The 277,409-nt window shown below is 47.5% G+C and overlaps 15 protein-coding genes across 28 annotated transcripts in view; 6 read left to right on the top strand and 9 right to left on the bottom strand.

Moving 5' to 3' along the window:
* Positions 1 to 9,542, bottom strand: part of NDFIP1 (Nedd4 family interacting protein 1) — a 14,182-nt gene extending 4,640 nt beyond the window's left edge. Inside the window, exons 1-3 of the mRNA XM_065734913.1 lie at positions 9,398 to 9,542; positions 2,090 to 2,177; positions 815 to 945 (exon numbers count right to left, since the gene is read on the bottom strand). Of these exons, the coding sequence (XP_065590985.1) occupies positions 815 to 945; positions 2,090 to 2,177; positions 9,398 to 9,436 (258 nt within the window). The 5' untranslated portion in view covers positions 9,437 to 9,542. The remainder of the gene's footprint in view (positions 1 to 814; positions 946 to 2,089; positions 2,178 to 9,397) is intronic.
* Positions 9,543 to 12,801: 3,259 nt separating this feature from the next.
* On the top strand, positions 12,802 to 16,835 carry GNPDA1 (glucosamine-6-phosphate deaminase 1). The gene is made up of 6 exons (XM_065734911.1): positions 12,802 to 12,975; positions 13,257 to 13,358; positions 14,296 to 14,478; positions 15,049 to 15,233; positions 15,858 to 16,032; positions 16,298 to 16,835. Exons 1-6 carry the CDS (start codon positions 12,852 to 12,854, stop codon positions 16,393 to 16,395), a joined length of 867 nt encoding a protein of 288 aa, XP_065590983.1. The 5' UTR covers positions 12,802 to 12,851; the 3' UTR covers positions 16,396 to 16,835.
* Positions 16,836 to 19,335: 2,500 nt separating this feature from the next.
* On the bottom strand, positions 19,336 to 23,670 carry RNF14 (ring finger protein 14). Of its 3 annotated transcripts, none has more exons than XM_065734908.1 (7): positions 23,479 to 23,670; positions 22,887 to 23,038; positions 22,035 to 22,556; positions 21,415 to 21,643; positions 20,835 to 21,007; positions 20,239 to 20,369; positions 19,336 to 19,594 (listed from the first exon to the last, which is right to left on the bottom strand). In XM_065734908.1, exons 1-7 carry the CDS (start codon positions 23,630 to 23,632, stop codon positions 19,543 to 19,545), a joined length of 1,413 nt encoding a protein of 470 aa, XP_065590980.1. In that variant the 5' UTR covers positions 23,633 to 23,670; the 3' UTR covers positions 19,336 to 19,542. The 3 variants fall into 3 exon arrangements, with proteins under 3 accessions (XP_065590980.1, XP_065590982.1, XP_065590981.1); XM_065734910.1 differs by having other exon boundaries at positions 22,887 to 23,034; positions 23,479 to 23,534; XM_065734909.1 differs by lacking the exon at positions 22,887 to 23,038 and having other exon boundaries at positions 23,479 to 23,566.
* Positions 23,671 to 25,487: 1,817 nt separating this feature from the next.
* Positions 25,488 to 40,332, bottom strand: HSPA4 (heat shock protein family A (Hsp70) member 4). The gene is made up of 19 exons (XM_065734912.1): positions 40,152 to 40,332; positions 36,962 to 37,019; positions 34,981 to 35,121; positions 34,204 to 34,326; positions 33,705 to 33,804; positions 33,209 to 33,342; positions 31,697 to 31,941; positions 31,280 to 31,356; positions 30,854 to 31,005; positions 29,896 to 30,002; positions 29,459 to 29,592; positions 29,007 to 29,188; positions 28,544 to 28,633; positions 27,943 to 28,095; positions 27,415 to 27,540; positions 26,874 to 26,981; positions 26,466 to 26,585; positions 25,921 to 26,082; positions 25,488 to 25,727 (listed from the first exon to the last, which is right to left on the bottom strand). Exons 1-19 carry the CDS (start codon positions 40,256 to 40,258, stop codon positions 25,542 to 25,544), a joined length of 2,505 nt encoding a protein of 834 aa, XP_065590984.1. The 5' UTR covers positions 40,259 to 40,332; the 3' UTR covers positions 25,488 to 25,541.
* An 8,464-nt stretch (positions 40,333 to 48,796) lies between these two features.
* On the top strand, positions 48,797 to 57,382 carry ZCCHC10 (zinc finger CCHC-type containing 10). Its single transcript, XM_065735013.1, has 4 exons — positions 48,797 to 48,873; positions 50,796 to 50,957; positions 53,252 to 53,293; positions 56,569 to 57,382. Exons 1-4 carry the CDS (start codon positions 48,797 to 48,799, stop codon positions 56,834 to 56,836), a joined length of 549 nt encoding a protein of 182 aa, XP_065591085.1. The 3' UTR covers positions 56,837 to 57,382.
* A 3,729-nt stretch (positions 57,383 to 61,111) lies between these two features.
* Positions 61,112 to 112,921, top strand: AFF4 (ALF transcription elongation factor 4). Of its 7 annotated transcripts, XR_010622109.1 has the most exons (24): positions 61,112 to 61,480; positions 74,776 to 74,929; positions 77,470 to 77,596; positions 80,147 to 80,938; positions 82,230 to 82,274; positions 83,189 to 83,275; positions 87,577 to 87,613; positions 89,316 to 89,364; positions 90,692 to 90,712; positions 91,266 to 91,320; positions 92,277 to 92,314; positions 92,655 to 92,817; positions 93,351 to 94,268; positions 94,953 to 95,041; positions 96,087 to 96,324; positions 98,287 to 98,384; positions 98,963 to 99,026; positions 99,175 to 99,311; positions 99,670 to 99,741; positions 100,874 to 100,967; positions 101,493 to 101,536; positions 102,366 to 102,586; positions 108,847 to 109,038; positions 112,679 to 112,921. XR_010622109.1 is itself a non-coding variant. In XM_065734904.1 (23 exons), the coding sequence occupies exons 3-23, from the start codon at positions 77,474 to 77,476 to the stop codon at positions 112,723 to 112,725; spliced, it is 3,432 nt and encodes a 1,143-aa protein (XP_065590976.1). In that variant the 5' UTR covers positions 61,112 to 61,480; positions 74,776 to 74,929; positions 77,470 to 77,473; the 3' UTR covers positions 112,726 to 112,921. The 7 variants fall into 7 exon arrangements, 6 of the variants coding, with proteins under 6 accessions (XP_065590976.1, XP_065590975.1, XP_065590973.1 ...); XM_065734904.1 differs by lacking the exon at positions 108,847 to 109,038; XM_065734903.1 differs by lacking the exon at positions 112,679 to 112,921 and having other exon boundaries at positions 108,847 to 109,073.
* LEAP2 (liver enriched antimicrobial peptide 2) lies at positions 109,125 to 111,546 on the bottom strand. Its single transcript, XM_065734907.1, has 3 exons — positions 110,875 to 111,546; positions 110,316 to 110,452; positions 109,125 to 109,400 (listed from the first exon to the last, which is right to left on the bottom strand). The coding sequence occupies exons 1-3, from the start codon at positions 110,929 to 110,931 to the stop codon at positions 109,364 to 109,366; spliced, it is 231 nt and encodes a 76-aa protein (XP_065590979.1). The 5' UTR covers positions 110,932 to 111,546; the 3' UTR covers positions 109,125 to 109,363.
* A 1,841-nt stretch (positions 112,922 to 114,762) lies between the features above and the next one.
* LOC136047625 (cytochrome b-c1 complex subunit 8) lies at positions 114,763 to 115,340 on the bottom strand. Its single transcript, XM_065734906.1, has 2 exons — positions 115,148 to 115,340; positions 114,763 to 114,976 (listed from the first exon to the last, which is right to left on the bottom strand). The coding sequence occupies exons 1-2, from the start codon at positions 115,299 to 115,301 to the stop codon at positions 114,882 to 114,884; spliced, it is 249 nt and encodes an 82-aa protein (XP_065590978.1). The 5' UTR covers positions 115,302 to 115,340; the 3' UTR covers positions 114,763 to 114,881.
* Positions 115,341 to 116,797: 1,457 nt separating this feature from the next.
* Positions 116,798 to 119,163, bottom strand: GDF9 (growth differentiation factor 9). Its single transcript, XM_065735012.1, has 2 exons — positions 118,722 to 119,163; positions 116,798 to 117,884 (listed from the first exon to the last, which is right to left on the bottom strand). Exons 1-2 carry the CDS (start codon positions 119,143 to 119,145, stop codon positions 116,935 to 116,937), a joined length of 1,374 nt encoding a protein of 457 aa, XP_065591084.1. The 5' UTR covers positions 119,146 to 119,163; the 3' UTR covers positions 116,798 to 116,934.
* A 14,080-nt stretch (positions 119,164 to 133,243) lies between these two features.
* On the top strand, positions 133,244 to 144,446 carry SHROOM1 (shroom family member 1). 2 transcript variants are annotated; one of them, XM_065734897.1, is made up of 7 exons: positions 133,244 to 133,591; positions 134,937 to 137,748; positions 138,270 to 138,340; positions 139,292 to 139,882; positions 140,571 to 140,721; positions 141,903 to 142,175; positions 143,637 to 144,446. In XM_065734897.1, the coding sequence occupies exons 2-7, from the start codon at positions 135,016 to 135,018 to the stop codon at positions 143,889 to 143,891; spliced, it is 4,074 nt and encodes a 1,357-aa protein (XP_065590969.1). In that variant the 5' UTR covers positions 133,244 to 133,591; positions 134,937 to 135,015; the 3' UTR covers positions 143,892 to 144,446. The 2 variants fall into 2 exon arrangements, with proteins under 2 accessions (XP_065590969.1, XP_065590968.1); XM_065734896.1 differs by having other exon boundaries at positions 138,195 to 138,340.
* A 6,423-nt stretch (positions 144,447 to 150,869) lies between these two features.
* SOWAHA (sosondowah ankyrin repeat domain family member A) lies at positions 150,870 to 152,830 on the bottom strand. Its single transcript, XM_065734914.1, has one exon. The coding sequence runs from the start codon at positions 152,810 to 152,812 to the stop codon at positions 151,475 to 151,477; it is 1,338 nt and encodes a 445-aa protein (XP_065590986.1). The 5' UTR covers positions 152,813 to 152,830; the 3' UTR covers positions 150,870 to 151,474.
* A 7,503-nt stretch (positions 152,831 to 160,333) lies between these two features.
* SEPTIN8 (septin 8) lies at positions 160,334 to 195,447 on the top strand. 4 transcript variants are annotated; one of them, XM_065734873.1, is made up of 10 exons: positions 160,334 to 160,432; positions 173,717 to 173,831; positions 175,722 to 175,917; positions 176,585 to 176,771; positions 181,567 to 181,728; positions 183,285 to 183,381; positions 183,749 to 183,917; positions 184,174 to 184,306; positions 184,699 to 184,889; positions 195,201 to 195,447. In XM_065734873.1, the coding sequence occupies exons 1-10, from the start codon at positions 160,403 to 160,405 to the stop codon at positions 195,361 to 195,363; spliced, it is 1,443 nt and encodes a 480-aa protein (XP_065590945.1). In that variant the 5' UTR covers positions 160,334 to 160,402; the 3' UTR covers positions 195,364 to 195,447. The 4 variants fall into 4 exon arrangements, with proteins under 4 accessions (XP_065590945.1, XP_065590944.1, XP_065590946.1 ...); XM_065734872.1 differs by having other exon boundaries at positions 195,198 to 195,447; XM_065734874.1 differs by lacking the exon at positions 195,201 to 195,447 and adding an exon at positions 190,083 to 190,649 and having other exon boundaries at positions 160,335 to 160,432.
* Positions 195,448 to 200,685: 5,238 nt separating this feature from the next.
* KIF3A (kinesin family member 3A) lies at positions 200,686 to 216,302 on the top strand. Of its 2 annotated transcripts, XM_065734847.1 has the most exons (19): positions 200,686 to 200,702; positions 201,629 to 201,911; positions 203,200 to 203,344; positions 203,532 to 203,616; positions 204,082 to 204,187; positions 204,865 to 205,004; positions 205,892 to 206,089; positions 206,444 to 206,618; positions 207,391 to 207,492; positions 209,065 to 209,136; positions 210,913 to 210,921; positions 211,966 to 212,122; positions 213,020 to 213,200; positions 213,511 to 213,621; positions 214,084 to 214,209; positions 214,637 to 214,690; positions 214,828 to 214,896; positions 215,081 to 215,205; positions 215,700 to 216,302. In XM_065734847.1, exons 1-19 carry the CDS (start codon positions 200,697 to 200,699, stop codon positions 215,746 to 215,748), a joined length of 2,193 nt encoding a protein of 730 aa, XP_065590919.1. In that variant the 5' UTR covers positions 200,686 to 200,696; the 3' UTR covers positions 215,749 to 216,302. The 2 variants fall into 2 exon arrangements, with proteins under 2 accessions (XP_065590919.1, XP_065590918.1); XM_065734846.1 differs by lacking the exons at positions 209,065 to 209,136; positions 210,913 to 210,921.
* A 9,152-nt stretch (positions 216,303 to 225,454) lies between these two features.
* LOC136047715 (interleukin-4-like) lies at positions 225,455 to 227,191 on the bottom strand. Its single transcript, XM_065735011.1, has 4 exons — positions 227,051 to 227,191; positions 226,531 to 226,581; positions 226,084 to 226,197; positions 225,455 to 225,642 (listed from the first exon to the last, which is right to left on the bottom strand). The coding sequence occupies exons 1-4, from the start codon at positions 227,189 to 227,191 to the stop codon at positions 225,532 to 225,534; spliced, it is 417 nt and encodes a 138-aa protein (XP_065591083.1). The 3' UTR covers positions 225,455 to 225,531.
* A 6,112-nt stretch (positions 227,192 to 233,303) lies between these two features.
* Positions 233,304 to 250,618, bottom strand: RAD50 (RAD50 double strand break repair protein). Its single transcript, XM_065734855.1, has 25 exons — positions 250,427 to 250,618; positions 250,014 to 250,097; positions 249,658 to 249,809; positions 248,899 to 249,084; positions 248,585 to 248,789; positions 248,016 to 248,144; positions 247,591 to 247,756; positions 246,940 to 247,133; positions 246,204 to 246,410; positions 245,543 to 245,725; positions 245,178 to 245,335; positions 244,126 to 244,301; positions 243,204 to 243,441; positions 242,180 to 242,369; positions 241,601 to 241,727; positions 241,168 to 241,361; positions 240,882 to 240,992; positions 240,302 to 240,394; positions 240,099 to 240,212; positions 239,161 to 239,288; positions 238,170 to 238,394; positions 235,698 to 235,783; positions 235,133 to 235,275; positions 234,044 to 234,177; positions 233,304 to 233,712 (listed from the first exon to the last, which is right to left on the bottom strand). The coding sequence occupies exons 1-25, from the start codon at positions 250,553 to 250,555 to the stop codon at positions 233,526 to 233,528; spliced, it is 3,939 nt and encodes a 1,312-aa protein (XP_065590927.1). The 5' UTR covers positions 250,556 to 250,618; the 3' UTR covers positions 233,304 to 233,525.
* Positions 250,619 to 277,409: the final 26,791 nt, after the last annotated feature.

The following is a 277,409-nucleotide window of genomic DNA, read 5'->3' as shown; positions in this document are numbered from 1 at the left end:
AAGTGCTTTTAAGTCAGCCCAGTCCACAGAGCAAACCCACACCTGCACCTGCTGCTTCAGGACAGGGTCAGCAAAGCACACAGCCCTCAGGAAGCAGCGTGCAATACAGGGATACAAAATTACACTCAAAGAAAGCTCCTTTATGGGGAAACATCCCTAAATCTCAGAAGGCTACAAACTACAAGCAGAGAAAAATCCCAATTAAATCCTTAGCAGCATTTTTTATTTCTTTATCTTAAGATGGGCACATTCTTGTTCTCACTAAAATAATTCCCCTACTCATCAGAAAAATGGCACTTTTCATCTGAACAAGTAATTTGGCTTCCATAAAGAAGTATAAGGAACCATGGGCATTTAATGGTATTAGGGGTGGGGGACCAGGCTGAGAGGTTGTGTTGGCAAAAGGAATTTAAAATGAAAACAAATGTATTCCGACAGAGGGAATGGTTTTCTCATCCTTGAATCAGCTACACTGTCCTCTGGAAAAAGTCAAGTAAGCAGCAGGAGTATTGAGAGTAGATACATGAGATGGCTGAATAGTTAATTCTAAATCTCTTAAAAACAAAAAACAAAAAACAGTACACAGAGATGCAGTACACTGCCTCTGTCAGCTTGCCAAACTCATCTGGATAGCATTACTTCATAGCTGCCCAGAGGAACATTTAAAACCTCACACCTCAGAACTCTTGGGAGCGTATAATACCACTGCCCTAAAGGCTGAAAAACAAAAGGCAGGACACTTGATGAGCAGGACTTAAAAGAGAAACCCTGCACAGGAGATGTGAAGGACATTCTGGCAGCCAAGTGTACTCACTCTTCCAGGAACCAAGGGAATTGTGGCTTCAGCCTTGGTTCTCTCTGCCTCGTCGTAGCTAGGCAGTGTTGTGGCCACGTTGTAAGATGGAGGCTTTGGAAATCCTGACTCATCCTTGTAGTCAAAATAAGCTGCAAAGCAGAAGTTATATAGCAGGTAACCTGTCTGCTCCTCAGGAACTCCACATCGAGAACAAGAAACAGGATCCTTCCAGGCCTCCTGAAATGCTCAGCTCCTGTCTCCTCCCCACCCTTTTAGCCCCCTGCCATCCCAGAATAAAAAGTGAAAAACAAAAGAACAGCTTATCATACGAAGTAATACGCAGAGCACCACTTCAACAAGCCTGGCTCTGCTTATTCTTAAAGCAATGACACACACATCTCTCCTTCAATAAAACAGAAGCAGTCTCTTTTATGAAACCCAAGCAGTCTGAGAGAGACAAAAGAAGAATCACTGTGAGCCTCAGTCTGCTGACCAGCAGCTTTCCCAGAGAAAGACTCCTCACAGCTTCCTGATGCAGGCAATGGACTGGGACAAAAATCAAACCACATTTCTGAGCTCCCATCTCTTAGGAACACCAGGGAATCAGAACTAATAGGGCATCCTCACAATGAGCATGCTGAGGCAGGATACTTAGCAGTCAGCTTTAGAGACACAAACTCCAACTTGTAGCCAAAGCTGGCTGGCTGTGTGAGATACTGACTCGCATTTGACTCACACATCTTCTTTAAAGCTGACTATGGAAGTTCTGGAGGGGGAAAAATGAAAAGGTTTACCTAAGCCAAAGCACCAATCATTAAATAAAAAACCAACCACCCTGTTTTGCTCAAAGCTATTAGTGAGTTACACGACAGTATGATGATTCAGAAGGAGGATGAGCTCATGACCAAGTTCTTAGTTACTGAAAACTGCAGAAATCATGAATTCTTTAATCCCTTTTAAGCAACAAGTCCTTTTTGGAAGGAGTACGGTATCATTCAAATGCCAAATAATGAGAGGGAACCACAAGGCCTCACAGCACTTCGATTTTAACTGCCTTCAATCTACTCAGAACACTGCAATGTAACCGAACAGCACTTTATAGGATGACATCAGAAGAACGCAGCCAAAATGCACCTTCTAAACCACAAGAAACAATAGCATCTCTGGATCAATTCTCATCTTTTGTCGCCTTGGTGAGGATAACGCAATGCCATCTGTCAGTACGGAGAATAATTAAGGAGGTAAGGAAGAACAGCAGAGCAAACCCAGCTCTCCCCTTTCTGCTGCACCTACCTGTATTCTCTGCAGAAATGCTGCTGTAGGGTGGAGGGGCATCACTGACCACTGGAGCAGCCTCACCTGGCTCCTCTTCGTTCTGCAGCTGAACAGACAACACAAGAGAGGTTAACCAGGTGCCCCACGATCTGTGGGACTGCCCCATAGTTTTACCCACACGTGGCAGTCTCTTCTGGAAGAAGGCAGCTCTGTGGCACATTCGAGCAGTTGCTGGCTTTGTTCCGAAGTGCTCCCACATGATTTAAAAGCACATTAAAATGATTTCATACCGTCACACACCTGGACTTCAACCTAGTGCAACACACACCTCAGCAGTACCTCTCCATTTCCCTGGCACTTCCCAAGGATCCTCAGCTCACACTGTTTAAGAGCTGCAATTGCATCTTTTTTAGCTGAGGAAACAGCAGGAGATCTCAACAAAAGATTGCACTGCTGCCTCTGGTTTTGCAGCAGACCCGTGACATGTAAATTCGATTCTTGCCATTCCCCCTCACCTCCTCACACCGTATGACTTAAGAGAAGATAGTGTGTTCTGTGCAGCGTGCCTCCCACAGCTCGGGATGGACACCCCTGCAGCTCATCAGTGGTACAGCATCCCCCCATGAAGCAGGTACCCCACCTCCAGCTTTGATCAGAGAAGCTGACAAAGGAGAACCAGGCAGGTTCAAAGCAGAACACACCAGAACAGCTGCTACCTAATTTATTTTCTTGTTCCACTTCTCATCATCTCATCAGCAAAGAAATTAACTTTCCAAGCAGAAAGACAATTCATTTCACAAAAGCATGTTGGGACTGAGCCTTCACGGGGGGATGCCACGCTCCTCTGTAACCAGTGCTAAGCAACAGCACTCCTGCAGCTCCTCCTGGAGCATCTTCATCCATCCCTCCCTCTCACTGGTGCTAATGCACTCAAAGCCATTTGCTTTCTTCTCTTTGGAGAGACACTTCTGGCATCTTCTGAAGTTGGCACTCCAGTCCTTGCCAAGCATTTAATGCTCAGAGAGTTGGCAGTTCCGTTTTGCTTGTACAGCTCACCAGGAAAACAAAAAAACAGCTCACGTGTGTAAGGGAAGGCTTTGCACCTTCTATTTTTCCCATCAGATAGCTAATATCAAGGCTCAGACTACACCCACATCCTCAGGGAACAGTCAAAGCCCAAACCTTTTTAGTTAGGTGCAATTCATTGGATGCCTCCATCCCAACAACTGTGACATTCCAGTCCAACGAGCTGAAGAACATCCACTGCTTTCCCAGCCACCAAGTGGACAGCTGCACGCCTTGGCTGTCACACACTCACCTGCACATGCAACAGTTAACCAAGGGTCCAAGGGCCACCTCCCCACTGACTGCTGTGTCACCGCTCCCTAGGCCAAACAAGTCAGGAAGGTTTTGAACACGGCTGCTGTGGAAGGAGTTCAGCCCAGTAACAGTTAAATGGCTCGGGTGAGCCAGAGACAGGAAAGGCAGCTCCAGGGCTCAGCCAGGGGGAAATGCCAGTAGCACTGCCACCAGGGCTGGGATCCCCTCGCTACCCAGGCTGCACGCTCCCTCCTGTCCCTGCCCACCCAGGGGAGCAGGGCAGGGCTGAGTCCCAGGGGTCACACCAGTTGGTTCAGTCTCTCTCAGCTCTGTAATCTATGAATTTTCAGAAACTGTTCCACTATGCCCATTTTCAGTTTATCCATGAAAATCCAATACCTCCAAGCACGTTGCTCTCCTGCCTACACAGGTCCTGGTTGCTTAAAGGAGGAATGGCTGTGACGCTGGAGCTGCCCCGCAGGGATGAAAGCCCTAATGCTGCTGACCCTGCCTACCGGCACAGCCAGCAGCAAAGCACACATGGGACACTTCTGCAGGAGCTGAAACAAAGCAGACACAGACATCTGTACAGCATTTGTTCTTATAATTCTCACCACATTCTTTTCGATTAATAAAAAGCAATGTATATTCTAAGAATTATGTCACGTGGAAGAAGGCAAGCTGAATTTACTGCTGACTCCAAAGCACTACAATTCAAGTAACGACATAAAATATGTAGCTACTTTGTAAAATTGAGCTAGAGGCTCTGTAAGGTATGCAGTTATAGGAAACAGATTTCTCTTTTAATGGACAAGGTACACAAATGCCTTCCAGCCTTTTTAGTGATTCCAGGCATCTAAAATTCAACTAAGTGCTTATTAGCCAAACAGTGAGGGTTCATGTGACAGGAAGAATGAATCATCAGGTCTCACGTGGCACAACACAGCTCCCTTGCATTTTCCACCCAGGCCGAGGCAGGCACAGCACAGGGTGCTGCAGGGAACCTCCTCTGCACTGCTGTCTGAAGTCTTCAGATCCCAGAGGATCTGACTAAAGCTGGGTCTGACCACAGCCTGTTTTGCTGAGGCTGCCGGGTAGGCTTTCTTTGATTCTCGGAGAGCTGCTTTTAAAGCACCAATCTCCTATCTGCCGCATTAAAAGCAGGCAGTATTTACAGCAACGTATGCACTTACTCAAACAAGAGCTCGGCTGAGATTAATTTTTCCTCTGATGACTCAATGCCAGGAAGTTGTCTGATGGGACAGAGACATTTACTTCCCGACCAACAGCAGCCATTGGCAGTGCAGCTCCCAGCAGAGCACTGCTGCTGTGCCACTGTGCCAGGGCAGGCACACCACGTGCAGGAGCACACAGCACAGAGGCACTCGGCTTCTCAACCTATACAACGTTTTTAAATGTTTCCGTGCCATTATTTTCAATAGTCACATCCGTTTGTTCCCTCCTCCCAACTTGGTGCACTCAGCACCAGAACAGTGGAATAACCTTTGCAAACCAATACAAGCAATGTTAAATGCTAACTAGATCATCTTTAAGGGCCCTTCCAATCTAAGACACAAAAAAAGAACCCCAAACCTATGTCATTACTAAATTAGGGATTCAGCAAGTCAGCCTTCTCATCCCATTGCAACACCCCTGACTTTTCTGCTTTTGTATCTTCAGCCTTCAGGATGCAAATGAAAGCTTCTGCCCAGTCCAAAGATGCTTCTTCTTACTGAGCTACACCTCCCCTGATGCTGATTTGAAATCCTGACTTCTGCCCAATCCCGTTGTAGATTCCTCCACTTGATATCAGCGTAGTAATCAGCAGGAGCAACGATAAGCTATTATCCAAGTCAGCCCACACACATCAACCCTTGGCAGCCTCCTCCCTGATGAGCAGCTAACTGTTCTCTCCCCTCAGCTCTCGCAGTTCACGGAGCTGCAGGGGCAGCACGGAGCTCCTCCTCACACCTTACCACGAGGACAGAAGGCCCTTCCCTTACACTGCATATTTGGGCTGTGCAGCCATGCCCTGTGCCAAGCTGCATGGATTGAACACTGCTCAGCACAGCTGCTGCCCTCCAAAACCCCATCTCTGCAGCCACACAGTGCTGCTCCTCACCCACTCACCAGAGAAGCTGCGAAGCACACTCGCACTCCCCCACCTCTGCTCACCCAGGGCACTGTGCTGCTTTGCCCAGGCCACCAACAAGCACATCAGCCAGAGCACACCCCTGCTGGGACCATCCTTACATCGTGTGTTGGTGCACAAGAAGAGGGTTTCCATCTCAGGGAGCTGGAAGCACATTCACACACCTAACAAAGCACAAAGCCTTGCTGCAATATTTAGGAGCACATTAACGTTTCTTCTAGGCACTAGCACATCATAGAAGGAATTCAGCCCAAGACTCCAACACAGTCCTGACACCCGAGCTAACATTTGAAACAGACATCTGCCTGCAAAGCTGCATTCTGTCACTGCACGAGCTTTGCATGATACTGGACTGTCACTGCAGCGGTCTTTCCCAAGCCCTTTCACCTTTAGGGAACGAATTTATTTTAATTCTACAATTACATTTTCACACAGAATCACCAAACTTCCCACACCCACCTGAGAGGTACGGCTGCCTGCAGAAGCTGCTGCTGCAGAACAAAGCAGCGTGCACCTACCAAGAGCCAGCTGGGATGAGAGCTGCACTGCACGGCTGCACCCCAAATCCTGGCTCTCACCAGGTGCAGAGGAACACAGAGGTGCAAGAAAGCACTGTGGCTTATATCTATCAGCCCTTTCTGTTCCTACGTCAAAGGGCACCTCAGTTCTACTCATCTGAATGCACAAAGAAGATGAAAACAACCTGCTCGTTTTTCTTTTGTTTCCTTACCGTTCTTATCAATTGCAGGTATCTTCAGGCTGCACATCTGCAAGCAACCAGCAGCTCACCAAGGAAATGAATAGCCACTGATATCACTAATTCTATCTGCTACTGTTACAAGATACGGGACATTCTGCACACCCACTGCGACTGAAAAACTAAATACAAGCTCAATGTAAGCACAAAGAGGCAACTGAGGTCTCCTTCCCTATTTCACCTCAGCCTCCCCAGGCAGAACACAAGCACTGCAGCCCCCCACGGATTCCAAACGCACACTCCTATCTTAGGCAGCACATTTCTTCTGGAGTTTCACCAAAGAAAACCAAACAAATGGAAAATCCTTTCTTCTTTACATTTCCCATAGACACCTTCCATTACAAAACGGTTCATGACCCATGTAAGCCTTCAACAAGTGGAACTGGAAGAAACACCACTTAAAAAGGAATATGTATTATTTAACACACCCACCATTTTCTAGGTGGGTTTACATTACTCATATACATCACATATATCTTCAAATGCCTCCAGTAAAAAGCAGTTAACACAGTGTAAATAAACCTATTAAAAGCAGAGGTATCTTTTCCAGAACAGAGGCTACTTCCACTTCTAAGCACAAAACACAGCTTTGCCACTGAACTCACAGTGCGTGGGATACACTCTAGAGGCTTCAAGCCACCTAAACCCAGCAACATCCCAGCACAGCCCTCCCAAAGGCATGCCCAAGCTACAACAGCACCAGCCCCAGTCCTTGTGGGATATGGTGCTGCTATGGCAGACACTGCGTGCTGCAGCCTGCCCGGCTCCCCAGCACCTCCATCCCACCTCTCACAGCCTGCACCGAGGGACAGAACCAGCTGTCGTGCTGCTGCCCAGCTCCACACCCCTCCCCAATACAGCAGGGCACACATCCTTCCCTGGGTTTTGCCATAGCTTTGTCTGCATTTCCTCAATGTGTTTGGCCAGACCTCCACAGCATTCAGAAGCAAAATCGCAGGCTATTTTTTGTTAGATTACCTAATGCCTGAATAAAGCACGAGGGCTGAACGTTACAGAGAACTGGCTTCAGAAAATAAATCACGTGTCATAAGCACCCCTTTAACATCACACATACCCGAGGAACAGACAGGTGGCAGAACAGGCTGCTGGGGGATGCACAGCAATGCACCCACACAGGCCTACAAGGAAGAAACACGCGGGTTTTGAACTCAGCTGCTCATTTATTTCTGTTCTCGGTGCTCAGAGTTCCTTTTTCTGTCTCCTGAAAACACACACATTCAGGGGACCCCACCTCTCTCACTGCTCCCACACACACAGGTCCATGCACAAAACCTCCACAGGGACTGTGTTGAACTGCCAAGCAGACAGGGCAGCACATTCAGCTGCAGAGGAGCAGCCCAAGTACGGGTCAACCACCACTAACACACCACCCCCTCCCAAAAATCAAAGTTCCCACGATTTGTAATTTTCAGTTCTCCTTCACTGCTTCGTAGTCCAGTAGCTTAGAAGATTAAACGAGCTTAACAGTCCCTTCCACACACTGCCTATACTCTGAGATCCCACATTCAGCTCCAGCCTTCAGGCTGTCAATCCTTCACAAATACTCCACTGGCACAAATGACATTTCTCAGCTGGACATTTGTACTCAGTGAGATTCAATATCCAATAACCCTGACACGTTCACGTTGGAGAGGTTCCCCCACCTTCTCATCTCCCCTCCATCTAAACATCAGCTCTGCATCTCTGGTTTCACAGCACGCAGGGCTTTTCCAAGGTAACACAAGCATGAGGAACCAATAACGTGCTTCACAACAACATGAATATCAGAGTTCTGACAGAGGGCATGGGGGGAAAGAAAGCAACTTTCAAGCAGCCCGACAAAGTAATTCCATCTGTATGTTTCTCATTCTGCACTCAATTACAGCCGCCGCTCCCCGAGCCCTTGTCTGTAGCAGAATAAATCCTCTGAGGCACAGACTGCCTTCCTAATCTCTGCTGTACCACGCACAGTTGTGCTCTACAGTAATAACAGCGCCTGTTCCATGTGTGCCCCATGTGTGAGCAAGACCTGGTGAAATGACAGCTTTCCATGTTTCTCTTTAAGGGAATCAGCAGTGTTCTTATCAGTTGGGTCTGGAGTGTCACCGAGAACAAGGCAGGAGCATCCTTCAGTGTGTGCTGTCACATATCTTCGTGAGCTCAAGACGACAGGACACAAAACACACTTATAAGGAGGGCTGTCAGGGCTGACCCGTAAGCCATTAGCAAAGAGGCCTGGTTATCTGTACCCAACGTGGCTGAGCACAGCAGCAAAGAAAGAGATCTGTCTTCACGCATGAATACATTTGTGTTCCACAGGAAAAAAAGAAAATAAACGTCAAGTTTTAGTTAACTTTTACAAATCCAGCGTGTCAAACGTCCAGCTGCAAGGAGGAGCCCAGCGCTCTGTCCTAAGCTGCACCCGGCATTCCGAGGAGAGCTCACAGCCACCGAACTGCCACCGCACCAAAGCCGCAGCCCAGCGGGCTCTCCCAGCAGCACGGGCAGCAGACAGCGGTCCGCAGCTCGGGGGGATTTCTCTCCCCTCCTGTAAAAGCACTCAGGTCTCCGCTGGGCTCGCACGGCCCGCAGCTTCCCGGGGACTGCGATGGATTCCCGTCCTTCGGGAGCAGGGGAGGAAGAGCGAGCGCAGCCGGGAGCTCAGAGCACACACACACACACACAACCCGGCCCAGGGGGGATCTCAACCCGATCCAGAGCGCCCCGCACCGAGCAGACCAAACCAAATTAACGCTCGTTTCGCGACAACGCAAAACGAGTTTCTCTGCCGGGAAAAATCCGCGCGGAGTCCGCCGACCCAGGGCACAAGGACAGCATCCCGGCACAAGGACAGCATCCCGGCACAAGGACAGCATCCCGGCACAAGGTCACCGGGGAGGGGCGGGGCTCCGCCAGCAGCCCGGCCGTGCCCGCGCCTCGCCTCGATCCGACCCGCCGCGCCCCGCAGCCTCCATGGCCCGGCCCTGCCCGGCCCGGCCCGGCCCCGCGGCCTCCGTGCGGACCCCCCCACCCCCCCTCCCAGAGCGCCGTTGCGCAGCCGCTCCCGCGCGGCCTAAGGAGCCCCCGCGGCCCTCACCTGCTGGTAGCGGCCGCTGCTGGGCTCGGCGGCCGCCATGGCGCTGAGCAGAGCGGGCGGGCTCGGCGCTGCCCGGCCGCGTCCCGACGGGCGCTGCTGGAGGCGGAGGCCGCGCAGTCGGGGCCTCTTCGCTGCGGATCCGCTCCCGCCCTCCGCCCGTCACGCGCGGTCGCGCCCTCCTCCCGCCCCGCCCCGCCCCGCGCCGCCGGCAGCCGCAGGGCCCGGGACGGGCGGGCGGAGGGAGCGCGGGGCCCCGCCGGGTGGGATGCGGCCTGGAAAGTCATGGGACCCCCGCGCTGGAGATGGGGGCCGCCTTCGTAGCCCGCCGGCACCGGGCCGCTGCTGCCCTGCGCCTGCTCGCAGCATCGCGGAGCGTCGTGAGTGGGAAGGGACCGTGAGGATCGGAGAGTGGACCCCGTGGCTCCGCGCAGGGCCGCCCAAAGCCGAGCCCCTGCGGCTGACCTGAGCTCCGCAGGCCTGTGCCCTGTCCCAGGGCTGTACCATCCTCTCTGTTAACCCACAGAATCACAGAGTCGTAGGGGTTGGAAGGGACCTCAAGAGATCATCGAGTCCAACCCCCCTGCCAAAGCAGGTTCCCTACACCAGGTCGCACAGGTAGGGTCCACCCGCATCGGTTCTCAATACAGTGCCACCCCAGATGCTCCCAGCACAGACACGCGTGGCACTGCAGCCAAAGCAAACCCGCAGTGCTGGCCAGCTGCTCAGGAGGTGCCCCGAAATCCCGAATATCCACATCAAGCAGATGCTGCTGCAGACCCAAAGCCTCCTCCCAGAGTGAGCACTTCTCAGAAATCACGCTGGGTTATACACTTGTTTATTCTGAAATGTTTTGCATTTAATGTTACGTGGGTTGAGGGATTTTCCAGCTTGTATAACCCTCATTCCGTGCTTGTGCACTTCATCTGCAGTTGGACTTGTGCTAAACCACCCTCATCAGTCCCTAAGGCTGATAAGACTTAAATATATCTGCTTTAGGATGAGGAGGGCTGAATCAGCCCTGCTGGGACTCAGAGCTTCAAATTCAGAGTAAGAGTTTAAATCTGAGGACACAGTCCTGAACTGCAAACTCAGTCATAAATGCGTGGTTACAGGCCTGTGCTCAGCACCATGCTCCAGCTGGGATTTGTTTGTATTCCTTGCTGGAGATAGTTCACTGAAGGCCTAAAAAGATGGATAAACATCACTGTTCTCCTGTGAAGGGACAGGCAGGAATGGTGAAGGATTTTAGCCAAGAACAACCTCCAAAAGAGACTCCTGAGGAATGCTGTAGGCACAAGCAGAATGCAAGTTTCTTGCAAGAAAAATACTTTCGAAGGAGTTGGGCTGAGAGCTGAAGGCGCTGTCACACTGTTGGTTTCCCCTTTCCACAAGATGCAGTCTGCACTGAGAATCCCCTCTGCTGTAAGAAGCTGTCCTGATGACGCGTGCGGATTTGCTGTTGAGGTAGGATTATATCCCTAAGTATAGCTACAGCCACAGGGGTAATTAGCTGCACACTGATTGACTTGGACATCTGAAAGACTAAAACCAGACACAACCTGTGCATACCCTCAGAAAAGATGCTGGACTGTATCCCAAAGAGACGGCGAAGGCGTTTGTGCTGCAGTCATTAGCTGGAGGCCTAATGAGGCCAACCAGCCTGAGCAAGCCTGACACGGGGAGCTAATGGCAACTTCTTCCAGCTTCTTGCTGTGTACTTGTTCTATTTTACGAGGGAGAGCAGCTAAGATGATGCTGTGGTTACAGTGCATGACTGGTTCTGCTTTCATTTCCCGCGTGGTTTTAGGCAAATCACTTTCATGCCTCTGCATTTTCTACATCTTCCTCCAGTACAAAATGTCTTTTCTCCCAAGAGATGCTCTGAAGCTTTTCAGTGACTTCCGTGTGGGATAAGCTGTGAAAGTACTTGAAAGTGATTGAAGCTGTTGGAGGGCTGCAGTGTGCTGAGTCTCCTGAAACCCTTACGCTCTGCAAGCATTACTTTAATTAATTTTAGTTAATGACCAAACAACAGAGAGGGCACTTTTAATCTACACTTCGTAACAAACATTGAACTCTAAAAACTAAATGATAATGCTTAAGGGAGCGGGGCAGGAAGGGGCTTTTAAAGGACACGTTTAAACAAGGAATAGGCAGGACATTTAAACTAGCTCTTCCTGCTGATCTTAGAGCAAGAAATGATTCACCTATGAAAAAATCAAATCAAATGTTTGCATGAGCTAATGGGTCAAGCAGCACCTCTGAATCTCTCCACTTTAATAGCTTAATCATCTGCAAGCAGGCTGCAACTGGCAGGCTGAGAAAAAATGATGGCCAAGTGTGTGCTCACTGGTTCACTGGGATTTGGGCACTGGTGGGAGGAGCTGGGCAGTGAGCAGGGCTGGTGGGAAACAGCAGCTCCCTGCAGGTCCATCCACCCTGGGGTCCAGTTTCCCCTTTCCTCATAAGCAGGAGAAGGCAGGTGGGATGTGCAGGAGCAGGAAATGCTGGCAGATGGTGTGCATTTAAGAGATGCTTTAATTATGGGAATTGGAGAGAGGGCCCTTTATGCACATAAATTTTTAATTGTTGCTTTTTTTAGACGAAAAAAAAATGCAGTGCTCAAAAGCATCTCCTGGTAGCAAAAGCTCTAGTTGCTGTGAACTGCTGACTCTTAATTATTTCAAGGCAGAGAAAAAGAAAATGCTGTGCTTGTCAGAACCCCCTGGTTTAGCTTCAGCTCCTTCTGCAGGGAAGTGTCTGTTTCCTTCCATCTGCTGCTTTTGCTGGGGAGGAAAATGAACTTGTTCAGACACCGGGAAGTTCTTCAACATTTCAACAGCTAGCTGAGAATGCAGAAACGGCAACATGCATAAGTAATCATACCCCAAAATATCCCGCATCGCACTCACACGTACATCGCAGCCCCGGAGCCGTCCCCCAGCAGCAGCAGGCTGCTCCCAGCACACGGACCCGCGGGACGTGGGCAGGACGGGGCAGCTGTGGCAGCAGATGCCCGTGCCTGTTTCTCTCGCACCGTTGCAGTTTTTTCCTCCCATTTATTTCGTCTCTGTGGCCTTAAACTATGCCTGAGCTCAACCGCAGCCATCCGAGGCCCCTCACACCCAAACACAAAGCAAGCCAGCAGCTCAGCACTCACACGAGGCCGCCAGCAGCGCTCAGCCTCGCCAGGACATTCAAAGGATTAAAATAAGGAGCTGCGCCAAAAAGCAATAGCCGGCTGCGCTCCCACGAAGAAATTCATTAACGCCTGCAGAACCGGGGCCTCTCTCCACCACGACCACGGCCACGGCCACGGCCTCCACCGCAGGATCCGACCCCATCCCCACCTCCGTGCGGGGTCAGCCCGGCCCGGAGCTCCCCGCCCACCGCGGGGCGGAGCGGAGCGGCGCTGCAATGGCGGCGTAGGGGGATCGCCGCGCCCGGCACCGCCATGAAGCTCATCATCCAGGAGACGTACGCGCAGGCGAGCGAGTGGGCCGCCAAGTACATCCGAAACCGCATCGTCCACTTCGCGCCCGGCCCCGGCCGCTTCTTCACGCTGGGGCTGCCCACGGGTGGGCGGCGGAGGGGCCGGGCGGGCTGAGGCGGGCGGGAACGGCGGGGGTCAGCCGGGCTGAGGCGGGCGGGAACGGCGGGGGTCAGCCGGGCTGAGGCGGGCGGGAATTGCGGGGATCAGCCGGGCTGAGGCGGGCGGGAATTGCGGGGGTCAGCCGGGCTGAGGCGGGCGGGAATTGCGGGGATCAGCCGGGCTGAAGCGGGCGGGAATTGCGGGGATCAGCCGGGCTGAGGCGGGTGGGTCCGCCCGCGTGGGGCTGAGCGTTCCGCGTGTCCGCAGGCAGCACGCCCCTGGGCTGCTACAGAAAGCTGGTGGAGTACTACAGAAATGGAGACCTCTCCTTCAAGTACGTGAAGACCTTCAACATGGATGAGTACGTGGGTGAGTGGCTTTGGGAGCAGCCTCCCTGCAGCCCGGCTGTGTGTGTGTGTGTGTGTGTGTTTGGGGTGCAGAGCTCTGTGCTGTGTTCTGTGGGCTCGGAACAACGAGGGTTGGATGAAACTTGTGTTGCTAAAGGGACACAGTGGGCACTGCAGGTAAACCTGGGTAAGAAATGGTGCCAGTGCTCCTTAACCCACACTGCAGACCCTGCTGTGTTTTACCCGAGCTCTGCTGCTGGCCAGCCCAGGATCAGCGTTATCGCTGTCAGCAGAGATAACGGGTGCTATCAGCTGCACCTTTGCACATGGATGATGGAGCCATCACTGCAGGCCGTCCCTGAGCAGCACCGCTGTGCCCTCTGTCCCCAGCAGCGGGTCTGTGTGTGTCTGTGTGTGTGTGTGTGTGTGTGTGCTCTCAAAGCTGCGATGGAACGGCCTCGGCGCAAGAATGGCCCGAGAAGGAAGCCAAGAGCTCCAAAGGTGAAAAACTTGCAGGCTAATTATTTGCTAATGGTAACTTTGTGCTGACCGAGAAGTCTTTCTGTGACCTGCAATCAAGCAGTGTTGGGAAATAGGCAGTTATGTGGGTTTATAGTGTTCAAGGGGAAAACTGAATGCAATAGATTATTTCTGAGACTTCTACACTGTTTTTAAGTGGTTTTTTGCTAATGCCAACTGGGAAGGGGGCTGAAAAGGCAGTAGGAGATGAGGCACAGTGCATGCCTGCTCTTCTGGGACATCCACTGAGTGTTAATACAAGGGTGTGACAATTAATTTTGTTATTTGAGGAAGCGAAACAACTTCTTAAAGTTGAAGAAGTCCCATAGGACAGATGGAGAAAACAGCTCTGTTGCCAGAGCCACTGCAAGCCTATGTAAGTGCTGTGCATTCCAGGTGGTGGTGTGGCTGTCCCAGCCCTGTGCATGCTCTGTTAACAGGGCTCCCGAGGGACCATCCGGAAAGCTACCACTCCTTCATGTGGAATAACTTCTTCAAGCACATTGATATCTCGGCAGAAAACGTCCACATTTTGGATGGGAACGCAGCTGACCTGCAGGCAGAGTGTGATGCGTTTGAGGATAAAATCAAAGCAGCTGGAGGAATTGAACTCTTTGTTGGAGGTGAAAACCTGAAGGACTGGCAGTCTCTAAGTACTGTCTTTCCTTTGTCTGTCTTATTTATTGTCTGGAGATGACAAATAGGTCCAGGGGATGTGCACTGAAGGGCACCCGTGCACTCTGAGTGCTCACGTGTGCTGGCAGCCTTGTTGTCTGACATTTCATTCCCCAGTTTAAATATTTGAATTCAGGAAGCAAATTGCTCAGGAGGTGGTTAGCTGGAGAGCCAGGCAGGGCTTGAATTTCATCAAATACAAAATGTAGTTCAATAATTGGGATAACAGGAAGCTGCTTGGAAAAGCCTGCTCCTGTTGGCTGTTTCTACCAGTTTACCTTGAGATTCTGTATCCCAGCACAACTGGGAAAGAGTCTCTGTTGACCTCAGAAGGAGCTTTTGGTATCATTTTTAACAGAAGCAAATTTGAGCTTCAACAGAGAAATTGGGAGCATATTTCTCAGATCTGTGTCTGTTCCTGGGAGCATTGAATGTCCCTTTAACAGGAGTGCTGGTGGCTCTGCTTCCTGCAAAATCCATTTCAGCCAGTGACCTGCTTCTCAAACTCTCTGTCACAGGTATTGGCCCCGATGGTCACATCGCCTTCAATGAGCCTGGATCGAGTTTGGTGTCCAGGACACGAGTGAAGACCTTGGCTATGGACACGATCCTGGCTAATGCCAGGTTTTTTGATGGTGATCTCTCCAAAGTCCCCACGATGGCTTTGACAGTTGGAGTAGGCACTGTCATGGATGCCAGAGAGGTTAGGAAAGCAGCAGTAGCTGTAGGGCAGGGCTTTGTGAAATAGCTAAGGGTCATCCTGCCTTGGAGCAGTTACGCACCCTGCTGGTGTAGGCCAGCCCATGCTTTCCCTGCTGCAGACAGCTGAACACAATCTTCCTTTCTTGCATCCTGTACCACTACAGAAAGGCTCTTGATCTGTTTTCCAGGGTTTTTTTTTGCTCTGCTAACCCTAACGTCTGTGACCCTGCAGTACAGTTGTGATTGCAGGAAGCTAGAAAGGCTTCTGGAGAATGGCTTCAGTTAAGGAGCTCACCTGGTGAAATAGCTGCAAGAATCCCTGGCTGACTCAACCTTATACCAAAACATGAAAGCCAGGCAGGATAGCTTTTAACTGCGCTTACACCTCGATTTATACCTGCTAAGTCTCTGTATAGGTGCCTCACGGGAGCTCCAAGTCACTAAAGTGATCCTCCAGGCTATGATTTAATTGACAAATAAAATATAGCTAAAGCAAACAGGATTGAATGAAGTACCTCTGGAGGATGGCAGACCTTACTCCCCATTAGGGACTGGGGCAGCTTTCTATTAGCTCTCTCTCAACAAGTCTAGAGTCTGACTGCTGTCGTCTTGTCTTGGAGTCCAGGTGATGATTCTCATCACGGGAGCCCACAAAGCCTTTGCTTTGTACAAAGCCATCGAGGAAGGTGTCAACCACATGTGGACAGTGTCTGCTTTCCAGCAGCACCCCCAGACCGTGTTTGTGTGTGATGAGGATGCTACGCTGGAACTGAAAGTTAAGACAGTGAAGTACTTTAAAGGTGAGTGTTTGACCAGGGCAGGCAGCTGATGGTCTTGGTTTTTCAGTGGCACAAGCCATGATTTTTGTTAAATGTTTGTTTAGTCAACTCCCAAAAGAGAGAATATCCTTTCAAGACATGCTGAGCACTGAGGCTGTCAGGCTTACCTCTGTGGTTATGGGAGCAAAGCACAGATTTGACTCCTATCTAATTTCTTTAGCATTCAGTGAATGAAAATTTTGCCTTATTATACCTCCTGAAGTCGTCTTTTTACCTGCACCATCAGGTTTAATGCTGGTCCATAACAAGCTCGTGGAACCCCTGTACAGCATGAAGGAGACAGAAGCAGAAAGAAGCCAGCCTAAGAAGCCTTACAGTGATTAATCTCTCTGTTTAGAGTAATGCTGAGCCATCATCTTATGTTGAAAACCAGCTGCAAAAAAAGGGAATTGCTGCAGAAATGTGTCTCGTCTTTGTTCTTAAATTAGCAAGCACCTGCTTTCACTAACCAAACGAGGATGTGATCCAATGCTCTGTGTGCCACAAATTTCTGAAGGTAAAACCTGTAGAGAATTAATTGTTTAAGCAAAAAGCAATTGTAATTGTATGGACTGAAGGCACTGAGACGAATGTGAAGATGTGAAAGCACAATGGGTGATCACTTTGGAATGTATTGTTTGCAATTCTGCCAAACACATCTGTGTGTCGCTGCCCCTCTAGAAAATACTCCTGAGTTATACTCGCTTAAAATGGGAATGCTTCTTGTTCAGCCCAGAGAAGGGAAAGAATCAGCACAGCTGAGCAGCAGCCTGCTTCATAGCCATGAGTAAGCCATGGAGAAACAGAAACCAAGTGCTGCGTGGCATGCACAGGAAGCAGATAAGAACTATGGGGCACGGGCTGGAACAAGACATTCACATTAGATGTGGTGGAAGTTTCCCTGTGAGGACAGTCCAGGCAGAGGAACCATTACACAGAGCTGTGCAGTCTGTCTCCATCCCGTGGAGCTTTTCAGGCTGGAACTGGATCTGCAGCCCCAGCTGAACCCGGGCTGGGGGCAGATGTTGGATGTGGGGATGTGTCAGCAGAGGGATGCCTCGAGCAGCAGTTCCCAGTGCAGTGCCATTAATGCAGGTGAATGGTTGGCTCATGCATTTCTGTCATTCTTTTGTTGTTGCCACAACTGTAAAAGAAGCCTTAATGTTCAGTTATAACTGTATATGCACCGGTGCTGACCTACAGCAGGGTAGCTTTCTTCAGATCAAGTATAAATTGCTTCTGTTTGTGCTCCTCGATGCTCTATCACTGATGTTGGGGCAGAGCCTGGAGCAGTGGGTTCTCTCTCTCCATTTCCTGTGTCAGATAATCCTCAAAGGAAACATTCTGTTCCCTGAGCTCAGTGTGTGCTTCATCACAGAAGCCCCATAGAGGTGGGCGTGGTGAGTACAGGATCAATGCAAGACAAACTGGGAAGTGTGTGTCATCTTCATCCAGTTCTGTGAGCTGTTCATTTGGGACTTTCTACAGTAAAAGCATTATTTTTTTCTATCAGCTTGGACTGTATGTGTGCTTGGTTTCTCTGTGCTCGTGAAACATGAGCAGTTCATTGAATGGGAGCTGTGATGCCATATTAGAGCGGCAGCTATGAAAGATTTAGAGTCGAAGAAAGGTGTGTTATTCTGAACAAGGCTTTCTGTCACCCAGAACCAAGCACTGAGAGCAGGGTGGGCCAAGCAGCTGCTATGGCTCTGTGCCTTAAGGGCCCCCTCCTCGCCCAGCAGGCACTGCACACAGCTGGGCTGCCAGGCAGCAGCCAGCTCAGTTGGTGTGGGGGAAAACGTGGGCATTTCTAAAGGAAAAGAGGAGGTCTCAGCTCTACACAAACCATAAATGTCTGCAGCTCGTTGCGTGTCCACACAAACAGGGGGAGTGAGGAGGGAGTGTTTTGTGAGAGGAAAACAATGAGCTATCACGGAGAAGCAGCTGATGTGTTAGAGTTGCTTGTCTTGCCCTGTTCCACGCCCTGCAGGAAGGAAGACGCCCCACGCACCGACCTCGCGTGGAAGTTCTGAACTGCTGTTACTCAACAGACCGTGGGAGGGCGCAGTGAGAGCAGCAGAGCTGTGCCACACCGACCTCTGCTTAGATGTGTGTGCCACAATGAAGACAGACAGGGAGACAACTGCAGTTACTGTCTTAAAGTGAGTTTAGTGCATGTGAAAGGTACAGGAAACACAAGTAAATCATACACAATGTAAACTTTCTCTACACACCATCCCATAGCCTAAACCAAGGCAGGAGATCCACCCTTACTATTTTAATCAATGCCAATTCCAACAGTCTTCTCCCTTCTGTGAAAGGAACTAAATCAACACTCATTTTGGCCACATTAATTAAATAAAATTTATTGGCTACCATTCGAAACTGAGTTTCCAAGCTCCTGAGCTATCCATCCAGACCCTGCCATTTGTTTTAAAGAGAATCTGAATTCCCAAATAAGTTTTTAGATCACTCTGTAAGAAGAAAATAAAAATCAGTGTTTCTCTCCAGCAATTCCTTTCACATTCCCAAAACAGCTTACTGAACTTCTAGGGGAAATGTGTTTTGAAATGTTTCAAGGGCAGGAGCAACAGAAATAATGCATCTAGCCCAGAAGCAAGCCCATCCATTAATGAAATTCCTTACAAGATTCTGTCAACAAGTTAATCATCTGCTAAGAAAGAAACGTGAATTTTTTAAGATGCTAAAAATCATCACTAATTCAGACTGTGTACCCACAGAACGTGTTCCAGTACCTGCTATTACTCCCATCCTCTCCCTGGCCACGCTCAGCTCTCAGCAAGGCACACAGCAGCTCCACTCAGCCAGCACGTCACTGCCAACTCCAGGAAGCAGCTGGACATCCTCTGCCAACGCCTTCAGTAACAGCACAGGCACTACAGCCACTAAGTGCAGGGATCATCGAGTTCACTGCCACTGTCAGCAGAGCAGTGAGCTGCTCCAAAGGAAACAGGCAGGAAATGCAGGAGAAGCAATGGGCTCTGCTCCTGAATACGGAGGGAATTCCTGTGCTGCTTCAGAACGCTTTCCCTTTCCAAGCAGTGTAACTGCAGCTCCAGAACGAGCACTGCATCTGCAATAAAACTGCCCCAAACATCACAGTGGGAACTAGCTGACATCCCTGCAAGGAAACACCCCTCAGGAGGACACTCCAAAAACATCCCCACGATGCAGGAGCTGTGCAGGCACCTCTTGGCACACACACTCCTATCTGCTGAACCCCTGGTGTCACAGTTCTCTTCATTGGTGGCTATTACTATGAGGACTTTCAAGAGGTGTCGTAGCCACAGGGAGGGTAAAATGGTCTCCTTTGGTTCTGGCAACAGAAAGGTTGTGCAAGAATCCTGCAGTGCAAGGTAGAATCGTTCCTCTATCACATCAGAGCATTGAAAATCAAACATTTGACACACACACAAAAAAAGGAAAGCATCTGTCTCTGGTTTCTTCAGCATTTGCTGCTAGAGAAAGATACTAGTCTTCATCTTCCCAGAGCTCACCATCAATATGCATAGCTTGAAACAATCTGCAAGACAGCCAAAATTTTACATCAGAATAGAAAATGAAGGAAACCAAAACTGGGCTCTGCAATTGTTCTCAGCAGTGTAAGACATGCTGCAGTTGTCAAGGTCGGTTAAAAGGAGCCACTGTGCACCTGTACAGCACTCACAGCTTCCACACGTGAAAATAATCACCCAAACCTGTTAGAAATTACCCAGTGCTGCAATCCCCAGCTGGACTCTGACAGTACCCCAGCAGCAGCCCGAGCTGCCTGCTCCAAACAGCTGACAGTCACCTGACAACACAGCTGGGCTAACAACTACAGCAGAATGGGGGGAACAGAATGAAAGAAAAGGGGTTTTTCTTGTGAAACGGTGTGCCTTTGTCAAGAGGGGTAGAAGTTAAGCTCCAAGAAGAACGGTGGGAGATGTGGGAAGAAAAACGAGAGGAAAATGGGGTAGGAAGTGAAAAAATGTTGTTAGGAGAGGAAGAAGTGGTGAAAAACAAGGTTCAAGAGCAAGAGAAAATCCTGTCAGCCACATCTGTGGACAAAAGCAGAGTAAGCCGTGGAGTTCTGAAGGAAATGCTGCTACTCTGAAATACCAACCTGAGCACCTCAAGAACCCAACAGCAAAGTGCTGCAGCAGCAGACGTACACGCAATACGTACCGATCAAAGCACGGGGAGGATGGGTCATTGAAGTGCCTGTATGGGTTCACCCTTGACAGGGAAGCCATACAAAGCCAGCAGAAGTACTGCATGCAGCCAGTGCACGTCATCTTGTTACAGCCATCTAGCTTCTGGCAGGGAAAAGAAGAGAAACAACGAGGTATTACCACCTCAGGCCTCAAAAACACAGCACCTAGGGATTCATTCTGCCCCAACTCTAGCACAGCTCTGACGTTTTTCCACCAGTCAGAAGGAGGAGCCAGAACCACAGAGCTGTGACTCAGTTCTGTTACTAACACTACTGGGGATTACAATTCTTCTGAAGCTACTTATTTACCAGCTGCACTCTGAAAAGCTCCAAGACACGTGGGAAGGGATTCGGATGGATGTGGAGTCAAGCTGGATCTTCTCAGTACTGGAGTCTGAACACTATCCACTGCTGCATTTACTCACATCCCTGAGCTATAACCTCTATACTGCAGACTGAGCACGGAGATCTCTGGTTGCTGGAAGTTCAGTGGTGAACTCGGACAGGAGGAGCTGATCTCTGAGCTGATGTGAATGCACAGTGGTTCAGCCCCTCCCACCACGCTCACCTCTATAGGAGTACTGCAGCAAGGGCAAGCCTTGGAGTTCTTTTCCAGCCACTCCTTGCTCTCCATCTCCTCCAGGGCTTTCTGAATCACTCGTTTGCCATAGCGCTGTTCCAAAAATCTCTTGGTTGTCTCATCTGCTTCTAAATATTCATTACGCAAATCCATCAATTTCTCTGCAGAGGAAAACAAAGAAACAGCTTTTGCACCGCGTTACATAACGTTCAGCCAGCAGCATACAGCGTTCTCACAGGAAACCAACACCATTCATGGAAAAGGAAAGCCTGAGAACCCGTAAGAAAATGACAAAATAATGAGCAAATAACACCTGTGCACCTCACTGAAGAGGTTCGCAGTACCTGATCAGGCCAGAGGACACAGTGAAGCGAGAGCAAATTAAAACGGAAATCGAACTGAAAAACGGGAGGTTTTTTTCTGAACAGAAGTTGAGTGCAACCTCATCACGTCACTGCAGGGCCAGGCAGCCCGCGGGGCACACACTGAACGCTTCTGACTCTCAGTCCTTTTCACACAGCTCTTGCTGAATCGCTTCTGAACCCGTTCCTGACACGCGACGACCCACCTGATGTTATTTTGCACGGTGAGACCCCGTGGTATGTCATCTTACACAGGGTGCAAAAGGCGTAGTTGCAGCAGGAGCAGATGGCCATGGTGCAGCCTGGCTCCTGCATGACGGGGGTCTGGCAGCCCGGCCGAGGGCAGTACACCACGTCTGCCATCAGGTCCAGGGTGGACTGCAGGAGCAGGCGGTCATAGCGTGCGAACAGCTGCTCTCCAACCAGCTCCTTCACCTAACAGACACCAAGGGAACACGATCTGCATGAGAGCTACGACAAGAAGTGGAAGTAGGTGAAAAAGCACAGCTGGCACGAATTCACCCTGCATCCTCCAGCAGAGGTCACAGAATCACTCCTAGGAACGCTGCTCTAATAACAGCTAAATAATCCAAAGAACAAACACGCAGCATCAGACATACTGCGACGTTCATTCCCACCTCTGACCAAAGCCAGTGGGCACAATATGCACTCGTGACCCACTGTTAACCTGGGCACAGCTGTGGCCCAGAGCGTGAGGAGGAACCCTCCGTGGCTGCATTCACCACGCTGGCTGCTGGGGGCAGTCTGCCCACACAGCACAGGATGAGCACAGCCCCGAGCGCCGCGGACCGCGCGGTTCCGTTACCTGGCCGGGAGTAGCAACAGAAGAACACTTCGGTTCTGGACAGTTGAGGCAGTGGACCTGACCATCCCTGATCTGTATCTCAAAGTAGTCCTTCAGGCACGCTTTGCAGTACACGTGGCTGCACTCGGTGAAGTACATACATTCCCTGCCCAGCTTCTCACAGAAGCAAATATTGCACAAGTACATCTTACTGTTAAAGCACTTCCTTCTCTGAGCCTGATCGAAGTCCACGATCTCCCGGATCAGGCTGGACAAAGATTCCATGTCCTGTACAGCTCTTTCATCAATTTCTCCTTCAGCTGCAGCGCAGCCCACTGCACCACTGCTCTCCTGTCCATCCTGAGGGGCCGGAGCCGTCCTGCCCTGGGCACTCCCCTGCTGGCACACTTTCAGCTCGTAGGGGGAGGAAATATTCAGGTAACTCAGTGTTTCCTCCTTCAGAAACTGCATCCAGGCAAACAGGACCACACAGCCACGGTTCTCTTCCCACAGGTTGTCTAAATGCTTGCAAAGAGCACTGAGCTGGGAAAGAAAAACAACAGCAGCTCTCAGTGAGTGCTGACGACTCGGGACAGTTCTCCCCCCCTCCACAATTCTCCTCTATTGCAAATCTCAAATTCTGGAACTTTTAGGTAAAAGACATAAAAGTAATGCTCAGGGACACAACCTTCTAACCCCAGAAGGGTACCCAAGTCAGAACAGGCAGAAACAGAAGAGCCAACTGAAAGAGGGAGGTCACCATACGCCTTCATTCCCACTTCCTCTACAACATCAGTGTCCCCCGGAGCACTGTCAGTCGCACACTCACTCACATAAAGCTCTGCCGAAAAACATCAGAACGAACGTGCAAACCTGTGCTGGGGAGAGCCATTTGCTGCTGAGAGTGAACGTGGGCGGGGACGTGGATGGGTAGTCCAGCGGGAGCTCAAAATTCAGCACAAGTGGAGGCAGAAAGCAAACGCTGTATTCAAAGCCACCGCTCTGGAGACGCTCTGAGGAACTGCCTGAGCCAAAGCCCACAGACACAGCGTGAGAAACAGCGCGAGGGGGAACCACGCGCCAGCACACGGCGTCTCTCTTTCCCTATGATAAAGTTTCTCATTCCAGAATCATTTATTCATCCCTAAAGAACGGTGCAGAGAAATGTCCCGAGGTCGTATGGGGTTAATGGTACACACACTGAGAGCAGGGAACACACACCCTGAGGGGAAAGGATAACTGCACCTCGTACTCCAAAGAAATACCACTGCTGAGCTCTGATTCTGAAGCTGCACACGAAGGGATGAGTGCCCACCCTGCCACCATCCCCAGCGATCCCACACACACCAGGTTTGAGCACAGCTCCATCAGGGAAACGTTCCCACAGGGCAAGGGAGCAGCTGAGCACGGCCCAGAAAATCACTCTGCAAACCCGAAGAAAACAACAAAAGCCGCCTGAACTCACCGCTCACAAAGACTTTGAAGTTCTGGGGCAGCTCCAACACAATCCGCGTTTCTCCTCCTTGTGCTGACTCAGCTCTCTTAAACTCATCTTCGTCGTAGATGCTGGCCAGCGCCAGCAGCTCGTCCTCCCGCGCTTCTCCGTCTTCTGAAGACATTTAAATGCTCCGTGGGGTTAGCAGCGCTCTACAGGATAACCGAGTTAATGCCTGCTACCCACACATCTCGCTCGGGGCTCCCGTCCTATGCTGCTACACAAACCGAAGTAGCAGAGGAAGCTCAGAACAGAATTCAGCTCTTTTTATGAGCTGAAAAAAAACCCCACGGTGATCGTGGAGGAGCTACAAAGCAAACGGAGCGCGGGAGTGGGTGAGGACGGCAGCGGGACACAGCGGAGGGGAGAGCGACAGGGGGACATCGCACAGCGGCCGAGAGGGAAAACAGAGCAGAAAGGAGAAAAATGAATGAGCGATGGAATCTCCCGAGCGGCGCCCGGAAAGGAAACGTCAGTGAGGAAAAGAGCTCAGTGAGAAAGTTCAGCTCGCGGCCGCGTTGGGCCGAGCGGAGCTCCGCTGCCGGCGCTGAACCGGGCAGTGCCGCAGCTCACGGCGCGCAGGGCCACGCAACGCCCGCACGGAGCTCCGCCACGCGCCGCCCCGGGGGACGGACACGAACGGAGCACGAAGCCGCCCCGGCAACCCGCGGCCAGGGCCGGGCTCGGAGGGCCGCAGCGACGGCGCCGGGCGGGGCCGAGGCCGCAGCCCCCGCAGGAGTCCCCACCCCGCGGCCGTCCCGCTTTACCTCAGCCGCGCGGCGGCCGCACGGCCCCGGCGACGCGGAACGGAGCGCTGCCGGCACCGCGACGGACGGGACCCGCGAACCGGGAACGAGCGGCGGAGGGCGGAGGCCCCGGCCCGGCCCGGCCCCGCACGGCGCAGAGCGCCCGGCCCCGCCCGCCGCGCCCCTCCCCCCTGCAGCGCCCCCCGGCGGCCGGGAGGAACGCGGCTCCCTCCGGCGCAGAGCCGCGCCGCCCCACGAACACGCGGAGCGAATCCGCGGCGCCCACAGCTGCACCGGGCTCAGAGCGACGCCCACGGCGCAGCCCCTCCCGCAGCCACGAACCCATCCCCGCCGCCACCGAGACCGCGGCACCGCCCCCCCCGCCAACAACGGCTTCAGAAAGTCAGGACGTCATCCGCTACAATCCAGTGCATTTATTTCTTCCAACAGCCGAACTGTGTTCCAACTTTGGATTTAACACATACAAATTAATGTTCGTAAGTTTAATGACAATCAGTACTAGAAGCGAATTACTGCATAAAACTCATAGAAAAATGCTCTGTTCCTGAAAAAGAAGAAAAACAAGCACTCCAAACGAAGGCCTCGTGGCAGCAAGCACAGCCCCCCGGAGTCAGCAAGGCAGCAGCTGGAGCCGGGCTGAGCCGGGAGCTCACGGCAGTGGGGCAGGAGTGGACGGTCACTATTCTACAGCTCAGGGAAATGAGTTGGGAGACCCACCAAGCAGTAATGTTCTGATCACACTAACCTACTGCTCTGCGTAGCTGGTGAGTGGCTGATTTACCAAGACAAACCTGGAGGCGTGTTAGCACAGACCCAGGGCAGACTAAGGAAAGCAGACCAGGATGCTGCAGGCCCTGCGAGCAGCCCCCTCCCCTTCCTGCCTCGCTGCCCTCCCACCAGTGGCTCCTCCCTACGAGCACTGCTGTGGCGCACAGGAGAATGTAACAGTATGGAAAATTGAACTTGAGCTTCTGCAGTCTCCCTTCTTAAAAGAAGAGCGACTCAGCGTGAACATGCTTTAACACAGACAGCTCACGGCTGCTTCCACAGGTCCAGCAGCAAGAGCAGAAGCCTCTAGCTACAATCACTATGGTGGGAGCCAGCAGACACTACCTAAGCATCCTGACCTCAGGCACTGACCAAACCTCTCCAAAGATTACTAAGAGTGCTGTGGGATTCACTTGCTTCAATCTGTATTCAGAACATACAAAGTTGACAACTTAAAGCTTTATTGTCGGTTGCAGTCATATAAACAAGGGGTGACATTTAGTCAATGTCCATCTCAGGGAGCTTCTTCTCCGCGGGGGTGGGCTCAGCACCCTGCCCCCCCCCGCTGCCCTCCCCCTGCCCGTCCACTGGTCCATTGGGTTCAGTTGGTTTCTGCTCCTCCTTCGGGAGTTCAACTTTGGGTTTTGGTTTTGTGACTATGGGATTGCAAATACTTGTCAACTCCTACAAGACAGGAACGAAGGACTGTTAGGAATGTCTGTCAGCAATTGCATTCAGTAACCTGCTGCCCAACTCTGATGCTGACTGGGCATCCAAAGCAGATGCTCCCCAGCACAGCCAACAGGTTAACAGCAAGCACACAGCTGCATCAAGGAACAAGACTTGTGGAAATAGTGAGCTGCTTAGGAAGACTTACTTTAGTTTTAGCTTGGATTTCTTTAGCTTTTATAACTGGGTCCAAAGTAAGACTTCTCTTGTTCTGAAGATTCAGTTTGTTATTCATCCATTCCATTGCTTCATTTGCACTTTTCTCCACTTTTGCTACATCTGCTTCATCCAGGTGGTCGTACTGCTCATCCTGGAACAGACAGTGGTAGCTGTGAAGCATTTACTCCGAGCATCCAAACTGCATGCACTCTGAACTGCTACAGCACAGTGAGCTTGCCACAAACACTGAACAGATGCTGCTCTGATCAGCAGGGCCGTTAGCCCAGCCACCCCCAGCTCTGATCAGACAGCACTCAGGCTGCACTGCTGCTGGTGTGCTCCCCTCCGTAAGGACGAATGAGAAATTAGTCTTCATTAAGTCAATCTTCATGCCAAAAACTCACTGCCAAAAACACAGGAGGTGCTGAGAATGCAGCAGCCAGCCAGGACACAGTGCAACCTTCTGCACAGCTAAGATCCAAAACAGGCTTACACCGCTCCTGTACACCTGCCAGAAATTAAGTGTGGAAATACCTTTGCTTTGAACGCGTGAACAGTTTTCATGTACTGCTGGATTTGCTTCCCTAAGTCCTCAAATGCTTTTGGCCTCTCCTCTGATTCCTGACATCTCACCTGAATAGGTTGACCCAGGGCCTGAGAAAGTAAACATCAACACTGAGCATCAGACAGTACTGCAAGACTGGGCAGAGCACATCGCATTTCCAAAGCCCCTGCAACTTCTCCCTTTGCTTACAGGAAGGGCAGTTCCTCCTTTGTGTTGCTGCAGACCTTTTGGAAGCCTGCTCCTTACATCATTAGGAAATTAATTTGTTTGCTGTAAGCATCAATCTCCAGATTAGCAGTCCAAAGCTAGCTAGCTCCCCACCCCAATGGAGCTCTCTGGATTCACTGAGTTCTGAATGAAATGTAAGAGCCACTTACCTTCAGCTCTGTTAGTTTATCGATGTAAACTTGTTTGGGTTGGTCTTCCCCATCCTCATAAAGCCAATTTTCTGTGTCTTCCAGCTTCAGCGTGAAGCTATTCCGATCCTGAAGCAATCCATACACAACAGGTGAAGTGACCCTGCAGTAACCCTACTAATGACACTGAAGGGCTGTTTGGAGTCTCCCTGGAGTTACATTTTTAGAATGCAAAGAACTTCTAAAAAAATGATTTTTACTCTTAAACCACCCCTAAAAACGGACATAGCTGAAGCAGGTTAGGATGCCTTCAAATGATTGTCAAGTGCTCCTTGTTTCCATCTAAAAACAGATCAGGCAATAACTTCAACTGCTGCAAACGTTCTGGAAAAGACCCATCCAATGCAGTACCACCGCTCACACCTGGCCCACAGTCTGGTCACCAGAACGGACTTCCAGTTTCAATTCAAATCTGAAAGCTTGCACGTGTGGTCCAGGCAAGCACACTGTGATACAGCCCAAGATACCACTGCTCATCACAACACCTTGTGGGGATACTTACATCTTCACTCACGAACTTCTCGTAAACGCCGCACAGTTTGTCTCTCATATCATACACATATTCCTCCACAGCATTCTTGGCATCATTCCTCTCCTTCTCTAGCTTATCCTGCATGATCATTTTACCCTGTGAACAAGTTGACATCAGTTGGCTAAAAAGCTAATGTATCAGAAGAGTTGTTAACTAAACGTTCAGTCTGACTCCGGATTTTGAAATGCTGTGGATAACTTTGTCTTAAAGTACACAATGAGAAGGAATTTGTTTGCTGCTGGCACACCCAGCACAGCACAGCCTCAGCTGGCAGACACCCAGCAGCAGCGAGCAGCCTGCAGCTCAGTCACTCAGCCAGCTCCCCTACAAAACCTGTCTCTGTTATGAGTAATACATTTTGGCTCCATGGGCCACCACTGCTCACCAGAAGAGCCATTAATCTTTCCTCGCCCACCATCAACTCTTAACCACAGCCAATGAACAGCAAGGTTCCCCTGAGATTCGAGACTTTTTAAGCTCAGACAAGCATGGGCTTACCTCATTCTCAATGAATAAGTTCAGCATATCCTTCCCTATCTGCCACACCAACTGGTTCTCAATGGGAAGGTCCACTGTTGTAGTCTTTACTTTGGCCTTCTTGGCTTGAGGTGGCTGATCCACTTTCTTGTCCTTGGAGTCACCTTGGGAAGTCTGTGTTGAAGGAATACATCCAAAGTTAAAAAAACAGCATCAGCAGTTCAAATTAAGCACTGAAGTCATAACAGAAAAAGAGCTGAGTACATCCACTTCTGACACTGACATGCACCTACAGCTCTTACACTACGGAGTCAAACAGTGCAGCTGTTACCTTCACTGGACACACCAGCTACACTCATGGGAACCACGTCCCCATGCTCCTACAGGCCCTTCTGGTTTCTAAGTTACTAAAATCTAAATGACTTCTCCCATGAACTCTCATGTTATCAGTACTAGGTCACCTGACACCTCCAATAATCAGTGCTATTTAAAACATCACTCACAATACACAAATATTTCACATACAAATTTAGCTTCCAGAGCCAGTGGATGATATGCTCAGACTCTGTATTCTTCTGAATCTTCTAGAAGAATCCTATCAGGAAACCAACTTCCACTTTACCTCCATTTCTTCAGACTCTCCCTTATTCTCAGCTTGGACCTGCTGCTGCTCCTCAGTCTTTTGCTGCTCCTCCTGGTCTACTTGCATCTTCTGAAATTAATGGAAAGATCCCATTTAGCAGCTTAAACAACACTTCAATTCTTACCTTGATCACTCTACTTGCACCCAGTGTTCTTTGGGTAAAAGAAAAGAGAATGAAAAACTTAGTAAAGCCTTGAGGGATCAATTATATACCTCTAGCCTTTGCTCAGCCAATTAACAGCTCACTCCTAGAATGATTAACCATCTCTCACCTGTACCTCAGTTCTGGTTTCAATGCATCTGTCACAGTCGTGACACATTTGAATTAGTATTTAATTGCTAAACACACCCAAATCTTTTCCACATCCCAGAACCTTTCCAGAGTTTGGCCAAACGGGCTTCATAAAAAGGCCTCGAAGCAGCCAACAGCAAAGTCCATTACCTCCTCCTCCTTTGCATGCTGATCCGTTTCCATGGGCTCTTCATTCTCATCAGATTTATGGACCTCCACTAAAGATGCACTTGAAACACTGAAGATACCATGGATGTTTACTCTGACTTTGACTTTCACTTTTGAACTGGATCCATCTGTTTGAGGAGTGACCTTCTGAACCAAGAAGTGAGCTAAATGATTGCAAAAAGAAAAACAATCACTGAATGTAAAGTAAATCCTGACTACTGCTGGCAACAGATCACTGCAACATACTCATTAAACTCTACTCAAGCCAAGCAGTCTGACTTATATTCTAGCATTACTGACTTAATGCTGTTAAGAATCAGGTATGGTATGCTACAAAAGTGCAGTAATTTGCAGTGTTTGGATCAGTGTAATCAGAAGTCAGGAAGGATGTGCAAGATGAATCACACTTGAAACCACAGAAAAGCCTTACACACCAATGGCAGGATCTGGGTATGGCAGCTCCTTGGGACAGCTGTAGTATGCCTCAAGAGTGAATGGCTCCTTTCTGTAGAACGTGAGGACCTTAGAAAATGGAGCAGCATGGTTCTTGGGAAACACCTCACAGTCACTGTGAAAGAAAACAGGGCTGACTGAGCACGCAGGATGACCCTTCTGATATTGTTAGAATCAAACGTTTCCAGATACTCTTTATATCTTAAGGAAAACCTTGTTTTAAGTATAAAAAGTATTTCTGTGAAGAGCAACAGTGGTGTGGGGAGCATTAAACCCGGCCTTCTTTTCTGTCAGCAGTTTGAAACTAGCAAAATGCTTGGGAGTTGTCAGATGGGCACTGTTCTAAAAATACCACATCCTCTCATTGTTATCTTAATTTTCAGCTGTACTTAATCACTAGAAAACTGAACTTTCTTACCTTAACCCTTCTTCTGCTGGTGAATTCCATCGCAAAGAAATAGGGTATGGTATCAAGTCTGTGATAGAAAACTCTCTCACTTTGAACGCCGGCGATAAAATAGCACACTGAAAGAGCAAAGATGTTCTACTATGAAAACTCAGGCTTCACGTGGACAATAATTTCATGCAGCAAGTGGCTACTTAAGCTACATGTACTCTAGGTTAATGAGACTAATACTGATGGCCTCCAGAACTGCACAGTAAGCACCACAAGTGCACGTGTACCCTCTTCTCAGGAAGCTGTCACATCTGTACACTCTGAAAATGGAAATGCACGAGTTTCACCTTAGAACAATCACATTTAGTTTGTTGCATTTCCACTACTGAGTTGTTTTTCTAGTGCCAGTGTAAGAAAATCAGACACTGAAGTTTTAGTGTGCCATTACCAGTTGTTTGTGTTTGTTTCAAAGCACACTATAACCCAATCCCTTTTAAAGGGATTCCACTCCAACAGCTGGCTTGCACTGCTGATGAACAGATGAGCATCTGCTAAGCACATGAAGAGGAAAATAAAGTGATCAGAGCAAAACTAAGGTGCAAAAGGAAGCACCAGTAACTCAGTACTTACTACTGCTTAGATTTGGGCTGGTTCCAGCTCAGGACAGATTCTGTTTACCGGCAGTGCTGTGAAGCTTTTGTTTAACTCAGTTCCCCAAAAGAAGTGAAAGTGATCATGTGACACCCATCACACTCCCAGGTTCCAGCCCCAGCAGAAGCAAAGCGCACGTTTCACTTCAAGCTGTACTGAGCTGGCTTAGACAAACAGCACAAAGAACCACTCCCAGCCACCATTCTCGTTCTTCCAACCACCTTCCTGGTGCTTATTTCATTCCATTCATACACATGAAGTATTTTTCATGCTATCTATGCCTTCAGCTCAAGTACTTATGATTTCAATTAAAAAATAGCACTTTTACCTGCAGTGCACATCCTCGTGCAACAGCCTCATCTGCATTCAAAGTCGTACTGACTTCTTTGCCAAAAAATTTACTAATCTTCTCCTTAACAGCAGGGATTCTTGTTGTGCCACCAACTATTTCTACGGCATAAATATCCTCCTTCTTTAACTCTAGAAAGGAGTCAGACAACTTTTATTGATTAAACTGGTTTTTTAAGGGAATACACTGACATTGTAAACTGAGTTATACTGAACCAACTACTGATTTAAGCAGTAAGGGTTTCCAATCTTAGCTTGTGTGAAATAATTTCAGAACACTTTGACTGCTCAGCCAGAACACACTAGTTGTGCCTGTCAGCCCACCCAAGTTCCAGCAGCAGCCAAAGGAAGTGTGTAGTAGGAACACCATCCTTCTGCATGGAGAATACAGAACACACACACTTACTGGCTTGCTCCAGCACACTGCGAAGGGGGGCTTCTACTCTTGCAAGAAGTCCATCACACATCTCCAAAAACTTACTCCTGTTGAAAGACACCATAAATAAAATGACACCATAAGGAAGCTCCCATCACAATACAAGAGGTTACACAAAGGGAAAGGACCCAACTTCCAAATGCTGCATGCAGTACATGCTTCCCCTCAGCCACAACTCTCCACTGAGCACAATTACACTGCAGTTCAGGATAATCATCTAGGGATGCTTGCAAACCTTGCAGCCCTTGCCCTTAACTCAAGGCCACTGAGCAGTCCCTACAGACCATTCTGAGCAGCACTGCAGCATATGCTCCCTCCAGTCCTGGTACTTCATAAAAGTGAAGGAGTACACTCCTCAGCTTTCCCTTACAAAAGCACATACATTACCTGTTCATTGTTCCAGAAACATCTATGTCATTCATGAAACATTCAATGTTCATTGGGAGATCAGAGGCATTAGCACTCATCAGTTTTTTCAGTTTTTCACATTCCTGATAGAGCCTCAGCAATGCACGGATCTTTGACTTTATGTCTAGTTTATATTTCTTCCCAAATTCTTCACAGAAGTATTCAACTAACATTTCATCAAATTTCCTGCCTCCAAGTGTTGTGTCAAAAGCTGTAGCAAGAACCTTTAAGAAAAAAAGCTCTTTTAGTAAGAGTACAATGAAACTTGCTTCAAATCAGGTGTAATGCCAATGCATTTGTATCTGAAGTACATCATCAAAAGACAACTTTGAGAAGCTCCACAATTACTTCAACTCTTTGGAAATGATATTCTCTTGAATTGTAGAGCAGATATATGCTCCAAGAAAAACATATCCACTGTGTGACATGCCAGGAAGCAGCCTCAGGCACCTAGCCCTTCTGCAATAAAGCAGCAGCTTCTGCAGTTAAGATGAGCTGGTAAGGCAGGAGCTGTTCAGCCCCTGTACCATAAGCAGACCACAACAATTTCTAGACACTGCTTGGCCACTGTTAGTATGAACACACCACAGATGATTATTCATGCTTACACCACACTAAAAATAAAGCAAGAAAATAATGTAACTCTTGCAAATCTGAGCTAATTTTTGATGAAGTAATTACTTCATGAAAGCCTGGAGCCCATCCACTTCTGCTGATTCTACTCTTCAAACGCTGAGTTTCATGCCTTTCCAGATTAGGGTCAGTTACTGCTCTGTTTTTTAGCTGCCTTGCTCTCCATCACTGTTCACACTCAAGCATGTCTTCAATACTTTTATAATTTCAGAGAACCTAAGCTAGGGTAAGTTTCCTCATAAGAAGAAACAGAACTACAAGAAAACCAATGTTTTTGTAAGTCCTGCATCTCTGTGCTGTACATTTCTGTATTTCTCCAGAAAAGGGAAAACCACCAGAGCTGCAGAAATACAAGCTGTAGAAGCCTAATTAAGAAGTATTAGCATATGCTGCAAAACAGCAGTGCTTGTGCTTTGGCAGCTTGCACTGAAGTACACCAAGTTGCTTAGCTTCAGCTGCAACTTCTAGTTGTTAATGGCAATCACTCTTATACATGAACACCCCAGCGACTTAACGTTTGAACCTGCATCCCTCCAGGAATTTGTTTAAATACCACACCTCATCACTGGGCTGCATTTTTGAAAGCAGCATCTGCTCAAATCGATTTCTGAACACAATCCAAGCCTTTTTTCCCTTTGCCAAATTCCCCAGTTAACACTGGTTTCCTTCCTCTTTGTATCGTTCAAAAAAGCCCTCCATCCCTGTCCTACTTTAAACTCGTGATTTTGAACTTCAAGTGCAGCTTCACACAAGCATCTTTTTATACTTCTAAAGACAGGCAAGCTAGACTGCCACAGCTGGTGTATGTGCCAGTGAATGCTGCTACTGGTACCCCAAAGAGATGCACAGATTGCTTACTTTCAGTTTTCCTTTATTGAATGCGCAAATGGAAACTTGATATGCAGAATGCCCCATATCCACAAAAACCACGTTCCGTGGCTTCTCCTCCAGGGCAGGCAGGTCTTGCTTATAGATTCCATATGCAAGGGCAACTGTACAGAAGTGAGAATCAGTGTAATTAGGGCATTCAGTTTCCCAGTTCCTTTCTCAACCATTAACTGGTGCAGCAATAGACAGCATTAGCATGTCATCGTATTTTTCAAGCTACAGAAGTTTCTCATTAAATACCAATGCAAAAACAACAAGGAAGAACATCAAACAGTTCTTAGCCCCTCCCTGAAGAGATCATGTGCATTAAACAGATGAAACAGAAACATCCTTACACCACTGACATAAAAAATGGGCTTAGGAAACCTAACAGCCAGCTGTAATTCCAGAAGTATGGATCACTGACAAATTACTTGTTTTGTTAGATAAAAGGACTTCTAAGGGATTCAAGAAGGTAAGGCATCACCTGCAGTTGACTCATTTATCAGTCTCAGGCAGTTGAGACCAGCAATTTGTGTAGCATCCATCACAGATCTCCTCTCTGCATCTGTGTAGAAGCAGGGAACCTGCAAGATCAGATGAACGCCGTCTGAAACAGTCATCCACCCATCAGACAGAAGGGCAGAGAGACAGCACACAGCACAGCTGTACCCCTTCATGGAGATCCCTCCAGTTCGACATTCACTTCAGATGCAACAGACAAAATACAAAGCACTGTGCCCTCACAGACTGCTCATTTTACTAGCAGAGAAACAGAATGAGAAAGATGTATCAAGTATTTTTCTACTGGACAAAAAAGTGAAGAAACTTTGTCATTAGTGAGGTAAGTCTAACTTCAGGATATAAGATCCAGTCTTAAGTAGAGACAGATCTGACTATTCAGGTGTAATAAGCACCACAGTGATACTACCAACAACCATTTCATTCATGATACAGTGTCCAAGAAAAGCCCATCACATACTCACAGAAACCACACAGTCGACTACAGGCTTCTTAAGAGCATTCTCAGCAGTCTCTTTTAATTTGGTAAGGAGCATTCCAGTCATCTGCTCAATAGTAAAGTTTCTTTCTTCTTCCATATACATAACCTTAAATAAAAAGTGTAGGTACAGTACAGTAAGAGCCACATACAAAGAACACACACAGGAAGCTGCCTTTACTGTCAGTGTGCTCCAAAAGTAATGCAGTTCTGTGCCACCCTCTGATAGCCTGACTGATGCACAGCAAGTCAGAAGCACCACAAATACTGGAATACACATTTGAGAACTCAAGCACACGAAGCTGCTCTGCACAGTTCCTTACATTTTGGTTGCTAGACAATGCACAGGACTCCTTCCTTCCTACTGCTTCAGAAAAGTAAATCTGCTAAAACCTGTCAGGCACCATTTAACAGGATTATTTTTATCACTCCTCCTGACGTGCCACACTCACACTCCACACTCTAAAAGAGTTAAAGAAGTGCACTGGTCAAGGAGGTGCCTTCCAAAAGTCACCAAGGAAATAACAGCACTGGTAAAATAGTTTGCATGGGACTGAGTTTGCAAGGAAGAATAACGTGGAACTGCAAAACCAGTTTCACAGAGCAGCTGAAAAGACCATGGGCACTATCAGCCTTCATTTTAACATTCTCCAGTCACAAAAATAAGAACAGAAACTTCAGCAAGCAGATTCAAAATAAAGAGATAAAAGGAAACCATTATCACTTTCCTCTTCTGGCACTTTTTCAAATACTCCAGGCTTACCTTGATGCCAGTTGAGCCTGTTGGCAGCTGGACAAGTTCATAGGCAAGGCTTGTTTTTTCAGCTTGAACAAAGGGATCTGAGAATGCACGACCATGAAATCTTTTAAAACTTTGTACTGTATTCTTTGCATTTGAAATAACCTAGAGGAAAAGAAATCTTTAATACAATTTGTCAGAGGAACAACTGAAATTCAAACAAAGACCATATAGCTTTATTCTTGTGCTTCTCTTGCTGCAAATTAGTCACTCTTATCTTAGTAGAGCCAGGGCAGAAACCAGAATGCAATTTCCCTCCGATCTCTCAGGCAACCTACATGAGTTGGAGACTCAATACAAAATGTATGCCTGCAAACTGAGCCACAGTCAGCATCAAATTCTCATAGTGTATGCATGGACCAAAAGTGTCCTCTTCCATTTACCTGTTACCTACCACCCCTCCTTTTAGACTGTGATGCAGCCAGCAAGTTAGCAAGTGTAACAGAAGTACAGTCAGGTATACTTCACATTAGGCCCCTCACGTGCACGTGACATTCAACATAGGGATATGTTTTGTCATGAAGCTTTAAAAATTCAGCAGGGCTCCCAGAGTGATACTGCCAACTTGATGTAACTGACCAAAGGCAGACACTTATTAAAAGGCAAGAATGCAAACAGAGAAATGAAAAAACATAGCCTGTTTTTACCCAGTACAAGAGTAATGCAATAGAAAGTGCAGCAACGACAGCAGGGCAGCAAAGATCCAGGCTGCAGCAAGTGAGGATTTGCTCAAATGCAACAGCCACGGGCACAAATAAAGGAAAGAAGCTGCTTACCTTTGGGAGGCCGCAGGTAGGCAGGGATCTCGAGTGAGATGCCCTCACCCCCACTGCCAACACTTAAATGAGGGCTGGGAAGGGGTGGATCCTGGCTCCAGCCCTTCCAGTTCCTCAGGTGCACTGCACACACCTGAGCTCCCCTGGGCTGGCCCTGCCTTCCCACCAGGTGCTCAGGCAGCATTTCCACTACAAGTAATCCTGTTTAATCCTTTCACTTAGATTAGAGCAAGACAGAGGAAAAAAGCATGGTATCCAATCAGGCAGACAAGCACTGCACCATTCATTTACTGTGATTTTCAGCCAGGTGCATTTCCTGAGTAACATGGTTTTGATCTTCTGTAAGTTTAACCACAGGACATACCTCACCTCTACTGGATCTGTATCAACGGATCTCTTTAAGCTAAGCAGACAACTCCAGAAAAACACCTGCATTTAGATCTAGTACAGTTCTTCTGATCTTGAATAGCTGTGTCCAAACACTTTTGTATCCTAGATACTGAAACTTCACACATCTCTAGGTACTTTAGGCTAAGAAAAACCAAGCGTTCAAATAGTCACCTCCTGTAGGGCTTCAGAAAGAATCACGTTCTACTCGTGCTTCACAGCAACAAGAGACAACACAGCAGGACCCAAGTGTCATGGAGCAGGACGAAAGTCAGCTAAAACCTCTTCTTGGTCTTCTCAGCATATCTGCCTACCTACACCAACAAACTAAGAAGCACATGCAAGAAGGCCTAAGACATTTAAATTGTAATTCAACTATGAGATGTTAATTAGCTGTACATATTCACACTCAGGTTTTCCCCTTTCTACCAGAGGAAGGCACTAGAATCACCTCATGAAAAGCTGCCCAGTGCACACAGGAAGACAGGCACAGGCGAGGCACAGCACTGCTGCTTCTCTTTAGAGCTTACAACTGCTATTTAAGACAACCATGTCCTCGACTTCCTTGTGATGAAATGTTTTCTTTTTTTCCATTTTATGTACAACCTTTAGATTCCCATCCAAGATCACAACACAGCATTACAGGCTGAACAACTGAATGAAGCTCAGCTGTTTGGTACAGGCAGACCCTTAAGTTCAGAGACATTTTATGCTTCACCAATAAAAATACACTGTGCTCATCTGATTGTTGGCTACTGGAAGTGCCATCACCCAAACCGTACCTGGCTTTTAGCTGCAGCACCAATGGAGCGGTTCTTGGGTCCGAAGGCAATGCACGACCTGGAACGAGAAGGACCTGTGAGACAGCAGAACTGCATTACACATCAGCAGCCACAGTGGTGGAGTTTTCTGGTCGAGATGTTGATAACATTGCACTGCAGACATTTAACATTTGGCCCATTAGGAAAGTTGGTCACCCATTCTAAGGTACATATCACTCTGGTTCTGATCTCAAGAGGGACACAGGCATTGAGTGTCCCACAAACACTCCTCACTGGACAGCACTAAAACCAACAGATACAGAACCTGAAATAGCAGAAATAGCAGTAACTGGGTACACATTCATCCCAGCAACTAGCAGTGCCCCTAAGCCAGCCAAAGAAACCGACAGCTAATAGTACAGGAAGCATCCAACTGCTCAGAAGCAGCACAGGGTAATACTTAACAAACTGCTCCTACATATCCGTAGGAAATGCTAATTAAGATTACCATTTTAAAATGAAATTCTTCAACAGCACAAACTAAAACAACCAGAGAGAATGACTGCTACTGATGGGTTTCAGCTGCACTCAATATATAAGCACAGATTATCTAAGGAAAGCTTATCCAAGCCTCATGCAGAGCTCAAAGATATAAAAAAAATGAATAAATGCTCCTTTTGGAGGAAATCCCCAGTCCTACTGAGCTGCCACATTCAGTGAACTGTACGGGCTCTAAAATTAAGAGAAACTCCTTCCCACCATGCCCTGCAGTCCCAGCCCCTCATACTGGGGAAGTTACTGAGGAAAAGCTGCCACCAGTCAAGCAGGTCATTCCCATTAACAAGACATTAACACCATGACTGAGCTGATCTCTGCGTGCTGTTGTACAGCAGGTATACCACAGGGCTGCCCCACAAAACTAAACCAGCTCAGCCCAAGGTTTAGAACTGGTCCTCTGAGCAGGAAGGATGCACAAAAGTGAAACAAAGTGAATGCTGCAACCAAATTAACACTCCAGGAATAAGTCTTCGGAAACAATTATTAATCAATTAGTTAAAGAGTGGGTCACTCTAGTGCCATGCAAACCTTAAGGCCTATGCTGAGCAGGCAGGAGCTGCAGAGCTCACAGCCAGAAGCATAATGGCATACAGCACAGAGATGGTTATTCATTCACTCCACTCCCCAGAAGGAAATGAAGGCACGGACATGGATTTGTGTTTTTCTCCTGCAAGAAAAAAATATCCTGCTACTAAATACACACGCCATCAGCTGGCACTCACCACACACCACTGATTTATTTAGACCTCTTTAGATCTGTCAGTTAAACCCCAAGGCAGAAACCTGGCTCAAGAAAAGGATACAGCACAACAGCTACATATAAAGATTTCTCCATTATAAAACTGGGAATAAGAACTTCAGCACAAACATCCTTCTCATCCATGCTTGCCACCTGCGTGGCATTGGGCACAGGAGCAGGGCAGCCCTGCTGCTCTCTGCCCCACACGGGGCACTGTGGGGCCATCACAGCTGCAGCAGGGAGGGGGGACTGCTGCCAGCCTCTCTCCCCAGTCAGCCCAAAGGAACCAGGGTGAGCTTATTAAATACTAATTATGCTGGTAATTACACGCAGTTCAGTGAAAGTTGAATAACAAACCGTGGCATTTTAAACAGAAATCACAGTGAAAGTCAGGTCTAACAAAGCAACTCCAGTAGAGCTCTGCCCTTCCTTACACCCGAGGTGGTCCCTGCAGGCACAGCCCCCCACCCACCCCCACCTCACCCACTTCCCTGGAGGACATCCACAGTCTGACAGCGCGTTTCCTCCCCACTGAAACCCAGCACTAGCTTCCTCAGATCACTTACAACTATTTCATGTAATTCAAGCACCCTCATCCCCGTGTGGAGCAGGAAACAGTCTTAATCCTCCCCCATTCCGTTTATTTCTAGCTCTCTCTCTACTTGGGTCCACCACACTCAGTCATTCTGCACCAACTTTGTACACACAAGTTCAAAATCCACAGGATTCAGTGAGAACATCACCTGTGCCACTGAACTACAAGCACAACGTGCTCACTAGGATCTGTTTTATTAACACTCAGCTGCAATTAACTGCTCATGCTAATCTGTCCCAAAGCTCATTGCAGAACACCACCTAATCCTGACCACAAATCACTTCCTGAGGAAAGGTCCTGGGAGCTCACGGAGGAGACACTGAGCTCTGACACTGAACCAGGCCTCTGTTTACAAGTTGGGCATCTGAAGCCATTAAGGACATTTGGATACAGACAGCACGCTCTCAGAACTGTTTTCCACGTCCCTCAGTACCGTGTGCATGCCTCCAGGATAGTACTGGAGGAGTAAGTCCTGTTAAAAACTGTCACTTTCAATATGTGAATTTTTCCAACTGCACACTTTTGACTTTTCATGAAAGATATGTTGTGGGGCAACATTTTGAATCGCTCATCTCCCTCCAATGAGTGAAACCTCTGATCTTATCTCAAACATATCTAAGCAGCACCTTGACAGCCTGAAGACGATTCGCAGCTCCCTGAAGGCTGCTCTCAAAAGCTTTATGCAAAACACTGCTTCAGTCCATCTGCACTCATAAACCATATTACTGAAAGTCTGAGAGCAGCCCTTCTCGGGCACATATGGATAATGAGAAGCACTACTCCCTTTTTACTCGCTGTTCACAGACAGTAAGAGGCAAACAGAGCCGAGGCACTTCATGAAACACAAGGTCATTCTACGCTCCTCATTTCCCTAAGGAGATACGAGGGTAAGAAAACCGAGACAAGGCAATTCGCTCAGCAGGAAAGCCATTTATCTCAGCACGCTTAAAACAAAGCTGCAGCACAGCGGGAGCCGCAAAAGCATCGGTAAGAGCGCTTTCCAGAGGGCTCCCCCGGGTTCGACGCACTGTAAATCCCACTTCACCTTTACAACTCACTCGTTGCCTCTTGCTCTTTCCTCGGGCTAAAAGAGGCCCCCTATGCTCACAGCGGGTTTAAGAGCCAGCGCAGAGCAGCACGCGGCGGGGCACGGCTCGGGCCGCAGCTGCTCCCCCCGTGCCGCGAGCCGGGCAGCGGGCAGCCCGACGTGCCCGGTTATTAATGTACAAAGCACAGCCGAAGGAGCACCGATAGCGGCGGCGAAGCGACGCCGCGTTCCCGCCCGCTCCGCCCCGGCCCGCAGCCCCGGGCCCACTCACGGCGTGCAGCGGTCGCTGTATTCGTTGGCGACGGTCTCGATGCCGCCGGCTCGGGCCACGGCCACGTAGCAGCTCTGGAAGCCCAGGTCGATGCCCACCACCGACATGGCGCAGCCGGGCGGGGGGGCTGAGCCGGACGGAGGGCTGAGGAGCGGCGCGGCCCGGCCCGTTTAAATGCGCGGCGGCGCTGTGGGAGAGGGGGGAGGCGGAGCCCGGCACTTCTCGAAGGATCCCGTCGGGCCGCAGCGCCGCGCCGAGCGGGACGCCGAGGGACGCGCTGTCCTCGCGAGACCTCCGCCGGGCGCGCGGAGAGCCGCGCTGCCGCGCAGGCGCAGAAGAGCATCGAGGGAGGGGCGTGGCCTCGGGTGCCCCGCCCCCCGCGCTGCGGTGCGCGCAGAGGAGCGCGCGGGCCCGGGATGGGCGGCGGTGTCAGTGCTGGGACGGGCGGTCTCGGTTCGGTTTGAGTCAATTCGCGATGGCACCTGAGTTCACTGCCAGGCTTTTCTTACCTGTCAGGCTCTCCCACGTCCCTTGGTGACTGCAGGAAGTGGAAGTGCGCTATGTGCTCCTTCACAGAAAGTTGTATTCCTTACTGTAAAGACACAATAAAGTCTGAACGCGGCAGCACTGCGGAGGCCTTATGGTCCATTTGGTTCTGAGGCTTTTGGTGTGAACGTAAAGGCCATCTGATTTAACCTTTCTTCCCCGCAGGTTAAACCTGTGATCGTTATGATACACCTGATTATAACGGACTTTGAGGAGGAACAATGCACCATGGGAAGGAAAAAACAGTTTAAAGAAATCAAGGTTCGTGTGAAAGGAGCCGAGCACCCAAACACCTGAAGTTGTTCTCTTCCGCTGTCAAGATACTGTAATTTTCCATTGCTCTGGTTGAACAACCACACTGGTGATTCTGCCTTTCCCAACTATACCCACACCTCTTTCACCCTTTCTTAACAACCTCAAGTGCTGAAATATCAGTAACGTTTCATAGGCATCTGTAGTCACAGTAGCACCTCTGAATCTGACAGTTTCTACAACAACAGTGGTGGTAGCAGGGCTGCTGCCTGCTGCTCCTCCCTAGGCCTCCTCTGCAACACGAAACACAGAAAAACAGCACCTCTAAAACACACGGGCACGTGCAGCATTTGCCACTAAGGCACATCCTTCTGTGGGAGCTCTCAGATACAACAAGACCTCTGCAGTTCAAGCACAGCTGGGCAGAGTGATGCAGTTTTGTATTTCTCAATTACAGATACAAAGAGGTTAGCTTCACACTTTCACTACTTGGGAATGTGGTTAAAGTACAGTTTGTTTCCACCAATCCTACAAATAAAATGTGGCACCTGATTGCTTGATATCCGGCGGGAATAGCACGACAGCAGACCTCCATAAACATGTAGAATTTTAGTGTAAGTGTGACCATCTTCAGATGCTATGCTACAGATTGATATAGCTGCATCGTGTTTGCCTGGGAAGCGTTTGGCCAGCAAGCACCTTGTGAGTATGCAGGAGAATCCCTTTTAGGGCGGGGAATCACAGAGCACCAAAGGTCCCACAGTGTCAGAGCTGCGAGCTGCTGGGTGGCATCCCTGCAGGGCCATGATGCAGCAAGGGCTGCCCTACGTAACAGGACTGGGGAGAAAGGTGCAGGCGAGCAGTCGGTCAGGAAGATGGATGGGCTTCTCACTCCAGAAAGAAAAGCCAACATTGCTGTGCAGTGTGGCAGTGGGTCTGACACCTGGTGAGATGGCATGGAGGAGGAAAGCTGCAGAGGACCACGATGGGACAACAGCTGAGGTGACAGAGAGGGAAGAGGGTAGGGGAGAAAGTGGCACGGAGTGGCTGATTCACCCTGACACAGACACAGCTCGGAGGTTTCATGAGTGTTGTGAAACTTAATGTTTGGGAATGTTTTAAATTCTGAGCTAGAACGTGCGTGCAATGCAGGCATGCAGTGTGTCAAAAACAGGATGTTTCCAAATTCCCAATCTTTTATTTATATCGCTGCTCCTCATTTTAATGATACAGAAAACACATGGTGGAGAAACTCAATATTTAAACCAGGAAGGACTCCTGCCCCAAAGACTCGGCTCTGAGTGCCTGCAATTCCTTGCGGCACGCTCAGTGACACCACTTTGGCAGCCGTGGGTGGGCTGGGAATTGCATCATTGTGCTAATGACAGAATAATAATGAAGTGTTTCACCTCAGACGTCCTTGAGCTTCTGGGGAAGGACCAACGAATAAAACAAGCCTGCTGCTCTGCGCGGAGAATATCGCAACACATACTCGAGGCACAATGAAGAACCAGAATATCGTTGAGTTTCCTCTTTTATTTTTCACTTTCATTTTCAAAACAAGCAAAGCTGCCAGCACGGGGGCTGGGGCAATGACAGGCTGCGGCACTGAGGGACACACTCCTCGATGCGCTGAGCAGCTCCGGCTGCAGCTGACCCTGCGGGGCCGTGCTCCTGGGATGCTGCCAGCAGCGAGCAGCTGGAGCAGCTGCCTGGGGGTGCAAGGGGTGGGGGAGCTCCGCAGCCCCAGACAGGGTGTTCTGGGGGGAAATGCACATACCGAGTCAAAATCTGAGCTGTCCTTATGCTGGGGTCTGAAGTTGAATAGATTCTGTGGCCCTCCCCACTCTCCTTTATTTTCTGAGTGTTTTCCTTCTTTAAAAAAGTAGAGACTTCCAATATAAGGAATGTGAGAATACTGTAAAAAGCACTGCTAAGAATTAAGCAGTATTTGATCACGGCTGAAAGACACAGCTTACACTGAACTCACACAGTATGTGTTCTTTAGAAAGGCTTTATCATTTCTTACCCAGTGAACACTGTTTTGAGGTAGGTAAGCAGCTGCAAGATGGAAGAGCAAAGCAGGGCTTGGGATAACTCACCTCTCTGGATTCTACCTACTCTTTTTCAGCACTTTTGAGCAATAAGCATGATTTAAATCAAGGAGAGCTGAAAGGAGAATAAACCAAAAAGGGCTGCTAAAGGTGCTGATTCCTCTAAAATAGATGTTAGTTATTCTAAGAAGAAAACATCTCAGAAACTCTTAAGACTTTTGAAGATAATGTTAACAGAACAGCACAAACATTAAAGTGCCATAGCCAGGTGATGCACTTTCTCTTGGGAACTTCACAGATAAACCCTTGGCTGGCAGATTAAACACCCTCCTTTTTCTTACTATCTGTGTGCTAAGCAGAAGAGCTTACAAACTGCCGATCCGGCGCTGCAGTGTCCGAGTGGAAATCCAGTGTTTTCAGACTTTGTTTACAGTGGCATATTTTGCAATTCATTAACAAAAGCTGATCAGGAAAATGCATATGGGCTTAAAATAAGCTCTAGCTGGTATCTGTCACAGGCTATTCTTTGGCCTGCTGTAAATAGTCACTGCATGTCATCTAACGTATGGTTCATAGTGCTATTCTGGGACACTCAGATCCAAATGGGCTTTGCGATCTGCTGAGCTGAGGGTGGCCGGGGTATCGTGTTGCTGTGAACTCGAATGTGAATCATACCACAAGTAATGCAGTTCTCAGAAAACCCCAGCTCTCCATCCCATGAAAAGTTCCTCTGGGACCATTTTCCCCAGTGCAGCTATCTAAAGAATTTGCAGTGAAACTGATGTTGGAAAGATAATTTTCCCTCTTACAAGGATTTCCATGGTTTTCCTTCAAGCTTAACAGATAATTAGATTTCATGTGTTTACTAATTAAGCTATTGCAGGTATTGAAGTATCAGAGCTGAATAACTGCCCACCAAACCAAACCAAACCTCAAGTGATCAACTGAAGGTGTCCTTAAGAAGTGTAACAGAAGCAAATAGGATAAAGAACAATAAATGGATAGAAATAATAATGGAAAGTGGTGGGCATTACAGCAGCAACCACCACATAAGTCTAAAGAATACACAAGTCTTCTCTGAGGCAATTCCTTGCTCCCTGCTGTTGCCTGTTACTCATAGCACAGCTGTATAATGAAGGCTAGGTCAGAGCTTTACGTGTTTAACACTGGAGGTGCGTACATCAGGGCAGCCTGTGTTACAGTGCTGCAGATGGGCACTGCCTACAACAAGAGGCAATGCAATTGCTGCCCATCGGTATAGTGGGGGTGGGAGATTACTAATCCAAAGAGCAGCTCACAGTTACAAACAGATAAACTGATCACTGGCAAATTTAACTCAGAAATGATGGGGATCTTGGATTAATTGGAGCAGTCGAGCTTTGGGAAACCTTCTACAGAGAGGTGAGAGGAAGAAAACCACTTCAAAGATGACACATATAAAAGTGTAGATGGGATTCTGTGCAGTGATTCCCCGACAAGTGGAATCCCTGAGCACACAAAACCTGACAGTGTGCGGGTGGGCTCTGCCTCTGTGTCTTCCTCCATGGGTCCTGTGCTTGGCCTGCCCACAGAGCCACGGCTCGGCCCCACGGGCTCCCCACTGACAGATGAAGGACAGTGGTGGGCACAAGCTCAGCCCTCTGTTCCTCCATGAAGACCTCCAACTATCTGAGCTGAAAGTTCCCTAATTCACGTCTTGCCTAGGCACCAGCCCTGCCCTCCTTGCCACCCTGGCTCCCTCGCACACTACGGCTTGCTGGCGGAGCTCCCAGGAACGAAAAACGTCTGAATTCGCTGTATATCAAACACATTCCAGTGATAGATTTAATGATGTAAGCTTCCACTAACTGCCCAGATTACGTCCCTGCTACGTCGACATGCTTCATGCTCTGCTGGGAGACATTTTGGATCTGTTGACACACAAAGATACATCATGTCCACTGAAATGTGAGCTGAGGATCTAAAAATACAGTACTGTGCTATAGGCTGGAGCAGCCCTGCTGCTCAGGCTCACAGAGGTGCGGTGAGGTCAAGACTTCCCCATAGCAATACTGCACCAGCCCTGATGCCACAGGGAAAGGGGTGAGCCCCAAGTCCCACACAGAATGGACTGGGAGCATTAAAGATATAAAAAAGAGTACTGAAAATGGCAAGTGCCCAATATCCACTGCGTTATCAAATTTTCTAAATGGGAATACTGGCTTTTTTCTGCTTTAAGTATTTGATCTGTAGCTCGCCAGTACTTCCTCCTGTTGATATCTGAAGCTAAGCTCATAAATTAAGTTCATTTAAGAGCACTGTAAAAATAAAGCCAATGTTTATGCTCCTTTCAATGGGAACTGTGGCTGGACCTCCATCTAGATGACAGGTCTTAGGGGCACATTACTCCTTCCGAGGTAATTTTACAATAGCTGACCCAGTGAAGACTAACTGGATTTGAAGCTCCAGAAGCTTCCCTCATACGAATGGTACATACTGGGTCCAGCTGAAGCACTGTCTTTTTCCTTTCAGCTTTCTGTACCCCCTCAAACTGTCTATGCAGGGGCTACCAGAGGAGTCTGATGCAGTGTGAGATTGCAGTGTTAACACAGAGACAGTTGTGTTTTTAGTTACCTGTGTAAATTCAGAGTACCTGCAAAAATTTCACTAAACCACACATATACCCACACTAGCATTAATTCCTACAGCATACTGTAGGAACATTGATTTTGCTATACCTCCCACCACTCATTAAGGAGTTGAAACAGACACTTCTTGTGACTGATAAAGGACAACATGCTCTTTATAATGGAAATATATCACAATGTGCTCAGCAATTTATCCTGCAAGGAAAATATACAGAAGAGATAATAAGGGAACCATTTTTCTTGGGAAATTATAAGACAAGGAAACACAACTGAGATATTTTGAATTTGATTTGCTGTTTTATGCATAGGAAGGGATTGCTATATTTCTGCCTCACGAGCAATTTGTCTGAACTATCACGACAGACAGGGTGCTGCCTGGAGTTCCCCAACCTGACATCCTACAAAATGCTGTGAGTGAGTCCAGTTCACTGAAATCCATCAGACAGGACAAGAGGAAACTATCAATTAAATTTAGATTATTTTAGCTATTTAGAAATATAAAAGAACTGGTTTGTATAATGAAAACTATCAACAGAGTTTCACTTGAGCTTGTTCCTTCTGCAAAGAAACAACAAAAACTGGCGAATGCTAGTATGTATCTTCATTGACTACATCGTGTAAGCTCCAATTTTCCAAAATTACAACTGAAGAGTGACAAGAAATGGTGTGGTTCAAATCTGAGTTCTGTGTCAGAATTTTTCTCTGATGCTGAAAATGCTCACAGTCCATTATATAAGATTTTGGTAACCAGTGTTGCTATTATTAATAATGATAATTATAATATCTTCTATGCCCAATTCCAGTTGTGTTTAATATGCAATTTTTTTCCAGTGAGCTATACATGATGACTGTTTTCTCTTTGCATATATTCTGCAAGAGAGCTTGGGATGAATGGGTAAAATCCACATTTTAGCAAATGCCAAGTGATGCCATCTCCAGTGCTCCTTATTTTTCATTATTATTGCTCAGTATTAGCAGTATTGGCCACTTAATTGCTAATAGTCATTTGGGAAGTGTGATTAGAGCTTTGTGTAAGTGGTACAAGTGTCAGCAGTCTTGGCAGTGGAGGTTTAACCATTGATTCACAGACTCAGCCCTTCCTAAGAGAGCTCCAATTCTTCTGATTTCACATGTGAACCTTTAACAGATGATGCACGGACACTGAAGAGTGCTGGGGTGAAATCTTGCTAGGAGTTATCTCCACTGTCATGAAAAAGTAGGTGGGTGTCCACACCACAGAAGCTTCAGCACCTTCCCCAGCTTTTTGTCCTGTGTTGCTGCATATCTCCTCCCTTTCCTATATAGAGAGGGGCACATTTTGGAAAGTAATTTCTCTGGTGAACGATACTGCGACTTTAAATAGCAACCCAGTGTGCACAGGCAGAATTTATGGTCACAGTCAGTTCATTGAGCAGCAGGGAACTGACCCATTTGCCAGGGAGCCGAGTGTCACGCAATGACTCTGCACATTTGGCCTGGAGGGAGCTGGCTGTCCGTGGGTGCTGTGGTGGGTTCCCTCTTGGTGACAGGAATGACCCTGAAGCAGTGCTCCAAGGAGATTTCAGGCTCTGAAAGTCACAAGAGCACTTCCAAACTCCTACAATTGAAGGATTTTTAGTGGATTGCTTTAGTAAGTAAAAGTAATCCACTATTCCTGTGTAAGGAAAAGCCCATACGCTCCTTGAGTATTCTGGTACATGTCACAAACTTTGCTGTACTGACAACCTTTGGGAACTGTAGTTCTGCTGCAATAACACTAGGAGAGATTCATAGTGCAGCGCCAGGAGCACGCAGTGTTGTTAAGCAGAGAACAGGTAGTGTAATCAGTGTGTAATGTACTTCAAGATCTTAAGTGGTGCTGAAATAAAAAAGGATCAGGAATTTAGTATAAAGCATAAGTATAAACAGATCACTCTTAAAACAGGAAATGCTTGTATCTGATTTCCTCTATTAAAAGTGAGGTGCCAGGCATCAAGGTTCCAGTACTGAGGCCAAACTGTGCCACATTGATAATGTACCAGACACAATACCAAAAACCTACTACAAACCTACTAAGGATCTGTAGCAGTTCATGCAATGTGAAGGTATAGTGGAACACCCACTTACTGCCCACTGGCTGTCCCTGTGATGGGGCACTTCAGAGTGAATACTGAAAGCAGCTGGATAGAAAGAGCTCCCAGCAGCAGTAATCCCTGGCCAGCATTAAAGAGTGTATTTTCTTGAGGATTTTTGTAACGAGATTTCAGATATTTTAAATCAGAATCACAGAATCACAGATCTGTGAGGGTTGGAAGCGGCCTGCAGAGATCATTGTGTCCGACCCCCTGCACAGCAGCTCCCAGCCCAGCTTGCACAGCTCGGCATCCAGGCAACGTCTCCAGAGAAGGAGATCCACCACCTCTCAGTGCAGCCCCTGTCAGTGCTCCGTCACTGCACTGTGCAGGAGTTCCCATGCACATCGGTGCAGAACTTCCTATGCTTCATTTTGTGGCCATTTCCCCTCGTCCTATCACCACACACTGCTGAGAAGAGTCCAGCATTGTCCCTTTGCCTCCTGCTCCTTAGATAGTTATAGACGTGGATCAGATCCCCTCTGAGTCTCCTTTTCCCCAGGCTGAACAGCCCCAGCTCTCTCAGCCTTTCCTCATAAGGGAGGTGTTCCACGCCCTTTATAATCTCTGTAGCCCTCCGATGCACACTTCCCAGGAGATCCCTGTCTGCCATGAGATAATGATGGCTTTTGATAGAGCGAACAGATGAAGCCGCACTGCTTCCCAGCACTCAGCACAGGAGCTCTGTGCTCACGGCAGCAGAGCCGCCCATGGGGCTGCCCGTCACAGCTCCGGCCGCTGCTGATCTTTTTCTGTCCCTCAACCTTTCCTGCGCCAGATCATGCGAGGGACAAAAATACAAGGAGCTGCTGGCATCGCTGCGGGCCTTCGGGGCCCGGGCATTGTGACGTGAACGTCACGTTGACATTCACGTCAACGCGCAAAGCCGAAGCTCCGCGCCTCCCGCCCGCGGCTGCCATAGCAACGGTGGAGCAGACGAGCCGAGGCGAACGGGGCAGCGCGCCTCCCTCCCGCAGAGCGCCCCCTGTGCCGCGGGAGGACTTCCTGCCCTTAGCGGCCGCTCTTCCTCCTCCCCCACCGGGAGGTGTCCCGGCATGCAGTGCGCCAAGCCTCACTTCCCGGTCGCGAAGATGGCGACTCCCATGCACCGCCTCATCGCTCGGAGACAGGCGTGAGTCCGGGGACCGAGCCGGGGGAGGGCCCGAGCGAGCGGGAGGAGAGCGGCTGAGGCCTGGTAGACCCGGCCAGAGAGCGGTCGGGCGCCGCTCCGCCGTGCGAGGCACGGGCTGTGAGCGGGGCGGCCCGGGCTGGAGCTGCTGCGTTAACGGCACTGAGCTGCTGCGTTAACGGCACTGAGCTGCTGCGTTAACGGCACTGAGCTGCTGCGTTAACGGCACTGAGCTGCTGCGTTAACGGCACTGAGCTGCTGCGTTAACGGCACTGAGCTGCTGCGTTAACGGCACTGAGCTGCTGCGTTAACGGCACTGAGCTGCTGCGTTAACGGCACTGAGCTGCTGCGTTAACGGCACTGAGCTGCTGCGTTAGCGGCATCGGAAACGACAGGAAAGTGGAAATTAAAAGCACTCCTGCAATACTTGCTCTTTTAAGTTGTTAAAATCAATGAATGATTTCTTACGCTTCTGAAGTCTTTGTGTGCTTGATAAGCACATACCAGTTTGTATATCTGCCAGACTTTGTTTTCAGGCTGTGGTCGTTTGTCTGTGTTAAATGATTACTTTAATCTCATGCTTTTCATTAACACTAAAATATGCTATTTAAAGGTCTGTAGCTGCTGAGCTCTTTTGATTTATTTCCTGGTAGTTAGTTGCTTTTAGAGCTTGATCTTATTTTAGCTTGTATAGGATTATCTTCCCTAGTCACAGGAGCATTATTAAAGCCCTGGAAATATGGAGTTGTGTTACTCTTGCTTTGAACTTCTCTTCCTGTGAAGACAGGTCTGGGCTGGTTTGTGACACCAAAAAAAAGAGCACATGTTTTTCTATGTTAAGCAGAGAGGGTTTCTTTGTTCTGCTTATGCACAACTCTGGTGGCAGAACCAGAAGACCCAAGCAAGACAATGCAAACTGTTCTGCAGGCCTTGTTTTAGGTGTCCTGGCCTTGGAAAATGAGTAATTTGGTGTTGAAAACATGATAAAAGGTGGAAATAAGTTACAGCAGTTCTCATAAAGTTCACTGCAGACTTCAGTGGCTTTAAAAGTAATTTGTGATGTGATCTTGAGGTACCTGAGTGCTGAGTGTCCTTATTTGCAAAGTAGGAGAGTATCTGTGAGAAGATACAAAAGGAGCTGTTCCTTTGTTGTTGTTTTGGTTGTTTTTTTTTTTGTAATAAAACAACTTCAGAATTGTGGAGTAAATGCTAAAATCTGAGTACAAAAGGTTTTCTTGGTTTTCTGCTAAAAGCAATCAAATAATTTTTTCTCTAAAAACCAAAGTGCAGCTGTAAAATGCTCACTTTTACAGTTCTGGAGTTTGGTTGATGCACCCTGATCAAAGTGAACAAGAATCTGCTCGTTCGTATGATAAAGCTTCCACCAGGCTTTCACAGACCTTAGGAAAATTCAGATAAGGTACAGCTGGGAGCAGCACTGTTTTCTTGCTCAGATTGTAGGTGCTTTGAGTGAATTTGGAAATGTTTGGCAGTTGGGTGATAAATACTGGGGTGTAAAACAGAAGAGTGCAAGCTAAACTTCCAGAAGTGTGTACAAACAAAAAAAGACATTCAGGTACAATTGATCAGTGTCTTGACAGCCAATGCTGTAGCTCAACATCTGCTACTTTAACCAGAAGAAGGCTCAAGCTGAAGCTCTGGAGGAAAAGCATTGTTCTTCCATAGTAGTTGGCATGTTTGTCAAACATGCTACTGCAATTATCAAAGTTCGATGTGTAACTGATGTTACTGTTCTTGGTGTGATTCAAGTTGTATCAGTTAAAGCACCCGTGGCCATCAGTCTGCTCTAACCATAATGATGTATATTGTTAAGACTTTGTATGCTGAAGAAAATCAGTATGTTTCCAGTAGGTAGGACAGACAGACATGGGACTGGTCACTTAAGCAATTCTGCATTTTTGTAGGGAGGCAAACAAGCAGCACGTGAGATGTCAAAAATGTTTAGAGTTTGGACATTGGACGTATGAATGTACAGGGAAGAGAAAATACCTGCACAGGCCTTCGAGGACAGCTCAACTAGCAAAAATTCTGAAAGAAAAAGAAAAGCAGCTATTGCTGCAACAAAGGTAAGACTGGCAGAGTGGGAATGTTCAGCTTATTGATGAGCAGGTAATTGGGGGGAGAGGGAAAAGGTATATCATTTTCTGTTGTTTCTTCTGGACTCTGTGATACTTGTTCAGTACTTAAACCATTGTGTATGCCGGGTGCTGTATGTCACTCAGATTCCACAAATGAGTCTGAAACAAAAAATAAAGTTTGCTGAGCTGAATTTAAAATGGTTGGAGACTTTTTGTAGTGGAATGCTGATTCCCAAGAAGCTCAGTTTCAAGTGTTCATGTACTAGCCAAAGCAGGTTTGTGTGGAGCTAAATATGTTTAGAAGCTGTTCTTTAAGTTCTGCTTTGTTCTGTTGTTAGTCTGTCCTTAAAATCTGGGTGCAACTTACAGGTGGCAAAGGTCCACTGTTAAGTACATAATGGTTCAGACTGATAAGTGTTAGGCTACTGGGTGTTCTCAGCTCTGTTCCTTACAGCATTAAGACCTCTCACTAAGTTGTGTATTGATCCTGAGAACCTGAAAACACACCTCCTGTCACTGCCACTTGGAGCTCAGTGTTTTGGCCATAGGTCATCAGTGCTACCAGGATGTGAGTTACAGAAGAGCTCTGTTATCGTGCTAGGAAGAGAATAGGTGGTGACCTCTGTCAGAGTGATCTGACTTGACCTCGTTAGCTGTTTCAGCTGAGACAGGAATGTAAATAGGAGTGCTGAAATAGTGACTTAAGTGGGAGTTATCTTGTGTTAAGAGTACTATAAAACATTTGGTTTTGAAACAAGTTCTGATCCAGTGAGTAACTGTGAGGCAATTCTAATCCTCTCATAGTGTAGATAAGCACTCCTAGAGCTTAAGTGCTTAGGATCTAAAACTTGCTTCCTTTCCGTGCGGTTTAGAGAACTGCTGCTGCTTTGAACCAAAACCAGAATGCTGCAGTTTGATTTATGGTTCTGTGCACGCAGAGTGTGGTGCCTTGGGGAACACAACCAAGTGTAGCAGAGCTCTCGGTTCTGTAGTTTCATGGGGAAGTAAACTCCTGAATTCATGAGTGTGTTGAAACACTGGAGGGAGGCACAGAGCTGTGCTACAGCAGCCTGGGTCAGTCACAGGCCTTCCTGAAGGGGCTCAGAGTGTGACTACTCAGTGGCTCTGGTATCAGGTTGCCTGTGGTAAGGTTATGTGGCCTTAATAATGGAAACGTTAATAACTCGCAGAATTACAGGAGAGATTCAAGCTTGGTTCAGGGTTTGAAGATTAATGAATTATCCTCTCACCTACAGGATTTTGTGAGGGTGTGGAAAACTCTATGTAATAATTGTGATATTTTCATAACAGTTGTATGAAAATACAAACTTGTAAAACCTCATTTGGCCAGCATGCACGTGGCACTGACTTTTACTGAAATACTGTAGCTTATGCTTAATGTTTCCTGTTCCCACCCTTTTCTGGAGTCTTTCTCAACACATACTGCTTTCTGATTTCTACGTGTGAAGTGTTTGCAGCTTTTCCAACTTACATGCTTTCTGCTGTTTCTGTGCATTTAAGATGGCTTTCAATAATAATTTCAGCTGAGGAAAAGGTATCCTGCTCCATGAAAGAACATACAAGCTCCTCCTGCATCTGTGGTGTGTGAAGTACTTTGTAAATACATGATGAGGAATGACAATAATCAGTGTTCATTCCACGCTCAGTTACTGTGCTGAATTCTGACAGATATTGTGAGAAGGATGAACTAGTGAACTTAAATATTTAAAAAATTAAAAATAAAAGACATCCAAAATTGACAGCTGGTAAAAAAAAAATCTCTCAAGACAGTTTGTTAAAAGAAACTTTGTTCTGTGGTATTTACTGCTAAAATCTTCCACGAGTGTATGAATACCTGGCAATATGAGATATGTGATGAAAGCTACAGACTAACTTCATCTTCTAGTCCTTTGTTTCAGTCAATTCTGTTACTGTGAAATGTGGGTGAGCAGGACTTCTGTGTATCCTTATCCCCTCTACTTTTCCTATCCCAAGATGTTTTCTGTGTAATACAAAGAAAAAAGTAATGGAGAATAAAGCATGCTTACCACAAAGAAGTAGAGATGAATTGCTTTTTTTTTCTTTTTTTTTTTCCCTGGGTTTGTGGATATTTCTTCTTCTGGTTTGAATAATGACTGAACATTCATACTGACTGAGCTTTGGGCAGCACAACTGCCAGTGGGATACCAGTTTATTGATATTCAGTAGTGCAGTGGAGCTGAGTTCAGTATTTACTTTTCCTATGCATTAACCAAAGGCATTGTTTTTCCTCCTCTAATTAGCTCTGGAGAAAGTACTGCAGAAAGGAAGACCAAGAAAAAAAGGTACGTGGGTAATGATGACAAGATGTGCAGCTGTTTCAGTGTGTGATCTTGCACCTGGATGTTGCTGCAGGCAATTTGGAAGGGGCGTAGGGAGAAACTGAAAGTCAAAATTGCAAATGTGGATCTGACACTGTTGCTTTCAGCCTCTTATGGACACTCGTACAGCAGATATTTGGGAGAATTTCTACTCTTCCCTATCTCAAAACTCTTGAATTTTGTCTTCTGTTTTTTTGCTGTTTTTTCTGTACTGATTTTTCTCTCTTTCTGTGACCTTGCTTTAATAACAATCTTGCTTTGCCTCAAAGTTCATCAAGTAGTTAAATGTGCAAGAATAGCATACTGTTTCTAGTATGTACTTGTTCCATCTATCCACCTTGCTCTTCTTTTTGTTTGCATGCCCTTCTCTTAACAGCTGTTTTTCTGAAGCTTTGTTTAGAGAATGAAATAAGTATAGTAATAATAAATCTGGCACCTAAATAGTCTGTTCCCACCCCACATCCCATTCCTCTTCACTCCTAGAAAAGAAATAATAATTTGATTCAAAAATTCTTCAGACTTCCTTCATCCTGTAAACTTGTGATGCTGGCTTGGAAATCCACCTCAGTCTCTTAGAAAACCCTTTCAGGAGCATCTTGAACCCCAGGAGTAGTGCTCCTGCTGATCATGTTCCAAGCTTTACACATGGGGCATGTGTGTACATGAATCACCTTGTTATCTCCTTGCATTTATTAGGCTGTCCTCTGTCTCTAAGTGTGACCTTCTAAAAACAGTACCAGAAGGTTTTTGAGACAAAGCCTTTTGCTTTGTGTGTCAGTTGTCCAATGAGCCATGGCAGTTTTGTAAAGCGTGCCTTTATATGAAGCTGTTGTTACATCTGGCTTTATTGGAGTACTTGATCAGTGCCTTAGTTCTGCTATCAGGATTACTGAAGGGCTCTTTATCAGCAGTGTCCGTTTATTGTTGGAATGACCTGGGAATGGTCAGGTTGTAAATCTGATTTCTAAACAATGGAGCTCAGATTTCTTCCTTCCTCAGCTTTCTCCTGTGCTGCAGTCTTCTCCTTGGCATACTGTATTTCAGAGGGTTTGAGCTCTGAGCTGCTGACAGATTAAAAAATGAGCAGAAGAATTAGTGGTAGGAGGTTATTTGGCTGTTTGTTTTTTCCCCTAAAACTTCAATACTCTTTGAATTGTTATGCTGTTTTTATGCAGTGTGGAATCCAGCAATTTAAATTCCTTCAAAGATAATGTGGGATTTTTGGCTCTTTATTACAACCCTGGAAAAATTAAATGCAGAAAATTCAGCAAAGCATGAATTTGAATGACTGTTGAATATCCAGGTTCCAGACTTCAAAAAAAAAAAAAAGGGGCAAAGTTTTGGGTTCTGGAGGAGAGCAATAACCTTTTACACAGTGTGTTTGTTTTGATATCAACAGTAACAAGTAAGCTACAGGCTGAACCAGAAAAACAGGAACAGGCAAAACTGCAGCTGTACAACGCTGTGACCTTAGGAGGCACAGAGCTGGCTTCCGTGTGTATGTTGGCTTCAGTGCTCCTGCATGGCACACTCCATTTGTTAATTGAAAAGCCCCCTTTATGGAGGGCTTTTTTTTCTGAATCAGTACAACCCTACTTGCCTAAGGGGTAAAATGTGTCCTGGTTCATTTGTTTCTTCAGGCCATGCAGCACGTGAACTTCCAGGTAATTGTGCCCAGCGTTGTAGATTTGATTCATGTAGCATGTTAAAATCACTAGAAGTTGTTAGATGATTTAAATGGACTTAGAAAGGATACAGTCTCAGAAGAATGATAGCATACATTACAAAATGCAGCAGCTGTTCCATGATTTGTGGAATCTCACAAGTTTACTAGCACTTGGGAGCTTGTTTTGAGGAAAACAAATGCTTATCTGCTGGAGAGAAGTTGTGCTTTTCCAGTGGCGTACCCACAAATCTGGAATCTACCAATCAGCATCTAGGATGTCACAGTGCTAATTAGGACAAGATAAAATAGGTGAATTTTACTTGATCCCACAACCATCTTCTTTCTGTAACTGTCAGCAGGTGACACATTGCATCATCTGCAAACAAGTATCTGCTTGCTGCTTTTCCCTTACATGTAGCTATTGCTTTCCTCTAAGTGGAAGTATTAAGTGTTACATCTGATGTTTCTATGAGTAGGTTTCAGAGTATGACCTGAATAGTGAAGGTCCAGGAACTGCTTCTGTGAGTTCTTCAGTGAAAGATGATGGGGGCAGGGCAGAGATTGAAGTGACTGTTTGGGGCATCCTTTGTCAGATTCTTGCCCCTATCAATGGGTTTGAAATTCAGTGAAGTTGTTTAGATAGAAACAGTTTGCCCAGAAGATCCCAAAAGCCAGTTTAAAATAGTTCCTTTTTTTTCCCCTCATATCACAATCAGTTTTTCATCAGCAAAAAGTCTGTATTTAGCCAGACCTTACAGATTCTTTGATAAAAGCCATTATATCTGCACAGAGGGAGGTAGATAGCTGATGGCAGACATATTACGTATTACAAACTTCAGTGGTTCATTTGTATTACGTTGAATACCTTGATCTTGAGAACAGCTGCCTTGCTGTAAGGGCTAGAAACGAAGGGAGAAAAAATGAATTTGCAGAGTGTGCAGAAATTGACTTTTCCAGTGTTCATAATGTCTTTATCCTGGACTGTTTCCACACCTCTCCTACCCTGAAAACATAAGCGCTGTGTAATTGCAGAAAGTTTGGCTCCTTTTGCCAGGAGTAATCTAAGAACAGTTTCCATTGAGTACAGTTCTGACATCTGTGAAATCTTTGATGGAACTTCCACTGGCACTTACATTGCTGAAATTCCACTTGTTCTTACAGTTCTAGGCATCCAGTCTTTGTTAATTGCTGCCTGAAGCTTTAGCAGTGCAGCACATTCATGCTTTTTCTGCAACTTACTTCTTGTTTTGAGGTAGGACAGTGAAGGTGCTAGTGGTTCCTGTGAGCCTTGCCAACTTTCACACTTTTTTTCTCCCGTAGTCCTGCATTCGCTTTGATATTGTATGGGACAACTTACTTCACATGCATGGAGTCATTCGTTTTGGCTCAAAAAGCCAAAACTTATTCTTTCAGAATAAAAACGGGAATTGGAAGCTGGGAGGATGAGGGAGGGATGAGTCTTAAATAGTCAGGCCTGGAAATGTTCAGATCAATGAATTGATCGTTGGGTTACAACAGTATAAAGAGCACTCTGTAGGGAACTGTTCTCATCTGTGTATTTGTTTTCTTTCAGATCTAAAAGTGTGACAAGTTCCAGCAGCAGTAGCAGTGACAGTTCAGCTAGTGATTCCTCATCTGACAGTGATGATTCTTCTACCTCCTCTTCTTCTGATGATAGTGACAGTGATGAGAGCTCCTCTACTTCCTCATCTTCTCCATCCTCGAGTAGTACTTCCTCATCTTCGGAGTTTGAATCAGATTCCAGTTCCTCCAGCAGTAGCAGTAGCAGCACAGACAGTAGTTCTGATGATGAGCCACCAAAGAAAAAGAAGAAGAAATAATGTGTTTCAGTGAAGAACTGTCCTTGGGTGAATTACAACATTCTTCAAAGAGGTTTTGAGCACGCGGTTGTCAAACAGTTTAACTGTTCAACATTTCTACTGCTAAAACTTTCTAAATGTTCTGTGTAGTTCATGGGACATGAAAGATACTAAATGGCACGAGAAAATTACTGAAAGAGTATTTTTGAGGAGGTTTATCATTTTATGGGGAATCTTACTTTTTTAGTTTAAGAGTCTATTGTCAGATTTCTTTATATGAGCTAAAGCCCAGTAACCTGGATGTTTACATGCTGGAAAGCAAAATCTTTTTATTGTAGACCATGCTGTGCATCATATACTACTGCTCTGTTTGTGGCAACTTCGCCTACATTTAGAAAATCCTCTATCTATTGGAAGCAGAAGTTTCACACTGCTGCCTGTAGTGCACTGTCCCTGCTGAAATGGGTGCACAGTGCTGCACACAGAGGACCTTCCATCTCACAGTTAACAAATAGATGCTGCTGAGCATTTTTTCTGGCAGCTTTTCCCGACGCTTCCAGGTTGAGTCTTACTTGCAACATAACTTTCAATGCTGTCCATTTGTAATGATGAATATACTATTGTACTGCACAGAGGCTTTGCCTGTTCCCACAGTTCATGTAGTTGTAGTACTTTTCTGAGATGTGTCTCTTGCAGCAGTGACTGTGCAAAAAGAGGAGCAGTGCACAGTGGAAGGATTGACTGATGCTGCTTAGGAGTTTCATCTTTGTGCCTTTTTTTTGTAAATCAAATGTATCCTATTGAAAGAAGGGCTTGAATAGGTGCATTTCAGAACAATTAACTTTCGATATAGAATAGAGTCAGTAGAAGTGGTAATAACAAACAAAAATGGCACTGTTTTTAGGAGAGAGGAAGGCTATTTTCACTGAACGTGCAGTGAGAAGTGTTGTCTTTAAATGGAATTCCCAAAGGAGAGCATTTTCCTTTTGATATTTCTGCAAAAAAAAACTTTGTGTAATGCAAGACTGCCACTCTGTCGTGGGGCACGTGGTGACTGCCACTGCAGTCTGCAGTATGATCAGTCCATTATTTATAAGTGTGTACATGGCAGTGAAATCTGGACTGGGAGAAGCAAGTTAATGCAAAAAAGAAAACCAAAACAACCAAAATCTGAGTATACTGCAGAACAGTTACTGCTGGGAACAGATGGAAACTTCTGTGTTCTGTTGGTGGGTTTGAGCAGTTGGCATTCCTGTTCTAATTGGTGGTTTTGTCTCCTGGAGTCCTTACTGTTGCAGTTCCCTTTTTTTTGGGAGGGGATATCACACGTGGAAGAATTCTTCAGTATCCTGGTTTAGGTAAAATATAGTAACTAAACTATTTTTTATATTTTTATGGAAAATGTAGTCTGTAGTATTACTTTTGAATAAACTGTGCTTATATTTAAATGTTTGAAAATATACACGTTGTGTGTTTTAGTCTGTAATCATTACTGTGTTTTACAGAGTGCTGCGGACTTGTAAATAAAAGTACCAGAAAATTGTTTGAAGTCCTCTTGAGTAAATGTACTATTTAATGGGAAACGTTAATAAATTATTAAACAGTGTTTTCTAAGTTCACACTCAATAGCAGTCAGAAAGAAAGTGATATAGCAGAAAAGTGTGGAAGAGGTGGTGATGGGGGGGGGGCGTTTGGAAAGTTAGATTCTTAGAGATGACCCTAATCCCAGCCCTGTAACAGCTTTGGCAAAGTGTGTGAGGACTGGAGCAGAGAGTTAGGGAGCTCTCAGCCCTGACTTCCTCTGTAGGGGCACAGCAGGAACAGGGGATGGCTGCAAGGGGGATCTGATGCCAATTTGGATGGAGACCATGTGCAGAGAGTAAAGGCTTTGGTTTTGAGTGGTGTGTGTGGGGGGCTGAGCAGCAGTAGCAGCTGTGTGGGTGTGAAGGAGGACTGCAATGAGGAACAGCAGTTACTTAAGACGGAGAGGACAAGGGATTGAGTCTGAATTATCTTTGCTGCCCTATTAAGATGCATTGCATGTTTGTTTCTGTAACCTGTAATGCCCATAGTATTTTATGTAGGTGGTTCATCAGAAGTGTATTGGTACTCCTCATTAACTCGTCTTTGCCAAGAAAGGAAAGTTGATGATTTCCAAACAATTTGCTAAGTTCCAGAGCAAGTCACTGAGTTCAGGGGGTTGGTCTCTTTGTACTTCTATTTACAGTGTCTGCAGCCAGACAAACTGGGTCCATTCACAAGGGCAGAAGGAACGCTTGTGTATGCTAGGTTCTGTGAGCAGGAGGTACAATAAGGAAGCCTTAACTTCATTTCTAGTCTGCTGTTGGGCTATGAGTGGGGAGACTGGGATGTCTGACTGCTTTAACCGCATATCCAATACTGCCTGCAGTCAATGCAGTCCCAGAGCAGCCGTAAAGCTATCTACTCTCACACTGGGGATTTGCTTTTGAGTACAGCATTTTATTTTTGTGAATTGCCCTCGGCGTTTGTGTCTTTTACAGGTTAAAGCCCACCAGCATATGAAAAGTCTTACCAGTTCAGCTTTCGGCACGCTGCATCACGGTCCCTCGTCATAAGATGCTTCAATTCCAATTTTTTTTTTGGACAGGTATTTCCTTAATCGCTGTCTTTCAGAGCTCTAGGTTAAGTACAAAAGGTGTTAATTAAAAGCAAACGAAGCAACCCCTCCCCTCTTCAAAATTATCTACCAAGCACGTATATTTACATGAGAGCTGTGTAGCCTGGAAAAGGTTCAATTTAATCCTTCAAATTTCAAGCAAAGCTGCCATTGCTAATTGAAGTGAAGTGATTGATGCAGTCTGGTAGAAAAACAGCCTCAGGAAATGGCATTGCATTTCAAGGAAAAACACTGCTGAGTGACAGGAGAGCAAAAGAAGGGGGGGGGGGGGACAACCTGGTACTCCAGTGTAAAGCTATCAAGTAGATTTGCTTTGCACAAAAATCATTCAGCATACCTGAGCCTCATGGATCTAATCTGTTTAACCCAGTTCCATTTATCCAAGATGTGTCTGTAAGCAGACACTGAGCTATGAGTTGTGTCAGGCAGATCTTCACAGCCTTACTTCGTTCAAGATGTGTATAAAAAATAAAGAGTGTGTGGGGGGAGGTGTTAGGAGTAATACAAAACATAACGCAGAATACAAGCTTGGCTTCTGAGAAGTGATACACCAAAAATGTCTCTGTCAGAACGTAATTGTAAAGGCATTACTGAGACGTGACAGGAATAAAGTACTTTGATTACTTCCTGTTCCTGTCCTTACAGTACAGCATTACTTTCTCAGAGGAGCAGCCTGTGCCCTCCCCGGCTCCATGAAGCCGGGAAGCTGTCTGCACTTTGAGACAGGGCAGAGTTCATCCTCGTGTGATCATATCTTTCCATTTCAGAACTGACTTCACATTTAACCAGTAAAAATGGTTCATCTATTTCAGATGGTGCCAGGCTCAAACCTATTGTACGACTTCACGGTGGCTCTGCAGGACAGATCCCTGCAGCCTAAGTGTCAGAGGCTCTTTTTAAAGGAAGGTTTAAGTGCAGTGCTGGAGTTTGAATTACATTTGTGTGAGAAATATCTTGGAAGAAATCTATTTTTTAATATGAACACTAAGTGGAACTGTGTTCTACTGCATTTCAGAGCTGGATTGTGGAAGGTTTGATGTGTTTGTTCGTGTTTTAAATGGGAACTTCTATACAGTGTACTTATTACACCTCCTTTGGAAATACCTTTTTTTTTAATGCCGGTGTAACGGACCGTCCACGTGGAAGAGCCCTTCCCCGGGTGAGTGCCCACCGCGAGGTGTGTGGCTGCGCTCCCCCGTCAGATGACCCGAGCTCGGTCCCCGCACGTCCCGGAGCGCTGAGCGCGGCCTGGGCGGGGCGCCCCGCTCCGCCTTACAGTTCGTTCTCGGGCTGACACACACCCTTAGCGCTCCAGCGGTAACGGCGCGACGCGACGCGCCCCCGAGCGGTGACGTGAGGACGGCCCGGGGCGGTGCTGAGGGCGGGCCCGGGATGACGTGCGAGTGAAACGAAGCCCAGAACCGGGACTTCGGGCCCGCTCTCGGGGTGCGGCGCGACTGACGCGTGACGTCACGTGGCGCGACGTGACGTGAAACGTCGTGACGTAACGCTGCCCGGCGTGGTCACGTGTGCGCGGAGATTCCCTCCTCCCCCCCCCCAACCGTCGGCGGGTCACGTGAGCGGCGCGGGGCTGCGGTGGCGCGGGGGCTGCTGGGAAGCGCGAGTGCCCGGCTGCGGGAGGAGCCGCGGCCCGGCAGGACGGGCGCAGGGCGGGCGGCAGCCGGAGCCGGGCCCAGGGCCGCCCAGGCCGACGTCGCCGGCCCACCCCAACCTCGTCTCGCCGCCAGCCCGGCCCCGGCCCCGCGATGGAGCGGCGGGAGCCCTGGGGAGCCGCCGTCGCCGCCTCCCGCCTGTGAGCCGCTCCTCCCGCCCCGGGCCTCGTCCCGCGCCGGCGGCCGGGCCTGCCCCTCGTCCTCCGCTCCCTCGGGGCTCCTCGCACCCCTCCTCCTTCTCCTTCTCCTTTTCCTCCTCCTCCTTCTTCCCGCCCGGCGGGCCGGTGGCAGCAGCCAGGAAATGGTCCGGGCCTAGCGGAGCGGCGAACGGAGGTGAGACGCGGCCGGGGGTGGGGACGCGCCGGGCCGGGCCGGGCCGGGCAGCGCCTCCCGCAGGAGCCCGGAGCCCCGGCGGGGCGGGCCGGGATCCCGGCAGCGGCCCAGCGCCCCGGGCGGCCCCTGCTCGGCGCTGCCCTCCTCCCGGCCCCGCCGCCTCCATCTGTGTACGCCGCGGGCGGCCCCGAGCCCCCGGCACGGGGCGAGCGGGCACCGCGGGGCCGCGGCGATGACCCCCGGCCCTTCGGAGAGCGAAACCCCGTGGGCCGTCGCTAAAATGTCTGCTCGGGATGCTGCTGGGCGCTCACGGGGCCGGCGCAGCCTCCTCTCCGGGCCGCGGGGTTTAATCCTTTTTCTGATTCGACGTCGGGGCTTTGTTCCTTCCCCTTCGCTCTCTGTTTTCCGCACCCGAGCGGCTCTGGGGAAGGGGCAGCGCCGGGGGATTCTGCGCTGCTGTGGTTATGGGAGATCGTTTGGCATAGGGACTGCCGTCGGTCAGAAGGGGGCTGCAGGTTGTTGGTGTGCCGGTGCATCCTCCTGGTACAGCTGTTACGTAAAGCATCACCCGCGATGAGGATCGCATTATGCTCTGTATTCGGGAGAGCTGTCACCTAACATTCCTCCTGAACCTGGGTTGATGAGGTGGTTTCTTTTCAGTCAACAGAGCGATGGGTGCTGTGCTGTCGAGCTCAGTGCTTTCAGATGCTGACTGTTCTGTTCACTCCTTGAAATGGAAATGTGGCAAACTTTTAACTTCCTTTCACCTGAATGCGTGCAGCCATGCCTCAAACATGGCCTGGAATGCTGATACCCCAGCGAGACAGTTCCACTTGTGGGCCCCTTTTGTGGCCCATCTCCAGGGCCCGGTGTGCTCTTATGTGATCATTTCCTTACGAAGGTGCTGACGGAGCTGAGTGTTCCCACTGATGTCAGTCAGCCCTCCCACTTGCCTCCTGCGAGCAGAGCAGGCACTTACTCAGCACTGACACTCTTGGAAATTAACTTGTTCTCCTGAAGTATCTGCCTTTATTTCACTGCACTGCCGACTCTCTTCTCGTTACTGAACTTCCTCAGAAGTACTTCTTCAGTTCCTTATGTTTCTTTAAAACTTCTGAACACTTCTCCGAGAAGGAGTGCTGTGCAGCCTGGGGTGTTATTGTGAAACAGGGTCCAGTCAAGTGATGGAAGGAGTGGCATCCAATATCTCCTAATGAGGAACCATTAACATCACAGCACTGCTGTTGTGTCCCAGCCTCAGCGAGGTGCCTTAGTCACAGCAGGGCTGTGTGTGGGTATGGTACCTGAGTTGTACAACGACTTGTGGTGATGGGCATGGAATTCTTATTGGGCATGGTGAATATTTTGGCTTCCTTAATGTATCAATATTATCTTTTATGATTTCCCAACTGCGCTGTATTTGTTTTATAGCTTTGTGCAAGAGCAAGTCCTCCTCTGCTGAACGCTGTTCTTAGTCATGAAGGAGCATGGTAAAGTTCAGCTCGAGCTTCAGAACTGGATTAAGTTCCTTGATATTTTCTTTAAGCATCTTCCTGGTTCTCAGTTACTGCTTTTCTCAAACATTGTGAGAGGGAAACAGAGTTCCTGGGGTAGGTTTTCTTCAACAGTTTTGCTCAGAAATCCACACAGCAGCCAAAAAAACAAGATCATGTTTGTGTGTTTTGCACTCTTCCCAGTTACAATGATGTGAACTTGATAAAACTTCTGAGATATTTCTTGATTGTCTTTTTGGTGATATGGGATGTGTTTTTCCATGGTTATTACCAAACTATTTAATGAAAGGATGCCACATATTTTTTTTTATCACAAACTCCACAGAGTTTGCATTGTTCAGGTTTTGTAAATAAATACTTTCAGTGTAAGTTTGTCCTGACCTCACAGTTGGTAGATAATAAGTTGGCGAGCACACTTCAGTTCCTCCCTCCTTTCCTAGCTCCCAGCTGCTCCCAAGGCTGTTCTGCTGCACTTGGTTTTCCATGGCAGATGTGACAGAGGACCAAAGTTAGTGTGTTACTTGGTGAGGGAACGGGTTCTGTGTGTGTGTTGAAGCAGGCAGACTGTGGTCGGGTGCTGGATGGGGAGGCTGCCTCCTCTGTGCATGATACTTTCTGTGCTGTGAGAGTGGCCATAACTGCTCATCACTGCTTCAGCACCTCTCTTCTTTTCCCTGCTGCTCATTCTCTTGTTTGGAGAGTTTGCTGTAGTTGTTACTATTCTTTTTCCTTGCTCTAGATGACCTGAAGTCTGTGTTGCTGAGGGCAGAAACAGCAGCAAGTGATATCCACATCTGAGACTGATCTCTGAGAGGTGAAATGAGTGGCTGTCCTGCAGGCAGGTCTTCCCTTGGTGGGAAGAGCACTAGGATCTTTCAAGTGACCACATTAATGGGCAGTAATGTATTTGCAGAGCTGGGAGAAAGTTGGTGACACGGCGTCGTGTCTGAGGGTGTCAGAGGAGATTTGAGATTTGAGTGGCTGTGAGGTTTATGCTCTGCTGCTGTCAGCTGTGTAAGTTTGTTTGTGTAATGTTGCACGTGCATGGTTTGCTCTATGGGCAGACTGCTCTGCTGTTACTGTGAGCTCACAGTTACCTTCTGAGTGGCTGAGGAGTAACAACACCTGAGTGCTGCCCTCCAGGTCATGTGTTTCAGTGTCTCTCTTGGAGTTTGTGTCACAGAAAAGCTGATGGTGCCATCATCTCTTAAAGCAGAAAATCTCCAGACTGAGGAGCATGAGGAGTCTGAAAAGGGGTCAGGGAACTTTAAGAGTTTGTGCTTCAGTAGAATAGTGTTAGTAGACGTACGTAAGACATATTGCTAGCTGTGTTAAAATAAGAAAGTAAGAAATGGAATTGATGGAACTGCAAAAGCAAAGGTGAAAGAATGTATAGCAATTACTCTTGTCTTGCAGGGTTGTTCCTTTTCTGCAGTTACTCAGGGCTGACAGGATGACTTTCACCTTGTGAAATGTTAGGGGCTGCGTCGCAGCTCAGGAAATATAACTGCAGAGGCTCCGGCTCCTTCCTGCCATAAAGCTTTTCTCCTGAGTTTAGTCAGCCAATATTTTTCGAGCAGTACTGTTCTTAGGCTTCATGGTGGGTTTTTTTCAGCTATGTTAATCCAGATGGAGTTTCTCTTTTTATGGTTACTCAGTAACTAGAGGTACATATTCCTGTTGGGGGTTTGCTTGGGGGAGGGCAGTGTGTGACCCCACAGAGGTGCCTTGCTCAGTGCTCGCTTCCTCCCCTGGTGTCATGCCAGCTTCGTACGTGCAGTCCCGAATCCCATTTTCCCATGTAGCTGCAGTATTGTTTGCGTCATGCTCTCGTGTCTCTCTGGTGCCTGCCATCTCCCCGGGCTCTCCAGTTCTTACTGCTTTCCAAGTTTCTTTCTCCAGCTTTGTTTCAGACCTCCTTTTTCCCTAATGTAGTGAGCTGTATTTTCTTCCCAAGTGCATTAGCTTGTAGTTCTTCAAGTTGTCGTGTCTCTTGTTCTTACTTGATTTAATTATTCCTGCTGACGAATGTAAAACCCAGTATATTAATAGCACCAGGTACCAACAAGAGAAAAAAAAAAAACACAGGTGTGATTGTATTGTACAAACACAGAATAAAAGAAGTTCTTGCCCTGAAGTCTTGAAATAATTTTCTTCTGTTAACAGCTCATTACTAACGTTTGCCTGCACTGCATTCTGCTGAGGTGTGGAACCAGCCCCAACCCTGCTCACTGAACTGCTCACAAACCCCACTTATTGATCTCTCTTTATTGAGTTCATTTTTATTTGTGATTCCTGATATTAAACAATTATTGTTAGCTCAGACATGTTAGTTGTCCATGTTTTAAAACTAAACGAATCAACAGTATACTTTTACTGATGCTGTAATCCTGCAGTGATCGTGTTCTTCAGTACAGACTTTTATTCCTGATCTCTCACTGCTGATAGATGTACTCCTCTGCAACCCTGAGCTGTGTCCTGCTCTGTATTTCCTTACAATTAGAGGGCAGGATGGGGGCTAGCAGCCTGCCAGCTGGCACAGTGCTGCAGCTCTCTTAAAGCTGGTGGCGTGGTTATTTTCATGTCAAAGACCGATGCTTCCCTCCTTATCTGCAGTTTCTGAAAGTGGCTTTAAGATGTGTGTCCTTTAGGCTGCACTTCAAACTGCCCTGAGTTGCTGAGTTTGGTGGCTTTTTAGTGGAGGAGCAGAAGGGAATTGTGTGTGCTTCTTCAGAGCTCTCCAGAGTGAATTTCTTGTGGCCAGGAGATGTCGGAGCATGTGAGTTAAAGCTCAGTGGATTCCAAACACGGTGCTTTTACAGCTTTTACTGTGTGTGGTGTTAAAGCGTACCCCACAGTTTGTAGTCTCCATTAGGTGATTGTGTTGGATTGTACGTTGCTTGGCATTGTTGGGCGTGCAGGTGGTGGTGGGCACTGCTGACCTTCCCTCCAGGTGATGCTGTGTTTAACTCCATTAAAGCACCAGGTGCTGTTCTTGCAGTGCACCCTCTTCAGGCAGTCAGGTGGTTGTTGGGGCAGAGCTGGGCTTTTCCTAACTTGCTGCAAGGCAGCAGTGGAGACTTGAGTGTGCGTTTCTCAGTGGCTAAGTGGCTTCTTTTCTTTGCTGTGCACTGTAATGGGTGGAATAGCTGTAGCTGGGTGGTTGTTTTTTTTTTTTTATAACTATGAGCTGTACAAATGGTGCTGTCTTATACCTGCCACAGTTAGGACCTTGCCAACAGTGATGTCAGAGCCTTCTGTCTCCCACCCTCACTGCTTCCACCCTGACCTGCCTGGGCTTCTCCACCCGGGCCCCGTCCAGCACCCCATGGCAGCCTCAGCCTCAGCTGCCTGGCTGTGCCTCACATTTCCAGGCTCTCCTGAAGACCCAGAGTGGGTCTTTGGCAGTGTTGGCATGGGGATTGCGTGCAGTTCAGCATGTGCTGCTTTTCTGATTCCTGTCTGAATGAGCTTTTTGAAACAAACCTTTACAATTCTTAAGAAAAATTGAAGATCTATGTAATGATTAGAACTAGAATGCAGTGTTTCTAACCAATGACTGGTTATGAAGTGCTCTTCAGGCAGGAGGAGTTGTTTAAACTTGTCCTTAGCTCAGGCTCTGAGATTTCAGTGATGTGGAATGGGAAGTGCTCCCTGCTTGGTCCTTTCCTTAAGCAGCTTTGCTTCTCAAACGTGCTGAGGTTTTGTGCTGCTCAGCGCCAACATCTCAGCACGGTGCTGCAGGTCCAGAGAAATCTTCCCAAGAACTGAACTGTGACCAGACTGCAGTGTGAATTATAGGACCATGGATGAGGAGGATGGAGGAGCTGTTGTGCCGCTCTCCCTGCCTGCAGCAGCGGGGTGGCAAGCACCTACCCAGGGGCACACGCTCCCAGATAAGCACGCAGCCGCCCCGGAGCCATGTAAGGCAATGTGAGCATAACTGGTCCTCCAGCAGCAGCAATCTGGAGACGAGCTCTGGCAGCGCTGTGCACTGCAGCTGACATTTACAGTGGGTGCTGCCCCGTTGCTGTAGGGCTGCGTGGATCTGTCGGATGCAGAGTGCCCTTTCCCTGGTGTTAGCGAGGTCCTGCTGCGGGCGGCCTTCTTGAAATGGCTGTTGCAGATGGCCAATGTAAATATGAGATATTTTAATGTAAATTATGCTTCAGGATAGTAAATAGATACTTCCATGTGTGTTACTAGCTATTCTGATGTTACTGGAAAAGCTCAACAGTTGATAAAAACTGTGTACTTCTGTGTACTCACGTATATAGCCTTGTTTCTGCATTTAATTCAGTCTCCAGAAGACGTTAAGGAGATTTTGTTGATGGAAGTGTTTAACTGGTTTTAATCAAACTTTGATGTGCACAAATCATTAAAGCAAGTTGGATGAGGAGATAAGAGTCCACAGTTCCCTTTATGTAGTTTGGCTGCACGGCAACAAACAGAAGATTTTTCCTGTATGGGAGGGCAGAATCAGATCCAGAAAACCACATCAAAATGATTTTGTGTAATGTTATGTCTTTGTGGGCAGAGGAATATAAACCATAGCTTTCTGACAAAGTCTGAAGATCTCATGGAGCAGTTTTCCCTTGCTATTAGCATAAACATTTCCTTATTCAAAGATAATTAAAAAATGGCTTGGGCAAAGTCCAGCTGTGAAAAATGGAGCCTTTATGTTGAAAAATTTGGAAAAAATGAGTATGGAAAAATGGTTTAAGGGACTCTGAAAGGAGGAATGCTTGGTAAAGTCAGCGTAGCAGGTGGGGCTGTGCTTTGACGTGAGGGAAAACAGTAACTTCAGTGGAAGCTGCAGTGACTGGGAAATGCTTGATTTTGTACAGATACGTTTATTTTATTCCCATATCTTGGGGCCTTTGGGCATAAAGATTGGACGAGATGAGGTACGACGGGCATAATGTTTGTACTGTCCTACATCTCTTTGATGCACTGGGTGGTCCTGTGTGGCAGAGAGCTTACTGAGAGCTCTGTTTGTTTGCAGCAGGTGTTGTGTGTATGTTTGAGTGTGTGGGTGCCTGCTGATGTCGGCTGCTTTGTTTTGTTCTCTGCTTGCTGCTTTTTTGGGCTCACTAGTCCAGGGAAGTTGGTCTCGATGATCTCTGGAGGTCCCCTCCAGTTCTGTGTTTCTGTGGCACTGAGCCTTGCAGTGCAGTGGTGGCTGATGTGCTGGTGATGGGCTGTTGGTGAGAGGTGTGGGGTGGCTGCTCCTGTTTGCCATCGCTCCCACGTGCCCGGTTCTGGAAGTTTTGGAGTTGCTACGTTTCGATTTTGTTCTTAGGATGCAGATAGGATGGGTTGGCAGTGTGAGAACGCTGATCCACACTGGTGAAAGTGATAGTGCAGGTAGCCTGGAGGAGATGGAGTGAAAGGTTTTTCCCTGGATTACTTCTGCTGGAATATCTGCACCAATTATATTTAGTGAGGAAGAAACAGAAGTGAGGAGTTTGTTCTGTGACACATTCATAGCCAATAATTAACAGAAACGCTTTTTACTAGGAGAGGAGTTCAGCTTGTTAATTGCTAATAAGCTCCTACAGAAAGTCTTTCCTTTCTTCCTTTTTCTCTAATTTCAGCTTCCTCCAATAGTTTTTGTGATTGTAAGAAAACAGTCTCATGTTGTCTTACAGCCACACGAAGCAGGATCTGCACCGAAGTGACACATAGCATCCCTGGCATCATTTCCTGCAGCTGATCAGCCCAGGGCTGAGCCCTCAGCAGCACATGTTCCTTCAGGGCGTCTGCTGATGGCTCACTGACACACACAGAAACTAAAGACGGGCAAAGATGAGCACGTTTTAATCTTGGTTGAGAGAACTGCAGCGTTTGAATCTCACTGGTTGGTGTTATGGGGTAATTTCTTGCTAAGTACAGACACAGAGACCACGATCTGTTTTAACCCTGTGTGCACCTCACCCACTGTGGGTGGGTTTGTACCACGCTGCCATGGCTGCAGGGCTCTGGTCTAACCCGGCCTGTTGCTTTAAGGGTTTCGAAATTCTGCTGAGTTCTGGCAGGAGTTTTGCAAGGTCGCTTGTCTTTGTCCTTAATTTCGTACTGGAAGTTGGTTTAACACTTTTTCTAGTGGCAAGGTTCATTCGGTCTTGCTGATTTTAATTTATGTGTGTCGTTAGGGCTGTACGTTCTGCAGTTTTGTCTGTCGAGCTGTTAGAAATACATTCAGAGTGGCAGCCCAGAAACAGCGTGCACAACTCCAGTGCTGGTTTATCACGTGAAGAAGTTAATTTTACATCTGAAGAGGCCAAAAGCAGTATGTGTGTTCTGTGGGATATGCTGTTACCCTCTGAAGAAGCCCCTCAGGACAGGGGCCTGCGGCTGCTGACTGAGGGTAAGCGGGGGCTGCATTGGTCCTCAACAGCACTGCCTCTCTCTGCCAGAAGATATTACTGCCACAGTAATACAGTGCACATTGTGGCTGCTGTGTCAGGGCCCTGCTCATATGGGTGGTAAAAAGAACTGTGGAAGAAATACGAAATAAAACCAGGAAACACTCCAGAGGGAGCACAGTGCCAGTGGTGGGCAGCAAAGGGGGCCTGGGGACACGAGCTGGGAGGGCAGCACAGCCAGCTCTGCAGGAGAGACGTGCTCTCCTTAACAGGCTCAGTTTCTGCTTGTGAGCTGCTTCCCCAGGCACTCATGTGCGTGAAGATATGTCAAATAAAAGTGGTGTTTAGAAAGTGAGCTCTGCTTGCAGGAGCCCGGAGAAGGGGCAGAGATGCTGCTGCTGTTGTGTGGAGCAGGGCGTGCTGCTGGGAGCAGCTACACGGGAGCTCGGTGCTTAGTGCCTCAGTTGAATTTATTGTCTCAAAACCACGTTTGTTTCAGTGTGTTCTGCAGCAGAATTCTTGGTTCTGATAGGGAGATAAATGTATTGTGAGATAGCGCACAGGCAATCTTTCAGTGGGACTGGAGGGAATGGCAGTTAAACCTGAGTGATGTAAGTGATAGTGTTTTCTCTCCTGCTTCTTCTGTAGTTCTGCTATGCAGGAGGAGGATACGAACCTTGTCACGAGTGTGATGTTCCCCTTTCACCCTGGTACTCTCTTCATTTGGATGGCACTTTGTTAAAACATTACATATTGCTTCAAATCATACACAGAACGTATTTGTCAGAGGATTTCTGCAGAGATCCTGTCTTAATCCTGATGCTGTAGAGTTCATAATACTCAAATGTAATGAGACTTTATAGGACAGTAAATTTATGTGAGGAAATCAGAACTCTAATAGCCAGATTAATGCTGAGTTTCTGAATAACTGTTGCTTAATAAAATTTGAACACCAATTGTCTTTGTTTCAAAGTTTAAACAGAAGAACATGTAGGCACAGGATTTCTGCTATTAAGTTTCTGCCCAATTAAACTGTAGAATATTGTTGGGAAACTATTACAATATGCTTGGTTAGCTTGTGTGGACATGAAGAAATTGCTCGTAGAAGTTTTGTGTTTGCAATGCTCCATTTTCGCGTCATGCGAATTGTGGGATCTGCTCGTGATGGAACACTGCAAGGATGAGGAGAATGAAATTTGAATGAACGTTTGAATGAAAGATCAAATTGGGTTGGAGTTTGCTGAACTGAGATTTGTGTGAGAAACAAAACTGTGTTCTCAGCAGAGGGCAAAACTCTGCTGCGATGGATCCTCACAGCAGTGCTTGCTTGCTTGTTATCTTTTGAATGTAAGACACCAGAACTGGGTTTCATTGCTTGGTTAAGAGAGCGTTTTATCCCTGAAAGTTGTTTTGTTATAGCAAGATGAAGCAAAGAAATGAAAACACTAAAGGAAGCGAAGTTAAAATTCTGCTTCGCTTTACAGCAGAAACTTTGCTCGGCTTACAAGAGTTTGCTGAAGCCACTTTATCCTGTCTGCCTGGGAGACCCGGCTCCGAACTGTGACAGATGCAGGAAAGGACAGTTTGTGCAGATGATGGCTTTGCTGTATCACAGCGTTCAATCTCGGGCAGGCTCTTTGCCTTTGGGAATAATGTCCCTGTTGCTGAGCCATTCCTCGCCGGGGTCTGTGCCCTCCATGCGTGTGGTCGCTTGGTGTGGGGGGGACGGTTGGCAGCTGAATGACCCCTTCCTCTGCTGTTTGCATTCTCCGGAAGAGAAGGGGAGAGCAGGGCATTGTGCTGTCACTTGCTGGATTTCCCTCTTTCTGTACCCTTTTCTGTTGTGACAGGACAAAAAGGAGGGACTGACGCTGGTGGCCCACGAGCATCTCTACTGCCTGGGAAGAAAAGAAAGCTGGGAGAGCCGGGCAGCTGCTGCCTCATCCTGTCCATAAAAGGAATAGAAAAAAAGAAAGCCAAGCAAAACCAATCACTTCAAATCTGCATTTTTTTTTCCCCTCTCTCAAGAGGAGATAGGGCACGTTTCTAACAGCGCTCTGGGCGCTGGCTGACAGCCTTGTGCAAGGGTCTGGCAGGTGCTGTGCAGTCCCTTCTTGGGTGCCTTGCTGAGCTGAGAATGAGCTGCAATCATTGCTTGGTCCTTGACAGTGACACCAAATAAAAGTGACTCCTGGGTAAGGTTAATCCAGGGGAAGGAGTGGTAGTGGGCCCACGTTTTCATTGCCCAGCAGTACTGTTGCACACAGCAGAGAAGTTTTAAAGGAGTGGTTTGAGATCTTTTAACCCTTCAGTAAATTCTTGGATGTAAACGTTTTGAGGCCATTTTAGTATACGTTGTAGTGAGCAGCTTAAGCTTTCTTTTTGAATGAGCTCTGCTGCTGAAATTAGAAGTTTCCTTTTATTTGATTCTAAAATTTGGTTGCTGGGTGCTTACCTTAATCATAATATTATCTTAGCATCTGTGTGCTGGATCTTGGGTGTGATGATCCATCTCTCACCTGTAATAAAACACGTTATGCTCACAGAGCCTTTTCAGTTCTAAAGGGTCCCAAGTCCTCTTCTTGTGGTCAGTGCTGAGTTACAAATGATCATGATAGTTCTTCTGTCCATCACTGAAGTGTGGTACTTTCTCAAATAGAATGTGCTAGCTATTTGATACTTGGGTAATCCAATACAGTGTTATGGACTGGAGGGAGGAATCTGGCAGCCAGAACTAAGGAGCAGGATGTAATTACCTGCATCTTCACTTGGCTGGGACACTGGAATTAACGAGCTGCTCTTATAAAACTACTGACAAGTTTTCCTTAGCTAAGAGTGGTGAAGGATTTGTGTTCTCTGTCTGAGAAGCTGTGGCAAGTCCAGGCATATAGTGCTTTCTTGGGGATTTCTGCAGTTTCAGAGCTGATCAGGAAGGAGTAGTGCCCTGTAGCAAAGTGCTCACTCTTCCCTCCCTGGTAGTTCTCATCAAACATTAACCTAACCTAAGGCAATTTTTTTTCTTCTTTTTTTTTTTTAAAGCTCTGCCACCCTTACTATATGTACAAAGGTGTTGAGTTCTTACAGCACTTTATCATCTTGGAAGTATGGGACAGTTAAATATTAGAAACATTTGCATTTAGATAAATGGTGAAAATCTGGTTTGCATTTGTTTTATATTACCATTACAGTTGTCTTTTAAGTTTTTTTTACCAGTAACACAGTAAACTAATGACAAAACTTTGGAAGAAGGGATATTGCTATTAGAAATGGGATTGTGGTTTATAAACAAACATTGAAATCTTCATTCTCATCAAAATATCCAAGTGAGGTCATGGTGCAGGCACAGTGGTGCCCTCACTGTGTGCCTACCACGAATGCATAGATACTGAGCTCCGACTTCAGAACACTTCTGGCCTAGCCAGCCTTTCCTCCTGTTGAGCAGATAACATTTGCAGTTGGAGCCATCCCAAACTAAATACCCCTCCCTTGTGGCAGAATACCAGTGCTGTATTAACTAGAGCTGATGGAAAACTTCAGCCACTGTGTTGAAAAGTGTGAGGGAGAGAAATAAAACGGAACCCTGCATTCCTGTGAAAGCTTTTCTTATTTTCTTACTGTTTCTTAACACATGAACATCATTTCAATTCTCTGTCACTTCTTATTTTAGTGTTACAGAGCTCTGTGAAGGCCGCTCGGGTGGTTGTCGTGCTTCTGTATTTGCCAGATTGTGGTTATCCTTTAAGTTCACCTGGAGTCTGTGCTGCTCTGTGCAGGGCTGCAGCACTTTTGTAGGAAATGGTTTGTGGCTTTTCTCAGCAGTTCTCTTTTTCGTTACCGTAGTGTAGAAAGCTGTAAGTTGAGACTGTGTTCCCGTTTGTCTGGTAAGTATTACATTGTCAGTGATGACTTCCGAGTGCTCCTCTGGTTTGTGTGTCACTGTTCTCTATTTGTGTTGTTTATTGTTTTTTTTATTAAACTTCTTCATTTTCTTACTACTCCTATGAGTACATTCATCGTGAGCGGACAGAGTTGCATTTGGGGATTGTCTGTGTGGTGTTAGGGACTGGTGTAATAACGATGCTGTACTGGGTGTGTGAGCAGGGAGGATGGACAATTCCTGACGTATTAACTGTCATTCATGGTACAAGCTCAAAAATACCGAGCATCAGTTCCAGGTATCTCTGGGAGGGAGCTGGACACGGCACTGCAGCTGTTTCTGGCATTTTTTAAGTGCTTTGTGACACATCATTCCTTGTTATAAACAGGATTTCCAGCTTGGTTTCTTTGAAGAGCCGTGGTGGGAGCTGCGTGCCACAGAAGCACTACACATCGTGTGTTTGTTCCCTGTTCTCTCTGAACACCCTTTATCATTCGTGGCCAGATGTTGTCAAACAGAACTGGTGTTCAGCACGGCCCATTAGCCGGTATGGGATACGTGAGCTGTTTGATTTCTGTTGCTTATGCAACCGATTCAGACAAATGGGGAAAGAAGCCCTTGATACAGATGAGGATGTCTCAGAGGAAGTCTTGGTGCTGTAAACACGCTTTGATCGTCCGCTGAACAGCCGTGGGTTTGAGGCTCTTGTGTGCTGTGTGGGGAGGGTTCCCAGTGGGTGCTGCCCTGAGCAGCACTGAGGGATGGGGCAATGCTGCTGCTGGCACAGTGTGAGTGAACTCATGCGGGATCGGCTTGTGGTGCCCGAGGTGGTTTGGAGGGATGAGAGGGCAGGCTGGTGGTCCTGCACCTTACCCAGCACTTGGCTGGGGCACTCTGCTCTGTAACAGCACTGCTGGTGAAACTCCAGCAATGTGTGGGTGGCTTTCTTTTTTTTTTATCTCTATTTTTTTTCACCTGAACTGGGAATGTGCTCCAGAATTCCCATATGCGGGCTTGGTCCTGACAGCCCAGAACTGCAGCAGTGGGAAGGGCGGTGGGCAGCGCTGCAGTTCTGTGATGCTGCTTGGAACGTCCGAGGTAGGAGCTGCTTGAGCAAGCCATTGCCAAGTGAGCTGGGATGAGCAGCAGCACCAAAATGGCTTGATAAGAAATGAAAAGGGCATTTCTCCTATGAATTCCTTTGAATCACGCTCTGCTCAGTATGTTTAGATCAGCAGTTAACAGTGTGTAAAGAATAAACATAAACGAGTTTGGTATCAGACAGTTCTGTGAATTTCCTGCTTGAAGTGCTTTCTTTCTTTGTTTTCAAATTGAGCTGGAGAAGAGAGGCACAGAATCTGGATAAGCTCAGGTTCATGCTGAGATTGCATTCTGAGAGCACTGTGCAGCGTGGCTACCTGCGTGCAAAAATAATGACTTATGCATGTAGAGTTAGACTTTGAAAAAGGAAGTACTGTGCTGTGCTTGAGGCTTGTTTTCTAATTTCTTTTAATTTTTGCACTTTTCTTTCCCCAGATGTGGAAATTAAGGTGACTTTGGTCCTTGCAGCGAGGCATTAGTTTTGCCTCCCTTAGCCTGGCTCTGCTCCTGCTAGGAGTTCTCACATTCGCTCAGGCCTCCCAGGAAGAGGGGAAGGGAAATTATAGCAGGATCCTGTTTATAGCAGCAGGTACAAACCAACAAGTTCTTGTCTTCTGCTTCCAGGCCTGGCGTGCAGGGAGGGAGGAGCAGAGAGCTGCGGTCCCCTTGCCGAGGGTGGGCTGGGGAGGCCGAGGTTTGGCAGCTGTTATCCCCCTCCAGGAGAAGCCTGAGCCCTGGGGTGGGTGTGGGCTGGCTGCAGCTCTGGGCAGTGCTACCAGGGCCCCACTGCCCTCGATGACAGCAGTATATTTTTGGATAGCGGACTGTGAAAGGTAGGCATAATTACATGTGTTCTGAAGAGTCACTTTTGCAGTTCCTTTAGGCTGAAGTTAATTGCTAGCAGTATTGATTTACTAGGCATGCCACAGTCGTTTGCTTTTCAGGGTACCACTGCTGCTTATTTTTCCTGAACAAAGGCAGAGTTGTCTTTGGTTGTTTCATGGCTGTGTAGGAGATAGATGTGGCTGAAACTGAATACAGAACTAGAGCCCACCGAATCAACGTGTGCTGAATTCATTTATTTACATATTTAATACTGGTGTGATTTTAATAGCTCAGTACAAACTGTAGGTACTTAAAATATCTCTGTGCAGAGATCTAGAAGAGTAGATCAAGAAGTCTAATTTGGATCACATTCAAATCACCGTTTCCCCTCCCTTCCTTCCTCCATAACAAAGTAAACCCACTCCAGCACCCATACAGTCCGACTGAGTGCTCATGAAGCTATTACCACTTGCTGTGTGCTACAGAAGGGACGAGTGCTAAGGGCACTTCACCGATGTAATATTTTGGATGATTAATTTTGCATTGAGCTGGCAGATAGTCATGTTAGCTCTGATTTTGCTCCAGTTGTGATCTCTACCCAGTCCCTGCTTTAATGTTTCAGTTGTGTGACAGTGTTATTATAAAAGCTGAGTGTCTTTCCTCAGCCCAAAGAGTTACAACAGACACTGATACAGATTTGAGAGCTGATGCTTGTCCCTGTAAGAACTAGTGAGAATCCTTGTTTTAAAATTTAACTCTCTACTTGTAAAATCAAGAGGTAGATGTGAAACTCTTAATTATGGTCTTCTGAAGGATAGCTAGCTGCATATGATTCACAATCTTAGTGCTTTTATGTGAATGAGCTGATGGAGGGTAGGAGAGGATGCTCCCATTCCCTGCCTGACGTTTTGCCCTTGAAAGCAAAAGGGCACAGATCCTAACAGTTGGCTTTAGGAGGTCACTGTCTATAATTAAGTGTGACATTTATTTCTGTTTAAATCCTGAATATACAACAAATCTGAAGGAGAGGAAAAAGCTGTTTGTACCTCCAGCTTTCAAAGCAGCTTTGCATTTTGTACAACTGTTGAAATTACGTTGTTAGTTTGGCCGTGTAGCAGCGCACAGGGCGCTCTCAGAGTTGCACGAGTTCAGCTGATTTTAGCACAATTGGAGAAGTGATTTTCAGACACACATTAGAAGTTAGCACGTTCCTAGGCTTGGTATCAGCGTCAGGTTGGATTATGCTGATGCTTTTACCTTGTTTACAGTGCAGATATTTCAGGGAAGCACAACAAACTCACACCCTAAAGCATCGAGTATTTAAACTTACACTGGGGATTTCTTCTAGTTTTGATGTCCCTGTGGATTTTATTTATAGTCAGAGTAGTAGAGAAAATGAAGCCAAGTGAGTAAGAAATGGCAGTGAAAGGCTGAAATGATGATACTGAGGTGAAAGGAACGAATAATGTATTTTAAAAAGCTGAGTGGTAGGTGGAAGTTGTGCCGGAATGGCAGAGCTGGTTTTGTAGAGCTTTTGGCTGAGCTCTGTAGTAGGCTTAGGATGCTGTAGTTTTTCATAATCAGGCAGCTGTCTGAAAACATGGCATAATGACTTTCTGAGCAGACACCTTTTTCGTTTTACACTTCAATTGGAAGAGTATTTATGTTCTGGAAGCACCTACCATACTTTTTGTAGATCAAGAAGGCACTTCTATAAATCTCTTGATGCAAATTGTAGTATGGCACATGTGAAAGAAGTTAGAGACCTAATTTATCCCTCATTTTGTTTACTCCTGTAAGTCCTGATGCTCTATGAAGCTCAAAGGAAATCATTTCTGACTTTTTTTTCAAATTGTGTATTGCTACAGTTTGGCACATTGCATCCCAAGGAAGATTTGCAATATGTGAGATTTGTTTTTCAATCTGCATTTTTGCAGTATGGGAATGTTGTAAAGCAGTGTGTGCTGTCTGTTGGGCTGAGAAAGGGGCAGTCCTTCAGATTTCCTGTAACCCAGGCAAACCATCAGCTCTGAGCAGTGGTGCCAGCTAAGCACTGGGTCCAACTTCCAGTTATTTGCCTGAGGACTCTGTGATTTATTTATTTAACTGCATAAACTGTCCCTGCTAGAAACAGAAACTAATGTGTTTTTAAGATGCACAAACTACTTTTCAGTTTTGAGGAGCTGCAGTCAGCGAGGGCTTCTTACCTGGGGTCTCTTAGCAAAACAGGCACAGGGGTAACTGTGTGCTTCCATCCCTCCTCTTTCCTTCTGTGACCTGGAAATTGTTGGTTGTTTTTTGCAGCAACATGAACCGTGAAGACCGAAATGTGCTGCGTATGAAAGAAAGGGAAAGGCGAAACCAAGAAATCCAGCAGGGTGAAGAAGCCTTTCCACCCAACTCTCCTCTCTTTGCTGAACCATACAAAGTTGTGAGTTTGTCATTTTTACCATTTTTTTAATTATTTTTTGTAGCAGTATTTGTATAGAAATGTGTATTTTAAATTTATTTTCATCCAGAATCTTTTTAGGTCCCAGTTGTCACCCTAACCAGCGTTTCAGCAAGTGTTGAAACTGAGGATGGGCAGTTACTAACCAGCTGCACAGGCAGATGTGTACTGATGCTTATGAAGCAGGGACTGTTTTGCAGGAAGTGAGAAAAGGGAGAATGAGACAATATAGCTTATTTAAAAAAAGAAAACCTTTATTCTGCTTCTGCTGCAGCAGTCGTTTAAGTGGTGCCAGTTAAGGTTTTCATTACATAGCTCAAAACTCGCTTTGAAAACAGAACCATTCCCTTGTCACAGCCATTGTGGCTGAAGACCTTTCTCCTGCAGGTAGAAAGTTGTAAGAGGACTGATTCCCATCCTCCCTTCACTTTGCTGTGCCTGGTAACTAAATCCCACAAGTACGAAGCTAACTAAAGCTGGTTACACTGGGATACAGTGAGCCTGATTTGGAGCACGAGAAAGAAACACAAAAAAACCCAACTGGTTTTTCAGGAAAGAACTCCTATAACTGTGTCAGCAGCAAGAGTTATTCCAGGATAAATGCCAATTAAAAATTACATAACTGAGTGGAGAGGTTAAGCTGATACTATTTTACTGTTAAGTAAAACTTTATATGATCAATATATTATAGACTTTAAAGTGATGGCGTGTACAGTTCTTAAAATCTAGCGTGCAGCTCATCAGTTGAAGCACTGGTTAGTGTTGTTTCAGCTATTCTTGATTAACTTTAAGTGGTGCTACCACTTAAAACCCCTGTTGAAGCTGGGCTGAAGGCCTAGAATTTGGCTGCAGATTAAATAAATCCACTTTATTTGCCCAGAATAAGAATTAGAAGTAAGAAAATAACCAAACTGGGTTTGTAAAGTGCTCTAATTTTTTTTTCTTTTTAAGTCAGTTGTAATTCTCTGCATATGCCACTCAAGGAAAAGAGAAAGTTTTGAGGGAGAAAAGGGTGGACACAGGGAGGGAAAGAATTTCATTACTGTGATTTGTTGGGGAGAATTAGGTCACTGTGACTATTTGTCTGTAGGGGTTTTAATACAGAGATCTTCAGATCATTAAATTAATATTTCTCACTTGTGTGGCTATTTGCTTTTGCCCATTTCCTTTACCATCTAAAACATGGGACTAAAAACTCTGACCATATAGATTTTTAACAGCCACTTCATTTTTTAGGGAATAAGTATGAATTGGGCACCAGTAAAAACAATTTAAGTTAGTTTGGCTTTCTTTCTGTAAGCTGTCAAAATAAGACTGAAGTATTTCAAAGTGAAGTACTTTGAAATACTTTTCACAAAAGTTTCTTTTCCTTACTTCTATGCCTGTAGGGGTTTAGTTGTTATTTTCTATGGACAGATGTATTCTCAGTGTCTGCTCAGGCAGTGGTAATTTGGGGTGGATCTCTGTATAGGAGATTTTATTCGATGTGCAATCAGGAGACCAATTTAAAGGGACATACATACAGAAGAACATATGCCAAGTGATGCTTTATTTGTTAATGGCAGTTCTTTCATTCAGGCCTTGGTAGTCTTCAGTAAATAGATATGGCTGATGCTTTAGCTTTGCTTCCTTTCTCCCACATCAGTAATATACCCTACTTTAAGTAATGCTTTTCTTTGAGTTCTGAGTCCTGGATTTTTTTTGTATCTTCCCAGACTGAAGGATACATCTTCAGAGATACTGTGTAGACTGTATGAAATAAAATGAGAAAATGGTAGCTGGGCAGAGTTGCATTTAGTGTTAAACTTGATCAAAGATTTTAATAGAGTTGTTAGTTACTTCTTTGTTAGAAGCAGGCAGTCAAATGTTTACTGCTTTTTAAGTTAGTTGGCTTTTCAACATTAAAGAATTCTACATGAAAAGGAGAGAATAAGGATTAATTAAATAAATTAAAGATCAAAAACAGACTTTGAAAACAAATATCTTCCAATTTTCAGACAGTCAAATAGAGAAATAAGTCAGGCTGTTGACGGTGAGTTTCCTTCATCAGGGGAAGTTGGACAAGTTGTCTGCTGTCTTTCTGAGCCGGTGTTCGTGTGCACTGGTGCTGTTTTTATGTTATTGAAAGGTTTTAGAACATGGGATTCAATGATGGGAGAACCCCTGTCCCTCCCAGTGGCTCTGGTATTATGGGTAACTGTGGGCAGTCAGTTCATACCAGGAGCAACAGCTTCTTCCGTGAACTGGGTGGGAAAGATGGAAAATGCCAACGTGATTTCTCAGTAATTAGAGATCAGCATAAGAAAAGGATGAGTGCAGCTGAAACACGTCTTTTCTGCATGCCACAGGGGGTGAAATTACTGCTTAAAGAACAAAACTTGGGAATCAGAAACACTAGCAAAAAGAGTGGGATCTTAGCCTTGAAATTTAGATGAGCTGCAGTAGTTGTCAATTAACTGAAATTGAAGTTGTGACTTTTAAAGCTGTGTTTTGCATTTGACTTTTTTTTCTTTTTTTGAATGATTTTCACAGACCAGCAAAGAGGACAAATTATCCAGTCGTATCCAGAGCATGCTTGGTAATTATGATGAAATGGATGATCTTATAGGAGATAGATCGCTACCAAAGCTTGTTGGAATCCCCAAACCTACTGTACCATCAACAGCAGATGAAAAATCAAACCAAAGTTTCTTTGGTGATCAGAGACACAATACTAGTTCGCATCAGAGTAGCAAATGGACTCCTGTAGGACCAGCACCTAGCACTTCCTCACAATCTCAGAAACGGTCCTCGGGTTTACAGAGCAGCCACAGCAGTCAGCGTGGCAGTGGCAATAACACTAGCAGTGGTGGCCAGAGGCACGACCGTGACTCGTACAGTAGCAGCAGCAGTCGCAAAAAAAGCCAGCATGGATCAGAACACTCCAAATCCCGTTCTTCCAGCCCTGGGAAACCACCTGCTGTTTCTTCATTAAGCTCCAGCCATTCGAGGTCTCATGGAAGTGATCATCACAGCAAAGAACATCAGCGCTCAAAATCTCCCCGGGATCCGGATGCCAACTGGGACTCTCCTTCACGCGTACCCTCATTTTCAAGTGGACAGCACTCTAATCAGTCTTTTCCACCTTCCCTGATGTCCAAGTCCAGTTCAATGTTACAGAAACCCACTGCTTATGTCAGGCCGATGGATGGACAGGAATCCATGGAACCAAAGTTATCCTCTGAACACTACAGTAGTCAGACTCACAGCAGCGGTGTGAATGAGCTGAAGCCTAGCAGCAAGGCACATCTAACCAAGCTGAAAATACCTTCTCAACCACTCGATGTAAGTTGCTGTCTATTTACTGGGTTCTTGAATGTAAATCCCTTTGGGCTGGGGTTTTCCAGCTTCTTTAGAATCTCAGCCTACAGAACTAAAGCTTAGTTTATGGTAAATTTTATTATTTGTTACATAAAGCATCTTAAACTTTCGCAGTGAAGACCTTTATTTTCACTGGGAAATGCACGAATGCTTCTTCCATACAGATTTTTATTAAACCAAAGCCTAGGAGATGTACTGAGAAAGGCTAACCTAATCCAGACAGACAAGTTTTCCTAGAGTACTTTAAATTACTGTCAGAAGTTCATAAAATAATAGGATACTCACAAGTGTTCTGAATACCTGTATGTGTGTATTGTCTCTTCTGGGAGCTGTGTTGTCTCAGACAAATCCCATCTGCCTATCTCAGATTTTCATTTGAAGAACGTAGTAATTTATAGATAGTAATATAGTAATTTATAGCTTTGCCTAAGCAAAATAAGCTAACCCCAAAGCATGCCAAATTGAAAAAGGTTCAGACCTCTCATCAGGTATGCTGATGAGCACAGACATTGACTATAGGTGACATACAAGGAGAGTGCCTTACTTAATAATAAAATGTCATTGCATCTTGTGCTGTTTGAATGGTATCTAGGAAAAAAAACCCACATTTGTTCCTGGAATTTCGGTAAAGAGCAAAATAAGATCCAGGAAGCAGGTAAGGAAAGTTGAAAAATCATTTCCATATCCTGAAGGACTTGGTGCTAACGTTGATGCAGTAAAACATACAGTAACTTTGCTTCCTTTCTGCTTGCAGTGTCGAGGATGCAAAAGATTATTTATTGAATTTCATAATTATTGTTTCTGGTTTCATGCTGTAATCTATGTTTTACTTCATAATGCAGTTTGCCATTACTGCATATTCATGGTCAGCCATTTGAGTTCAGATATTATACAGTCACTTCTTCCCGGGAATGATTGAAGGATATGATTTTTTTTTTTACATCTCTCCAGAAGTTGTTAATATCCCTGACTGCTTAACGTCACACAAACTGTCAAGTGAAAAGTAAGAGATTCTTGTGTCAGTTTTATAGATCTGATGTATTTGCTTTTCATAACTGGATGTGATTCATCCTGTAAAAATTTGTCTATCTGATATTAAAATTAATGTTGCTGAAAAGAATTAACAAGATCTGTTTGTATCTCTATAGAGTCTAGATGAATCATGATAAGGACCGAAGTTTATTTTTAACTGCTTCATACCCCTGGGATTTCCTAAAGTCTTTAGGAGGCATTAATCTTGAGTTTTGATTTCTAGGCATCAGCATCTGGTGATGTGAGCTGCGTGGATGAAATTCTGAAAGTAAGTTCTCTGTGCTTTTGTTCATAAGTTATTTGTTGAATACACAAACGTTACTAAGGAGGTGGAAGTTACTCTGCAGTGGATTAGTACCTTTCAAATTGGCTTGACTGCAAGTCATTACAGGAGGACTCCTCAATTAATCCTCTAAAGCAGGTAGACTGGAAAACACTGGAAGCAGAACTGTGCGTGCTGTACTCATCTCCTGGATATCCTCATTGACTTGCTTTTCTTCTGTCCCAGCCCTCTGCTAATCTACCCAGAATTAACCATTTCTTCCACCAAAGTAGAGTCCTCATATTCCAGTATCAATTTAGGTTATGATATTTATTTTTTCACTCAGCAGCAGACCCTTCTTTTCTACCTCTGTTGCTTTCTCAATTATTTTTGCCCCTCGTGTGCCCCTGTTCTTATGTCTGCTGTTGCAAAGGCATCATTGGATGCCCCATGAGCATTTGCATAACTTACTTGCTCTGTTCTTCAGTACTCCACGGTTATTGGAGATGCTCTGGGTGAACACAAGACATTTTCTTTCTGGCTTCAGCATTTGATTTTCACTTCAAACTTTCTATGCTTCCCTTTTCCAGGTTTCTTCTTTTTACCCTTTATTTCTCATATACTCTTCACAGCCTGAAGTGATCAGACTTCAGTTTCTGTTCAGGCAAACCAATTTCATTGATTTGTGCCTTTCTTCTTGTTGTGTTGCTATGTCTTAACTATCTGTTTTCATGGATAGAATATTTTTTTTGGTGCAAAATCTTCATTGTACGTTTGGGAAATTAAGATTATAATATAAAGCTTAGCCAAGAATGAAAAATGAACTGAAAATTGAGAGTTACCATTTGAATCAGGATTGTAACTTGAAGTCTTTGTGCTTTTGCTTTGCCAGTAGCTTTTCTTTTTTATTCTGGTTACAGGAGATGACCCATTCTTGGCCTCCTCCACTGACTGCTATTCATACACCATGCAAAACTGAACCATCAAAATTTCCTTTTCCAACAAAGGTCAGTGTTGTAGTCAAATACTGAGCGCTGTTAAAAGAGTAGCTCCTGTTAAAGGTCAAGGTTTTGGAATGCTTTTAAATTGAATTCTGGATAGTTCTGTGTTTGTTTCAGTGCCTTGCATCTCTCAAAACTCCTTTAGGGTAATTGTGGAGCTTTAAAATGCTGTAGAGCCTTTTTGTCTGTTAGGGGAATACTTTGCACCACTGTGTGCAGAAGCAAGCGTTGTTTGCATCTATCTGGCAAGCAGTGGTAAATACTAAGAAATGTAAATGTACTTTTCTGCTTAAACTGAACTTTCCTCATAATTTTGAAGTCCCTTAATAGTTTTATTAAATCTTATATTTTCGATTACCATGCAAAACAAACAAAAAGCAGTTTTAAAATCAGACGCTTTGCTAAACAAATTTTGTAATTACTTGCCCTGAAAGATGCCTTCTTAGCATCCCATGTGCTCAGTAACTGCTGAATGTTTAAGCTGTTGATTTGAAGGAGGCTGCTTTTTGCTGCTGCTGGCAGTATGGGTGTATTTCCAGGAGATGTGCTTGAGCTGACACCTCTGAGGAAGGGGTTCTCCTTCTCCTCCTGCTGCTCTCAGCTGCTTGCTCCCCCACCAGGACTGGATCTTGCACCCTCAGCAGCAGTGTTTTCAGTCAGACTGGCATCTGTGATTGTTTGCCTTGAAATGCAGCTCTGTGATCTGAAGTGCTGATGAGTGTGCAGGGGAGATAGTTGTGGGTAGCGACTTTAGCAAGTACAGTTTGGTTTGAGGTAGCTGAGTAATATATGAAATCATGTTTTGCTTCCTGTATCTACTGATTACCAGTAGTTGATTTAACTTGAGAATATAATTCTACTCAAGACTCAACATATCTCCAAAACGGGTTGCCTAATTTGGCATGATGCCTGATTGCAGAAGTTACAGTGGTCATCTTTTAAAAGTTGCCTTCCTAATCATGAAGTCTCCACTTCTCCTGACCAGATTGCTGTTCTAAAGCACTACTGAACTGCTTTCGGTTTCCTCTTGGATCCAAGTTATTCCCCACACCATTCAGTGAAGTACTATAAGAGGAACTACATAAGATTACACAGCCTTGTTGATGTCTGAACACAAAAGGGAGGCTGTTTTTTTCTTTCTGTCCACCTGAATTGTGTTTCTTCACGAAGTTTGCAAAAAAATTCCATTTATGGCTGCCCTGAATCTTTCGACTTTTTTGCCAGCTTTTTTGTTTTGTGGCTGCACATCTTTGCCATGGAACTTTGTCAAATTCTCTATTTCCAAAGTCTGTAATTTCCTCTGCCTCCTCTGCTCTGTCATTCTTGGCAGCAGGATTTCTTGGGATTCCAGCAAGTTAGTGAGCCGTAGGCTTGCACAGCCCAGGCCCAGACAGAATTCAGGGAGCAGAATGAAGCAGTGGTTTACTTTAATCAAGCTGTACTGTTCTAGAAAATCTCATTCTCTTTAATATTCTCTTCGATCACGAGTTCTGTGCTGCAGTGTTTCACAGCATTTCTCTTGTGTGCAGAAGCCTGGCATGTTTTGCCTGCATGCAGAATATGAGGCTCATGTTGGTGGATGGGTCGATTTTACGTGTAAGACTGTTGGCATAGCATCATTCTCCTTATGTGCAGCAAGTGGTTTGCAGGGACCCAAGATCCCGACTGGGGCCTGTCTGCATTGCTATAAATACATCCTATAATTACCAGGAAGACTTTGAATCAGAAGATAAGACTGCATGAAAATAGGTCGTGAAAAGTTTTACGGATGCTGTGAAACACAGTTAAGATTCCTGACTCTTGATAAAAATGTTATCCAACGACCTAACACTGTATGATTTTAGCCTATGTAAGTCTTTTTAAAGGCATGGGCTCACAGTCAAAAACTCCAGAGCAGGAGGGCTGGCGTGTTTGTAAAATGTATTCAGAACTCCAGCTGTTTCTTAGAGGGTGGGAGCTTCCCTTCTTAAAGCAAGGAGCGTGACATCACTGACAGCTTTTGCAGCTGCATGCCTGAGCAGTGACCTGCAGGCATCCCTGAAGAGGTGGATTGTGTCTCCAGGTTCGCTCACTCCGTGCCCTGTGCTGAAGTAATTGTGAAGGTGGTGATCAGTTGTGTCAATCCCTTGTAATCCAGAAACTTTCTTGAGAGAAATAAAAACGAGATCTGACCTGAGCTCTCAGACATTAAGTGCAGATGGGTCCTATTCACCACAACCTGGACTGCAGCCAAACCAAAAACGTACAAATAAGAATTACGTACCTAACTACCATTGTAATCAGCTACGAAATGTTTTTCTCACCCCCATTTTGTGTCAGAGTACAAGCAAGGATTTGGTTACCTGTTTCTTCTTTCTGAAGAAATCGCGCTTGAAAAAATGTTTGTTTCTTTATTCATCTCTGAGTTTCTGAAAGACATACGTATTCCAAGGCAAAATAAATGGCACATTGAAACCTAACACCTCACTGAAGTGCACTTCACTGGAATGCTGCCTTAGAGATAGGAAGCTGGCTGACGTGAGCACTGAGGCAGGCGCTTTCTGCAGAATTCTTGGTATGTATTTTGGTGAGAACAGTGCCAGTTGCTCATCCCGTGCTCAGCACAGTGCAGTTGTTCTGTATATGTGGTATTTTGATTACTGTAGGGTTTGGGTTTGTTTTTTTTTTTATAGGTTTTATCAGTCTTGTCTGCTTGTCTAAGTTGACAGGAAAAAGGAAACTGAGGAATCACGCACTCACTGAATCCATGTGAAAGATAAAAAACCAGTTTTTATTCTGAAGGGAGTGTAGCTTTTGCTTTCTGTTGAAGTCAGAAGACTTTTCTCCAGCTTGATCTTGACTTTGCAGTTTAAGCATACGTTAACTTTATTGTCTCTTCATTCAGTTAGTAAAGATGAGGGGCATTTGAAACATCTTAAAATTGAAGTTGTCTGACAAGTGTTGGTTTTGAGAAAATTGATTCGCTCATTCCGTATACTGCTGACGATGTACTCATGCAAGGAATCGTTTTCACTGCTGCCACTTTTGAAGTCAAAGCGTTAGGGAAGTTAGACGTAGGGTAAGTATGCCTTGCTCTGTAGAGCTTGTGTGTGTTTATGGAGTTACATGTGGAAACAGCATATCCAGCTGCATCACAGCACTGAGCTGGCTGGAGGAGTGCTGCACAGCTCTGCCCCAACCCCTGCATCCCTGTCATGGAGCACATCTGTCAGTTTGGTGAACTCAAATGTTCTCAGTTTTGATGCATAAGGTCAGCGTTTGTCCTCGTTTTGAAAGGAGGTCAGGAAGGTCCTATTTTAGAATAGCACACTAGCTTAGAAGTAGGTTTTCAGTAACTCAATACCCTCTGCGTATTTGTTTATGAAAATAATATTTTAACGTTACAAGTGTTTGAGGAGGCAGGATTGGGTTCTCTGGAGCAGGAATATCAAAGATCATGGCAGTGCTAGAATTGGGAAGGCTTTATTTTTCCAGGCTATGTTTGTAGACAGCAAATCTGTTATTATATCACCATCCATTGGCTTTTGTACAGCCAGGTTGCCCAGTTACATGAAGATTTGGCTGTGATCGGACAGAGGGGTGAAGGTGAGAAGGGGAAATGATCCAGTTGCATTTCCCCAGGACTTTGTGCAGAGCCACAGTGGGAAGGGAGTGCAGCAGTCGGACAGGGCCACTCAGATTTCAAGTTTCATTCTCTCACCTATTCTTTTGTCCCTGGGATTTTTTTTCATGACAACATTACAGGATCACTCCTTGTCCACTGAGATTCTGTATGTGTCTGAAAAAGATAAACACAGAGAAAAGTTTTTGAAGGGAAATGTGTCAAAATGACCGCCAAGCTTTTCCCTTTATGGAGAAAAGGAAGAGAAGGGTGCCAAGCAGCTCCTCTCTCTGCTAAACATGCATGAAGATATGGTTTGCAGAAGTTACATAGAGATTCTGGAGTTTCAGACACTGTGTATGACAACTACAAGTGGCCCTTCTTCAAAAGCAAGCAGGGGCAGATGAGCTAAGGATGAGGAATCTGAGGTACTCTTCCCATGTGCTTGCTGCTCCATCCTGGCTGCTTGAGCCCAGATAAAGGCTCTGTTTCTGGTTGGCTGATGCTGCTGGGTTTTGATTTTAGTGTGTTGGTTCTTCTTTGGGAGTGGGTGTTGGTTCTGTTTTGTTGTGCTGTGAGTTTTTTGTAAAGGATAGATGCCATCCTTTAAAGTCAGAACAATAGCCTGATTTATGGCATTATTTTTGATATGTTAAAATTCCCTTTGAAAAAAAAACCAAACTCCTGTGATCTTCTGTTCCCTTAGGAGTCTCAACAGTCCAGTTTTGGCACTGGAGAACAGAGTAAGTATATTAAACTTCCTTTCATATGTGCAGTGTTTTTGTTATGATTGAGTATTCTTAGTACCCCTTTAGAAGTCAGGCTTTTGGAGAATGAGACTCTCTAGATTGGTAATGGAATGGATTGTATGTGAGGATTGTCTGTACTTTCTCAAGACCTACAAAACACACACTTGATTTAATTTGTGGCTTCTTGTTGAGAACCAGAAAGTTAATAACTATTGTGCAACTCAGTCGTATCTTTTAGAAAAGGAAAAAAAAAATTTTTTTTTAATTCTTGAAAACAGGTATTCTCAGTTGATCTGATTGAAAATAGCTGAGTGTGAAAACAAAACACCTGCAGGGAAAGCCCCTGGGCACACTGGGAAGCAACGGAGTGTTCATATCTTAATAGAAAAAGCACACTGTGTTTTCTCCTTTTTCTTGTCCACTTTCACTTTGTGGAAATAAAATCAAAACTGGTCAAGAACCCAAATAGTAATCGGGTTACTAATGTCCTTGAGTGTATGGGCCCAAAATGTATTTCCAAATTTTAGACAAATGCACCTTTTATTCCTATTTGACTGCATCTTTATTTTGAGTATTACTGAAATGAAGCATTTAATTGGGTTACAAATCTGGCAAAACTGAATTAGATTTGTGCTGTTACCTTCCAAAAGTCTTACCAGTCTCTGTCAAAGTGATTAAGCAGATTAAACAGTAAAAGCAGAATGGTTTATTCTTAGGTATTCACAAGCAGCTTAATCTGAACACCTAATAGAGTGGGGAATTAAGGAAACAAATTAAAACCTAATTCCATGATGCCAGCCAATAGACTTAAATGCTGGAAACAACTGATCTTTAGGTATGTAAACAGAGAGGTGGGGTAGATAAAAGCACAGAACCAGTATTCAGCTACTGCTTCAGTTTTCTGAGTAACTTCTTATAGCCTCAAATCTTGTTTCTGTTGTACAATGCTTATTACTAGAACTAAAGAACAGGGAAGGAAAAAAAAAGACAAATCTGAAAAGCAGATTATATCAGTATGTATTCTGACTGTAGGATTTAGTTTGGGTTAGCTTTTTTGATTTAAAGACTTTTCATACACTAAAAAGCTGGGTAGAAATGCTGAAATAGATTAAAAAAAACCAACTTGGTAGGGTGATCTATGTCCTGTACCCTGTGTGTAGAAGGTAATGATTACTTTTCATAGTATGGTTTTGGTTCAGAGAGACCTTAGATCCCATCCAGTTCCAAGTCTCCCACCAGACAGGCTGCCCAGGCCCCATCCAGCCTGGCCTCAGGCTCCTCCAGGGATGGGGCACCAGTGCCAGGTCTCACCACACTCTGAGTAAAGAATTTCTTCCTAATATCTAATCTAAATCTATCCTCTCTTACTTTAGGATTGTCACTTCTATCCTACCTTGATAGCAGATCAGTTTTTCACACCGTTGGAAACAAATTGAGCGTGTGTTTGGTTTAGGCAGCAATGATTTAATAAAAGCCTTCTCGATTTTTCTGATTGAAGTAGTTGCTTCTCCTGGTGTTCTGTCTCTGCTCTGCTCACTTGGTCTATCTGTAGGAGACTGCGCCTGCTCCTCCTTTCTCCTGTTCCCTCAGCTGTTCTCGAGTTTGTTCAGCTAAGCCTATTTACTTCTGGCCACTTCAGAGTGACTGTTCTGCTTGTCTGAGTTTAAAAGTGTACAACTTTTTTTTTTCCTTCTAGAACGATATAATCCTTCATCAAAAACATCCAATGGCCATCAATCCAAATCGTAAGTAGCTGTTGAGAAAACATTTATCAAATAGCAGTCAAGTTTTAAAAGATTTGGGAAATAACTGTTTCCTTATTAGAATGTGTCAGTTCTTGCACACTCTTTGTCATGCTTACATTTAAGTGACAGGGAAAAAAAACTGTTTTCAATCCATTTTCAGGGGCAGTAGGGCAAATCTGGCATGTTGGTGTGAGTAACACATGCACTGTGCCTTCCTTCCATTCCACTGCTTTCTTGTCAGCTATAGGAGTTGCTGAGCAGGAGTTTGGCCTTACAAATTGGTTTGTGAAGATATCAGCATATGAGAATGGGCAGGATGGGACAGGATTTACCAAACATGTGCACTGCTAAGCTGTCAGCTGGAAGCAGCTTGTTGTAGCTGCACAAATAGGATGAGAAACTGTTCTGTCATTAGAGGAGATGGTAAACTAAGTTTGGATCCAGTTAAATTTGTACTACTCGTTCTCTTAAGTGACTGACAGACATTTTTATTAGTTGTGTATACAGACCTACCATTATGCTTCATTAATCATACAACAGAAAGAAAAAATAAAAGGCAGCAGGAAGATTCTAACTGCACTCTGCCTTATTTGTACTGAAAATTGATTGTCTGCTGTTTAAATTCATTTTCCAAACAAAAATGTCCATACCACCTGGTGGTATGTTTATTGAAAGTGACTGCACGTTCTGGAAACCTGGTGTTCTGAGTTAATGCTTGCTGCGCTGCGGTTGCAAAATGAAGTCTAGTTTTTCTGCTAGTCTGTGTACACTTTTTGGTTTTAATAAGATTAAAACACGTGATCTGTGAGAAGGAAGCAACAAAGCCACACTCTTCGATCATTTTCTGTTTATTTATTTATTGTAGACTTAGTGTCAGTTTCCTGAAAACATGAGGTTTCAGGTGTTTACAAACAGCCACTGCAGTAAGTGGCAGCAATAGGACTTCATAGGTTTGGCTTTGCTTTTGTTACAGTGCTTTTGTTGCAGTGTAATTGTCTGTGAAAGCTGTGCTGGTTCCAGAGCAGGAGGATGCAGGAGGGTGTGGGAAACTGGAGTTAGCACTGAGCAGTAGTTGAAGTGAGTGCATGGGAACAGGGAGGAAAAGATGTTTACTGTGTCAATAGAATTTCTGATACAGCAATCGTGCTCTGTTCAAAAAGCATTACAGAATGAGATAAATGCATCTTTTGATAAGGGTAGCTGTGGAAAATAGATTGGGAGCTAGATTCTCGAGGTTGGTGTTCCTTTTCAGATTGTAAGTAGAACAGCTATCCTGTGAAGTTCAGAAGTCTTAGACTCCTAATCCTTTCTTATCTTCTTTCTCCAGATGCGAATCGAACCAGACAGAGTAAGATGTTTTATTTTTGTAATCGAAGGTGTTTTTAAATAAGCACAAATAGCCCACAGTGTTTTCATTGTGTTCCTCTACTTTCAGTATCCTCAAATAGTGTGTGTACATATGACTAGCATAAATAAGAGTACTTATACTTTTGAAGAGTAATAGAAAATGTATGACGTAGAACAGTTGGGCTTTTGCACGAGGCAGGAAGCAGTCACTAGTCTTACATTTCTTCATTCTGTGTAACACAGTATTCTTGGCCGTTGTGTATCAGAGGTTGTCAATGTAGCTCCTCCTGCCTTAGTAAAATGTGTCAGAATTCCTTTCTAAATTTAACAGAATGAACAAAGGAATCAAAGTGCTACAGTCTGTAGTTTTCTTTGAAGAATGACTTAATTTGCCGTTCTTAAACGTTAAATGTTTTAAATGGTAACTTGTGGATTTCACCCACACGCTTACTCTGTAGTATAAACAATAACTGGTTGGAATATAGAAGAATGCTTTGAATGTAATTAAAGTACATGGAAAAACTTGTCTCACTTTCTCCCTTTTGCTTACTTAGCATGTTGAAAGATGACTTAAAACTTAGCAGTAGTGAAGACAGCGATGGAGAGCAGGTATGTTCATGAGGTTCAGATAAGTATGCTAAGAGTATTGACAGTTACTTCACTAGTGTTCAGTACTCCAACAGCAAACTGAACAGCTTAAGGAAGATTTACAGTTGAGATTTAAAAAAACAGCAAGTTTTCACCCAAACTTCATATATTCTAAAATGCAAATCTGGGAGAAATCATCTGTTTTGTGAGAACAGTGCGTTTGTACCTAGAGCTGATTTCAAATGGGCTTTCTTTGAGTGCAGAATGGAAACAGAGTCTCCTTCAAGAGCACACACGATGAGCTGCTGTTCAGAGAGAGATCTCCTTGTGTTGAGCTGTGCTGGCTAAAGAGTGCATGGCATGTGTAGTTCCATGCAGCATGTTTGGGATAGGAGCTGCTGTGTGTGTCTCTTACTCCCAGGTTGTATCTGTAACTATGAGTCTAGCAGCTCCTTTATTTTCAGCATCTCCTTTTTCCTCTTCAGTGATATTAATTTTGTGCAGCTCCTGCCAGGAACAGCATTCAGCATGCTGGGTTAAACATACCTGTTTGAGTACCAGCAGCACTCCACACTTTTTTTCTTTTTTTGCTGTTTTCAATTCTGCTGTTTGGTGTTTGTTCACATGAAGATATTGCATTTAGTTGGTTAACTGTAAGGACAGGGCATTTCTGGGAAAATTTTGTACCATCTGGTTCAACAACACGGTATGGGGGAACAGAGAAAATAGGGAAGCTCAGAACTATTGTCAGAACATAGAGGATTCTTTGTGTTAAAAACTTGGATGAAAGATTTGTTTTTCTTTCTGTACAAGGAAAAGGCAGGCAAACTTAAATTTTTGTTTTTCTGAGTCAGAACGTTCTTTGGGCTAAATGTTTTGAGTTTTTAAGACTTTAAATCAACCCTTTGCAACGTAATTGCATATATGCAACTCTAAAATAACTTCTAGAAGCTTCATGCTCCTCTTCTTAATTGCAGGATTGTGATAAGACAGTGCCAAGGAGCACACCTGGAAGGTAAGCATTCCTCTTGGGTTGCAGCACTGAAAGCAGAGTCGTGGTGTTTGGTCCAGTCTGCACTCCTGGCTTGATCTCGTTTCTAAAATCTGTTTGTCTCTGATTAGAACAAAAGGTGTTCTAAGTTAATGAGTTTAATCAGTGGCTAAATAACACATTGTGCAAATTACACTAACCACGTTGTGAAGTGGGGAGGGAAACGAGGTGAACAGCGCTCAGTTGCCTGGAACTTTTTAGCGAATGTTAGTTAAAATGTTAGATTTTATTCTTCCTAATGGAAGAACTTGCAGGATGCCTTTGTGCACTGGATAATATTTATTTTTCTTCGCTTTTGTTTCAGTAGTTCTGAACCTTCACAGCATAACAGTGAAGGAGCAGATAATTCAAGGGATGACTCGAGCAGCCATAGTGGGTCTGAAAGCAGTTCAGGATCTGACTCTGAAAGTGAAAGCAGTTCCAGTGACAGTGAAGCTAATGAACCATCACAGAGTGCATCCCCTGAGGTAGGATTTGTCACGCGTTTGGGCCTGTCTCCATGGGTTTGGCATTAATGTTGATTTTCAAAAGCAGAAAAAACGAATGTCTTCTCAGACGGTCTCTTTGACAGTTTGACTTGACCTGACAAGTATGGAATTGTTTCCACGTTAGTGCAGTATTCTTCTGCTGAAGCACCTGTAATTGGTTATGATAACAGTGTCTTCTGTCAGCACACGTTTGTTATTTGACTTTGAGGTGATTTTTACCATCTCTTATCTGTTGGAGTGCAGAAGTAAGGTATGGTAACTGTAGCTTAAAAGCCAATAGCTTTTAGTCTGGAGAGCCATGGCAGCAAATATTGCCTGTGGGTTGCAGCTCCTCTGGTTGAAGGGAAAAAGGAGGACTGCAATTTGTAATTATATGCATCTTTCATTAGTTATTGACCTCAGATGTTCGGGTGCACCTCTTGGTTTGGCTTGCAGTGCAGTACAGCTGTGGAAAAGATGGAAGACACGTGAAACACCTTATCTAACAGGGCTTCTTTAAAATCTGTTTTTAGCCAGAGCCACCGCCAACGAACAAGTGGCAACTGGATAACTGGTTGAATAAAGTTAATTCACATAAAGTGTCACCAGCTTCTTCTGTGGACAGCAATATCCCATCCTCACAAGGCTACAAAAAAGAGGGACGGGATCAGGGAACTGGAAGTGGGTACACTGATCAGAGTGGGTCCAAAGACTCAATTTCTTCAACACCAGGGCGAGATTCCAAACCCACCCAAAAGGGCTCAGAGAGCAGTCGTGGCAGGCAGAAATCACCTGCCCAGAGTGACAGCTCAACACAGAGGAGGACTGTGGGTAAGAAGCAGCCCAAGAAAGCAGAAAAGACATCTGTTGAAGAGCCTAGAGGAGGTCTTAAAATAGAAAGTGAAACCCCAGTAGACATGGCAACAAACATACCTTCGAACAGGCACAAGGCAGCCACAAAAGGTTCCAGAAAACCTAATATAAAGAAAGAGCCCAAATCTTCCCCTCGGCCTACAACAGAGAAAAAGAAATATAAGGCTTCAAGCAAATCTGCCCAGAAATCCAGGGAATTCATAGAAACAGATACCTCATCCTCTGATTCAGATGAAAATGAAAGCCTGCCTCCTTCATCACAAACACCCAAATACTCTGAGAGCAATAGGACTCCTGTTAAATCTTCCATGGAGGAGGATGACAGCTTTTTTCGGCAAAGAATGTTCTCTCCTATGGAAGAGAAAGAGCTACTTTCACCACTCAGTGATCCTGATGAAAGGTACCCACTTATTGTGAAGATTGACCTGAGCCTCTTATCAAGAATACCAGGGAAGCCTTACAAGGATCCTGATGCGCCCAAAGTGGAAAAGAAAAGTGTGCCAGAGAAGCATGCAAGGGAATCCCAGAAGCAGCCTTCTGACAAAAGTTCTACGAAAGGCAAAAGGAAACATAAGCAGGTAATAATGTTGTAAATAAAGCTGTGCCTGTTATCGTAGCCTTTCAGTGTCTCACTACAGGGTTTAAGCATATGGCCCAGTAAGCTGTGTCATACCTCACAGTAGCGGCTCAGTAATTTAGGAGGTGGCTTTGTCTACCTATTCTGTGTAGAATTAATTGATCTACAATTATATAAGTGCCATTATAATAGGGAATATTGGAGTTTTCTTTGGAGTGAGGTGTGAAAGGCAGATGGTTGTACCTTTAGGTGTGTTAGTGCTGTAGCTTGAGTTCCTGGAGGTAGCACAGATGGTATACCCTCAAAACCCTTCGAGTTTAGGATTAGGTTTATATAAAAATCTGGTCTTCAACATCTCTTACAGACTTCAAGACTTTTATAGTTTCTGGCATTCGTCAGACGCCTGTGTTTGGCTCCCCAGCATAAGATCTGATTTCATACTAAAGCCTTTGGCAGATTTTTCTGGTATTTCATAGTGATATGTTTGTTATAAAATGAACAACTTGAGACAGACACTTTTAAAGTATTTGATACAAGCTAGATGCTTCAGAGGATGTTTCTGTGGCGTGTTCTGTATGCTGCAAGATGTCCACTGAATTAAAACTGTTAAATATGAAAAATTATTGCCTCAGTGAAGTTGTGAATGTAGACATTTATCTGGATGTTTCTTGTTTGCTGTACTCAGAATGAGGATGAAAACAGAGCCAGTGAAAGCAAGAAAACGAAACTGGAAGAAAAAGCTCCATCAGGACACAAGACTTCTAGCAGTAGGGAGTGAGTATCTTGCCTGTCCTCTCTGCACTGAAGGCTCAGGGTGATCAAGGAGAAGACTGATGCCCATCTCCACCTCTCCCTTACCTTCCTTCCCTCCCTCCACAACAAAATGTCTCCTTATAATTAATCAGTGGGTAACGTTTCATGGCTTCTTATTCTTCATTCTGATTTGGTTCAAAGTTTTCACTAGTTATTGCTGGAAATTCTATACTATTTCAGATCAAACAACTGACAGCTGGCATACTTACGTCATGGGAAGAAAAGTTCTCTGCAGTGAATATTTGTTAAATTACTGATGTGTGAGAAGCCACAGCTTCTGGCTGCAGATGCTGGAAGTCTTTCTGAGTTGGACACTTTCTTTGGAAAGTGTGTTAGGCAATGCAGAAAAATTGGATGCTTGTCTGTCTTGTTCTTTTTTCTTTCATTCCTATTATTTCTTTGGTATCTAGTGTGATAATCCAAAAGACACTCAGTTAAATGCAACAGTTTTTAAAAAGCTGTGTATAAATAGCTATTTCATATGCTGTTCTCTGTGAAAAAGGAAGCCAGAATTAGCAACTGGAGTCCTCAGCAGCCAAGGTAAGGCTGTACCACAGAAGAGGCTGATGGCTTCTAGAGAACAGTTATCTGGGCCATCTCTTTTCTGAGCTGTTAGGCTGACTCGTCTTCAATAGACAGGCTGGCGCTAACACTGGCATTAATTTCTGACATTACAAGTGGTTAGGGTGTTTTTAAGAACTGTTGAGGGATGTGGTTTTATGGTTAGAACTTGTCTTCTGCATTTTCAGGTCAGAACAGATAAAGTGGTGAAAACTAGTTCAGTCAGGCTTCATAACGTCTAGTTACTGTGGTGATTATTCTGTTCCTCTGAATCTGGCTTGCTGCATTTAACATTAAAAATCTTGATAGATTTTTTGGGGGGAGAGGGTTGAGGTGAGGAGGGGTGTGGGTCTGATTTAAAAAAAAAAAAAAAGTGATGCTGGATTTTTATTTATTCCTATTTTGAAGAATACATTCAGTTTTGATTTTTCTTTATTTTGTTCAGGTCTTTAAAACCAAGTGCTGTTAAAGAGAAGGATTTACTGCCATCTCCTGCTGCCCCAGTCCTTCAGAAGGATTCCAAACAGGAGCACGGGTCCCGGAAGAGGACAGTCAGTCAGTCATCATCCTTGAAGTCCAGCAGCAATGTTAATAAGGACAGCAGCAGTGGCAGTAAAAGCAGCTCATCTTCTAAACAGAAGAAGATGGAGGGGAAGGGTTCTAGCAGTACTAAAGAAACAAAGGTAAAGGGCTTGTTCTGTGAATGCCTTGAACTTATTTCTTGGCTTTGCAGTTTGATGTGCACTAAATAACTTGCAGTTGAAGTTGAAATGTAATTAGCTTTAGATTTGCCTTGTTTCGTACCATGGTGCTTGAGACTCTAAATTGGAAAATAACTTGGGAGAGATTGTCAAACACTAATGTTTATTCCTACCAAATATTTATGTTAATTACTGAAGTGAGTTTAGTCATCCTTTGATGACAGATGTTGCTTATTTGCTGTTTAATTTGTTAAGGAGAAATATCGCTTCAAATCTGTTAACCCAGAATGAAACAATGAGGTTACTCTTACGTTGCTGGAGCAGGTACAGATCCTGCCTTCGTTTTAAGGAGAGTACAGTGCTGGGCTGCGAAGCTATGGCTCTCGTTTTTCATCCTAGATCTCTAGAAAGGTTCTTCTGATTCCTGCTCAGGAAGGTACAGAGCTCTCCGTGTTTAGAGTAAAGAAAACATTGTTGAAAAGATGATGCAGAAAACATTTTTTAAGAGACTTAGATTAAGAACCTGTTTATTTGGTGGGTTTCAAAAATATTGGAAGATGATGATACTGTAAGGTCATGAAATGTAATGTGCTTTTTCAGTGTGCTTTAACTCCCAATGCACCACACGATGTTATGATGTGGAATATCAATAATACAACAAAAATCATTAAACCGTAACACATCAGGATATAAACATTCATTACTGGACAGAAATTAACTTGTGAGGACATCTGGGTACCTGTGTAGTGCAATTTCTGTTGTATAGCCAGATCTGAGTGTAATGTTTAAGTTGGAAGGATTTCAGCTTTATCTTTGGGATTTCAAAGCTGAAGATGTGCTCTAAAATGTTCAGGAAGGATAATTGATTTGGGAAGGAGTAAAGCAGCAAATTGCCATTAGCAGTGGCAGAAAGTAACTTAGTCATCAGGGTGGAGTTCATGCAGTATTTAAACTGGGAGTCCTGCTGGATTAATTTACATGCCATTACTATGAGATTCTAGAAACCTGGGAAGGTTGTATGCATCAGCATCTGCAAAAGACACTTCCAGGAGGCCTTCACGTTGCAGATTTACATCAGACTGCTGCTCTGGGGTTTACTTACTCATCCAGCATGGAACTGTCCCTGAACCAGCTGAGATCTTTATTGAAGTTTTTCTTTTCATACTTCAGATGTGCTTACTCATGCCTTTCTTAAAGTAGTGTGTTCTTCCTGCATTTCCCTGTGTGCTTTGGTAGTGTTTCTGTGTTACACTGGTAGATAGTGTATTGCTGTGTAAACCTAGTGCCTTGCAACCCTGAGATCCTTCTGATTATCAAGGATCTGATAAAGGCAGGTTATGACATACTTTAAGTAGTTGGCCTTTGGTCATGAGCTGAAAGCACACTGAAGCTGGGAAGATGCTTTATGCTGTTGAGCTAGTAAAAACAGATTCGCTTAGGATTCACAGGATGTTTTATTGACCCATCTTTAGCCTGAACTGTCACATTGAGCCATGTAAAATTAAGGGGAGCAAGGACAGTGTGTTGTGAGGACAGCTGTTATTTCTCCTTGCAGGCAGTGTTTCTGAAATACAAATCTTTTCAAGCCAGAGATGTTTGGTGGAGTTTATAATTGAGTGGTATGAGAAGTCATAAATATATATATTGCCTCATTGTTCAGAGTGGAAAATGAGACTTAGCAATGTGGGAGATTTCCTAGTGTAGTAGGGCTCAGCTTGATTATAGCCTTTGTGTCTTCCCCCTGCCAGCATGAGATGAAAGCCTCAGGGAAGCTGTGTTATTGTATGGTGAATGGCAGCTAAGGCAGCTACAAAACCGACCTTACTGCTTATAGAGTGTGAAGTCATGGAAAAAAAAATTATAGAGTAAATGCCTCTTTGTCTAGAATAAATAAATAAATGAAAATTCTTGATATTTATGATCAGGAAACAATTTTCCTTTCAGGAAAAGATTCTGAACAGTTCGTCAAACTGCCCTCCTGTTTCTGCTCCATCTACAGAGAGCTCAAAATCAAGAAGAGCAAAACTTGTTTTTGATGACAGGTAAGAAAAGTAGAGGGTGTCTTTCCCTTTGTGGGGATGCTAATCTTGGAGAACAGCAAGCTCTCTGTGGAGAAGGGTTGTCCTATTTGCTTCACAAAGGATGCTAAAAATACTAGTTTATGCTCTGGAGATCTACGTATTATTCCTGCAGCAAAGTGCTTCTCTGCCTGCTCCATGCAGCATTTACTTGGCAGACAGTGCACTCCTTGAGAAGGAACTCTGGCCTGACGTGTACATTCCTGCAGAACATGGAAGGACCAAACAGTAGACTTAAATAGTCCAGGGTTGTCCCGTTTTCAAATGTTGATGGGTGCATTGCACCCTTTCAGAGTATCACTGCTGGCTGTCTGCCTGTTCTTTTCATGACAGAGCCTGCTTCACAGTGAGTGGTTGTTTTAGGTAGCAGAGAGGAACCTTGCATTCTGAAACTGCAAGAATGGGATTGTGATACAGTAACTCTGTCACTGTAACTTGAGTTAGAGGGTGAAGAAGTGAAAGCTGTAACATTAACAAACTTACAACATAAAAGGCAGTGCAGTGCAGGTGGTCTGAGTCCATAAATGTGTCTTCTATTGTAGGACTTACTCAGCTGATCATTATTTACAGGAAGCAAAGAAGTTAAAGCATAACGCAGATGCATTGGTAAGTAAATCTGCAATGTTTATCCAATGTTTGCATGTTATGCTGGGGTTTGTTTACTGCTCTTGCTATGTTGCTGCCTGTCTGTAGTAGAACTTTCTGGTATTTCCTCTCAATGTTTTCCTTATTTTTTTTTCCCCCATCTTCTCAGTCTGACAGGTTCGAGAAGGCTGTGTACTACCTAGATGCAGTAGTGTCGTTCATTGAGTGTGGGAATGCATTGGAGAAAAATGCTCAGGAATCCAAGTCCCCGTTCCCTATGTATTCAGAAACTGTGGAATTAATCAAGTAAGCATTGTAGAGCACATACCTAACTCAGATGGTTAGGGAGGATGTCTGGAACTCAGAGCTTCTACATTCTACTGACATTTTGCTGCTGACTTTTGAAGTCCCTTACTCTTAGTGTGTTCTTGAAAGTTGAGGTCCTTTATTCCAAGGTTCTTGGTGTCTCAACAATTTGGATCACATGCAGAGCAAAACTCTTCCAATAATTATCTAGCCACTTTCTGTGTAGGATCTGAGGAAGGGACCTGAAACAGTGAAGGAGTTTAGATTTTCATAAGGACTCTGCTGACTGACAGGTGATAGTGTAATATTTTATTTTGCTGTTTACTTGATTGTTTTCTTGTTGATAATTTGTTTGTAGGTACACTATGAAACTGAAGAATTACTTGGCACCGGATGCTACGGCTGCAGATAAAAGGCTAGCAGTGCTTTGGTATGTGTGTCCTGAACTTTAGATTATGCACTGATTAATTGAAAATGCTTTCTTCATGAAATGCCACCCTGCACCGAGTTTTCAGGTGTTTTGAACCAAACAGGAGTTTTCCACTTGACTGTACAGAGTGCTGGATGCTGTAGATCTGGCTACTGTACACTGGGACGTGGGGCACATTGACAGCAGCAGATGAATCTTTGAACTATTAAGGAAATTACTGACTTTTGTCAGCTCTGGCTTCCATAACATTATGTCAGTTAGTGCTTTTATTTTAGAATGTGATGTCATTGATTGGTTGTCTGTAGCATGCAATGAAGTTGTTAATGTGGCTAGAAATGATAGAGGTGTCTTTGTGAATTTCAGTATCCTTAATGTTTTGATAAAATTACTGTTGATGAACTGAGCTCTCCATTTTCTCTCTCAGTAAATTATAGTGTTCAAAAATAACAGATTACTGTTGAATTGTCTGTGTAGTCAGCTGTGACCTAAATGCTTCAGGAAACGTGGAGATTGCATTAACAAGCAAACTGTTGTCTGGTTTGGCTTTAATTTTTGTAAAATAACACAGCCAACACACACTGCTTACTCATTTGAATGAATTTACGATTCTGATTTGAAGCTTTCTTGGAAAGAAACTTCTCTCTTGAATTTGAGAGGAGTAACAGCAGGAAGGATTGGGGTCCTTGCTGCACGTTCAGCTGGTGGGACAGCCCCGTTGGGAACTGTCATTTGTCTCCTGGTTTAATTAAGTGGCTGCAGCAAGTAGCAGAACAGAGCTGACTATGTCAGGTGGAAAAGAAAGGAGTATCTATGGCAGAATGCAGCAGACTCAGTACATCCCAACGTGAGGAAAAAAAAATTGAGTGCCTTCTTAAGGAAGTAAATTGGTGTTGTTAGCTGAGCTCAGAGCCAGAGCTGACCTGCAGCAGCAAAGTCAGTGCAAACTGTAGTTTCAGCTTAAGGCAAAGAACTGTTCTTTACTGTTGTGAGAAGTTAAAGGTGGTGAGAGACTGGCTTTTTAGGGTTGAGAGAGAAAGCTTTTAAAAGCACAGCTACTTGATTTTTGAATTTCAGTGTGTTGTGATGAACTTGACTTTAACTGGAAATGTTTTGCTGTTCTGTCTTTGGTTAGTCTTCGGTGCCAATCTCTGCTATACCTAAGGCTTTTCAAACTGAAGAAGGAAAGTGCATTGAAATATTCTAAAACTCTGACTGAACATCTGAAGGTAATTGAATATATATTTTCTTCAAATATTAAAAAAAAAAACTAATTGAATTGAACCTCTGCATCATTTAAAATTCCTCTGTCCAGAATTCAGACTGCTCATGTGAACTGCCTGTATGCCCTAATTTAGGACTGGACCTTAAGAGTATATTCAAGCTGCTTAAAGCTGAGAGGATCCAGGGTGGTTATAATGTCATCTACCTGCTGGTCCCACTGTGATAGCTTCTGGTTAATATTTTGGTGCAGCTTTTGTTTTTAGTAAATTTAGGTGGCTTCAAAGGGAATTTAAAAATACTTGTTGATGATGTAACAAAGCTAAAATTCACTGCTTCTTCACTGATTGGAGTCGTTGTCATCAGTGAAATGGATATTTTCCCAATTTTGAAAATACTTTGTTATTATTTGGGATTTGGTTTATTGCTTAAAAGAACGTGAGTTCTCATGGTTTTTCAGAAATGAGCAGTTAAACGACCAAGTGAAATATGATTAGCTGAGCTATAAACATAAATTTATTTCTCTCCAACAGAATTCCTACAATAATTCTCAAGCACCGTCACCTGGTATGGGAAGGTAGGTAGTGAAAGTTTACCTGTATTTCTACATTTGTAGCTCCCTTTTCCAAACAGACTGTGGGTCTGAGGTGCTCAAAGAGCAGCTTCTCACTTTTTTGAGCATTGGTTCTTTCTGAACAAATTGCTAATTGTTCTAAGGTCTAGGTTTTGATTCAGTTGTTCAGGTCAGTATTCTGATTTTAGGAGATTGCTGTACAGAAGTATTCTCAGGCAGTTCCCTGTTGGGAGGAATGAACAAAAAGAAAACCTCAGTGTGTCCTTAACACACGGGTCACTTGTGTCAGTGGTTTGTTGTTTTGTATAATGCTTTCTCCCTCAAAACAATAGTGTTATTGTAGCCCAGATGGCTGTGAGTTCTTTCACAATTGGCTCTTCCATAGTATAGCAATTTGTTTCTAGGATTGAAGTATAACAGCAGAATTTTTATTGGTTACTCTATAAAAATAATTTAAAAAATACGGAATTTGAGGAGGGCATTTCAGATTTTTGTCATGTTACTTGCAAATGTAACATAATGGTGGTATAATAACCTTGTTTATTTTTTTCATTATTACTGCGTAAGGTTCAGTTCATTTAAACATCAGCTTTAATTGAAAGGTGCATATTGATTTTGGTTCTGAGGCTAAAATACAGGAGCTTGGAGGATCCTCAGAGACCTTCAGGAGCTCACTTGTTGCAGGCCAAATCCTGACTTCGTGGTGTGTGAAGTGGGAGGAGGAGTCCTTTAGCATCCCATGTTGTGAGCTGTAGGAAGAGAGCTTTGCATGATGCACCCGACACACCTGTGTGTGCGTTTTACAATGTCATGTTTTTCTCTGGATAAGCAGCAAGCCTGTTGGTATGCCATCTCCAGTCTCTCCAAAGCTGTCTCCAGGGAATTCAGGAAATTACTCTTCTGGGGCAGCCAACCCTTCAGGGAGCGGGTCTTCGGTGACGATCCCCCAGAGGATCCATCAGATGGCAGCCAGCTATGTCCAAGTGACATCCAACTTCCTCTATGCCACTGAAATCTGGGACCAAGCTGAGCAGCTGTCTAAAGAACAGAAAGGTAAGGGTAGGCAAGGCAGGCTATAAGCTCAGACGTGCACGTTGTGCTGAGTTCTAACAGGTTTTCAATTTCGGAGTTACAGTTAACAATGCACAGGATACTTAATTGGGTCCTCTGCAAAAGAAAGATGGAAAGAAATTCCTTCAATGACAGTGATGTCCTAGCCTGGCTGTCTTGGTTGTCAGGTGGTGCTGGAGATGTAACATTTCCTGCCTGCTATGCTTAATACAAATAAATAAATCCTGCATTTCCCGTAAGTCGTTCTCTGCAGGAAGCAGAACTTGGTGCATTTCCTTTTCTGAAATCCTGAAGTGAATATGCTCATGTGAGGGAGAAGGCCAAGACAGTTAAACCATAGTGTAATTGTGCTTAGCAACCAGTCTTCTGCAGCATAGTGAGGAAGTGGACTAGAAAGGACTTCTTTCTTTTTATTCTGCCACGGTTCAGCCTTGTTTCGTTTCTTCTGTCTTGATCCTAAGGATTTTTGCTGAGGAGATGTTTCTTAGGGAGCGCAGTATTTCCCATACAGCAGCCAGCACAAAAGGTTGTGCCTGATTTGTGTTTCTGTTGTTCTAGAGTTCTTTGCTGAACTGGATAAAGCTATGGGCCCTCTGGTTTTTAATTCAAGCATCATGACAGACCTAGTGCGTTACACCCGGCAGGGACTACACTGGTTGCGCCTGGATGCCAAGTGATACTTGGAACTGAAGGAATGGAAAACAGAACACATTTTTCTCGCTGCCTCTGATTTATCTCCACAACACTGTGTCATGTCAATAAGGAAGACTGCCATAACACATTGCTTAGTTGACACTAAGAGCAAGGAATGCTTTCACATGTCTCCCATCCTGATTTGTGTTTTGTGTTTTAACCCAAAATTACCTTGTTAGTGGACTCCTTCAGTGTTCCCTTTCTAAGTTATTTAAATATTTTTAAATTTGCGACGTATAAAGGTGTAGCTTTGCTAATCTATCCTGGATAGATTAGGCCATTGGAATTCCTGTCATAATACATGGGTAGTTGGTTTAAATCCTATTTATTTTAATTTTTTAATTTTAATTTTGAAAGGCCCAATTTGGGGCAGTTTTTAGCCGTTTCTTCCCTAAATTTACCCTCTCAAGAACTTAGGAAAAATTAAACATAGACACTTTATTTAATACTTTGTGAGCTTTGTTACTCTGTAATGTCTTGTGGTGGTAGAACCTGTAAAGGAATTAGGATTGATAGGTTCTAACGTGTAGAAACACCATACTTTTCATGCCTAATGCCTATGAATCAACTAATAAATGACAGCTAGAGTTTTATTATTGCAGAATTTGTACTAAATAGAAAAATTCCAGATATTCTTCTACGTATTAAAATACTTCATTTAAATGAATTTTAAAGAAATTTATATGGAAAAATATTTAGCTGGATCTGACTTGGGTTGCTTTCAAGGCAGTTTCAAAATGTTGATGAACACTATAACAGATGGCCAAACATTGCAGTCATTTGCTTTTGATGTAATATCAGAGTAATGGTGTAGGAATGAACTTCGGTCTGGTAGGTGCGATGTGCATAGGAAAGGTTTCTGAAATGGACAATCTTGTGCTTTTTGATATCTCTTCATTTAAAACACGTTTTGTTTCCTTGCTTGTCGTTTTTTTGACACTTGCAAAATCAGCAGTTTCGTGGTTAGAAAAATCAGCAGTAGTTTAATTCCTACCAGAACTGCCATTTGAGTCTTTGTCGTTGACTGGAAAATCAGGAATCTTCAGTAGAGATGGAGGTCCATTTTTTTCCTTTTAGGGTCTGGTGGTTAAGGACACTACAGCATGACAGTGCAACAGCCATTGTGGGGTGGGGAGCACACCTGCTATTACAGGGAAGTCCTTTAATCGTTTTGATGCAGAATGGATTTAAAACTTGTATTTACCCCATATTAATGAAGGTCCCATTCGTGTTTGATGCGTTCAAAGGAGCAGAATATTCACTGGAGAGGAAGCGAGTTGGTGCAACAGAAAGAGTTTGTGGGGTTGCAACCGACTGCTCTCAAAACGTGTAAACCAAAGTACCTTTCCACGTGAGGTGCTTGTCTGAGTCAAAGGTTTAAAATGCTACTGCTTTCAGTATTGCTTAGTGCCCCTAACATGTCTGGTGTGCCTTATGCCTTACTTTTAGATGAAGATTTTATGAACTGTTTACAAGATGTTTTACAGCAGGACCAGGTATACTGTATGCAGTGGTCTTCTGCAGTACTTGGGTAAAATTCCATTTCCTTTGTAAAAGTACCAGTGTCTGTCACGCGAACCGACTTCTCATCGCAGTGGTCTCCTTTTAGAGAGTCAAGCTCTGAATACTTCGGAGTGTGATTGTGGAATGCTGCCTGGTTTTGTCTCCCACTTAACCCTTAATTCTGTACCAGACACGAACGCGCACGTTCAGGAAAAATATTGCACTAAAGTTTTGTGTAGTCGTGGTGAAGTGCCAAAATCATGGCAACCTCGAGCGAAGGAATAGAATTCTACACTCCTTAGTACTGCAGTATGTCCTATGGGCTTTAAGAGTTTAGAAGTTTTGCAAGTGAGTAACCTGCTAAAGAGTGGCTGCACATTCGTAGAGCTTCCTTTGCGTTCCAGCGTGTTTTGTACTTCCAGAAGAGCTTTGCTGCATTGGAAGCGACGCGTGGTTGGCAGACCTGTGGCTTTCCCCGTTGCAGCTGAGTCACTGCTCAGCTCTGTTGGTTGGAGCATCCTTTCCATTGAATCACTGTGCAAGATGGCGTTTCTTTTCGTGTTTGCTGTTAGAGACAGAACTCCGTGCCCTCAGGCTCTGCATCCTGCTTGATGTGGGACACTGTCAACTAATTTTTCCTTTAATACTCTAAAGTGCCTAGCACACTTTTGACGCTATGTAAGAAATACCTTTGTAGAAGTTGTGTTCACAGTTGATCTTTTTGCAGAGCTGCTGCTTTCGGCTTGCTCTTTGTGCACAGTGACCACGACTGTAAGCAGGAATGGTCTCATCTCTGGGAATGTGGTTTGTTGTTTTTTTTTGTTTCCTTAGAGTCCCACAAATACCTTTTGGTGTCACACGCAGCTGTCTCTTAAAAGCACCGTATCGCTCGTCCCCGGGACGGTGGGTCTTAAATCGTCTTCACTTAACTGGAAGACTTTGTTCATTGTGTCAAAATGTGGACCTGAAGTGGTTGAGAGTGGCCCACCTGAACAGAGTCTGTCACAGGGAAGTGTTCCCTGGAGTGCTGTCCCAGTTTTCTGTCCGTATGGGAGACACGCAGTGCTTCCGTTACGTGAAGGGAAATGCCTTACTCATCTGTGGCTATTTCAATCAGAGAAACCTGAATTTCACGCTTCCAAAAGCATATCTGACTTGGGATTTGCCATTGTTTCAAAGACAGAAGTTGTGTGCTTTGTCAGATTTCGTAGCTGTAAGAAAAAAGAAATTGCAGATATTAACACCCTTCCATCCCGACACCACACTGCAGCAGAAGGGATAGCTCTGTCCTTCCCCGACCTCTGTGCAGCAGCAGGGATGCACAGGCAGCAGCACCAAGGCACGTGGTGCTGGGGCTGCCGAGGGAATCCCTGACTCCCTCAACGATTCCCATGACAGCTGAACCTTAAACACATATCAGCGCTGTGATTTTAATCCCCTTACTGAACACGGTCCCAGTTGGTGACTCTTAAAAATGGTTTAATCAGACTAGGCTTGCTCAGATATCACTATGATTTGGATTTGCTGTGAGACTTGCAGGTTCCTAGATGATGAGGTGCAACCGTTTATATTTATAAACAAATCTTCAGGACACCGGAGTAAAACAGCCTGATAGTTTTATTTTGGTTTGAAACTATTAGCCATAAAGTAGAGCGTGTGGATGGCTCTTCTTGGCTTTTGATGGCAGTATGCAATTTATATTGTATGTGTCTTTTAATATATATGTATATATATATGAAATCAGTCTGTCCAAAGTATATGTTATACTTGTTTTTAGATTATGGTGCAACTGACTATATTGATATATTATTTATTGAGTGCTGAGTCACCATCTTACTGGTGATAAATCTTGCATATTATACAGGAGTGCAATGTATATTCCTTTAGATTGCTGAGGCTTGATTGCTGTGATAACAAAACCAACAAAACAAAGCCCTGAAATGTATTTATGAATGGTCCCAACATACGGAGAGTCAGTACTTCATGGAAACGATGCTGTGCTTGCCTGGGGCAAGCAAAAGAAAGCTGTAGGCAGTTAATTATGTAGTTTTCCAAAATGGGAAACTATTGGAAAGAGAGACTACCTTTGCTGTATTTAATGTTTCACTTACCTAACAGGTATTTACTGTCACTGCAGCATTTATGTTAAGGGCCTGAGCAAGTCAAGTTTGAATTACCCACTGGGGAGTAAGCAACTTCCAAATTTATAGACTTCTGACACATATTATGGTCAGGGTTTAAATTGCTCCATCTCATGAAGCAGTGTTATGGAAACCCCTCTGTTAATGCTGGATGTCTCTAAGTGTGAAGACTAGCCAAAGCTTTTGGTGGGCAATGAATACAGAGCTGTTCCAGGAGGCACATTTCCCAAGTGTGAAAGTTACCCAGACGCCATCCATCAGGGAATCGTGATGTGTGTCTAACCCCGTTACTTCTCAAGGAATTGGTTTTGGATGCCATTTGAAAGCAGCAGAGTTGGGGCGGGGGGAGGGAGGGGTTAGTGATGTGCTGAGCACGTTGTGCTCTCAGTACGAGCTCTGGTCTTTGCTAGATCAGCCGTCCACAGCATTAGTTCTTTGCTCTCTGCCAATCTCAGCTGAGTTGCAACTGAGTACGCTATTACTGAGCAATTTGGAGTGCTGTTACAGCATTAGTTTGTATAGGCTGTCTTGATGTAAATGTTCTGATTTCATCTGGAAACGGATCTGTTCCTGTCATACCTGTCGGTGTTTGCTGTTGGAGCTGATGCAGGCAAACTGGAATGCGGTGTTCCCTGACTCTGGTTTTGATGTGCAGCCCTCGAGGTGAGCGTTGGTGGCTGCACAGTACTTCTGCAGCAGTTCTTTTCAGCTGCATCGACGTTACGCATCTGAAAACTCAACTCTAAGGACCAGGCATGACTTTTGCAAGCACAGTTCTGACGTTTGTATCTGGTCCCCCTTTTAAATTGTTTGAAGAAATTTTGTATATGGAGGATAAAGTGCTTATATATTTATTAAAAATCCTTTATCTTAATTGAAATTATTATTTGATGAAGAAGGGTTTTTTTGGGGGAGGGTTTGTGGGTGAGGGGAGGTCACTTTTCACCTGTCGCTTATAAGTGAAGCCCTTACAGATCACACAGGAAGGTACTGCTGGTAACTGATGGGATGTCTCTGTTCCACGCTTCGTACATGCTGAGTCCATGTGTTACGTTCTGTTTCTATCAGAAAATTTAGGCATCTGTCTTCAACCAAAACCTGAAAACAACACACCAACTGTGATTTTATTTGTTGCAATACGTTTGAAATTTCCAAGGGTACTTTGGGGCTCAAAATTAGGATTTCTAAGTCAGTATGTGCATTTCACGTAATAAAGCTGTTAATGGTGAGCAAAGTATTATATACTAACTAGATTTTTTTCCACATCTGTATAGTATATTCTATGTATTTTGTGGTATTGAGATTATAGAAAGTTTAGTGTCTGAAACATGCGTTTAATGTGTATTTTTAAACAAATTTATGGCAATTAAAATATTTGGAGAAAAGGGTATCACATTTCAATTTGTAAAGATCTTTTTAACTACTGTGTCATTAAAATGCTTTGTACAATGCAAAACTGTAACTGGAGAAACTAAGTTTAATAAATATCAAATAGATTTTCTGTATTAAACTTCACAGTGGTCGTGGCTGTTGAATGGGCTGCCTGCTCCCTGCTGCTGTGTTTTTAAGCTGAGCTCTCTTTTTTTTCATCCCAGCTCAGTCTGTATAACGAGGGAGGACACACTCAGTATGTGTGTGCTGCACACCTGTTGGTATCTGTCGGTCAGAAGTCGCAGTCTCTTTCTCTGCTCCTCCAGTTAAAGCATATCTTGGTCAAAATCTGATTTTGAAAAAAGGTATTTTGAATTAATAGGATACTTCAGGCACCGAGGTCAGCTCGGGACGTAGGCAATTTTGATTAGAAATAATTTCAAAGTAAATACTTCTTCCAGTTATCACCAGATAAATTTAGTATATTGGATCTGCTAGCACTATTATTATCAGTTTGTTTGCTCTCTCTTCTAGCAACTTTATTTGCAGTACGGATAAGAGTTGAGCTATTGAGACTGAAATGAGACAGAAGCGTGATCAGCTTTATGCAGTTGCCAGGTTGAAGGATAAATGTCTAAAGTCCACTGTGAAATAAGCACTTCTGCCTGAGATGCCTGATGTGCTCTCACCATACGCTGTGGTCACAGGATGCAAGGAAGAACCCAGGTAGTTTGCTGAAAATAAACTTTTAATACACACCTTAAAAATATATATATATATATATGAACAATTACAAAAGAACAAAACAAACGTGAGATGCAGAGTCCTTTTATTGAGCTTGGCCAGTCATCCTCAGTGCGTGCTGCAGAGGTACAGCCGTGGTGAGCAAATGCTCTCCATCCCTTTGAAGTCCTTTCACCAGTTCTTATGACAGAGAAGCTGAATGCACTGTTTTGCTGATTTGCTGTCATAGCTTCTGCGTGGTCAATAAATATGTCCGAAGTAGAGCTGAGCCATGGTAGCAGTAACAGTGGTGGGTGTTCATGGCAGGTCACTCGGAGGCTGTTCTAAGGAAGCAGCGGTTCTTCCTGGAGAACAAAACAACATCAGGCACTGGTGGCCGTGTAGGGCTTACACAGGTCTGTCTGCCCCTAGCAGTGCTCATCTCACTCAGCTGTCAGCGCTGCTGCTGTTGATCTCACTAAGTCGATTCAGTCTGACTTTATTCATTTCGTGTTCTTTGCTTTGCATGGTAACTCCAAAGTACATGTTACCCAGGTCTCAGTAGTCAGGCAGTGCTGTACAAATTGTACTTGAGAGATGCCTTTCTGTCTGTTTACCTTCCTGTAGCTGCTGTTACAATCCATCCATGTTAGCAGAACCAAAGGAAGCGTTTGAAATGCTTGCAGAAGAGGAGCCTGACTGCCCTTTCCTGTAGCGTTTGCGTGCAGATGCTGCATGTGTTCTACTTTCCTTCCATTTGCTTTCTACCAGGAGTACAGTAGGTGCTGCACAAAATCAGTTTCCAGTCACTAAGTAACTTTAATGTCACTTTTTGTATGCATTTGGGCAACTCGCTCATAGCTGGGGTGCGTGGGAACTGAGGAATGTTTGCTTTAATATTGTAGCTCTTGAAACCGTGAGCTTAAGTAGCTGCTTTTAATTAATATATGATTTAAAGGGAATGGTACTGGCTTTAAGAAGGATCGTTTTTTAAGGCCTCTTAAATCATCACCTAAATTCAGTCTAGAATTCTGAGTTCTTCTATGACTTTTGGGGGGTGTATTGCAATGGCTAAGGCTTGTCATCAAGGGCACTTGGACTCTGTTCTGTTTGTACTGCTAACAAAAGAGGTCTGAATCTATTGCTCCATCCTAATTCCTGGCATCTTTTTTTTTTATGCACAGAATTAATTCCATATCTTCTTTGAGTAAGAAGGATCTTGCTCTACGTAACACACTATGGATGATCTCTGAGCCCTGGCACTGGTCAGGGTTAGTTACCTGCATAGCATTGTGATGCACTCGCTGTTATCCCTGCACGAGGCTCCCACAGGTCTCAGTGACACTCCTCTCCAGAAAGGTGTCATCCGCTTCTGTCTCAGGTGAGGCTGTGCTTGGTGCAGGGAAGCACAGTGCACCTGGAACAGAGTTGCAGCCAGCTGTCAGGAGCATGCAGCAGCAGCAGGCAATGGGTCATTCTGATGCTCAGGTCAAACATCTTAAACATATTAAGCGAAGGACTTTAAATCTTTCCTGTTTTCAGACTTTCTTATTTGCATCCAAGTCCTAGAGAAATAGTTATTAAAAATCAGCATTTTAGTTACTTTGGGAGGGAAGGCTCTTTCCACAAAGTGGTGCTTCAGAGGTGCCTTGTCAGTACTTGCTCAATCACTTTTCAGGGTAACCAATCCTCACTAGGCAGTTACTCTGCTTCCTTGGGATGCTGAACCTGATAAAAGAGCTCTACCCATGCTGCTGGCTCCTGCCAGTCGCTCTCGTTCCCACACCTCCTCGCTGCCTGATGTTTGAACTAGCACTTTAAATAGTTGTCTCTGCTTACCTGACTGAGCAGCAGTGAGAACAATAAAAGGAATGCCATCGTTTTTAAAAAGTGCATCTTCAGAGTGTGAGCTGCCACTTCAGCTGTCGGCGCAGCCGTGGGTGAAGGTTGCAAGAGCCCGAGTAGAACTTCCCAAGCTGCAGCCAGATTTTTATAGACTTCATTCTCTTATCATTGCATCAGCTGTCAGTCATTACAGGAACAAAGTTCATTTACGAACGAGAGGGAATTACAAAGTTAGCATCTACTGCAGTGATCTGGTTCAAGGCCTATCTAGCTAGCTAATAATTTACTCTCCTTCCACTTGTACTTTGTCTGGTCAACTTACCAGATTTGCCAACTGTTCCTTCTTTAAAGTCTATCTAGCATGTTACCAGAACTCCGTTGTGTGCTTGCAAGTAGAAGTGTGGGTGGCCAACAGTATCATGAAGATCAAAAAGCCATAACCTTATTTGACCCTTCTTTGACTTCTGTGACATTCACAGTATGCACAGCTCTGAGTTTGCCAGCTGGGAGGGAAATGCTGTTCTCCTGGGATTACCTGGAGCAGAGAACCAGACTTTTGATTCCGCTTCTCATTCTTGGTGTGTGAAAGAATCACAAGCAAGTCATTTAACCTTTCTTTCCACAAAGTGGTGCTTCAGAATCAGATGGGATACTTTCTGTGTGGGGTTTGGAGTTGTTCAACTACTGCTAAATAAATCATAGATGCGTTTTTTCAAGGATCCAAATGTCCAGTTAATCTCTAGATAGCTGATCACAACAGTAGGAGAAATGCTTGCAAGGATTTTGTGGAGGTGAGTGGCTTTATGTAGCCAGACTGCTTCCTTGAGGTGAATGCTCTCTGCTGCAGTGTCTCTGTACCTCACAGTGTAACTCGTGATTAATCTTCAAAAAGGTGCCAGTAAAACTCCCACAGATGTGGACAGGCAGACTGTAATTAAGGGGAATCTTGAGCTTTTCTGTGGTGGTATGAGATTGCCAACAGCCTACAGAAAATGACATTCAGAAGGGTCTACACATTGCCTCTGATTTTTCCAAAATATCGAAGTTGAGACATGCTTTTCCCACTTGTCTCCCACTGAGACAAGTAGGAGTAGTGTGCTTCTAAGATTACCACTCTGCAAATGTGCCTTGTCAGTATTTGCTGCTTTTTGGCTGTGACATTTTATGCATCCAGCTTCCATGCCTGTCCAAGCATGCTGTATCTGCCAAGGAAAAGATTTTTTTAACTGCAGAGTAACAATGCCAACGTAGCTGTGTCAAGTTCTGCATGTAGATTTTGAAGCAGTCTGTTTTAAGGGTTATTTCAGGCAGGTGGGTACTGCATAAAATAATCATGTTTTAGCTACATGGTTTAGCTAATCCAAATATGGATGCAGTAGGCTACAGTTTTCTGTGATTGCTTAATGTGGAGGCATAAGTGCCAGCGTGGAAGGCAAGTTACATAGATTAAGATAATGCCTGCTATGTTGTCAGGTTCCAGCCTACAGATGATTACTGTGAAGCCCGAATTTCACTGGGATTGAATAGAAACCCTTTGCAGCATATTGCCTCCAACCCACTACTGGAAGATTTGTTCCTTTCCTGGGGTTCCTCTTACTTTTCCCTCTTCCCCTTAATCTGTCTTGCTTCCCTGTGAGGAGGAATCAAAACTGGTCTTCATTTCGCATTCTTGGGTCTCACACAATCTCTGCAGATCAAACAGCTGAGCTTCAATGTTGGCTGGCTTTCTTTTCAATTGTTTCTTCCACTGAATCCTTTCTTTACGTACACGTGTTTTAATTTCTCCTTTCTCAGCCAGGCACTGTAGAACAGAGACAGGAAAAAAAGAGCCATGGTTTGTCTTGACTTCACCTGTGGAGCACAGGTTTGAAATGGCATCTCAACTCTGAGGGCGGTGCCTTCATTCTTTCAGCTTTTTTAGGTAGCTAAAACTAGTAATTTGTGATGATAAATCAAAATGTTTGTGTATCCTGGGTCCTTTATAGTGTCTTTGTAGTTGCAATCCCTTTTAGGCTGCAATATGTTTAGTCTGTGCGAGAAAAAAAAAGTGATTGTTTCCATGTGTGCAAATTCGGCACAGTCCAGGTGTGCACTGCTAGCCAGCAGACAGCCATCACAACGATGCTGGTTTCAACAGCTGAAAAAGAAAAACCTTCAACGATGCTGTGTCGCTCCTTCTAACATTTAGTGAAGGGACATCCAAAATCAATCAGATGAAATTTTCAACTCCGTTGCTGAGATTGTGCAACGCTGCTCAGCTGAACTCCCACGGACCACCTGGCAGGTGGGAGCCATCGCTGCAGCAGCGTGCCAAAGCGCCACGGCTGCATCTCTCTCCCTGCTGCACGGGCTGGGACTGCAGGCAGCTCCAGGGATGGGAACAGCTCAGCAGGATTGCAGCAGGCACCACCACCAGTGGGAGCAGAGAAGGGAGCAGCTCCAGCCCACCTGCTGACCCTGCAGCACAAAGGTGAAAAGCTGGGGCCTGGCAGCAGTGCTGCTGCTCGAGGCTCATGGGCTGTAGGTAAACTCAGCAGTGGCAGCTGAACGTGCCACCTGTTTACAGTAGTCTAGCAGCTGGTCAGGACATAGTTCAGCTGTCTGTGAATGGGGGCAGAGACCTCATCAGGGAGGCTGGGCTCTGTTCTGAGCTGCTCACACTCAATGAACTGCTGAGAGGCATTGAAAAAGAAGAACTGACTCAAGCTCCCACTGCACGAAGTTTACGTGTCCTGTTATTCAGGCTGCAGATCAACTGCTGTCGCTCTCTAAAGGTAATAGGACCCACGTAAGAGCTCTGAGCAAAGTGTGCCTGTGGACACCTTTGCCAGCTCTCAGAATGGAGTACCCAGTTCATTGCTCCCTCGCTTAAGTAGAAGCCAGGATTGAACTCAGAGTTCAACATTATTTTAGCAGAACTCACAGCTCTGAGTAGCTTGCTTTACTCGTTTCTGCCAACCTCAAATTGTCCTTGGAGTACAGAACAAGGAAGCCTTCAGCTATAAAATCTGCATCCCCCTGAGCTTGCTGAAGTGAGAGACTGAGCATCTTTGTCTTCCAGACAGCTCAGCCCTTAACCCATAAAGAACCTATCACAGGAAAACGTCACACTGCAGATTAGATAAACTTCCATTAACAGCTGCAGGAATAGCACGACAGGGAGATAAATGTGTTACTTTGCTTATGCTTCAATTTGAGACAGTCAGCTCAACACTAAGAAGAATAAAAGATAAAGGAATGAGCCAAATGTTCTGGACTTTGGAGAGCAAAGCGTGTCGTGCATTTAAAGCCCCGGGGCACCTTTTGTAGTCATGTGTTTGAAAATAAAAGGTAGTAACAGAGTTCCTGAAATCATCTTTGGGTGTTAAAATAATCCTTTTACTTCCTTATAGGTCCCTAGAAACTGCTTCTAATTCAGCCAACTACCACTAACCAAACATCAGAATTGCAGTTTATCATCTGATTATTGTTAATAAATATGATAACCTGGTAATTGTATAGAGGGTCAAAGCTCATCTTCAGTTCTGAACCATCAATCAGGTTAGGCAATTTTTGTCAGTAGCATATCAGACTGTTTGCTCTTCACAGGTACTGAGGCTAGAAATGCACTCCAATTCAAGCAAAAAGTGGCTACTGAGGGAAGGATAAAGGGATCACAGAGCTCACCTCAGTGCTGTTATTTCTCATCACCTGCAGTGGAGCAAGGGCTGTCTTCAACTAACTACACTGAGAAATACTTCCAAAAAGTAGGAGTCAGAGAGTCTGGAAATGTAAAACAAAGCAATTTGAGCAGAGAGGATTTCAGTTATCGCTCTGTATGGAATTCACCCGATAGATAACACAGTGCAATCCACCTGAAACATTTCAAGACACACTTCATAGAAGGACGTGGGACAAAGTTGAAGTTTATTAGGCATTATCATATATTATCTCTCTGTCACATGAGCGAGCGTAGCAGCGAGCCGTGGGTAATGCAGAGCAGTAACATCTCAGTGATGCAGTCACTGGTCGTTCTCGTAGTCAGCAGGGTTCTTCCTCTTCAGCCTCTCAAACTCTTGCATGCCCCAGGAGTAGAGGAGGTAGGCGCCCAGAAAGGCTGCAAAGGAAAAGGGGCAGTGACACAGGGGAAGGCACGGAGCAGCCCGAGCCACCCGCTGCGTTTCTGACACAACAAAGCCACGCCACGGCAGCCCGCTGTGAACCCCTCCACGCCACGGCAGCCCGCTCTGACCCCGCTCCTCCTCCCCCGGCCCCGCGGCCTACTCACGGGGCGTAACCTTGAAGACCTGCGACCTGAACCGCCGCCACACGTTGGGCAGCGCGTCGGAGAAGACGTTGGGGATGGCTCGCTGCTCGAAGGGCGACAGGCTGTACGTGATGATGTGGCGCACCCGAGCCAGGTTCCCGAAGTGGATCCCCATGGCGGCGCCGTGTCACCTTGCCTAGGCTACCGCGCGACCCCGGAAGTGGATCTCAGAAGCCGCTTCCGCTTCCGGGACGCGCGGTCGCCGCTAGTTGCCATGGTTACTGTGGGTCTCTCTCTCTCTCTCTCCCCCCCCCCCCCCCCCCCAGTCCCTGCAGGGAAGGGAGGGAGAGAGGAGAGCGAGCACGTCCGGAGCCGATAAGGAGTGGAAAGCGCCTCAGCCCCGGGAGCGGGATGCTGAGGGCGGTTATGGTGCGCCCACATCGGAGATCCGCGATGTTATAATTACTGCAGAGCAAAGGATGCGAGATCGCACCGCGGGGGATGTGCCCTTAACCCACTGCAGCTGTGTTACAGCCGCTCCCTGTACGGCTCCCACAGCTCGGACGCTGCTCCTTGAATTGGCTTTTTCACACTCGCGCTGAAGACCCAATCACTTTATGTTACGCCTCCGTGTTTATTTTTGCTGCACGGAGCGCGGACCTCTCCAACCCCCACGAAAATGCTGTGAGAAAAAGGCACCTGAGGATGCAGCAGAATGTACCGCTGTCGAAAGACCCACAGAGACCATCTCAAAGGAGAGTACTTGAAATAAACAAACGTTTGGCAGAGCCGAACTCCCAGGGCTTGAAACGGCTCAGTGGGAGTGATGCCGATGGGGCAAGGAGCCCTTCTCTAAGCCAATCGAATGCAGCGCTGACGCGGGGTAGGAGTTTGTTGGCCATGGAGCTGTTCTGCCTTGAGCTCTTGGTAACACAGACCCTCACTCGGAGCCAAAGTAAGCACTATTTTTAGTGCAGCAGCCCCAGGTTAACGCAATCCCTGGATCGGGGCAGCACACCAGCGCGATGGCAGCCACACAGCCCCCTGGGACTCTGTCCTTTCCCCACCAGGCTGCATGCCCACGCCAAGCCCGACAGAACTATGAGGTCAGGATCTAGTGTAAGAGGCTGGGAGAGAAAGGAGGAGTTCATGCAACAATATATTTGCGAATTGTTTTCACAGCTATTCGTAGCAATTCAGAAAAACACAAAACAGCACTGCATTCTTCTATTAAACAAAAAAAACAAAAAAAACAAAGCCCTACCAAAGCAGTCCTTTGTGTGGGCTCAAGCTCCCTTAGACAAGCTCCTTATGCCTGAGACATGCAACATTCCTCAAAACAGAAAAACACAGGGGAACTGGAAACTTAGAAAGGAAAAAGAATGAAACACAGAGGATGTTACTTTAACATTAGGCTTCCCTCTTTCCCTAGAAGCTCAGCAGAAGGTCATTACAAAGGATTTCTTTATGTGGAGGAAGTCTAGCAGACACTGAATTTAAGTGGTATACGTGATAGGCATTCATTTTATTTATTATTAAATCTTAACAAAACAGCTTAAAATTGGCATCCGGCAGTTGAAACCACTTCCATTCAAATGCAATATCGTTGCAATAAAAAGATATTTACATTTCATTTCACATCCTAGGCAGGCTGAGTGGCTACAAAAACAGTGCTAGTATGTAAACACCCATTAACTCCGTGCTCAACCCTATTCAGTCTGAAAGAGCCGACAGAATTCCACAAATGCTCCAAATATTTTGCCAGTGCAGAACACCCAAGCTAAGTGTAAAACATGAGGGTACACCCCCTACCGACAAGTGCACTTGGTCGCTATCATGTCCTCGTATTCCTTGTAGACGATGGAGCCGTCGGGCTCTATGGTCAGGACGCTCAGAGGGCTGTATTCTGCAGGAACACAGGAGGGCCTGGGAACAGAGGAGTCCAATTTCTCATATATTATGTTCTGCACCATTGTATGTACAGGAGAGCCGTACCGGTGCCCGACCACCCTCGGACAGTCACCCTTGCAGTACTGAGGGCTGTATCTATGCGGTGCTATTATCCATTTGTCCCACTTTAATTGGCTAAAGCTTAAACGGAAGCTGTGAAGCTCACACTCGTTTTGAGGAAACAGAAACTGTTGGAAATATTCACTCAAATTCTGAGGCGGAGTTGCTGGAGCTTCTTTCAGGTTCTCTTCTCTCCGGTGTCGAGATGCCCTCTTACCCTGTGTGTTCTGGCTTCCTTTGCCATCCATCACATCAGCAAACGGACCGTTCCTCTGCTTGGGCCGCACCGGGCTCTTCCTTCTGTGCCTAAGTGAGTTCCACCTGTGATAAGCTTGCTCGCTGGTATCGTTCAGGTAAAGAAGAAGAGAAGGGGGGACCAGAGCCAAATTAATGGGATGATCCTGTTCAGTGTTTTGTTGTGGATTACCCATCAGACAAGTGAAGTTCACAGCCATATGAATATTCCTCCTGTTAGCAGCAATTAGAGGCTGCAGAAAAGAAGTCACATCGATCTCAACCCACTTGCGCTTTCTAACTTCGAAGTGCAGGCTAAAAGCTACAGAGTGTGAAACACTGGGACATACTTGGCTAGAAAAACCATGCTCCTTAACAGACAAATGGCACGTGCACGTAAAAGAAGGAGTGGGAGCTGATGTGTCAAATGAGTAGAGCAAGACAGACTTGAGCAAGTGCTCGAGAGCAGTAACACGATCCAGGTTGAAGAGCAAATCCACCGAGTGAAGGTCTCCTGAGAAGGGAAGCAAAGATCTCATACAGTTAATGCATCTTCATTTGCCACCAATATATATATACTGTGGTCAGGCAGCTAATCGGAATTGTCAAGCAGAAACCAATTTAGACACCCATAGATATTTTTTATTATATGGAATGTCTGTTCAGGTCAGAAACAAAGAAACCAACAAAACCAAGGGCTGAGCTTTTTAGAGGCATCAAAGCACAGTTAAAGAGCAGCACTCCAGGCCAGCAGTCATCCTGTCAGCACTGCTGTGGGGAACAAGGAACTTGTTTGCTCAGTTTACTTTTCTTTTCTGTTTTCTTATGAAACATAAGGACAGCTTCCAAGCTATTCTGGATGCATATTTCTGTCTCATTTGTCCCTACTGCAGGATATGCTGTTCTCATCACTTCCCATGATGTCATTTGTATTTACTGCACTTCCCATCTGATTTTGGGATGGGTGCAGCCGTGTGCTGGCCCTCCTTCAGCCATGGGGCTCCATGCTCAGTGCACTGCTGCTCACCACTGCCTCTTTTTCTCCGAGCATGACATGCTCCTATCACACAAGCACACAAAGCGACCTTCAAACTCACAGAAACCAAAGGATTAAAAATCAGATGAGGGCTCTATGGGTCCTAATTCGCTTAGGATATGATTTATGTTCATTATTATTATTATTTTTTCTGAACTCAGGGACCTTAACAGCAGCCTCACAACCTTACTGCAGGAAGCTGGTTCGGATTCAGACTGCTGCTTTAACTGCTGCTGTATTTAAGACACATCGCTGTGAGATTAAGGCTCAGAACCGGACCGGCTCGCAGCATCCCGACCCCCGCCCCACACCTACCTCTGCTCAGATCCCTGCGGCGGTGCTGGCACTCAGAACACGGCGTGAAAAGCCGAACCGTGTTATAGAGGTGGCTCTTGTGGGCCTTGGGGACCCCGTCCTTGGTGGCGTACATCTTATACAGCCTCTTCATGTACCTCAGGGCTCGGGAGTCCGGCTGCAGCCTGGGGGCCCCGCTCTCCCAGCTCCGGCGTCCCTGGTCAGACAGCACCTTGAGCAGAGGAGGCAGGAGGGCATAGCGGCGGCTCGCCCCGTCCGGCAGCCGCAGCAGCGGGTGGAGCTCGCTGACCTCGGGAGCCACCAGAAGCCCGGACAGCTCGGCGGCTGCTGAGCGACCCCTGGAGCGGGGGGAGCACTGGATGCTAGAAGAAAGCCAGTGAATGCAGCAATAGAAACAAACGCAGATCCTCCAGGTACCCTCCATGCTCGTCAGGGCTGCAGCCTAACCGCACCTCCCCTAAAACATTCAAGAAAAAAAGAGCCCCTGAGCGCGAGCCCTTATATGTGTTTCAGCTGTGGCTTTGGGAGGGAGGTTTCCTTGTGATTAGAAACCAAAGGGAAAGACCCGCAGCTGGCTGCGGAGCACACGTGTCCGCGTGCAGCCGGGCCGAGGCTCTGCACGTGGGAGCATCTCCCAAACAAACCCTCCTCCTCTGGTTCAACTTCTCCACGTGGTGAACTGCACCGAGTGGGTGTTCGTGTGTGAGCCTCCAGAGGGAGCCGGGGGACGGAGCGATGCTGCCGGTCCGGTCCCAACCCGGGGACATGGTTATGTGCGGGGGTTCCGGGCTCTGTGTGCTGCAAAGGAAAGTTCAGCAGCAGCGCCGGTTATCCGTGCTCGATATATTCAACTCGCTAAATATTATTGCTTCTGAAGTGCTCCTGAAGACTCCACTGGGGTGGTCCTGAGTGCTGCAGGAGCGTTCAGGAACTCATGTTACAGGATGTAAGTAAAGGGATGGATTTCTGTTGTTTTTAATAAGGGAAGTGTGTGAGAATGTGTTTTCATGTCAGTTGTTTTTCATTAGAGCTATGGGTGAGCATAATAAGGTGTTGCCTGTAATCTGTCTTTAACATCTTAAGGCTTCTAAGTAAGGAATCCTTGTTCAGAGAGTCACAGAATTGTAGGGGTTGGAAGTGCTTGATTAACAGAAATGTCAGACTGGAGTTCTTTCATTTGGAGTGGAAGGTTAATCCAGATAACCATCTCTAACGTGAAACAACACCACCTTTTTTCTTAGTTCTCTTCAAGCTGTTTTGTCTGCAGTGAGAGGGGGATGCTCTCACATCTAAGGCTGTCTGTGTAACTGTGTAACTCTGCTTTGGATGTGCTGGTCGGTGCTTTTCTTCATATTAAAAATACATCTTCAGTGACACGTGATGAGCTGACCTGCTGCTCCCTCGGGCGTGAAAACGAGTCCCTCTCTGTCTTAGTGTCAGACAAATGTGGCCATGGTTTCTGTTGTTCCACGACTACTTAAGTTGCACTCCAGCATCTTTTCCCTTCCTTGGGAAACACCAAACACCTCATTTGCGCTATCACAAATAGCAACCTTTAAGTGTCTATAAAGCAGAGAGGGTGACGTGGTGGCCTTGCCCTGTGCTGAGAGAATGACATCTGTTTGTTTCCACAAGAGAGCAAAAGCATTAATTGCAGGTACAGCTGTTACACCCCGACAAAGAAAGTGCTTCACTTGGGCTTGCTGCTGATTCAGAGCACTCTGAGATACAAGAAGCAGCAGGTGCCCTTTGTTAAGGAGGAGGACAGGCAGTGGCTTTGCTGTAGTGTTGGGGTGTTGCTCTCAGTGTGGCTTTGCTGTAATGTGGTGCTCTTTAGGGAAAAAACCCATGTGGTTACAGTGTCCTGGTTGGTTCTTAACAACAATCCCAAGTACTCTTAACATAGAGACAGGACTGCAGAAGTCATTCCCTCCTTCTATTTTTTCTTTAGAAAGGGGAAGGATAAAAACCCAAGTAACACCTGGAAAGCCAGGAGATAGGGTCTTACACTTGATGTTCTTCCTCCTGCCTTTGTGTGCTGGTACATCCTTAGAACAGCTCTGTTGGAAGGGACCCTCAGCATCACCAGAAAGCATCATCCTGCTGCTGTCACCTGGCCTGGGGCAGCACACAGGGCGGGTAAATGACAGCATCCACAGGTGATGTTTTTCAGAGGTTTTATTATTATCGTTTCTAAATGGAATAGTGATTTCAGCCATCCCAGCAGCTTGCTGCTCCCCAGGGTGGGGTTGTGGCTGTGAGGTAGGAAATGGGGAATTGTTGTCTGTTTTGTTGGGGTTGTTTGTTCTGTGTTGGCTGTGATACGTGTCCTTGTGTGACTCTCTCCTGCAATGAGACCTACAGCTAAATCAGGTTGGTCAGAGCCCCACCCAGCTTCACCTTGAATGGCAGGACAGTGCACCCACCACCTCTCTGAGCAACCAATTTCAGTGCTTTCCTGCCTTTTTCATGAAACCTTTTTCTTTCTATCCATCCCAAATCATCTCTGTTCTGGTTTGGAGCCATACCCCTTGTACTATCACCACAGACCCCGCTAAAGAGTCTGTCTCCTTTTTCAGAGTCACCCATGAGACACTGAAAGGCTGCTGCCAGATTTCCCCGGGGCCTTCTCTTCCCCAGCTCCAGCTGTCTTGTTGGATCGTTGTTGTGGCCCTCCTCTAGATGTACTCCATCAGGTCTGCATCTCTCCTGTACCGAGGACTGCCCATCGGGATGCAGTACTGCAGGTGATGCCTCACCAGCACAGGAGGGCAGGATCTCCTCCCCCCACCTGCTGGCCACGCTGCTTCTGATGCGGCCCGGGACACGGTTGGCTTTCTGAGCAGGGAGGGCACATCGCTAGCTCGTGTCCGGCTTCACCATCCACCAGTACCCCCAGGTCCTTTTTCGGCAGTGCTGTGCTCTGCCCTTTAGCCCCAGCAGCTCCGGCTCCGCGCTGTGACCCCACCTCCGCGCGTCCCCGGGGCCGGGCCGCGCGCGGGCGCGCGCACCGCTGCGGGAGCGAGGAGCTCCCATCTGGGAGTAATTCGCCCTGGAGGAGGTGAAGAGGCTGATGGAAGTAGGTGGGTTTGGGAGGGCCGGAGGGGGGGGGACCGCTCGTGCTGCGGGCCGGGGAGCCCTTACGGTGCTTGGGAAAGTGACGGAGCACTCGGGAAGCGCTGCCCGCCTTGCTGCTGGGAGCCGATGTCCTGCCCGGAGCGCTCCCAGCTGGAAAGGGGCTCTCGGAAATCCTTCCCGGGGGACGTTGCTCTCCTCTGTCCGACTATAAAGGTACGCTGTCCTGTCGTCCGCTAAAACCAGAAACGGTCTAAAGGACGATTTTTCTCTCGTCCGATGTTATCCCCGCGGCAAAAGAAAAATAAAAAACCTTTCGTAGATCAGAATGAGCGGCGTTACGCGGCTGTGCTGTGCCGCTGTCAGCAGGAGGCGGTCCCAGCCCTGCGGTCCCGGCCCGAGCTGCTCAATCCCGCAGCCCCGTGCTCCAGTCCGGAGCGCTGCTTTGTCAGACGTGCTCAGGTGCTGTGTTGAAATGCCTCTTAAGCGGTGTCTGCTTCGCTGCGAAAGTCCACGCAGTTAAAACTTGACAACAGAAATCCCGGGTGGAGAACTCGGGGAGAGGTGCGGCTGCGGGGGAGAGGGGTTTGCAGGGCAGGGGGAGATCCCAGGAGGCTTTCAGCCGTCTGTGCGGTGTGAGCAAATGCAAATTATTGACTTGTGAATTTGCCTGGGAGCTTTCACGCGCTCCGATGCCGTCTCGTTTGGTGCTCAGGTGCGAGTTCGGGTCCTTCGGGCACCGGCAGCACCGACACGCGTGGGCCGGGACGTGGGAGCGTGCTGCCCGGCACGGCTCGGTCAGCTCCTCAGGGCGCTTTGGAGTTGAACTCACTTGTTGCCTTGTCCTGACCTTGCTGCAGTTCGTTTCAACTGATAATCTGCACTCCGGTTGCTTGCCTGGTCTGCGTTTTTGGGACAACGTGAGCAAAACAAATCCCGCGTTCCTAACAGCAATTTTAGGGGATGAAATGCTGTCTTCCCTATTTTCAGTAGTTCTGAGTTGTCACTGAACAGCTGCATTTCCCATGCTTTGGAGAAGGGAAGTAATTTTTGTTTTGCATGGATTTGCATTAGGGATGCGCCTTCTGTTCTTCGCTCTGAACATCTTCCCAAGTCTGGCCAGTTAATCATCTCCCCCAAAAATGTGCTTGCTTTGATTTTCATACCTTAAATGTCTGGAGATTGTCCTTATCCTACTGGAATCTCCTGGAGCCTGGCTGGGCTGACTCTGGGCTCATCCCAAGGGATAAACCACTGGGCTGCCTCCAACCCATGCCTTCAGGTGCACAGCAAGACTGCCACGGTCGCTGCGGGGTCCTGACGGGAGCTGGGGGCTGACACATCAGCTGTGCCTGGGGCCAAGGAGGAGCCGGGTGGGTGGGAAGGGGCTGGGAGGGGTGGGGTGGCCACAGAAGGAGTAGGAGTCCTGTGAATGTTCCTTAAACATAATGATAGGTGTGCATGATTTTCATACAGACAGCTAAAAGCAATGAGGAGGGGAAAAAAGAGCCAACTGCGGTTAGTTCCTTTTTGTTTGTGATGTTTTCCTAACCTCAGTTATTAAAATCAAGTTTTAATTTCTTGAGAAGTTATTTGTGTAGGGAAGTCTGTGTTAGAAGAGTCGTTGGTGCCAAGTCTCAGACGCTGTGCCCAGTCCTTAAAAAACACGTTCCAGATTCCATCACCTTCATCTTCATCCTCTGACCTCATGACGTCAGCTTGCCATTTCTGCTGGCATGCAGCAGCTCTGGAGATGCACCTGAACTTAATCTGGAACTTAATATTACTTCTGCACATTTTCAAAAGCAAACGAATGTGTTTAAACATTCCCTGACCTGACCAGGAGTGTTTCCGGCTGACCTGGAGGATCCTTTGCTATCAGGAGAGCTCTGATTCTGTGGCTCAGAGAGGTTGAGTTTTGGCACTGGGTGCTGCAGGGTGCTGAGGTGTCAGAATGAGCTGTGCTGGGGGTGAAGGTGGTCGCACTGAGCGATTGGTTGCTTGATCACAGATATGATTTGATTGTTCTGACCTAAAGACCCACAATTACACATTCACTGGGAACAAATCCCGTAACATGAGCTGGTGTAAACTCCCAGCAGAGGTGTCTGTGGCTGTAAGTGTGGCTTCACAGTGCACAGCCTTTGGCAGCAGCATGAACATCTCAGGTAACTGCTGGCATCAGTGCTTGCTTCCCCCTGGTGCACAGCTGCTTCCTTCTGCTCCGTGCTGCAGCTGGAGGTCCTGTGTGCTGCAACTGCCTGTCCTGGCAGGAGAGCAGCCCCATGGCAGTGTGGGCAGAGGAAGCCTCCCCGAGAGCTTTGGCTGTGTGAAACTGGGGGCTGGGAGAATGCTGGGGCATTGGTCTTTGATCCAGGGCACATCTGCACAAATTGGAGCAGCAGTAGTGCCTCTGTATTGCCTTCAGTCTATAACCTGATGACAAAAAGTTCACTACGCCTTAGGAAATGCTGGAGAGCTACTGGCTGTGTTTGTTGTGATTAACTCCTGTAGGAATTAATGGGTGATGGTAAAAGGCACCGAGTGTGCATTTATAGTAACAGATCCACAGCCCCCTGCCCTGCTCACTGCTCCGAGCTCTCAGCAGTGCAGCAGCCAGGGCCAGGGTTGATGAGGACTTTCAGGGAAATCATCTTCTCTGTTTGGCTGCTGCTGTTGGGATGGTTTGGGTTGGTAAAGCCTGGGATTGCTGTGTTTCCTTCCAATCTCTGCCACCATTGACCTAGTTTTTTGAGGCTGGTAACTCTGAGCAGCCATCTGTAACCCAGCTGATGCCCAGTAATGAAAATAACGTCGAGAGGGAACAGACTGCTGGGTGGGTTGTGGCTTTATGGGTAGAATTTGATGTTTTGTTTGCACTGCTCCCCCTCTGGGTTCTGCTTTCTGACCTGTGCTGCAAGGTGGGGTGTGCACAGGCTCACAGTGGCCTTGTTGCTTCGGTGGTGTTGGTGCTGCATGGTTCATGCTACAAGAGTAGCAGAGCACGAGGTGCTGGTAAGCTGAGCTGCCATGGCCTTCTTTGCTGGCTGCTGCTGCTTTGTGCATTTTAACCAGAAATACAGGTCAGTGTCTTCAGGAGAGGGCTCAGCCCAGCAGTGGGAGCCTGAGGCAGGAGCTCTACGGAGTGGTATTTAGAGGTGAGGTTTGGCCCCAAATTTGGATTACTGCTTTTCTGCTTCTAAGCACTTGTGTGCTGTGCCTGTGGCGGGGCAGCAGTCAGGAGGTGTGCTGGTGGCTGCTGCTGAGCTCTATGCCCTGAATGTTGTGAGATCAGATGCATCTCAGAGAGCAGAGGCTGTAGCAGTCGTGGGGCTCCCAGGGATCTTCACTTCCAGTTCAGAAATCCACCGCGTGTGTCACTGTTTCCGACAGCGAGGGAGGATTTAGAAATGCACTGTAAATGTTCAGGGACCCGAGGACAAACAATACGAACCTCAGCTCATTTGTATTTACAAAACCTTTTAATGTTCTCTACTCCTGTCCCTGTTTGTTGTTACTGCCGTGGATGTTTGTGGATAACAAACCTAAGGGTGCTTTCTCTTGGTGTGGTGCCAGTTACTCCCCGCTGCTGATGGAGGAGCAGCTGCTGTGTGTGTGGCTGCATGGCACAGGAGGGAGCACTCTGTTTTGTTTCTCATGCACTGCAGTGTTCTTAATTGCCAAGAGCTGTGAGCCCTCTCTTTTGGGCTCTCCCCACTGCTGTGTTATCGCATTGAGGTCAATGTTGGGACACAGCCAAGGGCGTTCAGCCCAACCTGCAGCACTTGGTGCAGAAGCTGGGAAAAGGGTTAATTGTTAATGCTTGTATAGTGTGGATTTACCGAGGTGTCTGGGGACCCTGGAGGAGCAGCAGTGCCCTGCTGGCTCTGCCTGGGGTTCTGCCCTCCTGGTTCAAGCAGGCCACTGCAGCGCCCACCTCCAGGCGGCCCCTGCTGGGAGATGCATGCCATCACCACCGTGTGCTGTGTCTGCAGCTTAACAGCTTCTTTACAGGGCACCTGGTCTGTAATTTCAGAGGCGAATTAGGAGGAATGTGATTTGTGGTTTGGAATAACTAGCGAATGTGATTATTGTATGCGTAATACCACTTAATACTCTAAAGTTACCAGTAAGAGTTGTGCTGGTTTAGGAGCTGGGGCTGCGGGTCCCTCACTTCTTAATGGATTTATCCCCCCCAGCAGTGTGGGAAGAATAGCATTACTTGTGGCCAGCCTGCACACAAGGACACCTGCCAACAAGTTTCACTGAGGGATGCTTGAATTTCATAGAATTCAGTGCCTGTGAAAATTTTTCCCCGAGCAATCAGGAGAGGGAACGTGGGCTCTCCTGTATCTGGAAAAGGTTTAGCTGTCCTCCCAACCTTGGTGCTTTCTGAGGGCTTAGCAATTCTCCTTCTGATATAAGTGACAAACCCAGGAGCTGAACCAAACTCTCCGAAGCTGACAGGTTAGCTGCCAAACCTTGCTGTCCTCCTGGTGCCTGGCAGAGGCAGGGATCAGTGCCTGTGAGGCACAGAGTGATAAAACGATGACTTCAGTTTTCTGCATGTTCTCTTTTCCATGCACATCGGAACCTGTTACACGTGTAGGGCTGAGCTCAATGTGTTGGGAGTGCTGTCACCACTCAGACATCACTGGTACAGCTGCACAGAGCTGAGGTGTGACGGAGGGGACCACATCCAGCGCAGCGCTGGGACGCAGGAGAGGACTACTCTGCTCTCTGGCTTTCCTCCAGGTGAGCATTGCACAGCAGGTATCCCCCACGTCTCAGACCCTTGGAAGCCATCCCCTCACCTCCTGCTTCTGTCTTCTGTCCCTCGGATACTGAGTCACTGCTTTCAGAAAGCATCATTAAAAGCAGTGACTGAACAGGAGCTAGTTACTAAGTAACTTGCTGGGAGCCGCTCTCTGTTCTCAGTCACCATCAGCAGATCTGCAGCTCTGGTTCTCTGCCTGAGCCCAGGGCAGGGGGCTGAGCCTGGATCCTGAGCTTGGTCCTGCTCGGGGGCACTGAGCTGCTTCTCAACACCCAGAACTGAACGTAGCCACTGTTTGGGTTTATTTTATTTTATTTTTGCTAGAAATCTGAAGAATTTCCCTGTTTTCCCTTGGGAGACCATACATGAGAGCAAATGGGAGAGCTGTTGCCCATGTGACACTGCCCGGTTGGCAGCTTAGTTTGAGGAAAAAAATAGCGGCGTAAAATCGGCTTATTTTTTAAGCTCAGCTGGAAGCGAGTCGGAATTCATCTCACCGGATGAGGACGTTGTAAAATGCAATATCAGGCTCCAGCAAATAGATTTGAAGGCAGGAAGGGAATTTATTGCAGGAGTTTGAATTGATTCACTCGCACAAAACAGATGAAAGCCTCGGTCTGTAGGAAGGCTGGTGGTGGTGGCTCGGCGTCACCTCGTGGCTCCTGAGCCGGGCTGTGCTCCCAGGGAGGGCCCAGGGCACCTGCCTGGCATGGCACAGGGCAGCACGGTGCTGGTGCAGGGCCGGGGTGGGCAGCTCTTGGCCTGCTGTGGCCTCGGCAGCGGCTGCGTGGAATGTTTCGATCCCTCCCACGTGGGAACCGCGGCCCAAAGGCTCGGGCAGAAAAGGGCTGTCGTTAATAATTGACTGGTGAGATAATGAAATAGCTGCGCCTGCTGTTTGCTTTCCTTTTCTTTTCCGCTGTGACTGTAACGCTCTGCGCGATGGGACGTAAGAAACCAAAGGGCGGTTTCCACAGGTGAAGCTGTGGGGCCGTGAGTGGGCACAGCCACAGAGCCCACGATGCGCGTGGAGCCGCACATCGCCCCAAGGGACTGTGGCACGTGGCAGTCCGGGTAAGTGAGTGCAGGGCTGCCTTGCCAGCTGCACTCATTAACTGCTCCTTAATTGGTGGATGAGAGCTTGTGTTTGGGGAGGGAGAAGGGTTCTGTGAAAGCTGTTGGCTGGGGCACGCTGAGCTCTGGCTGTGTGTGGGGAGGGTGACTGGGGGCACGCCACGTACCCAGAGCTTGTGGGATATGGCCGGAGGAAGAAGGGCAATGCTGGAAAATGGAGTGTTGGTGTTGTGCTTTGTCTGGGTCCTTTTTACCAAGGACTAACTCCGTTCTCAGTCGCTTCTAGAGCTTCTGCTGCCAAAGTCCATCTGCTCCCATCCCAAGGAATCTTTTCTGCAGCAGTCAGCAGCAAAGCAGAGGAAGGAGCAGGAAGTGTCCTGGAAAACATTAAAACACATTTTGCAATGTTTAACCCGGGTTTGGAGCAGCCTTAGGGATGCGTGATGATGTGAGGCCTCCCACTTGCCAGGGCTTATCCTACACATGTCTGAGTGAGTGAGGTGAAGCTTTCCTCAGCTAAACGTGGTATGGAACAAGACTGCATTCATAGGAGTAAAACCTCTCAGCTTAAGGGAAAGGTTGTGGGCAGTCTGATACAGCAGCTCTGGAGCAGTCAGCCCAGCACGAGCATGGGAGTGCTGCTCAGCCCTGGCAAAATCTGTTTCTTTGCTGAATAAATAAAGTCTGTCCTTGTGTGAGATAGAGGAGGGAGTAATACAACAAAAATCATAAAACCATAACAGAGGTGGGGCAGCTTTACCTGGAAAATAGTTACCACAGTACGAGCACGCTTGGTGATCCGCAGCCACGGGCAGTGCTCAGGTGGTGGGGCCACTGCTGAGATGTGAGCTGCAGGCACTAGGTTTGGGAACTTGGGAAGTTTCTACATGACTCGTACTGCCTTTGTTCTCAGAATGAATTCTGTTTGTGCTTTCCTCAATCCTTTCTCTCCATCGTTCCTTGTCAGTTTTGTAGCATGTCTGAGAGCTGGTTGCAGTGGCACACAAGTGTTTAATTTCTGCCCTTGATCCCAAGGAACTTGCAACCCATCATTTGCAGCTCTGGTAGCACAGGTGGCACTGGGCAATCAACAAGGTAAAAGCATCTTCCAGGACGCTCTTAGTGCTGCCCTACGTGCATACGCTCATCTTGCAGCTTACCCTGTCTGGAAATCAAATCACTTCTTCATTGCTGCCTGTTAAATTACGTGGGAACTGCTTATCCACAAAGTGAAAGTCCTCTGAATGCAGTCTGATGCATTCAGATTTGTTGTCCCTCTCTTTGTCAAGTAGGGGTGGAAAATGTAGTTCTCTGGCCTTAATTGTCTTCAGAGTTATTGGGAGGGTATGTGTGCAAAGGGAATGAGAGCTTTGCATTTGGTTTGAATTCTCTTATGTTTTCTTGGATGTTATAGATGATCTGGTCCATGCACATGTGTAAAAATCAACAGAATTGTTAGATTGTTTTCTCTTTGAAATTCTGAGGTTGTTAGAGTTTCTGGTTGTTAAATGCTGTTGAATGTTTTGCCTTCTGTTCTTGGATGATACGTTTTAGGGAAGAAATGTGCTAGATCGAGCTACAAAAGAGAGGGAGGAAAATTGTGGTGAAGGAACAAGGGTTGGAATGGGAAAGTCTGGAAAGTCACACGTGTTTTGGGGATGAAGCAGCGATTTCTGACAAAAGCAGATTTTGAGAAGCACTTTCAGAGTTAGAAAGGAAAGTGAGAATTAGGAAGAAGTGTTTGGTGTTCAGTAGATAAGGGATGATGGAAGCCAGGATACATTTTTGAGACTGAATGAGGGAAATCAGTGACTTGAGGACAATGGAGAAGTATGTGGCGGGTGACTGCTCCGATTAGAAGGTCAGACTCAGTTGGGTGCTCAGAAAAGGTCTCTCACAGGGCTGTGAAGAATTGCCAAACCTGATCTTCCTCATTAAGTCATTGGTCAGAGATCAGGACGGGGCGCTTGGGCCCAAAAATGTTTGATTTGGGCTGCAGTCTTCTGTCAGCAGAATGGTTGTATGATTCAAGTGGTAAATGCTCCTGTCCAGAGCGTTGGCCCTGGGGAAGGGCATGCTAGCCCAGTGCTGCCCTAACAACCCGAGCAGAGAGTTATCAAAATGTGTGTTATTTTCATCCCCTTCTGAATGACCTGTGATGCTTCTTGTGGCTCCAGAAAAACACCAAACACCATGTGTTTGTATCTGTGTCTTTAACATGAAATGCTCACGTTCCTCAAACAGTGGTGATGTTTATTTCTGTGCACTTGAAGCATCAGCCTCATCCAAGTCCCATTTTGGCTGTGTCTCAGTAACACCCAATGCTTTAACTTTCTTTGGCTCTCAGTAGCAGGGAAGGTTCCCGACTGGGTGTCCATAAAGCAGCCTTGTCCTCTCACTTGGGTATACGATCTCCTCAGCAACCATCAGGCAGCAATGTGCAATAGTCCTGGAATGGCACTAGGTGGGGAATCTGGTATTTCAGAATGCTCCTCTTAGCAGGTGTGTTTTCCAGTAGCCTGCTGAGAACAAAGCAGGTGTTGCCTTCATGCGTTGCTCTCCTGCAAGGCAAGTTTGAAACCTAAAGTTGAAAGTTCTATATTGTAAAGTAGAGGGGGAAAATGAAAGGCAATGCATTGATTTAGAAAAAGAAAAGAAAGCTGAGAGAGAGAGCGGCTTGCAGAGCTGCCAGCACAAGGATGGTCGTGCTTTCCTGGCTGTGCTGTCCTCCTTCCCTCACCCTTCTGACAATCGTGTGAAAGTGGTGGAAAATGAAGACTGCAGACATCTGTCTGGAATTTCTGGATATGACACAGTCTGGACAAAGGAACAGCTCCCACTGAGACGTGACGTGTCTGGAAACAAGAGCCACAGTCAGTGGGAACGTGTGGGTCCTCCCCATGGTGTGTGCGTGGGTTTCTGTGCAGGAAGTCCTGGATGGAGCTGTGGGAGCCCGCAGGGAGCTGCTGCACAGTGCTGCCATGCAGTGTCTGCCTGTGGGAGCTAGGGCTCAGTGCACTGCTTCCCAGCACGGCTCCAGGCACTGGGGGGCCAGGCTGCTGCTGGCTGGAGGGGTCTAGGGTGATAGGCTGGGAGCCATTAAATCTGGAGGTCTGAGGAGCAGATGGATCAGGTGCTGCAGAGTGTGCAAGTGATTGGAATCTGAAGAATTTTGGCTAATATTTACATGAAGTGTTTACCCTTTGATAAGAAGCAGGTCATTCACAGACATGTACATGACATAACGCTGGGAGCTTGCTCACACTGTTTGCCTTGTTCTTCGGAGAATAGTTGCATGTTGTAGTCTGATACAGATTAATCTGTATCAAAAGCTGTGGGCTTTTTTTTTCCTTTTTTTCCACGTACCCATTTGTTCAATAGGGACAGTTTTACAGAACTAGGTCTGTGAAGCTTTACGCAGCCCAGCCTCTTTGCAGCATGTCACATTTTTCTCCAGAATCCTTTGGAGAGTAAATCTTCTTTGGTTTCCCAAAATGTGGTACAGGTAAAACTCCTCATCTGCTAACAGCAATCGGTCGGTCCCAAATGAAGGTTTGAGCTCTGCTTGAATTTATTAAGTTGTCATTCCTCTTTCTCTGATGGAAAGATTGCCTTGGTAGACCTCAGCAGAATTGAACACGTGAGCAAGCTGCATTCAGTGCTGTGGTCTGCTCCTCAGGGCTCGCTGAGATTAATGGAGATTTGATAAAGAAAATACTTCTGCCTCAGATGCAGAGGGGTGGCCCTGTGTTTGGGCGAGTACTGTATGTACCTGCAAGTGAGTTATAGGTTAATTAGCAGCGCCTGATGTGATCTAAATGAGGTCAAACAAGAACAGGCTGTAACTAGAAGAAAACTTGCCCTTAAAGGAACAGTAAGTTGCTAACTGACTGCAGCAGGTTGCTGACTTCTCTGCGCAGAACCCACGTGCCAGAGACATGAGGCTCTCACCTCTTCACTTGGTTGCAAGGACCTTGGGGTTGTGCAACACTCAATGCCTTCCCCTGGTGTGCCTGGGGTCCTGCCAGCAGCCTGCGAGCACCACAGCCATCAGCAGGACCCTGGCCTTGCAGCATGCTCTGGGGCTGCCTCAGGTAGGTGTCTGAAGGAGGAATCTCAGTGTACAACACTTGCGTTGAGCTGAGCGAACCGGCAGCGTGGACAGCAGCAACACGATCTTGCAGGCATAGCTGTGCCAGCACTGCTCTTTTTGCCTGCTACTGTCGTGGTAGAAACTTGGAAGAAATCCATTATCACAGCACAGAGAGCGCCCGTCCTGGAGCCTGCAGCACGTCTGCATTGTGTTCTGCTTTGGCCGCCTGCCTGCTGCCCACAGTGGGCTCCTTGCTGTCCCTGCTGTGATCCTGTTGCTCATTTTCATGCTTTTGTTCACTGTATTTCTTTATCAAATGTACAGAGCAAAGGCTGCGTGTTTTGTGTTTGCAAACCCCTTTGCATAGGGGGCTGTGCTCTGCGTGCGGTTTTGTGGGTGGAGCCGAAGTAAATAGAAGTGGACAGAAGCGAAGTAAGCTGAAATCAGCCATGGCAGGAGTGGGACCAGAGGGCACTCGAGTGGAGAAAAAAATCCTCTTGCTCATCTGGCACTTTGGTGCCAGGAGGAAAGGCTTTGGGAGGGAGTGGGAGAGAGAGCAGCTGAGGAGGGAATGCCCCGTGATGTCCTGTGAGCTGCTATGTCCTCCTGCAGATAGTGGGTCAGTGGTTGCTGCAGCTTTTTCCAGCTCAGATGGTCTTACTTTCACCTTCCAAGGGACTGAGGTTATGTATTTCCTGTTATGGTGTCATTAAAAACTTGAGACATAAATTCATTTCGTTGCTGAATTCACTGTAAATGACAAACAGAGGTAATCTGAATTAATAGGGAAGGAAGAGGTCTTGGGAAACGCTAGCATAGGAAACCACAAGAGCTCTGTCATTGATGTACATAAAACCAAAGCACAACTGTTATTTAAATTCTGTGTATAGCTGTGGAAAGTGAGCGCCAAATTCGCGTTGTAAATCAGGATAGCACCGCTAAGTTCAATGGAAGCATGCCAGCGTGTCCCAGACAAAGGCCTGGCTCCGTCTGGTAATAGCAGCAGGGAAGTGAGAGCTGCCCGGAGAAGTTCCTCTGGAACACAGTTGTGATTGAAAAAGGAAGATCAGAATGGGATCTGCGTTCTGGTTCTCTCCCACTGGACTTCATCCTGGGTGCACTGGAGCTCAGGGCCGAGGACGGTGCTGCTCCCGCAGGTGATGTCGGTAACCGTGGTGTAACGGCACAGCTCTGGCTGTTTTGTGCCAGCACTGTCCCTCTCTCATGATATCTGCTTTTCTCATGGCTTCAGGAAATCAAAGGCGTTTGCTTCACCAGATTCCTAAGGTTTTTATTCCTTGTATGTTGTGATGAAATGTATGGGGAATTTCAGCTGCGGGTGTTGATGTTTATTGTGCGACCCCTTTATTCGAGGAGAGACAAAGAAGTTTTGCAGCTGTATGTTATGTGTTCTCTAAGGTGAGGGAGAGAGGCCCTCTCCCAGTGTCCTCGGGTCAATTTCTTACTGAAACTTCTGAAAGAATGCAGCAGGAATTCCAACTTTGTGTTATGTTCTTTTCATTTCTCAGGAACTCATTAATTCATTTACTGCGCCCCACAAGTCCAAGTTCCCTTTACAGATTAACTGGTGCATTTTGGCTCCCATCCATCTCTTCCTTTGGTGGAAGATGAATGATACCACAGCTGTCTTTGAAACGGAGCAGGAATGTGCTGTTCTGATTAAACAGCAGCATCGTCCCTGGGATCTGTGTGTCCACCAGCTCTGTGAGGGCCCCTGCACGAGTGTGCTGTTGGGAAGGGGGGGTTGGAAATCTGAGCACAACCTCTGTGATGAAAACAGATGTGAAGTACTCCAGCAGGATCTGGAAACGGTTTGCCTTTCTCCAGGAGGTGGGTCGCTATGGAGGAGCTCCTTTCTGAAAGCTGTCAGGGCTGTTGGTTCGTTTGCTTTCTTTTAATGACAAATTGATCTTCAGATGACCCGTCAGGCTCATCAGGTTGGGTTCCCATTGGGACTGGCACTGCCTGTGTGTGCATCAGAGGGCTGTGAAGCTGCAGGAGAAGCAGGGAGGGGTCACACACAGCATGGCCACCTCCTGCAGTCTTCTGGTGGCCCCTCATGTGGCTGCCTCTGGAGATCCCATTTCTTAGAATAAACCCGTGTGCATTGTGTAAGACTCAGAGTAAATGTCAAGTGCTGCTAATGAACATGAGCTGCTTTCTCAACTCCACAAGAGAGCTGTGTTTGCTGCATGTGAACTTTACACCGGTGCTTTTTCTGGTGCCTCTGGAATGTTGGCAGGGCAGTTGCTAACACGAGGAATAGAAGTATTTGTGTGTTGAGGCCATGGTTTGTTACTGACTGCAGGACCCCTCATCACTGCCCCACTGGTCTCCTCAGGGCACTTTCTTTTCACCAGGATAGGTTTTTTTAAGCACAGATCGACGTGGCGTGGAGGCTCACTTACACAACACACCATTTTCATCCTGCTCATCAAATAAATACTGTTTGGTTCTCTCTCCCCTGAGAAACAACAGAAGGCTTAGAGGAGTGGGGCTTCAAGGGAGGGCTGATAGGGCTGATTGTAATCATGATTTCTTCCCATTTGATAATTCTTCTGGGCTCATCTCTGCGCTACTCACTCAGTGCTGCTGTTCATTTGTTTGGTATGAGATCTGAAAAGAAATAGAGGCACTGGCAGGGTCAGTATGTTGTAGTTGCAGCAATGTGTTTGCTGTTCACAGGGGGCTGCTGCCATCCAGCAGAGAGCTGGGCACCGACCCATGGCTGTGAGCATTTCCCAAAGCACAGCTCTGTGGCCCTTGGGCGCTTTGCACAGCCTGGTATGTGCTGTGTTCAGTACCTCCAGGAGCATCTGAGCTGTAATTTCAACCTCTCAGATTTATTTTTAGGCAGATTCAGAATCTAGCTTGATTTTGGCCCTCGGTATTTTGCAGTCTTAATGAGAGGATGCCTACTTGTTGTATGCAGTTTTACATTTAGTGAAGACCTGGAGAACTCTTGTTATTTAAAGCTTAATTGCTGCCTTTGTGATAGAGGAATCGATGGTTCCAAGATCCCTGTAACTACCCTAGCTATGGAGCTTCTCTGAATATGGTTTTATAGTTCTCATCTTCAGCAGGCATGTGATGCTCCCTGCCTGCTCTCCCTGAGTGCCCCCAGCATCCTGCCACCAGATCTCTTTCAACTTTTTTGTTTTCCTCTCCACATTAGGATCCTCTAAATACTATTGGAATGCATCTGCAGTGCAAAATGGGCTTTTCCAACAACTTGGTCGTGGAGATGTAATCAGATGGTTTCCTGGAAAGGCATCACCATGGCTGTGTCTGAGAACAAGACGGAGAGATGGCCTCGCAGGCACAGCAGCGGAATGGGAGCGCTGGTGGAGCCCATGGCTGCTCCTGACAGCAGCCATCTCTCCCCAGTGCCATCCCTTGGCAGCACAGACCACATCCTGCACCTCCCTGGGAGAGCAGACTCTGCATACAGCTCTTTCTCAGGGGGTTCAAATGTTCCAGAGTATCACACCCCATCGTGTTATGAAGCAGAGTGCTGTTCAGCTCCGGAGCAGGTACCATACATGGACTCGGAGTATGTGAGGGGCATTTATAACCTCAGTGCAGCAAGCTCTGCTCTCAGATGCCTGCAGGAGTGCCGGGCAGCAGCCCCGAGCATCCCTGGTGCCTCTCACAGCCCTGCTCTCACTGAGAGCAGCAGTGGCACTCCTTCCCATGGGATGCTGGACCAGGGACTGCCATCTCCAGCTGCACCTCCGCCCTCTCCTCCCGTGCGACTGGACAGCTACAGAGTGGCCAGACACCTGGAAAGCACCAAGGGGAGGGGGAGGCAGAACTCAGGAGGTCTCAGTGAGTGTGGTGCACGGTCAGCTCCTTGTGTGGACAGCTGGATGGAGGGGGAATCACACGGCCAAACCGGGGCTGGAAGCAGCGAGCCAGCTATGGCGGCAGCTAGGAGAAGGGCTCTGGAAAACAAGGGTCCATTTTCTGGTTCCACAGATGGAGTATCTGTATCAAAACTTCAGGGGTTAAGGGCAGAAGAAAATGGAGAGTGGAATCCGTCCCAAAAACCTGTGAGGAGAAGTAATCCCCACGTTTACAGCAGGCCTTCTTCCTTCATTTTTCAAGAATATTTGAAGACTGACTCCGTGGATGACGTCCCTAAAATTCTGTCTGCTTATGGTTCGGCTCGCACGCACGCTTCTGAAGGGGTGAAGCCCAGGCCCTGCCCAGCTGCATGCAGCAGCCCTGGTGCTGCTGGTGATGCACGAGGGGATGAGCAGTGCCCCTGCAGTGAGCACCAGGCAGTGCTCAGAGACACAGAGCTGCGAAGAGCGGTGCCGGAGCGCGGCCGACAGAAGGGATCCCCACTCCATGCTGAGCTGCCTCCGGGTGTGGGTCAGGATGTGTTTGAGGCCATTGGTGACTTGAAGTGTACGGAGAATGCTCTCCTAATTAAAAATGCATCCAGGAAGGCTAACAGTTGTACAGATAAAAATGGGTGCTGTGACTACAAAGGAGAGATCGGGAGTGCTGTTAGGGAGCTGCTCCTGAATCCACAAGCCAAAATGCAGAAATTGCCACTGTCGTGCAGCTGTCATCGTGTAGAACTGGAGCAGCCTCGCTCGGAGAGGTTGGATCGTGGCAATAAGCAATGCTGTGATAGTACTGAGCAAATGGCTTTTCTCAGACCGAAGGAAGATTCCTCATTGCAACCTTTAAATGAAGGTTGTGCCAATAGCAGCAGCCCTGGCCTTAACATGCATCTGGAGCGAGAGCAACCTCCTGTTCCTCACCAGAAATGTCAGCCTGAACTTCAGCAAGAGTTCTTGAGACAGCCACCAGATGATCCTGCTGGTGAGCAAATAAACAGGCAGACAACTCCAATGCTTTACTACCTGTCTGGGGGAAGGGCTGACCACACCCCACATCACAGCACACTCATCCCGTGTCCAGAGGGCACAAGGAGCTCTCCAAAGGGGTTTGCAACAAGCAGCCACAATGCCCCAGCACGGAGCACAGAGATGCAGAGGGAAAGCAGTCAGCCCCGAAAGGCTGAGCACCGCCAGCTCTGTGCTGACAGGGATGCCCTGAACGAGGATGAAGATGTCACTCTAGGGAGTCCTGCTTCATCCATGGATGAGGGCTCTAAGAGTGACTACAGAGAGAAACTTAAAGTGGCTCAGAAAAAGGTTCTGAGAGAAACTTCCTTCAAAAGAAAGGACTTGCAGATGAGTCTGCCTGTTAGGCTGAGACAGAAGCCCTCCAAAAGGCCCTCCATTGAACACCTCAGATCTTTCTCATTATCCAGTGGACACGAGGATGCCAAACCTGCTCCTTGTCCTGCTTCTCACGTAGAATCCTTGGGAGGTTTCAGTAGAGATGCAGAAATTAACAGACCGCAAGCAGGTCGAATTGGGGGAAGGAAAAGGGCGACAAAAGAGGAAAAGAAACTCTGTTACTCTGAACCCGAGAAACTCAATCAGCTGTCAGACAAGGAAGTCCTGGGGAGTGGAGGCAGCGATGAGAGCGCCGAGCAGGATACAGCAGCAGCCAGGAGGAGGACTCCAGAGAGCAGAGGGAGGGCACTTTCCAGCTCCAGTATCTCCAGGACGGAGCTGAAGCAAATCCAGCACACTGCACTGATTGAGTACATGGAAAGGAAGATCAGCCAGAGGCCGGGTAGCACTCAGCACACCCTGCTGCATAAACCAGCCCTGCAGACGAGGTCTTCGCATCCTAAATGGCCTCCTGGCAGGAATTCCATCTCCAGTGAGAGCAGAAAGATGCCAAGCACCGAGGCTCTCTTCTCTGAAGAAGAAGCACCAGATGTTTTCCCTCCTTCTTCACCTCTTCCCCCACTGAACACAGATGGTGGATGCAGGATGGTGCCAGTAAAGCCCAGCCTGCATCCTGCTGCACCAAATTGCAGCTGCAGCCCCGAGCGTGTGTCCGTGCAGAACCTCCCCACTGCCCAGGGGTGGGGAGCAGAGTGCACTTCCATGCAGGTGAGCAGTGCTGGGATGGTGGGGGGTGACCTTCTGCCATGGAGGGAGCAGTGGGAGGGAGCAGGGGCTGGAAGAAGCTGGGCTGAAGGTGTGTTTGCTTAATCTGTAGGAAATGCTGCGCTGCTGTATGGAAGCAAAGCCTGCACCCTGCTTTTGCAGTAGTAATTGGGGGGTGGGGAATGAAGAGAGGTGCTGATAATTTTAACGTATTATGTATTTATAGTTAACAGTAACGATGTTATTCTGAAAAATATTTTATAAGGAAGTATTGCAGGCAAAGTGCCCTTCAATGCAAGGAGCTGCAACGTAAGTGAGTAAAGGTAGAAACTTTTTGTAACAGAAGCATGCTTGATCTGGGCAGACACCTGCACAAATGGTGCACAGCTATTAAAAAGGGGTGGAAGAAAAGCTCCCACCCAAAGCTAACCCTTTGGGAAATTCCCAAGGCAACTGGGAACCGAGTGAAGGACCCATCCATTGCTAATGCAGCTGCCTGTCCTGTGTGCTGCTGTCGTTTCCAGGCTGCAGACAGATGTGCCAGCTGTGTGGTGTCACCAGCCCGACCTTGTGGAAGTGACCTCGGCAGCCCCAGGTAAGGCTGTGGGAGCAGCAGTGTGGGGCACGCGGCTGTCTTCTGCTGGGGGGGGACACACAGAACCCCAACCTGAGCTTATGGGGCAGAGGAGAGCTCTCCCAGAAGCACAAAGCCTCCCAGAGCCCCTCTGGCCTCACCCCTGTGCTGTGTCAGGATGTCCCAGATAGAGCCCAACTTCCAGGGATGCGTTTCTCTGTTCTCTGCTCCTGAAGTGTAGCAGTGCCTGTGTTCAAGCAGTGGCAGCTTAGTGCTGGGCACAGCAGCCTGCTTCCATCTTCCTTTCTCTGTATCCTTTGTTGGCTCCACGGGAATATTTGTGCACTACACTTCATTTTTCAATTTTGGGGCGATCTTTAACGTCGTTTCTACCGAGCAGAGAAGTGAGAGTGCTGTGCACCTCTGAGAGCGCAGCTCCCTCGTGTGACCGCTGACACTGCTGCAGCTGCACTGAGCTCAGCGGGTGTGTGTGTGTGTGTGTGTGCGTGTGTGCACCGGGGCTTTGGGGCTCCGCTTTCTCAAATGAAAAAGAGATACCGTGCTGTTCATAAATAACTAGCTAGAAAGATGGAGTGTTAAGTCTCGGTATCCGTTTTGCTTGCTAAGGGAGCATCGGGGCAGAAAAGAACCTGAGCTTTGTCACAACACAGAAATGTCAGCACAGTGCTATTCACACCCACGGGTGGGACACACTGGTGGTTCTCACGGGTGGCAGTGGGTGTGTATGTGTGAACACCAATGGCTGCACAGCTATAGGATCACCTTGTGTTCACTCTATGCTCACAGATATGGTCCTACGTGTACCTATCCCTACTTGTATCTTCCTGAACATAGTCACTTATGGTGGCCTTTCCCTTCAGAGTTACCTGTAGCTGCTTTAACAGTAAGCCAAAATATCTACTAGAGAGGAAATGTCTCCAATTAAGGGAATGTCTGGCTTTATCTTTACAGTTCCCATGATCCCAGGAAAGATGGATGCCTGAACCATGAACATCAACACAGCATAGCTGGAAGCCTTCAGTGTCAGGACAATGTGGAGCTAGCTCCCAGCACCTCTATCCCCAGCCCAAGGAACAGAAGCAGGGAAGATGCTCAAGTGGAAAAGAAAAGCAGAAGCGGATCTCAGACTGGCGGTGCTTTAATGAGGAGCCCAGAGCTGCAGCCGAAGGCAAACGGTGCCGTGGCTGCTCAGGGGAATGCAGAGTGCTGCCTTGTGCTGCCAGCTCAGCCTCAGCAAGGACATGGAGGTACAGCCCCAGGTCAGGGTGTAAGAGAAGCAGCCACACACAGCAGCCAAGATGGTGCTGTGCAGGAGGGAGAGATGGACCTGGCCCAAAGGAGGCTGTGCTCTCCTGAGGACCGGCGTTACGAAGAGCTCGCGATGGATCTCATTGCCAAAGACAGTTCTCTGGTTGGTGTCCTCATGCCTTATCCTGTTAGAAAAACTGCTCTGGATTTGATGGAGGGTCTTTTCCCTGTTAACTTTTCCATGCTGGAAATGTACAGAAGGAAGGCAGATGCGCGACGCGCACGGGAGAATGAGTAAGTAGACAAAGCCAATTAACTACTATCATAGGGAATGACAGCATATAAATGTTACACGTACACCTGCACTGAGAGGATGTGTTTTTCTAATGTTTGTTTCATTAGCAAAAGATTATAGTTTTCTGGTTTACATGTCCAAAAATATCTGAGGCCAAGGTGTGTAAGAAAAGAAAGCTGGAGGGGGGCACACCGTGACAGCTGTGTGCAGACAGATGTGCTGTGTGCGTGGGAAGTAAGGAGGCACTGGTGGATGGGCATCTGAGGTATGATGAATTTAGCCCCTTCTGCCTGGGGGATTTTGGTGCTGCTCAGCTGAGCTGTGTGGTTCCTACGTGTTGACAGCTTTTGCAGATCAGAGCGTTTCTCTGTTTCATCCGCCCAGAGCACGGTGCCTGTGCAGGTGGGAGATGGGCACCTCCTGTCCCTGCACAGCCCTGGTGGCCAAACTGCTGCACTGAGTGCATGGCAGCAGTGTGCTGAGCTGCACGTGCTGGAGCAGCGTGAGAGCTGAAAGGGACTGACAGTCCTCATCTGCAAAACAGCACTTTAGCCTTTGAAATACTACGAAATCCATGCTGTGAGATGAGAGAAAAATGATTCTGAAGTAGGGAAACATAAAAACGAGAACACAGCATTCGTGTTCGGCACTGTGTTTGTCACGGGTGTTTATTTTCTGTTCAAACAGCAGGAAAAGCAGTGGAGATGTGACAGAAGAATGTTCTGGATCTGAACTCACCACCAAGCAAAGGAGTGAAGATCCCACTGGGAAGAGAAACCTCGACCTGGGTGGGAGTGGAGGTGACACAAAGGACCCAGATGACATTACGTGTAAGAAGGTAGATGACCATCAAATGAACTGCTGTCACCACGACACAAAGTTATTCACATCACATCTGTAATTGTGGATGCTTTCATTCATGGCTTTTACCCTGGGAATTCAGTTTGGCAGATAACTTTGAGTCAGTCTTTTTTTTTCCAGTAGCTAAAGTTCTAGGAAGGGGCAAAGTGATCACAAACGGTGGTGTTTAAATTCTGACTTCATTCTGATCTCTCCTTCCTCGTGCTAACCTTCAGCAGGCAGTGTGTGCCTGTGTGTGCTGCATGCCCACAGGCCTCTTGGGGTTGTTTGCTTCCCTGCTCCTGCACGGCAGCTGACTCATGAGCTGACATTCAAGTGTGGTCTCTGTGTCTGAAAAATTCATTACAACTGGCAGCCTAAATAATAAATGTTTTTAACGTGGAGAGAACTGGCAGCATTTTACACTAGCAGCCTATTAATTTCCATACGAGCAAGGGAATAAAGATGGGCATAGCTGGATGCCAGTTCTACTGATAAAAATATGGTATCTTGGAAGGGTAACAGACAGCTTTGAGGAATTTTGTATTTTTTCCTCCTGTAGAAACTTGGCTGTGCTCCATCTCAGGTAATTACAATCTGCCCTCTTGAAATTCCTCCTGCTATGGGCGTAGGGATATTTTCTGCTACCTGCTGTTGATCTGCTGCTGCTCTTTGTGGTGCCACTGGCCAATTTCCAAACAAGCTGATGCCGTTCTTATCCCTCTCCGATCTCGGAGCCTTTTTCCATACCAACACTTTGGTATTTGAGAGCCTCCTGCAGCTGCTCTGCCACCGGGCACTTGGGCTCAATTGAATCACCTGCACAACTGCCTTTCTCTGTGAAGTGAAATGCCAGTCTGCTCTTGTGCAGCAAGGTAACAGAGCTGGGGCTTTGTGCTCATGTGTCCGAGCACAACTGTGATGAACGTGTGGAAATCTTCATGGTAGTTCACTGCTGACTCTGGTTGGAAACTCTCTGAGTTATGTACCAGTTGAGGTAATGACCGATTGTTTGCTTTTCAGAGTCTGAGAATTCAGTATACCTTGGATAATCTTCTTCTTTCCCAGAGCTTGAAACTATTTTAAGTCTTAAGTCTGGTGGTGATGACACGAGAGGAACGGCACAGCTCCTCTTTGGCAATCCATTTCTTCTGTGCTTCTTTTTTTCCCCCTTTGCAGCTGGAGCTCATCTGCAGCCTCCGGGCCAAAGTGCGGGCACTGGGGGAGGACAGGGAGCTCGTCCTCGCCGAGGCCAAGGAGTGTGCAGAGCGTGGTGAGGAGCTGGAGGCCGCCGTGTGCGCCGTCTGCCAGCCCAACGAGGCTGAGCGCTACGTCATGTTCATTGGTGACCTGGAGAAGGTGGTGAGCCTGCTGCTCTGCTTGTCCAGCCGCCTCGCCCGCGTCCAGAACGCCATGAGGAGGATGGATGGCAGCACGGATGCTGAGGAGAAGGTGAGTGATGAGAGCACTGAGTACTCCGTTAGTTCTGTCCGTGTCTGTCGCAGTGGGGCTGTGCTTGCCTTGCTTCCCACCAGCCCTGAAGTCGGGGCTGAGCAGTGCCTGGGGGGGCTGAGCTGTGGGGGCCATCCAGCCCACGGTGCTCCCTGGGCTCAGGTCGCAGCCTGTGCATCGGGGTGGGTTTCTTCCCACTGGTAATGGCAGTGTGATAATTGCTGCCTTGTCTCAATTAATGAGCTTGTCTTACAGAGAGCAGGAGGAGGAAGTGGTCAGACTTTCAGATAAAGTTCCCCTTAGTTTGACTTGACCAGCAGGTTCTAATGGAAGACTGGGAGTTGTCTCATGCTACCAGGAAATCTTAGCAAATCTAAAATACGCAATTCTTTCTAGAGAAGACAAGCAGAGTTTAGCATAGGGACAATGATTTCCTGCTGTCCTTACTGCTTTTATGACATGCATTTATCAAAACAACACCTGCGGCCGTTATTTCTTATCAGGGAACAAGAAAGCACAGCATTACTGCTGGGGTTCCCTGGAGCTGTGCTGCTGCTGACCCTTACTGTGTGCTCCTCTAGAGGTTTGCCACTCTTTAGATGTAGATATGGAGAAGCAGGATCTACCTGCTCTAAAATGAGCATCACGTTAACGTGAGTAATTCTGGGCAGCATTTCACACCAAACAGCCTTAGTAGCACTGAAGAAACACCAGCCATGAAACTCATCTGTACTCTTCATACCAAATGCTTTAAAATCATTCATTTGAGACTTATTTGAGAGTGAAGTATTCTACAAAGACTTGATTAAGTGCTGACATTTTCACAAGTATCAGCACGAGATCCCAGCTGCTGTGCTTAGGACGCAGCTGCTGACAGTTGCTCTGTGCTGTACTTTACAGACATAGCCCTGAAACTGGGATTTGCCAGCAGTCCCTCCCTGTGCCAATCATTACAGCTGAAGGAAAACTGGTTAAAATGTGAAGGGTATTAAAAGGCCATAGAAGGGCCGAGGTGTGATGCTTGTGGATCTGATGAGCAGTTACTGCTTGCATCACAGTTACTTTCTTGCCTATGCATTTTAAGTCTCAGTGTATTTTGCATATGATGTTGACACTCTGACCACATGCAACTCGGAAAATACAAAGATGTGTGGCTTAAAGAGCTTCTAATTGAAAGTATATGGATGCAGAATACTCTAAAATGATGAGAATATGAAGTACATTGAGTTTTGTCCTGAGGGCTGTATGAAAGGAGGGAGCCTGGGAGGGATTTACTGGGTGTCTTTACCTTACAAGCCACAAGAATGAGTAATTTAATCTATGAAAAAACGCATGTGGAACACAAAGCCCACAGGAGGAAACAATTAAACTAAATTGACCGTGGCTTCCAAATGAAGATCTGCACTCCGCCAGGAGTTACGAGGTTTCACAGTGTGCTGCTTTGTGTTTTCATCCTATTAGCAATCCCTGACTGAACGGCACAGGCTCTTGTCTAGACAACGGGAAGATGCAAAGGACCTGAAAGAAAACCTAGATCGTAGGGAGCGGGTGGTGTCTGGTATCCTTGCCAAATACCTGAGCGACCAGCAGCTCCAGGCCTACAGGCACTTTGTGCAGCTGAAGACCTCTTTGCTGATTGAACAGAAGGACCTCGAAGAGCAGATCAAATTTTTCGAGGAACAATTAGAAAATCTTGAGAGGAGCATCCCTCTCTAATGCTCAACAACGGACCGTCCATTTTTGTGTGTGATAATTTGTGATATTTTCCTGGGAATCCATTCGTGCTCACTGCACTGGGCTCAGTTTGGTGGGCTCTTGCAGTCCTGTTAGTGCCACAGTATTGACGAGTGCTTAGATGCTCTAGGCACGTGCTGGATGTGCTTTTCAGACAAGCCAGGCGACAAAATCCTGCGCTGTGTAGCAGACTGCACTTTGGAAATGGCTGCTGGGGTGTCCTGCTCCCATTAATTCGGCGTGTATTTCTCCTTGTGATCTGTCCATCTGTTTCCAGATTGACATAATCTCAATAAAAGAACGGTGTAAATATTTTCCTTTTGTGGGTGGGTTGAGTGTTCAAAGTGAAAAATGACGTGGGTGTTTGAACGTGGGGATTGAACAAAGCCGTAGGGATCGCTGTGGATCGTCTCAGTGAAGCTCTCGTGCTCGTTTCTGCTGTTTACCTGCATATATGACAGGATAAAAACACACTGCAATGGGAGGCGCTGCACACCTCCTGGCTGGCTGTGGTCCAGGCAGGCTGTTCAGTGTGGGTGCTGATGGATACTTTCACCATAACCTCTGAACTCACTGCTGCGTGCTGTGCTTGTGAAGTCCTCACGGTGCTTCTGAAGCGTTTATTTTTCACACAGTGCTTTCTGGGACTGCTTTTAAGTAGTTTTCAGTCATCAGCGTGCACAAGAAGTTCTGAACGGGGACAGAAAGCTCTGCTGTGGGAAAAGGTACATGGAAAAAGTGGAGGAAATAATTCCATTTTGTGAGCCTTTATATAAATCCCTTGGCAAAAGTCTTCCAAAGTGATACTGTGTGCTGAGCCAAACCTGTGGTGTCGCTGTATTTATGATAGGGGCGATGTTTTTCTGAAGTATTCAATGACAGAAATATTCAGGCTGAGCTGCGTGCCTAGATGGTGAGTAAGTTGGCTGCAAATCCAACTGGGGATTATGCCCCTGGCAAAACAGATTTTCATTGTTCCGCGGTGCTGGGTATTACTGGGAACTCTTTTACTGTCGTGCATGTGCTGACTGCCCTCCTGCTGCCCGTGGCCATGGACCTACCTGGCCCTCTGTCCAGGGCTGTACACATCCTCTGGGCTTGCACGAGCTTTAGATAACTCATAACCACCCGGAATGGGGCATCGACCTGAGTTTGAGCTAATGGTTTTATTTTTAGATCAGATCGTATTTTTCACTTCAGTTTACCCACTGGGCAACGTGAATGAGCTCAAGGAGTGACTCTGTCCTGAAGGAGGACCGTGGGCTGTGCTCCATACAAGCAGAGCTCGCTGCTGCTGATGTGCCAGCCCTCCAGCAGCAGAAGGAGGGCACCCAGAGTGCTTCCACGTGCTGCTGCTGCCCACCGGCTCACTCAGGAGCAGAGCAGCATGCTGGACTCCGGGGATGCCAGCTGCCCTGTCTGCAGAATAAATGAGCACAGCATTAGGTGCCTTCCAGGCTCCCACAAGCAAGCATTTGTTCTGTGGCTGAGGGACCTCAGTCTGCATATTCGTGCAGGGCTATCTGTGGCCCTGCTCATGTTTCTGTGGAAACAGAATGGTGTGGTGTGCCCTGAAGGGGCAAGGGTTCACTTCACAGGTCTGTTCTGTGATGTGTACTGAGGTGTGCAGGTGGATGTGGGTATAGCAGAGTCGTTCTGTGGCTGTTAGCATTTAGTTCCATTGATCTGAACAAAACAGGCTGTGCTTAATGTTGAATCCATGGCTTTGCTGGGCACTGCTCTCCAGCACTCAGTGAACACAGCTCTTCACTGCACGGCTGCTTTACCCCTGTTTAGCTCATTACTGCTGTAAAATCTGCAGCCTCTCCTAGGAGACCGATCAGAAACATGTGGCTCCTTTGCTAGTTGAGGAAAAGGAACTGGCTGGAAATAAACTGAAGCTAATGCTTGCCTGGAAGGGAAAGGATGGGACTACACAGCCCAGTTCCTCTTCTGTGTCCTCTGTGTCATGCAGATGTTTGTCTGGATATCAGGTGGATCTTGATTGTGGTGCTGATCATTTGTAATTGGTTTGTTAGCTGGCTGAGCCCGAGGCAGTGCACAGCTCTGGGCTGTGTCACAGGCAGCATTCCTGGAATGTCTGCATTCGGAGGTGGTGGCCTTTAAAATCAGTCCGAGGTACCAATACAAATAAGGATTTCACCTGACCCCAGGTTAAGAGCTTCAGGGTGCACCTGAGCGCATAGGAGCAGCCCTCTGTGTGCTTGGGGTAACAGTGGGACCGTGCTGGCTCACGGCCTCCTCCATTCCCTGTGATGTGTGGTGCTTTGATCAGGCCATGCCATTGCATCTCGTTTTTGCAGTGTAGAGTGGCACTGAGGAGCTGGGCATGAGATCCCTCTTAGGAGGCCTGTGCTGCTAACTCTTAGCTGCTGGAGGAGCATGGCATCAGGCTGCCGGCCTCAGCAGCTGAGCTCAGGTCTCCAGGTTTCTCTTTCGTTCCTTCCCTCTCTGTAACAGATGCTCAGATGGTCACGGACTATTCCAGCAGCGGTTCAGAGCCAACCTGAGTGAGGCCATGGAAGCACTGATGCTCTCATCTCCTCCCAGCTGCTGCTCAGAGCCCTGGAGAGCTGCACAGGGCTGCTGAGCCTCAGCACGCAGAAAGCCAGAGCTGCATGTGTGCCTTAGGGGGACAGGAGGAGCCCAGCAGCTCCCTGCTTCTGGGGGCTCCAGGGCAGCAAAGCCTCATGTTGCAGCTCGCAGCCCAGTGCATATCAGCAGCCCAGGCTGGAGGTAACCTGACCACTCCCCGGGAGAGGACAGTAGACAGAGACCTGCGGGAGCATCTGTATGAATTAGTTATGGCTAAATCCAGGTGAATGTGAAATAACAGTGCCCAGGGGAAGGAAGGGGGGTGAAACATACAAAACAGGAGAGCCTCCATCTTCTCCTTGAGGGTGCAGGCTGTTAATGGGGCTTGGGAATTGTATCCTAAGTCACCATTTGGTCATCCATGCACAGGAGGTGTGGTGGAAGAAACTGCAGTAGCTTATGTTCTGCTCAGCAAAAGCGAGTGGGCCTGATTTCAGGATAAGAAGACAACTTGTGTTGCCTAGAGCCAGAGAGATGAGCAAATATTGCAGGTGTGGGTGAGAGCAAGTGGCCAGAGGAAGAACACGCATTCTGCCCATGTGACAGCGCCTTGGCAGCAGCCACAGGGATTTCAGAAGTAGTGGCTCACTTAGGATTTGATTTAACGCCCACTGCAATGTGTGGGAGTCACTGCTGGAGCAGGAGCTGCTGCTTCAGCTTCTCAGGCACTAAATTGAAAGCATTTTTTAATTTTATTTATTTATTTTAGCCTGGGCTGTGTTTTCTTCTTGGGGGTGTTGTGCTGTGGCACTTGTGCCTGCGGAGCTAATTAAGGAAGGGAGGGGTGCTGAGGTTAATGCAAATGTACTCTGCAAAAGATGTACTCGGTGCTGGTGAGAGCTGCGTTGAATAAATAGAAGGATGTTCTCTCTGCATGGCAACCATCTGAATAAAATCTTAAAAATAAGTTCAGAGCAGCATTGCAAAGCTCATCTCCTGCACCCTGAGGGAGCCCACGGGTACATTACAGAGTCATCAGGCAGTGGGAACTGTGTAACCTCTGGGCTTAACAAAGTGCACTCAAGAAGCAGCTCATGGATTTCTCTGTTAAACAGCCAGAGGCATTAAAGGTTTTATGAAATTCTAAAATGCCACATGAGCTGAGTCATCTCACAGATACCTCCAGGGAGAGAAAACATGGGCTGAGCTGGTAGTCTTCTTCTGGAGAATAAAAGACACTTCTGAAGATGTGGGTGAGCAGCCAGGTGTCTGCAATGGGCCTTCATCCCATCGTGCAAGAACATCCCACGGCACCTGGAGAAGAATCCCCACGTGGAGCGATCCCTTATGGCATCCCCAGCCCCACAGCAGCTCCTGCACCGCGAGGTAAGTGCTGCCTGGTGTCAGGCATGAACTGGAGGTAGGGCTGAGCAGTTCCTCGAAGGAACTGCTGTAACTGCTGTGGTAGCTGCCCCAGGGACCAGGAGTGAGCAGCTGCCAGCACTGCAAGCAGCCCTCAGCTGTGGCTGGATCCTGGGCTGCACACACATCACCACTGCTCAGCCCTGGCAGCTCCTGAGGGCTTTCCTCAGCTGTGCCTCAGGCAGGGAAGGTGAGAAGGGAGGTGGGAAAAGGGAAGCATCGCTTTGGCTGCAGCTCTTCCCACTGGGGATGAAAAGCAGTCCCTGGCTGTGACATGCTGTTTTCCTGGTGGTACACAAATACAGAGACTGCAGTCAGTGACAAGTTGAGCTCAGCACGAGGGCAAGAGGTGCTTAATGGTTTGCCTTGTAGATTAGGGAAATAAATCTTGGAACCAGAATGAAAAATGAATGTTGCTCATTACGGTGCAGAGCTTTTATCTTTGTCCTCAGTGTCCCCTCCATGAACAAACAACGCATTGTCTGTGCCCATCCTGCATGCAGGCCAAGCCCGTGCCAGTGACCTCTTCACAAATTCACAGTGCCTCACGTTAGTACCAATCATTGGAAAGAGCAAGAATGGCCACGCTGCCATTTTGCTCAGACTGATGTGTAAATCAGAATGCATCCAAGGAATGTAGGGCACAGTGGAAGGGTCAGAGCAGAAGGAAAGCACGATGGCAGCTCGGTGGGGGACAGTCCCCTGGACTCTGCTCCCTGTGGTTTGTTTGGCAGTTCCTGCTGGGTCTGCAGTGACTGAGCTGCTCTTCTGTTGGACCTCAGTCTTGCGAGGGGACCTTGTAAGTTCTCCTTGGCAGGATGGGGCTGGCTTTGGGCACACCAGGTGACTCTATTCAAGACTCATGAGAACTGAGACAGCTCCCACTGCCTCCAGCTGAGAGCAGCTGCCATACCTCTGCCACACCATGAGCCCTTGCCTGACACAGAGCCAGAGCCTGGGGAAAAGAGGGGGGGTTGCTTCCACCCTTTGTTGCAATGGCAAAGGAGGCTGCCCACGGTTAAGCTTCACAGCTGCCATTCACTCATGCAAAAGTCCTACTGCCTTCAGCTGGACTTGGGCTTGAAACAGCAGGATGCAAGGAGGATCTCTTCAGCACCAGCCTTACTCTGCCATGAAAGTACTCCCATGATTTGGTGAGAAATCTGTACCACGTTCCCTCCCCTGTGTAAACAGCACCATACAAAACCAAGACTCAGAGAAGCTGAAGGACTGGTTTTACTGCAAAGCGAACGGACGTCTATATTTGTCAGACTCCAGCAGCACGTCCTCAGTACTTCCGAGGATCTGTTTGCACCTGAAGGCCCACAGCACTGGGTGCACTCATCACAGCCTGCCCAAACACCATCTCCGCCCCATCTGTCAGCGAGGAGCGAGCTGTGTCACAGCACAGAGGTGCTGGCAGCTCCCAGCCCCACGAGCTCTGTGTCACAACCACTGCAGGGCACACTGCAGTGCCAAGGCTTCAGTACTGCTCCAGCTACCTGCAGCACCTCCCAGCAAGGAGAGCTGCAGGGCTTCCTGGGTGGCACATGCTGCAGTGAAGTCAGTTCTCTCAGCTGTGACTTCTTGGTTTTGCTTTGAAGCATGCTCCCTGCTTGCCCTGTCACAGCCAAGCTGAGCAGGTGTAAGCAGAAAATGCTCCATCCTGTGCCTGCTGCAGGTTGCACTTACTGCAAAGAAATGCTAAACATTCAGTGGTGTGACATGAGGAGGTATATTCAGGTGTGCAGTCACAACCAGTGGACAAACTTCCAAAGCAGACCGAGTCAAACTGGAGTCAGTTGTCAGCTGCCACAGAGCACTGTCCCCATGCAGCCCCAGCAGTAACACAAATGCACACACGTGCCCCTGTGGTTTCAAAAGCTACGGCAAAAGAAGTGTTTAATGTCACTAGAAGATTAAGATGGAGTGACAGATATTTTCTTGCAGCCCCAAGGGCCCATGCTGCAGCACACATCAAGGCTTCAAATGGCCACACAGGTCAGAGGTCACACCAACAGACACAGAGCAAATAGGATCATTATTATTGTTTTTACCCCAACTCCAGTTGTCGAAGTCACAAGGTGCTCAATCATTAATATTCTCTTAACGAGTTAATTAGTCCAACACAGAAGCAGAGCAACAAGAAATGAATCCCTGTCTGTGAGAGCAGCACTGCACGTCGGGGTGGGGGCATGAAGGAGCAGCGTCACCTGGAGTGCAGTCCTACAGCAAACACTGAGCCAGCTGCAGATGCGGAGGAAGCACTTGGCTTAATTCAAGGCTGAAAGACACATTCCTGAAGTCGCTGGCTTGGAAAGAAAGGCAAGGCATGCAAACAAGTGCTGCAGGGAAACCAGAACACCTGACTGGGGCCGAGAGCAGAGCACACTCAGAGCTGCTGCCACCTCCATCACCTCTGAGCACACAGCTCTGCGGTTGTGTTGGGAGCACAGAAGTGGGCTGGCTCAGCAGGCAGCTGCTGCTCGCAGCTCTGCCTCTTCGTTTCAAGGCAGCTTCAAATGAGTCATTTAAAAAACGATCATCTCACTGCAAACCCAACTCCAAGCAGCACGCCAGCTGCAAGCAGCACTCACAGCTCTACAGAAGGAACAGTTATGTCTGTAATGCAGGAGTAAAGTGAGTTTTAGATCAGTAACTCACGCTGTTGAGATACACGCTGCATTCAGAGGCTGTGCACACCAGCTCAGAAACCCCACACGATCCGATCCCTACTTTTTCACTTCACCTTTTCCTTTTTTACAAATACATACCATCAGATATCAAAAATACGTTCATTCAGATGAAACAACTGAACTGCAGCCAAACGTTCACAGGACGGACACATGGTCAGTACCACCTGGTCAAAGTCCTTTGGGAAGGGAACACAATGAGAAACGCAATCCCAGCTTCCAACTGAGGTAGACACATCATGGAGACAGAGTAATAGGCATTGGGTTTTACTTTGGGGGGTTATTTTTTTCCTTTTTGCTTTTTCCCCTTGCCAAAGAAAATGCTTTAGGCAACGATTGAGACGTGTCAGTGTTTCTGATAGTAAGAAAGTCTGTGTTGAAAAAATTAAACGCACACTTTTAAAATAGAAATAATCCTCTTCTGTTACCAAAGCAAACGGAATCATCAGAGAAAACTATGCATCTTTCTCCTAACAATTTCAGCCTGCTGTAGAACAAGCCACGTTAAAGCAGCCAGCTACCAGCGTGCTGTGCACAGTGTAAAACATTGAATCAAGCAGCTCTTGAACGCACAACAAGAAGCTGTACCTGAAGCATTCAGCCTGTGTGCACACAGAGAGGTTGTTCCAACCTTCAGCTCTGAATATAACGTTTGTGGCCTTCACCCCTGTGCCGGTACCTCCTGGTACTGTGCCCCTGCTGGGGCACTCCCCCTCCTCAGGCTTCCAAGAGCTGGGCTTCATGCAGCGACCTGCGGAGCCAGACCCCATCACCCATTCAGTTCAACTTCCAAAACGAAAGACACGGGGAGAAGAAATCCAATTTGCTTCTGCAAGAGAAAACCGAGCTCCCCAGACATGCTAATGAACAGTTCTGACCCCGGGAGGGCAGAGCCTAATGGCCAAAGAACAGCTCAGACACCGGCCTGCGTCTCACAACAGCCTCCTCGCGCTCCTCCTCCTCCACCACCTCGGAGAGCGAGCAGTACGAAGGGAATCCTCCTCTGGTTTTCGGCTTCCTCCTGGGGCCCGTGGTGGCAGCCAGCAGCTTGTTCAAGGACGAAGGCTTCCTCAGACCTTTGGTGAGATCACAGAAAGCCATGTCATCGGATATGACCCCCAGGAAAGTGCTGGTGGAGCTCAGGATGGAAGCAGCGATCTTGGTGCTCTTCTTGATGGGCAGCGTGGGTCCGGCGGAGTGTTGGAGCGTGGGGTCCCCCAGTAAGCGCCGGACCGCCACGGGGGTCCCGTCCTTCAAGTACTGGTGCGGCTTCTTCCCGCTGTAGTCCCTCAGGTCGATCCTGGCGTGGTAGCTGCGGACCAGCACGGAGATGACGGCGTCCCGGCCGTGCATGGCGGCGAGGTGCAGCGCCGTGTAGCCGCCGTGCGACCTGGCGTCCACGTCGATGTGGGCCCCTTCCTTCTCCGCCACCTCAATGACGTTCCTCACCATGTCGGAGTTGCCGCTCTTGGCGGCCCAGTGCAGGGCGGTGAAGCCCGAGATGAAGTCCCTGCGGGTGGCCAGGCTGGCGTCGCCCAGCAGCAGCCCGTGGAGCTGCTGGGACCACTGCCCCTCGGCCGCCATCAGCAGCCAGCGGTGCTCAGCCTCCTCCAGCGGCACCTCCGCCGACTCCTCGCCGGCCCGGTGGTTCTTGGGGATCCGGGGCAAGCTGGGCGAGCGGCACCCGCCGTCCTCCTCGCCGGGTGAGGGCGACGCGGCGGTCGTTATTTCTTCGGGCGGCTCCGGGGACGAAGCAGCGCCGTGGGCAGCCCGGTCCGGCACGCAGCGCACCGGCAGCATGCAGGGCTTGGGGAGCGGCTCCCTCCGGGCACCGCCGCCCCCCGCGGGCAGCGGCACCCCGCCGCCTCCAGCCTGGAAGAGCCCGCGGAGCTCGGCCACGGCCCGAGGCGACGGCAGCTCCTCGGGGGGCGGCGGGGACGGCCGCTCCTCGGGCGGGGATCCGGCACCTCCATCCTCGCCGCGCTCCGGGGCCGGCCCGGCCCGCAGGTGCCTCCGCAGCACCACGAACTTGGTGCCCTGCCGCTCCTTCACCACGGCCACGGCGTTCACCGCCTGCTTGAAGCGCTCCCGCCGCTCCGCCCGCTCCGCCGCGTCCCCGCCGGCCTCCAGCAGCGGGCGGAAGGCGCCCAGCAGCTCGGCGTTGCTCACCCACCCGCCGCGCTCCCGCAGGAAGCCCAGCACGGCGGCGGGGCTGAGGGCGAGCTCCTCCATCCCGCAGCCACAGGTGGGGCCGCCCGAACCCCCCCTCCCCGAGGCGGAGCTGCCGGGACCCGCGGGCACCGCGCACCTGCGGCCGCTCCCGCGGACGTGACGGATCCGCTCCGCCGCCGCCGTCGAAGGGAGCGGAGCGGGGCGGCCGCGCCTCTCTCCTTCCTCCTCCCCGCGGGGCGGTGCCGCGCTGCGGGCGCTCCCTGGGCAGGTGCGGGGCGGGTGACGGTCGGGATCTCTCCGCCGCTCTCCTCTCCCCTTTTCCCCCCCCCTCCGCTATGCGGGCACGTCGGGGCGGGCTGCCGGGCTCCCGGAGCCGATTTTTGTTTGCTGGAGTATTGAACCGTAGAGTTCCTGGAGCCGTGTGGCTCCAGCGGGGAGAAGGAAGGAGCTTCGGCTGCTCGGGGAAGGGGTCTGTGCCCCCAACCCCCCCGTTGTGTGCCCCCGGGCCGTGATAGGACGTCACATCCCCGTGTGCTCCGCTGTTCGTTGCGTCCCGGCCTGGCTAACGGAGGAGTGGCACTCAGGTCTCGCACCAAACGCTCCATCGGCTGATCCCCCTTCCAGCTCTGGATAGCGGTGCTTTGGGCTCGGCGTTGCCTTTTGGTGCAGCTCCGGGCAGCGGTCCGGGCTCTGCTCCCCAAAGGATGTGCCTGAGCTGCAGCTCAGTGGGAGAGAAAGGGTGGGTGCACGGCTCTGCGCTCTGAAATCCATTCTGTAGTGTGTGCTCCTATGTGTATGCTGTGTGTTTATCTTCTGGCATCATAGTACCTACTACAACACGTGTATCCTGTAACTGGCGAAACCTATTTGTGTGCATCTGAGAGAGGAGAGGTGCTCTTTTTTCATGCAGAGAGCTGTCTGCCTGTGCTGCCATATCAATTACTTCTGCTGTAGCACTTCTCTTATTGTAATTATTGTTCTCAGCTCTACAGAAGAAAGAAGCCTCAGAGAAATGCCTTTCCCCAGGAGGAGGAGGACTGGGACCTGCTGCAGGGACCACGCTCACCTGCAAACTCGTTTTTTCCTTGGCTGAGTGTTGCAGTGGAGATCACTGAATTGATTCCTGAATGACTGAACAGTTTGTCTAGGAAAAAAGTGAGAGAGAGAACACAAAGCGAGCAGAGTCAGTGCAGCACAAAGGCAGATAAAAGTGGGTGTCTGCATGAGGATGGATGAGAAAAACAGAAAACAGGGTTTTGTTTTCACTGTCCTACAACTCGACTGAAGTGGAATATCAGCCTGTGCCCACATCCCCGTTTTGAAGGCAGCTCAAGGTGCAGCAGTCTCCACGCAGCACTCCTTCCTGCCCCTCCACTCCGGGTGGTGGTGGAAGGCGTTGCTCACTCCTTCCTTCCCTTGGCAGCCTTTCCCCTCCGCGCTCCATCTTTGTGCAGATCTCTGAAAAGCTATTTTATCTCGTGCTAACGAGCTGGCACCGAGCCAGCTCTTCAAAACCGTTTTGCTGCTTGAGCGTTCTCCCAGATAGCAGCGTGCAGCCTTCATGCTGCTCGCAGCCATTCCGCGTTTCTGCGGGCGTCACGCACCTCTTACTGCTGCCTTTAGACGTGGCTCTCACAGTAACCTCCCTCTCTGCTGAGGGAGCTGCTTGTGCGTGGTGTTTTCAGCATATTAGCAATGCTTTCCAGCTCTTGGTATCCCTGCAGGTCTGCCTTGCCCACTGTAGGGAGCTAATAACAAGCAAGCATCCAAAAATGAATTGCTATGCCTTGATTTCAATGTTCATTTCTCTTCCTTACTGGAATCCATGGCAGGCGTAAGAGAATCTCAGCAGTCCCTGATGTTGGCATTGTAAAACCTTCAGCTATGCACTGGGATTATTGTTCATACCTCAGAGGAGGGGAGAAACAGTTCAGAAGAACAGGGTATTTTTATAAAGCACTCCCTTAAATCACGAATGCTGGCTGAGAGGTGGCTCCCACTGCTGGAACTGACTCCAGTGCAGCAGGGCATGTCCTGGGGCCCACAGCCGTAAGAGGACCGCGCATCTCCAGCAGTGTTCCTGGGGGTGTTTGCACGAGGTGCTGCGTGCCCCCCCCCTGCACCCAGGTGTCCTCTGAGGGCCAGGGGTGCTGTCAGATCCCTCTGCTTCATCCCCAGCCAAGCTCCCACTGCTGGCTGTACCATCACATCCTGGGGGTCCCTGAGGAGGGCTGTTACTGACTGTTCCCCATGGCAGGAGCTGGCATTTCACATGGCCACAAAGTGGGAAGCACGTCCCCGGAAGGATGCTGAAGAGGAAAAGGATGTTGAGCAGTGCTCCTCATGCTGTGCTAAGTGAGAGCTGGCTGCTCTCCTCTAAGGGCTATGTTTCAGGGAGCTCTTTCCCCACGTGTTCTCCAGTGGCACATCCAACCACCTGTCCCCTTCGTTCTTTGTGAGCTGCGGGGTTGTGTGCTGTCACAGCCAGCGGCTTTCAGTTGGTCCTGGACTTTCTGCAATGGAGAACAAGCTGGGAAATATCCCATGTCAATTCCAGGGCGCAGCACTGCGTGTGTCCTCTTTGCCAATGTTTCCCTTCATCTTCTGATGCCTTTGCATTGCTCACCTTCCAGGCAGAGTGCTGTGCACAAGGGGAGCAGATCCCAGCGAGCTCCACCTGGTTTACTCAGTGCTGGGCGTACTCAGGTCACACCGTGCAGGCAGAAGTTTTGCTGTTTGAATGAGTGCTATTAATATAGATAACAAACGAGCCCAGAGCATTATGGGCGTTGCTTTTCCATCAGCAGGGATTTCCAGCCTTTAAAGCCACAAGAAGATCTGCTTCTTTTTTTTTGTGCCACCCAAAACCTATAAAGCAAATATTTAGTGTGAGGCTATTTACGGAGCTCCGTGGGCTGCTGTTAAGAGATTTCAAGCCACCTGTTACACGTCTTGATATTTCCTGGCTGGGACAGAAACAATCTACAGAGCCCCCCAGTTCATTTAATTTACTGCTACTTTTTTAAACACCAGTACTGCTGCTCCTGTGCCATAGGCCCTGAGAGCTGCCTTCCGATTTGAGCTGAGCAGCGTTGTCTTTCCTGCAAACGAATGTCACCAACTTTGAAACTATGGCATCGCAGTGTAATAAGTTGCATAGAGAGGCTGAGTGCTCTGCCACCCCCTAAGGTGAGGAAGGTAATGGCCTCGTGGCCAAAATTATTCACAGCACCTGTATGGGAGCTGTTGGATCACTCTGAACCACTGATAACCTGAGAGGAGCACTGAGTCAGCTGCAGGAGCACAGTGAAGGCAATGCACCTGTGTGACCGGAAGGGATGGAGTCTGGCTCCACCTCTCCCAGACCCCATTTAAGGGCTGACCACCACTGGGAAAGGAGTTCTTTCTGGAGATCCCTCCCTTTAGAGTTTTACCACTGTGAGCCTGGGACACGGGTGAGCATTTCATTTATTTTTGGTTGTTCCTTTCTGCTGTGATAATCTTTCTAGTTATACATCCTCACTACAATGCTACTTTGATCTGTTTGTTCTGTTAACTATGCATCTGTTTACACACCGCACAGACCCAGGAAGTAAACTGGGAGACAAAGACCCATGTCACAGCAAAAAAACGTCTGCTGGCCTTTCAGATCTCTTTCCCACCAGGAAGGGGAAGTGCTATGGGGGAAGCGAAGGAGGAAGGATTGGAGGTGTGCTGGGGCTGCTGTGGTTGGATGGGGCTCTGCTGTTTGCAGGAAGGTGAGGTTTGGGGTGCAGGCTGCTAACTGCATCTCCAGGGTAAATGACTTCCCCCGAAGTGAAGCAGAATGACAACGCTCACCCTTTTTCAGTTTCACTGTTGATATTTTGATGTGAAACAAAGAGCGTGCATTGTGAGGGGAAATAGCTCCTCCTTTGTTCCGTGAAGAAACGCAATAACCTTCAATGGGTAAACAAGTGAGCGAAAGTCTGGGAAGGGGTGGGGGCTGTTTGCAGATAAAAGGCTTTTTCTGACAAAAGAGCAAGGTTCAGCTGCAACTCCAGGATCTCAGCCATGATGCAGCTATCCACCTCTCGGAGTCTGTGCTTATGAAACACTGCTTGTTCCACGCGCGTGGTGGGACAGCCTGCCCCATCATCCCTTTTTTCAGGTGGTGCCCCTAAACTTGGTGGGCTTCTGTCTGAAGCAATGCAGACCTGCACTGTCGTTCTGGCGGCGTGATGCAAACCTGGCACGAGGTGCAGCGTGGGAGTGCTGCCCTTCAGAGCGAGGAAGCAGGAAAACTCGGAGTCTGTTTCCAGCCATCCCACCTGCGTTGCTGTGACCGCTTGGCAAGTGGACCACAGCTCCCAGCGACTCTACTTGCAGCTCAGGAAGATGGAGCTTCTGCAGGAAAGCCTTCTAGGTCCCACGTGTCAGTGCAACCAGCAGAAGCTGAATGAGGTTCTAGATGTTACGCTGCTAAAAATGAACTGAAACTGTTTGATTTCTAGCACTCCCCAGGAGGAAGTACTGCATGAAATAAACAGCTAGCAAGAAAAGGCTTCCTCTGGCCTGTGTTGCAGAATGTGAAGGGGTTTTGTTTGTCTGCGCCTCCTGGATCGGAGGACCGAGGCTTTTCTGCAGCCCTGACAGATGCAGCAGTCTGGGAAGCTGAGCTGCCACGGCTCGCTGCTGCAGCCGTGCTTCTCTCCCATTCCGTGGCCGAGGTCACGGTGTGAAGAAGAGCACCATCTGCTGATCTCCCCGCTGCCGGAGCTGTGCTGCTGCCGTGCCAACCTCGGGCACTGAGGGGCATCTCCTGTCCGCGGTGCTGGGGATGCGTGTGCTCGGTCCAGTCTGACCTATGTACGCGAAGGAGGCACAAATATTCCTCCAAACGTTAGGATCCCTGCAGGAGCATCCAGCTCCGCTGCAACAGAAATTAATTTCCTGAGTCATTAGGAACGATTTGCATAACAACAGATGTCTTAGCAGTCAAAAGAGCCTCCAAATCCAATTCTCTCCTCTGGAAAGTGTCCTTTTGTTCCTGAAGCTTTAGATTTACTATTATTATTTTGAATAGCGAGGTGTTTAGAAATGACAGAAGTGGGCCTCGATGCCGCGGATCTCTGCACCTGACCTGAGGCTCAGGGATAGCAGCAGCTGCTGGGGAATCAGCCGGTGTGAGTGCTGCATGGCTGGGGAGGAGGGCACTCAGTGAATGGCACTCAATGCACCTGGCATAATGGGATTTAAGCACGTGTCAAGTGAGAGCGTCATGCTGTCCTAAATCAGGACTGTGATGATTGCTTGTAATATAAAATAAAGAGTAGTTTTTAAACATCCATGCCTGTCTACCTTTGCTTCCTTGTAATGTACAGAGAAGGCTTAAAGACTACTTTGTGTCTCTACGTAGGCAGTCCTATTTGCATCTGAATACCCGAAATACCAGATTTTGGTGATTTTATTTCTTATGTATGCAGGGAGAACCCCAGAACCTTTGGGAACTGGGCAAAGAAACAAGATCACAAAGTGCCTGTCCTGGACCAGCATCTCCATTGCCAGGGCTGAGCGAGCAGGGCAGCGTTGCTATCCTTGGCAGCTGCACCACAAGGCAGCACAAACCAAGGGATGTGATTGTGACTGCAAGGTATATATATATATTTTGTGTCATTTTTGGAGTCCAGAGAAAATAAATGAATGGATGGTGGTCAGCAATGCTCTCTTTAGAGAAATGCAATGCTTCAGTGACCTATCTTCAGCACGGACCAGCAGAATTAATTCAGTTGTAGGTACTTCAGTCACAAAGGACAGAAGAGCTCTTCCAAACCGCACTAGCCTGATTGCATTTCAGAAAGCAGACCACTTGGATAACAGCTCCTCAGAAAATGCCTTGAAATTGCTTCAATGGCAAATACAACTGCTTCCTAAGCTGCAGTCCTCTGAGCACGGGCACCTGATGACCTCTGCCTCCTCCGTTTGTTAATCAATGCCTAATTTTCATGTCCTGTTTTATTCCTCCTGGGCAAACACGATTACCTTCTGGGATGAGCAGTGCTGCGTGGTTTAGGTGGTGCCCAGGAGATTTGGGGTGAGCTGGGAAGATGCTGGGGGGTAACACCTGATCTTGCATGCCTGCTGTAATACAGCAACCACATGCCCACTGGGACAGCATGGTCTCATTACTTTGTACTGTGGTGGGAGCAAGAGACCTTTGGAAAGATCTTGAATAGCTGGTAAGGGAGAAGGTGGAAGTTAATAAGGAGTGCAAGTCAGAGAGTATTATGATGAAGTGTTTAAGTTCTGCTTTAGTTTGGTTGCTTGAGGTTTGGTTGCCTTTGAATACTTCCGTCCTGCTTTAGAGCACTCTGGGGGCTGTGCTTTTGTGGATGATGAATATTAAGGAAATGAGATGCTGACTGTCTTCCCTTTGCCTCTTCTTACCAAAAGGTTGAAATGTGGCAAACCTTTTTAAAAGGCAAAGCAAGGTTGTTCATTACCTCTTAATAACCGGGGCAGTGCCTGGAGCTTTATAACTGCATCGTAATTAAGTGACAACTGTATTTGAGGTCTTTCTTTGTGCAGGATGCTGGAGCTCAAGCTGCCGTGGTGTAGGAGCACCTGAGTTGATAACAATGAGTCCTGCAGACAGAACCACCCCAGGTAAGCTCTGCTTTCTGTTCCCTGGGAGGTGGCTGCATGCCTTCACCCCCCTGCTTCTTCCTGTGCTGCAGAGCACGCCTTCCTCTTCCTCCCAGGGGTTTGCTCTGGCTGCTTGTTCCTCCCCTCTCCTGAGCAGCACCGGTTAGGGCTGAGATTGTCAAAGAATGCTTAGAAAAGAGATCTGAGTGTGTATTCAAAGGTACTGCAGAGATTCCTGCCGTGCTCTCAGGAAATGCACGGGAACCACTGCCTTTTTGTTCAGACAGCAGCTTTTCACTGTACGTAGCAAGTTGTAAACAGACCTGGCCTGCTTGGGAAACTCAGCGTGCCCCTCAGCAGTGGTTTTTGCACTCTTTGCCCAGGCTCATCTTCCATTTGAAGGCGCGCACTGCTCCAGGAGAGGATGAGGAGGAAAAGAAAGAGGACACCGGGGCTAAACTGATGGAAAGAGCAGGGAACGCTGAAGGCGAGGCCAGGCCAGCTGCAGGACAGGGGTGCAGGCCGGTGCGGTGACCAGCATCTCCTCCCGGTACGTACGCTGCAGCAGAGGGCACCACAAAGCAAGGAAAGCTGCTCTAACAGCAGGCGGAGTGCCGCGGCGCCGGGACGGGGCGGGCCGCACGCTGGAGGGAAGCACTCCCCAGCTTCGGCACGCTGCCTCGCACCCACCCCGCAGAGCAAACCCGTCTCGGTCGCTTGGGTGGGCGTCCGCCGTCACTGCAGCGCGGGAGCCCGGCGGTACGCCACGTCGGGCAGGGACGGGGGGCGGGGGGGCATCGCTGCGGGGACGGCGCTCCCCACGGAGCGCACCGCGGGGCACCCCCGGCCCTGAGCGCAGCGGCCGCCCCCGGGAGGGGACCGTGACGGTGCGGCCGCCGCTCCCGCCCCTCCCCGCCCCTCGGCCGGTGCCGGCGGAGGGGAGTTTCCAGGAAGTGGCCATATTGGATCCATTCAGCCGCAGCCACTCCGGGCGGGCAGAGCCCCGCGCCGCGCTCAGCTCCGGCCATGGCCGCCACCGACCTGGAGCGCTTCTCGGTGAGGAACGGGGCGGACCGGGACGGAGGGGGCGGCCCCGGGGTGCCGGCGTTGTGTAACGGCGGTGGGACGCGGGCTGTGCGGGGCTCTGCTGGCTGCGGGAGGGCTGTCCGAGCTCCGCAGCCCGGCGGTGCCTCTCGGAGCGCTTAAAAACCTCTTTACCGCGTGAAATAGCGGAGCTCCGAAGCGAGCACTGCCGGGCGTGATGCTGCTAAATCGCTGTGAGCAGCGCTGCCCGGGCACGGCCGCGGCCCTGCCGCCCTCCCCTCCGTGGCTGCTCCTTGCCAGCAGCCTCCAGCTGCTCCGTTCCTCCATGCCCCGAAGTTTCCAGCTCGGGAGTGTTATTTGCAGGAGTGAAGCCGAGCCGAAATCCGCCCCGAGTGCAGCGCGCTGCGGGCTCCATCCTAAGCTCCGTGCGGGGAGGGGTTGGGGCTGCGTTGGTTCGGTGTATGTCGGCTTCCCCTCGGTGTCACGGAGCCCCGAGTGCTGGGAGCGAACGATTTGGTGCGGGTACTCCGGCGCTGAGTGTGCTCACATCGCTGCGCCGTGGCTTTATTTTTTTATTTCCTTAAATAAGAGTTCCCAAATGCGCTTGGCTCCCTCTGGAGCACCGGAGTGAGATGGCTGAGCTCCAGCGTGCATTCAGTGCCCGGCTCCATTAGGAGAAAATCTGCTGACTTGGTACTGGAGCAGGGGTGGGCTGGGGGGGACCTGCAGCCCTCGGCTGCTGTTTGCCTCTGGGCTGTGGCAGCAGCAGGCTGGGTGAGCAGCATCTCCTCTGGGTGTGATGGAGGGCTGCCCTGCCCGCTCTGCACCCCTCCATCCGCACTGGGTATTCTGGCTCTGCTGCTGCTCCCCGGGCAGAAGTGTGGGCATCTCTGGATGGAGGAGTTCTGGGTTGTCAGTGGCTGCCTGGGCTTTCTGGGTGTTGCTCTGTGGCACTGTGCCTCAGCTTCCTGAGCGTAATTTTGAATGGGAATAGTTTGCTGCTGCCAAGAAGAAGGGGTGATGTTTATTTTCACCAGCTGTTCGTATCTGTGGTGGGAAATAACGTTGAAAAGACCTCTGGAGGAGGTTTGGATATACATTAACTCCCTCTTTTCGAGTTGGTGAAGCTGACGTTGACCTCCTGGAATGCAGTGACCCTTAGGTTTGGATAAGGTGTTCTGAAAAGTCCCCTTGTACAGTCCTCCTGAGTGCCTCTGTCTCCAGCACAATGCAGTTCCCTTGAAGTGCTGCTGCTGGAAATGCCCAACAAAAGCAAATGAAAGGAAGCTGGCCTCTGAGGCAGCAGGATCACACAGCCGTGCTCAAGTCAGCCTTTGTTTTTGTCAATGTTGTGCTTGTGAGATGTTGGCTGGGCTGCCCTGGGAGTGTGCCACGCCACTGCTGTGCTGGGCACCTGGCTGTGCTGTACAGTACTGCTGCAGCAGGGAGAAAGCTGAGAAGTGGGGATGGGGTCTCAGCCACGCTGCGATTCACTAGCAGCCCACTTTGAACAGAAGGAAATGACTTTCTATAATCTGGGCTCTGTGTATGGGAGTTTGGGTCAGCTGTGAAATGCTTCATCTTCAGAGCTTCCCCGTTCAGGACGGTGCTCACTGCCACGTGTGGTGGTGTTGGAGCAGATGCTGGCAGTGTTAGTGAGGGTATGGTGAGCAGAAGCCAGAATGTGCTTGAAATGCAGCAGGGAGATCCAGAAGCTACGGAGGAAGCTGGCGAAGCTGGAAGGAGAAGTGAGGGAAGAGCAACTGAAAATGTGTGGGAGAGTAAATGGGATGAGATGTGAGACCCAGGCTGGTAGACTGCTTTGCTTTAGCAACCACCAAATGTGTCACTTTTTCTCTTTTCAATCAAAACCCTTCAGCCTCCTGAAACTCTCTTCTTGGCCTGAATTACACGTCTCGTGGAGGTGCAGAGGCTGTTCCTTGGGCTTGAGGCTGAGCTGCGTGTGTGTGAGGAAGGGTAGGTGCACTCAGCCTTAACTTTGGGCTGAGGATAGGGATTGAGCACTGCAAGTTGTGGAAGTGTCACAGCTTTGTGTGGCTGTGTGTGCAGAAGGGCTCCGTGGACATAGGTGCTCAGTGAGGAGAGCATGGATGTGTGTGCACGGTGAGTGTGAGCTGTGCCACGGGACGGTGTTCTTCACGTGGCCCTGAGTTGTTCCTTCACGTTAGCAGCAGGTGGATGGGCTCTCGTTGGTAACCTTACTACAAGTGAATGCTTCCCAGAAGACCTTGTCAGGAAAACCACTGCTTTACACAGGGAGCCTCTGTGCTGTGCGTGTTCCTGCCGTAGCTGCCTGGGTTGTGGTAAACTTCACGCATTGCTGCTGCTGTTTTCTGTAACCTGTTGTCTTCCCTTACTGCCTGCGTGGCTGAAACATCCTCCTCTGTGTGAGGGTCGGCATTATATACCTTTGCCCATGGAAGGAGTGTGCTGAGGACTGCCCTGTGCACCATGGCTGTGGTGGAGCAGTTGCCAGCAGTCATATGACAGCTGTTCCTAACCATAGGCATACAAGCAAACGAGATCGATGTTTCCATGGCTCAGTTATGATGGAAATTGGGGTTTGCTTGTACTCGGCCATCCCTCCCTTCCCCTCATCTGTTTTAATTTTTGCCCAACCAGAGCCACTGTTTGGCAGTTGCAGGGTTAAACTTCCTGGGTTGTGCTTTGTGGGTGCGTGGGCTGGTTTTTTTTTTTTTATTATTATTATTTTTTTTAGCATTATGATGAGTTCTCACTTGGAAGAACTCATTCAGGTGGTCCCCCATGCAGTGCTGAACAGAAGCGACAGATTTTTCTGCGAGCTGCTAACGCTGTGCCCCAGGAAGCAGCGCAGCACGAGCAGCCCTTCCTCTGTGCCCTGGCAGCCCTTGTGCTGCTCTGGGAAGGAGGTGGGAAGTGCTGTTCCACGGGAGCAGGCAGATGGGGAGCTGCCTCTCCTCTCCTGCCATCCCTCCCGGGGAGGATCGCCTGTGCTGGAGCAGGAAGCCAGCTCTGACTGTTTCAACCTCAGGACCGATGAATTCGACCGCAGTCCACTGCAGTAAAACACTTATTTTGAACGTCTGTGCTGGGAACAAGTATTGCCCAGAAAGAGATTTGTGTGTTTTCCTTCCCCGCTGCGGTGCTGTTGGTGAATCCAGAGCATCTCTTCCTCTTGCAAAAGAGATGCAACATGTCGTTCTGCGTGGGAGCTCCGGAGCTGCTCTTACCCGCTCGTAATCGCAGTGAGCGCCGAGGCGGTGGGTGGAAGGACGTGAGCTGGCAAATGCTGGAGCCCAGTGTGCCCTCTGCGTCGGCAAAACAAATGAGGCCTGAAGAATACCCCTTTCAGGAGGCCGAATCGTTGTCAGTGATGTGGTGGCAGCTGTCAGCCCATCCCCAGCACTGCTGGAAGGCCAACAGCCCCGTAAATGCTGTCTTCTGTAGGAGAATGCCAGCGCTGTCCCCAGCTGCAGTGAGAGATGCAGCCCCATCTCCGGGTGCCCCCGCCGTCCCTGCCACGCGGTGCCCTCAGATGTCTGCAGGAGCAGCTCGTCTCCCTCCTCCTCCTCGTTGCTCCTCTGGCTCGGAGCTTGGGAGGGGAAGAAATGCTGCAATGCTGAGTCGGCCTCTCCTGGGTTGTGCAAGGAGGGGGAGGCAGTGGGAGGGGTGCAGGTGGGGGTGTGTATTGGGAACACGTCCTGGGCACGTTGGGGCTGTGGGCAGGAGGGGTGCCCTGCTTGTTTTGGATTAAGTTGCAGTCTTTAGAAGTAATGTTGCCCCGTCCTGTGCGTAGTTTCCATGGGGGGGCTGTGTGCATGCACGCACTGCCTGTCCCTCACCTCCACCATGTATTCCTCCACATGAGCTCTGGGTTTATACCTGAAGCTTGGCACTCAGATATTCGAGTACTGCAGGTGCCAGAGGCAGTGGATGGGTGGGAGAGCTCCGTTCAGCTCCCAGGGTGGATGAAGTGAGAATGCCAAAGTCTGGGCCTTCTCCTTGGTCCTCCCAGAGCTTCCCCTCTGGCGTGGGACCCCTGCATGCAGAGGTGGAGCCAGGCTGGGGGTCAGCGCTCTGAAATGGTGTGGCATCATCCGGGGAGCTGTGGCAGGGGAAGCCACGTGCTTCATCCCCCGTCATCACCTCCGGCCTGCGGGCAGACCGTGGGCTCAGGAACCACTGTGTTTAGATGTCCAGATTCCTCTGTGAAGCCAAAAAGCGTCTGTCTCCCACACACAACGAAATTCCAGAGATGTCAAACAGCTGGAGAGAGGTTCCCATGGAGCACCCTGCCTCGGGGCCAGAAGTGGAAAGCTCTTGCTCTCTCTGCTCCGTGCGGTTTCCAAAGCAGATGGTGGCAGGGAGCAGCGGGGCCGGAGCCCGCGCCGTGTTTCTGCTGAGCTCTCTGGGCTGCTCCATCCTCCTGGCTGCAGCTCGAGGTGCTGTGCTGAGTCTGTGCAACCTCTGCATTACGTGTGCAGGGAAACACGTGGGGAATGTCTGCGGAGCTCTCCCCAGGCAGCTGTTCCTGCTGTAACTGTGGGCAGGATGCATCCCTCGGCTTCCTCGTGGCCCGGAGCGCCGCAGGCCGCGATCTGCCTGCCCTCAGTGGGCTGCACGGGCATGCCTGGAGCTGGGGGCTGGTGCAGAGCGTGTTCCCAGGGCTCACGCTGGAAATCAAACCATTGGGACTGCTGCACTCCGCTCCTGGGAGAGGAGCAGTGCTGTGCTAAGCAGCGTGCGTTGCTGCAGGCACAGAGCTGCTCGGGTCAGAGGGGCATCTCTGGTCCTTTGCCTGTGCCTTGCTCGCAGCGAGCTGCTGCAGGACTTGGATCCTAATCCTTTTTGAAGCTGTCGTTCAGCTCTGTCATGGTAAGAGCATTGCCCAAGGAAGGGCTGCCAGGGCTGGGCCTCCCAGGAGCTCTCTCCTTCCCCATCTTTTGTGGCCCCTTTTGGTGTACAGGTTTGTGCCATGGTTTCAGCGACCCCGAAGAGTCCTTTCAGCGCATCTTTTGCTATGCACACTTTTCAGGTGGAGGTTTTCTTTTATTTTTCCATTGTTGAGGCTTCCAATTAAAGATATTCCGTGCTAATAGGCTCTGACACCTTCTGGAGGCGTGTGTTAATGGGGTATCTAGCAGTCAGCTCGTTATGGTGATGACTTGTTCAGCTCCTGGAGCTGATAGCTGTATTTGTGTAACTTCTCTTCCAGGCAGTGCCACAAAGAGCCCTGTCCAGGGGCAGGGAGGGGTGTTTGTGGACATGCTATAGGATGGCTGCATGAGGCACCAGGAAAAAAGGATGCAGCGATGCCCAGAACTCTTGGGTTCCCACTGGAATATCTCTGATCCCTCGTCTAACAATATAAAGAATCATCGTTTTTGTTGTAATTGGGCAATACGTTCTGGAAACGTATGTGGGAATTCGATGTGTTTATTTTAAGTGGTAACTAAAACAAATAGTCTTGGTGGCCCATATCCAGCATGGCTGGGTAATTACATGGTGGGGATCCAGATCCTTCTTCCCTTGGTAGCACATCTCCTAAACAGCCCCGACCCCTTCCCGTGCTGCTCCTTATGGGTGGGCTCTGTTTCTTGGCGTTGTCCCATATCTGTTTGCATTTGCCCAGGTAGGACCTGGAAGGATGACCAGGAGGAGGATGGGCTCAGATGGGTGAGAGGGAGCTGGGGGTGTGTGTGCTGCTCGGGGTGAGCTTGGGAAAGTCCCAGACTCGATAAGGGGGTGAGCTCAGCCTTCTGCCAGACTTGGTTGATCGAGCAGTTCCATTACAGTAAAAGTCTGAGCACATTGTGGGTAAATAACCTTGGGAAGGAGCAGACCAGGGGAGGCTGGTGTACTCTTGTTTGTCTGGTGTGGGGTAAACAGAGCGAAGGGAAAGCTGTGTTTGTGTTCTGGACTCTGCTTTCTTGGTTTTGAATAGCTCTTGGGGATGGAATTCTCGGGCTGCTGAAAAAGCTGAACTTTCTCATCCTTTAAGGTCATTTTGGAGGAAATGTCTCTCATTTTTGGTCCCGCAGTCGTCACTGCTGTAACCAACTTTCCTCGTTCTCCAGGCAGTGTTCATGTTTGCAAAACGTTGTGTACATAATGCCCGGCAGATCCTGTTTTGCTTCGTTGTAAACTCCTGTCCAAGACTGATGTGATAGGGACAAAACACGTGTTTAATCCTTTCTTCGTTGAGACGGACCTCACAATTAATTAGTAAGACTTCACAACAGTCTTAGGGAAACGGTTAAATAAGAGTTAATGACAAGGAAATGTGTGGAATTTTGTTTTTAGAAGGAAAAGCTCGGAGGGAAGTTTGAGCCAGAAGCAGTTTGTTTGCAGAGAATTAAAATTGATGTTGCATTCACAGGTTGGGGATGTGTCATCCTGGTGTGTGTCGTGTAAGGAAGATGAGAAGCTCTGGAAGTCAGCACAGGCTGATGTTTTAGGCTGTGCCAACTCATTTGGTTCTGTAAGAGATGTGTGGGATTCTTATTTTACCTCTCAGAGGAAGGAAGGCTGTGAGGCTGTGCTGCAGCTCAGCTGTTGGCCATGGTGAGCAGGTGGTTACCTGCCCGAAGCGGTGCTCCTGCTTCCCTGGGAGCTGCTGGGATGCAGGGCTTGCTGTGAAGCCCTGCTGTACTTTGCTGTTGTACTTTGTTGGTGGGTATTTCTCTTTGTTTTGCTTTTGAAAGATGCAGAGCGTGGCTGCTGCCCATGCCCTCAGTGCTCTTGGGTTTTTTGAATCTCTCTTAAGAGTGGGACCAAAAGCGTTCAAGAAAAGCATCACTTCAGGCAATGTAACCTTCAGGCCTGGAGGGGAGAAGCTCAGCTCTGGTGTCTTCTGTCTCGGTGATGCTGAGCAGCTTTCATTTCTGTTTGTCACATCTTGGTGCTGGTTCTCCTGCAAAGTTTTGCCTGCCTGGAGCACAGCTGGGAGGAGTGTGAATAAAGGCTGGAGTGTCTGGGAAAATTCTTGGCATTCTTTGCAGTGTGGTTTAAAGGGCTCTGGCAACTGTTGGCTTTTTTTTATATATATTCCAGTGTGAGGTTTTCACCGGGGGAGACTGCAGCATGGGCTGGGAGCATGCAGCAGCTGGGGGTGTCCGGCTGCAATGCCTCGTCCAGGGAGGGATGGGATGGCTCAGGTGTGGTCCAGCGTGCAGTGTGATGGAAAAGAGCTGGAAGCTGGGGCCACCGTGGTTGTCCCAGCCATTGCTGGAGTGCTGGGCATCACAGTGCTGCAGTCGGTGGCTCCTAGGTCTGCCGTGCCACAGCAAGGAGAACACTTCTGTCTTCCCTGCAAAGACACGGCTCACGCTGTCTGAGCTGCATCCTGTTTGACCAGCAGAATGGATCGGTGAGAGGCAGCAGAGAAAGTGAAGCAGACAGCTGTTCTAAGAGAAGTGGTAAATCGGCATCAAGCCCGCATTTGAAGTTCTCTCTCTGTTTTTCTTTCCCCGTCCCTCCTCAGCTTCTTACAAAGTGGTAAGGATCTGGAATTTTAAGCACATGCTTAAGATTAACTGGGAATGTTCAGGCTTGAGTATGTGCTTGCACTCAGCAAATCTGCTTGAGATTAGGTGGCGTTTCTATGCAAGGGCTTCAGCTGAAGCGATGTTGAGGTCTCCCAGGATCGGCCCCAGCTGGAGGTGTGCTTCCTTCCATCCCCAGTGCTGCTGGAGACCTGCCTGAGCCCTCTGCCCACACCCAGCAGTGCCAGCATCCTTGAGCTTGGCAAAAGGACCATTTTCTTCCTGAAAATTTGGGTTTGTTCTGCCCGAGTCTGTGCTGGCTGCTGGTCCCTTGCAGATGTCAAGTGGCTTTTGTTGGGAGTGTCCACAGGATGGGGGGGGGAGCTTCAGAAAACCTGATTTGTCATCACATTCAGCACTGATCCAGAAACTGGGCCACGTCCCAGGGTGTGCCTGCTGGGACAGAGCAGCTGAATTTGGCATCTGCCATTGTTTGCCCACAAGTCTGGAGGCAAGGTGCTTTAAGTGCTCCGTGACTCAGTTTCCTTGTGAAATGGGGGTAGAGCAGCAGTGTGTCTGAGCAGGACCTGAGCGAGGTGTGTCTGGGGGAGGCCCCTCAGCATCACCCATCTGGCTGTGCTGTGTGGTGCTGCTGGGGCCCGGAGTGCTCAGATGCTGGCGTGGCAGCTTGTGGGGCTGACCCCACATGGCTTTGATAAGCAGCCACATCTCGCTCAGTCCTCCTTGGCTGGGCTGTAACTGAGGCTCCCTGCGTCACAGCTGGATAATTTCCTGCTTCCATGCATTTCCACTGAGGAAATGAGGGAATAGCATTTCATAAACCCCATTGGTATTTGTATGAATCCCTCCCTGTTGTGGGCTAGGAAGCAAGAAGCTGAAGGCATTGTGCTGTCCCTGGCTGTGCTGGGTGCAGGGTGGGCTCCTGCAGCACCGACCCCCGCATCCCTGCTCCTCCTCTCCCTGATCTGAGTCATTCCCATCGGGGAGCTGCAATCTGTCTGCAAGCACTGCTTTCTCTTTGCATTTTGATTTGATTGTAAATTGCAGGGGATAGGATCTGCGCGCGCTCAGTGCTATGCAGAGTGCCTGGTGCTCTGCTCCGTTACTGTGGGGTCAGTGCAGTATTTGGTGTTATTTAAGTTCCAGATGTCAACCTGGGTGGAGGAGGTGATGAACAAGTGCTCCCAGAAGTGGGAGCTGAGGCACTATGGAAATGTCCCCCCCTGCAATGGCTGTGGCTCTGCTTGCAGCCCAGTGAGCTGCTCTCTGGCTGCCCCTGGGCTGGAGCTCATGGCTTGGGTGGCAGCTTATGTTGCTTACAAAGAGAAGAAGGGCCTTTCCTGCTTCACCTTGGAAGATGTCAGCTATTCATCATGGTTAGCTGGGCCTTGGAAAGGGGGAAGGGTGCTGCCAGTGCAGGAAAGTTCTATGTTACCTCATCTATCGCCGCCTAAAGCCAGGATTCATCACTCAGATCACGGTTTGGCTGAGAAGCAGCAGTGTGATATTTTTTTTTGGTGTGTTTTCACTCTTGGTTTTCCTGAGCAGTTCTCACATTGCCCATACACTGCTGTGTCTGCTGCAGCAAGGCACTCAGAGCTGTCTCAAGCAGAGAACACGAGCGCTGTGTCACCAGCGAGCATTTCATGTCGAGATCGATCGAAGAACGATGCTATTCTTTTTCTTCATTTTATTTTTTCAAACAAATGGTGTCAGAATGGTCTTCTATACCCCACTCTCAGTCAGCTCATACTGCTCCCAGCATGGCAGCAAGGAGGATGAGGGCAGCGTGTGGGAGGCTGAGCTCGCTGGTGACATCCCTGTGGGTTGCACAGGCTGAAGCCACTTCTCCTGGGAGTGCCTGCTCGACCATGTAATGATGCAAATTGAAACTGATGCTAATTGGGAGGTGAGGCAAGAAGAGACTGGAAGCAGTAAAGCCATGATCAGGCTTTTTCTATTTTTAAAGGGCTGTAGGCGCGTTGGTTGTCGCTGTAGCTTGTACTCCCTTCTCCTCATTTTCCTTAATTCCTGTTTCTTCTAGGAAGAACCTAATTGATGTATGGGTACTGTAGTGACTCCTTATGAGGACCCAGATTTAGTATCAGAGAATTCAGTCTCTGTGATCGTGTTTCTCCACTGCCTTTTCTGTCTGCCTTGTAATAAGGGGGCAGATGACTTTATCTTCCAAGGAAGTGGTTTGTGGCCAGCTGCCCTGTTCCTGCTGTGGGACTGAGCTGTGGAAGGGCTTAGGAAGCCAATGTGGGTTTGAAATTCTGTTTTCAGTTCCCTGGTGCAGCTGCAGGAGTGGCCCAGTGTGCTGTCATGCATCCTGAGCTTGTCCCCCACCTCCAGCAGGGCCAGGAGTGCCTGGTGCCATATAGCAGGCTCCAAGTGCTGGGATTTGAGGTTTGCTTTTGGTTGGCAAAGTGCAGCCACTGCCTGTCTGTCCAACGGCAGCAGTGGGTCCTGTGACATTGTTGGCCCAGAGCTGGAGATCGATTTCCTCTGGAATGGCTGCTGTTCCCATCATGGAAGTGCCCCCAGGTGCTGTTTGTGTGATGGGCGCAGGACGGAGCATCTATGGCAGGCTTAACAAGTTCCAAGGCCTTTGGGTTTCAGAATTGTCCTGTTCTGCTCTGACCTTCTGCTGACTCCTTGGTTTCCCACCGAATCCCAGGTTCAAAATACAGCTCATCCCCTCGTCTCAGTGTTTCAAGCCCTACCTGCCTGTTAGCTCAAGACACAGGAGATCTTCAAAGAGTGCGTTTGTTTACAGGCTCCGCATAGAACCCCAGGAGCTGCCCATTATGGGATGCTGCTGAAGCAGTGTCAGGGCTGTGGGGGTCCTGCACGGTGGCAATCCACGCTCAGAGCCATCATTGAGCCCTTAAGAGCTGTGGTGCAAAACAACATGTGGGCCTCAGGGATGCTCGGCTTCCTCTTGGCAGCCCTGGAGGGGGTCTCCCACCCAGTAAGCAGCAGTGCAGTGGTCTTTCCAGGCTGTGAATGGACCTGGGTCTCACTGGGAGCACTGCAGGAGCAGAGGTAGCAGCAGCGGGTGCTGCTCTCCGCAGGTGAGTGCACCAAGTGCTGCAAAGGAGTGGGACTTCACAGATTGCTTGCATTCCTAAGGCTGTCAGGCTCCTGCAATTGATAGATTGGAGGGGAAGAATAAAGGGAAGAGAACCTTTATTTATTATTATCACGGCTGTTTTCCCCTGCTCTACTGACTACACTGTGGCGGTTGTTGCCTCACCAAGAGCAGAACTGTGGGTGCTGGGATGGGGCTGAGCACACTGTGCACAGAGCTGATGGTTTCTGTGCTTTGGTATCGGCGGCAGTTTGGACCCCGTCCAGGTTATTATCACGGCTTACAGCAGTAAAAGCAAACTGTGCACTTCAAGGTCACGGACAAAAATACTTCCCCGAAGTTTGGCTCGTTGGCGTAGGGATGTTGGGAGTTGATGAGCAGTTTGGGGTAAAAGTATTTTAGTCCCGTAACCAACTGCTGACCGGGGGAGGGGACAGCCCTGCACGGATGCACGCTTCTCTCCGGCCAAAGCATGACTGAGTTCTCAATGTCTCCTCGCCTCGCTGGAGCCTATTTTAAACCCGAGCAGTGGTGCTGCCTGTTGCCTGGAAACCTCCTCCGAGCCTGATCGTAGCCACCAGCAGCTCCATTTATTTCCTTTCCAAAGCCCCATCCCAGGCTTCTGCTTTGTGCTTTTTGTTTGCTTGGTTTGTTTATTATCTAAACCCAAAAGGAACAGAACTCGGTGACTTTGTGGGAACGTTTTCTTTTGTTTTTTGGCTCGTCAGCACATTGTGGTGGTGGCCCTTGGTGTTTGGCACTGCGTGGGGAGGGAGGGTGAGACCCCAAGGGACCCCCAGCTCTACCATGGCTGGGTCTGGGGGCTCCTATGCTGCACTGGGACCATCTCTTTGAGAGGAAAGAAGCATCTTGGAGCCCTTTCCCAGCACGTCTGCCCTTGGTTCCTTCAGCTGTCTTGCTAAGCGTGGCCTGGAGTCCGTCCTGCTGGCTCACTTGTGGCCAGCACCCCTCCTGCAGGGCTGTTGCTCGAAGCTTTGGTGTCACTGCACGCTGACAGATGAATGGAGGGGAGCACAACCTGGAGGTTTCTGCGTCTTCGGAGCCCTTTTTAATTCACTTAGCGTCTGCCTGAACGATTGCCCAGCTTGGGGCCTTAATTGGTGCAGCCTGTCCCACGGGAGGGATTGAAATGATCGCTGTTTCCGCTCGGTTAGTGAGCACCATTGATCCCGGTGGGATGAAATGGCACTGATGGCAGAGCCTGGCTGCAGTGCTGCCCAGGGAGCAGCGAGCTGGGGCAAAGCAGCAGGCAGCAGGGAGTTGGAAGGCAAAGTGCAGCTGCTGCTTCAGCTGTTTGCAAGCAGTCCTTGTGATATAAGTGATTTATTTAACACAACGGAGAATGTTCTTTTGTTCTCCCAAGGCAGTGCTGAAGGAGATGCAGTCCTCATGGTTTATTGTGAGCTGTGTTGCAGACCAGAGAGATGCACGAGGCTCATTGGGTCAGTGCTTGAGTTCATTCAGAGCCTTTCCAGCCTCTCCTCAGGGCGCTCTGCAGCCTCGTGGTGCTGGGATGTTAAGGCTGAGGTGCAGGGAATGGATGCTTCTTCCATCCCCATCCTTCACTGAGTGCTGATGACTGAGAACAGACCTATATACCAAAGAAACTGAGAGTGGATGAGTCATGCCCTGCTGCACGTATCTTTGCATCTTTAGGGAAGAAGAGCTTTAGAGGCTGCAGATCGTGGCACGGTCTCTGAGTTCAGGCACTGTTATTTAGTTGGGCAGAAGGTTGGCATCGTGATCAAATATTTCTGCATATCCGAAACTCTCCCGTTTGCTGTTAGGAACAGAAGCACCTTCTGTTTGCTCCTCTCTTCTGGACCTGCTCTGCCTTTCTGCACAGCAGGTGCACAACCTGGCCCCAGGACCCCCACTGCATCACCCGGGCTGGGTTTGCTCCACGGCCCCCGTGGTGACCAGCACACTGCAGTGATGCTGAAAGCAGGACTGGTTTAGTTCTGCAGTGCTTTGCACCTGGGCCATCTCTGGCTTTGCTGTGGAGGAGTCTTGGACTCTGCCAGTTGATCCGTGGACGTTTATTGCCTTTGTTTCAAAGCAGAGCTTCCTGTACAGGTGATGGGCTCCGTCCGGGGGAGGGAGGAGACAGAAGAAGGAACGCTGTGTGTATGGGGGAGGCAGGAATGGGAACTGCAGAGAAACAGTGGAAACTGCGTGGTCACAGATGGTAAAGCGAGAGGGTTCCTCATCCTGACCAGGCTGGAAGCATGAGCAAACAAAACCACACTGCTCATGGCATAGCTAGGGAAGCAGATCGAGTACATGGGGAGAGCACAGAGCTTGTCTGCCTCGATTCAGTGCTGGAGGACGTAAGGAAATAAAATGAAGGAGGAGGAGGAAAAATGAGGGATAAAATGCACATAATGGGTTTTCCTTCGTTAACCTCTCCCAGCTGCATATAGTTGGAGTTCACATTAGTGTTTTCCTTGCTTTGTAGCCTGTAGCTCAGCTCTCTCTGAGGCAGTTCCCCATTAGGACTGATGTTTGTCTGTCTTTTTAATGTGGCTGTCAGAGGGTTTGGTTAGAGGCACACCAAACCCAAGGTACCATGGCAGCACTGAGCATTGGCTCTGCAGTGCCTCAGGAGGCAGCTGCTTCTCTGACCTACTGCTTCTCTGCAGCTCTGCTCATCTGTCTGTTTCTCTCTCCCAGAATGAAGAGAAGAGGAACCTTTCCCTTGGGGGCCATGTGGGCTTTGACAGTCTCCCGGATCAGCTGGTCAGCAAGTCTGTCACACAGGGCTTCAGCTTCAACATCCTCTGTGTGGGTGAGCACAGTCCTGCAAACAGATGGGGGCAAATAGGAGCAGTGGGGCTGGGACTGTTCCCTATGAGTCCTGCTGGGACACAGCCTCAGCTGTGACTTTGGGCATGTCAGAGACACTTAGCTTTGAAAGAACAGCAGCAACCCACCTCCTGCAGAAAGAAAACCCACAGCAGTGTTCCATTCCCACCTGCAAGGCAACACCCATACTCCCCATCCTCCTGCTCCTTCCCCATTCCCCGTCCCCAAAAGCTTTGGCTTTTGTGTTGCAGATGCTTATGCAGCATTTTTGGTATTGCTTTCACTGTGTTTTCTCCTAAACCTTGATCTTGTCTCCTCTTGGCTGGTCTGGCATAAAGAGTCATGGAACAACAGAGCAGCCTTGAAGGAAACAGAAATTAGAAGGAGAAACTCCAGTAATCAGAAGTCATATGAGGTGAAAGTAGCTGAGTAGCAGACACCATCTCTGGGCTGGGTTGCAACATCGTGTGTGTCTGGAGCTCTTCAGACAGTTGTAGCCCTGCTCAAGTTATCTGTAGTGTGCACTCTCATACCTGTGTTATTTCCTCAAATTCACCTGGCGCTGTTTGCTGCACAGGTGTCACCAGGCAGGGATGTGCTGTCTGTGACAAGTCTGTGCAGGATGGCACTGTGCTGGACGGCCTGTGTGTACCAGGGCAGATCTCAGTGCTCGAGTGGAGCTTTCTTTGTGCTCAGAATGAAGAAGACTTCCACCTGCTGCTCCCTGATGTGTTTCATTATCCAGCTGCCCTCCAAAAAAGGCTGTTTTTTTCTGCCTGGGACTTAGAAGCTGTGTGATAAAATCAGTATGCACGCATGCCTCTGCTTTTTGGTTTGAGTGTGCAGCCTGCTCTTCCCCCAGTGCCCCAGTCCACATTGTCTCTAAACTTTTCCATCTGACAGGGCCCAGATTTCCCCTGGTAGAAGTGAGCAGGTGGTGGGGACAGCCCCAGCACTGCCAGCTGAAGGCAGAGGGGAGAGCTGCAGAGCTGGTTCTGGTGTAGTTGCTGCACGGACAGAGGAGGGAAAGGGTTACAGCAGAATGGGCTTCAGTCCTTTGACACGCTAACTGTACACGTGGGACCTCAGGACAAGGGGTGTGGAAGAGGGACAGGCTGCTGTAAGGCTCCCAGGCCAAAGTTCAGCTGCACAGTGAAATCATGAAACTTATCCTGATTTTTTTTCTGCTGTGGAAGGAGGTTTTCAGTCTGACAGCAAGTGCTGCTAGCAGTTCAGAGCTGTTGTCTTTTTCTCTGTGCCAAAGTAGCCACGGTGATTCCTTCCTGACTGGGGCTGTGTGTCTCTAAATGGGACAGGTCTCAAGAGACTCCAATGGCAAGACCGAGCAAGGAGACACAGTAGTTAAATAGCCACTTAGGGTTGGAAATCTCCCAGGAAGGGGTGAGAGGAAACCTTGTTGTCACACTTGCCTCTCCCTTCTGTGGTATGCCAGCACCCATTGCTGTGCAGTGAGTGCACTGAGTGCCCTGGGGCCATCCCGTGTTTGGGACTGACAATGCCTGAGCCAGATCCTACTTGCCAATGGGATGGAGTAAAACTCAGCTGTTCCTATTTGAATACTCAAGAACACTGTACAGCTTCTCTGCTGCAGGTCTTAAGAAAAATCAGCGTTGATTAAGGGGGGAAGAATGTGTTCTGCAGCTTGTTGTATGTCCCCTGCTGGGGAGATGGGAGCTGCATGCTAGCTTTGCCTGCAGCCTGGGAAGCCTTCAAGGACGCGTTGTGACAATTATGTCTGGCCACAAACAATTTGTAGTAACCTTTCACATGATAATTTAGTTCTGCTCTGTAATTAATATTCTTTGAAGTGATGAATTCATGCTGCAGTGAACTGACGACTTCTCGTTCCTAGGTGAGACTGGCATTGGGAAATCCACGCTCATGAATACGCTTTTCAATACCACATTTGAGACTGAAGAAGCCAGCCACTACGAGAGCGCGGTTCGCTTGCGGCCACGGACCTACGACCTTCAGGAGAGCAACGTCCACCTGAAACTGACCATTGTGGATGCCGTTGGATTTGGGGATCAGATCAATAAAGATGAAAGGCAGGTCTCGTGCCATCTGCTCGGCGTTTCTGGGCTCCTCTCTGATGATTTGGCACACGTTGTCTGTAATCCTGTTTGTGGTGTTGCGGGGGTGATGCCTGCATCTCTGTTAACACAGAGGCTCCCTGCAGTGCCTCTGGTTTTGAGGGCTGGATGCAGGGGGAGCTGTGTGAGGAGCCAAAGAGAGATGGGAGAGGTCACACAAGGTCTTTCCCAAGGAATGCGAGCAGTGAACAAGCTGTCCTCAGCATGGGGTTGGGAATTAGCTGCTCTGGCCATGGTTGGTGTCTCTGGGCCTGTCTCCTTTAATTACTCGGACGTCTTGTTCAAGCCCTAGGTGAAGGCTTTCTGGGACTCCAAGGTCTCTCCTTGTCATCTGGCATGGCTACAGCCAGATGGCTCAGCCCTGCGATCTCTGCAGGGTGAGATCTGTGGAGGTGGTTGTCTTTCTGAGCTCCACTGTCATTAGGTTTTGCAGCACAGCCTCAGGAGGTTCCAGCAACCTTTGGGTTATAAGGTCTGCGCGTAGAGGCCACGCTTTTCCCGTTGCAAGGGTGAATTACTTCAGTCTTAATCAGCATCACGATATGCCTAGGAGAACTCCTTAAGTCTTCAAACCGTTTAATTGTGACCGCCAGCATTTGGGTTGCTAATGGCATGGTTTTAGTTACAGGCCCATCGTTGAGTACATTGATACGCAGTTTGAAAATTATTTGCAAGAAGAGCTGAAAATCCGCCGTTCTCTGTACAACTATCACGACACGAGGATCCACGTCTGCCTGTACTTCATCACTCCAACTGGGCACTCCCTCAAGTCCTTGGACCTGGTGACAATGAAGAAACTGGACAGCAAGGTAAAAGGTTGGAGGCTGTGGTGTCCCTTTCTGGAAGGGGTGATCCTTGTGCTAATACTGTCATGAGGAAGGCTCTGTTCCTTCTGTGTACGAGTGCTGGACTCTCCTGCATGTTAGCTGAGTGCTTCTTAGGACTTTGATAGAACTTAATCTGCCCTGATGGTTGATGAGGTCTTGTGCTGTTTTCCTGAAAAACAAGAGGTGACAAAGCCACAGGTTGTGAGGAGTCTGGAGTGTTCATCACTTTAATGATCTTATCCAGATTTGTTCATTTCTATGATGGCCGTCAACTACATCTGTCAGCTCTTCCTTAAGAGTGCAGGTGAGGATCCATTCGAGATCCCACAGTTCAGTGGCAGTTCAGTGCCCAGCAGGGAGAAGGGCTGAGCACAACGAGTAGGGAACTTCCCAGGAGAGGGACAGCTGCAAAGGAGACCAGGGCTGAAGGGAAGCACTGTCTGTGCCTGATGCTGTGCGTGAGCTGCACTGCTGGCGGTGCCAGGCGGTGTGCAGAGGAGTTCATGGTGTCTTATGGAAGTGTAAATACGATGAGAACCTCTCCAGATCAGAGGAAACCCAGAAGGGGGTCACGAGAGGGTCCAGCTGGGGGCTGTTTGTTTGCACATGAGTTATCGCTGCCTTAGGGGGCACAGTGGGTTACTTAACCAGCCAACCAGTGGTATTCTTACAGCTCAAAGGAATTTTCTGACACGCTTCTGATGGTTCTTGCTGGCTTCTAGGGGGCTGCAGGGATGCTTCAAAGGTCACTAGTGACAGCAGCATCTCTTCCTATCTCTGCAAGAATTTCCTGCCTTCAAGAGCAGTCATTTAGCAGCGAGGTGGATCCTCTCAGATGGCAGATGCTAAACCACTTACACAGAGGGCAGATGAGGCAACTGGGACCCTGCAGTAACTGGGGTTGCCCTGAATTGTACGTAGGGAACATGCTCTTCTCTGGCTGTTGTCCACGTGCAGTGCTATTGGACTTTCCTGGTGGGCAGAGCTCCCCCAGGCAGAGTCCCTGCTGCTCTCCCTCACTGCCTGGGGCAGCTGCCCTACTTTTCCTTGGCCCTGCTCCAGGGTAGGCACTGGCTTCCCATTGCAGGGGCCTGTTGGTAACCATGGGGGCTGCTGCACTGACTTCATCAAGAATCTGAAAACTTTCCCTTAATAAACTCTGTCTCTTGGTGCGGTGCCAGCGTGACATGTTCCCAGAAATATGTTCGGAAGAAAGCTGTTGCACAATTCCCCTTGGTGCTGGTAGTCCCACAAAGTTTTTCTCTGCCTTTGGTCCTGCATTCTCTCCTTTTCACATCTCCATGTGGCTGCTTTTAATGTGGTCCTTGAGTAGTACCAAAATAAATCCTTTGTGCTTGTGCAGAGATGGGAACTTTGTGCACGCAAACTTTTTATATTCCTAAACTTCCACTTTAAATGGTCATATGTGAAGTCATGTTATCCCTTTGCTCTCATCTCCCTTCTTACCACAGTGAGAACTTGTTGGATTTCATGGCGTGTCAGCCTCGCACAAGTGCACACAAGATAAGAATAAGCAAATTGAGGCCATTGGTCTTTTGTGCATGTCAGGGCTGTGTGTTGCATTAATCCATCAGTGTCATCCCGGGGCTTTGAGATGCATTCCAGGCATTCCCTAAAACTCTGACAGTGCCGTGCCCCTTGCCAGTGCACCTGAACTATTTGCTCTTAGAGGCCAGCACATGTGCAGGGTGGAGCTGGGTGTAAGCAAACCCCAGACAGCTTTGTTTCTGCTCCAGAGCAGTAACAGCAGTGCTTACTGTGTTGGAGCAGAGAGGAGAGGCACGCTGACTCACATTGCAGTGGTGTGAACAGCTTGAACCTGCTTTCTTGGGGAGCTTTGCATGGCTGTGGCCTTTGTTTTACAGTGGAAGAGTGGGGCACACAGAGGCAAAATGTACTGCAGAGGCACTGCTTTGCAACGTGCTCTGCTGGCTCACCTTCTGAGATCGGTTTAACAGGGATTGCACAGGGCCCTGCTTCAGTTACACCTTTGCTCTAGCACATGGGTGGCATGGCAGCGGGTGTTGGGCAGGCTGCTGAATCTGTCACCATTTTAGTACCGTATCTTGCTTCGGGCGTACAAAATCCCTTCTGGGCAGAGCTGTTCTGTGAACAGAATCTTTCATTGTACTGTAATACAATATTCGATTGGCTGAGCTCATGGCCAGCTGTTGTCTGAGGTATTTAATTACGTCCAGAGAGCTGGAAGCATCTTCAGCAGTGGTTTGAGGTAGATGGAGTGCAGCTTGCTGGTTGCTTCATAGGGAGCAGGTACAGCCTGGCAGGGGTTGGCTTCCCTATGTATTTTTTGCACAGCCCTACCCTGAAAGGCGATGGCATAACACTGTGTTGCCCTGGGTGTCCCTCAGCTGCCTGTTTGCTGTCCCTGCATGGTTTCCATCTGTGTATGTTGTTATGAGCTATGGCTAATTGCCCTTTGTGAGCTGACATGTCCTGGGTGGGTCACCAACCAGCAACAGTGCTCCAGGCCAGTTTGTGCCTCTGCTGCTTGGTTTCCAAGGCAGGATTTGGCTCTTGGCTTGGCTGGGACTTGCATTTGGGAACGTTTTGGAGATGGGGGGAAAAACCCAGTTGAATTTTGTATTTCACAGGGTAAAAATGCGTATCGTCTTACTATATTAGGGAAAAAGTATTTGCTGTCAACGTTCTTATTTGGGTACATTCTTGTAAGTTTTATTTTTGGAGATGAGGAATGACTGTGGTCAGAGAGACGTGAGAAGGAGGTGATCTGAGCGTGTGAGGTCACTGTCTCATCTGAAACACGCTTCCTCTAGCCGTAGATTCCAGCTGCAGCAAAGATTGCACACCTGTCTGATTCAGCTAGCTGACGTTCCAATAATCAACTTACTGATTTTTATACCAGATTTTTAAGTAGAGGATGGTATCCTTCTACCATAAGATACAAGGATGTTGCTCTGGGGTTTTGGCGATCCAGCTTGTGGATTCCCAAGGCATGCATGAAATCAAAAGCCAGTGACTTTATGCTTACATATAAAATTAATGAACTCATGAGGGAAGAATAGGGAAGGAGAGGAGCACTCCAATGCCCTGGAGGTCTCAGTGGCCCTGGGAAGGTGGAGTGGAGCTCTTAGGAGGTGATGTAGTCAGTGTGGCTGTAGTCCTGGTTGGATCCCTTCTTACTGAAGGGCAGCTGCACATATTTGTGCCTGGTGTTGGGAGAAGATGGAGTGATCCAAGACAAATCTAGCTGAAAAAATCAGGGCCTTCTGAGATTCTTTTGCTATTAATTAATTGCTGGCATTTGCTTTGGTGTTGGCTATTGATTACCGGAGATGCAGCAACTTGCAGAGCCCTTTTGGGTTTTGAACTCGGTGATGGACTTCCCTTTTTGGAGCTTGGTTAGAAGGGACTCGATCCGTCCTTGGGTTGCACCTTCTCAGAGTTGTGCCTGCTGCTGGGAAGGACACGTGGTGCAGGGCTGAGCTGCTGCCTGGTGGAAGGAGAGGAGGAATGGGTTAGGCCAGCTGAGAACAGACCAAAATTGGCCGTGGTGCTTGTTGGTCAGTGTGCTGGGCTGGAAACACTGCAGAGCACAGAGCTCTGCATGCTGCCGTGTCTTTCTGCTCCTGCATGGGAGCTGGTGAGCCCTGAGCTGACCCTACTGCGGGATGTAGGCCCCCATCCTCCTCCCTGGGTCAGTGAGGCACCAGCTGTGGGCATGGCCCCTTTACCTTTGTAATGAGGACATCTTCCTGCTGAGGAGCAGAGTGAGGCCAGCAGACCTCGTTCTGTGTGCTTTTCAGGTCTCTGGTAAATGAGGCCAGAGCAGAAGCTGGGGAGAAGGAAGGATTTCATCTTCTCGGTGCCCTGTTCCCAGGCAGGTATCTGAACTATTAAGATAGCTGCTGACTCCAGGGCATCCTGAAACTGCCCAAAGAAGAATGCAGACCTCCTCCTGCCAGCTGCAGGCGCGATGTGGGCAGGAAATAGTTTGGGGGCAGCCAGCAAATTAAGGAGATTTTCTTTTGGAACAAGTAGATGCATTTAAATGTAGTGTGTGCTAAACCACAGCAGGGAGGAAGGATGTAAGGAAGAGCACTAAGCTCCAGAGAGAACTCAAGCTGGAAGGCAAGGCAGTTTATTTTAGTGGGCACTCCCTGGAGACCGGATGGCTGCGGTGGATTTGCTCGGCAGGGCAAAGAGCTGCAGGGTTTAAATGGCAAATCTGGCTTTCTTCTCGTTTTGTTTCTCTCCATTCTTGAGTTGTACTGTGCTGAGCCTGGCTACTGTTCAGGCAGGCTGGTAGTGTTGTTTAGGCAGGGCTTGCAGTACTGTGTGTGGCTCTTCAGTGTGCAGCAGTGCTCTGATGGAGGTTTTATGAGTGCTTCTGCCCCGCTGCCGCCGCTGGAAAGCATCTGAGGAGTTCTTGCTCTTTCTGCTTAAGCTCAGGAAGGTTTCACATCCTCTTGCTGCTGCGTTTCATCCTTGCACTTGTCTTCTAAAGCAGCTGTTCAGCACAGCCAGAACTGACAGGGTGATGGCTGCAGATGTGACAGCGATAATGGCTCTGTCTCCGCTGAAGCGTGTAACAAAATGCATAGCTCTGATCTGCTCCTTGGGTGCGTTTATTGCTGTTTGTCTTCAGTTTGTCTGCAAGGCGTGTAGGCAAATGAGTTGTGGAGAACTCTTCCCTCTAGTGTTCAGCACTGCTGCAGCTCACAGGCACAGCCTCAGCAGCTGTGTGCTCACCTCTGCTTTGTTCCTTCTGCTTCAGGTGAACATTATCCCGATCATTGCCAAAGCAGACACCATCTCCAAGAGTGAGTTGCACAAGTTTAAGATAAAGATCATGAGCGAGCTGGTCAGCAATGGTGTGCAGATCTACCAGTTCCCCACAGACGACGAAGCAGTGGCTGAGATCAACTCTGTGATGAATGTGAGTAATGCTGCCAGTTGCAGGGCTTCCAGAAGTTGTGGCAAATTGAATTGCTGAGCAAAAACACGTCTGAAAGGCGAGCGGGATCATCCAGATGTGAAATCTATTTCAGAGTCAAGCCGTGGAGCTGACAGATGCCTGAGGCTGTTGCATGCAGAATTAATTAAAATGTGGCTCTTATTTAATCTCTGCAGGCTCTCTGGAGGCACTCAGCTCAGCTCTGGAATGGGATTTATTGGATTTTTGAAAAATACCTCCTTCAAAATTCATTTTATCAGTTTTTAGGCTACTTATCATTTGAGGAGGGAGAAACACTGAATAAGAAGTTGACAGTTAAGGGCTCCATTAGCCTCCTGCTTAAGGACACTGAGCAGAGAGAGCCCAGTTTAAGGAAGAAAAGCTGTTAGACTCTGTTTTGTCTTTTTTTTTTTTTTTTTTAATTCAAAGATCAAATTCAGATGTGGTGGAGGAATATGGAAAAACGATTTCAAGTTTTGGAATTTGGCTTTTCTCCCAGTTCAGAGTTTACCTTTTGGAATAGGGACAGCTGACGTGTTTTATTTAGAAAGCAAACAAACATGAAAACATGAGGGGAGGGGTGAGAGTGCTGCCATGGGTGTACTGCAGAGCAGCGTGCCTGGCCCTGGCTCCCTGCAGGGCTGCTGGTGTTGCCTTGAGGACGGTGCCCTGTTCCTTGCAGCCCTTGGTGCTTTGCAGCCTCAGAGAGCACGTGTTGCATCGTGCACGTGGCACTGCAGTTGTGTGTGGGCACTGGAAGGGACAAGGCCTGTGTGTGGATGTCTTTGCTTTGTGCAAGGCAGGGAGCACCCTGCTCTTGGCACACAGAGGGACGGCAGCTGCGGGAGCAACCTGACAAGCAGGGAGAGGCAGATCAGCAGTGATCGTGGTGTTCCCATAATATTTCCTCATTATGTTCAGTCCCACATGCATTGCTGGTAAGCTGCTCTGCTGTGCTATGGCCAGAGAGGAAACGGCTCTGAGTGTTGGAGGTGGAGGGCTGCAGAGGAAAGGTTTTTTGGGTGGGTCCTGGGTTGGGATGAAGGGGACCTGGAGGTCAGGTTGACCTCTGTGAGCTTGGCCCATGGACCAAGCCCGAGAGTCACTAAGGCTGGAAGAGACCTCTCAGATCTCCAACCCCAGCCCACCCTACCATGCCCTCTGACCACGTTCCCCCGTGCCACACTCCCATGGTTGTGGAACACCTCCAGGGACAGCGTTCCCCTCCCACACTCCGTGGGCATCCTGTGCCACTGCTGTCTGCTCTTCTGAGCAGAAACTGTTCCCAGTGTCCAACCTGAACTTTCCCGTGTACAGCTTGGGGCCATCCCCTCACATCCTATTGCTATTATTCAGGAGCAGAGGCCAACCCCCCTCGCTACCACCTCCTTTCAGAAGCTGTAGGGATGAGGTGTCCCCTAAACCCCCTCTTCTCCAGACTGAACCACTCCGGTTCCCAAAGCTGCTCCCGTAGGATGTGTGCTCCAGACCTCTCACAGCTCCATGGCCCTGAGTCTGTCTCATCGCTTCTGTTTCAGGCTCATCTGCCCTTTGCTGTGGTTGGCAGCACAGAGGAGGTGAAGGTGGGAAACAAGCTGGTGAGAGCTCGGCAGTACCCATGGGGAGTGGTGCAAGGTAAGCTGCTGCCATCTGCGTGGGCACGTGCATGCACCCTGCAGCTCTGCCCTTCCCAGTGTGTGCAGGAAGGTGTGCTGTGCAGTGTGGATTTGTCCCATGCAGCCTTGTGTGGGTTGGCCAATCTTGCTTTCGAATTCCCATTATTACCAGAATCTGAAATAGGTTGTCTGGGCAATGCTGGGACTCACACCCACTCTGGCGTGGTCAAAATGAATTTCAGTATCCAAAAAGCTTGGTTTCCCATCCCATGTGGGATGGTAGCTAGAGGTCTATGGGAGGGGACTCTCTGGAGTTGGGCTGAAAACGCATTTATGCTCTTACCTCTCATGGACATTTTGCTGACTTCTCACTTGGCTTCAATCAGTTGAGAATGAAAGTCACTGTGACTTTGTGAAACTGCGAGAAATGCTGATCCGAGTCAACATGGAGGATCTCCGGGAGCAGACCCACACCCGCCACTATGAGCTGTACCGGAGGTGCAAACTGGAGGAGATGGGCTTCAAGGACACCGACCCAGACAGCCAGCCCTTCAGGTGAGGGCCCTCACTTCTACCATCTGATTCGAGAGATAGTTGGGCACCTGCACCCCAAGGAAAAGGAGAGGTTTGTGGGTGATATCTGCCATGCTGGGCTGGGAAATACAAGCCCTGCGTTTGAACTTGTGGCTGATTTTGATGTTGTTCTTTTCCCTGTCTCTTGGTCCTTAACGAGGCAGACAGGCATGCCTTTCCCCCATCCCTAACTCACTGCTGTCCAAAAAGTCTGGATTCCGTTTGCTTTCTTACCCAGCCTACAAGAAACGTACGAGACCAAAAGAAAAGAATTCTTGGGTGAGCTCCAGAAGAAAGAGGAAGAGATGAGACAAATGTTTGTTAACAAAGTCAAGGAGACGGAGGCAGAGCTGAAGGAGAAGGAGAGAGAGGTGAGTGTGCCAAAAACCTCTGAGAGGAGCCCAAAATACAGTCAGCCGCAGGATCTGGTCTCGGCAGCACACAGATCCTGGAAGGCACGAGCAGATCTTTAGCAGACATTGCCAGCCAAAGCAGCACACAAACACACCCCTTCCCCTGCTTTCGGGGGGGGGCATGGTAATGTTTTCAGAACAGCATCACTGGTTTAGGTGCTTCAGAAACAGAAGCCTTGCTTCCCTGTGCAGTGTGTAGGGGACAAAGCTGCTGCTTGCCCTTTCCAAGGAGTGAGGAATGTGGGATCCCTCTGTTCCCTCAGTCCTTGAACTGAGAGATTCAGGGATGGGGGGAGGAGTGTAGGGACGTGGGGTTATGGGGCTGGTGGTCAGAGTGCTGTCTCCTGCAGCTGCATGAGAAGTTTGAGCACCTGAAGAGGATACACCAGGAAGAGAAAAGGAAGGTGGAGGAGAAGAGGAGAGAGCTGGAGGAAGAGATGAACGCCTTCAACCGGCGGAAAGTAGCGGTGGAAACCTTGCAGTCCCAATCCTTGCAGGCTACCTCACAGCAGCCACTGAAGAAGGACAAAGACAGGAAAAAGTAAGTGACCAAACTCGAGTGTCCCCTCTGCTGCTGGGAGGGGGCAAGTTCTCAGATGGTGTTGTTTTGCCAGTTACTGAGATGCAGATAAGGAAAAAAGAAGTGGTTTGGAACCTGAATTTTACCCTTCAGGCATTGTGTAAAGCGTAGGAGAGCGGGGGCCTCCTGTGCCATGCGGTGCCCCAGGGAAGCCCTGCTGGCTGCAGGTGGGCTCCTGTCTTCTGGACTGTTCTCTAAAGGCCTGGAGCCCTGCAGGGTCTGCTTTGGCCCTGCAGTACCCAGCACACAGAGCTGTGGGAGCACCTTGCTGCTGGATGCAGGAAGGGAGCTGGAAATTGCCACTCTGTCCCCCCAGCACAGCTGTGATGTCCTGGCAGAGCGGTGCCCCATCCTGCACCCACTGTGCTCTGTGGGTTTTAGGTCCTCTTTTTGTGGAGTGCTGTTTATTTTTAGAGGTAGAGCTGTGAAAAGTGAAACAAAGCAGTTTAGAAGGAAGAAGCACGGGGAAATCATTGGGGCTCCATGTGAAGCAGGGCTCCAGGACGGGGTTCTGCTTGTGCTGAAGCGCTGAGAAAGCCCTTTTCCCCTAAAGGCAGAATTCTTATCTTAGCTTCAGGTTAATTGACACTGCTGAAGCCAGCAGGAGAAGGGGTGTGCATGTAATGCTCTCTCAGCTGCCTGATTGTGAGGACAGAGCAAGAAGGGGGCAATCAGGTCCGTTTAAAACAACAACAAAAGAGTGTTTAAGAATAAAAATGGGGTAGTGTTGGTCTGGCCCCCATCCACACCGGTTCCCAAGGAGTGCTGTGCAGGAACCACATGAGGTAAGCTGACGTGCAGGGCTCAGTCCCTCCAGCACTTACTGACAGTTTGCTGTTGGAGCTGTGTGTGGTCCCATCAGAGCAGTGCAGTCACAGCCTGGTCATGGTGAGAGGAAGGAGATGGCCTGGCAGCAGTGCTGGGCTCGGTGCTGTCATTCTGATGGAGGTGCAGTGCTGGCAGCACGGCAGTTTGTTTCTTCCTAGGAAGGTAACAGCGTGTGTTATGTCACTTATGTGCTCAGAATGTAAATGTGTTGGTGTTAAAACCCAAAGCACTCTCTTCTCCAGACCTGTCAGCGTGCTTTGCATGCACCCGACCTCACACGCAGCACCAGAAGCAGTTTGCAGAACGCTCTGCTGGAAGCAGGGTCACGTTCAGTGACTTCTGATAGGACCAAGGGGATGAGTGCAGGACCAGATCCGACCGATGGCCGCGAGTGCACGGCGGAAACCTGGCAGCTTCCTGCCTGAGACAGAAATAGGCTTCCTGCTGCACGCTGCTCTGCTCCCGGCGTGCCCCTGCAACGGGGCTGCCAGGAACGAGGATGTGTGTCTGTCCTTGGGGGGGTCACGGCTCCAGGACAGCACTGTTAGAGGGGATAAAGCTAAGAAGTTCAGGGGAGGAAGTGGTTTGGGATAGGAGGTGTACTGTTAGTGAGTCCAGCAGAATAACGACATTCATAGAATGGTTGGGTTGGAAGGGACCCCAGTCTTTTTTTAGGACAGCTGGTTGAGCCTCTTGTCCTCTGGTGCTTTAAGGCAGGGCGTGAGTAGCTTTGATACGTGAGAAATGGAGGTGGGAGAACTGCGGGTGGGGAGAGGAAAGGAACATGTTTGTGCTGAGTTTCCTCTGTGCACGCAGTGCCCGACAGATGGTGCTTTGTGGTGTGTTGTTCGTGGCAGCCTTTGCTGTTCTGTGATGCCAGAGTGCTGGTTGGCCTTCCCTCTCTTTTTCTTTCTTTGTTAATCATTTCACTACATTTTGCTTTTGCTTAATTTTCCTGATTTTAATTCATGCTTTTTTTTTTTTATGTTTTGTTTCTTTCAGTTAATCACACACAGACTTGCAGGCCAAGAGTGGACTTGGTGCTTTCATGTGTTAAGTTGCTTGAGTTCCCCACCCCGTGACCCTTCTCATAACATTGTGTGAGTGGACCAAAGCGAAAGAGACCACGAGCATCTTCGGTGGTTGCCGTGTCACGACTTGCTGTGATCTGTACTCGGTTACCTGTCGGTGTGAGGACACAACCTTACTGTGTAAATGCTTCTAAATGACATCAACTCGTCCCCAAAGCGAGGTGTCCTGTCCTGAGCCCTGGGCAGCTGTGTCAGTGAGCACAGCTGTTCACCTGAGCTCTCCTTCCCCAGCAGCTGAGTGCTCGCTCCCTACATTAGATTGGATTGTCACTGGTGATGGGGACGGCTTGAACTGTTTCCTCACTGTTTCTCACATCTGAGCACATTCAGAGGGGGAGAAGTGGTGTGAAGGATGCTGAAACATTTATTTTTCTAACAAAATCCTTGATTTGAATAATGTTAGAACAGGGGCGAAGCACAGAGCTCAGAACCTCTGCCCTGGGAACGTTGGTCCGAGTAACCCCTGTTCCCGTGATTATATATTTTAATCCTGAATTTCTCTATAAACATATTCTTCATCATTTATAATATATATATAGAGAGAGAGAGAAAGAGAGAGTGGTGAGTAAAGCTCATGGGACAACGTTTTGAATTTTCTTTACCGCTGAAGTAGTGTTTGTGTATGGAAGGGTTTTCCATCCATGATGGTTGCGTCCTGCAGGAGCTGCAGCACTTTGTGCTGAGTGCCGTATGTCACTGTGCTCTAAAGCTACTGGAGCAGTCATCTTTACCCTGAGGTTGTTCAAAAAACACAGATAGCCATAAGCACAGCAGCCCCAGTGCTGCTCCCCTGCACAGCAGAGCTCGGAGGGCGGTCAGGATCAGTGCAGCTGTGCTCCATCGCAGTGCTCTGTGACAGGCAGGGCACAGCTGCACAGGGGCACACGGCCGTGTTCTCATGGAAAAAGGGTTGGACCCAATTGTGTCAGCCAGCAGATGGAGCAGCTATAGTGTCAGCCCCACACGGCGTCCTTGGAGCTCCAGCAAACACTGGCTGAGCATTAGGTGGGGGTGCGTGCATTTCTGTTAAAGCATTCATGTTCAAGGATTTCTCTTGTTGTTATTTTTTCTTCAAGCCGTGGCTCAGAGGTGCAGGTCCGCCTGAAGGGGGCACGATGCTGGATGAGGTTCTTTGCATATCCCATTGAAGCAGCTCTTTCTTTTTTCCTAAATACGTGCTCAGGTTTGAGACTGTTTTGGTATGGACATTGTCCATCCCTCTGGGTGTACTGCCAGGCCTGGAAGAACCTCACACAGTGCCCTGGTCCCTCCGGAATGGACCACGTGCAGAGATGTGTGCAGGCTGCACTGCGCTGGCAGCTGAGCACAGGGCTGTGCCTCTGAGATGTGTTCTGAAGAGTAACTGTCATATTAAGAGAGTTGATGTGTTTTTTCGAAGGGAACATACGAAGACCACAACCCATTGTTACGTACAGGAGGACAGCTCCAGCTCCCGATCAACTCAGGTCGGTCACGTAGCAAATCAGGGCCACGATTTTATTATTGCTGATGAGAGAAGCTTGGTGTGCTAGTTGCCTGCGTGAGCAGGGCTGTGCTGGAGCTGTTCTGCTTCTCAGGGCCGATGCTGGAGCAGAGCTCTGACCACGCTATGCAAACCTTGCCATGACTTTTCCTGTCAATGTTTTTTTTCCTGTTCTCGTGCTGCAGCCAGTAAGATCTATGCAAATGATTTCTCTCTGCCCTGGCTCGACAGAGATCAATCCCTTTTTCCCGGCGTAGGAGTTAGTTAGGGAAATGAGGGTAGCAATTGAAGAGCAGCATCCCACCAAGCCGTGGCACTGTGCAGAAATCCCAGCTTTCCGTGGGGAAGACATTCAGAATGTATACCCTGATGTTACTGTGACAGACATCCCTTTCCTTGCAGCTGTCTGCTGACCTCAGGTCCATCTGCTCTCTGGGGCAGTCACCATCAGAGTCTCACAGGAGAACTCAGTTTTCACTCTCTCGCCTTTGGTTTTCCCTTTTTGGCTGAGACAAGATTTAAACACGTGGCATAGAGAGTAGCTCCATGTCTTATTTTTATTTAACAAGCTGTGCATGCACTGCGATGCTGATCTCAGCACGGCCCAAAGCTTCCCCTCCTGCAGGCAGAGCACGTGGCAGGACTGCCCTCCAGAGCTGGAGCCACTCGGTTACACTTCTTTCAGCTGCCTCCTGCATCTTGTTGGCATTAATGGGGAAAAAAACCATCCATTGTGGTTTAAAAAGTTGACCACCATCCATGCTGTGTGCTCCCTAAGCCAGAAGGTGTCTGGAGGGCTCTGAGCTCTGCAGGCCCTGCAGTGCAGGAGGGCTGAGCTCGGAGCAGGGAGGGGATGCAGTGCTCCCCGAGTGCTGCACCCGTTTGCTTTGTCATTCTGAGCGTCTTTTGCTTTTGTTCTCGGTTTGTTTGGACTTTCAGTTCTTTCCGCTCACTTTGTAATTTTTTTTTTCTTTTCTTTTATTAAATCTCACATGTATTTTGAGTTTCTTTTTGTGGTGTCGTTCATTTAGCAGTGCGTTTCCCGTGCTCTGTGGTGGATCTCTGTGAGATGGTGCTGTGTAAGGATGGAAGGTGTTCTCAGCTCTTCTGTACATTGGGAACACACAGAAATGCCGTGAGCCAACTTCTACACCACACACCATCCGTAATCCAAGGGGAAATCCTAAGGTGTGGGGTCCAAACGCTTTCCCTCCCTGAGCCAAAGCTGTCTTTAAGTTCTCCTCTGTGGGATTTGTGTATCTGCCATTAGTTTTGGGGATAATGATGCCCGAGGAGTTGATCAGAGGACAGCGTGCACAGAGGGCAGTGATGGTATCTGGGTGGTACCTCCCCTGAACACAACGGGAACAGGATGGGCCTTCTCAAGAGGGACACATCATTGTCTTCAGCCTATGGCCAGGAGAAGTGCACAGCTTCAGCTTGGGGTTCTCTTTTTGGGGATGGCAGTTGCAGCCCTGTTTGGTGTCAGTTCTGTGTGGCGTTGCTGCCTGAGGAGCTCAGCTGGGACAACTGTGTGTCTCTGTGTCTCTCTGGGTTTTATTTGCTGCTGGGCTGAGGCCAGTGCTGCAGTGAGGGCACCAACCATGCAGCTTGGCTGATACAGTGCTTCTCAGGCAGTGTTTCTGATGGAGGCTCCATCTGACAGCGTGCATCACACTTGTACTTGGACCTGTCTACACTTCATGCCATGATCTGAAACTTAAACATGGTTCTCTTTTGTTCTTTCTGTAGCTTTTTTAGTCTTCCCAGTGCGTGCTCCATAACAACAGGAAGATATGTTAATTAGAAGATTTATTAAGGCCAAAACATCTCACGCAGAAGAAATTAATTGGTGCTTTCACCTTTAAGCTTGCAATATGTTGCACAGAAGAGATTGTGTAGCAAGGACTAAGATGCATTGATTGATTGATTGGGAAAAGTTTGCTTGATCAGGTCTCTTGATATTGAAATCCAAGGTATTTGCCAAAAGATAACCCACTAATGATGGCTGATGCGTGGCTTACACTGAAACCAAACACTAATCTCTGGGTGAGGGCCTGGCCGAAGCACTTAACACTGTGACCAAACTTCCCAGGGGAGAGGAACAAAGTTGGGTTAGCAGAGAAGCTCTCAGCTTCTGTGTGAGCTGCTGCTGCAGTGGGCTTTCATTTGTTCCTCTCCTCACCTGGTTTGGGATGTCACCTGAGCGCCTCTGACCGACCTTAATGCTATGGCTGGAGTCTAACATTTCTTAGCAATAATCACTAACTTCTCTGTATCTTTGTTCTGTAGACTTACAGGCATTGTAACCCAAACCCCTGACTCCCAGTTTGAGCATTCTGGGGCTGTGCCCCCCATGCCCTGCGGTGTCAGCCCCTCCCAGTGCTCCCCGCTGTGGGTGCTCTGCTCCTGCCATGGGGCTGGGGGCTCTGGGTGAGCATGGAGCCTTCTTAAAGGACAGCTCATTGTGAGCTCCTAACGAAGGGGAAGCAGTTCAGAGCTGGAGCGTGGGCTAGCTGTGACTTCTGTGTTTATGACATGCTGATTTCCCTTTTTACACAAACGCTTGTTGAAGCAAACAAAAAAGCGCCGTGCTTGTGCCCCAGTCTGACTTCACACAGGATGAGGGGGGCCCCAGTTCACCTTCATCTTAAAACAAACCTGTAAGTGAATCTCAGGAATGACCTGCTTGTACCGAGCTTGGGCTTAATAAAAACAGAGCTGACTTGTTTAACGAACATCTGTTAAACACATTTTGTACACTGCTTACATTCACTGGAAGAGCACCGTGCTGTGTCCCCACGTTCAGCCCTCACCACTGCCCCTTCTCCATCCCAGCTGGGCTGCAGAGCTGCCTGAAACCCAGCCCTATGTAGGCCTGAAGACAGCTCCCAGCCCTCACCACCACCACACGCCAGGTGAGGGCTGCTGGCACTGCCTCTGCTGTGATGGGAGCCTGGCAGTACTCTGAGCTGGCTTTGTCACTGCCTACGTTTGCTGGGACAGGCTGGTGTACAGGTTCTGGCTGTCGTGGGCAGGATTGAGCTCCTGTCCTCAGCACGCCCTGTGCATGGCACTCACCTCCAGCTGCCCTTGCAGCAGCTGCAGATTTGGAGGTAGGAGTGCTTTCCTGCTGGCTGCGTCCAGCTTTGGGTCCGTGCCCTGTGCTGTGCAGGAGGAAAACTGGAGCAGTGTGTGACTGCCGGGCTGAGCTGTGCAGTGAAACACTGAGCTGATGGCAGTGACCACAGCTTGGTCACAAATGAGATTAACGTTGTGTGCCTTGCTAAGGAAGGAGGGGGAGCTGTAGAGACCTGCCAGGACTTAAAGCATCACTTGACTTAAGTGTACTTTTCTGCGTTCTTAAGGAATCGAACCGTAAGTACTGGTTAAACTGGATTTAAAATGGTACAGCTAATTAGCAAAATACACACCGTACTCACAGCCCCACAGAGGCTGCTGAGGACATCTCTCTGCTGTGTTCTTTTCTCTTGATCAACTCTGCCACCATAGGAGTTGTTTGTCATCTGAGGCACTGTGGTGCTGCTGCTCCAAAGTAAAGCAGCTTTATTCCTAGATGCAGCTGTTCTGGCTCGACTCGCTGTGACGTGGCTCCTTCCATGGTGTTTTATGAAGGAGAGATGTGGCAGCAGTTGGGGATGACTCTGAATGCATCACTGTTACTGATTTAATGTTTGGTTCGTGTTTATGTTTTGGTTCTGATTCTGAATGTGAGTGTTCGTGGGCAGCACTGGTATTCATCAGGAAACCATGTTGTAATGGGTCCCATTGCAACTGCAGCTCGTTCCTGAAGTTTGTAGTTTCTTTAAGGCAGTCAGCAGCACAAAGGTAAGAGGCATGGGGAGTTACCAAGCAGTGCTTTCAACCTGCTGAGGCCAAACCACGAGTGTAAGGTCCTTTACTGCAACTCAGCACTGGCAGAGGAGTGCAGAAAGTATCTGTGCTACCACAGAGAAGCAGTGCACACAGACTGAAACTGTTTTATTGGAAGTAAACCACAAAAGACAACTTGCCTCCTTCCAGAGTCAGGCATTTCAGTCACAGCTGGTGATAGAAAAGGAAGGTGGCACAGTGCGGGGAGGGAAGAGCCCTACCACGAAAAGTAAACCTTCCCCACGGTCCTTAGGTAGGTTTAATAAGTAATGCATCATGAGAATGGCACTGCCCAGCCCTGGGACACCTTGTGAACTGTGTCTGGGCTGCATGGGGGAGCAGAGCCCTCCTGTGCGTGGTGCAGGGCCGTGCTCCCCCTGCAGCACAGCACTCTGCCAGCAGTACCCCACTACCTGTGCCTTGCCTCGTGGGACCTCCTTTGCTTCTGGCACTGATTTAAGTGCCATCTGCTCACAGATGATTTTTACTAAGTCTCCAGTACTAAATATTTAGTGCTGGAACACTTAATGCTCTGCTTTCTTTGCAGTTTGAAAGGAAAAGTTGACTTTCTCCCTGCACACGTACAAAGTTTATTCTTTTCCTGGTGCTAGCTCTGTCAAAATTTCAACATAAACCTTTGGAAAGCTTTATCTGTTAACAGAGCTGCTCAGGACATCACTCCCACAACGCTCACACTTCAGGAATTCCTCTCCTACAAGGTAAGATGAGGAGCAAGGGAAAGAAACTTTGTTCCCCCACTCAAGAGTGCAGCTGTCAAGAAGCATAAGGATTTCCTTGCTCCTATCTTATCCCTGTTCCCCATTTATTTATCTGGCATCATTAAGTAAGACAGCTGCTCAGCATTTAGCCTGTGCTGCTCTATATGAAGACCTTTCCTGTTCTGTGCAGGACTTGCAGGTATGGTATTGCTATTCGTACAGTACTGTCTGGATTGCACTTTCAAACAAGTGCAATAATCATCTGAAAATGCTGGCTCTGTCATTTAAAACAAACAGCAAAAAAACCCAACACCAACTAAATCCCACGTATTTTAAAAGAATGCCTAAGGCTGGTTTTAAAAGTGCAACAGAGGCTTAAACTGGCCTATGAAATTTGCAAAACTGCTTTGTCCTGGAGCTCAACAGCTAACAAAAACTGTCATCGCAGTGGTGAGAAATAGCTGAAGGCATTTTGCATTGCCCAGTCTGTGAAGGCAGAGGAAACACCACCCTGAATGGCCCAGACTGGTCAGTGAGGGCCTAAAGCAGTGCTGAGTGCAGACAAGAACTGATTTCCCACAGCCTGTAGGAACCTCAGGTGGGTCTTACCAGAATGGAGCCCAAAGCTCAGATCCACAGTAAGGCCTTAACAAAAGCTAGATGGTTTGGCTCATGGCCTTTTCACTATTAGGTCAAAACTCTGGTCCCATCTGAGGACTAATCTTACAGACTCAGCACTGGGAGTTCCTCCTTCCTCGAAAGCAGCTCTTCTTTCACACTACTGTGGAAAAAGTCAGGTTAGTTCTAATAAAAGAACACTTAATTGTGGTCTTTGTGGAAAAAAAAAAATAAAGAAAAGCTGAGACATTTGGTGCCCTGTGGCACAGCTCTTAGCCTTATGCCAAGCTGATCCCTGAGTTGTAGGATTGTGACTGAGGCTCTCCTCTTCACAGTTTTTGTATTTACATGGTGTTAAAAGTGGAACAAACTACTTAGAAAAGACAAAACATAGGAAAATAATACCGTTTTGTCACTGTCCTCTGAAAAACACAGCAGCACTCTTGCTCTGTTGTGTTCATCGTCTTGTTTGCTAGGACCTACCAGTACTGAAATACTGCTTCCAAGCCAGGATGGTCCCCACTAATCCCTTACAGGTGGCTGTAGGGGAGGACATGGGGAGCTACCTCCTCCAGACCTCAGCTGAGGGCACAAGCCACCCATGTGCCCCCTTCCACCATCTGCTCCCCTATCCTCACTGTACAGGTATCTGAATCCATCATAGTACTCATCTGTCTCCATGGTGCCATCAGGAATTTGGGCTGTAGCAGACATGACAGCTGCTGGCTGGCTTACAGGGACCTGCAGCCTCACTTGATGAGAGATCTTCAATTCAGAAGAGTAATGGTAGGGTAACTTTGCCTCAGTGTCACCCTGGATGGCTTGACTGATGGGACAAAAAATATAGATGGCATTGGATGGCTGCAAGTGCATTAGCTCTTGATCCACAAGCTCTTTGCAGTGCATGAATTCAGTGCCAGTAACCTGTAAAGAAAATAAGATTATTTTTTTTTTTTTGTAAATTAATAACAAATTATTCTCTCATCTGGGTTCTGTTCCAGTAACTGTGTAATTAGGGGGAGGTTAGGGACAGGCTATACTGGATACCTCAGCTGATGTATAGCAGCGTTGGCCCTGATGCAAAATGTTTAATCAGGAGCTCCTGAACCACTACACTAAAGGTAGGCAAGCATTCCCTCTCTTTTTAGGAGGCTGCAACAGCCAGGAGAGACAGCAGACAGCTAGGTTATGCCAAACAAACTCAAGACAATGAGCTGATGGTAAGCTGCCAACCCGGGACATTTGCCTTCTATGTATACTCCCTTAAGAAAAAGGTGTGTAATGAAACTGGAGAAAAGTTTTAATAAAGCAGAACTTGCCTCTTGTATGCATAACTGAAAGTGAAATTGATTATACTTAAAGTAACTGCTCTTAGAAGTCCTCAGTCTTCAGTGGGAGGAATCTCCTTGGTCAGGAGGCATGGAGCTGAGCTATTTGTGGCCAAGCTCTTTTGGAAGCCTCTAAAAATTAGTCAAAATTAGCACTTAACAAAGGTAGAACATGGACACAGCTTCTCAGAAATGTCTGAAGTGCAAGGTGGGTTGCAAATACACGTGTGCTTTGTTAATTCGTCCATGTCCTGGCCTCAAGATCTGTGACTAAAGGCCATTTTGATTCCTACCTGTGCTTTTTTTAGCAGATCAGTAATAACAGGAAACCAATCAGGAGTCTGCCTCTCCAGCTCTAAGGTGATGATCACCAAAGCCAATGTGGAGCCCTTAAACTGCACTAGTTGGTGGCAGGCCATACAGTGCTGTAGCTGTTTGGTCAAGAATGCAACGTGGAGGGAAGGATTCGTCTGAGGCAGCCCGCTTAGCAGATGGGGCCAGTTGGACATCACCATGGCATGGAACTGGAGAGAAGAAAATATATAAATATATATATATATATATTAGAAAAAAAAAAAAAAAGCAGAGGTCAGTGAACTTTGTATGTTTTCATATGTTCCCAACCAGACATATAGACTTAATTTCATCTCATATCAGGAGGCCTAGAGGCTGTCCCCCCTGCCCTTCTTTTTTTTTTGTGTTTTGTGTTTGTACTTGCCAGCCACCAAACTGTTTTTTGAACTTATAATGAATGTAAAGGTCTGTGTTTCCTAACAGTTTCTGGGGTTTCCACGGTATCCAGATTGCTACGTAGGAGATTCAGTTCAGACCAGCACATATGAAGAGAGTAAAACCAGTAATAATGATTGTACTGTGAGTTTACTGAGGAAACAAGAAGAAAGGCAGTTTTTACAATCAGCAGCCTAAGACGGCTTAATATTTGCACATAACCTTATGAAAGGGTTCCAGGATGTTTGTATCATATGATTTTTGCCTTATTAGCACATGATCGTTTATCGAAGACAAAGTTTAACTGTTTCTATTGAGTATTCAGTAACTGCAATGTGAACTAAGTGCCAGATTGGGGTCTAGTTGCATTAAACCAGGGTGAAGTATCAGTGGGATGAAAAGGAAAGCAGTTTAAGAAACCTGTATATGAAATGTAGCAAAACTGACAGCTTTCTATGTACAGTATTAATAGAATGGAAATAGTTAGAAATATTTTTGCAGTGTGTATTTAAAAAAATAAAAATGGCGTATAGTTGTGCACTATGAGAATCTTTTTAACGTCCATTTTAGTTGTCCTTTAAAGATGGAGCACATTTTTTGAGCAAAATGAAAGGTTTTAAATAGCAGTAAATAAAAGATTACAGAATCACCATAGCATTCTTCAGCAGACTTGCAGACAGCTAAGAGCTGGTGGTATACAAAGCATCTTGGGAAGATGTGTGCACATCTGTGTTTTCTAGTCTTATTTGATAAGAAGTTGTTTCTATAAACAAAAGACAAATTGCAAAACGTAGTGCTTACAATGTTTAAGAAATCCATTGGTGTTGCTGTGTACAGATCCCAGTGAAGCTTATCTAGTATAATTCTTTCCATTCTCAAGATCTCAGCTGGAGAGCGTTTACAGCCACTCTGCACTGCAAGCATCTTCACCGATGGTATTACCTGTTAAAAGGAAAAAAAAGGAATCATAATAAAGAAGCCAACTTCTTACACAGTGCTGCGTGTGTTTCTCTGTACTGTGAATGGATCTAAAAGCCTTGCACTCATCCCAAAGCTCAAAGCAGGATGCTCATTCAGGAGACCACCTGCTCCCGTACTGAACACAGACAGGCCATGCTCCTCATGGGGCAGCTGGCAGTGAAACAGCCCCACAGCACTGCTGTGAGCCACCTGAATGCTGCACTGTGAGGCATGTTCCCTGCTACCTCATTAGCTCTGCTCCCCTGACGAGCTAGGAGAAGGTTTCCAATTTTACAGAGACTTCTGTGGTTGTCTCGTTTCCTGTGGTCACTGACTCAGCTTCTCCTTTTTAGCTGAGGGGAAAAGAATAACCTCAGTGTGATACATCATAAGAAGGTCTAAGAAGAGCATTTCTCTACAGGAGCAGTTCTCTAAGAGAAAGTCATGCCTGACTGCAACTCCTGAGTTTTCTGTTCCTTTTTAAGACAGAATGAAGAAGAGAAATAGAATCTGAAATGCTTTTCAAGGTTTATTTGGCTCATGTCTGTAAACGTCTCAAGAAGCCTGCACCATGAGAGATTTCAGCTATGTGCACTGGATAATTATCCCTCATAATCTCACACTTACATGGGTACTTGCTGGTTTTACATGCTCACCTTGAGGTGCCAACCTGAGTCATTTCCTCACTGCGTTCAGTAACTGGTTTCAAATTCAAGTAAACTCAGATCTATTTCAAATTTCCTCTGAAGAATCTCTGCTCTGTCTTGCCTACCATATCCTCCCAGGACCCATCACAAGAGAATTACAGCTCTTTGATGTTGTGCACACAAAGGTGTGGATTCTGATGAGGAGAGGTTTAAGTGCAAGAGGGGAATACGTTCATTACCATTCTGTGACCTTTATGGATGAAGGACCAACTCTTACACCCGCTGAAGAAACAGGACTGAAAAATGTTACAGCCACCCCTTAGGGCAGGGAAAATAAATGTACACCTCCTCATTACACCCATGTTGATGAAAGACCTGGAAATGCAAACAACTTGAAAAGAACGCGTGAATTTAGCATATTTAAAATGATGAGCACACAGACCTCATCTTCTTCGCTGGTTTTTGCTGCGAGGACAAGGCAGGAAACTGCTATGCACTGAAGGTATTTTAATCGGGCCTGAAGGGAGAAGACAACACTGAGTAAAGAAGATAACATCTTGGGGGAAATAACTGTTATTCTACTACACATGCACAACGTTCACATTTTCTTCTAAGTTGCATCTGCTTTGTAATTAGTTCAGCTGCAGCAAGATCTGAAGACAGAAACAGCAAGGAAATCTGAAGTGAAACAAATCCTCTTCTTGGTCTATTTTTTATTCACATATCTCCCTGCCACAGTATCTACAATGTAGTCTTCTTCCTCTTCTTGACTGAGATAGTATTATGCTTTTGCCAAATTAAGAGCTTCAATGCTCAGAACTTCATTGTTGTTTCAATGTCAGAAGAAGTTGGCCTCACAGTTTTGTTAAAAGTAGTGGTTTCAAGACTACAATACTTCATGTGATAATGCAAATGTTTTCTGTTCAGCAGAGGCAGCCAGAGGACGAAGAACTCTATCACAGCTTTTGAACCCCAAGTCACACGACTTGAATCAGCAAAACCTCAGCAAATGCCCAAGTTCATAGGTATGCCTTCCCCACTGAAGACCCTGGCTGCTCCCTAAATCTGCTGCCAAACATAGCACCTGCTTTGTGTGTAACCTGATTAGATGCTCTACACCTTCAATCAGTAATCTAACCAGACAGGAAGCTGAAAGAGATTCTCTACCTTCACTGATGCCAGCAACCGGTTGAGGATGCTGATAGATAAAGCAAATGTTTCAGGGTGAAACTGGAACTGAGAGCTCATTTCTGCAATCCACAGAATCGTTTTCTCATAACATGACAGAGAGATATCTGTACCCTGAGGAGAAGAAGTGAGAAAAAAGTACACTTAGCACTTTGGTGATTTCGTTAACATATCTCCAAAGAGAAATTCCAATTATTCTAAGTGCTCTAATTAACATTTCAGATGTCTTCAGGCTTTGAAATGACAACACTGCTGTTGTCTGTGTCTACAGAGAGGGAAAGGGCAAATTGCTGGAGCAGTTTAAAGCACTCATCCACATTGCCCAGCTCTTGCCTGCTCCATTAACTTCCTCAAACTACCCCAGTCAAAACAAAATGCAAAGCAGCTCTGAATGCATTTTACACGGGGGTATAAACGGGATGTCAAATGAAACAAATACTGACCCTCCTCCCCCATCCATTCCTTAAGATTAATCCATGCAGGATGACTTCTGCATTCAGGTGGGTCAGATGGTAGGACCTGCACTGCATGTCTGCAGGGAGATGCCTTAGGCACTTCCAGAGAGGACAGGGGAGAATACCTTCAGGGTAAGGTTCTGGAAAACAGGCACTTTCCAAATCCTAGCCTCTCTGACTAAGGCATTTTCCAGGAAGCAGTCAAGTCTTGAGCTTTCTGGAGGTCCAGGGCACTTCATAGCAACTCCTTGAGCCAGTTTCCCAGGCGGGAGGTGCTGCCAAAACCAAGAGAAGAATTATAAAGCAATATACCAGTTCCTTGTGCTGGGTATGGTTTTTTCTCATCGCACCTTTCCAATGCTGAGAACTAAATCAGGAGCAGCCACACAGCTGGTTTGTTTGCTGTTGGGCAGAAGCAATCCCTACATCCATTTTCCCAGGGAAAGCTGATGATGGAAGAAAATATATCAGAGCTACATGGCTTAATTCAGGGTTTTCACCCATGTTGTGCAAAGGCTGCTTATCGTGGGTTGGGAGCACACAGCACTGTTTGCCCCATTTCATACATTCAGTTGTCCCTTCGAAGAGCCATTAAGTTGCAGCTCATTATCATTATCATTCAAGTTTCCAGCAAATAGAGGTCTGCAAAGAAGGAAAAAGCTCCAAGGTTATTATTCTTAAGATTGAACTCCCAGCGAACAGTTTCTCTTAATTTAATCTTTCTGTTGCCATTGAAGACACACAACAGCAACGCTCTCTGGGCAATGGATGTATACATGAAATAAAGGCATGTGAATACTCCCACCTGAAGGGCAGTGAGAACACCTTAGCCTGAAAAGGGGTATTTCAAAACTGACATTAACAGCAGAAAAGAAAACAAAAGATGTTAGATCTAGAACTCCTGCTTTAAAGAACCTATAGAGCGGTGGACGAGGGCTCACACCGTCAGCTGTGAAGTGCCATCCACCGCCCCAAACCGAGTGAATCCGCCCCTAAAGCCGCAGCTCAGCGATGTGTGCGCTCCAGGCGCACCCGAACCATTTCAGCCGAGGGAAAACGTCTAAGACTTATGCACGCAGCTTCTCTTTATTTATTTATTTATTTATTTATTTTTGTGGTCGGAGGGGGGAAACAGTTCATTCAAGGCTGCCCTACAGCTTAACCGCGACCGTCCCAAAGAACGACCCCGAGCCCCGGGGCTGCTCCTGACTCCCCGGCCCGGCAGGAGCCCTCCGCCCGCTCCACCGTCCTTACCCGCCCGGCTGGGCCGCGCCACGAGTGGGCTCCGGGGACGGCCGGGCATGGGGCCGAGCGCAGCAGCAGCTCCGCGGGACTCCGCCGGGCGGGGCCGCACCGCCCTCAGCCTCCGCGGCTGCGCACAACCGGGCCCGGCCCCGGCGCTGTGGAGCCCGCGGTTACGGCTCCGATCCACTCGGGACGCGGTTCGGCTGAGGGGGTCCGAACGGGGGTTCTGCCGCGACGGCTCCAGCACAGCCCCCACGTCACGCGTGCCCCTTCCGGGCATCGTCGGCGAGCGCCTTCCATGCCCCGTCCCGCCCCGCGGTTCCCATGGCAACGCGGCCTTCTCCCTCCCACCTCCCCCTCTCCTCCTCCGCCATTGGCTGCGACCTGACCCCGTGGCCTCGAGAGGCGGGCCGGGCCCCTCCTTTCCCCGCCGGCTATTGGCTGTGCGGCCTCCGCAGCGCGCGGTGATTGGCCGCGGCCCGGGGCGGCTGGGGGCGGGCGCAGGCGCGGTGCTGTTATTGTTCCGTTGTGCGGCCCCGCCGCTGCTGTGTGTGGCGGCGCTCCGTGTCCGCGCGGCTCCGCCATGCCGGTGAGTGACGCCGGGCCGCGGGTTTGTGGGAGGGCTCGGGGTGGGATGGCGGCTGGGGAGGCCGCGGCCCGTGGGGATCTGTGTGGCGGCGCGGGCCCGGCCCGGGGCCTGAGGATGGCGGCGCGGTGCCGCCTCACTGCGGCATCTGTTCCGTCCTTGGCGGGGAGGGGGGAGGTGCTGTGGGATCCGTCTCCTGCGGTGGGCGCTGCTGAGGGCTTTGGGGGTGGTCTGGTGGTGAGGAGCCCGGGGTGCGGTGTGTTCCTCGCTGGCGTCCGAGGTGTGCGTTTAGGAACAGCTGAGCGCTCGTCCGTAGCATCAGTGAGTGGGGCGGTGCCTCGGGATGCGCTGCGTCCGGCGGCTTGGGCAGCTCCTCCGTCAGGAGAAGCGTTGCAAGCACTGACAGTCAGCTTAGTATCAAAATCCGCGTCTGTAACTGAGGGAGAAAGGCTTTACAAGGTCGTGTGAGCCAACCCTTGAGTTTTCAAAGCATTTAACGTTCAGCAAACGCTTGTCTGAATTCCCTTCAGCCAATGCTCAGCGCTAGATGCTGATGTCATCTGTGAGGTTTGAGGCTGTTTCCTTGTGCTGTCTGTTCGGACGACGAGCTCCATGGATTTAAGAGTGGCACAAACACTTCTGCTCCCAGCAAGCCGTTTGTGGGCACAGAGTTGTTTGCTGAAGAATTTCATGGTTGAATGGAATTCTCAGGCTTTACTCAGTTGGTTTCCACATTTGCAAAGAGAAGATTGCTTTGACTGAATAAGTGCCTGGTATTCCCTCAGCTTTAATTATAAACTAGTTCTGGTCTAAGCGTGGCTTTTGAGATCCTGCTGAGAAGTATGCAGTTACAGTGTGTGTGCTGAAGCATGCAGGTTTGTTACAGTAATGCTGCAGCCTGGGAGAGCTTTGCCTTTTCATAATTGCAGATCAACAAGCCTGAGAAGCCGGACAGGCCGGAGAGCTGTGATAATGTCAAGGTGGTGGTTCGCTGCCGGCCCCTTAACGAACGAGAGAAAGCCACGGGGTACAAAATGGCAGTCAGCGTGGATGAGATGAGAGGAACCATCACAGTCCACAAAACAGACTCGTCCAATGAGCCTCCCAAGACATTCACATTTGACACTGTTTTTGGACCAGACAGTAAACAGCTGGATGTCTATAACCTGACTGCAAGGCCCATTATTGATTCTGTCCTGGAAGGCTACAATGGTAAATTCCTGATTTATTTCAATTAGCCCATCTGTGTTCCTTGTGTTGTTGGTGTCCCTGATGATCTAACAGGGAGTTTCCCCTTAGGAGGGCTACACCTCCCTATTGTTTCTGTTCTGGCCTCTGACATACAGCGACCAGAAGGTGTCCCAATGGCTGTATGTGCTGAGATTGCTAACAGTGGGAGATAGTAGTGAGCAGGTCTTGGCTGAGGTTGGTGAGCTCTCTGTTTTCATTCTGTCTTCTTTTTGCAAAAGATATACACTTTATTTCATTATCAGAATTCTCAGTGACTCTTCACTATACAGTTTCAGTAACCAAGCAGCTGCCATGGTCCTGCAATATCTAGGTATGCATATTCTTCTCGTGCATATAAGTGCTGCATTTTTGTCTCTAAAACTTGCTGTTACAAACTAAGATGCCTAGTGACACACATCAGCCCTGCCTGGCAGATGATCGGTGCTTCCTGCAATTGGAAGCATGTGTCTGTGGTTTGTGTGTTTGTTATGCATGTAAATACAGTGTGTGAAAGAGAGGATACCCCAGTAAGGTAACAAATTACTGCTTTCCGTAACTGCTTTTCATCTCTGCTATAAACAACAGATCAAGAAGATCTTGAAGGTTTGCAAAATACCTAATAAGCTTTTGTGCTAACACACCCATCTTCAGCTGATTAAAATTCATTTTTCTCCCTACAGTAATGCCAGTGACTTGAGAAAGAAAACAAAAGCTTAATTTGAGTTGAGCTTAATTTGTGCTGGGACAGAATTAATTAACCTGTGTGTTTCTGGAATGTCTGAGCTGAGATCTCAGTAAGCTTTCAGTGGCTTCCTTGGGGGATGGTTATCTAGTCCAAACTGTGGCTGCTGTTGCAGGTTCAGGACACTTGCACTGTGGCCTGTGTTGTAGGAGCCTCATGTTTCTGCTGTGGCTTAAAGTGCTAGCAGTAGTTGGTTTCGTGGTTGATATATGATATTCCTCTAATTGACAATGCTGTTAATTACTCTGATGTTAATTATTTGTGTGTGAGCCCTAAGTGTACTGGTACTCAATTCTTTATACAGCTAGAACAAGCCAACTTTTTCTTAAATATTGTGCAGGCTGAACACTTTTGCTATGGTTGCCCAGCATTTCTGTTTCTCTTAGCATTGAGCAGTACATACTGGAGAGGGTAAAAAGTTTCAGGTTCAGAAAAATGCATTTAGTGCTGTCAGGCTTAAGGATTGGTGAGGTACGATTACAGTTATGGCAACTTCACGGCACTCATTAGTATGTTCTTATTCTTCAGGAACCATTTTTGCATATGGGCAGACTGGAACAGGCAAAACTTTTACCATGGAAGGAGTCAGAGCAGTTCCTGAGCTTAGAGGCATCATTCCAAATTCCTTTGCCCATATATTTGGTCACATTGCCAAAGCAGAGGGGGACACGAGGTAAACAGTTTCCCTTTACTGCTCCTATCTTTTCTTTTTTTGTAGAAGCCTGACCTCAGCAGTGGCTTAAGCCATTCTCGATGGGATGGCAGGAATGTATTTATATATGGATGCTTTTTCTTTGCATTTTGTGTCTCCTGGACTTTAACAAATATCTTAAGAGAGCTTCCCAACTGTTTGCCTTCAGGTTTTTAGTTCGTGTGTCTTACCTGGAAATCTACAACGAAGAAGTGCGGGACCTGCTAGGAAAAGACCAGTCTCAGAGGTTAGAGGTGAGCCTGCTGTTCTGAATCTGATGCTTGCTCCAAGTTCTTGAGTGATATTAGTTTAAAGAAGGGAACTGGGAGTTTGGGCTCCTCAGCATGAGCGCTGTTTCCTTTAAGATACAATAGCAGCTGGATATCACCACTGATTTGAGTCTTTCTAATTTGTTCTGTTGTACAGTGGAATACTGACTTTCTGCTGAGTCAGTTTCATCCATGCAGTTCTACCATAAAGGCCTCTTGGCAATCTTTCTAGGAGTTAGCACCTGAAATTTGAGAACTGTTTCTCACTAGGTAAGACCAGTGAGGTATTATTCTGCATGAGTCTTGATTCCCTAGCTATTCTTTCAGAGTGCTGCAGTGTTTTCTGTGCAAACTAGAATCTGGAGGAGTAAATCACTGTACTAATACAGCACCACTGAGATTTGCTGTCTGGGCTCTAAGGATCCTCTCTCTAAACCGTTTCTCTCTTAGGTTAAAGAGAGACCTGACGTGGGAGTTTATATCAAAGACCTTTCAGCTTATGTCGTAAACAATGCAGATGACATGGACAGAATCATGACTCTGGGCCACAAGAACCGTACGTAGCCTCGCAGTGGGCAGAGCAGACACAGTGAGGGTCTGATTTTTGAGACTTCTGTGAGAGATCTTGCTTCTAGACCTTGTGCCTGTAGAGCTCAGATTGTTCAACTGAGCAGAGCAAAGCAAGTGTCCCCTCCCAGATGTCTTTTGTGCAGGGACAAGTAAAGAAGGCTGTGCCTCAGTCAGCCAGTGGGGGGGAAACAATGAAGGCAGCATTTTCAGGGCTACTAGTGTGTGTATGTTTATTTCCCTCTTCTGCTCTAATCTGGATGAGCAAAAACTAGAGGGTGGTTGTTGAGGCTTTCTGGAAGACATAGCTCATAAAAGGATTGCTATGGTCTTGTGAATAAGAACAGCTGTTTTCAGGGATTGGCTGTGAAAGTGTTAAGCTAGTGGCTTTCTTTTTTGTAGCTTTTAAAAAGAAACAAATGGGAACTACTGCTACTCTTGGGATGGCACCTTGTGGTCATCTCGGAGCTAATGAAGGCAGCATTACTTCTAGTCTAGACTGGAGATGTGCTGCAGCTTCAGTGTCCAGCACGGTTTGCTGAGTCTGAGCATCTCTCCCATCTTCTGAAGAAATGGGTCACATGTAGAGTTGGGAATTAATCTCCTTTGGGAGCATGAAGAATGTTACAGGAGTGTGATTCATTAATCTTTTTTCTTGATTAAAAGGTTCTGTTGGTGCCACAAACATGAACGAGCACAGCTCTCGTTCGCACGCCATCTTTACTATCACCATTGAGTGCAGTGAGAAGGGAGTTGATGGAAACATGCACGTGCGCATGGGCAAACTGCACCTTGTGGATCTTGCTGTAAGTAGAACCAGCAGCATTTGCCATCAAACGTGGTGAGCACAGCTCCTCAGTTAGCACTGTTAAAGGCTTCGAAGCCCAGACTTCTGTCTGACAGTTGACTTCCTTGAAGTGTTTGCTCAAGGCTTAAATCAGATGTGTACCAGAAAGAGCCTCTAGTGTAAGTGACCTTGTACTGGTAGATGGGCTCTCTTCCTGTGAGGTAATCACTAATTATATAGACTGCACCAGAAAGAGCACACTGGATATCAGAACTGGGTCTTTGCAAAGTTTTTGCTTTTCTCTGCTGTAAGCACCTTAGGGGATTGTGACTGTACAGTTCCTCACTTGTGCAAGTTCCAACCCTCTGTTGCTCGCTTTGAACCAGTGCAATTGTGCTGGTAAAAAGGCTTTGTAGCCCAGATTTTACACTGGAGTGCTTTTTCTTGGAGAAGAGGCAGGGAAGGGGGCACTCAAAGCCCCAGATGCCTGTGTGTTGTCTGTTAATTTATTTACATGAGGTGTTTTTAGGTTGTGCTGTGAAACTTTCTGTAAAATAATTGCAGTGTTGCTTTATTCCCTTGACCTCTGGGTAGAAAAGACAGGAGCTGAGGTGCCTTGTAACTACTGACTTGTTTCTCATAATATTTTCATTCACAGGGATAAAACTGTCATCTTCTCAGTTATTTCCAATAATTCAGAGTTCTCTGGCACTGAAAGCTTCAGTTGAGTCCTGTGTCTTGTCTTGTTAATGGTGTCTAAAGTACATAGCTAGGTCCTCTAATAGTGAATGGGGTGAATAGTAACTTGACCATTAGAAATACTTTAGGTGTAGCTGTGCTCTTTGGAGGGAGAGATCACATAGCAAGTTTTGCTGTAATTCCTTTTGCTTCCTGTTTCCTTTCCAGGGTTCTGAAAGACAAGCAAAAACTGGAGCAACGGGGCAGCGACTGAAAGAAGCTACGAAGATCAACCTCTCTCTTTCTACACTGGGGAATGTCATCTCAGCACTGGTGGATGGCAAAAGCACTCACGTGCCCTACCGTAACTCCAAGCTTACACGGCTCCTTCAAGATTCACTGGGGGGCAACTCCAAAACCATGATGGTAAGCTCAGAGGTGCTTTCATAAGTTCCAGCTGTTGATCCTTGTTCTTGTAGGGATAGCACTCTGTCATGAGGAGAGCCTGCCATTTACCTGTTCTCAGAGCATTGCAGTTCAGAAAACCTTTTGCATGCTTTTGCTGTCTCTTCTCTGCATAGACAAGGATCTAAATGAGGTGTAAATGCACACGTGTAAGATCAAATAAAAACTGTGCTTAAGTAGACAGAAGCAACTGTGATGCAAAAGCCTGGGAAAGGGTGGCAGTATGATGTTGGAGCTGGGGTTGGGTCCCTGTGACATCACTCGTCCTGGACTCTGATTCTTTACCCTCCATTAACTTGTTCTTCCATGCGTTAGTGTGCAAACATTGGTCCAGCAGACTACAATTACGATGAGACTATCAGCACTCTCAGATATGCAAACCGAGCCAAGAACATAAAGAACAAGGCCAGGATCAATGAAGACCCCAAGGATGCTTTGCTCCGGCAGTTCCAGAAAGAAATTGAAGAACTTAAGAAAAAACTGGAAGAAGGTGAGATTCCCCTTCCACCTAGCATTTCTCAGACTAATGTTCATTCTGTTTGTGTGAGCGGTCTTCTCTATTTGAGAATGTCACAGGAATTCAGTAGCTGATTGCAACTCATTGCTCTGGCCTTGATGACCCAGCCGGGCACTCCCAGCGCAGGGGCCTGGCTTTGCCCACTAGGTGGCACTTGGCACTAGCACGAGGTGGTGGATTCTGGGCTGAATTTAGCATGCTGAGAACCTGAGGGGTCTGGGTGTGATTGGATATGCTGTAGGGATTTGACATGCGTGATAACAAAAACTGAATGTTTTCTTTGCTTGAGGAGAGGTGTATTTTAGGACTAAAATGAAATGAATTTGCGTGGGTAGGACTGAGCCTGACTAAGTAGTGCATGGAAGAAACAAGAAGCTTCTTTAAGCTTTGGAATGTTATGGGCTTGTGACAATGATTGGTCCACCAGTATTCAAGGATTTTTCCAGAAGGATTTGTGAATTTCTTCTAAGGAAACTTAATGTAGCATTACAAGGGTACAGGGACACTTACCTTAGTGTTACACGCACTGACTTGGCAGTGTTATATGGCTTATAATAATGTTCCTTAATTTTCCAAAGCTATTGCAGACTATCTCCTCAAAAGGTTATTGACTTCTGCAGCTACTTACAAGCTGCTATCAGTCACTCCCGACTTCAAATAAATGCTGCTGTCACAGTAACAAGCTGATGTTACTGGAAGGCTCTGATGAAGGAAAGTGCATCAGAAAGCTTAATTTTCTTTCTAGGAGAAGAGATATCTGGCTCTGAGACAAGTTCTTCTGAAGAAGAAGATGAAGAGGATGATGGGGAGATTGGAGAAGATGGGGAGAAGCGGAAGAAACGGAGGGGTAAGGCAGCAGGGCATCCTGTCAGTGCCACCCCAGCAGCTAGTGTGAGGGACTATAGAGCCAGTTGGGGAGAAGTGGAGTTGTAGGGCTGCCCTGCTGCCGCTGCAATTATCATGCCTCTCCTAGAAACATAGCTGCTTGGTGCTGACTCTCTAGATGGACAGCTCAATCCTATGTGGTATCTGCTTCCACTTGGGTAGCTGTGCTTGTGGTAACATCTCCTTCTGTGGTGGTTCCCTGGTTGCCGCAAGGTGGCTGCGTATGGCTCGTGACTCATGTTGTGGAACTTCCCCTGCTCACTGAGATGGGAGGAGGAAGACACCAAAAATCAGTGGTAGGCAGTATTCTTTTGTGGCCATGTTCTTATGGCTAGAGGGGGATTTTGGCTGTGGTATAGGATATAGAGGATTCATCTGTCCTGTGGATGTTCAGTTACTGGCTTCACTCTGGTCTTATTTTATGCTGATAGAGGAAAAACTTGACCTTTGGGGTGTCTGTGAGCTAGCTGAAAAGCTGAATGAGAGCTACACATCCCTTGTTTGGGAGTACTCTGGAAATCCCATGGTGAAGTCTATTTATCCTGCCCTGTGATGAGCTAGCAGTGTAATGTCTAAGCCCCAGAGATGCTGCTGAGTCTAGAGCTGCAGGTCATGGTGTACCATGGAGACCTGTGGCTTGCAGAGGGTCTGCTGTGACTGAAACTTTTGTTAATTCATGGGGAGTAGGGAAATCAAGCCCAGTGCTGTGCTTCAGCTTCCAGTTCGTCTTGAAAATGCTGACATTCAAACTGCCTTCCTGTCCTGAAGCACTCACATCTGTTTAAACAGCCTTCTTCCATTAAGTAGCTTCCCCTTCATTCTGATGTCTGTCCAAGCAGAATCATAAACGACACCTTTCAAGCCTTGTGTTGGTTGTAGTACACCTTTTTACTTCATTATTTTTCCTGTGCTTTCTAGAAGCAGGAAGATTGACTGTTGTATCCATCAAGGAACAGTTTCTGCCCAAATTCACTACAAGAGAAAGCAGTATTTCAAATATTGCCTGAAAAGAATAGAGGGGAAGTAGCTGTCACTTAACCAGAGCAGCTTGTTTGGAAGTTAAGTTCCCTAAGTAAGGTTGTGCTCAGCAGGACTTGCACAGTAACTGTCCCTGTGTAAGCTGATTCTCTCTTCTAGACTGAAAAGTGTACATTGCCATGTACATAACCCTGGAAGGGACTCCTGGTCACTGAATCTTCTGTTACTGTAGATATCCACAGCCACCTTCACTGTGATCTTTTTCTGTGCTATTGCTTGAAATGGAAGCAGCATTGGCATGGGATTGTAAGCTGTAGGCTTGTTAAGATGGGTTTTAACTGAACTGTCTCTCTGAGCATGCCATTCTGTGCTGGGAAGTGGTGGCTTTGCAAGCTGAGTCTGGGAGGGATTCTAGCAAATGCTTCCTAATGAGAACTTTGTGCCTTTTAAAACAATTTTGCTGGCTCTTCTGGGTTTCTTTTTCTTAGAACTAACCTCCCATCTGCATGTTTCTTCCTCTCTGGGTTTTTCTGTGGGACTCATTTCTGTTTTCCAGGCAGTAGCAGCAGCAGTAGTTCAGACTCCACATGCTCTGTCATAGAGAAACCTCTGGATAAGTCCTTCACTAGTGAGTGGGAGCTCTTAAGTCCTTTAAGCTTTGGCCTTTCCATGACCTGTGCGTTTCATTTTGCAATGCTGCACTCTTCCCTGCTATGTCTGTTGGAAGATAAACCTGAACTTACAACTTGGCTCAAGCATGCCTTTCCTTTGCTGCTTTCACGCTTGAAATGGTGGTTGGATGTGCACGTTGTTAGCAAGACGTGAGAATGGAGAGCAGTTGAGTAGGCTCTTTTGATAGACTTAAAGACATTTGGGAAACGTTAGGTTGAAAGCTTGCAACTTCTGTGCTTTAAATAATCCCTCTAAAATGTCAGAAAAAAGTCTGAGCAGCTTTCTTGTCAGAAGGTGCTGTGTTATACTGGATGTTGCCTTCCTAAAACTGAGTTTGGCTAGAACGAATGAACAATCAGTAGTTAAACTACACTAGTTTTACACTTGCAAGGAAGACTTCTTAATGCTTTGGTATTATTTTGGCAGACCTTCAAAACAAACCAAGATCAAGGCAGTGGTTGCTCTTTTTTCTTCCAGCTGCCTCATGACATTAAGTTTTGGGTCACCACAGGAGGGCATAGTTGAGAAGAGCAAGGGGTCTTGATTTCTAGCAGTGAGGAAGGTTTGGTCTGCTCCTGATCAGAGAAAGGGATCTGTTTCTTAGGGAGACCTACAATCATCTACTTTTAATGAAACAAGAGTAATCAAATTTTAGAGCTTGACTTGTTAAGAGCTTTACCAGTCATTGTGGTTGTACTGTATAGATGCAATCCACACTTCTGTGTGTGGAGAATCTTATTACATAGTTATACCTAAATAAATATTAATAATTGTGTTAGGATAAAGCATCAGCTCAGGGGAAGGGTGGTCACAGCTAAGAAAGCTCACAGCCTTAGCATGACCTATGGCTAATGATGATACACTTGGAAACCTGCTTGCTTCAAATTTGCTCTTTCCAAGCTTGCTCAAAACCTGAGTATTTCTCTTTGTATGAGGACAGTTAATAGCAAACTACTGATGTGGCTGTGGGTGGATCAGTCCATCTCCTGCAAGTCTGAAGATGGCTCCGTTGCAGAAGTTGTGCTGAGCTTTTGTGATGCATCTGTGTGGTTTGGGATATTGACTGTCCTCATGCATAGCCCTTTTGCATGTGGTGTCTTTCATTATTTTTTCCCTGTCCTGCTTTTTTTTACTGCATTTGCTTAAATAACCCAAACTGGCTCTATACCTCTATGGAAGCATCAGTTACTGCGAATTAACCTACTAATACCTTATGTGCTGTTGTCATTATCTTGGAAAAATAATTGGCTTGGAAACTTGGTTAAAACTTAAGTCTTTTGTGTGCTAAGATTTTTCAGGTAATTTAAGAGAATTGGCTGCATTCAGGAAGGGGGAAAGACCCTGGGTCTCTTAATTAAGAAGAAATGTACAGTCTGTTTCTTAGGGCATGATCTTTGCGGCAGGCTCCTAATGTTGCACTTAAGTTCTGCATTGGATGGGCAGAAGAATGCAGGAGTGAGTTGAAACTCTCCTGGACATGCAAAGGATGTTACAGAAACAGTCTCTACTTCAACACAAAATTGTGCTTCATAAATATTCACTCTAGTGGACTTTCACTTCTTAGTGATGATTATTCGGTTTTCTGCTCTAGAAAAGCGCATGTGGAAATCAATGCTTGTTCTGATGCTGATAAACTTTGTTCCAAATATCAAGCAGTAATATATTTTATTTCCTCCTCTTTATGCATATGCTGCCTCTCTGCGATGTGCTTTCTGCTTCCTCTTAATGCAAGATCAAGCAGGTTGGTGTGATTTTTGATTTTTCACTAGTAGATTTTTTTCAGCTCCTCAAAACAAGCTCTGCAATTGTATTAAAGGGTCCTCCAGCTCAGTATAGTTCATTCTTCTCCAAGACTGAGACTACACAGGGCTGTGTTAGTAACATGTAAGAAGCCTTTATCTGGTTCACCTCTTTATATCTCTGCATAGCACTTCCGGAAATAAAGCTTTGAGTTTGGGTTACCTAAAAGCTAACTAGTGAGGAATTTGCAGATCTGGAAACAAATATATTAAGTATCTAGGTCCTAAATTGAGTAGATGGAAACCAAGGTACTTTCTGTTGCAGTGCTGAAGTCCTTATGGTGCTCTTGTGTGTGTGCATGCTTACAGGTGCCAGTGTATCTTTCCCTCTGCTTGAGGTTATGAATGAGTATAAACAAAGGTGAATGCCATGAAGGCTGGAGGGAAAGAAGCCTTGTAGTGAGCAACAACATTTTCAATCACTTTGACCATATCCATTACATCACTGTGAAAGTCTCTTAATTCTGGATAGCTTCTATTAGTTTCTGGGCATCTGGATTCTGTGGGTAATTCTCACACCCAGAGAAGAACAAAATAAAGTGAAGGATTCATTCATTTGTAATGAGTAAAGGGGACAGTAAAACTTGTGGGAGACTTGTGGATTTGGGGAGATCAGTATAGGCTGGGTTCTCATCTTCTGTTTTCCTTCAGTTGGTCTAATCTACATAATTAAAGTATCCAGGTTTCCAACTCAGGCTTCTCTTTAGGCATTGTTCCTTTTCCATGAGTATTCATGAACTGTTTGGGCTTTTATGCTCTAGTACTTAGTTCTGTAGTATTCATTCATTGTAAGAATTTGTAAGGCAAATAAGCAGCATTGAAATGGGATTTCTGAAGACTGAGGTGTGCTCAGCTTGGGATCCATGAGTTCTGACATTGATAACTGCACTTTAAACACTGAATAAAGTTTGAACTTGAGGGGAAAATGTGCTGTGATATGAAGGCTGTATTATTTTTGTGAAATATTTTTCCTCACTCTTTGAAAGGCAAAAAGAAAGTTTCCCCTGATAAGATGGTAGAGATGCAAGCAAAGATTGAAGAGGAGAGAAAAGCTCTTGAAACTAAGCTTGATATGGAAGAAGAAGAAAGAAATAAAGCCAGAGCTGAACTGGAGAAGAGAGAGAAAGATTTGCTTAAAGCTCAGTGAGTGCCCTGCTCTGAGTAGTTTTTGTGGTGTTGTGGGTTTTTCCTCCCTTAATCTACAAGTCAGATACCAATATGTGAAGATGCATGGTGAGATGCTAGTCAAACTTTGTGTAAGCTGAACATCAGCTCTTGCTGTTATCAGAGTGAAAGAGGAGTTTCCTCTGTGCTTGCAGATCAGAGCAGGTAGTGGAAGCAAACTTTATTCTTCTACCACTCCTCTCTCAGCTGTGTCTGGTTGAGATGGCCTAGAAAATTAAACAAATCCTCTGAACTCTGGGAGCCAGCGAAGAGCAGCAGCAATGGGCAGTAGCTGTATAGCAAAGTGAGTTTCTTACAGCCCATACCCATGCTGTGAGCATGCTACTGTGTGTAGGTGTTCTTCATGCTAGAACTGAGAAGCTGCTGAGATCACACTGGCTTATACAGGTAGGACAGTCTCTCCCTCAACGGAGACTGCTCAGCAGCTGCTGCCATTCGTCCTGGCTTATCTCTCAGCTGCACTGTCTGGACCTTGTTTCTCTTGCTTCTGTTCCATTACAACCTATTGCAGTCTGTCTGAATCCCAGCATCACTGTGCTGGGCCCCTGGGGAGGGAGGGGGCACCCTGGGCAGCCTGGTAACACCACTGGCACCTGGCAGCCCCTGACAGAGGGAAACTGCAGCAGGAGAGACTTGTTTGCTGAGTTGGTTTTGTTTGCATGAAAGTGATGGGAGCTGAAGTTAAGGAAATCCCTGTGCTCACTTGCACTGCCTCACCCCTACTTTAAACCCTTGGCAGCTAGGCAAGTTTTTCAAGCCCTATGAATGCTGTCTGGGCTGTAAAAACTGAGCTGGACCTGGCTGCCTTGTGAGCACCCTAAGACAGGAAGTTCCCTACTTTACCTGTCTCTCTAGACAGGAGCACCAGTCCCTGCTGGAGAAACTGTCTGCGTTGGAGAAGAAGGTGATTGTAGGAGGAGTGGACTTGCTGGCAAAAGCAGAAGAACAAGAGAAGCTTCTAGAAGAATCAAATATGGAGCTGGAAGAGCGAAGGAGAAGAGCAGAGCAGCTTCGCAAAGAGCTCGAGGAGAAAGAGGTGGGTTATACTCCCAGCTACCTGAAAGTGGTGGGGCACTTTTACTTGTCTCATCCTCTTTGTGTGGATGAAATATAACTCCTACTCAGAAGCACAGTAGGAATCAAACTTTTTAGAGGCACATGTAACCAGTGCTCACCTGCAGGGCTGTGTACTCACCGTGGGTGTCAGCCAGCCTGGCTAAGCCAGGTATCTGTGCCCTTGGTGAATGCTTTGTTTTGTCCAAGTAGCTTCCCTTTCTGTTCATACTGATGCAAGTATTTTCTTTGACTATGTTAATGTGTGGATGTCTGTTAAATGCTGTGTACAGCAAGAACGTTTGGACATTGAGGAGAAGTATACCAGCCTCCAGGAGGAAGCACAGGGGAAAACAAAGAAACTGAAGAAAGTTTGGACCATGCTTATGGCTGCAAAATCAGAGGTCAGTGTTCTGAAGTTGGCAGTCTGGTCTCCTGTTTTGCAGCTGCCCAAATGCCCACTGACTCCTAGCTCGCTGCCCTTTGTGCATGTTGCTCTTATTCTGTCTCAGTCACTCTCAATCAGTGTCACTTGGCTGGTATTAGGCTCCCTGATTCATGAAAAGCATATTTTGTCTTTGTGATATGAGAATTTTCTTGGCATCTTGCCACAGATATGAGTTGTTTCTGCATTTTGGTGCAGAGCTTGGACTCACAGAAGGCCAATTTCATCTTTTCTGAGACCAGGAGCTTTATTAATACTGTCTTCAGCTGAGATAGGATGCTTTGGAGGGTTTATTCCTGAGATAAATATTTTTTAGTACTCCTAACTAGAGTTTGCTTTCATTTACCAAAAACATACGAGCAGAAGAAAAGTCTAAGTTATTGCCTTCTTCATTCTGACCTCTCATATGCTCTGTCTGCAGATGGCAGATCTGCAACAAGAGCATCAGAGAGAGATTGAAGGTTTACTGGAGAATATTCGGCAGCTGAGCAGGGAACTTCGCCTTCAGATGCTGATCATAGACAACTTCATTCCTCAGGACTACCAGGTACAGATGAAGAGCTGAAGCCTCTGATGTAGTTGTGTGCAGGTAGCCCTCCAGCATTACTTAGCCCACCAACAAACAGGATGAGTTGGCTTCCTGGTGCACTGACAGGCAGCTGATTGACACTAGTCTGCTGAGTTGCAGCATATGTGGAATGTTCTTACTGCTGTTCTGATTGCATTGACATAATGGTAAATCTGTGCTTTAGTGGGCACTTTGTGCTCAGCTGGGGCGTGAGATTTTCTGTAATCTTCAGGTTATAAGATAGGTAGCCATACCACATTCAAAGCCCTAATTTATCTAAAAGTACCTTGGAGTGGTCAAGGCTGTACTTAAGCAACTTGTCGAGGCTTTTGGGGGTGCATGTTTTGGGAAGCATGTCTGGAGTTAGAGCTGCACAACCTGCACAATAACTTTAACTTCTTTCTAGGAGATGATTGAGAACTATGTTCATTGGAATGAAGACATTGGAGAGTGGCAGCTGGTAAGCTAGCTTTCATACAAGCTAATGTTAGCATAAGCTTCTGAGGAGTTTAACTGAGCCCAGAAATAAGTTGGTAAAGCATGTGCATGGTAAAACTGACTGTGTTTCACTAATGGACTTTTTTTTTTCTTTTTAAGAAATGTGTTGCATATACAGGAAACAACATGAGGAAACAGACTCCTGTCCTGGACAAGAAAGAAAAAGATGTGAGTAACTCTTAATAAACTTGTATTGAACTCTGTAGGTCTGAGCTCTGCTTTCTGTGTCTACCACTTTGTATTCATGGGAAAACTGTCCAACTTCAGTTTTCTTGGTAGAAGTCTGTAGTGTTACAAAAGAACAGCTGATCTATGTACTAAATAGTTCTGGTGCTTTGTTGTTTTCCTTTAGCCCTTTGAAGTGGACCTTTCCCATGTTTACTTAGCCTACACTGAAGAAAGCTTGAGGCAATCTCTGATGAAGCTTGAGAGGCCGAGGACTTCAAAGGGAAGATCCAGGCCCAAGACTGGTAGAAGGTGAAGAGCTTTGGAGTATCTATATGTAATGGGGAGTTTTCCCAGGGGAAGGCTTAAGCTTGTGCCTGCAAACTTGAGACAAATGTTTGAAGACTTATGGCTAGGACATAATGCTAAAATTCTGCATGATAGAAGGGTTACTGATGTCAAGTGTGGTAGAACCAGGCTGAAATCTTTCACTGTGGTAAAATGTTGTCCAGAAAGTCTTATCTGTGGGGAATTTTGATTTCCTGACTTCATGTTCCCCTCTTCTGGCTGCTTGTTTTTGTTTCACTGATTGCTGGCTCAGTTGAACAAGTGTGACAGCAGTGTGACAGCACATATACTTTCATTACTGGGAAGTAATGTGTGCTGGGGAAGATTTCAGCGTGGGATGCTTTGTGATAATGTGTATAGTTTTGACCTGAAAAGTGGCTGGTCCCTGTCTTTCCTGGACCCTTTAATGATGTGTGTGGCATTATTTTTTTTTCTTTTCCTTTCTGCTCTCCAAACAGAAAACGTTCTGCAAAGCCAGGCGCTGTCATTGACTCTCTGCTGCAGTAGGTGTGACGTGTTCAGAATTGCCCTAAGAGTCAGTGAGTGTGAAAGGTTTGGCCAGGATATGGAATTTGAGATGACACAGTTTGAAGTGGCTGTGAAATCCATGCCTTGCTGGTATGGAGCTTTAATTAAAAGAATATATGTATTTTTCCTTAGTTGCCTGTATACTGTATGTTATATTAACATAATATTAAACTGGTACATTTCATGGTTGTGAAATTCCATGTGTTAAACAATGTGTTGTGCAGGGAACTGTTGTTGGTAATCCTTCTTGAAATGTATAGAAACCAAGGATTCTAGGTGTGTTCAAGTACTAGATGTGATAGCTCTAAATGGTTGATGGAATCCTAAAACCTAATGCTGGCAAATCCGTGTCCTGCTTTGCACATAGCTGGCAGCTTTCACTGTTGTCTTCTGTTGCACTGATCTGTTTGAATGTAGCTGCTGCAAACCTTTGAGTTAAGAGCATCAAGCCCTTTTATTTAAGCATTTTGCTGTAGTTATTAAGCTCATCATCTTGTGTCATGCACAACTCTCTTCATTTGCAGTCTTGATGTGCTAAAAGTAGTTGGGTGGAGGAGAACTTGGAACTACACACCTCTGAGGTTTGTGGGAGGGGACCATGCTCTGAGTGCAACACCAGTAGTCTAAGTAATGCTTTGATTTTTGTCTATTTGTGTGATCTGCTGGCAACATGGAGAGTGATGTCTGCACAGATGAGAGAACTTTTTTCCTCCTCTTAAGGCTGTGTGGGGCTGCATTGCTTTGGCTCCTTTTTATGCTTCTGAGCTGGAAGTTGTTTTAATTGATGTGAATTGCTTTGTTGTAATCTTGACAGCACAGATTGTTTGAGGGGAAGGCTTTAATACTAGAAGGACTGAACACTATGGCTCAGTTTGTCTCACTCCTGGCCACAGCTGAGGATGAATCTCTCCTGTGTTAGAGTAGGCATGAATTACCCAGTTTTCCCAGTACAGTAACATCCCCTGAAATAGCTGATGCTGTTTGTGTCTGTGTGCTTCATGGCTGTGCTTTGAGGGGAAAGTAATCTGGTCTCTGCTGATAACCATTTGTGGTGGCTGCTCTTTTTCTTTGATATTTGTGCTGCTAATACTTAACACCACAATACTGGGCTGTGTGCTGTATTAACTCCTGGAGTGCAGCAGTTGCAGGCATCTTAGTACTTCCCATATCAGTGTGGTGTTAATTAGGTATGGCTTATCATATAACCTTAGTGTTACAAAAAAGCTGTGATTAATAACTCAAGATGCTGAATAGTGAGGCTGATGTAAGGAGCAGGACATCTCCTTGAGTTGATTGCACCTGATAGTGGCCTTGTCTGCAGTTACCAGAACACTCCTGTGAGGTGCTAACTGCTGTTAAAGCAGATGGCAGGAGTGGGTGTACTTTGAGTGTGACAGCTCCAGATGTGGCAGTTAAAATTGGTCTTGCAGGGGCATATTTTGCTCTGGTGATGGGTTCAGTGCATTTCAGAATGAGTTTTGTGCTTTTTCTGAATTGTTCCTCAGGCTCGTGACCTGGGAGGAGGCATAGCCCTCTTCTTGGGGGGAAAGAGGTGAGGAGACCTGGCTTGGTCACCCAAATTCCTACAAGCTGCACGTACAGACACTGGCAGTTTTTCCTAATCCAGCATTTGGAAAGAGGTAAAGATTTTTGTCTGATCTAAACTGGTCAGATTTCTTCCTGAAGAACTGAATTTATTTCAAACGTGCTTCAGCTTAAGATATCGTGTTGCATTTGTCAGCTAAGATGGACTGAAGATGTCTCCAATGCCACTTTGTCTTCTAAGCAGGCAGGGATGTTCTGGTCTGAGCAGACAGATGCATAGCTTGGGTCTGTTCCTCAGAACCAGGACAAACTATTTCCTCTTGTTTCACGTCCTGCTGTGCTTTGTTCTGTCAAGTGATCTGTTTTCAAGAATGTTTCTCCTGAGCTGTACTCCCAAAGGCCACTGAGTTCTTCACCCAGCAAAGCATTGGTAGGTGAAAGCTGGGGCTGCATTTACAGCATTTAAAATCTGTCTACAAAGCTGTGTACTTGGGTTGTATGCCTGTTATTTCTGCTGGAAACAGTAGAGCTCTGCATATTGAAAAGATCCTCGAGGCAGGGAAAAGCTTCAAATAAATAATTGCACGGCTTTGTAATTAGATGAGAGAAATTGGTTGTGATTTCCTGTTAGGGGGGATTGTTTTGGAGAACGAATTTTCTGTTCTTGCCAGAGGAGTTTGCTTTGATGTAGAACACAACCTTCTTCATGATGCTCTGTCAGCTTGGCTTACCTTTTTCACTGTGCTGTTTTGCTGAAGTTTTGGAAACTTCCTCTCAAAGCAGAGCCCTGCTTGCAGGTTTGCTGTGTAGGTCCTCTGCAGCTCTGGACAGTCTTGCAGGTGTCAGACATCCCTGTACTGAGCCTTAAAGAGGAAGGGCTTGAGTTTGTGTGGGTTTTTGATGGCTCAGTCAGTGCAGCCATCTTCATCCCAGGCCAGTGCATGCCACGTAGCTGTAGCACATACACAGTGTGTATTATTTTTGGCATCTCTTCACCAGAAGCTTCCCCTCATTCCAGCAAATCGTGCAGAGTTTCTCTGGCTGTATGTCGTTTAATGCTGTGCAAATGAATCATTTCAGAATTAAGTTGTTATGGAACCTTTCTGCAGGTTCAAGGGAAGTGAAAATGGTCCTCAGTGCCTTTCAGTAACTAACTCAGTCTGCACACCCAGCTCTCACCTTTCTCAGCAGTTCTGCTCAGCCAGTTCTGTACATAAGGAAAAACTGCTAATGTTCGTATAACTTCTCTGCATATTTATTGGTTTTCCAACTGTTTATGTTAATGTTCTTTGTTTTATGGTTTAATTTTATTCCCTATGCTGTACATATCAGTATTGTGTCCCTGCAGCATGTTCATACTGTGAAATAAAATCATTGATTCCTAGGTCTACCTCTCTGCCCACTTTTTCAAATAACTTTATCCATGTAGACTTTGTAAATCCATTGAGAGGCAGAAATGATGTCAGGAGGTGATGTAATGGAGCCCTTCCTGAGCAGCCTGAGGTGGGCTTGGGGTGCTGGGGGGTGTCCTGCTCCTCCCATGGGAGCTGCAGGCAGGGCAGCACGAGAGCAGCTTCAGCAAGGCTGCAGGAAAGGTCAGAACTGGGAGCTGTGCCCCATAAACTGCCCCCACTGTGCTGGGAGTAGGGGGGGTCTGAGCTGGAGCACTGCCCTGCCCTGCAGCCCTGCCCTGTGTGTGCACCCTGGGGTGCTGCTGAACTTCTCTCACTGTTCTCCTTCAGCTGCATCACGGTCCTGTTGCACTTTGGGTGGTGTGAAGTTGTTACCTGCAGTAATGGGAAATGCTCAGCTCTGTTTCCTTTGCGTTGTGTTTCTTCTGGAAGCTGGCTCAGCCCTCTCCTGCAGCAGGTAACAGGCTTCCTGTGGTCTGCTAACGCTGCAGCTTCCCTGAGTATTCTGACTCAGCTGATGCACAAACCAAACCCTTCAGTCCTGGGACTTTCCAAAGCACTCTCCTACGTGATGCCAAAGTTGCAAACTGATTGATAGTAACAGTCCCATAGGTATTTAGGTGTCTGGGGAGCACCTGACTGCTGCCACAGCTTGGAGCTGTCCCTTCCTTGCAGTGCTTTTGCTATGTTTGTTCTCTATTCTTTCAGCTCTAACCTCTGTACTCCTGGGGCAGAGCATAAAGTGAGAGGGGAATCCTCTGTGTACACTCAGCTCCTGACTGGCTCAACCCCCCTACTCCTTAACGGCCCTTCCCTCTTGCTTTCCAGCTTCAGCACACACTGCTGAGCTTATGCCATGTTCTTCTATGAAGTGTGGGCACTGCTTGTGCTCTGCCTTCTCCTGAGCTATTTCTGAGCACGAACTCAACTCCTTGCAGGGCCACTTTCATCGGAGCCCTCCCCTTGTGCCACTGTAGTCCTGACTCTGCTCACTGTTCACCACCAGCAGCAAACCCCCTCCCATCTCTTTTTAGGCTCTGGTTAGGAACTGTCACACGGAGTCAGCAAATTTATTCAAAAAAATATATATTAAAGAATCTTTATAAATAATCTTTAGAAACACAGTGTCAATATAATAATTAAAAAGAAGACAAATTCTCTTTCATTAGTTGTTGGAGCAATCTGTGCAGGTCCTCTAGGAACTTGGTCATTGAAGTGGTGTGTCCTGCTGCCACGGGACACGGTGCCTGCAATGGAAGTGTGATGTCAAGGTGTCTGCCCTGGTTTTCCTGCCTGGGTTTGGCAGCTGGAGAGGAGAACTGAGCAGTGCGTGAGTGCTGAGCAATGTGCCCAGAGCACGAGTCTTTGAGAAATGGAGTTGGTGGAGAGCAGCAGAACCCGGGTGTGCAGCAGGGCAGCACCTCTGTGCGGGGTGGGGACAGAGCCTTACCTTGAGGGAGGTGCTGTTGGCATTCACCAGCTGACACATGTTGAGGAAGAGGCCCTGCAGGTCCTTGTGGCAGTGCTGGCTCTCCCGAACCACCATGGAGGCTTTGCATAAGAGCTCACTTCCCTTGTTTGTCTGCAAGAAGATGCACGTGGCTGTTTAAGAGCCCGCTTGGTGCAGTTTATGGGTTAAAACAGCACAAATAATGCATTTCTACTCCAAGGGGCTCAGGGTGCACGCTGGCCCATCCCCTCTGTCCCCAGGTGTGCCTGGCTCGGCTCAGCTCAGCCAGGACAGCTCCGGGCTGGGGCTCATTGCTGCTGCAGCTCTGCAAATCCTCAGCACGGATGAGGGGAGTAGAAAAGCACCCTCAGTGCTGAGGAAATCACTCGGTTCCTTTCCCAGTAGATCGCTGCCCGCATCTGGAAGTAGGGTGGGTACATTGGAGCTGACCCTGCTCTCGTTTCTTCAGCTTTCTCCCCAAATGCCTCCAGGGAGCAGCTGTCCCGGGGCTGCAGCTGCTGGCTGCTCTCCTGCATCCTGCTCCCTTCTCCTCCTGCCCGGGGCTGCAGCTCTGCTCCCTGCTCTGTGCCTGCGGGCTGGGGGGGGCAGCAGCTTTCTGTGAAAACAGGAACTCTGGGGCCGGGCGCTCGACTTAGGCAGCAATTCTGAGAGCAGAAAGAGGCTTTATTATCTGCCATTGAATCTTCTGCTAGCTGAAGAGCCTTCCTCCGGATAAGGGGCTAAAGAGGGATAGCTCTCCTAACGGCACCTGAACCGCAGCGTGATCGGGGTGCGTGGGTGTCCGAGAGTGACACGGGGCTCCAAGGCAAAGGAAGAAGTTCCTCTCTTCCTTTCCGAAAACCCCACACAAACAAGCCCCGTGCTGCTGCAGCACATGCTCGGTGCTGCTCTCCCTGTGGCCCATGGGGCAGAACCCAGGGGGGATGGTGCCCCAGCGCCGTGGAACTGGAGTGCGCCCACATCGGGCTCCGTCCTCCCTCTCCCAGCCCTCGAGCTGGCTTTCCCCTTACCTCACTGCCTGCGAAGATATCCGTCACGTTCAGCTTGACACAGGAAGCCTTTAGAGAAACAGAAGAGAGGAGCAATTTAGGGAGATCGATGCCACTGTGAACGGCACCATGCAGGCGGACACGCGGACACATCTCAGTGCAGCTCGGCCCCCCTGGCCCAGTGCTGCTCTCCCACCTCTTTCTGCATGTTCTTTGCTATCTGGATGCCCTCCTTCAGCAGCAGTGAGGGCCGTGAGGGCAGCGTGCTCGCAGCCCCGGGGCCGCCCAGCAGCACCAGCAGCAGCAGCAGGATGGGCAGCGAGGAGCTCATGGCCTCTGGGATGCACCTGTCTGTGCTTTTCTGGGCGAAACATCTCAATTTATTGCTTTAAAAATTGCTGAAACGGAGGGAAAAACTGATTTTTTTTTCCCTTATCTGCACTTTCCAAAGTTGCTCACATCCATTTAGGAGAACAGGTCTTTTTGGTAAAAGTCAAGGTTTTCTTCTGATCTCGCATTACGTTTCAACGTAGGAAATTTCCACCGTTCAGATAACGGTGGTAGGAGGCAGATGGTGCAAAAAGAAAAGCCCGCGCAGCTTTTTGCTTCGCCGTTTCTCCGTATCCCAGGACTTTCTCTCCCTGCGAGGTTTGGGCACTGCACCGAGGACCACAGATGCGACCGCGCGCAGATAACGGAGCGTCGCTGCTTTTTTTTCCCTTCGTGTCCTCCGAGCTCCCACCGCTCGCCTCTCCCGTCATTTGAATATCTCCATATCATGCAAAGCACCGCCGATCCGCGTGCGGGTTGGTCTAGCTTGTTATCTCCACCTGCACGAGGAGAAACAGAAAGCACTGGGTCAGCGCGGGGCACTCCTGACCTGGGGGAGGAGGTGGAGCTGAGGGTCATCGAGTCACAGCGTGCCTTGGGTTGGAAGGGACCTCTGAAGGCCACCTGGGCCCACTCCCTGCAGTGAGCAGAGGCACAGCTCGGTGCTCAGACCCCCCCAGCCTGACCTGTGCTGTCTGACCCGTGCCCACCCCCCGCCGTCTCTCCGTGCAGCCTGTGCCAGTGCCTCTCCACCTTCAGCATAAGCAACTCCTTCCTTACACCCAGTCTAACTCTCCCTTCTTTTAGTCTGAAACCGTTCCCCCTCGTCCTATCCCAACCGTCTCTGCTCAGGAGCCTGTCCCCTCCTTTCCCACGGCCCCTTTGGGTCCTGACAGGCCACAGTGAGCTCTCCCCAGAGCCATCTCTTCCCCAGGCTGCACACACCCAGCTCTCTCAGGGGCCCCGTGACACCCACTGGGACGTGGGGACACGTGGCTCTGCCCTGATGGCACTGAGCTGGGGATGCCACGTCCCTCCCTGGCACAGCCCTGGGAGGTGACAGCACCGGTGTTGGTGGCATCACCGCAGGAAATAATGCTGAGAAATTAGCTGAGCTGGGAAACTTTGGAGTTTTGTAATAACTAATAGGTATTTTTCTAACTCAAATAGCAACTCCCCATCAGATGCTTGATAAGAGTCTGCGAGCGCTCCATTAAATTAGGAGTAACCAGACTAAAAGTTTGCTTGTCTAATTATGCCCTGGCTGAAAGCTCTGCCCGGGATCAGTTCCCTGCGGCCCCGATGGGCACACACAGAGCAGCTTCACACGGGGGGAAGGGGATGGGGTGGCACGGGGTGGGCATCCCCAGGCTGGCAGTGGCAGGCACGGTGTTATCTGCAGCGCTCACGGTGGAAAGCTCTGAAACTGGAGTTGATTAAAAGAAAACGCCAAATTAACAGAAAAACATAACCTTTGAGCTACTCGGGGTGAATCACTGTGGAAAATGGCATCAAGAGCAGTGGGCAAGGCACAGAGCAGGCCAGGTTCCTGAGCCCCTTCCCAAAGGTGGGATACAGCGGTGATGCTGGTGCTGCCCACGGTCATAGTGCAGTCTGATTGTGCCCTGCGGGACTGGGGGTCCTGGAGCCCAGTTGTGCTCCCAGGGAGCTCCCTAAGTCAGGCCCCACTGCTGCAGGACTTGGCTGCAGCCCTTCCCCATCCCACCCACCTGCCCTGCCCTCAGTGCTCTGGGGATCTGCCCCTTAGTAGCTGTAGGTGCATGACTGTGTTAATTGATGGCCAATTTGCACACCCCTATGTGTTGGTGCTCCTCCCTCCTCCTGCGCTGCTCTCATCCTGCAGGGATGGACCTGCTGCCATTCCTGTGGCTGGAAGCATCCCACACCTCGGGGGCAGCGGTGCCCAGGAGTGCCAGCACCCGCGTCCCCGTGGCCACGCAGGGTGGCATGGCCACCAGCTCCAAATCACGGAACTGGAGAAGTTGGGGAGGACCCGGAGGTCACCTCTCAGGTGTCAGTATCTCCAGAGAAGGAGAGTTCCCCCTCCCTCTGGGCTCTGCTCCGGGGCTCTGCCACCCTCACAGCATGGAAGTCCTTCCACATGTTATAGATGGATCTCTCTGGGCTCCAGTTTGTTCCCACTGCCCCTTGTTGTGTTGCTGGGTACCACCAAACCTGGCCCCATCCTCCTGAGCTCTGCCCTTCAGATACTGATCAGTGCTGGCCACATCCCCTCTTGGCTCTCTCTCCCCGAGGTGAGCAGCCCTGGAGCTCTCAGCCTGACCCCACCAGGAGCTGCTCCGGGCCCCCATCCCTGCAGCCCTCCTCAGGGCTCTCCCCAACCGTTCCCCATCTACCAGCAGCTGGGGAGCCCCGTGCAGTGTGCAGTGCTCCAGATGTGGCCCCCACAGGGTAGAAAGGAGATGGGAGGAGACCTTCAGACCCTCCCTCGCCTGCTGACCGTCCACTTGGTGATGCACCCCAGGGCCCCATTGGCCTTCTTGGCCACCAGGGCACACCTCTGGCTCATGGTCAACTGTTGGTCAACCATTCATCAGATGTTTGTTAACCTTTGATCAACCAGGACACCGTTGCCCTTCTTGGCCATGAGGGCACACCGCTGGCTCCTTGTTGGCCACCAGGACGCTCGGATCCTTCTCCACAGAGCTTGGCTTTCCCCTTTAACCTTTGACCCAAAGGAAGGGCTGTGGTTTATCCAAAACCAACCCCAGGGCTGCAGCGGACCCCCACTGCACATGTGCATCCATGATTGGACCCAAGCATCCCCAGCCCTGTGCTGACAGCACCCAGAGGGCAGCATGAGGCGGTGGGGCAGCGGCATAGAGTGAGATCCTGTGTCAGTGCTTTATTGAGCAACGTCCCTACAACATCAGTGCAAAGTCAAAAACGAACAGAATACTGACTTCCAAATACGGGATGATTTGAATATATTAACTCTGACATCATACAAATATTTTAAATACAGAGAAGGCGAATAAGTTATCCATCAGCATACATTCATCTGTTGTGGAAAGGCAATTAATCAGGCGCTAACGGCTCCCTGGGGATGAGGTAGCAGTATTTTAAATATGACTGTATTCCCCAGCACTACTATCATATAAGTTAAAAACAAAACATCTGAACGCTGCCTTTTCCCTTTTGTTGGGGCCTAAAGCACACATAAGCTGCTTCCCCCAGCCAGGACTTCTCGAATCCTCAGATTGTGCAGTATAAAAATAAGTTATTTAAATAAAACATAATAAATAATCTCTAGAAGTACGACGCCCATGAGCACCCACTGGATCCAGTTACCCTGCAGACTCTCCTAACCTTGCTATTAATAACTTAAAAGCGCACAGACGGTACAAAAGGCACCGAAAGTTGAAGCTCAGTGCCGGCCGTGCTCCTCCCGTGAGCACTGCAGCGGGGCCTCCGTGCAGCACGGTGCTTCAGCCCAGATCTTGATCTCGTTAGGATGAGAAGCCTCCCCTCATTAGAGGAACAGGAAGCAGATAATTTGGTTTTGGTTTTGTTTGTCTCTGCGTTGGGAGGTGAACGAGTTAAAGCGCTGTGTTGGTGGCTGCTTCGGGAATACCCAGCGCTGGGGACTGGGGACACGTGTCCCCGGTGTTCCCCTGCACATGGGACCCACTGCAGTGCCCAGCTGTGGGACAGAGAGCTTGGCCTCAGCCAGAGAGGTGCTGGGATGGGATGGGATGGGATGGGATGGGATGGGATGGGATGGGATGGGATGGGATGGGATGGGATGGGGAGGAAGGTGGGGATGGAGATGGAGATGATGGAGATGGGGTTGGGGACATTTCCCTTTGCCACAGGGGACAGCCAGGGCTGGGGTGCTCCCAGGCATTTAGGACTGAGTTGGGTTTGGGTTCAGAGCTGGGGAAGTGCATGCTGTGGAGAGCTCAGAACTGCAGAGCCAATCTGAGGAGCTGCCAGCTCGGGGGCCGCAGGGTGGAGGCAGTGGGGCCGGGCTTCAGTTTGCAGCTGTGGCTGAGATCCGTCGGTACAGAGCCTGGGTGAAGTTCCCCAGTGCCGGCAAGAAGTTCCGCAGGTAGATCTCATTGTCAGTGCTCAGCGAGCAGCTCTGGGGGAGGAGAAATGTAAACGTGAGTATGCAGCAGGGCTCAGCAGTTTGTAGTCAACGGAGCAGCAAAAGAAAGTGGTCTCATTGCATCTGCACCCCGGAGCTCACGGCCATGGGGAGAGGTAAGGAGTTGTCCTGGGGTGGGGGGGATGGGGACAAACACCCAGCTACACTCCTGCAAGCAGAGAAATGTGGAGGTGTGGCACCTGAGGACATGGGCGTGGTGAAGTCGGGCTGGGGTTGGACTTAATGATCATTTCTAACCCTAACGATTCTATGATTCATTCAGCATCTTCCCCCCCTCGTGGTGAACCATCCCGCAGTGTGGGTGGGGCTGCAGCCCCAGGGACGGCACCCGGAGACGGCTGCAGGGCTGCAGCGCTCAGGGCTGAGGATGCTGAAGCGGCAGGGGATGAAGGCACCGCCCTGCCCCGTGCTTACCTCCTTGCGGTGCAGGCTCTGCAGGTTGGTGATGAGGGGCTCGTAGTCCTTCTTGCAGTGGGTCACCTTGGCCAGCACCCTGGCAGCCTGGCACAGCAGCTCGTACTCTGACAGCTGTGAACACGAACGCAAATATCAGCACCACAGCTTCACTCCATGCTGCCCACCCGAGTGCCCGGGGCCACTGGGAGCTCTCCCAGGATACCCTAAACCCTCGGCTGCACTCTGCTATGCAAGCAGCAGTGGCACCCATGGGTGCTGGCCAACAGCCTGGCCCATTTGGTTGTAGGGCAGGGAGCTGCACCCAGCTGGGTGTGCTCACACCACTCGCACCCTGTGAGTACCAAACTGAGCTCCGTGTTCTGTGCACGGTGTCGGCAAGCACTCTGGTTATGGTTGTATCAATTAAAGACATCTTTTCCGCGTATCTCTATTTTTTTCTTTTACCTTCCGATCCGTGAAAACCACCTGTGCCACTCTGGTGTCATTGCAAGGGACCTGGGGAGGTGACACAAGCAAGAGCTGTCGTTAGCAGACTGCACCCCGTCGATGGCACCACCCACAGCCAGCAGCAGCAGCAGTGAGCGAGGAGCAGCTGTCAGAGCCCTGCCACCCACTGCCTGGGGACACGGTGCTCCCATCTCACTGCGTGGGGACATGGCATCAATGGGCCCTAGGTGCTGCCATTGTCACCAGGAGTGGGAAACGCAGCCCTGCTGCCACGTCCCTGCCACCAGCTGCCTACAGCCGCCCCGAGCAGCTCTCCCCGTGGGCTGCAGCATTCTGTGGCACTGAACACATCAGCTGCCCAGGCCCAGCTGAGCAGCGAGGAGAAGAGCTGCACCCTCCAGATGTCACCCCACGGGTGACATCAGACAGGGCCAGGGCCAACTGCTGGGAGCTCTCACTAAGCAGTGCCAAGGAATGGCCACAGGTGAGGAAAAGCCACGAGCTGTCTGCTCCTTACCTGCGCTCCTCTGCTGAACTGCTGGATGCTGTGGGTGATGTCTGACAGCTTCAGCGGGGACAAGGTTGTCAACAGCGATCTGGAGGCAACGAGCTCTGCCAGACAGAGGAGAGCAAGGGCAGCCTTCAGCGTGCGGCACATCCTGGCTCTGCCACCTGGCTCTCTCTCAGGGCTTCAGTGCTTCACTGCTGGCAGGACGTGATTTTATAGCCCGACCCGGCAGCATCATCCCATCCGATACCAAATATAGGTTCTTCCTGTGCTGCTCAGTGGGCAGCAGGGCCCTGCTCCCCAAAGAAGGGATTATGTAATGGTGACAGCAAAAGACTTTTTGCCCTTAACTGACTTTATCTTCTATTCCCCTACGGTGCAGATTTTAATCACCTTATTGATAGATTTGGAGATACCGAAATGGGAAGTGTAGAATTTCTGCTCGGCGCCGCGTGCTGTGCGTGGAACGCCATCAACGTGAGCGACATCCAAACGCCGCGGGGAGGAACAGGGCTGAGCAGTGGGCTCACGTCCCAGAGCTCTCCTCTTGTTCAGAGAAAAGACAAATAGTAGCACAGGAGGACCCACTGTGGATATGTGCAACTGGACACGCTGGCGGGCTCTCCCACCATGGGATTTGAGACAACCCCCGTGTGTGGTCCCTTGATTCTGGTGCTTTCCCCCCACACCACGCGCTAGGGAACTGGGCAGTGAAGGCCACTGCTTCTGTGGGCACCCCAACTGCTGGCACAGGGACCTTACTGCCACGTGTGTCCTCAAAGGTGACCCCAAGGATGAGTCCACCATCTCTGGTGGCAACAGGCACCACAGGATCACCGCAGTGCCTCGGAGATGGGGATGGTGGACGGCTGCAGATGGAGAGGGGCAGATGAACCAGGGCCGGGAAGAATTCACAGTGCTTGGCCATACAGGCAGCAGAACCCTGAGCTGAAGTAGCCCAAATCAGATTTGAAAGGAAAGAAAACCTCAAGGCTTTTATCAAGATGTTAAACATCTGCAAAGAAACAAAAAATTGCACTTGCATGTAAAGGAAGAGGCAGCGGAGGGAGTTTTGTGGCGTGTGGGTGTTGGGGTTTCAGCGAGGTCTGGCTCAGCTCTGCACCACGAACCCCGTCCTGCAGGGACAGCTCTGCAGTGCCCGGGGGGCCACGCTCTTGTGTCAAACATTTCCCTTTTCACAAGGTTGTGTTCATTGCTTCTTTGATGCTCACTACAGTCGAGGCACTGCGTGGTCCATCCCGGTGCTGAGCTCTCAAATGATTCCCGTCCCATTGCAGTGCCTTTCTCCTATATTGGACAGCCAGACACTGCAGTGACAGAGCAGGGCTGGAGTGCTCTGTCACTGTGAGAGCTTCAATCGCTGCTGTCCTGGCAGCAAACAGGAGGAGGACATCGTTCCCAGCCATTGAATTTCCCACAAAACAGGGAGCTGGGGCACAGCCACTGAGAGCACGGAGCTGGGGTGCATGCAGAGCTGTCTGTCTGTCTGTCTGTCCCAAACCCATTTCCTGCAGGAGAAGCTCTCAGCTCCCTTGAGCAGGTCCTCTGTGCAACACTAGGGCAGGAGCCAGCGTCCCAGCGGATGGGGTGGGCTGTCGGGGTCCGGGTGCCTCGTGGATATGGTGTCATGGGGCATGGATGCCCCTGCACCCACGAACCTGCGTGGGGAGCGTGTGTCACCCCACCCCAGGGCAGATAAAATCATTCCTTCAAATATTGATACGGTAATGTGAACTTGATGATGGGAAAGGCTGACGTACCAATTGGGCTCGTGTGGGTGGAGAATGATAGCTCGAAAGTGGAGTCTGGTTCTGAGAAATGGGACAGAGCTGGGGGTTGGTCCTGGGCTGGGGTGGGGGGGGTTGAGAAGGGAGCTCAGAGCTCTGGGAGTGGTGGTCCAACAGCAAAAGAGCATTCATGGAGCATCCTCAGCTGTGCTAGGCATTAACACGCAGCGATCACACAGTGCTAAAGGAAGTGTCTGTCTGGGCAGCACCCGGCGCTGGCAGTGCTCCCTCTGCCCGTCCCCAGGGCTGCAAACAGAGCAGGACCAGCTGAGCTGCATCTACTCATCAAGAGGGCTGTGCCCTGGGAGTGAACACATCCCAGCTGCCAGGGAGCTGCTGCCACCAGGGCAGTGTGGAAATGAGCCCAGGGCCAAGCAGGCCTTGGAAAACACGATCCTGAAATGGAAAGCATGCAAAATGCTGCTGCTGCCATTTGTTTCTAACTCAACAAGGTTGACTTAGGTTGAGCTGGATGGTGCTTATGCCTTCTCTTGCCCCATGAAGTGGAGAGGTGGGCAGTGACCACCACCTCTGGGTGGCACAATCGGACCTTTCACCATGGTGTCTCTGGATGGTGACAGCGGAGGCCAGCAGTGTGTCTGCATGCCCAATGTGACCCTCAGGGCAGCCCAAGCTTGACGCCTCGTGTCCTGCTTCTTTCTCCTTTGCAGCAGTGAAGCTGGGGCTGGAGGCCCACAGCATCCTGTGCAGAACTAGAGCACCTGAATGGCCGGACTGGGCAGTGCTGAGGGCACAGAGCGGTGCTGGTGGCAATGGATGGGCTCAAGGACCCAAAGGAAGGAGTTAGGCACTGCCAGAGGGTTAGCCTGATCCTTGGGAGAGAATCCTCCACTTGCTCCTGACTCTGGCAGTGTGATTTCAAGTGGGCTGTGTCCTTATGGTCAGAGCAACAGCCTCGTGCCATCTGCCCCAGTGCTGTGGGTGCTGGCCCAGGCTCAGGACGCAGCCAAACACATCCCTGGGTCACATCAGTGCTGGGATTGACTGGGTGCAGGAGATGATGTGAGGTTTCAGGAACCCTGTCCCGCCTGTGATATCGAGACCTCGATTTTGGACAGCATCTGTCACCATCATTTCACTTCCAGTGATGTTTCAAAGAAATCCCCGGAGCAGCCACAGCATTTCTCTGAGGCCATTTGCTCCTTAATTTTAGAAAATGGTGGAGAATTTGAATACAACATTTTATAACATGAAAAAAAAAAAGCCAAAAAAAAAAAAGCCAAAAGAAAAAAACCCAACCCAACCCGAATGTGGGTCACCGTATAACATGGAGCATCAGCACACGCCGTATCTCTTCCATCAGTGGCTGAGTTTATAAATGGAGGATTTCAGGCCGAGTGCTGGGGGAGGCTGCAGCTGCCCCACAGCTGGAAGGGATGGAGTGCTGCAGGCATCCAGCACAAACCAAGGATGGGTTTTGGAGCAGGATGCAGCCAGAGGAAGGAGACTTTGCAACATCCCAAAGGTGTAATCTTGCAGTGAGCAGAGTCAAGAAGTGCTGCCTCCTGGCAGGCTGCCGACGTGGTTAGTAAACAAACCGTCATACTGAAATAGATGAGAAGTGATATTTGCAGTGACATTTAGCTGCTAACAAAGCTATATGGTGACATTAAATTATTAAACTTTTGAGAGCATCATCTGTTTTCATGGGGTTGGTTTGTGGCATTTATTTGTAGACAACCACGTCTGTTTCGTGTTCTGGATCTTCAGGAGCATGAAATGCACCAAGCACTTTGAGTTTCCCCCAACACACAACTGCTGCACTGGTGCTGAAGGAAGTGTGGGGACTCTGGGGCGTCAGTTTTCCACTGCTAACATAAACTCCAACAGAACTAAGGCTGTTCAGGCTGGGATGGCTTTGAGGCCGTTTTTTTCCTGGTGAATGTGCTACCTTGGCATCTGAGTGCTGGTAACCAGAACTAAGCTCTGCTGGAGACACGTGACGCAGTACAGAGGCGGTGGTGGGGATGGGTGAGGTGATCCCAGCGGCCTTTCCCAGCCTCAATGACTCCATGATTCTGAGTACTCTCATTGGGTGCTGCATGACAGAGACCTCAATCCAGGGCTGATTCCCAGCCCCGAAAGCAAGCCCATGGTTATGGGAGCAGAACTCCCCCTTCCCCCAAACCACTACTGCTGCCCGGCAAGGCTCTGCACCCTTGTGCAGGCCGAGCTGCCAGCACCTGCCTGTGCCGACAGCGTGGGCATCCCGTGCTCCCGGAGCAGGGCTGCGTGCTGCCACGGCACAGCAGCTGCGCTGCTCTCGGATCCCATGGCTCTCCTAATCACTGTCAGCTCTCAGACAGCAGGTCAGATTATCAGATTCTTTCTACTTTTCCCCTTGGTGGCTCTGCCAGCGCGGGGCAGCGGGGCAGGAAGCGGTGCAGCAGGGATGCCCTCGCGGCGGGGCCGACTGCTTCCCCTTTCAGACGGAAGGTGTGAAAAGCATCACTGTGTTTTTTCGTCACTTTGAGCACTGACACCTCATATCAGAGCGGTTGGTTTCGGTTCACACCCCGTTTTCTGGATATATATATATACATATTTTTCTAAGTCCTGACCAAGCGTTTCATCTCTGAAACGCACCGTGTGCGTGCCGCCTGCAGCCGAGGATCAGAGCAGGGCTGGTGTAAGCACAAATGTGCACAGGGAAGGTTTGCAAACTGTGTCTGTAAGTTAGGGACCCAAGTGAAAAAAAAAACCAACACAGAGCACACCAAGGCAGGGGAATGCTTCTGAAGATAATTCTTCGTGAGCTGGGATGTATGCGTCATGCTAAGACGAGCAGGTAGAACAGGAAAATTTGTAAATTCAAAGTCATTGGGTTCTGTTGATTGTATCTTCAAGAAAATTCCCCTTCAGGAAGTAATGCTAGAGTCAGTGAAGCTTCTCAGTTAAAACTGCAAACGCAATGTATGTTAGCAGCATTTTCCTCTGCCTTCTTTCTTCCCCCACCCCAAGTTTGGTGTTATTGCCTTTCCAGGGGATTGCTGAGGGTGTAATTGATAGGAAGTCCCATTCATTTTTTATCTCCGAGTGGTTTCTGGAGCTCGGGGCACCTCGGCTCTTTGAACTCATATTTTCAGAAAATTCGTGTGGAAATAATCCTTAGCTCGAGTGCTCAGTTTCTGGCACTACTCTTTAGGGCAGCAGCTGCCCAGGCCGCTCAGCTCCACTCCCAGCAGTATGGAGATGTACAGGCAGATGCTGTGAGCTTTCGTGTACCGATTTCAGTACAGGTGTCACCCAGATAGTTCAGCAGATGATGCGAGTGCTGTCCCTTCTGTACCATGAGAGGCTCTGCGGGGACGTGAGCATCACAGCATCACAGCACAGCCCCCAGGGCCGGCGGGGCCGAGCACACCCATCCCTGCAGCGATGCCCTGGGGCAGCGAAGTGCCTCTGTCCGTGGTGCTTAACCCGCCCCTCCGCTTTTGGATAACGGGACAAAGGCGGCCCTGCCTCTAGGAGCAGGATGGAGGCGGCGTGCAACATCTCCAGGCTCATTCCTGCACTTTCCTAAGCACAACATGCTGCTGCAATTAGTTTACTCTCTGGCAGTGGTTTATAGATTCTTCCCTCTGAAACAGTGGTCATATAGGGTCAGTTAAGGCTCAGGCAACATTTGGCATCTGCGAGGAATTAAAGAACTCTAATTCCAGCCTTTGGTAGTGGACTTACCCACAATTCGATCTGGAAAAGATGCCCTCTTACTTGGTTACAGACATCACAACCCTCAGGGCACACGGCTTCAGGGACAGAAAGGTCTACAGCTGAGGGATCTCACTGAAAAGCTCTGTACTTAAGGTCAGGCCCAGCTGGCTCTTTGGCTGCGATGTTTGAGTGGTAGGTCCCCTTTGGCCATCAGGTGCTGCTGTACCAAGGGAGAGAGACTGAGAAGAGTCCTGAGCCATGCAGGAGAAGCTCAGTATTCCTGTGGGTTAACTCTCCAAGACACTGCTGCTCTCCTTTTCAGAGAACTCGGTTTTATCTTACGGAGTATCTGAACGTGACCAACTCATCTAGATTTTGACATAATTCCTCTAAGCTTCATCATCTTCAGCTAAATGACAGAAACTGGCATTCAGCCCACAGTAAACAAAGAGAACACGGTTTAAATACGCTCCCGTCACCCATTCACTCATCTTGTCAGAAGGGACTTTCCTTCATTCTCAAGGAAGGTACTACACTTTGTGAAGGGGACCTTGCAGGAGCAGCAGCAGCTGTCCTCTCTGAACGCTGCGCTCCCTGCAGAGCAGGCAGGTCACAATGAATGAACCTTGGCTACAGATGCAAATCCATCTTGAACTTGACCGAAGGTGATGGAGAGCAAGCTCTACTGCCTTGACAAAGCCAGAGCTGCTACGAAGACTCTGCATCCTGATCAGGTCCAGGATGTACACAAAGAAAACCACCACTTTATCTTGACTTTTAAAGCATAAAATTTATTTACAAGTTAGCTACCTGGCAGTCATCTACATCCTACCAAATAACGGTGATACTTAAACCCAGGAGGAGAAACACACACCAAGTTTAAAAGCACAACAGCCTCAGATTCCAGCTAAGATCTTCATGGTCCTGCATGATACCAAGACACTGTATTTAAACAGCTGAGCTCTATGAAGCCGATCTATAGTACGCATTTACTCAAAAGGTTAACGAACGTATGAGCCCAGCGAGCTGACGCTGCACTTCATGATCTCGGAGCACTGATCAATGTTCTTCTTGATCCTGTAGAAGGTTTCCACGTACTCAGAACGGCCCAGAAGCTCCACAAAATCTTCATCGTGAGTTATCACCAGGAGCTGGAAGTTTCGCTGTCGTGAGCGGCTTTTGATGATCCTACAAAGAGACGTCACTCAGCGCACACAGATCACACTCCAATTTAGAGAACGTCCTAAAACACCCAGCTATTGCTTGGCATTCCTTTATTTCCCAACTAACATAGATCAGCACTTCTTTTCACCCCCTTTAAAACCAAGCAATACATAAAAGCATCTCAACCCCCTTAAGTTACACCATTTTTCCTCTTCCGAGTAAAGAAAAGGGAATTTTCTACTACTGCTTTTGCATGCTGAAGGCAAAGATATTTCAGCTTAAAATACAATTTACTTCTGCTGACCGATACTAAAAGTTGACAAGCACCCAAGCTTCACAAGAAGAGATGACTTACTCCACGAGGGCATGTGCAAGAGATTCTATGTTCTCTCGATCGAGATTGGTGGTAGGCTCATCCAGTGCCAATATGCCACAATTGAGGCAGAATGTTTCTGCCAGAGCGAGACGAATGATAAGAGAAGCAAGCACCTAAGGAACAAAGAGACATCAGGGTTCATAGAGAAACTGTGTGTAACGTTTTTAATGCCAGGACAAACTGTGATGAAAGTCCACCAAAGAACGTGGTGCTGGCTCGCTACATTAGGATGACTAATTAGCTTCTGAAAACTACATCAGAACTCAAAGCTTGAAGTGGAAGATCCATTCTACAAAGTACTACATTGGAAAACAGGAGAGAAGTGAGATAACCAAAGTCCTGGAGATGCTGGAATGAAGGACTCCAGGCCAAGGATGCTCCAGCACTGCCCTCAGCACTGCCTCTTGTCTCTGCTGAAGCCCTGTCCTAACAGTGTAAGGGAGGTGGAAATCTGCATGCGCATCACTCAGCTTGAACTACTGACCTCATGACTCCTTACTAGAACTGAAGATGGTACTGTTCAACAGCTTGCATATTAGGGCTCTATTATCAGACTGCATCATGTTTTTATTAGCTCCCGTGAAATACTGAAAATCACAGAATGCCTGATGGAAACAGCACTAGCAAAATACTTTCCAAAGATCACGACTGCTGTCATCACTGCTCACGATCAAAGAAAAGTTCTCAGAATATAAGCTAAGACACTGTGAACAAGTTTCACTCTCGTTTACATAACACTTCAGCATAACTGCTTTAGGAGACGGTGCGTTTTTTGCCTACTGTGATGTTCTGTAAGAAGTCTTGGATTCCTTCTGACATGAGTACAGTTTTCACAACAAATACACTTCCATGCACAGGTCAGAATCTGACAGCACTGCTCACATCCACGCAGCAACACCATCACATCTCTTCACAGAGTACCTCTTCAAGATGTTACTGCTGTATGCACCATCAAATACCACACACTGCTTTGCTGCATTGTCTATTAGTGTTAATTACTATCTGGTCAGGGAGAAGTGAGGAGACAGAAGAGCTGGCTGCCAGGGAAGCTGGCAGCTGACACAATACCTTCTGCCCAGCACTACATCTTCCTCGCATATCCAGTGCTGTATCACCCTTTATCATCACTACTCTGTAATTGTAACTTCTCCTTTTATCAGATGCTGAAACGTTCTCGTCTGCATCAGAACGGATTTCTATATATTCAATATCTGAAAAGAGAAACAGTTTTTCCATGATTAAAAATGCCACAGCATTAAATGGCTCAAATTCAATCGAACTGAGGGATGTGGCGTACAGAAGCTATAAAAAAAATCTACTTACAACTCCCACCCATAGATCAAACTTTGAAATTAATTTCTTTTTAATTGAAGAAATAAAACAGGGCAGCTCCCCAGACTCAAAGAAACCTCAACTTTGGAGAAGATGGAAAGGGCAAAATTACTTCTATGAATCCCAGAGTTAACCACAGAACATGTAACAAAAAGGAGACACAGTGGTAACCAACAGACACTGCCTTCAGAATGGAACCATTTTCACATCCTGGACTTCCAATACCACGAAGTGACAATGTCTGCTATGCAGTGCTGAGTATAAAGCTGGAATATATGGCTGAAGCTACAACACCACACACCTTGTCCTCTGTAGGTACTCCGCCAAAGGTCACGAATTATTTTGTTGATTTCTTGCATCTTCATGCTATGGAATGTCATTATTGCTCTAAAGAAGAACATAAACCCACAGATTTTCATATAAGCAACTGCAAACTGCTACAGACAACAGGACAAGGTAAGAGCTCCCTTTCTGTTCTCTAAATACTTTCAGTAAGAATATATTAACTCACTGATTCTGAACACAGAAATGTACAATTAATTGCCTAAATGGATGTCATGACTAGAGCTACCTTTCTCTTCAACAACAAGAGTAGCATAGGATATAATTTATAACTTTATTTCCCTAATTAATATATCAAGTCTTCTGCCCAGTAATAGCTGACTCCTCAGGAAAGCCTTCAAGAAAGGACATGATGCAACTTTTCCAACTCAGCTTTTCAAACACACAGTGCTTAAAAAAAAAAAATCTTGCTTGCTTGCTTGATGCAAAGTTTCTTTCAGAAAAAAAACATATCTGTATTCAAAAGTAATTCTGAAATTGACTTTTTACACATACTTTTCCCACTTCCCCTCTTACAGGAATTACTTCTACCTGTTCTGAGGAATACCGAAGTCTCAACTCTGAAAGGATTAGTTAAGTCTGAAGAGAGAAAAAGTATGTTCTGCTATTTACTTGATTAAATCCAAGAATGCATTCTTCATCAACATCTATCAGAAGGCTCTAAATATTAAATCAATAAAGATCAATAGATAGCACAGAACACCACACGAATGTCATTTTTTCCCAGCCTCGTATACAGCTTTCCATCTCTGGCCATTAGAGTTAACATTTTGTCTCACTGATTTTTCAGACGATTACCAATAAGTGATGCTTATCTATTTTTCTTGAAATTACAAGACTGCTTTCCTGTTTTGCCTTAAATAGAAACAATAGATGATTTGATACCATAAAAAAAGATTCTGAATTCTAAAAGGGAAATTCTTGGATTGCATTTCCATTTAAGCTGAAAGGAATTATAAACGCTCTGAACAACTTGCATCTTCACACGATCAACTTCAGATTGGCTTACGTTCAAATATTAATTACATCTGTTTTATCATTAACACTGATTAAAACAGAGCTCCTCTAGACCCCAGTGTTTGACAGCCTTCCTTGAGACCTGTCTTCCTGAACTGCAACTTTCATGAATGCATTTAGTTTATCTTCCAACCACACCAGAGAAGTTCGTGTTCCAAGACTTCATTCTGTGTGGCCAGAAAATGCTCTACCTTGTATCTCAAACCACTGCTTGGAACTGTCACAATCATTTCCTTTCCCCCTTCTCTACGCACTGCAAGACTTAAAAAGCCTTTATCAACCTTTCTCAGTCACTTCTTTTCAACACGGAAACTTTTCTCTCTTTCTCTCTCTTTCTTTCAGGGGGGCTGCATATTTTATTTTGTATTTGTTTACAGTGTCAGAGATGCTCTTTTTGGTCAGTCAGTCCAAGAGGATGAAACAAGCTTCCAGAGGAAGCAGGAACAATCACAAAGTTTATGCTTTCCATCCAATGTAAGATGTGTTTCTTTTGATCTTGCCCTCTCTGATACAAGTACAAAACCATCCACACTGGAAAAGGGTAAAAAACAAAACCAAACCTCACCTCTGAACTGCAATATTCTTTAATGCAAACACAATTGTTTACCTGTGAAGAAAACTGTGGGGAACAAGAAAACCACATGGCAGATCTTATTTATGGTATGGTATGCCCAGAATCAGCAATGCTGGCAGATACTCTCACAAAAGCTTTCTACAAATGACTTCAGGTGGGAAAAGAAGCAAGAAACAGAGACAGAGGAACAGCCTGAAGCATCACTGGCTCTTCCACCACTTTTCACACGAAGCTGAACATGTCTACTGTCTGGAAATCCTCTAACCACCAGAAGCAGCAGAGCAAAAGATAATTTCACACCAGGATTTCAGAACAGAAGGGGTCACGTGATGGGTTCATTTCCCTATTGTCTCTCTCAGCTTGAACTGTATTGCAAATATGAGTCCTACCATTGTACAAGCAGTACTCAGAAAGGGTCCTACAGAGAACTAATAAACCTATAAGGATCAGTTCAGTACTTAGATCTACGTTAAGCTCCAGTTAACACCATCAGTGCACTTTTGAACATTATATACGTTACAGAGATCCTGTATTCTAGCAATCCTGTGCAGTCTGTAGCACCTTTTTCATTCATTTACTTTGCTTTTAGGAATCAGTTTTCTCTGGAAGGCAAAAAAAGAAAGGCTACTGCAATTGGTTACTCAGGATAAATACAAAAACAATGGAAGTAACATATGGATGTACAAGCTTTATACTTAATTACACACCTCAAAGAGTGCAACAATTTACTCTAGAAGTCACCTTAGGAAGTCTGATATTGCAAGATGCCTTTGCATCAAAGCTATCAGTGGTAATGAAGACTATACAAAAGATAAGAATTAACCTCTCACGTATACTTACTTATCAAGAGCCTTGTAATAAATGTCCAGATCTTTGTTCACCAGCTCTGTTGTTCTCATAACAATCATCATCTCCCTGTGCTTTTCCTCTGCATCCTTGAACTGTGACTCTCGAAGTTCCTTTTTAAACCTAATGATCTCTTCCTCAAACCCACGCTGTCGGCCGAGTGCAACGTGATGGTTTCTTTTCAGAGCCTCTATTTTCTCCTCTAAATGTTTTTGTTCACTGTCAAAGCACAATTGATCAACAAATTTTTTTGTATGTGCTGCCTCACAATATTTTAATCAAGGTTCTGTTAGACAGCAGCTCACTCTTTTGTGCACATGCAGTTCAGAACAGTTAAAATTACAGTATCAATGCCACCAGAACTAAGACATAGTTAAAATAAAAATGTATTTAAGTTCTCTAAGAATGTATTTAACTCACTATTCTGAATAGGAGAAGCAAATTATCACGCCCAAAGCACAAAGCTTTACAATTGATTTAAATGCAGGAATTACATGGGGATACTGAGAAAACAAATACAATGAACAGTTGGGTACTTTAGCACTTGGGTAAGCTCAGCAGTTTGCACATAAGGAGCTGGATGGAGATAATCCCTTCTCAAAAACGTTTATTATCTGAACAGCTGCTATTAAACTACAGAAATAAATAAAGGCTTTCCTGCTGAGACCTACCTGAGAAGACTGAACATGAACTATTCTCATCCAGAGACATGATGCTTTTTAAATGGACTAAACAGTGGAAACTGTTAAAACAAATGGCTTAGATTGGAACAGGTTACACGTGTATTTGTAGCTACAACTATGTAATTTCACTAAGTCATCTATGTTATGTTGTCATGCATGAGTCTGAAGGATGAAGCAGTCCACGTGAATGGGGAGAAAGGCACACAGTAAGAACACAGGGAGCACTAAAACAGCAAATGCTGCATGCAGATATTTAATGAATTCTTATACAAAACGTGCTGCTCAGTTCTGAAGATGCTTACTTTTTCAGCTGTGGGACTTTCATTTCTCCCATCTCCCTCACAAGCTGTTTTATATTGTCTTCAACTTCTTTTAGCTCTTCATTCCGCTTCCTCAAAGTAAGGTTGTCCTCCAGCCACCTCTCCTGTATCTGTTTCCACAGAAGGTAACAAGTTCTGTGATAGGTTCATAGGTACATTAGGTTGGAAAGGACCTACAAGATCATCTAGTCCAACCATCCACCTATCACCATCTCTACCCACTAAACTACTAAATCATGTGATGTTTCAGTATATCAATTCTCAGTTACAAAGCATGAGGGCTGCACAACTCTGCAGCATGCTTTGAACATAAAACAGTCGACAACACTGAAAAGTACCACAGCACAAGCTTACTTTGTTTTAGAAATAGGGCATACAGAAATCAGCATGATTATTTCATAATTCAATCTGAAACAATACATAGAATATTTATCAGAGGTGACCCTGAGTGATCCTGAGCATGAATGTTAATGGTACAAGTGGGAAAATCACACAGGGTGAGATTTAACAAAGTCCTCTAATTCAATTGTACAGGCAGGATGGTGAGATGGGGTGGGGAATACATGGTTCTGATACAGAACACAAGCAGAGCTGGAAACATATACACAATAATTTAAAGCACATGACAAAATCTGGAGTGACAAACTATTCCTGATACCTGCATTGCAGCAGCCCTCCTTTAACTGCTTTTGAAAATGCTGGCTATACCACAACAGTCTTAGCTCCCTCAGACATACCACAAAATGATGGAGACTCCTTTTGTGTATATAAATCACAAGACTTTTTTAAGCTTAACACCCCATACAGCAGCAGCTTTGACCAATAAACCACTAAGTACATCAGCAGGAGACAAACTGTGCACCAGCAGACTTAAATCACTTCAACAACTCAATGACTCCACTGTAAAACAATGCACCTACTTTTTGAGTGTCAATATCCTGGCGAATAGTTTCCATCTCTTTGCTAATCTTCTCCTTCTGTTTCTCACAGGCAACTAACTGAGAGTTCACTTCATCAAGTTCACACTCCTTTTGCTAAAGGAATTAAAAAAACCAACACATTATTTACATATAAAAATGCTTTTAAAAGCAGCTTTTTAATGATTGATTGTTCTTTAGATTACCTTCTTATATTCTTCCTTTCCTTGTCGAACATAGATTTCAATTTCTTTCGTGTACTTATTTATATCTTTAGCTTTCTCTTTTATGCCATTCATCTGCAAGGAAAACATTTCAAATGAATTGCAGACTCATGCCCAAGACCTGGTATGACTTACATCAAAGATAACTTTTGAAACCCAGATGCTTTTTATTACTGCTTTACAAAAGAAATGATAAATACCCATTTGTGTCTTTTAGACTTGTTAGACAAGAGAAGCACCTGCCCCAAGAAAGAACAAGGACAGGTCACAGCCACTCTTGCCATTCCTCCTGGATCCACTCATTAGTGACCTGTGGCACTGAAAGCCCTCAGTACTGCCAATGTCCCCAGAAGCTTTTTTGATAAGAACACCAAAGATTAACTTACAACTGAGTTAATCTCCCAACTTGGTTTATGCTCCTTTCCTTCCCTTAAAGATCCACAAAACGAAAGCATCAGCTGTAGCCACCACTGTTTCCTAAAAGCCAACTTGTTACCAAGGCTTTGCATGCTCCAAACCAGTGTGTAATCCTATCTCCCAACCACGTCAAATGCAAACAAACCTTCTCTTGTATGTCTTTATTGCTTGCAGTCCTTTTGTTAATCAGATCCTCCTTGTCTTGCTGCAGTTTTTCTAAAGTTGCATCCAAAGGAAACACCTGCTCTTTTGCTTCCTGAAAAGCAGTTGAAGAAAGTCCTTTTTATTTACACATTCTGTCAGCAACCAACAATTTTCCAGGAGCTAACACTCGAGAACACGACTTAGTTGCTGGGATTACAGATGCCAAACATCCCAGGATTCTTTTTTTTCCAGGACAACAAAGCTAAGGCTTTATAATTATTTCCTACCTTGATTTCTCTGTGTAAGGACTGAACCTCAGTGGTTAACTCCACTGTTTGCTCCTCCAGTTGCTGACGACGCTGCACACTGCTGGAAATCTGAAGTTTCTCTGCTCTGAGTTCATTCACTGCACTCTTCAGCTCCTGAATTTGATTTTGCTGGTCTTGCTTGATTTTTTGATTTAACTCAATTTTACTAGTAACTGCAGGCAAAACCGCAGACAGTGAAATGCAGATATGTTATTACCAACGTTTAATGCCTTCCTTACATAAGAAATCCAACTCCAAATTAAGCTAGTATGCCTCCCTCAAAAAAAACCAAAACCATCAGAACATGGTTATTTCAGGATATGAAAAGGAAACTAAAATTTCTACCTCAGTGACAGCAAGTTAGAATATTGTTCTTAATATAAAAATGCAGTATCAGTCTTGGATGACCTACCTGTATCCCACAGGTGTTTCTTCTCTTGTTTCTCTTGACTTACTTGTAGAACACTTCTATTTAAATCAACCCCCAGCAACTTAGCCTCCTGCTGAGCAATTTTTCTTTCAACATCCCTAATATCAGTCTGAAAGTAAGATAAGAAGTGCTGCTATTACTACATTAGTGTTTAACAACAGGGTTTGGTTTTGTTTTTTCCTTTTCTTTAATCTTTGGCACACAGAAACAACCTTGCAGCTTGAGGCATATACTCCCCAGCTGGAGCAACATCACATCATTAGCACAAGGTTCTGTTAGCACACAGGCTGCTGGAAGATGGCATTCTTATTTGTGAGAGGAAATCAGTATGGGCAGACTTCCAATGGACCCAGGATACCTCGTAGAAGTTACACATACAGCCTCTCTGCAATGACACAACTGTTTAACTAGTTTTCTTAGTATCAAGAACAGCTATGCTACCTGTTTGAAAAGTATTAACACCTCAATTTTCTTTTTTTGTGGTATTGTTGAATAACTACTTAAATACTTGGCAGCAAACAAGTGTCACTTTACGTGTTGAAAGGAATTACAAAAGCATACCTGATACCTTTCCATTAGAGTTATGTCTTGTAAACATGCATTAGCACCTTCCTTTTCAGACAGAACTGTTTGCAGAAGTGTTTCCTGTTCTTCTATCTCACCCTTCAGGCGTGCAAATTCCCTGTTTACAGCCTGCAGCCTGTTCCTCAAGTCTGGTATGTCCCTTTCTTGGAGTTCCACTACAGTTTGCCTTAAATAAAATACAAATCCAGCATTGTAAGTTCAAAATATTCAAGATCACAAAATCTACCACATGAATTTAGCCCAAATGGTATCCCCTAAGGCAGGTGAGATTTAAACACAAAACCAACCAACCAAACCACTCTCTTCTGGCTTTGAAGTACAGTAAGTGCTAAAAAAAGGTCTACAATCCACTGCACACGAGTGCCCTCTTGTGAAGGAAAGGTCTACTCACTAACACAATGGTCTGCAAATATCTTGAAATCAGAGCCTCTTCTCCATTAGCACCAAACTTACTTTTACTCTAAGTTACTCCACTTCTACTCTAAATCCTGATCTTGTGACAAGGAAACCCCAAGACTCTCTCTCTCAAAAAAAAAAAAAGATTTTATAAATGGTGATTAAAGTATATTTGGTGCCTGTTCTATGAATGCAATTTCCATTTCAGCATTTTTAAGAAACGTATTTAAGGTGTTGTGCTGTGAAAACATTTTAGAAGCAACAACAAAAAAAACCCTGTACATTTTAAATTGCAATGATAAAGAACAAGGAAGATAACTGCTCCTGTGTAGTGTAAAAGATTTGTAGAAAGCAAAGTATACAACCACTTCTTTTGTCTCACTTCCACGAGAAACTCCAAAGTACAAGAAATACCAAAATTACATGGTAGTTTAATATTTAAGTCCAAGTGAGCAGAGAAGAAATGCTGGAAAAATATTTCTCACTGAAACAAATTACCTAGCTCAAAAATAAAGCATCCCAGATGTCAACATAAATTTTCAATAATCAAGAAACAAGAATTCAAAAGAAAACAGCTTGCAACAACATTTGTGAAGTACTTTACCTAACTGGTTTAAGACCCATCATCTCATCACGTTTTTTCTCTCTTCTTTTAAGCTCAGACTCTGTGGACTTCAGTTTGTCTGGAGCAAGGCGCAACTTTGACTGCAGATCACTGATGACATCCTGCAGTGCAGCCTCTGTTTCAAAACCTCTTTGGCAAACTGGACAACACGGCTGGTTCTCCTCTGTCAGCTGTGTAATGAACTGTGAATAAACTGCAGTGGCTCCAGCAAGCACAGCTGGTTTAAAAAGAAACAGAAGGTGTTGAATATACAGTGCATAATAGGTCCAAATTAGATATGTATGAACCACAAGTGAAATAAAATTATGACTTATAGATCACTGAGATAGGAAACTAAAATGGCCCTAAGCAATCTGGTCTGAATTCAGAGCTGTCCCTGCTTTTAGCACAGTGCCCTACATCACCTCTCCTGAGGTTTTCTCAACTCAAATTTCTCTGTTTTCATTAAACCACAGCCATCCCTCAACAATTATCAGTGAAAATGCTGCCATACTTCCTTCTGGAAATGCTCTCTCTCAGAGAGCAGTAGGTCCTACAGACCAAACCCAGGCACCCTGCTAACCCCATGCTTGTCTTCACACCTGCCAGATTCAAGTGCTCCAACACTTCCTTAGTTCTGTAAAGGTCTTCATTTACACACACACACTACATCACAGCAGATATGTAACTCGCTACACATGAACAAACTGGAAGAGTTAAACCAACTGACCTTGATTAAATCCGAAACAGAAGAACTAGTAAAGATACAGAAATTTTGTTAAAAGTAGCAAGATTCAGTAATAACCTCCCTTAAGTCTGTTTTGTCCTGCAAATACAAAACCTCCTACACTATGGACTGTCTCAGTATCTCTGGCTTCTACTTACAACGAGCAAAAATGCAGAGCTACACAGATAAGCTTACCTCTCTGCTTTGAACTTTTTTCTATTTCATCTTGCAGTTTGTTCAGGTTACTGTCAAAATCCTGGCTTCCACAAACATCAAAAAGTTTTGCTTCGTAGCTGGACAACTGCTCTTCTTTTTTCCTCAGTTCAGCACTGATGTAATTTTTCTGCTGTTCTGCTGATGCCAGCTGTTTGCTAAAACATCAATGCACAAACTCTTACATTACAGAAAAACAAGAAATTCAAGCTGTAGTAGCAAGTAAGAACAAAAGTATGGAAGTTCATCTGAGACCAGTATTACAGAGTTGTTCATCAGTTGTTCTATAGTGGGTTTTTTTTTTCCAGAAATCTCCAGCACAAACTTTCAATTAAACTAAACAGAGCATAAAACGTTGCACTTTAATTACTTCTTGTTTTCTAAACTCTTAGTGATGAGAAATTTGTTTCAAACACCAAATTCATACAAAAAACTTTCTAGAGTAATATCAGTTTTTCCTTCTGTGCTGTAATTACTGCTTACAAGATATTACTGAACAGCTTAAGCAGAAAAATGTTGGCACCTTTATGTTCATGTTCCACACTTCTGAATTATGGACTGTACCTAGACTACAACTCCTGCCACTTTGGCACTCTGGAAATGTAATCTCTATCACTGCAGTGTGCTGATGTCGCCTGCTCCTTCTGTCAAATTCTTTTATATATTCAAATGAAATCAGGAAGATGCAATCATGCATGGATCAATGGTTAATAAATATTCTGCAGCTCATAAGGAAGCCAGAGGGCTTCATTCATTCATACATTCATTCATTCAGACAGGGTAGTATAAATAATTAAAAGATGTATTAGAATATTGTGCTATCTTTTAGTGCTGCCTTTGACATACTGATGTCACGATTTTATTAACCAACACAAACCATACTGGCTACACATTATACACATTTTGCCAGCTTCTTCCCTTCACTTGGAGAACATCTCAACAACAAGTATGTTAATTACATTAAACTTTCCAACACTGAAATTCATAATCACATAAATACATCAGGAGACATAACCAATTAAATCAATACCCACTTTAGCAGGGCATGTCTATTCCTTGTCTCATTAATCTCAGTGCTTTTACCATGAAGCCAGTCTTCAAGTTGTTTTTTATTTGGAAAATATCCCAGCAGTAGTGTCAGTTCTTCAGAATGTCTTGATTTTACTTTTCTGATCTGCTCCTCTTTGTCTGCCTTGAGAAATAAGGCATTTTAAATTAATGTTTTCATAGGTTCAAGTTTATGCCACACAAGTATTCATAGAGGAAATGGCATGCATGAAGTCACACATGAGCTTTACATACAACATCATGATAAATATCTGAAAAAAGACAATTCCTGGAGGAACTGCATCAATGTCATATGCCACTTCCCCTTCTTATGAAACAATAGAAAAATTACTTTGTCTTTCTTCAGCATCTCCATCTGGGTAATCGTTGTGGTATGTAGATTCAACTGCTCCATCTCTTGATCCAGCTTCCGAAGAACTTTGTCCAGGTTGATTTTCTCACTTTGCAGAGTTTGCACTTCCTGTTCAAGAGTTTCTATGCTGCTGTTCCTCTCTGCTTTCTCAAGTTCATGTTCCTAAATCAAAAAAAGAAAAAAAAAAAAGCCCAGAAAAATTATATAATTACAGTAGGCAATAGATCATAACTAAAAGGAAGCAGAGGGAAATTCTTCAGACCTTCCCAGCAGAAATACCATTTTGCTGTACAGGACTTGCATAGAACACATGCAGAATGATAAAGTCTGTGATGCCTTCATAGGAAACATGAAGCAAGGCTCTGAAATGCAGTACATTACAGTGCTTCACAGAACAAAATGCTTATAACCAACTTGATTGTGAAAAGAGCTAGTTACCTGGAAAAAAAGCATCTAACACTGCACTTCATCTTAAATTACTGGCCCAGAAAAATGAGAAAATCTTCTGATATCCACATAATCCAGCAATACCACAGCCATGGTTACTAAAAGATTCATAACTGACAGAGCAGAAGCAAAATACTCTAAGTATGCATTTCTATTTCAAAGCTGTATAAACGTTTCAATGACAATAACTTACTGTCTTTGTGATCTCCTGATCCAACTCCACTATTCTGTCAGAAGAGCCCTCCAACTGCCGCAGTTCATATTTCACATTCTTCAGTTCAGCCTGCCTCTTATTCTGGATGTCTGATTTCAGGTCGATGGTTCTCTCTAATCCAGTTTTCCTATCTCTTATTTCATCTATCTGTTTTTGTTTCATTGCTTCTTTTTGAGCGAATTCTCTCTGAAAGTGAGAGGTGGTACATTCGTTACCCTCTTCGAATGAAGAACACAGCATTAAAAACTGCTTCTTCACACAAGTGTGCAAACATTCAGTTACAATGCAAGACATGGAAATATTCAGCCACTGAAGCATTTTAACAAGCAACGTTTTTACATTAGATAATGCAAATGCAAAAGAGTAAAGTTTTGTGAGAGCAACTTCATGTTGAAGATGACTTCGCAACAAATTTGCTTGTTTTCTTACCAACTGCCCACTCTAATTCTTCCTCATTTGCTTGAGATGGCTGCTGAGAAGAAAAAATTATCTGCCAAGCTGCCTGCTCATTAGCTTTGGTAATTCAGATAACTCTCAGTCCCAAAACTAACTTTGTGGAAAGATTCATACATCTCATAATAAAAAATAAGGACAAAAAAATGGCTCCAGTTTCCCCCTCTCCCTCAGCATTCCTACTTCCAGCACCATAAAGACACATACAGACTAATAACACACTAATAACTAATATGGAATAACAACATAATGAAATCCTTACCATTAACTGATTTGCAGCTTCTGTATCACTCTTCTGTCTCTCATTCAGTAACTCATGAAACACAGCAATCTGTCTGTCATTAAAAGGTGCCTGCTCAAAACCATCTAACTCCAGCTGTGCTGACAAAGACTGAATTAACGAATCCCTCGCTTTGATGTGCTCTTGGTGACGATCTGCTTGCAGCTGCAGACGACCTTCACAAGAAAACTTCACGTGAGTAGAGCCCTCTGACTGCCCCCACGTGAGCCAGTAAGAGCACTTCAGGTTCAGCATCTTGGTTGGAATAGATGTATGCAATCGTAACTGGTTAGCAGCCAACTCAGACAGCGGAAACAAATGTGCTGAGAATCACCAAACTGACACTGCTTCACACCACCAGAAATCACCTGTGTTGAGTGCTTCTGTAAGATGGTCCATTTAAGAACAAATGTACTACAGACTGTAACTATAACTCAAAACAAATGCACATCAAAAATTTCCAAGGAAGGAGATGTGGTTATCTGTGAGATTCCCACACCACATTGTACAGCTGACCCAGAACTAACACGCGTTTTGAGGCTTTTGTCCCACTCAAATACCTTCAATTCTTATCAATTCCATTTCAGATCCCAGTGATGTTAAAAATAAATACAAGCTCATAGACCAACGTACCTCGTTCAATAAGCAGTTCTGACTTCTCACTGTTGAACCTCTGGCATTCTTTTGAGGCTCTATCTAATTCCCGCTTACAGTCTGATAACCTCTTCTCCTTTTCCTTCACTGTTCTCTGGTGGTTCTGGTACCTGTCCCTGAGCTGATCATCTGTTCCTTGGAAAACCTGCACTCCAAACGAAATAGAGTTAAAAAGCCAACTGAGTTTATAAATTTATATCCAACGCTGTGATGCTCAAAAAAACAAAGGGCAGGTTTTAAAGTAACAGAATCCAAGGATTATCAAGCGAGCTGCTTGAGCTATGGAAGTGCCCTTAACCAGCACACAGTGCATAATAAAATCTATGACTTCTAGCTCATTTGGTAGCAAAAGGCAGACTGATTTTTATGGCAGAAAGCACGGCAGCATGGAACGTAAAGGCTACCTTTTCCATTTTCTGTTGCAGATCTTGATTATCCTTTTCCATCTGCCTCCTCCTGCTCTCCAGGGCTTTCACTTCATTGTCTAGAGACATTACTTTCATGAGATTCTTCTCAACTGCTGCCAGAGAACACTGCAAAGGAAAGAAGGCTGCAAGTAAGATATCTCATTGGTTTATGAATCCCATAATTATTATGTTCTATGCAATACAGTACTCTGAAGAACAAAACCTTCAGTTTTACAAAATATTTTGAAACAAAAGAAGTCGATTTTCATTTAGTTTTCGTTCACAACAGTTTTAAGGGCAACAGCTAAATTTCAAACAGAGATATTCTAAATTGAGATAGAAAAAAAAACCACCCCAGTGCTCCCACAACAATTTCACTGATTGTTCTCAAGCCTCCAATGTCTGCATACAGATTAGAGCAGCATCTGGCAGGTTTGTTGCTTAATTCTGCTGCAGAACAGAGGGTTAGTTAGCAACACAGACGTGTTTTAATCAGGACATCCCTCCAGCTTTGAAATTTTCCACTTTTGTGCTGAAAATCTTCATGTCAGTAACACACAAACTACCTTCAAAGGATCAAGTTGACTCTCAATAGATTTTATGTTCTCCTTAGAAGCAGACAGCTGAGCTTCTCTGTTGGCAAGATTGTCCTGGATTTCCTGTGCTTTTTCTTTATTCTGTTTTAGGTACTTCAGTTCTGTCTGGCACTCTTTCACTTTCAAGCCTTGTTTCAGCCTCACTTGACGGAGAGTTTCCAGTGCTTTAATATACCTTAAAAAGCAATTAATAAAATAAATCACACAACTGCCAGGTCCTACTGATAATACAGCAACCACTACTGATGGAGGGAACTACCCCTCAGTAGAGTAAAGAGAAAAACCTTGTTGCTGAGAAGATCTCATCAAATTTTTGCTTCAGGGCCTTCCCTTCACTTAATGGCCAGTTGGATTCCTCTTGGTGGCAGAAAATGACATTGTTAAGCACTGATTTGGAAACACCAAGGGCACTGATCATCTCTCGATCAATTTCTGCACACTTGGAACTGAGGCTGACCTTCTCACCATGCCTATGTAGCACAGAAAGAAGACTCACAAAGTCATTAGCAATTCTTTTTAAGCTTTTTTTTTTTAATTAAAAAAAAAACCACACAAAACAACATCAGCAACAGTACAAGCATTTCCCATGGTACAGGTTATTAAAGTAAATAATTACCAGCGAAATCATTGGCACTTTACAGTAAATGCTTTTAGTCAACTGCTACACATTACAAAGCCATGCAGAACCACCAGAGGGAGCAAAACCAGCTCTGAATAAAGGCAGATGAATATGCTTCTTAAACAGTGGGGACTGGAGTTAAACACCAACTGACTGTGCTCTGAAACTGAAAGTGCTGCTAAAGGAAGTACAGCTTACATATTTCACACAATGCTACTTTCAATCTGTGCTATTAGTAATACGACTTTCAAATAAATACGAGCCAAGAGATGTTAGTAGCTCTTAAAATAATGGCTTTCCAGACCTTCCATCTAAGAGCACAGACAGCAACTTCAGAGAACACATCACAAAGCTTTCATCTCATACATAAAAACATACAAACCTCAAACTGAATTTCACACTGAAGTCAGTACAAAAAACTTACTTTGTTCGAGTAATGACTCCTTCAAGGGTTTTAAATTCTGTTTTCTTGCTTTTCTGGGTACAAACCATGGATCGTTGGACAGCTACGAGCTCTCCATTAACATCTCGAAACTGTAACCGAATCTGAGCTCTAACATCTGTTTCATTGGCAACCTTAGGTACAAACAACAAAAAAGTGAGTAAGGGAAGTTCTTCACAGCAGAGTACAAGCCCTTCCAGTCTCCTCTAGTTGTGTTTTTCCCAAAATAATATGGTCAGCTCATGTCTGCCAAATTCAGAGTATCCCTACTTTCACCACAAGCCTGAGTGCAGTTGGGGATTTCACTACATACTAGATCTAGTCACTGAGGCTTTTACCTTTGGATCATGAACAAATGAATTTCCTTTGGTACCAGGAGGGAAATCTCCAGTGGATATGTATTTAAGGCACTCAATGATGGTCTAAGAAAACAGAAACAAGCACATAATTAGAATGACAATTTAGAATAAGCAAGATGGACTACAGTCAAAATGCAGCCCAAGTACTTACAAATAAAAGCTAGACAGGAGGGGAGAGAGAAATAAGGCGTGATGCTTTACTTTGCCATATCATGAGAACACGGTATTGCAGAAGCAGTTCTGTGGGCACAGTGGGGATGGGTCGATGGTTGGAGCAGGCGATCTTAGTGATCTTTTCCAACCCTAAAGATGCCACGATTCTGATCAGCACCACGAGCAATTTCCTATGCAAAGCAGCACGCCAAGCCCAGGGCTGGAAGCACAGCTCTTACCGTTTTTCCCGCTCCATTTGGTCCCACCAAAATAGTCAGGGGACTAAAGAAGGTGATGATTTGTTTGTCTTTGTCCTCCACACCGAAACTCCTCACCCCGAGGATGCTCATCTTCTCAATCTTCGCCATCGCGGCAGGAACTCCCCCTGCCCCAAAGCCCGAAGTGCAAGCACCTGTCTGCCCGCTTTACACCTGCAAAACAAAGCCGTGTGACACAAAACCCAACGGCAGCCCCAAAAATCACACAGCACGAGCACACAAACGCGGTCTCGGTTACACATCCGTCGCTGGTCGCTCCTCTCGACGCGGGCCCCGCTTCTCACAGCACGCGAGCACGGAGCGCTCAGGGCCGGGCCCGGCGGCGCCTCAGCGCGGGAAGAGCCGGCCGAGAAGCGGCGTTTCCACAGAGAGGCAGCGTCCATCTCTCGGCCCCACGGCCGAACCATCCCCCCCCCACCCGCGATCACACCGCGCTCACCTCCGCTCCCCGCGCCGTCCCGGCAGCCACCGCGGCCGCCCTCGCTCCGCCCCGGCCGTGCTCCACAGCGCCCCATGGCGGCCACGCGCGGCGTTCCCGCGGCTGCGCTTCGCCCCCACGCCCGTCCCCGCGTGTCCCCTCCGTTCCCCACGACCACTCTTCCCCGTGGCTCCACTGCGCTCTCGCCCCTCTTCCCTTTGTCCCCTCTGTGATATCCATAATGCCGAGGGGCTCCCGGTGGCACTCCGCTGTTTCATGGCCATGTGACAAAGCCAGTAATGCTTCAGAAAGAGTTACAACCTGAAAGCGATTGGAGAAGAATCTCTCTAGGGATTTTATAGGGTTCCCAGCCCTCAGACACAGCCCGGTGCTCCCCAACACAAAATGGCAGCTCAGTCCAATGCCGACCCTCCCCGTGCTCGACCCATCTCCAGCATCACCCAGCGGGCTGAACCGCTAATTGCTGTAATTAAGAGAGCCAAGGGACAGTGCCTATGCCCTCAGCGGTCCAGCGCGGTGCTTCAAGCTCAGGCCGGGCAGAGGAAAACCACATTTCCATCTCTGGGTTTGATTGCCGCTCCCTGCCCATTATGAGCTGTTGAATCAAAACCAGCAAGAGAGAAACACCAAAAGGATGGCACGGCATCACCAGCTCCGAGGCGGCCACCTGGAGCCCTGCGGCCGTGCCTGACCTATCAGTAATGGAGCCTGCCAGAGAGCATTTCCAGTGAGGGCATGAACACTGCGGGCTGTGGGTGAGCGGTGGTTCACCATGACGCCGGCTGATGCATCCCTCTCACAGCGACCATGAGAGCCAGGAAATGGTTTGCAAGTCTGAGGCGCGGTACAACCTGGTAATTCACCGTGCTTCATAGGAAATCTAGATCACCAACTGCAAAAATCCCTCCTCGACCTCTCCGTGAAGGAAAAGGGTGAAGTGTGGTTACCTGTTTCATTGTAGGATTACCCCCATTTAAGTTTATTACTACTTCAGATCTCCATAAAAGCGCCAATAGGTAAAGAAAGTCTAAACTGAGTGGGGCGAGATGTTTTTGAAGCTGATGTCTTGACTGGGTTGAAAGGAGCACTGGGCATGCACACAGGTGCTGCTGGATGGAACCTGCCAGGACCTTCTTGCCCGGGGCACTGCTTGCAGGCAGCAGCCCTCATGCTTCAGCTTTCTCTTTTGGAAGTGGATTCTAGATCATCGTGACCGTTCTGATTCATGGAACACGAAACCCAGGCAGATGTCCTCTCATTAAGTGGAAAAGTTGTAATTATGGGGATGTCATACTTTTTTCCACACGTTGTGCCCTTAGTTGGAAACAGAGTTGTTTCTAAAGTAACTATATCACCGCTGATACCAATCCTGCTCAGAATTTTCTGGAAATCTGTCACGTAGCTGCCATGCACAAAGATGGGTTTTGTCAAGTTAATAAAACGTGGAAGTAAATGGCAGCAGCTTCTTTACACTGAGTGAAGAAAATCTTCTGCTGTTCCACGGAGAGCTGAAGGGCAGCTGAGCAAAAGCAACATGGTGATTCCCGGTGACTGGTCCTGGCAATATGTGTAATCTGAAAAGAAATCCAAAGAAAAACTCATTTTCCTAATTGAGTTACACCAAAATTAGGAAAACATTTGGAACTGACCCTTACATCTGAAGGGGACCGCAAAATAAAGTAGTTGGAGTTCCATGCAGTTATCTGCTGCGAAGCATACCTGTTTTATTTGCATTTAGCCACAGTTTTAAGCCTATTTTTTATATTTTCTTTTTTAAGAAAAAAGAGAAAAAAATGGAAACAGGCAATGCCTGTGGCTAGGGTATAGGCTGTATAGTAGTTGGCTGTGTAGCGTGAGTGGTTCTCGAAAGCAACATCAGTTATTACAAAGCTGGCTCAGAAAGAGTACGACTTGAAGCAAACTGGAAGACAATGGGTAACATGCATGGCAGTGTTGGATATTGTGACAGAAACTGCACTACAAGAGCTGTCGTTTCTACTGGTGTCCACAGGGATGGGGAAGTAGAGGTTCAGATCACTTTAAAATGTGTAATCTATTTCTTACATGGAAAGGGAAATGGAAGGTAACCACTTCCCTACACAACTACTTCTGGTTAGCCCCTCAACCACTATCTGAGGATTTCTCTGCATACCCATGAAAATATGAACTCTTCATAGTGTTGATTTTCTGACATCAGTCATCTTGGGATAGTTTTTAAAACAATTCCAGCATTCCAGCCCACCCTGGAAAAGAATCTGAGCAGAAACCTCTCACAATTTTATATTACCAAATTGAGATGTTAATAATGATCACCTGCACAAAGTGCATAAAAAAATCATCTAATAGAGCATCCTATAGGTAATACAACGTGTCAAAAGCTGTGTATCAGTGGATCAGAAGACATGGTTTTTAAGCCCAGCCAGTGCCACAGAGCACTGCTTTGATCAGAAGTTAATCACGGACACTGTGATTGCAGAGGGGTTGGAAAGGAATACTGGAGTTTGGAGGCAGAGTTGGGGGCTGTAGATTCAAAGTGGTTGTGGTTGAGTAGAAAGCTCTCTCTCAGAGCCCAAGTTTATTGCCTTCTAGGGCCCACAGACCCTGCCCCTTAGTACTGATCTCCCTCATCCTTTGCAAGAAGCAGTTCCTCCTCTTTGCTCAATAGCTCCTCTTTCTTTGTCTGCCAGCTGGAAAACGGTCCAACTAGAGCACAGAAAGCCAGAGGGCTGCCTCTTCCTCCCTTCTCTGCAGCTTTCTTTCTTTCTGTCTCCAGGGCTGACTGCAGGTGAACCAGGCTAGCTGCCAGGCTGGGGAATTTAATTGGCTACACTTCAGCTGTCTCTGAATTTGATGAATAACTTTGCTCTGCTTACTGCACAAAGGGAAACAAAGCAGCAGATCTTGCCATCCTATCAAGTTCATGGCTAGATAACAGATGCGAACTTTGGGAACAGCCCTTTGTACTCAATCTCAACATTATCTGCAATTAAAATGAACAGCAAATTAATGATGAGGAAGTCAGCCTGGGCCTCGTATGATCTGGCAGCCAGAAGGTGGTTTTGTGGCTAACAATTCGGACTTCATCTATGGTTGCGATCTGGTGACTATCCTGGTTTTCCTGATTGTGAAAAAGGTTCACAAATGTGAACTGACCACTACAGATCTTGAGAAGAGGTCAGCATTCCCTTCACTGTTACGTTACTGGCACAACAGTCTCAAGGTACACTGCCAAATCCAGCAACAGAAGTCACATCTGTGGGGATGCAGGAGAGCATACGCTCCTTTGCACGTTCCTGTTCCAAGATAGTGATTATAAGAAAGGGAAGCAGTGAAAACCAATGTTAGCTTTGTCTGTACCATTTACATGTATGGCATAAACATGTTTCTTTCCAAACCTGATTTAGAGCCAGCTTTCAGTAGTCTAAACTGTGTTTTGAGTATAATTTAATTCACCATTTTATAGAGGCTGAGGGAGATGGATGTTATCATCTCCCGATTTGAAAACAGCTCAGATCCAAGCCAGGCCTGGAGGAGTGCCACAGCTGCCAGCAGCTCCCACTCTCCCCCAGTGCTGCCAAATCATTTTGGTTCATCCTCATTTCTTTGCAGTCAGCTCCATCGCTGCAGATGCTGTTCTTCACTCACTGCACTGTCCAGTATTTTAGAAGTATTTTTCCTTCTACTGCTCATCCATCACTGACAATCTTTTAACCACTGTGATGTCTTCATTTACCTGGTCTGTGTTCTTTCCGTGTGCTGCAAGTTCTGTTTCACTCTGCTCTACAGGGCACCTACTGGCATACTGATGATGTTTGTGCTCAGCTGGAAAGTGGAACGTTGCACGTGGATCTTAGGTGCTTTTTGCTTCAGTTAGGTGAATGGCATCTTGCTGGGAGTCTCTTATCCTACGTTGCCTTCGTACATTTTTTCCACTCCACTCCCACGTACCTCCTGTAATGTCACTGCTCTCTCTTCACATTCTTCCATGAGACTCATAGATACCATGATATAAACAACTGCCATGGTTCTATCCTTGGATGGTGAACAAAAGTCTACTGTTATTACAGGTCTTGTGCATCTTGTCCCTCTGCAGGTCATACCCAAGCACTGTGTCGCTTCAGGCTGTGATCAATTGGGAGCAACATTTTTTCAGTATTTCAAAATCATCTGGAATATTGTTGATGGTACTGCAATTGAGATGCTGGTGACAGTGAGTAAGGATTAGATTACTGCCAATATAGCAACCAAACAAGCCCTTCTTAGACACAGCAAAACGTAGACCCTATTAGAACATGGTATAGTAGACATTCATTTTCTACCTCTAATTGTACTTTTCTTGTTGAATTTTGGGACAAGAATATGTGTTTTAAGATCCAAAATAGTGTACAAAGTTTAAATAATTTGAGTGGTACTTTCAAAAAGACAAATAGATTTGTGAATAAAATCAGGTACCACTAAATTCTTTGACATGCACAAGGTCTCCTTTGCCTGTGACTCTCAGGCTGATGGCTATGGAAAACCAGATGACTCTTCTCACATTTTCAGTGATTACTTTGATTTTGCTGGAAAGTTGTAACCTTTTCATGAGTGATTCTTACCTTCTCACCAACACTTGCCAGCCATATGAAACTGGTTTTTAGCCATTTGTTCACATATAAAGTTTTTCCACTACCACAGTAGGACATCTCCAGTTCAAGCAAGGTTTTTACTTGATGCCATGCCTGCTAATGGGTACCCTTATTTCTACCAAGCTTTTGTTATTTGGCTGTTGGTAGTTAAACCCATTCTTTTTTCCACTTATATATCACATGCTAAATTCTGCAGAACAGCAATGGGGACAGAGGAAGGCTCGAGAAGTCAAATTTGTCGAGTTGTTTTAGGGTCTGTGCATGTCTATTTGCTATCATTTTTTATTAAACCTAGAACTGCATTTATTTTAGAAAATCCCATTGAACAGAGGAGGTCATATTGTTGAGTGGAATGTAAGAACCACTGAGGTTTCCAGATCTTCATCTATCTGATTAGAGGATGCAAAAATAAGAATAAAACCACATAAATGTATGTGTTATACAGGGAATACTCCCATTTCCTGTGATGAGCTTTTGATATAGTGTAAGAAAATGGCATCTCTTATCTACAAAGGTATTTTCCCCTTACTTGATGTCAGAGGGAAGGAAACCCCCAACCTGTCCCCACAGAGGCATCCCACAATGCCTGCAATAATTTTCACAGTGTTCTTGTGCCTTTTCTTATACAAGAAAATTTTCCTTTCAATTTAGTATTCAAGGTGTTCTTGGGTATATATAGGCAGCATATGGCATTAGAAAGGCTTAAATCAAACGTAGCTTTCCTGGAAGCGAAAATGCTGTTTCTCTACTTTTTCTTCTTGAGTTGCTGCTTCCCTGTCTGTATGAGCAGCGCAATAGAAGAATTCCAAGAAAACTTCAAGGCATTAGTGGACCTGGCAAACAAGGAGGTGGGTCATTCTCTTTTCCTCTTGATTTTCTACAGTTGTTTGTTTTTGATGGGGGTATGAAATCGCGTATGGACTCCAGCAGCTCCACTTTGCATCTCCTCCAAGCGTTTTATTTGCCAAAGCTGAGATGCTGAAGGTGCCACGTGTCAGCCTCCCCTCTGAAGCTGGCACTGCTATTGTTTCCCCGAAGGAAGTTCAGAAATAGAAAACCTGATGAAGGAGATAGGTAGACAGAGATGTGTAACGAGATGGCGGTCTCTTAGAAATACCTTCTAACACTACTCTCTCTGCTTTTGTTTTTTGTTTTTTAACTGTAGCTTTTTCTTCAAGTACCTGCGGGGAGATTTCAGGTAAGACCTTTCGAGATTCCCTTTTACTGCTGCTGCATTTGGAAAACAGTGATGGTCTGTAGCTGATCTGGAGAAAGAGACCACTGAGAAAGAGCTCATCTCCCTGAACTGGAATAAGTGTGCTAGTGGTGATTTCATGAACAGCTCAGTGAAGTTCCTCATAGACAAAAAGGCTTCTGAGCCTCAGCTGTAGTTCTACTAAAGTCAATCTCATGAGTGCTCTGAAAGAACTGAGCACTGAGACTGCTCTCAGCACTGATGCCTGACCCTGGAGTGGGACCTGCTGTCAGAAGGCACTGCTGACACCACAATGCTGCAAGGATCTTACCTCCGGGCAGACAGAAGAGCCAGGCACTGCAGAGCACCATGGAGTTCATCTCTGAAGGAAGCAATCTGCAGGCACCAGTTGTCTCACCCAGCCCTCCACGCTGACCGGTGGCTTCAGCCCGTGGCCTGCACATTGCTCAGGCTCTGGAAATGACAAGAGCCTCGTGAAGAATGACCGAGAGCAGGAGGTCTGCTGTCAGCAGGTCTTATTTGCAGGGGAAAACTGCTTAGAGCTGGCAATTTTAAAAAAGACCAAGAGCAGCACTTGACAGACAGACAGACGAGGTCATGCTTCTGTCCTGCTCAGAGGTGGCTCTGAGAGGCAATTAGCAGATCTTATCTCCTTGGGCTACTTGCTCTGATCTCGCTAAAATAACAACCCTAACAGCCTCTATTCCTGTTTACCACGCTGGCTGCTGTGTTGGTTTGTATTTCCTTTATAATGATCTGTTTTGATCGCTTGTTTCTTCCTCTAGATTTTTTACCTTCCCATCCCTGAAAGCACAGGAAAGCATCCCCTTCCTACACTCATAGCAAAATAGAGAAGGAAACTGATATTTCTATGTCTGAACACCGTTAATTATTGAACTTAGGGAGATGAACTGGAACTCATTTGACACAACGTAATTTTGCCATTATTTGGTTATTTTTTTAGTGTACCTGTGTTCACCATCACCTGAATAGAACCATGACACAACTGAATACAAAAAGCTTCCTGGAGAATGCCCAGATGAGAAGGCACATTTCTCTGATGGGGAGAAACGTGCACCACATAATAGCAGCTTTCCATCGAGGACATCCAGTAAGTGTCTCGTGTATTACTGACACTGATTACATAGGTAAAAATCAGAAATTACTGTGTCAGGACTGCTCATTTGTTTTCAATCCGTGCAAAATTACCCACTCTGAACACCTTGGCCTGATAAAGTGGCTAAATTTTGACCCTGTCACTGAAATACTCTTAATTTTCACTGTGCTGTATTGCAGCTGCCATTCAGAAATGGTTGTGTAAAACTGCTCCCATGAAGGTCACGGGGTCGGGATGCATTGTACAGCTTTCCAAAAAACACATCAGCCTTACGTAAATCCTGGGCTTGTCACTGGCCAGAAGATAAACAAGAAGGGGCCCTAAGCCATACTGCAGTAAGCAAAGTAAATCAGGAGGAAATATTCCTGGTTTTCACTAGTCTTCGGTCAGTTCATTCATTAATTCTTACAGCTAAACTCTGCCTCAACAACGACCGATAGTCACCACCACTGTCCTCTTTTCATCCTTATTCACTGCGTTATCGCGATTACCTGTTACTGCTATCATTCTAGGAAGCTGAGGGAAGTCGATCCTGCAAAACAAAAGAGAAGCTCCTGCGGAGTGCCCTGGAGCACTACAAAAGGTTTTTTCAGCGGCTGCATGAGAGCTGCCAGGCACCAACACTATAGTGGGGTCTGCAGGACACGGCTCGGCTGCTGCAGAGCACCGCGGGGAGACGGCACGACAGGAGAGTGAATGCTTTACATCAGGATGATCAGATATTTATAACTGAATTTCTTACTGAGGCTATTAATGTATTTATTTAATTTTAATTTATAGAGAGCTTTTATATTTGTACGGAGTCCAAGTGTTCAAAATTATGATGAATCAAGTAAGAACTTCAAACGGTTCAACTGTGTTTTTATGGGCTATAATGATTAGAATAAAATCACGAAAGAAACTATGTGAGTGAAATTATTTTTCCTGAATAAAAACCTGACTTTCTTTTTTTTTTTTTTGAATCTGTTGTGTGAGAAGAGCAGAGAATTTGGGCAGAAAACACCTCGCAGCTTCTCCTCTGGTACTGCAGGGGCTGGGGATGGCTGAGCTGAGATCCTGCTCGATGCCCAATGCAGAGCTCTTAAACCCTGTCACATTTAACAGAATGACTGCCACTATTATGGATTCGCAGTGCACCACCCAATTCATCTAGTCATGTTCAAATGGGCTCTCTATGCTCATTAATGAATAGTGCTAATTATTAAAGCAGCAGACTGCTGATTCTTTTGGCTTGCCACTGATGAATACACTTTCTGCAATGTATGTGAGGTCAACCAGGATGATGAACAACACGGCTAACTGCAGTTGCATTGAATCATGGAACTACTCTAGGGATTTCTAAGTTTCCTGAGAATCTGGGGTAACTGAGGTCGTGACTCTTACCCTGTAGGTGACCCCATGGGGGCGGTGAGAGGCTCAGCCCAGTGACAGATCCCGGAACGCTGCAGTGTCCTCCCAGCTTGTCTGCAGTGTTACCTTCTCCCTTCAACCATTGTTTTAACCATTTTCTTAGGTCCACATGGAGCTCGAGTGCCCCTAGTCAAACACACCTCTGTTTTGTAAAGTTTATCAGAAAGGTGAAAAACTGTTGGCTCAGAACAATAGAATAGTTTATCAGTTCCGATAGTATCATCCATCCCCGTCCCTGCAGGATGCTTACAGGGTTTGGCCATGGGACCCCCACCCTGTTCCACTTTCCATATTGTTTTTTCTCAGTACACATTCCAGCATCACAGGTGTTTGCTGACAGCTAAGGTCCCAGGTCATCTTGCTCAGGGAGCTCTCCTGGAACAAAACCATACCACTCTGGAGGTTTACCTTCTCTCGGGAGGTGGGCTTTTCTGTCACCTCTGGTAAACGTTTAGAAGCGTACAGTGGTTCCCAAATGAAATGCAATGGGTTTCTGCATGTGTGTGAAATCACATCTGTCTTTTGAGGCATGAAGTAGCAAGAGTAGCTGCCCAGCGTATTCATTAGTAAGTTTTAAGTCAAAGCTGTTTGACATAGGTACATCTTTGGGAAGCTGTGAAGCTCATCGCTATAATAAAACATGAATAATGAACTGAGCAAAATTATGGTTTTGTGCTGGGAAGGTTCGGGTTGGTTATCAGAACTTTCCTCTGCAAACAGTGTGCACAGGCACAGCTGCCCAGGGAGTGGAGAGCCACCAACCTGGAGATGCTCCAGAGCCATGGGGATGTGGCACCGGGGGATATGGGCAGTGAGCACAGTGGGGTGGGCTGGGATCTCAGAGATCTTTTCCAACCTGAATGGTTCTGAGATCGTAAGTTCAAGAAACCCTTGTGCACATGGTAACAGATACACAATAAGTGACACATAAAAAATCAGAAGGGTGGCTGGGAGCTTCATAGGGTGACTTCATAGGTCCTGAGAGCACAGCAAGGGAATTCCCACTGCAGACATTGTTATTGCTAGTGTGAAGGTGGCTAATGCGTTGGATGGATGAATTATAAACCTTAGCAGAGCTAATAAACACAAAACCAGAGGAAATTTACAACGCACTGACCAGTCCCACAAGTCACTTGTCTGCTTTGTTAGTCATCCTGACAGATGTAGCAGCTGCAGGAGAGCCAAACACCTACCTCTGAAGCAGCTTGACACATGAAGGTGCCTCCCTCATCACAGCTCAGTGACTCAGCACACAGACAGTGACTCAGCTCCTGAGGAGGTGACTGCAACAGGAGATGCAACAGCTGGGAAGCCTGATCCATGGAGAGGTCATCAAGCACTCAAGCACAGCTTTCATGTGCAATTATAATGATGCAAGTCCGCTACGACTGAGTCGAGGATGGAGAGCTCCATTTTTTCCCCACATATTATATAATTTGTTCTAGTTTTCTGCATAAAACCATAAAATATGGGTGAAGCAAGCACAACATTTGTAGAAATCATTTGCAGAAATTCTCACTGGAGGTGGGGACATGGAGCCAGGCTGCTCCTGCAGAGCGTGATTTATGGTGTGGGAACTGAAACCCAGCACGCTACTTCGATGATAAAAATCAGAAAACAGAGAACAAAGGACCAGATTCGAATGGTCTGAGTTGTTTAAGCTGTAAGAATTATAATCATGGATTTCCGGACTCCCACTAAATTCATTTGTTGGCAGAACAAGCTGAAGGATGCTAGAAACAAGAAGAGATGTTAAAGCTGCAGGGGGAAATGTGGAAAGCCAAAGGATCCATCTTGCTGCTGCTCCTCTGCAAGGTCACTTCAGGGAGCCGTGGGGCTGTGGTTTGAATCATTTCTTAACTCTTCTGCTGCCCACATTTCCTGTGACACCAGAGAGTTCTCTGCTTTGAGCTATGTCTGACAGCAGTTGTGCTACAGTGTGCAGCCAATGTCATCAGCTTTGGCAGGGATCTGAGCAGCAGCCGCCACCTCTGTCATCTTCCATCCCCTGCATCCCTCTTTGTTTACACTTCTTGCTTATCCCTGGTGCTGTGCAGCTCTCCCCCCAGCCCAGGGACCCTGCTTTCTCTCACAAGAGACAATAACGAGCCACAAATAAGCAAGTCAGGGTCATCTGGCCAAGGCTTTCTCTTTTCTTCCAGAGCAATGTCTGTGTCACCACCCCATGGACTGGCAAAAACTGACTCTCCTTGCTATGCACCTCTTTGCGTAGAAAACTTAAGAAACATTTCTTCTTGGTAGGCCTCTTCTCCCTGATAAGTAATGACAGGACGAGAGGGAATGGCCACAAGTTGCGCCAGGGAAGATTTAGATTAGACCTCAGGAAGCATTTCTTTTCTGAAAGAGTGGTCAGGCACTGGAATGGCCTGCCTAGGGAGGTGGTTGAGGCACCATCCCTAGCGCTGTTCAAGAAGCGTTTAGATGAGGTGCTTAAGGACTTAATTTAGTAGTTGGGTAGAGATAGTGATAGGAGGATGGTTGGACTAGATGATCTTATAGGTCCTTTCCAACCTTATGAACTTATGAACTTATGAACTCTAACAGAGCAGTCAGGCAGTGGCACAAGCTGCCCAGGGAGTGGGGTGTCACTGTCCCTGGAGGTGCTTCATGACATGGAGATGTGGCACCGGGGATGTGGGCATGGTGGGGTGGGACTTGGGGATCTGAGAGGTCTTTTCTAACTTTATTAATTCTAAGTCTAAAAAGGGAAAGTGAAATCCTTCGTTAGTCCATTTGATTCCACCCTTCATTCCTTTGCAATGCATTGGGCCAAACAGCGCCAGGTGTACAGCATCTCTGCAGGGCACCCATAACACACTGCACCCCCAATCCCTGTCCCAGGTCCCCTCCCTGGCAGAGCTGGAGCTGTTCTCCTTGAAAGCTGCTTGGACGCTGTGCAGGGCATTTCCAGAAAGCTACCACTCCCACAGAATGCTACAAATTTAGATCCTTTTCTTAAGAAGGATATATCTCATGTTGTTTGGGCCTATAGCTGTTTTTACAAAGTTTTCAGCTCAGCTGGGACTGACTTCTGAGCCAGTGGCAGGGTGCTGACCCAGGGCACAGAGAAAATGCATTGCCATAGCACTCACTGAGGAAGTGTGCTGATAAAATGCAGTTTCCATGCATGGGGTTGTATTAGTCAAAAGATGCCCTGTTATGAATATGGATTTCAAAACAAAGATAAGATCTCTGAAGCCCTGTGATCACCTCACACATCTTGCTTGCCCTTCCTGAGAAGGCGGGGAGGGACCCAGCACGGTTTCTTTCAAATGCCATCACGCTGCCCTAGGGCTCCCCATAACCTCCCACGTCCCACGTCCCATTATCCAACAGAACACCCCCAGTGCTATCTCACTGCACATCCCTCCCAGGGGCTGCCCCAAGCCATCAACCTGGGGGACAAGGAGGGGACACCCCAGGGTAATTGATTATTTATTCACTATCATAGTCCTGATCAATTCAAATTCAAACAGAGTCACTTTAGACCAATCCAGAAGTTTGCATTTGAGTGTTATGTCTTTTTCTCCTGTCTACAAAGCTTCTGCAGAACTATTTTCTATGCTTATTCTTATTCCTACCCATTTTGTTAGTGTTTATGGTGCCTTCCCTCTGCCCACACTCACAGATGAGGCTCCAGGGCTGCAGAGAACAAAGGTTTACAGCGTTGAGGTGCTTACAGTTTGTTGCTTACATAGCCCTATTCTTAGAGCCCTTCATCTCCTTAACCACCCATTCACAAGCAAAAAGCCATCAGAGTGAGCTCGAGGAAGCTGAGTCTGGAAGCTGACACTGCCATTCATGTGAGGACACCAAGGCAGCTTTGGGAGAAAAACCAGCTCTAGGACTGCTGGGTGTTATCTCAGAGGGAGGAGGATAAAAGAAAACTGCACTGCAAAGTCTTACAGTATTGGAGAATTTAACAAGAACATGTGTTGATCATGAAAAAGTGAAGAAAAAATCACGTTCCTCTGGGAGCTAGCCTTGACACAACATCCTTAAAGTTGAAAGAGACCTTTAAAGGCCATCTAGTTCAACCCTCCTGTAAAAAACAGGGATGTGCACAGCTAGATCAGGTTGCCCAGGGCCTTATCCAGCCTCACCTTGAAAGTCTCCAGGAATAGGACATCCACCACATCTCTGGGCAACCTCTTCCAGTGCCTCACTACCATCACTGTAAAAGATCTTTTCCTTATACCCAAACTAATTCTGTCTATCCTCTTTGAGCTTGAAGCCATTTCCCATGGTCCTATCACCACAGACCCTGCTAAAGAGCCTGTCCCCTTCTTTCCTGTCACTCCCCTTTTCATACTGACAGGCCACTTTGCAGCCTTCTCTTCTCCAGGATGCACAGCCCCAACTCTCAGCCTGACCTCATAGGAGAGGCGTTCCAACCCCTGCATCATTTTGTGTGGCCCTCCTCTGGAGATGCTCCACCAGGTTTATGTCTCTGCTGCCACCATGAGCCCCACAAGCAGCAGCAGAGCTGGCAGGCCTTATGGCCCTGAGCCCAATGCCACAGCAGTTATGAGTAATTGCCACGATATCTCAATACCTTGAATTGGGGAAGTCAACAGTCAGCCGTGGCTGTGTGGTAACTCTCAGACTAAGCAGTGAGCTGATTGCTGCCAACACTGCTGTACCCATTTTGTCATCTCTATCAACAGATTGCGTTCTGCACTGCACGTTGATCTGCAGAACGTGAGTGCAGGGGCATCGCTGCCCACAGCCAGCACTGCCAGTCCTTCCCAGGCTGAATAGTGAATCACAGAGATAGAAACACTGAGCCCTTGCACCATCCTGCTGTGCTTCTAGTAACAGCAAGAAGAGTTTGTGGCCTCTCCTTGAATTTAGGATCCCAGATCACTTCTGCAGAATAGCATCACTACCTCAGGGCATTGCATGAACCGTGTGATTTCTCATCCCACTTGCAAATCTTGTAATTTTTTTACAATCAAGATGGTAATTACTAGTGCCCAAGAATTACAGATGCTTTCTGGAAAACAGAAGGTGATGCTAAACAGAGAGAGACATAATGGGGCCCTGAGGTTCACCACCGCTTCCTCTGAGCAGACAGCGTACGTGGGACAGAACAAGGACTTCTCCCCCAGGGAACGAGGTTGCTGGCCTTGTCAGTTGGCCACAGTGGTCTCAGGCAAATAAATGCAATATTTTCAAGCCAACAAACACTTGGATGTAACCCAGGCAGACCAAGTGCATCCCTGTCCCTGCTGCCACCCAGGTGCTGGGCTTCCAGCCTAGGCTCAGCCCGGCCCACCAAGGTCTGACCATCGGTGTAGAGCTCCTAGTACTCACCCAAAACAACCATCCCTGCTCATAAAAAACACGGAATCACTAAAACTTCTGAGACCAGCCCCAACCCATGCCCACCATGCCCTCAAGTGCCACATCTGCACATTTCTTGTTCCACGCACCATCACCACCTGCTGATGCAAGCTACTTAATTCTGAAGGAATATCTGCATTTTGATAAAACGTTATCAGAAGTATTACACAAGCATGGTTTCCTTTCCAGACAACAGTCCTCACATTCTCCGTAGTTATTTTTGCTCTGAGACGTTGTCTTTCACATCTCCTATCAGATGATCGCAAGCAGTTATCAAGCTCCAATTTCTAAAGAAGCGTAGTGAGGATAAAAGCGGGCTGGTCACGCACTGGGTCATCCCGTGCATTGCTGATTCTAGTAGAAAGAGGCCACATCCTTGTCTCCTTACTACCTACTTATATGGAAATACTGACATGGTGAGGAGTATGCCCAAAAATTAATCACAGAATTTCCAGAAAGTCTCAACAAATGGCCTTTTTTTTTTTTTTTCTAACATCAGCCCAAACTATTTATTTCCCCGTCAAAGGGCCACGCAATGGTAGAGGGCGGCTCCAGAAGCACCACAGGTTCTGTGAGAGCATCAGGACCATGAGGACCCATCTGTACCTTTTGCTTCTCACTGTGGCTGCCTCTGCCCCTGTCCCGCAGAGTGATCTGGCCGAGTTACAGACGCTGTTAATGAGAATCTATCTGTCAGTGGACACACTGGTAAATCTCATTTTCCCTTTTCTATTTGACAGTTTGATAAGCTGGTATATTGAATCATTCTCTGAATATTTAGCTTTTACTAAAAGCCAAACAATCATTGTATGCAATCTCTTATTTTTGTCAGTGTTAATGATGATGATCTTTGAAAGGCTTAATCAATGTGTATTTTTTTTTCAGAATCTGAGGATTGAAACTCCAGTTTCTGTAGATGTAAGTGAAACTTTATCTTAAAAGTCAACTTTCTCATAACTGAAGCCATTGAAAATTGAGATGGAATTCTCTCCTAAAATACTCCACCTGTATATAAGAACAAAGAGTTTGAAAATTAAGCTACTATATGTCATTAAATGTTGTAAATGAGTTATCACAAATAATCGAGTTTGAGTCAAACAAAAACCTGTGGTGATACCGAAGTAGCCAAGGACAGTATTACAGTAATTATTCTCATTCTGTGGTTTGTAAAAACTTCTGCAGAACACACACACACTGATTTAACTCTTGAAATGAAGGTCGCTAGGAAGGGATGAAGAATGAACTCACTCACATCTCCCACCTGCCCTCCTCGCTGCCTGCATGAGCGCTCTGCTCGTGTCAAACCGCTTTTAGAAACGTCTCTTTATGCTTTTGCTGTCAGTGCAGTGATGGCAGAGCTGTATTACTGCAGAGCTGCACATCAGAGCATCACATCTGAACGCTGCTCCCTCTGCCCTGAGAGCGAGTCACTCACTGATGAGCACAGCAAAAGAGCTCTGTCTTAACAGGGGACCAAATTCCACTTCATGGTTTTTTTGGCTCCTTTTGCATCTCCAGAAGTTCCTCCTGTTCCTCAGAAGCTCACAAAGGTCCACGTTCCCTCCCTGGTAAGTTTCCCTGCAAGCTGACACCGCTAAAGATCTTGATTCTACAGCTGGAAACACGGTTTGAATGGGAAATCACATTCCAGGAGGGAGCAACTCAGGTCGTATCACAGCCAGATGTGTACTTGGGACAATATAACCTATGGAACTGACCTACTGTGAGAGCGGAATAATTCACATTCCTGATGTCGGCTAGCTACAGAACTCATTTTTCATTTATTTTTACTGGCAAACTCAACCCATTACCTTGTGATGGAGCTGGGAGCTTTGCTTCTGATTTACTTCTCCCTGTTCTGCCACGCGACCGAAGCGTGCAGCTTCCTCAACGAGAGTGCAAAGAAACAGTCCTCACAGCCACGGAGCATCCAATGCAAGACTGCACCTTGGAGGGTTGGTTTCCTCCACCCACCGCTGATTTTTGCTTCGTTTTCCTCACCTTCTCACTTCTCTCCGTTTCTGCTTCTGACGGCAGCATCTCCTCCTCCTTTCCTCGCCTGCACGTCTCATTGATGTCTTCCAAAACCCCGCACTGGACAGTACATCCATCGCCTCTCCACGCTCCGCTCGTGCCCCAGCACCTCCCTGGCTGCAGGATCAGCTCCCAGGGGCAGGCAGCTCTGCAGCACAGCACTGCACGGCCACGCTCGCTGCCCTCCAGGCACACAGATACGGTGGAGTTAAAGCTGGGAGAGCTTTGGGCTCATTTCTCCTCTTTCCCTCATGTTCCAAAGTCGCAGCTCCTCGGGCCAACAGCATACAAACAGAAAGCAGAATTCAGCCAGAATTATCAGCTGGGTGAGCAGATGTAAGAGCTCAAACTGCTCTCCAGGCTGCAGCAGAAGAGCAGGGGCTGTGCTCGGAGCTCATTCTGCACCTCATCCAGGCACTGCGAAACAAAAGCCATCCTCGAGCAAAGAGAACTGAGCATCAGTTCGGCACACTCGCAGAAGTCATTTGCAAACAAGAGTCTGAAGTCTTGAATCCCACATGTTTGTCACCCAGCCAGCTGGATGCCAATCAGAATCTCTTTTATTTTTTTAAAGCAAACTAATTGTTTGTAGCTACGAATTCCTGCTTCTCAGTTGTGGTTATTTCTTCCCTCTTAGGATGAAAACTGTACCAAAACACTGTTTGAAGGAATGGAACTGTTGAAAAATAATCCCAAGATGAAGAGATTTGATGCTTTTTTCCAGAGATTTGACAGACTGAGGCCATCTCTCACTGCAAACCCGGAAAGAGAGGTAGGGCTCCATTTCTTCTCTATCAGAGGTCTGTAAAAGACAGTTCATAACTGTTCCCTTATGGCTACAGAAAGGGGGATTAGCTTTTGGGGTGGATTTGTTCAGTACACGGAGGAAATCTCGGCATTATTATTATCCTGACCCCACACTTCTCATGTTCTAACCTCTAAAGTGAGGGTTCATTGCCACAACTGGCATATTTAAGGCTAAGGTAAACGCTGTCGTTTGCAAAATGATCTGAAGGTGACAAAACAGCAGTTAAATACGAAGTAACCTCATTTCCTTTGGTAACTTTTCAGGGAGAATGCGACACAGAAAGAAAGAACGCAAAGAAGTTCATAGAAAAACTGATAACGTTCATCCGAAAATTATCATCAAGAAATGCAAAAGCGTAATTGCAGCTCCTGAGGCTCACCGTAAGCTCAAGCAGCCAAACATGTTCATTTTCTGTGTGCTCCCTCTTTGTTACCTCTCCCATTCAGCAGTACTGTACCAGCTCACGCTCGCAGCGGAGTCTCAAAGTATCAGTGGCAAAAAGTCATTTGTATTTGCAGACGGACATGTAGATGAAGCAAAGAGTGCAGGGTGTGACAGAAATACTCAGCTAATTGGCAAACCCTTCTGGTTCCACATGCAAAGCTCACGCTGACTTCAGAACAGCCACGGCAGGGGTACAGATGGATGCTCATGCTCCACCACTGCTGTGCCATGAGCACTGTGCCATGCACCGGGATGTGGGATGGGTGTGCTTCCTTTGCCTTTCTCTAAGATCAGCCCCCCCCCAGTTTCAGGAGGGGGCAGCACAAATTCTTAGCACTGGTGCCATATATTTTCAGGTTTAAGGTCAAATTTCTGCTGGAAATATTTGCTGGTATCACATAACCTCAGCAGGACAGAGTCCAGGATGGGCATTACTCTTGATAGCACATTTAAGAGAGCAAGAACCCAGGTTTAGACCAATACACAACTGATGTTGCTAGAATAGTGAACTTTCCTCAGGGAATGGGTATTGGCTGGACCAGGAAAATCTCAGTGCTATAATAGCCTGTAATAAAGAGGATTAATCAGTATAATTGTACCAGCAAAACTTCCCTAGTTCAGAATCAGCTTTGCCACTGCTATGAAGGCAGATGAGGGTGAACCACAAAAGTCACCTTCACGTAACATTCCTCCTACACGAGCATGGCTATACACACACCTCCCTCCCTCCCCGGGAAGCAGCCCCATCACAATCAGAGCATCCCATAAGCACTGAGAAACGCAGCCCAGTGTTCTCCTTTACCCACAGCTTCTGTAGATCAGTGTCGATTGGGCTACTGAGGATTTAAATGATCCAGGCCTTGGTACTTATCCTAACCCCAACCCAACCTCCTCGAGATGCCACGTGTTTTGTAAAGCTGGCAGTGATGACAGGAACGCTTCGATCTCTCTGAGGTTACTTGTACGGTGTCCATTAAGTTATATCACAGTTTTTAGATGTATGTATTTTGGAGAAAATATTTATTTTGTGGGTTTTTTTTGCTACTTTTCATAAAGTGAACAAATGTGCCTGTCGTTTGTGGTGGTTGGTTGTTTTTTGTGGTTTTTTTTCCTCTCCCTTCTATTTTCTCCCTCCCCACCCCACAAACACACACACAAATTCCCTCTGAGCTATTTCTACACTCCAGCAAACCTAACGAGCATCAAGACAAGCAGACGCAGCAGTTAACGGGGACGCGGCACTGCGGGACACGGCTCAGTGCGCACTGGGGGGGGGGGGGTGAGAGTTGGACTCTACGACCTCAAAGGTCTTTCCCAGCCTTAGCGATTCCCCATTACCCAAACCGGGACCGGGGCAGCGGAGCCGGGACCCCGCCAGTGACGATGGATGGCGGCTGTGACCCCCCCGCGAGCAGTAGGTGGCAGCAGCGACAAGGGACAGCGGGTGGCCCCGAGCACGGCAGCCCCAGGGCTGCGGGCCGAAGCTGATGAACGCGTTCTTATCATTTTCAGTATTATTTTAACTCTCACTGTATCGTTGAGTCAGTGAGGTTGGAAAAGAGCTCTCAGATCCCCAAGCCCAACCCCAGTGACCTCGGACCGCTGACCGTGTCCCCCCAGTGTGACATCTCCAAACTTCACGGACACCTCAGGGATGGTGACTCCTCCGCTCCCTGGGCCACTGCTGGCAGCTCTTCCAAAGGAGTTGCTCCTAATGTCCAACCCGAACCTCCCCGAGCACAGCTTGAGGCCATCATCATCTTGCCCTTGTTGTGTTCAGAGCTCTCAGCACTCCTGGTGCCACGCCAGCACAGAACAGGCACTGCTCATCCACACCTCCACGCAGCCCCCTCTCCCCCCCCCCCAGTATTCCTCATCCCACTGGTGCTGCACCAGGAGCACGGGCTGCCAGCCCAAAACACAGCAACGTGCCTAGGAAACACGTGTGTTTTGGCATAACAGCTATGAGCCCACTGGTGTTATCTCAACAAAACAAGAGCTCAGCATACACACGTTGACACTTACTGCCAAAATCCTGGGTCAGATGGCACCGAGAGCAGAGTGTGCACTTTGGAAGGGCTCGAGAGCTGAAAAAAGGGCCTCAGCAGTCTCCTGCTTCATGAAGACACAGAAAACACCACGAGAAGACAACCAGGAATAGATGAGCACTGAAAGGAGGAGCGAGATGGCTGGAAAAGAGCTGCCTATGACAAAGAAGTTAAACCACCCTCCACCAGTTCAACCAGCCCAGGAGGGTGAACTCAGGACCACCACAAAGAAGAGTTTTCCATTCAAAACAGCCCCCAGCTTCACCCAGGAAGCAGACTGCTGCCCCAACACATCCCCCCGCTCCTCTGCCTCCTCTCTACCCACCTGCATTGCATGTAAGTGGCTCCAGCTGTGTTTTAAATACCCACTTCTAAAAAACCTCCAAACCAATAACAACTTCTAACACACACACACACCCCAAAACAATATGTAAATGTTATTTTATGTATTAAAAGATGAATTAAAGTAATTATTATATTCTAATAGGCCCTGGTAACCACATATTACTCATTTGTAGATAGGAATTGTCTAGTTCTTCATGTTATTATTATTACCATGATTGTTTTCTCCTGAAAATGAGGCAGCTGTCTATGAAATCACAATTTTAAAAGCCCCATGTGCCTGGAGGGGTGGATGGAGGTCCCTCTCAGACCTTTCCAGGACAGCCAGGGCTCACAGCTAATGAGGTGCAGTTTCACTGTGTGCTTTCTCCCCACCAAACACCCAGACAAACCCTTGCCAAGTGAAGCTGAGATGCAAAATCTTCCAAGCCAGGACAACGGAGCAGTCAGAGTAGAAACCCGTGGGTGGTGGCTGCTCATGGGCAGGCAGAAGCATCCCAGCACCGGGCTGGGCCCAGCTCTGACTCAGCAGCACCTGGGCTGCATTTTCTGCATGACATCAGCCTGGGAATGTTGGTCTCACCTTCCCGGCACATCCCCGTTTATGTCTCTGACGCACTCATCCGTGGTTCTGCCTGAAAGTCAGACCACGGCTCGTGCCTGGGGCACCATTTACCAGCCGATGTTAACCCCGTGGCACTGCGTGCCCGTGATGTGGCTTAGGGGTGAAATCTGGAGCCGGGCAGCCCGCAGAGCTGTGCCCGCTGCCCAGGGGACCTGCTGGCCCAGCAGGAGGAGGGCTGCACGCGGGGCAGGGGCTGCCAGCACTGCTCCCGTGACTCGCACTGCCCAGCACTTGTCCACGGAGCTTCTCACCAGCCTGCTTTGAGATACTTTGAATGGGTGAGACACCCCCCTAGTGTCAGCATGCAGCCAAGCGATTCAGGATGTAACAGCACATCCTGCCGCATCTGAGCGCAAACCTCAGCCCCGGTGGGGGGGGACCCTGCTCTGCTGGACCCACGCGTTTTTCACTGCGAAATAACGGCAGAGCTGTGCAAGGCAACTGGTGTGCGCAAGATAATGAACAACTACCGTACGCGGAGTGTTTGTGGATGATAACGACAGAATCTGTTCGTCGTCCGCGCATCCACGGGCAGAATCGTGCACGGGTGGTGGGTTGGGGGGTTTTTGTTGTTTCTGTGGGGTGCTGCTCCGGAGGTGGCGGCACTACGCCTCGGGGGCTCCACACATCCCTCTCGCTGCCCCGGGGCTTTTCCCAACACGCGTGGGTTTTCCCTGCGGGGGCAGCGCAGTCCCGGCCGCTCCCGGTCCCTGACTCACGCGTGGGATTCCCCCCTGCCCGGCAAAGCCGCGCTTTGTAGCGCCCCCACGCGGCCGCGCGAGGTACCGCCGATTCCCGGAAGCGCTCAGAGCCGCTCCCACGGGGAACCGAAACCCGGCGTGGGGCGGCGGTGGGGCGGGGAGGGACGGTCCCTTCCCCCCCCCACCCCTCACCCCCGGCTCCTCGGGGTGCGGGACGGAGGGTTGTTTCTTCGCCAAAATAAATAAATAAATGAATTAGGAAATAACGGTAACACAATAGAATTAAGAAAATAATACCGTTGCCTTTTTTTTTTTTGGGGGGGGGGAGGGTGGGGGGGGGACACGCGCGGTGGAAAGCCCCCGCTGGGATGCATATACCACCCAGGCTGTGACCGCCGGCGTTTCTCTGGGGATGACACACACACACCCTGAGCGCCCCGAAGGGTGGCTTCTTCATTCCTGCCCCCATCCGTCCGCGGCTCTGTGCTGAGATCACGCATGCGGCCGCGAGCAGGTCTGGGATGTCACCCAGCGAGGGGTGACTCAGGTGGCAAACACGCACTCAGTTCTTTGTCCTCTGCTGCCCCCGAGAGAGGTGGGGATGACCCCGTGCTGCCCTCGGACTTTGGCCACGGAAGGGGAGTTGGTGGTTGGTATCCATTGCTGATGGACTAATTGTTATTACAGATGTGTATGGACATATAGATAGGTAGGTACAGATATAGGAGGGCTGCTCCAAAAGTCACCTTTCCTATTCTGTTCTGTTGGCCACAGGGCATCTCTGCTGGGGCAGATCTGTGAGAGCACAGCGTGCAGGCTCTTGTTCATCTCAGGTGAAAGTGCACAGCTAACGGTGGTGGCTATGCTGAAAAAATAGCATTTTGTAGCTGAGAATTTGCTCTACCAAACAGTGCCATTGTGCTCTTTCTGTTGGTCGTAGTTTCCACGGAAATACATAGGAGGCATTACTTTCAGAGCAACCTACGTAGCTATGTCCTTCTCAGAAGAAATCACACCTGCACGACAGCAGAAGGTGACACTGACTGAGCATGGGATGGATGCTTCCTGCATGGTGCCCCCCCAGGGGTCCATCCAGTTTCTGCCTGGGGGTGCCCCTGGTTCCCTGTGGGGAGGGGCGTGAGGGTGAGCAATGCTGCTGAGCCACCCAGCTGAGCCCTGCAGGGTTTGGTGGGACTCTGAGCTCATCCTTGCCCTTTCTGGCACCCAACTGGAGATGGGCTGGCTCAGCACAGCGGGGCACGAGCAGCAGGCCTGGGCTGAGCCCTGCTGCAGGCTCTGAGAGCTCCAGGGATGACTCTGGTCTGTAAGAGCCACGAGAACTGCATCGTTATCAAGTAAGGCTGCGGGTCTCTCCTTTGGACTGCAACTGGACAGAAAACTCTGCATCAAAGTTAACAGCCAAAAAATCATAAAAGGAAACAAACTCAGATGTCTGAACAGCTGTTGCTAGACACATTTTATTCTCAGTCTTCACTGTCACTGCCCCCTGAGGTTCCCAGGGGATGGTGCCCCTCAGCAGCCTGGCATTCATGCTGGGGCTGCCATTCTGCAGGAGCTTCCTCCTCTGGAGCTGAACACAGAGCACGGCCCCAGCTCATCCCAGCCTTCACTCCTCTGCCCCGTGACTCACACTGTGCCAACAGGGTGAGCCCTACAAGGCAACGGCACGAGTTTCCTCTCTGGCAGCCCCTTTGCAGTGGGAGGGGATGGAGGTTTGGAAACAAACTGATAGCCCTTCCTTCTCTCTCCCGGCTCAGAGCAGAGGGTGAAATGCTTACATGTTTTTGCTCTGCACCTTCCGCTTTGCGCTGATCCCTTCTGCAGAGCTGCAGGATGGGATGTGGGGTGCTCAGGGCACGGGGTGGCAGTGGGGGGTGGCAGCCAGGAGCCCCCTCACCTGGGCACATGAACCAGCCCACGGAGTACAGCTCCCATGTTCTGCTGCTGCCAGCCCTGCTTGCGCTGATGCCCTGCAAGGAGGGGCCCCAGGTGCCCACTGCCCCATACCCACCCCTGGGCAGGGAGCTCTGGGCAGCTGCAGCTTTGGCCTTCATTAGGGAAATGCACTGCAACTGCAGCACTTGGGATCCACTCCACTGCAAACTGAGCTTTGCTCTGCAAACATTCTGTGGAAGAGCTGCGTCCTCCCACGAGGTTCAGAGAAAAGCAGGGACAGGGGAAATTCAGGAGGCAGGAATGAAACTCCAAATTTCCTTTATCCCCACCAACCCGAGCACTGAATCTTGCGTTGGTTTGCTCTGAAAATTGCCAGGACCATCAATGAGGACTGGACTGATTTCTTGTCCTGAGATAGAGGTTTTGGATTCCTGGAAACTGTAGGCAGCCCATCCCAGGATGTATTTATTGCAGCCCGAGGATCAGAGCGCCTGCGAGTATTACCTCATGTATCTGGGCACAGTGTCAACATTTTTCACATCTTGCCCTGCATGTGCTTCAGCCAGACTTCCTTTTTGTAAGAGAGACATTTATAAGAAATGGAATGAGTGCAGCAAGCGCTGTATACCCGAGGATGCAGGGTCAGGAGGAGCTGTTTTTTTGTTGTGTTTTTTCTGGTGTTTGCCTTTGCAGCCAGGGCTGAGCATGCACCCTGCAGCCTGCTCTGCATTAACCCCTTACCAGCCAGAGTGGCTCAGAGTCACTGCAGTGCCCCAGGAGCGGTGGTCAGGTGCTCATTGTGGGGACCCTGGGCTTCCTAGGGGCTGGGGTGGGCTCTGCAGCCATTCCACATGCCCAAGTGAGCCAGTGCAAAGTGGAATCCTTGTTTCTGAGTTTAACAGAGAAAGGGAGGAAGGCGAGCAGAGAAGAGGATGAGAAAGGATACGGATGAGAGGAGAGTTTGCAGAGTGAGGGCACCAGCAGGGCTGGGGAGGGAATGAAACCTGGCACTGGTGGTGAAAAGGAACAACCATTGTGCTTGGCCTGGAGGGGCTGCTGGTGGGCACAGGGGGTGACGATGCAGCACTGGAAGGAAGCAGGTGGCATGGTGGGGAAGCAGATAAGGGCTGGCTCTCACCATGCTCCCACTCTTCCCCACCTTGAAGCCATTATGCATCCTGTCTGCTCCATCCTGCAGTTGTGCTCCCCCAGCACCCCAGTAGAGCTGTGATATCCAGGTATATATAGGGATGGGACCCTCTCCTCACCCCATTTTTTGGCAGCCCCAAGCCCTGTGATCCTGTCAGCCCCAACTTGCTACCCAGCTCAAGGCTGTCAGGGGGATGTTGTGGTTGGAGCACGGGTCCAGGTGCAAGGGGCTGAGGGTGGGCTCCCTGACACAGCTCCCACCAGCAGTCACCTCCTCACAGGTTTTCTGGCAGCGAATTCTAGCAGCATTTAAGTACAACATTCCTGGCAATTTGGAATCAGATGAATATCAATATATGCATTTCCCACAGCTCAATTTCTTGAATTTCCTCTTTGAGATTTAAAAGCCAAGGATTCAACCCTCAGTGCTGCCCTGTGCCCAGCTGCTCCCTGCACTGCACTGGGCAGGAGTGGCACAGGGAAGGTATCAGTGCCAGCAGTGCCTGAGCTGCTCCTCATCCACTCTTACCCTAGGATGAAGGCGACTCTGGATTAAGAAGTGACTTATTCTGCTACGTTTGCATTGGGTTGAAATGGTTTTCTCCTTTTTTCGCCTCAAAAAGCAATCTTGGCCATTCAGAACCAGGCAGGTATGCATGGGGTCAAAACTTGGAGGGTCTCATCTCTGCACTGAGCAAGGAGGGAAAACACTCCAGCTGTGCAGGAGGAAAGTGAAGATGCTCTTCTTCCCCCGCCAGTCCCCATGCAGCCCCAGCTCTGCCCTGGTGAACTGCTGAGAATGGCCCAATTCACTGCATGCAGCCCAGCGCCATCCTGCACGTTTTGTTTCACAGAGCACTGGAGTGAAACCATCTCAGAGTGCCTTATACAGCAGCTTAACTGACCCCAGGGGAAGAGATGGGGAACAAAATGCTGCATCTGCACCACTCAGCCAAATCCACAATCCTCTGCTTCTGTGGTCCCCCATTCAATTCCACTCAGGTGGTGATTTTTGGTGTCATACAGAGCTCCCTGAGAGCTCCTGGTTTCAGGACATCACCGACTGAGACCGAGACCGACTGGATAACATGTACCACTCGTGGAACACCCCCTGGGGGTTCGGTATGGTTTTAAGTAAAAATGTCATGGAAAAACGTCCTCTGAATTAGGGAAACAAATCCAGACTTGGGGTCACCCTGCGCTGGGTAAGTGTGATGAAATACTTCTGGTGATCTCTTTCCCTATGTCTCACTTGACTGTTAAGACAGTCAGCAAATCGCGGGGCAATATGGGGAAGAAGGGCAGTGGGGGTTGCAGGGCAGGGGCTGCAATCAGACCGAGCCCGGGGGAGACCCTACACCACAGAGCATCGGGCACTGCGAGTGGTGGCAGCTCCGTGCAGGTGACAGCTGATGACAGCCAGGTGACAGCTGGGTGGAGCAAAACACTTTTTTGGCCTGTTGTGTGCCTGCCTTCCCTTGTTTGTGTCTTGTACAAGCACACCCCACCTCCATGAGCATCCCTTCCTGCTCCAGGCCGGGCACTGTGAGCAGCTGAGCTCTGTTGGTGCAGTGGCACGGATGGGTTCTGCAGCCTCAGTGTGCTGAGAGCCTGACAGCCTCGCTATGGGAGGAGAGCTTGTTAGTTCCTTGTTTCTGCTGAGAGATAAGAAAGCAGCAAACAAGTAGGTGGCATCCCACCTGGGAAAGGTGCTCTCCCAACAACTGGCTGTGCAGACAGGGCATAACCCAGATAGAAAGGTCAATGGGCTTTCACTGGGAGCAATCTGCACACGTTTATACCTTCAGAAAGAAGTGGAGATGCAGGGTTAGCACTGGCAACCTGCTCAGTGTGTTTCTATGCTGGGTATACTTATTAGATCCCTTGTTGGTGCCAGTTGCTGCCAGTGATAAGCACTAAAAATAGATGTAGTGGCACTGTAGTGCAGAAGTCATAGATGAATCAAGTTGCAGCTCAAAATTTGGTCACTGAAGTACCTATGATGCATTTACTGCATACAATCATCATTCCATTGGCCCAGGAAGCTCAGGAGCATTCAGATATGGAGCCAGCTGAGAGCTGAGCAACAAACCAGGGAAGGCTGAAGCTTTAAAGGGCCACAGCATGACCTGCCTTGTCAGTATCTGTGTCATGTAAAATATACTGTGACTTTTTTATTGTGATGGCATTTGCCTTGGAACCTCAGATACCTTCTGACATCTTTTTTTTTCAGGCTCCTTTTGCTGCCCTTCAGCACTCCCGAGCTGCTCGTGCTGCCCCACCTCTGCCCTGCACCTCTCTGCCTCCTCCTGTGTTTGATTTAGCTGATGCCTTCTATCTTTATTGACACTGAAAGCTCACCAGCAGCACTGCCTCACTCTGCACGAAGGCAAAAACTGATTAGAAGGTACTGCCAAGACAGAGGAAAAATGAGTTGCCAAAAAACATGGGGCACTTTCAGAGATGGGAGTTCTGCACTGAATCCAAATTTGGGCTTTTTTTTTTTTTTAATTTAAACTTCTTGTTGAAAACAAACAAACATAAAAGTTGCCATGGAGGTGGAGTGCAGCAGTGTGACACTGCTCAGGCTGCTTCTTCCCATTGCACGATTTCATCCCTGCCCTGAAAGCATTCCTACATGTCCAGCCCACCTGTTTCATGGTTCTGTTGTTCTGTTGTTATCTTTTAATTAAATAATA

This window comes from Cyrtonyx montezumae, unplaced genomic scaffold (genome assembly GCF_038088225.1).
Source record: "Cyrtonyx montezumae isolate F1298 unplaced genomic scaffold, pur_monq_1.0 scaffold_18, whole genome shotgun sequence".
Classification (NCBI taxonomy): Eukaryota; Metazoa; Chordata; class Aves; order Galliformes; family Odontophoridae; genus Cyrtonyx; species Cyrtonyx montezumae.
Note: the sequence above shows the minus strand (reverse complement) of the source record. Positions and strands in the feature narration are given on the sequence as shown.

What these genes read in the sequence shown, in the direction of transcription:
- GNPDA1 (XM_065734911.1), top strand. Translation starts at nt 12,852, where the DNA reads ATGAAGCTCATCATCCAGGAGACGTACGCGCAGGCGAGCGAGTGGGCC. An exon ending in CTGTCATGGATGCCAGAGAG is followed by an intron (nt 15,234 to 15,857) that starts GTTAGGAAAGCA and finishes CTTGGAGTCCAG; the next exon opens with GTGATGATTCTCATCACGGG. An exon ending in GACAGTGAAGTACTTTAAAG is followed by an intron (nt 16,033 to 16,297) that starts GTGAGTGTTTGA and finishes CTGCACCATCAG; the next exon opens with GTTTAATGCTGGTCCATAAC.
- RNF14 (XM_065734908.1), bottom strand. Translation starts at nt 23,632, where the DNA reads ATGTCTTCAGAAGACGGAGAAGCGCGGGAGGACGAGCTGCTGGCGCTG. An exon ending in GCTGCAGTACTCCTATAGAG is followed by an intron (nt 20,370 to 20,834) that starts GTGAGCGTGGTG and finishes TTTCCCTGCCAG; the next exon opens with AAGCTAGATGGCTGTAACAA. An exon ending in TCCTCCCCGTGCTTTGATCG is followed by an intron (nt 19,595 to 20,238) that starts GTACGTATTGCG and finishes GCTGTCTTGCAG; the next exon opens with ATTGTTTCAAGCTATGCATA.
- HSPA4 (XM_065734912.1), bottom strand. Translation starts at nt 40,258, where the DNA reads ATGTCGGTGGTGGGCATCGACCTGGGCTTCCAGAGCTGCTACGTGGCC. An exon ending in TAGTCGACTGTGTGGTTTCT is followed by an intron (nt 33,805 to 34,203) that starts GTGAGTATGTGA and finishes CTGATCTTGCAG; the next exon opens with GTTCCCTGCTTCTACACAGA. An exon ending in GAGAGTCTGAAGAAATGGAG is followed by an intron (nt 28,096 to 28,543) that starts GTAAAGTGGAAG and finishes CCTTCAACACAG; the next exon opens with ACTTCCCAAGGTGACTCCAA.
- ZCCHC10 (XM_065735013.1), top strand. Translation starts at nt 48,797, where the DNA reads ATGCAGTGCGCCAAGCCTCACTTCCCGGTCGCGAAGATGGCGACTCCC. An exon ending in CAGCTATTGCTGCAACAAAG is followed by an intron (nt 50,958 to 53,251) that starts GTAAGACTGGCA and finishes TCCTCTAATTAG; the next exon opens with CTCTGGAGAAAGTACTGCAG. An exon ending in AGGAAGACCAAGAAAAAAAG is followed by an intron (nt 53,294 to 56,568) that starts GTACGTGGGTAA and finishes GTTTTCTTTCAG; the next exon opens with ATCTAAAAGTGTGACAAGTT.
- AFF4 (XM_065734899.1), top strand. Translation starts at nt 77,474, where the DNA reads ATGAACCGTGAAGACCGAAATGTGCTGCGTATGAAAGAAAGGGAAAGG. An exon ending in AGCATAACGCAGATGCATTG is followed by an intron (nt 99,027 to 99,174) that starts GTAAGTAAATCT and finishes CCATCTTCTCAG; the next exon opens with TCTGACAGGTTCGAGAAGGC. An exon ending in CTCTGACTGAACATCTGAAG is followed by an intron (nt 100,968 to 101,492) that starts GTAATTGAATAT and finishes TCTCTCCAACAG; the next exon opens with AATTCCTACAATAATTCTCA.
- LEAP2 (XM_065734907.1), bottom strand. Translation starts at nt 110,931, where the DNA reads ATGCACTTTTTAAAAACGATGGCATTCCTTTTATTGTTCTCACTGCTG. An exon ending in TCTCACTGCTGCTCAGTCAG is followed by an intron (nt 110,453 to 110,874) that starts GTAAGCAGAGAC and finishes ACTCTGTTCCAG; the next exon opens with GTGCACTGTGCTTCCCTGCA. An exon ending in TGCATCACAATGCTATGCAG is followed by an intron (nt 109,401 to 110,315) that starts GTAACTAACCCT and finishes TTTGTTCTCCAG; the next exon opens with GAAGAACCGCTGCTTCCTTA.
- LOC136047625 (XM_065734906.1), bottom strand. Translation starts at nt 115,301, where the DNA reads ATGGGGATCCACTTCGGGAACCTGGCTCGGGTGCGCCACATCATCACG. An exon ending in GGTCTTCAAGGTTACGCCCC is followed by an intron (nt 114,977 to 115,147) that starts GTGAGTAGGCCG and finishes TTTCCTTTGCAG; the next exon opens with CCTTTCTGGGCGCCTACCTC.
- GDF9 (XM_065735012.1), bottom strand. Translation starts at nt 119,145, where the DNA reads ATGGAGGGTACCTGGAGGATCTGCGTTTGTTTCTATTGCTGCATTCAC. An exon ending in CCGCAGGGATCTGAGCAGAG is followed by an intron (nt 117,885 to 118,721) that starts GTAGGTGTGGGG and finishes TTCCCTTCTCAG; the next exon opens with GAGACCTTCACTCGGTGGAT.
- SHROOM1 (XM_065734896.1), top strand. Translation starts at nt 135,016, where the DNA reads ATGGTTTCCTGGAAAGGCATCACCATGGCTGTGTCTGAGAACAAGACG. An exon ending in AGTGACCTCGGCAGCCCCAG is followed by an intron (nt 138,341 to 139,291) that starts GTAAGGCTGTGG and finishes TTATCTTTACAG; the next exon opens with TTCCCATGATCCCAGGAAAG. An exon ending in CGACGCGCACGGGAGAATGA is followed by an intron (nt 139,883 to 140,570) that starts GTAAGTAGACAA and finishes CTGTTCAAACAG; the next exon opens with CAGGAAAAGCAGTGGAGATG.
- SOWAHA (XM_065734914.1), bottom strand. Translation starts at nt 152,812, where the DNA reads ATGGAGGAGCTCGCCCTCAGCCCCGCCGCCGTGCTGGGCTTCCTGCGG.
- SEPTIN8 (XM_065734872.1), top strand. Translation starts at nt 160,403, where the DNA reads ATGGCCGCCACCGACCTGGAGCGCTTCTCG. An exon ending in CAGATCAATAAAGATGAAAG is followed by an intron (nt 175,918 to 176,584) that starts GCAGGTCTCGTG and finishes GCATGGTTTTAG; the next exon opens with TTACAGGCCCATCGTTGAGT. An exon ending in CCAGACAGCCAGCCCTTCAG is followed by an intron (nt 183,918 to 184,173) that starts GTGAGGGCCCTC and finishes TTTCTTACCCAG; the next exon opens with CCTACAAGAAACGTACGAGA.
- KIF3A (XM_065734847.1), top strand. An exon ending in TGCACCTTGTGGATCTTGCT is followed by an intron (nt 205,005 to 205,891) that starts GTAAGTAGAACC and finishes TTTCCTTTCCAG; the next exon opens with GGTTCTGAAAGACAAGCAAA. An exon ending in GCAACTCCAAAACCATGATG is followed by an intron (nt 206,090 to 206,443) that starts GTAAGCTCAGAG and finishes TCCATGCGTTAG; the next exon opens with TGTGCAAACATTGGTCCAGC.
- LOC136047715 (XM_065735011.1), bottom strand. Translation starts at nt 227,191, where the DNA reads ATGTGCCGCACGCTGAAGGCTGCCCTTGCTCTCCTCTGTCTGGCAGAG. An exon ending in TGGTTTTCACGGATCGGAAG is followed by an intron (nt 226,198 to 226,530) that starts GTAAAAGAAAAA and finishes TCGTGTTCACAG; the next exon opens with CTGTCAGAGTACGAGCTGCT. An exon ending in AGAGCCTGCACCGCAAGGAG is followed by an intron (nt 225,643 to 226,083) that starts GTAAGCACGGGG and finishes CTCCTCCCCCAG; the next exon opens with AGCTGCTCGCTGAGCACTGA.
- RAD50 (XM_065734855.1), bottom strand. Translation starts at nt 250,555, where the DNA reads ATGGCGAAGATTGAGAAGATGAGCATCCTCGGGGTGAGGAGTTTCGGT. An exon ending in AGAACTGCTTATTGAACGAG is followed by an intron (nt 247,134 to 247,590) that starts GTACGTTGGTCT and finishes TTTCTTGTGAAG; the next exon opens with GTCGTCTGCAGCTGCAAGCA. An exon ending in TATTACAAGGCTCTTGATAA is followed by an intron (nt 235,784 to 238,169) that starts GTAAGTATACGT and finishes GTTCTTCTTTAG; the next exon opens with AGCAATAATGACATTCCATA.